The sequence below is a fragment of the Pholcus phalangioides genome, unplaced genomic scaffold (assembly GCF_987345545.1).
Source record: "Pholcus phalangioides strain wild (caught in Gottingen) unplaced genomic scaffold, Ppha-v1.0 ptg000019l_1, whole genome shotgun sequence".
Classification (NCBI taxonomy): domain Eukaryota; kingdom Metazoa; phylum Arthropoda; class Arachnida; order Araneae; family Pholcidae; genus Pholcus; species Pholcus phalangioides.
This window is the reverse complement of record NW_028301612.1, coordinates 10,717,131-11,005,488: the sequence shown is the minus strand read 5'-3', so window position 1 is coordinate 11,005,488 and position 288,358 is coordinate 10,717,131. Positions and strand designations below refer to the sequence as shown.

The 288,358-nt window shown below is 37.4% G+C and overlaps 3 protein-coding genes and 1 long non-coding RNA gene across 6 annotated transcripts; 2 read left to right on the top strand and 2 right to left on the bottom strand.

Annotated features, from left to right (window-relative positions):
• Positions 1-49,712: 49,712 nt before the first annotated feature.
• Positions 49,713-54,704, bottom strand: LOC149071230 (uncharacterized). The gene is made up of 3 exons (XR_016194678.1): positions 54,633-54,704; positions 51,711-51,799; positions 49,713-50,089 (listed from the first exon to the last, which is right to left on the bottom strand). It is a non-coding gene; the product is annotated as an uncharacterized LOC149071230 (long non-coding RNA).
• Positions 54,705-65,833: 11,129 nt separating this feature from the next.
• On the bottom strand, positions 65,834-107,989 carry Gbeta5 (guanine nucleotide-binding protein subunit beta-5). The gene is made up of 10 exons (XM_089248174.1): positions 107,629-107,989; positions 98,488-98,624; positions 94,454-94,495; positions 91,272-91,348; positions 89,167-89,293; positions 88,915-89,058; positions 88,602-88,742; positions 76,849-76,945; positions 68,282-68,448; positions 65,834-66,522 (listed from the first exon to the last, which is right to left on the bottom strand). Exons 1-10 carry the CDS (start codon positions 107,762-107,764, stop codon positions 66,511-66,513), a joined length of 1,080 nt encoding a protein of 359 aa, XP_089104300.1. The 5' UTR covers positions 107,765-107,989; the 3' UTR covers positions 65,834-66,510.
• A 7,054-nt stretch (positions 107,990-115,043) lies between these two features.
• LOC149071228 (basigin-like) lies at positions 115,044-220,164 on the top strand. 2 transcript variants are annotated; one of them, XM_089248130.1, is made up of 12 exons: positions 115,044-115,389; positions 161,120-161,410; positions 163,833-163,935; positions 164,181-164,356; positions 166,416-166,529; positions 180,491-180,676; positions 198,736-198,850; positions 202,616-202,776; positions 206,211-206,327; positions 214,063-214,239; positions 216,016-216,151; positions 219,779-220,164. In XM_089248130.1, exons 1-12 carry the CDS (start codon positions 115,272-115,274, stop codon positions 219,831-219,833), a joined length of 1,749 nt encoding a protein of 582 aa, XP_089104256.1. In that variant the 5' UTR covers positions 115,044-115,271; the 3' UTR covers positions 219,834-220,164. The 2 variants fall into 2 exon arrangements, with proteins under 2 accessions (XP_089104256.1, XP_089104258.1); XM_089248132.1 differs by lacking the exon at positions 115,044-115,389 and adding an exon at positions 144,212-144,889.
• Positions 220,165-253,249: 33,085 nt separating this feature from the next.
• Positions 253,250-286,603, top strand: AsnRS (asparagine--tRNA ligase). 2 transcript variants are annotated; one of them, XM_089248090.1, is made up of 17 exons: positions 253,250-253,368; positions 255,514-255,605; positions 255,941-256,020; positions 259,833-259,898; positions 260,316-260,498; positions 261,614-261,692; positions 265,783-265,853; positions 266,229-266,315; positions 267,885-267,971; positions 269,441-269,497; positions 271,848-272,003; positions 273,734-273,855; positions 275,311-275,446; positions 276,621-276,782; positions 279,014-279,097; positions 280,193-280,324; positions 286,208-286,603. In XM_089248090.1, the coding sequence occupies exons 2-17, from the start codon at positions 255,569-255,571 to the stop codon at positions 286,337-286,339; spliced, it is 1,671 nt and encodes a 556-aa protein (XP_089104216.1). In that variant the 5' UTR covers positions 253,250-253,368; positions 255,514-255,568; the 3' UTR covers positions 286,340-286,603. The 2 variants fall into 2 exon arrangements, with proteins under 2 accessions (XP_089104216.1, XP_089104218.1); XM_089248092.1 differs by lacking the exon at positions 253,250-253,368 and adding an exon at positions 253,687-253,792.
• Positions 286,604-288,358: the final 1,755 nt, after the last annotated feature.

Below are 288,358 nucleotides of genomic sequence, written 5' to 3'. Positions count from 1 at the left end.
AACCTCGTTATAACGGACTAATAGGGGCTAAAAGTCGTTCGCTGTAGTGAAAATCCGGTTCATAAAAAATAATTCTTATACAGGGGGTGTAATGCTACATCATTGAAACTACAGCAGTTAGCTGTAAAAAGGGTTTATTATACAAGGTGTACATAAATGAATATCTCAACTTTTCAGGGCTATTGAAAGAAAACTAAACAAAGTAGAAACTTGTTGTCCATCGGAAATCAAAAATAACAGTTGAAAGTTTAAATTCGACACAGTTATAAGTGCTCAATGTGAGCCCCTTTAGTAACACGAAGGATATCGAGGCAGTACGATAACTCATCCCACACTCTTTTCAGCATTTCTGGTGTGACGGTTTGAAAGGCTGCAGATATGCGTGCCTTGAGTTCGTCAACGTCATTTGGTAGCGGTGGAACCTGATGTTTGATGTAGCCCAGAAAAAAAAAAAAAAATCGCACGGATTGATGTCAGGGCTGCGAGGAGGCCATTCATGAAGAGCAAAGTCCGGGGGGGTGGGGGGTTGTCTACCATTTTGCTGTAGAATGAAATCACCTGATTCTTCTTTTAACTGTGGCGAGAAATGAATCATATACGTTAAACTCGCAGCGTTCAGTCTGACGGCCTCGTTCCGCCATCTATCCCAATCTTCATGAACTTTCAACTGTTATTTGATTTTCGATGAACAACAAGTTTGTACTTTGTTTAGTTTTCTTTCGATAGCCCTCCCTGCAAAGTTGTGATATTCATTTATGTACATCGAATGAAAAACAGCCTTCAACATAAGTTGAATTTAAAAAGATGTGTACGTATGAATCAATGTGTACTGAGAATTAATCTTAATTTTTCTGGCTGGCGATAGCAGTATGAGTCACGCAGCACATACAAGGTTTACTCAAACTAAAGCATCGATCGATTTTTAATCGCTCACTTGGAAATGCCTTTTAAACGAGTTTTAAACTCGTCAGATAAAAATTTTACAATTTTTTACAACTTTTTTAAGCTGTCTGTTATTAGCGAAGTCCGTTACAGTGAGGTTCTACTCAGAAATCCTAATAAACGCTCTCGAAGCAAATGTATGCGAAATTACAATCAAAAGAAGTCGAATGAAAATCTTTGTTGAAGTGAACGATACGAACTATTTCTTAATTGAAGTAAGACAACACCTCTAGTAGCGGGAACATTTTCTGAGAAGCTTTATCAGCTGAAGTATTACTGACCCAAATAATATAAGCTAAACCATTATTGAGGGGAGTCTATTGCTGTTCATTCAAAACAATATTGCTCGGAGCAAAAGATTTCCAACGCTCTTGCGTAACCCCTGATGATTAAAAAGCTGTTCCATGGGACCCTTTATGGTTAAAAGTCTGTCCAACAGAACCAAAACAAGTTATTTTGAATGATTCTCTAATATACGGGACTTCCTCCAACGAAATTTCGACAACAGCATGGGTCATTTGATCATCGATCTTTTTTTTTTCTCACCACGGCCATTTTCTGTACATGATCGGGACCTACAATTTATTGCCGATTCCGAGAGAGAGAGGGGGGGATAGAGAACGGCATATATCGTCCCACATTTTCTTTTTTTAATACTCACCGAGGGGTTGGTGCGCTAACCCCCTCGGTGAGGGACCCCGGGTAAATGATATTTTGAATGATTCTCTGTGTTTCCCCAAAGCCCTTTCGAGATCAGCCTGGGACCCCGGGTAAAAAAAAATGTGTTAATTAAGGGTTCCGTGACGCATCAAACGTCACGGATACCTTAATTAACACATTTAGAATGTTTATGGCATTCCTTTAGCGCTGTAGTATAAAATAAAAAAAATCATTAATTGAAAACTAAAACGACTGTGCTCTTACTTACCCGAACGGGGATCCTTAGACACGACTTGTCAGTCGAACCTCTTCAGCAGGTTCCCGGACCTGCCATTCATCTACCAACTGAAAAAAAAAAAATTAAAATAAATGAATTATTAGGTTTCTCTCTCACACATCATATTTGAAGACAGTGAAATAGTTATATTTGAGAATAAAACAATTAACAATACCTACATTTAGCAGGATTAACTAATCGATGAAACGAAGGAGGTCTTGAGAAATACTCCCTCACTGGACGGACGGCAATCCAAAACTGAAGAAAATTGGCTGTTGCGCTTTCGAACATTTTTTTTACAAGAATGCATTCAGTTTAAACAATCACAGTAACAGTCAAACACAAAATATTGTTTGATATGGACATTTTTTTACTATATCCCTCTCTATCCATAAATCGAATACATTTTACCAAATTAATGAATCTCTTCGGTAATATAAATGTTGTAGCTATATAGCCTAATTAGAGACATACGGGGCATATAACTAAATTTACTAGATCAAAAACCATCAACCTGTTACTTGTGCGTACATAGGTGCTCACTGAAACACCCAAGAGCATCCCATACTTATGTTCGTTTTAGTCATCGCAAAATATTCATGTTTGACAACTTAATTGAGTGAAAAGTGGAAATGTATGGGGATATTCAAGTATTACGTAAGAAGATTTTCAGCCATTTTTGACCCCCCCCCTCCCTTATCAGCAAAACACTCCCCCCCCACCCCGTCAGCCAAATTTCGTTAGCAGCTTAGAATATTTCATATCTTCAAAAAAGGGTGATTGATGACGTAAGAAACCTTCAAACCCCCCTCCCCCCCTTGTCATCAAAAGGTAGCAAATCCGAAACCCCCCCCCCCCCCGATGCTGACGTAACACTTGAATGACCCCTCTGCTTGAGTCTATTTTTACTCAGAATGATACGGACGAAGGACTTCTGTGTGACAAACAGTGAAGAAAGATTGCTGAAGTATGTCCCACACCCCAACATGTAATGCCGTAACTCAATCTAGATTATACTAACGCAAAATAAAGAAGTTTTAAAATAGATTGGGAACATTTATTCCTGATAAAATAAAATTTCCTAATGTTGCGATTTAATATTGTACACTCAAATAATTAATATGTGTTTTCCAGGATAGTTTTGAATCTAAAAAAAATCCCTAAATACTTAAAGGTGTCTACTCTATTTACAACTATGTACATACAATCCGAGATACAACCATCTGTCATACTATATTTCAGAACACCAAAATCATTGAAAGTACCAGAACCAAATAACATATATATATATATATATATATATATATATATATAGTTTTATCTGTATTTATTTTCCAAACACACTATTCTACATTCACAAACACACCACATGGAGGAGAAGAGGCTGGCACTGATGCCCTGATGTCCGATTCATTTATTTCAGTGGGCCTTCAATCTTACACAGAGGGTAAGTTGCATCCATTCTGGTGGGCCTTAAACGTGAAACCAGAGGATATTCCTGCGAACCGTCGAGTCTTCCAAGGGCATTCAGGCATCAGGGACAGCATGTTCTGGTGGATTTCAGCATTGTACAGGAGATGTGTATCAGATATGCTCATTTTCAAAATTTTTTTAATTTCACAAATTTGCACAGTGGAATCATAACGACTTGTATCAAATGATATAAAAAAAACAACAACAACGGTGAAGTTTGCAAATCAATATAAGCAGTAATAACAAGACAGATTACATCAATAGCATGAAATGACAAAATATACTATGTATAAAAGGAAAATAAATTATTAAATGGTTGGACACAGTTCCACAGCAAATAAAAAATAGCAAGTAAGGGGGGGGGGGAAATAACATGATTACAAATGAGTACCAACAGAGACAAGGAAAAAGTGCAGCAATCAGTGATAGCTGAGGAAAGTAGAACACATCAAAGTCTGATATCGAACGATGATAATAATGCCATGGCCGCCAAAGCACGGGACCGAGCTCGCGTTATTGGAGGTGAATACGAGCCGCCAGTGTCTTGATCGGAGACTTCAGTTGAAGAAGGCGGATTAGAAATAAAATTTTCGTGCACAAATCTTGAATTAGTTTCCAGAAAAGAATCTAAGCTAGAGATTTTCTGTAGAGTAGTAGGATTCCGGGCAATCTTGATTTTCCATGGGAATTGTCCAGCGCCCAAGTCATCAAGGAAGAAACAACGGAATGCTTCTGTGAGAAAGCATTCCGACACGTAATGATGTAAGGTTCCTCTTTCACCGCATGCACAAAAATAATTGTTAGAGGCCTTAAACCTTTTTAAGTAGGCCGGAATTTCCCTGGTTATAGATATTTGAGGGGCTAATCGTTGAAGTTGGGTTGAAGATTTAGCCGATTTTTATACCAGCTGCCATCTACGCAGCAGCAGCATCGTGCGGAATTGCCGCTTTGCAATGGAAGCAGGAAGAGTGTCGGGTTCGTTTTCAATGACTGATTGCCACAACTGCACTGCCACTTTTATATATAATACTTGGTTTAATCGTAATTTTTCACAATAAACATTATACTATTAACACGTCCTCCTCGCTTACAGCGAGCCTTTGAAATTACTTCCTGAGTCCACAGAAGCGACTCTCTGAAAAAACTGAAAATAGCTGAGATCATCGACGAAATTAGTGCTTGCGTCAGTGGGATGACTATGGCTTCATCGAGATCAACGGACGTTACTTGTGAGAACAGCAATGAAACTCTGCGTCTTCTTCAGCTAAACATGGACAAGTCCAAACTCTGTACTGACAATCTAGTGAAATATGCAAAAAAGAACAATTTAGACCTAATACAAGAACCATGGGTGGTTCGGGGTGTATTTTATGTATCACGCCTTGGTGGCGCAAGATGCATATATCAGTACGAACATATAGCTAAACCTCCTAGGACACACATACAGCCGGCACCTGCAAATAATGGTGGGGTGAGAATAGTCAGGATGAATGATAACGAACAAATGGACTCATCTAAAATGAATAGGCACCACCAGCGTAATTAGACACGGTATACAGAGAGACAGTCTTCTCAGCCATGGTACAAGACGAACTTAGTACATCTTTAGACCACGGTACGCTCGTCGTATACAAGGAGCAAGAGGGAGGAAACGTGTATTAACGGTGTTTTTCTGAACCTGGATCAAAGAATTCAGCTTAATACGAATCAAAATAAGGCTAGCAAGATGTGTACGAATGCCCTTTTAGTCCACGGTCTAAATCATTTACGACATCAAGAATGAAAGCCGAGGTACCCAGCAGCCGTAGTGATCATAAATCCCTGAGGCTCCTTCAAATAAATATGGACCGATCAAAAGAATGTACCCGGAACTTGGTGGATTTTTCGACGAAGAAAGCAGTGTATATACTACTCATCCAGGAGCCCTGGCTCAACCGCGTTGTCATGCGCGGCTGGCCCCAGGAATGGTCCAGATGGCAATCCCTTGACGGGAAAAGCGCTATTATAGTTCCTTCTATATGAATTCACCCAGCAACCTTCAGACTTGGACGACATCTTGTAGCAGTACAACTGAGCCTGGTGCATAAAAAGCTGGTTCTTGTGAGTGCCTACGTCTCTCCGTATGAGAATATGAAAGATACGCTCAAGGAGATGGTGGAAGTGTTTAATATGTCACCAAGGATAGAGAAAATATTCTGTGCGGATCTGAACTGCCACTCTTTGCTCTGGGGGTATAAAGATACAGATTCCAGAGGAAGATCACTACAGGAATTTTTTTAGGAGGTTGCAACATGTTTTTATTCAACTCCAGTCAAACAGCTCCTGCAATTATGCATCCCCTACAATTACGCAGGAGGTTATCTGGTCAGTGGGGGACGATGGCCCTTTTTCATCTCCCACAAATACATTCACATGGTCTTGAGAGCTGCATTTCGTCACAATAATACTGAAACAAGGTTCAGAACCATGACTAGAAGGCTGTACAAGCTAATGGCAGCAATTAAGCCGATGGTCTCTGAACTTCATGAGCGAATCAGCTACGTCGTAACCGAGGTCGATGTGAATGCTGCGGTAGAAAAATTTATGTCCCAACTTCAGTCATCATGCGTCGACACCTTGGGCTTCACACAGAGGCAAAAGGCCCATATTCTGAGTTGGTGGACGCAAGAACTGGCGTATGAGAGGAGAAAGGTACGAGCTTTGAAACGAAAGTTTTTGAAGGCACGGGAAGATAGCAAAGATGCAGCGAGAACCTCGTACAAAGAAGTACATGTGAAGTATATGTGGCTGGTGAAAAAGACAAGGGATACTTGTTGGGCGAACTTTTGTGCCGAGCAGAATCGCCCCTTTGGATCAGCGTACCGCTCGGTCTTCAAGTGTCACCGAATTTCGCCGGAAATTACCATGCGTCAAAGTGATTCAAACGCTGCAATCTTGGAAGCCGCCGAACTCCAGCTGAACACTATTTTCTCGGACCCCACAGACGATATAATCTTGGTACCTCGATCCAGTAATACTTTGAGTGCCGACCTCCCAATCTCGACGTCTGAAACGCTGCATATCGTGGAGAAATTAAACAACCACAGGGCTCCTGGATTTGACAACATAAGTATCCCTATATTGAAGTCACTCTTCAAGAGATACACGCGCTACAGAGATTACATCTATCTTCAACAAGCTGCTAGAGATGTCGGTCATCATTTCAAAATATGTAAACTGCTTCTGTTCTTGAAAAAAGATAAGGACCCGGATTCTCAAAGGTCGTACCGCCCGATATGCCTGCTGCGTGCTCTAGGGAAGGTTTATGAGAAAGTGCTGGTGCAGAGAATCGTATTTCACTTGGAGAAGGTGAATTGGCCGAGTCCTCTTCAGTTTGGATTCAAAGCTGGTGGATCAGCTGAAAAAGCAATCGCTAAAATCCTTCAAGTTATTCGACTGGAGCATGTCCAGGACCAGTTGACTGCAGTAGTTTCTGTGAATATACGTGGAGTTTTTGACTACTTGCGACACGAATAATCAGCTCCGAAAAATGCTTCTCCCTGAGAACCTGGTGCGTACAACGGAGAGCATGGTACAAGGTAGATATATCACATTTGGGGTTGTGAGGCAGGACAGGGCCGCAACTGGGAGGAAGCAGGCCGGTCTGGGGCCCCGGGCGCTGAACCAGAAGGGGCACGTAATTCACCCTTTAACTGTTTCTTCTACATCAAGAGCGCCAAATGCGGGCTTGCCCCGGATGACAAAGTATCTAATTGCGGCCCTGCGGCAGGATGACTCTCGTGAAGTATCTTGGATGGGAAGGCTTGCTACTGACAGCAGTGTTTTCCAGACTGAGGTATATGTAATTTTGCATGCAGTTCAATGGGCGCAATCCGAACAGCAACCAGTGATCATATTTTCAGACAGTGCATCAAGTCTGTGGGCCATAAAAAATCCACGTTCACCGTATTACAATGTCGTCAAAGAGATTCGCCGCTCCCTCTGTGGAAATCCAAGAATACGGTTGGCCTGGCTGAAGGCGCACTCTGGAGTAGCTTGCAACGAGCAAGCTGACCAACTTGCTAAGGAAGCCACAAATCTTCACACTCCAGGTGATCACCCATGGCCAAGGAGCTTTGGTCAACGCTTTTGCGCGAGGATCTGTTGAAGACGTGGCAATGTAGTTGAAATTCCAATGCGGCTAAAGACGGCAATAAAGTCCAACGACGGGTCCGGTGGCACCATCATGTTTGGCCCAGAGAAAAGATAATAGTGGTAACAGAGCACGGCCCATTCCCGGTCTATTTAGAACGGTTTAACGCTCAACTCACTCTGCTTGTAATTGTGGAGTTTCTGGATCTCTCTGAAACTATGCAACGCAGTGTCCAATGACGGCTCAGTTCCACTTTGGTAAGATGCCAGAGTCTTATACCTTAGCCTGGAAGATAAGGACACTTCGTAGCCCTACGAACTTCCGTCGCCTCATAGGTCTTGTCAGGTTTCTGGTGCAGAACGTCCACCATATGCACGACAAAACCAGAGGAGCGCGTGAACCGAGAGGAGGCACCGACCCGACGTATGTTCCATCAAGGGAGTGCAGCAGTGCAGCAAGGGAGTGAGACAGTACGATTTGCGGCCAAGACTGCGAAGAGTTACTGACGTCACGTACCCGCAGCCAGGCGAAGATATACATCTTGCGGCTTAGACGGCGGTGGACCTACAATTACTGAAGACCGATGCCGATAATCGAACTGATATGTGGAAGCTGGGCAATGAATGACTGTGATTAGCTGATTTACTGCGATTCGAAATTTTATATTCATTATTGACAATCATTATATTTAGACTATTGACAATCATTATATTTAGACTATTGACAATCATTATATTTAGACTATTGACAATCATTATATTTAGACTATTGACAATCATTATATTTAGACTATTGACAATCATTATATTTAGACTATTGACAATCATTATATTTAGACTATTGACAATCATTATATTTAGACTATTGACAATCATTATATTTAGACTATTGACAATCATTATATTTAGACTATTGACAATCATTCGATTGGATCCAAAGTTCCACTGCATAGCAAGCTGATCTCTCCATTAAAAAGTCTCGCCGCAGAGAGCAACAAGCCTACAACGGTAAAATCTTCAAACACTACACTTCACTCATAGTTCGAAATATATGTGGTAGATGGCAGCACTATAACAAGCATTACACAGAAACAAGCTTCACGTTATTATGTTCACAACACGAGCACACACATTCCAACATATACCAATTCGTTAGAAGTTCCGCAGAGGAATATGGACGAGGTACTGAACATGTGTGGTTTAGTAATACATATATATACAGTAGACTCTCGGTAACTCGACACGTGGATAACTCGACTATCCGGATAACTTGACATCTATTATTCCCTTGGTTGGCACAATACTAATTTCAATGTAGGGAAACCTCTCTAACTCGACACATGTTTGGCTTAACTCCGCTTAAGTCGACTCTACGATTTTTTCCCTTCACCACGACTGGTTTTTGCAATTGGCCTTCTGTTACAGTTCTAAGAATTTTTTGACATTGTTCATGGGTACTTTGACAATCCTTTGTTTCTTTGATGGGTCCCCTTTTTTGCATTATGGCGTGTATGTGAAGAATAAATGTTTGAAACCTGTTGGCCGGCTTATCATTTTAGTGGAGTTTCCAAAAAAGGTCTCATTCTTTTCATGGTCAAAAAAAGTGTGGATATTGTCAACATCCAATAGGGATAAAAATCTTATCTATTGTGAGTTTTGATATCATCTGTTGTAAAGAATGTTTTCGGTGGAACTCAGTTTTACGATTTCTTGGAAAAGGAGAAAAAGAAAAAGGGCTAAAGCCTGGTTAGACGCTGAATATGTCATTTGGTTTTCATCTTGAGTATCGACGGCCGTGAATACAATGGCTCCACGCAAACTTCACACTTTAAGTTTAAAATCAAAAGTTGAAATTTTGAAAAAACTAGAATCGGGTAAAACTCAGAGTGAACTCGCCAAAGAATATGGAGTTGCACGGAACACTGTTTCAACATTTGCTAAAAGTAAGGAAAAAATTTTGTCAGCATTTGAATCTTCTTATGAACCAAGCAGAAAACGCATAAGAAAATCAGACTTCATTGACGTAGAAGAAGCAACTCTTTTGTGGTTCAAATCCGCTCGATCTCACTCAATCCCATTATCAGGACCAATAATTCAAGAGAAAGCAAAGGATTTCGCAAAAAGTCTCGATCAAGCTGATTTTACTGCGAGCAGTGGATGGTTGACCCGATTCAAAGAGCACCATGGCATTGTTTTTAGGAAAGTTTGTGGAGAGAGCATATCTGCATCTCAAGAAACTGTTGAAAATTGGAAGAATGATATTCTGAGACCAATGATAGAAGGGTATAAAGATGTAGATGTGTTTAATTGGGATGAGACAGGTTTATTTTTTCGCCTTTTACCTAACCAAACGCTTGCCTTCAAAAGCAAAAAATGTGAAGGAGGTGAAAACCACAAAGATCGTTTGACAGTTCTTTTGGCTGCAAACTCAGACGGTTCTGAAAAATTGAAACCGTTAGTTATCGGAAAATCAAAAAACCCGCAGTGCTTTAAAAAAGTTAAAACTCTTCGATCAAAAGGCTGGTCAGGGGATCTCGCTTTCAATGCTTTCCTTATGGCTATTAGTATGACGATCTACACGCGCTGTCTTATTTTTGATTAGAATGGACAGCACTTGTGCAGCTTTCAGATGTCCTGAACGGTTTAGGAAAGGGGGACCAGTATCCTTTCACAAGGGAATACTTTTTTGCTTATTCCCCTTCTTATAAATTAAAAATTGAAATATTTAATTGACGATTCAATGGATTTCTGACGTAGTCTCAGTTTTTAACGATTCCATTTTGGATTTAATTGAATTAAAGTTCCAAGTTTTGGTAAAATTCAAATGTCATGAGCCATTATTAAATGTTTTAATAGAATTTTTGGCAATAAATGATTGAAGTAATGAGCTTTATTAACTTTTAACTGAAATGTACGTCTCCGCAAGATTTTGCGAGATTTGGCGAGCTAGTGAGTTTATTCGAGTTTCGCTCAACTTGAAGAAACTATGCTTTTCAGAATGAGGAATTTATGGCAAATATTTTATTTAAATAGAATGTAATGAAAACGCACCCTCTAGACAATGGCAGTTTCGCATAAAAATGCATAACTACCTCTAAAAATAGTATTTTTACCTCTCTTCACGCCTGAGATAAAACTATTACAGAAAAGAAATTTTTTTATTGATTAATTTGTGTTTGTTGTATGTGAAATTGCCCTCAAACAACAAAAATCAATTAATTAATTGATTAATTAATTTTCAGTCAATATTTTTATTAGGACCATCTGAGTTAAGATCTGAAGTCACTATATGTACCTCAGATGTTAACTGAATGAAAGAATCATTCTAAAAACTACTTAATGCCTAAAAAAAATGAAGATTCACATATGTATACTTCTGGAGCGAAGAGGTTACACATATGTGACATGTATCATACATTTACGTACTCTAAATTATTACATATATACGCTACACGAAATTTCATTTCTTATAATTTAGAAAAGTACTGACGATGAGGTTTTGCAATTTTCTTGAAAAATTCATTTTATTCCTGAAATATTATGTAAGTGTTTACATTTTTGTGTGATAAGATTATAAAAGGTTTTTCAAGAATGTTGGAAATGAAACTTTTACTTATTATTTAAACATTTCATGACTGAATATGGTACGAGTGTGAATGAGTTACATTACATAACATAATATGATGCATTATAATTATATGCTCAAAATAAATGTATGATTAAAGTAATTTTAATGTTCTTGGAAGATAATTTTTATGTTTTAAAATCCCTAGTTACAATAAATTTTCGAAATTAAAAGTGACAAAGTGAATGAGAAGAGAATATTTAAAAATATAAATGAAATAGGATGTATATATAAGAGATAGATTATATATAATAAGATTTGAAAACTCAAAAGTTATTAGGAATTATCCCTTTTGGAAAATAAAAAAATTTCGTTTTTCAATATTTGTTTATATTATATAGAATTGATTTTTTTTCGAATCCCTCATTCCCTAAATATTTTACAAAAGAATGAATGAAATTCATTGAAGAAATGAAGGAAAGTTTTCATCAATTCGATCGAGTCAAATTTCGTTACAGCAACATCCTTGCGTTAACACGAAATCACTAGGTTCTGCGAAAACGAGCCAAATGTAATAGCGCAGAACCTGTTCTTCCCCCGACAATACCGCTCATCTTTTCTTCACGTTCGACAAGTTTTATGAATAGCGTGCGCGGTCTATTATATCTTTAGTCTATGCTGTGGACTATGATGGCAACAAAAAGGCATGGATGACATCAGATATTTTCAAACAATGGTTGAGGAAGTTAGATAGAAAATTTTCAAGTGAGAAAAGAAAAGTTTTATTTATTTTGGATAATTGCACCGCTCATCCAAAAATAACGGACCTTTCTGCAATAAAATTATGCTTTTTACCACCTAATTCAACAGCAATTTCACAACCACTGGATCAAGGAATTATCCTAAGTATGAGAACTTTTTACAGAAAATTACAGACCAAAAAAATTTTTGAATTTGTGGATGTTGGAATAGACGCAAAAATTTCTGTTTTAGATGCCATTGAAATGATTCATTCTGCGTGGAAGTCAGTCACGAGTGCCACGATTCGGTGCAACATGCGAGTGCTAACATGCTTTCGTCATGTTGGTTTTTGTTCCGAGTCTTTGGAAAACGAAAATTTAACCGAAGATTCCTCTCAAATTACGTGTGGAGAAAGCATGTATAATGCTACGGGTGATTTCATTGAGGATGAATTTGTGAACATTGACTCTGATAAATAGTCTATAAGGTTTTCGCGGCCATCATTTGATAAAAATTGTTTTTTCGGGTTCGAAGACCGTCGTTCGTTTGAGTTTGTTCTCAACGTTTCCCCAACACTAGTGGTTGGCATCATCAGGAGAATTGATAAACTGGATCAAAGTCAAGTTTTCCGGAGTCTCAGGTTGTATTTATGCACATAAGAAAATTGACTCTGATCTTGCAACTTCAGGACTTTTAGAAGACGACAATATTCTAGAATCAATCAATCAAAGAGGAAGTGCTTCATGTTCCGAAGAAATAGAATCAGAAAGTTCAGATGAAGAAGTATCTGTACCATCTCGCCATGATGCATTAAACGCTGTAGATGTGATACGTCGATTCCTACACACTCAAGAAAAAGCCGAACAATCGCGGGATAAACTGAACAGTATAGAAGAATTTTTGTTTTCTCTGCGGAAAGAAAAACAAACAAAAATACTTGATTATTTTTCATGAGGTAAATTTTTTTATGTTTTGATTCTATTATGAAACAACTCCAAATTAAAATTAATGAGAGAATTAGCATTTTATTTAATCGAATTGTTTGAATGTATATAATTAAGTACACAAAAACGATCGGACAAAAATTCAGAGCGAAGCCCCGCTAACTCGACATCCGCTTAAGTCGACGTGTTTGTCGATACTTTCGGGGTGTCGAGTTACCGAGAGTCTACTGTATATATATATATATATATTAGAGCAGTGGTTCTCAACCTTTTTTTGTCCATGGCCCCCTTTCAACCATTTCTTATTCCTATGGCCCCCCTCTTGCGAACATGAATAATTTTCTACCACCCCCCCCCCCCCGTTTTTCCATTAGAAGATAGTTATTCAAAAATTGCCTAAAATATATAAATATGTTTGAATTTAATTTGATTAATTTTTAATTTATGAAAATAACGAAAGAGCAAAATAAACGTAATAGAATACAGTAAAAAAATTAGAATAAATTATTTTCAATCAATGTAAATTCTGCGTTTGAAGACGACACGATGTCATCAAGTTACTGTAAATACAAATACAACGCCACAACAGGCAAAATGCCCAACGAGGTGGCTGAGAAAAAGATGCCCATAAAAATATGGATGTGATATATTTCAAAAAAACGGCAACCCAATTAAAAATGCAATTAACAAAAATTATAAACTATGTATATATGCATGATAGAATACTATACAATGCCCATAAAGAATATTATGGTTGTCTTATCTAAGTATGGATAGAGTTTCTCGATTTACCCCAACATGTTTGTCGTATTTCTTTTTAAACATGTCAATTGTGTTACAATTTACTACCTCCGAGGGTAAGCTATTCCATTTATTAACAACCCTATTAGAGAAAAATTCCCTGCGACACCATAACCTTGCATTGTCCCTCACCAATCGATACTAGTGTCCCCTTGTAAAAACAGTCGATTGGTGGTGTACTAAAAGTTCATGGTCCATCCTATCCCTCCCATTGAAAATTTTGAATACATAGATCATATCTCCTCGACACCTGTGTTCATCCAATGTAAACATATTCAAAAAATGAAGTCTCTCTTCATAACTCAAGCCCCGTGTGCCAATAAGGACACGCGTAGCTCTTCTCTGTACCCCTTCAACCAAGTGTATGTCCCTCTGTAGGTATGGTCCCCAAAACCTTACAGCATACTCCAGTCCATGACGAACTAAGCCTCGAAAAAGCGGAAGAATGACTAGGAGAACGCGAAGAGACCTTTTTGAAAATGAAACCGATCATTCTATTCGATTTTTTCACCACCGCTGAACAATGTTCAGAAAACCTAAGCCGCTCGTCAATGAGACTTCCTTCTGGAAATCAAGGTAAACAACATCTACATTTTTGCTCTTACCCAAAGCCTTAGTCACGTGATCATAGAATCAAAGGAGATTAGTTACACATGACTTCCCCTTCCTGAACCCATGCTGATTATCCAACAATACATTATTCTCGCCTATCCACTTCACAAACTGCCTTTTGATGATAATTTCCAAAATTTTCGAGATGGAGCTCGTCAAACTCACTGGACGATAATTGGACACCGCTTCTCTACTACCCTTCTTAAATATCGGGACAACATTAGCAAGTTTCCAATCCCTTGGAACGATACCCTCAGCAACACTACTCCTATATATCTGTGCGACTGGCCCCAACAATTCGTTAGCACATTCCCTGAGGACCCTGGGATTGATATCATCTGATACTGGTGCTTTTCTTGCACATACATTTCTTAGAAGATTTAGGACCTCCACGTCTTCCACTTGAATATCGTTGAGGGTTTTATTACCCCATGCAACACCCGTATATCGAATATCATTATCTCCATTAAAAACCGACGCGAAACAGTCATTGAAAGCACTACACATGCCTACATTGCTATCTAACCTAGACCCTCCTATCGAGAGGGGGCCCACCGTCCCCTTACATCCATTACTGACGCATCGAAAAAATGATTTTAATTTATACAAAAATTGCCACGTTTTTAAGACAAATAAATTACACTGGTCGAATGGTCGACGCGTTTCGGCTCTTCAATGGAGAGCCGTCATCAGGACCTCGTGGTCAGAACTCACACGAATGAAGAGTGAGTTCTGACCACGAGGTCCTGATGACGGCTCTCCATTGAAGAGCCGAAACGCGTCGACCATTCGACCAGTGTAATTTATTTGTCTTAAAAACGTGGCAATTTTTGTATAAATTAAAACCAGGCAAAGTTACTCATTTTTTTGTGATAAATGATTTTAAGTCAAAGATAATGTTATCTACCAACCTAGATTCAACTTCCTTTTTACTATCCCTTATCACTCTCTTCAACACTCTTCTTTTATCAGTAAACAATGATAGGTCACGTCGTCCACTTTTATACTCTCTGAATGCTCTTTTCTTTTCAAGATAAAGGTTACTATCCGCGAACCTTAGAGGGTGCGATGTACAAATACGCTTTTTTCGAACAAAGGGTATGACGTCGTGCACAACAGAGGACAGCTTCGTACTAAATTCTTCCCATTCACTTACCACCCCTACTGATTCCAACCGGTCTTTGAAAACTTCCGCTAACCTTCCTCTCAAAACATCAAAGTTAGTTCTTCGAAAACAAGGAACCAGTCTTTTGTTATCGACCTTACGAAAAGTTACAGTGAAATCTGACGATACGATGATCACTGGAAGAAAACTCTATCCCTACCGAAACATGTTCAACAAGATCCTCAGAACTAGTAAGAACTAAATCCAAAATAGCAGTACCCCTAGTGGCTTCTGATACATGCTGATACAAAACATTTTCGAACACCAACTTAAGAAAGTCTCTTTCATACTGATCCCTAGATGAAAGGTTCACCTAATCAATACCTGGGTAATTGAAATCCCCTAGTATGAGAACCCTCTTACGCTTACACATGTAGGAAAATTCACCATGGATGAAATTTGTATTATTTCAAATTAGTTTATTTTTGTGTAAATGATTATGGTTTCGTTGAGAAAATGTCAGTTGTAGCTTCCAAAATACGCATTCTTGTAGTGATAAAAATCGCAAAAAGTTGTAGCAAGCAGTTTTATTAATTTTATTCTCTTCATGCGGATAAAAGTAGTTAAGAGTAGCCACACAAATTAATCACAATTGAAAAGTTCAACCTTTCACATGGTTTTCAACAATAATACATGTATCAAGGATGTAGGTTCATGTTGTAGCCCTACTATAAACTTAAAAAAATGAACTAAAATACGTGTGAAAAATATTTAAATATTTGTTTGAAACATTCATTCCAGAGAAATCATGTGCGCAGTCACAGGGCCGGATTAACCATTAAGCAAAATAAGCACGTGCTTAAGGCATCAGTACAAAAGGGGCACCACCAAAAAGATATATGGTGCTTTTTTTAATGCGCGATTTTTTTTTCAACATCGATCATCCGATAGAAGATCCTAAAGCCGGGTTTTCCTAGGGGCAGGTTTCCTGTGCCACGCGCAAGGTGATTCACCCAGCGAGACACGACGTCCACTCACCAGTAAGAAAAGCAGCATGACTGTTTTCCTACAGAGCGCAATACGCCTGCCGACAGCGCTTTACGTCCGGCGTGATTGGCCGACTGCTTCTGGAGGAGTCAAATGCGTCGTGCGCCGCGGTTTTGCCGATGTTCTCTTCACTCTTGTGTGTTTTCTTTTCCTTCCCTTCAATCCGGAGCATGCAGACGACAGAGTAGCTGATGCCAAAGCCATATACTTTATATAGCCGCCCTGATCTGATGCGCCTCGCTAGGGAAACACAAACGCGTGGCGTGATTATGTAACACGTTTCTGTCGGCGCGAAATAGTCTAATTCGGTTCACGCTGCGCAACAAACCTATTCCTAGGAAAACCCGGCTTGAAATTTTAAGAACACTTGATTGTAATAGTTGAAGATCATTATCACAAGGATGGCACAAAAGATGAGAAACTAATAATATTGCAAACTAGACCACATTATTTTGCTGAGTTTTTTTATTAGTTTTTCACAATTTTCATAAAGTACGCCCAGGGCTGTCTCTTAACATTATCACACGCCCACATACAAAGCGATTTTTCTGAGAGAGGAACTACTACCTTGCTAAAAATTCCTACCTACCTATTTGCATATTTACTCTTGAAAATCGGAACCAGATCTAATTGTCACTTGGTTGCCAGAAGCTCCTCAGGTGGGCCCACGCAGTAAACCAAGTTCTACAGAATGAGGATGCGATTTTTGTGGGTCATTAGTGGATCAACTGTGTAGTTTGATCTATAGAAGTAAAAGAAATGCTACCAGAGGTGTGTAAATTACAAACTTGAGAATGTATCTAAAAATAAAAAATACCCAATATGTATAACGGTGAATCGTCAGAAATAATATACCTACTGGCAGGGCCACAACTGGATACTTAGTTAGCCGGGGCAACCACTCATTTAGGCACCCCCCCCCCCGTAATGCTGAAGGATAGGTTAAATGGTTAAATCTGCGCCCCCTTTTTAATGCGCCGGGGGCACCAGATTCGCCTGCTCCCCCCAACTACTTGCGGCCCTGCCTATTGGTAATATTATGGCCATTCTAAGATTCAAAGGTTTCTCCTTGAAGTGTTGTTACAGTCTTTATCTCATCAACCGTTCGTCGTAGTGGTATGGCTCTAATTTTTAAAATTCTAAAAATGTGACCAGAAATTACCCTGTACGAGTTTTGAGGATGAAAATACAGTGTAAGAAAAATAAAAAATGAAATTTTTATACGATCCTACCCCTCCCCCCCGTTCTCTAACTTCCAATTAGACAGTTGTTGCTCTTTCTCTTCTGAGCCCAACAAACAAGTTACATGTTTTTAACTCCATTATTCCCTGAGGTATTCAAATTCAAAAATCGGAGACCAATCCAGGCTTAGGAGAATTTCACGACCCAATGCAAAAAAACAAAAAAAATTGCGGCCCTCTCTAAAAATTTTATGTAGTTGCTCCCCGACTTACAAACTTTCGAGTTACGAACATAAATCTTGAAATTTTGTTTTCATGAAAAGAACGAATTCTATCACACTCATTTTTTTTTTCATTATTTCAGGAACGCGTCGATAGTCTGGATCGTAATCAAACACGATCCATTGAGAGGGAATAATTTTACAAAATTCATAAATTATTAATAATAATTGGCGCGTGGTTCACCTGCTGACACTTCATCGTGGCTCGAATCATATTGAACAGACATAAATTTTTTTCATGCTTTTAAAGCGCTTCATCATCTCTTTATCAAATATACGTTGCAATTCGATAACTTCGATCATTTTTCGAATTTTTTATTGATGTTTTTGTTTAATTAATGTAAATTAATAGAAGTAAAGGAATCAGGTACTAGAATTCCATGACCCCCACAAAAGTGTGGCTGACAGGCAGGATCGTCGTAATAGCATCATAGGCCCCCGTGCCAAAGGATTTTTTGGAGGTCCTACCTGAAAAATTCTCGAAAAATTCGTAAATCGAATCTGGTAACCCTATCTGAAGACCACATAATCCGTGTTTTCACTTATTTGTTCGATCATCCATATTGTCCGAATGTTTTTGTGGAAAGAAATAATTATTTTTTCTACATAAAATCGATTGTTGCAAATGTACAATTTTTGTTACCGAAATTTTCGTCTCATAAAAAAATTTCATGCCAAAAAATGACAAAGAACTCTCTTTCATCATCTCATGAGTTGCCTGAAATTTCGAGATTAAATGGCAGCACCAACAGTATATAAATCAAGCCTTTGGGGAGAGTAGGCGGTCTCCGCCTTGGCAGCGCTGAGAACTGTGTCCCCCAATATCTTCCGTCGGAACATCACGTGACTCGGTGAAAACAAACAAGATCCCCCCCCCCCCCGGTTATTTCCTTATGGTATAAATAGGAGTTTAAAACAATAAATGAAAAAATAATTTCAGCTTGGACGAGATAATTCCAAAATTAATGAAAGTTATAATTTCAGCATTAAAGAAAGATAATTTCAGCATTAATGGAAGAAAATATTCTAGAATTAATGTAAGAGATAATTACAGCATTGATAAAAGTGATAATTCCAAAATTAGTGAAAGAATTAATGAAAGATATAATAATAAAATTAATGGAAGATAATTCCAAAATTAGTGAAAGCATTAATGAAAGAGATAATAATAAAATTAATGAAAGATAATTCCAAAATTAGTGAAAGAATTAATGAAAGAGATAATAATAAAATTAATGAAAGATAATTCCAGAATGAAGGAAAGAGATAATTCCAAAATTAATGAAAAAGAGATAATTCCAAAATTAATGAAAGAAATAATTCCAGAATTAATGAAAGAGATAATTCCAGAATTAATGAAAGAGATAATTCCAGAATTAATGAAAGAGATAATTCCAGAATTAATGAAAGATATAATTCCAGAATTAATGAATTAATGAGATATAATTTCAGAATCAATGACAGAAATAATTCCAGCATTAATGAAAGAAATAATTTCAGCATTAATGAAAGAAACAAATCCAGAATTGATGAAAGCAATTATTTCAGAAGTAATGAAAGAAATAATAATTAATAAAGGAAATGAAATTCAAGATTTAATGAAAGAATATTCAAGAAATAATGAAGGAAAATCCATAATTGATGAAGGAAAATTCAAGAAATGATGAAAGAAATGATTCCGGTATTAAATGTAAATAACTTAATCTTTTTTCACCTTTAGATGAGTTCTTCTCTCTATCCTTTTTTAAATCTTTAAAACCCAATATTAAGAAACCGAACTGTACATTTCTATGGAAAAATTGCCAGGCGGGAATTTTGTTTTTACCGGGTCACGTGATTTCCTTGCATTTGATGTCGCTGCCGTCGCGGTGGCTGGATTCTCCCTCCAGTGATAAGTCCCACCAGTAATGTCGTCTGCTTCTCTCCAGGTTACTTGTTTTGGACTTCTCCTTGTGTCCTTAAAAAATAACCGAACTGGCAGTTCGAACTTCCAGTTCTGTTTGTGGGCTTAACTCGTAGGGAACCGACTTCCTCTCTGTCGTCTGCTCATTAAGAGGCTCTTTGTTTTGGACGTCTCCTTATGCTCAAATAAAATAACCGAACTTATAGTTTAAATTTCCAGTTCAGTTTATGAGCTTTGTTTATAAGGAACTGAGCGGAATAAAGAATATAGTTTTTTTTTTTAATTCGAACTTCATCATCACCACATGAGTCGCTTTTAAATTTGTCATTAGATGGCAGCACATTGCTGTAAGGTGCAGTGTGGAAAAATTCACTTTTTACGATCTCACCTGTCGTCCGAAGTGGAGGACCTTTATTTTGGATGTCTCTTTGGGTCTTGAAGAAATTATTGAACTGGAATTTTGATCTTTCAGGTCAGTTTATAAGCTTTGTTTATAAGGAGCGTAGCTGAATGAAGAATTTAATTTTTTATGCCTGAGCTTCTCGTCATTCCACATATTCACATCGCACTTCTGATTTTGAAAGTAGGTAGCAGCACCAACAATATTTTTAAAAATGAATTTCTTAAAGTATTCTAGAGTATTAAATTAATATTAATTCCCTTTTAAAATTGTTAGTGCCATTGTGAATTCGCGGCAAATGCTGCTACAAGGCAAAAAAAAAAAACTGCTATTAGCGGACGGCGTAACATTTCGAGTCACCCGGTATATACGGATTTTGTCATTGTATACGCAATGACAAAACTGTTCATGTGAACATAATAATGATTGATTATCAGGATTTCAAATCCATCGGAAAATATAAATAAGGGGCCATTCAAGTATTACGTAAGCAGATTTTCAGCCATTTTTGACCCCCTCCCCCCCCCCCGTCAGCAGCTTAGAATATTTCATATCTTCAAAAAGGGGTGGTTGATGACGTAAGCAACATTCAACCCCTCCCCCCTGTCATCAAAAGTCAGCAAATCCGAAACCCCCTCCCTCCCCTCGATGCTGACGTAATACTTGAATGACCGTTAATCAGATTTTCAAATAAGAAAATTATCAATTTGTTGACTTCAATTTCGATGCGGTGAAAATCTTATATTTTGTTGGGTGACAAGTTACCTTCAAGCGGCTTTTTGGTTCGTAATGTGGTCGCTCTCTCGCAGGCGAACGAAGCAACGTGCGAGTTGGCTTAAACACAACACAATATTTCACATAATAGTCTGCACTATATTAAATATACAAGGCGCATAGGTAACGGTGCATATGACATTTTAATGGCGAACCATTGGTCCTAGAGGCATACTTCCAGTTGGAAAAAGTACCCGAATAATGTGTAGTACTCAGATATTTGATTCATGTTGCCAGGGGTTACATAGTTATTAAAATAAAAATGTTAACTTTTTATGTGGACATCCTGTGCCCCAAAACACAATTGGAAAGTTGTTTCCCGGTCTCCAACAAAAACATTAATCGTTTCTAAGTGCAATATTCACTGAGATATTCGAAGAAGGTTGGAAAAAAAAAATCAATAAATGCGAGGAAATCATTTTACCCGCATTTAATGCTGTTTTTCCCAAATTTCCTCAATTTTTCGAATTCGCATATCTCGGTGAATATTGCTCTTAGAAACGTGAAATTATTTTAGTTGCCATCGGAAAAGACAGAGCAACAACTTCTTAATTGGGTTCTTCTTTGGCACAAGGGGATGGTATAAAAAGTTTTTTATTTTTATTTTATACTCTATACAACCCCCTTACAACATGAATGACATATCTGAGTTAGGCACGTGATTTGGATACTTTTTCTATAGTTTGTTTCAGGTTAACTTTGCAGTGAAGAGAAAGGTAGAGAGTGTATTCCTTCGCCGCAAAATATAGTTCCCATACATCGGAGGTTTCTGATGATCATTTATATAGAATATTTCAAATTTTTTTATGATTTCGAAAAAGATACTGAAAAAATACCGTTTTGAACCAATGTATATTAGTTAAAAAATTTTAAATTAGAAAAAATATTGGTTACCATTATCAAAAATCCATGGCGAGCTCAAGAACATTTTGGCGCGATTTCCAAGAAGTTTTCCCCGCCAATATCACTCTCTCTGTCGTGCTCTTTTTTTTGGTTGTATATTATATATATTATATCGTCATTTGGTTGAATTTTCCAATACACTTTTCCATTCAGTTTTGCATGTAGTTATAGGCCTACACACCCAGACGAATATTCAATCAGGTTTTTTTTTCTCCCGAAAATAACCTCCAACGAATTCAGATATTCACTCACAGATTACAGGAAAAGTCCCTCTTTCACGACAGCGCCGATACCGTTGTGAGAGGCTCTCTTTATGGGTGTAGGTTACGGTTCCAGTCGTGTCGCCCCCCCCCCTTTTTTTTTAATTATCTATTTCTTGCCGTGTTCGTGGGATAGGGGTGGTTTCTGAATTCCAATAGCCGATAGCGGAGGGTGTTGACATAAGTAATGTCTCTTTTGCACACACACACAGAGGCTGTCTCTCCAGATAAATATAAATAAGCAAAAGAGAGACCCACAATGGTTTAGGCTTGCAGTGTATTTTTTCCTTCTGTGACAGTTGTATCTTTTCACCAGAGATAGACACGCTAAAACGTTCTCCGCTCTTTTTGGCAATAATGCATGAAGCACGTTATTGAAAAGAAGGGGAATTTTGGATTGCAGATGGGCTGATGGAACACATGTTGGAGCAACAACAATTAATAAGTAATAGAGAATTCGATAGTTCTACAACTTCAAGTGAGGATTCCATAGAATGGGAATCCGTAAAAAATGACTAAAACTGTAGTGATAACAAGTGGCATCGACGTATATGCGTTCGGGTGGGTGAGCGACAGAAATTTCGGCAAGAAACGTGAGTAAAAGAATCCTAAATTTTTCAGTATAATTTTTATTATTATTATTTGGGGCTATTCCCAAATTCAAACGTGAAAACCGGGTTAATAGGAGTTACTAAGATACTTTTCAATAAAAAAAAAAAATTTCTAAAACCGCACTTCAATTTCTGAAAGTATCGACGATGGGTTTTTTTTTTTCATTAGCTAATTGTTACTAACTGACTGCAATTTTTTCTACAAGCATTACATTATACGAAAAAAATATTTTTTTCTGCCAGATTGGCGAGAATCAGCCATACCTTACCGAGGCTGCGCATCGATACATTGGTTAAGAGGCCTTCGTTGTCATAGCAACGAGTGATGCGGTCCCCTCGTAGCTTCCTCTTCACTGCAAAGTTAACCTGAAACGGACTATAGTTGGGTAAGTCTTTAATTCTAACGGCTCGCAAGTAGTGCCATACGCCATGTTACCCATGCAGTCTGCATATACACGTAAAAAAATAGTTTGAGACGAAATACAGTCGACTCTCGTTTTAACGAATACCGTTATAACGGGAAAAAAATGTCGTTTTAACGAAAACTTTTCTAATGCCCCGGATAAGTTTACATAGGAACAATATAAAAATCTGAAATTCTTTTGTAACGAAATTTCTTTATTACTCCGGTCTGTTGGAGTTCATTATAATGGGGTTTGACTATATTCCCACCAAAAAAATTCTGATATTTTTCCACTAAAGTAATTGAACTTTTGCAATTTGATCTGAAAACAGTCCTTTTTATAATGATTATGTCATTTTACTTTTATAAATTTCGGAAGGAAGCAAAAGGAAGAAAGGGTGGGGAGAAAAAAAGAAAAATGGCCAAGAGGGGCTCGGTTGTGCGTAAATGACATGAAATTCCATGCGCAAGGGGATTCGGGCCTCACTCTCAGTTTTATGACAAAATTTCACATTTATGAGACGTTTGACTACGGGCACGATTAATCTCTATATATAGCTTTCAATATTAAAATATTTCATTTATACGAAGCACAATTTCAATTATTTGACATTTTCATTTTGACTCGAACTCCAAATCTTTGGCATTTAGACATCATTTCCAACTATCAAATCCACGAGATTTTCGCAAATTGTGAAAAATGCGTCGCTGAATTGGTTTTGCATGCGTATTATCAACACTAAAAACCATAAATTTTAGGTTGACAGATACAAAGATACGCATTGAGCCGGTCGGTTGTGGACATTTCGAAGTGAAGACTTGCGTGAGAATTTATTACACGTTTCTGAAAAATCAGCAGATGCCCTGACTCTCAAATAAACGGATTTAAATTGCTTTAAATGTGGTCATACGCCATTTTAGAATTTTCTTTTCTAATGTCCACAACATTGTTCTTGCAGTACAGGAAAATTGCATTGACATTATTTGGGATGTTGCAGGCCAGCAGCAGGTTAGTATGTAGCAGGTAGTTATATGTAGGGTAGTTAGTAGGAAGCATTATAGTATAGATTAAAAAAACTTTAAAGATGTGGTGTGAATCTTAGTCCTACTAAGTCCCAATACATTATCTGCTTGGATTGCATATAAACCAATCAGCAAACCAAATGCCGTTAAGATCGTCTTAAATATGTTTAAAATCACGTTTTTCCTGTTAAATTGAAATGAATGGCATATGAACACTCGCGATTTTGAAACAACAGCAAATTTTTGCAATTACAGTTTCTTAAGTTATACAGCAATGCGTAGTTTTAAAAAATTCAATTTCGCGGGTATTTTTCCTCGTGTATGATTTGGTCTCTTGGATGGAGTTCGTTATAACTGAATTCGACTTTATTTCTTTTCAGTGGAGGCAATGGGTTGCCACACCCCTCCCCAAAAATTCATAAAAAATACCCCAGAGCAATCATTCCTTATTCGATTTTTGTAAATATATTCCCCATCAGACCACTCAGGTTTAGAGGCGTCGCGAGTTCGAGACCCGGTTCGTCCTTGTCAGAAAACTTTCCTGACATAGGGGTACAACAAAAAATGACAACTTGAGCGCAGCACAAAATTGCTGAGTCCCCCATCGAGGGGTTAGCGCACCAACCTCTCGATGAGTATAAGAAACAAGCCTGCCGTTCGGAATCGTCAATAAATTGTAGGTCCCGGGGTCTAATTAGCCCTCGTCGTGCGCCAAAAATGATCAATGATCGGACCACACAGTGCCGGTTGAAGATAGCTTTGTGATGAACTAGATGGCTATCCGTCTGTAATTGCATGAAAACGATGGGGGTTTTTTAAAAGCTTTCACTTTTCACCCATCTACTTCTTGGATTGCATTTACTACCAGCACTCAAAAGAATGTCAATGAATGGTCAACAAATCTTTGCCTGCTTTCTTTATGGCAGCCCTCTTTGAATGAAAAGTCTTCAAACACACACAATTTTCTGTCTTTACAGTTACTCCATTTTGCTTTAAACCTCTTCTATAGTTTGTGTCAGGGCCTACTGTCACCCCCAAGCCGTAAACCCACCGAGATTACATGCAACGCTTTTTTTATTTCCTTCCTCATGTTAATGTTATAGCGGAAAAATTCCGAAAAAATATATTCTATGCATTTTTTGTTTGAAATTAAAATTTTTTTAGTCAGAGTGACTAAAAAAATTTAATTCCACAAACTTCTTCGTGGCCCCCCGTATCAGTAGCCGTGGCTCCCCTTTTGCCAGATTTTCATCCGTGGCCCCCCTGGAATGTCCTAGGGCCCCCCTGAGGCCATATGGCCCCCGGTTGAGAACCACTGTATTAGAGGGTTTTCAACCGCAATCCTCTACGCTAGCCAGTGCGGGTTGGAGGAAGCTCATCCGCGTCCGTTCACCACGTGTTAAACATGACTATTTACAGGCTGTGCACACACGAGAAGGTGGTTTGTTCGTGGATTTTCCTATCGGTGAATTCCTGGGGGAGGGAAGTGAATGGCTGTCCGTGAACGTTCTTTTCGTAAAAAATTAGGTGGCGGTGAATTTCCCATAAATATCCGTCCAGTGCTGATACGAACTTGCTTTCGACGCCAGAAGTAAAATGTTATTTTTCGCTCATGAGAAAATAGACAAAAAATGAAATGCCACACACGAATAATGACATATTTTGCAATGTTTTTTAATCATATACCATACGCGACATTTTTTCAATGTGTCTTTTCTTCTAAGTGATCAGAGGATCATTTTCTACACTCACTGATCGCACAAGCACGCATTTGCAGTGCAAATCATCGATCCATTATAACCAACACAATAGTTATGGCAGGCATCACAATCCACTGTCAGCAAAACCTAAACGTGAATTCGAACAAAATTAATTTATAACAGCCGGGATTACACTACAGAAGTTTGATAAAAGTTCTTTTATAAACCTTGAGAAATGTAACCAACAAGCGCATCTGTTACATTCGAATGATCCGTAAATGTGCCATAGGCTGCTTAAGTGCTCTGGAACTGTACCGCGGATCTCTGAAGTGAAAGAAATGTATCACAGACCGCCATTGGCAATTCGCGGATCACTAAAGTGATCTGAAAATGCGCCACAGGCTTTTCACTCATAGTTATAAAAACTGGTCGCAGATGGCAGCGTCACAAATAACAAGCATTACACAGAAACAAACTTCACGTCAGGTTTCACTACACGTACACGCACATTCCCGCATGCACCAATTCGTTACAGGTTCGCAGAGGAATATGGACGAGGTGCATGTGTGGTTTAGTAGTAGTAGAATTGACAAGTCCAGATAATTTGTTGATTTCTCAATGGTACAGCTTTTCTCTATATACCTCTTATGTTGCACGTGTTGGAAATCGGAAGAAAGCCTACTTCATTTGAAAAGATATGACATTTTGAAGAGGTTTTTTTTAAGAGTGCCGCTTGAGAGAGTAGTGTTAATATTCTATACAATCTCTCTTAAATTTTACGAGATTAATTTAAAAACTATGAACTTGTACTGAATATCGTGCTGCGCACTCTAGTGTTCGCTTTCAGTGATTTTTATTCTCATTGGTAAATTATTCAGCTATTAATATATTTTTAATTTTTGAAATTCTCATTTTTTTATTGGTCTTTTTTTCGACGGTTAATCACATTATTGATCGATTGGGATGATGCGTATGGTTTATTCATGTGTTTTGTTCTGCAATTAATACTTATTGATTACAGCATATTTTCATTGCTGTAGACTAGCTCCATCTATTGACTCATTCGATCAAGATTAATCACGGAGTAATTTTTATCAGCGTTCAATCATTGAAATGCATACTCAACAGCTTTCATTGCTGTGCAATCAATCAAAAAAAAATCAAATTTATATAAATAGAATTTCGATTTTAAATTTTATTTCAGAGGTTTTTATTCCAATGTCAAAAATATTTAAAGTAAATTATTATATATAAATATTTTATATATAATATTTTCTTTGAATTTGGTATTCGTCCGAGCCGTATGTGACAATTTGTTGCTTTAATGGTGGTCGGTTAGGCTGCTTAAGTGTTAAATGTCAAGGACATACGACGTATCTGCTATTTTAGTAACAAAATTAGTCCTATTGAATAATTTCAACTTATATGGAACTTCCCATTCAGGTTCTCGTGTAGAAAGAAAAAACTTCTGGGGAAAAGGTTTTTATTTTCTTAGCAGTAAAAAAAGCTGTTCTTCAAATGCTTAAAATTTTTAATAACATTTTCCTACCTACAAACAGTGATGGTAACCTCGTCAAGCAAAATTTCCCTTTTGGCTAAAATTTTCCCACACATTCCGAAATTTGTGCTGTCATCTATCGGTGGAAATATGTAGTCCATTGTGTGTGGGTTTTTTTTAGCATTTATATACTTTTTCCAACAAAAATTCTTTTGTTTGATGACCTCTCAAAATTTCCCACAATCGCCAAGAAATTTCCCACGTGGACCAATTTTTCCCACGAGTTACCATCACTGCCTACAAATGTAAAATGAACAAAAAAAATGCAATAAAAAAATTTCACTTTTTGGATCGAATTCGCGAAAAAAAATGAAACTGTTAGGATGTTAAATGATCTAACTTAGTAGAAATGTGAGAATATCCTACGTGACGGAATCACTGACACCATTACATGCAAGTTGAAAGCAACAAAATGACTCTTGAAATATTCCTTCATATTTTCACCGGTCGAGACTACCCGGGATGGGAGGTGACCCTATGCTGAATTTTATAACAAGATAAACAGTTATATTTAAACAAAACTTCTGTATTTTTATATAGATATTTTTTCTACGGAAATGTTTCTTGATGTGTGCAACCCTAACCCGAAATCCCTCTCGAATGGAATGCGTGTAATATAAATATAGTTCATACACACGGGGGGAGTGTGGGAGTATATGGCAAAACCCAGTAACCCCCCCCCCCCCCCCACCGTCCAAGATATATATAAACGCAGTTATATATATATTTTTCTCTTGGTATGGTAGCAGTATAGTCAGCTCTTAAGGAAATGAAGTTTCTTATAGAACTACGACTCCCTCCAAATAATGGGTATTTACAACGTCAATTTGACTTACTTTAAAGATTATTATTATGCAGTCTCACACACACACACAGGGATCACAGGTAATCAGCTGGTTAACTTAATTCCAGGTAAGCCTCTTTTCTAATTTTGTAGAATGCAAGAAATCAGATTTCTGTCGGCCGTAACGAATACGATTATTTTCAATGTAGGACCCATAATTTTGCTCTATGTTTATCCTTTCTTTGCGGAAATAATAATATTGGGTGTGTGATAATATTATTTACAATTATAATAAAATATCATCTTCATCACTGCTATATATAGCTATATATATATTTTTTTTTTTTTTTTTGCGAGTAGGCCTATGCATACACCACCCATAGAAGCGAACAGTCTGTCGGATCTAAATACGTCGTATCCTCGAGGCATAGCAAGGAATCGGGAAAACTTGGGGACGGCCATGATTCGGAAACGCATACAAGAGAAGGATCACGAGTTTAAAAAAATGAATCTAAAATATACAGTTTATTGCAAAGACTACGGGGATGCAAGAATATTTCGAAAACATCACGTGGTTTTTTTAGATGAATCCGGACGTAATGAAAGAAGAAATTCCATAATTTATGAAAAATCATGATTAATGAAAAAAATAATTTTAGAATTGATAAAAACTCAGATAAAATGAAAGGGATAATTCCATTTATGACAAAAATTAATGACATTATTATTACCTTGATTGATGAAAATTCACAATTAACGGTATAAAAAAACATTCCGGAATTGAAGAAAATTCAGAATTGATGCACACAAGAAATAATTTAATAATTGGTGTGAAACCCTCCAGTACTTTACCGTACGTGCCCGATGCGACGTCACCCGTCACACCCCCCCCCCCCCCAAAGGAGGCTCTGCATCTGTCATCATTTTCGGTGAAAACAGGCGATTTCTCCCGTATCTTTCAAGGAGGAAATATGATCATCTACAGGCCAAACGCCTCTGTTACCGTGTTTTACTGGATATTTTCCCGTAAAATATGGATATGAGCATGGCCCGGTCTGCAGACTAAAAATGTATCGCAACCCTACTTTAGATAAAATCGAAATCAAGCTTAGGGGAGGAAAAAAGCCACCAGAAAAAAAATAAGAAATACAATATATATATTTGAACTATAATTAATTAATAAATGAAGACGAGTATGTATGTATGTCACAATATCACGCACGCTTTATAATCGTCTTTCTGCCTGAGACTACGGTACATGAAACAAGACCTCAGGGAGGTAGAACCTGGTGTTATTTGCTGGTGGTGATGGTAGGGATGACGTGACTGCGTCTGGGTCCAAGATTCTCTGGACTCTGATTCCTCGATCGTTCCGGCGCTCAGAACTGTCTTGAACGAGTACTCCGACGACTGATCCGAGGGTTCCGACGTTCCGCCGCGATTGTAATCGCAGAACTCGTCCAGGATCTCGAACTTGGTGGTGGTGTTGGTGGCAACCGAAGATACCGGTACGAATTCCTTAGATGGGACACAGCGATGGCTGAAGACACCGGAGTGATCCCTGGATCCGAGAGCAGCCGGGACTGATCCGGAGCAAGAACACGGGTGATGGTTGACGGGTGGTCCGGAGGGATGTGGGGGTACTGGCGATAATTTCCCTGGAATGCGTGGCATGTAATCGCAGCGCATGCCGCCAGAGTTTTCTGGTGTCCTGGTGACTGGCCCGTCTACGAGAAATGTGGACCCGACGTTCCTGAACAAGCAGCACCCGTGGTGGTTGGTGGCGACGGTGCGATCGGTCCACACCGGCTCGTGTCCGACGGCGTACGCGTCGCACAGGTTGGACTGGTACTTCGACGGCTGCAACGATAGACAGCAGCCTCCCGTGAGGTGATACTCGTGGGACCGTTGTTCCGATTGCGTGTAAGTTATCCTGGGAACGACCGACGTGTCAGCGTGCCGGAGGAGAGGGTTGCTGACGTCGGCGGGATTCTTCACGACGATCCCGACCGTCGAATCCTTCTTCGACCGTTGGATCGGTGAATACGTTTTCGAAGAGAGTCGGGACTCGTCGTCGGTCGTTCCAGTCGTTTTCCCTCGTGTCGATGATGGCTTCCCACTTCCAATCTGGGCCAATGATGGCGGTAGACCTTCCAGTCGGATCTCCTTGGCGGTCAGCTTGAAATCTTTGGTGTAGAATTCGACATCTTTAGTGAATAACTTGAAGCTGCTGTTATTATCATAACTGGTCGAAGTGGCATCAGGCACGTTACATTCGTCTTTCTGTTCGAGGATGGGACAAGGGCTCGAAGAGAACATCGGAAGGAAAGTCCCGCTTGGTATTCTTGTCCTCGGGCTCACACCAAGGACCTCTTTATCGTCAATCGTTGCTGCTGGTGGGTTGCCTGCCAAATTTCGGAAATGAGATGATGGTGATTTATCCGTTCCGGCGTTTGATTTTGGAAAACCAGTGACGGTACCCGGTACGTTCGAGAAATCCTGATGATTTTGAGACCTAGTCCTTGCGACGTGCTCTGAATCTGGAACATCACGTCCAAGGTCAGTTTTTGAGACATTTTGCAAACCTTCACCTCCGATATCGTGGTTATGATGCCATTGACAGAGTGAGAGGTTTTCGGTGGAATTCCGATTGCACAAGTTCGGAACTTCGATGCTTGCTTTTGTATTGCTGCTCAAGGGTGAGTGGTCCAATTTGTGCAATTCATTTAGAGCCCTAGAATGATCTTCAGGGATGTTACTGTAATCGAGTCTACGTCTTGGACCCCCCGTCATTGTGACTCTCCGTTTGCTCAAGGACGCGGGGTTTTCTCGTGAGCACTTTGCAGTAATAACGTGTGAAAGATACACTTCCTCGTCGTTTACCATGAAATGATGTGAGTCTTGCCCGATGCGTTCTTGGTGCTCCACGTACGACCCGACATCAACATCGCTCTGCTGAGTGCAAGTTCCTCTCAACGTAGACTCTCCAATGTCCCCAGGAACGTGATGCGAGAGGGCCGTCCTCGACGAGCGATCCTTGTCCTCGAGAATACCGGGCGTACAATTCAGATGATACGGTGACTGGCGGTCGTTTTTTATCTCTGCTGTCGCTGTTAAATCGGTCCTTGAGAAATTTTCGACTGAGACTCCGGTTCTCGCAAAGACCGAATGCCCGGACCAATCCGTATATGAACTGAAATCGATTCCGAAAGAAGTACTGTTCGGAGTTTGGCCATCGTCGGGACAAGGACTGCTCCAGTCGCTGCTTGACTCATTGTCGGGAGCCGTCAAAAATTCGGATTCCAACGATGCGACGGGTGTTGTAATTTCTCGTTTTTGCACGGGTCCTGATGACGAAGCTACGGGTCCGACCTCATTGACGCGCTCATCATGAAATTCTTTTGCCGAGAAAATTACGTTCTTCTCGGAGAGTCGCTTTTCGGTCAGGTATGCAGGTCTAAAAGACCTGCTCCCGCCCGATGACGATCCATCCGAGGTCGTTCCGGAATCAGAAGACATCTCGATAGACGGTGGGTCCATTTGTCTATTCATATCATCACCATCGCGTTGCAGCAATCGCTCTCTAATGAGTCCAAGCGCTGTTGCTGTAGTAGTAAGGGAAGTTTGGAGTCTATGACGAGATAGAGACGGATCCGAATTCTCTTTGGCTTCCAACCGACGTCGTTGGGACTTCGGACATTCGTCAAATCTCGCGAGAGCCTTTAGTAAAGCCAATTCCATTTCATCTGAAAATTGGTCCTGTATACCTTTGTTTTCCGGATGATCTTCCATAACCTCCGTGAGAGGAATTGATTCTTTCAGACCACCATTGACCAATGAACATTTGGATTCGCTACCATCATCTGCTTGAGATGGAAATTCTTCGTTTCCGGATGATATTACGACTCTCTTTCTTCTGTGGACCTCGTCACTAGAAGAGTCGTTGAAAGTTACAGCGCTGTCCGTAGACTCGTCGATTTCTTCTGTTTTGGGTGCTGTCGTCGGCATTGTCCCCAACTTCTTGCTCACACAACCGTCTATCTGAAAATTTCTCGTCAAGGTTCGACTGTGGCTGGCGTCGTCAAAAACGCTCGATTGCAAGTCGATCACGAATTCAGTCCTGTCGGACGTCGAAACACTCCCTACATCAACACCACCCATGTCGTACGGTGTATCTCCACTGAATTCTCGACCACCACATATATGCGCGGATGTCCTCCCATCGCCCTTGGCACCTATCTCCGGTGAAGCACGAACCTCTTTCGGAAAGCGTCTGTGACTGATATCGACATCCGCTCTTCCCTCTGTGGGTATTTCGCTCTTCCTATTCGCTCGGACGTACTCGAAACATTCCATGGGATGCGGCAAGTTCGTTCCGTCGTTTTCGCGCGCCCACGGGAAATAGAACTCAGAAGTGTTATTGGAGTCAGTTGCGGCGGTGCTCCCAGCGCGAACACACTCGGTCACGCCACTACTCGTCACCGAACCTGCGGACTCAGTCGCGGTGCTCTCGCAGTTGAAGTCGAATTCTTGCGTTCCTCCTCCCTTGACGCTATCGTTGTTATCCACGCAGTCCTGGAATTCGTCGTCTTCAGTTTCTTGCATGAATTGCGGTATGATGAATTTCAACAGCTCGGCCAAACCTCGTTCTATTTCTCCAGAAGCTCTTTGTCCGTCGATAGCAGCTGCCATATTTTCGTACGAACGACTAGTCCTCCGCCATTCCACGTTTTTGGTCGGAACGCTGCTGGTGGTCTCGAGACTGGTGACGCTACAACCGTCACAGATAACCTCTGACTCACGTCCTAAAACAAAAATGAACAAAACACATTTTGTTTTCATAAAATATCTTTAAAACCACTTGTATGAGTGCTAGAACTCCAACAAATACTGTATAGGATTGAAGTGTATGGAAAGTTCATCGCCAACATTTCACCGACAAGACAATTCACTGCTAGGAAAATTCACCGTCAAGCAATGAGTGAAAGTGAAAAATAGAGTGAGAGTTTATGAGCAGTTGAGTGAGCAAATGTGTGAGTGATTGATCAAGTGAGTTAGGAAGTGAGTAAGCAGGCTAGCAAATGAGTGAGTTGATGAGCAGGTGAACAAATGAGCAAGTGACTGGGTCACTCATAAGGTCATTCGCTTACTCATACTATCACTCAATCAATCGCTTACTCACTCGGTCGCTCATGTGGTTACTCATTCGCTTGCTCTCTTGGTCACTAGTTTAGTCACTAGCTCATTGACCAACTTATCATTCGGCCGCACGCTCGCTCACACATTCATTCTATTGCTCAATCACTCGGCCACTCACTCACTGATATCAAACTGTCAAACTGTGTTGTCGGTGAATTATGCCAGCGGAGATTTTTCCTTCGGTGAATTGTCTGTCAGTGAATGGTCGTCGGTGAATTTTCTGTAAATCGATTGATATTGATATGATTTCCTTTTATATTTGATTTTATAAAACAAATGATTTTATTTGCCGGTGATTTTATTAGCGCGCGGGTACTGTATTTCGGTTCGAAACTCAAAAAAGGCCCGTAAATCGAAAAGTGGTAGTAGAAACTTTACTAGCTTTCTCCCTATTTTGGTTCGATTTTGGTCCTATTTGTAGGTCGATTTGGCCAAAAGTATTGAGAAAAAGCGAATGAAATTCTACAGCCACTCCTCCGAGTTAAAGGAAAATTCGGACTTCGAATCGAAATATTCGGCTCCAGATCGACCTTGGCCAGCATCTTCTATTTAAACATTTTTGTCGCACCCCGGCCATTTTCTGCACACGAGGGCTAATTAGACCGGGACCTACAATTTATTACCGATTCCGAACATCAGGCTTGCTTTATACTCATCGAGGGGTTGATGCGCTAACCCCTCGATGGGGTGACTGCCTGCGGTAGCAATTTTTTCCTGCGGTCAGGAAATTTTTCTGACAAGGACGAACTGAGTATCGAACTCGCGACACCTCTATAAACATCCTTTGGTACTTTAGACGAGCATCTTTTCGACCTGGGCTACCGCGCCCCAACACCTTCTATAGCGGAAGGCCTCTGCGCGAACCATTGACGTCACTGAAGTCGTCCATTTCACCTGTAGCCATTGGTTATAGTTGGCCGACGTATGAGAAATCTTTACCTTTTTTGCAGTATATCCAATGTCTATAGATGATGTTGCCTTGGCGACATTCAGTAAAACACTTTTCCCATGCTCTCCTCCCATCTTTATCACCCGAATCATGCTCTTTCAAGGAATGCATATTGTATAAAATTTACTTATGTACTAGTCAAATTATAGTATACATATGCTCAACTCATAACCTGCGGGCCAAATGTGGCCTTCGGAGTGATCTGATGTTGCGCCCGCTACCTCACACCTGATTTTGTAAAAATTTAACTAAGCGGCACATTTTGATAGATCACATAAGTCATCCGCGGTGACGTTCTATAGGACTCCGCAGAACACCCGGATCGCTCGTGTGACAAGTGTTATATTTACAGACCACTTGAAAGACCCGTGGCATAGTTCCAGAGCACTTTAGTTACCCGTGGTGCAGTTCCGCTTCACTCGAGTAATCCGCGGTGCAGTTCCAGGGCATTTAGGTGACCCGTGGTGCATTTATGAGCACTTAATTGGTCTGCGGCACAGTTACACAGCACTTAAGCCCTAAGCAGTCTGCGGTACATTTTCAGAGCACTTGAATATCGTGCACATTCGCAGATCACTTAAGTGACCCGCGACATATTTTCAAACCAATGAAGTGATCCGCATTCTCCGAAAAGTTGAGCGCCCTCGATGTACATCGAATGGCTCTTACCCTTAAGCGGATAAAGCTTTAATAATTTGAAATAAAATACAGTCGAATCCCGTTTTAACGAATATCATTATAGCGAATTTCTCGTTTCAACGCATACCGTTATAGTGAATTTCTCGTTTTAACGAACACTTTTCTAATCCTCCAAATACGTAAGTTTACATAGGAAAAGTGCAGAGACCTAAAATTCCTTTATAACGAAATTCCATTATGACGAAGTGATTTCTCCGGTCTCTTGGAGCTTGTTATAACGGGATTCGACTGTAGTTGAAAATTACAATTCATATAGGCCTCTATATAAAGGGGTGTCCTGTAAGTGCTAATGCGGCTTAACCATCTGATTAACCATCCGTCGTAGAGGTATGATTCCAATTTAAAAGTTCTCAAAATGTGTTCAAAAATCATCCTGTACCAGTTCTGAGAGTGTGAATACAGTGTGTTATAAATAGAGAAATATTAATTTTTATACGGTCTCCCCGGATTCGAAAATCGGAGAAATATTGGAAAAGGACAGCGTAAATAAGTAGCGTTGTCCGTTAGTTTTTGCTGTTCTTTCCCAACTTTTCTCCGATTTTTGAATTAAAAGATATCAGTGAATATTGCAGTTGCAAAGACGGTTTTCTTGTTTTTTGTTTGGGGGGGCTCTGAAAAAACAGGGCAACAACTTTCTAATTGGAAGATTGAGAACAGAAGACCGTATAAAAATTTAGATTTTTTTTTAAATTTGTGACACAAAACTGATAAAGGTCAGTTTTGAACATATTTTGAGCATTTTTTCGAATTGACCTCTACGACGGACGATTGATGAGATGAAGGCCACATTAGTGCTTACGGGACACCCTGTATATTTCAGAAGGAAAAATCGCCATCTAAAAATTCCCTTATAATCGGAGAATTTACAGAAACTCTGCAAAACACCTAATGTTTAAACGCAAATAAACCCATCAAAAAAGTATGGTGTGTGTACTAACCCAGGGGTGCACAACCCCCTGCTCACGGGTCAAATGAGGCTAATAAAGGGGCCAGTCTGCGAAAGGTTTCCGGTATCAATATAGTAAAATAATGGACACCCATGGGACCAAAAATTTTGATCGCTAACGGGGAGGTACGATCTGTAGTGGAACCTCATTTATACGACATTCGCATTTATGCAACACACAGTGGGGTATTTCAACTGAAAAGCTGGCCAAAAGTCGATTTTTTTCGAAATGGGCCCCCAAGCATGAAAAAAAACAGTCGTGAACTTCTTTGTATAGTTGAATAGATGGTGCATTTTTTGGCAATCTTGGTTTCCTCGCATCCGTCGTTGCTTGGCTACATGGAAGCCTTGTTTGGCTAGCCTGAAATGGGTGATTACAAAATGTGCGCGTCAATTCTTGCAAATACCAACCCTTTTTTCGGAATTTCCATGACAAAGCATCCGGGTTTTCATGGTTGAGTAACCTTGAACACGGATACGTTCGAATACGTCAATGTTCATTATATTAATATAGCATTCTTTTCAATTGACGTACTGAATTTTGAATATGATTGTTGGATTTTCTGAAATTTCGAACATGACTTTTCTTGTTTTAATGCTTCGTGAATTTATCATTCGCATTTTCTAACTATTTTTTATTCAGTTTCTACAGGCTAATCGGAGTTGGAATGTTGATTGGACATCGACTTTATATTACCATTAATCAATATCACTAATATCATAAAGACAAATGTATTGACAATATGGTATATATTTTAGGAAATTTTCCGCTTAAGTTGACCATTTTTCAGAAAACATCTAAGTTTAAATAGTAAATAACATGGAGTAAACTTTAATGCAATAAAAAATAATGCTGATTGAAAGTAGATATAGTGTGTGAAAGTAAGGGTGCTGTAATTTAGAAAAAGTGCAAGAAAATTATATGATTTGGTGACTTTATCCTTAACTGCTTGTAGTAACAGCTGGATTGGGCACCGAGAAAAGTCATTTAATATTTCAAGCAAAAGCGCAAAAAAGATGAAAACGGAGAAGCTCGGGAACCTTACAGAAAATTCAGAAACGATAAAAATAACTTTAGCATCACACGGGAATGACGTCGCGAAAATAAAGATTCAAAGTCTGAAAGATTTAGTTACGGATAAGGTAGAGATAAGCAACAGAACACATCAATGCTCAATAAGGTAGTTTAAAACAAAAAAACATCAGTTGACGCCCATTAGAAGCTTCATCGCAGTTTGTAAAAAGCTGTATTATCTGTGAAAATCATCCAAGAACTACACATAAACAAAATTCATCCCCGTAAACACAATTTTACGAACAGCGAAGAAAGAATGTACTACTTCTCGCGCTAATATCGCGCATTCGCAGAAAAATTTACTTGCAAGATGAAGAAACACACAAACTATTTCGAGAATAATGCTAGATTCAGAAGAAATAATAAAAAATGTAATCGAAAAGAAATGTCCAGTGGACCCCTCCTCTAACAAACACTTTCCTGATACCCGGTTCCGGACAATAAAATCAGGCAAACTCTTAATTTATTAATTTTTGTTCATAAATCGAGAATTTATCGTATTTAACGGTGATAATGTGTAGTTCTCCAAGCTCATATTGGTAAATATGGTAATTTATCAATAATTACATAATTAACTGAACATAACTATGGTCCAGGTCCGGGATAGTGATGCCGAATGGTAATGTTGGCTTTATTTGCGCATGTTGATATGTGTGATAGTGATAGTGATAGGAACCGAGAGACACCCAGGCTCTGTAACACTCAGTGATATAAGCACATTGTCCCTTGGGACTCGGGAGCCTCCGGGGAAACCAAACCATTTATTGATCTTGAGAAAGATATATTACATACATGGGCAGGTGCCATTTCGCACCTTGCCAGTAAACAAGTATAAAATTTGTAATCGAAAAATGGTGATTCATGTAAATAAATCACAATAAGTTGATATGTGTGGGGAAAGCCAACATTATAAGACTGATAATTGTTATAAATTAAAAAAATGGTTGGGCAATGTGAACGAAACATCGAAAGACAAAAAACTGCACATCTCGTCGGCCAAAAAAAACCGAAAACTTTGAATTTTAATTTACATGATGGCCACGGAAGCCGTTTTTGTTTCAATTGTTATGAATGTTTCATCTTCTTCACACTTATTTTCATTCACAATTCATTTCAAAATACACTCATTGCCATAAAAATTTGCGCACCAAGAAATAATTGTGGGATCGAAACGAAAGTTGGCCTGAAGGTACATGTCGGGCAGATATGCAAATTATTAGAAATGCAGCGTGATTGCGCATTGCGTAATGCCACTAGAGGGCGTTGAACTTCGTTCTCCTTGGAGTATAAAACAGGTAAGCAGAGCTTGCTGGAGTGTATTTAATCGTTTGCAAAGGAAATGCTGAGGTAGACATGCCGTTACGCCGCCGTCGAAGACCATATGAGCAGTTTTCAGAGTTCGATAGGGGAAGAATCATCGGGATGATGGAAGCTGGGTGGTCAGCTCGGTGAGTAGCTCGTCAACTAGGCCGTTCTGATTTTACTGTGAGGAGGTGTTGGGACCAGTGGACAGAAGAGACGTCATTTACACGGCGACCAGGTTCAGGACGCCCTCGACAGACCAGTCGTCGAGAAGACCGTCACATCATCCGAAACGCACGCGTAGAGCCAACTGCCTCATTGGCCGCTATCCAGACACAGGCAGCAGCTTCACTAAGGGCCGCTGTGTCTGCCCGAACCGTCGCAAGGCGCCTGGCTGAAGGACATCTGGTATCGCGGCGCCCATTACGTGTGCTGCCAATGACACCCACCCACCAACGCCTCCGTTTGGAGTGGTGTCGAGCACGACGGGATTGGACTGCAACGGAATGGAACCAGGTCGTCTTCAGTGATGAATCGAGATTCAACTTGAGCAGTGATGACAATCGTGTTCGTGTGTGGGGGCCCCGTGGTGAACGCTTCAATCCTGCCTTCGCTTTACAGCGACACACCGCTCCCACAGCTGGTGTCATGGTATGGGGTGCCATTGCTTACAATACACGGTCACCCCTAATATTGATCCATGGCACAATGACAGCCCAGCGGTACGTCCATAACATCCTTCAGCCACATGTGTTGCCACTCATGGCAGGGCTTCCAGGAGCCATTTTTCAACAAGACAATGCTAGGCCACACACAGCAAGGATGTCACAAGACTGCCTCCGCCACATTACCACCCTTCCCTGGCCTGCTCTATCCCCAGATTTGTCACCAATCGAGCATATCTGGGATCATTTGGGACGGCAAGTTGGACACCCTACGAGGTTGGTCGAACTAGAGGCGCATTTACAGCAACTGTGGAACGAGATGTCTCAGGACATCATACGGAACTTGTATGCCTCAATGCCCGCTCGTATCGCATCGGGCATTCGCGCTAGAGGGGGTCCAACAGAGTACTAAAACTTCTGTTCATCTGTACTTTTTTCTGCAATAAATGATCCTTTTTCTTGGATTTTCTAATCACTTACTTATATCAACGTAGTACTTACATGTGTAAAATTTCGTTTCATTTTGACGACTTCTTCTGGGTGCGCAAATTTTTATGGCAATGAGTGTACATGTAGCGCACGTATCATGTACGGGTAAAAATAATTATTTGGTTTACTGAAGAAAAGAAAGATTTAAGATTATAAATTTTTCCATATTCATCATACTTTCCCCTTTATTTGGTAATTATGCATAATCGGTAATTGTGATGAATATAGTTAAAATTCAATCGAACTTTCTTTATTGAGATAATTATGCATAGCCACCGCACTGGTGTTCACTTTTACACAGTAACACAAAGTAACATATTTTAACATTAAAATTTATAAAAAACCGATCGTGATCGAAACCAAATGTCGTATAAATGTGAAAGACGTACAAAAGAGGTTCCACTATACGTCGTACCACCCCATTAGCGAACAAAGGATATTAGGTTCCCCTGGATCGAGAGGTTGTTCTGTATCGACAACTAATCACAACGAATTTTATCAAATTCAAATCAATAAGCTAATGAGCATAAATAACTGATCTCCGCGACGTTCGAGAGTAATAACAATATACGCGAACTTCTCTTACATCAATTGGATTTTTTCTTCTTTATTGAGCAATTTCCCTCATCATTGGGGAAATTCCATAATTTATGTTTGGCTCGCAATTAATTTCTATACATTTTAATGCTAAAATGTATATGTCACTGTATAAAAGTGACGCACCGATGGTTGTGCGTAATCACCAATCGTCTCGATAGAGAAAGTTTGATTAAATTTCATTACATTCATCACTTTTACCGGCGATTATATGCACAATTCCTAGATAAGGTTGGAAACTCTGATATAGTTATATGTAAAAATTTACAACCTTCCTTCTCTTCATTAAACTAATTAATTATTTTCACCCGTACATGGTACGTGCAGACTACACATATTTGGCAATAAAAATTAAATTAAGTGTAAAAAAAGATTAACAAACATTATCCTAGGATGACGTCACTCATATGAAGATTTTTGGCAACTGGCTGACGCGAAGATGAATTTAGGGATGAGAGAAAATTCAACTGCCCTTGCGGGGAATCGAACGCACATGAAAAACATTCATAGCAATATTATCAGTCTTGTAATGTTGGCCACGTTGTCAACCAACAAAACTAGCATTACCATTCCAATCCACCATCCTAGACCATCATTATGTTAGGGGCACGGTAGCCCGGTCGATAAGATGCTCGCCTAAAGTACCAAAGGATGTTCAGAGGTGTCGCGAGTTCGATACCCGGTTCATCCTTGTCAGAAAACTTTTCCATCGAAGGGTTAGAGCACCAACCGCTCGACGAGTATAAAAAAACAAGCCTGCCGTTCGGAATCGGCAATAAATTGTAGGTCTCGGTCTAATGTCTAATTAGCCCTCGTGTGCAGAAAATGATCGTGGTGCGACAAAAATGATCAATGATCAACCATCATTATGTTCAGTTAATCAAGTAATTAATTGACGATTTATCATACTTGTCAACACGAGCTTGTGATCAAACATAATCTTAGTTCAATGTGATAAATTCTCAGTTTACGACAAAAAATTGCTGATAAGGTTGTGTGCACCCTCACACGCATTCACATAATTTTCTGGAAAAAAATAACAATAATAAGCATCCCCACACTCACCGGCGTCTCGTTCTCGTAAATGACGCTCGAAATAATCGGCCGAAAACTCGTAAATATCGTGCGGATTTTCGCGGGCGATGGCCCTCACTAAATCCTTGAAGGTGGCGAAAAAGACTCGCAAGAAATCACGGGAAGAATCCGTTCTGTCCATAATCTGTGAATAATCCTCGCTTAAGATCGCTTCCTTACAGCCAATATCACGAACTGCGAAAGTAAACACACAAATTAATAAATTAGTAACATCTATTTACACATATCTGCAAGGTACATGAAAAGAACCAGTGGCAATTTTGAAAGTTTGAAGCCGGATCCATACCAGCTGCTTCAACCCCTCGTTAAAAACCAGTTTTGAGGTGTAGCTAGCCAGCACATTACAGGCTATTTTAATAGTCGATAATACGTAGCCCTCCCTCCAAAACCGGTTTTGATATGTGGCTACCATACTGCTGACTATTTTAATGATCGATTTTGTGTAGAAAACCAGCCGAAACCGGCCATGTGTAACTGGGTGGTAAAAAGGTTTGGAAACCTCTGATGTAGGACAACGCCCATGAGACCACCTCGGGCCATGAGATAAGATGGTCCGCTTTTGAGCCTGAAAAACCAGACAAACTCCCACGTTACTATTCCTCTGGAACCTCTAACGCAGCGGTTCTCAACCAGTGCTCGGCGGAGCCCTTGGGGCTCCGTGTGAACTTCCCGGGGGAGCTCCGGTTGACTCGAGGAAAATGAAATAAGTCAGTAAATTTCATAGATGATTAAAAAAAGAGGCCTACATAGTTCCGCCATAAAAATTTTACACAAAATGGGACTCCTCGAGTCAAAGAGAGCTCCGCCATAGAAATGATATACTGAAAAGGGCTCCGTGAGTCAAAAAAGGTCGAGAACTACTGCTCTAACGTATAGGGAGTGTATGCGCTTTTGAGCCAAAAAAATACCCTTACAGCGATATCGTTAGTCGCTAGAAGTGGTCAAGAGTGGACAAAAGATGATCCGTCCGAATAAAAGTGTTTTTGGCCGGGTGTCAGAAACAATTTTGCGCTAATTTCTCTTTGGTGGCGAAGGGCCAGACCACAGGGTTCTTCCCGCCTGGTTCCGGTCTCGATTGTCGTGCTAGAAGTGAAAATATTTAATGGTTCGTCTCTCTTATACCCATCGCTATACTGGGATATTCTGGGGGGGGGGGCATTTTGGTGATCATCCCTCCCAAGAGTCGAATTATACGGGAAGAATCCATCTGTGTAAAATACGGGAGAATCCAACGAACCGTGGGAGAGACGATGAATGACCTCTGCCGACACCGAGCCCCCCCCCCCAGGGTCAGGGCCTACCCTGGGTTCGAATTCTGTGAGCTTCCCTCTTGTGGGGGAGCTTCATTTATGGCCCTCTCAACATCATGAGTCCGTGAGCAAAGTGATGTTCTGGAGAACCATACTTAGATGGAAGTAACAGCTATTCTCACATACTTGTACTCAAAAAGCATAGTACCAGACCTTGCCATGTAGGCCCCCTATGATGATGAAGCCCAGACGATGCTCAAATGGCCCATAGATTAAGATGGCTCTGGATAAATATATGCACAGTTCTACTGGATACTAAAAGTAGTCACAAGTAGGACCAGACTATTCTCATGGCATTTTTATATACTATAAACTATCAATATATAGAGCCCGTGAAAAGTCTGGTACGGGGCTCGGCAAAAGATCTCATAAACCCTGCTGCAAGATGTGACGGGGCCATTCGTGGTTGCATTTTCATGGTTCCCCCTAGAATATCCCAGGACCGGAAGAGGGGACACATGACTCCTGTTTGAGAACCACTGCTCTAGGGTACTTCAGTGAGCACCTAGTTGCTCCTGAACAACCATTTTATGGCGAGTACGTACAATATAAATGGAGGCACAAAACAACTACAGAAACATATCATAGAATCAAGAAATATAAGTTGTAATTAGTTCAATGGTCATTTACCTCATTGGGGCTTCAATGCTGATCAATACCTAGTCCATATTCAATGATTCTTTGTGCGATAAATCCGAATTAGTTCATAATCCGAATCATGGCGAACAAGATACCAGTCGGTCGAAATTATTTTTGAATGAAATTTATATTGAACGGAATTGTTTCTAAAGAATAAGGCGATGCCTTTGCAATGGATGTCTCTGAACAAGTCAGGGAAATTCATAATTATGTATCGGTATTAGATTCGCTCAGGGTTCTTCAACCTTCCAGACAATGCGGATTGAATTCAAACTTCTCATGAAGCCCGTTGGCTGCTACATCAAGTCCGTGCCCGGAAAATTCACCGCCAGCAATTCACCGACATCAAGTTCTACATGAGTGAATGAACGAGTGGGTTAGTTAAAGTGTGAGGGAAGTGAATGAAATGAGCGAATTCGGCCTGTCACTAGTGCTGACTCATTCTCGCTCGATCACTCACCGGGTCACTCAGTCAATCACTAGTTAGCTCAATCTAATACCGATTCACTGGGTCACTCCCTCACTAGGTCACTTATTTACTCACCAAGTCAATCACTCACAATGTCGCTCGATTACTCTTTCAGTAGGCCGGTCACTCATTTACTGAGGGCATTCACAATGTCGCTCGATTACTCTCTCAGTAGGCCGGTAACTCATTTGTTCTCTAGGTCACTCATTTACTGAAGGCACCTCTTCTTGTCATTATATATCTCACTTTGGTCACAAAATCTCTCATCAACTCGCTAGATCGCTTAGGGCGGTATTCGCCGACATGGTTTAAACTATAGTCACAATTTTTTGATAACAGATCGACACGGATTGGTAAAATTCAGGTTTTTAACCAATCTATGTTGATCTTTTATCCAAAAATCGGGTGACTACAGTTTAAACTATGTCGGTGAATACGGCCCTTACTCTGTCACTCGCTCACTCATTAGTTTGCTCACTCACCAACAGTAGCCACTCTGTCCCTCACTCAGTACTATATGATTTACTTACCCACTCGGTCTTTTTTTTTCCTCTCTCACTTACTACTTCACCAAACACCACTCTGGTCACATTGCAATTTACTGCTATTAAGGAGATGGGTTGGAAATGAAGGCGCTGTCTATCGGTGGTCGCCTGAAGCTCGTTAGGGAAAATAACATTTTTATATCCTTCCTCGGGTTTGAACCTGACCGAACCTCCACGGTGGTAGACGAGCGTCTTACCACCACGACACTTGGGCGCTCTCGCTCACTTAATGGCTCACCGACTGGAGTCGAACTGTTGACGAAATGCTATTCGGCTGAATTTTCCGCCGATAGAATTATTGGTCGGTGAATTTTTCCAGCCGTGAATTTTCTGTCGATGGGAATTATTGGTCGGTGAATTTTCTGTCGATGGAGTTATTGGTTGGTGAATTTCCTGAAATTAATTTCAAATCAATTAAATAATTCAGTAGTTCTACAATTTTTTTCAGTAGTTCTGTAGCTGTTTTTACATTAATTATGAAATTATTTTTTTAAGTAATTCTAAAATTTCTTTCATTATGGTGTTTTCAGCATTTCTTATGTGTTCCATTTGGATGGCGAGAATTTTGCTTCTCAAAGTATATGAAATAATGAGTATCATGAGTCTCAAAAATTGTCTGAGTAGCTCTGGGACCCGGAATTCGTTACGATAGCCCTTTTAATGTAGTAAATGCACAGTATTGCTATCGAATGTGGAAGGTATCTCACAATTCAAAATGCAGTTTTACAGATTTGAATGTCTAGCGCAATTTAGCGATTTTTTTTTGTTTTGTAATTTCTCGAAATGGTCGGCGGGCCCCAGCTTTAAGCTAGAGCCCTGCTAGGGTAGGGGTAGCTTTTTGCCATGGACCCGGCGACCATTTCGAGAAATTAGGTGTTGAAGACCCCTGCCCTAGACCTACTAGAGCGGTCTTTTTGACTGCTATTGCAAAAATACATGATACAGCAGCAAGTGTGTATTTATTGTGAATTCAATCAAGTGTCATTTTAACCAGGGTTTCCTGTCTTGAGATATTGTGGTATGGGCACACGGAGACCCCTGGTGGCCCAACCCTTTGAAAAACCTTGTTCTTATTTTTCGGAACTATATTGCGTATTATTCATTGATTTCAAAATTTCGGACTGTAACTTGCTCCACGACAACCGAGTGGTACCCCTCCCCTACTCAGGGATTTCGATAAGGGGAAAAGATGAAGAGTTACTGGATAACAGACATCTGGCACATAAGGAATTTTCTACAAGTAAATACTACGAGAAAAAAATATTCTTGTATAAAGCAGTCGGGGACAGGTATGTGCATTGATTTGTATCTACGCCACTGACTCGACAAAGATCGATCTTTGAAATATGTGTGTGTGTGTGTGTGTGTATCCCTGGCGTATTTATTACGTCTGAGATGTGCATATCTTCCACGTTGGAAGTGAAAGCTGTAGATATGCTGAATTATTGTTGTAAATAAGCGAAAATGGAATGAAAAAGTCGGTAATACGAAAAACTATTTCCACCTATCCATCACTACCCCCTGCACACCACTCATCAACGTAAGTAAGGCTCAGAAGGGCTTTAAGTCTGGGACCCGTCAGCGATGTAACTATTTGCTGATATTCTAAATGGAGACCGCGGTCAAAAATTCTGATAAGATAGCCCACAAAAGGGACCCCGACTAAAAATTCTACGATGCCGAAGACCAAATTGTTCCAAACTACTTTCTGACTTCAAAACTTGAAATCAGCTTTCACATACACATAAAGTGTGGTCAAATTTCACTAGGATTAAACCGGGAATTTCAGCCAATTTTCACCGAATATTGTGAGCGTTTGTTTGTTTGTTTGTTTTTTCCACGGCTATATTATATCATATTCAAAATGCGGAAGTGTTCCAGAAAGCCCTTAGCTGGCTTATCCGTCCTCGTTGTGCAAAATGTGATGCCGGTATTATCGCTACAGTTAACAAGGAAAAGATCCTAATGCAAGGCATACATGCCAACTTTTGAACCAAACCTCTCCGTAGTGGTAATGCTCAGCTCCATGGGAGGGAAGTGACCCCAAAAAAAATTGGGGGGGGGAGGGGTCGGAAAAACAAATATTTCCCAATTTTTTTGTTTCGTCGCAAAAAATTTTTTTCAAATATGTCAAATCAATTTTCTTTAATTTTAGAAAAATATTGCGAGAATCTGACGTTCTACACGGAACTATACCTGGCACTGCCCGGGTTTTCTTCATATACTGGGAGCATTAAAAAAGTGACCGTGCTTCAAACTTGTACACAACTTAGTCCATACGGATCAGTCATCGTCATTCTTTGAAATCATTGCCGACAACCGTTACAAATTAAAATTCCAACTGCCAGAGGTAATAATAAATTTTATAGCTTCCGATGTAGAGTTGGAAGAGATTGCCACCAGATCTCGTGTGTTCATCCCCATATCACAAATTTTGTCACTGTCTCAGCGCTTTTCTCTGATTCTCTCATCATTTTTATTTATTTGTTGATCAACTCACACAACAGGCATATGCCCAATTACAGTGGAGTGTGGGGAAGAACATAAACAACACGTTTCAATACAGAAAGACAAATAATGTAAATAATAACTATAATAATAAAATTCCAGTAATAAGTATAATACAAAAAATACGTACATACAATGCTAGGAGCGGGGGGGGGAGGGGGGAGCATGTAAAAAAAAAAACACATAAGAACTTTCCAACACATTAGTTCGGTATGGTGGGGCATAGAACAGATTTCGGTTACGAAGATTGATGTTATTACAATGAAAACTGATTTGCGCTAAAATGTCTGGTACATACAAATCGAAGTGCAGAATTTTTACAGAAATGGTGATCAATGCATTCTGACGGCAGACTGCGAGTGATACACTGTGAAAAGTAGATCTGAGTATGTCCGTAGGAATTCGAATATCAAAAATTTGAAATTTCTGGAAATAAAGAAAGCGCAAAAGCCTATTCTGTGTGCGTTAAATCCTAATGGTATTGAACGAGTGTGTGTAATATGGATTCCTTCCAGAACTGATCTGGCATGAATCAATCGTAAAGAAGCAGAAAGGTTTCTGCATTTTGAAAAAATTTGCTGTTGCGAATTATGAAACCTATATTTCTTGATGCTTTTGAAACAATTTCATTAATATGCTGGTTGAAATTATGTTGCTACGCATTTTAGTTCATCATATCAAAAAATTTCAAATTTTATCGCCACAATAGTTACAGTTATTACGTACAGAGGACGCTGTAAAAAAAGATTTTTTTTTGGTTTTAGCGTTACCTCTCGACAGTAAAGGTAACTATTCTTACAACAAATTTTTGTTGTTTAATAAAATCCTGTCCTTGTGTGCAAACTAAATTATTTATGTTTTTCGAATTAATAAAATATTACTTTTTTTTGTTACTTTTTACCACTTTATTGAAATTTATTTGAAGAAAATTTTTTCAAAAATTTCTCTTTTGAATAAGGTTTTGGACAGGTGTACTTATCGCGCGCTCACGTTTTCGGCGCTGCTCATCGAGCGCCGAAAATATGAACTGAACTTGTCGTTCAATTGAAACTTGCTAAAAGTTCTAAATTATTCTGCAGTGAATGGAAACGACATCCCGCTTCTGAATATGTTTTTTCAATCGAACAGTAATTATACCCACGGAATATATATACATCAGTTTTTAGACATTAAATTAACATTCAGATAACTTAGGGACCATTCAATTATTACGTAAGCAGATTTTCAGCCATTTTACACCCCCTCTCCCCCCCCCCCCTACTTGTCAACAAAATTTCGTCAGCAGCTTAGAATATTTCATATCTTCAAAAAGGGGTGGTTGACGATGTAAGCAGCCTTCAAACCCCTCTCCCCCCCCCCTGTCATCAAAAGTCAGCAAATCCGAATCCCCCCCCCTCGATGCTGACGTAATACTTGAATGACCTCTTAGGACATCAAACTGATGCCTGGAAATTCTATTGGGGAGGGGGGGTGCCTTCATTACGAGCCGTCCGTCCCTGAGATATAAGAACGTGATCGAAGATCTGTTGGGTGATAATGGAAAACGTGCGCATATGTGTTGTGAACCTAACGTGAAGTTTGTTTCTATGCAATGCTTGGTATAGCTCTGACATAAATTTTTCAACCTGTGAGTGAAGTGTAATGACGAGGGCTCGGATTGTTATGACCTAGAAACATATGACCTTATAATTTTCTTCATTATTTCATCGATTCTTTTCAGTTATTGATTCTTATCTTATTAAATTAAAACAGAAAGATAAAGCAATGCACCGATTTATATAATTAAAAATTTTACACGATTAGATAATTTTTAAATGATTTTTAATTTAAGTAATCTCACCAGGCCTGTAGCCAGAAATTTCGTTTGGGGGGGGGGCACCATAGTGATAGAACAATAGATTTGGCCATCTTTTTGCCTTTTTTCGGCCATTTTCTCATATTTCGGGGGGGGGCCCAAACCATAGACTAAAGCTAAATATTATTCTAACTCTGTGGGCCAAACTCCCAAGTCCTCCTCCCTCGCTACGGATTTGAATCTCACCAATATTAAATGAAAATCACGCCTACCCTATATATATGCACACACAGTTACTATTCTTCCAGAACTTTCTATAATTGCAGTCACTGAGTTACGAGATGTTTTTTCCAAATGTTCTAAAAAAGGGGCTGGGGATAATTAATGTTATTTAGTTTATTCTCTCTAAGAAATTACCAAATGGAACAATATCTGAAGAAGCCTTGACATAAAGGAGGCGTTATTGGTTTCGCCGTCTCGCTGATTCTTCCTTCAGCTAAATAGCTATGTTGCTGCATGTTAAGTCATTTTTGTGAGTTACTTCAATATATTTTACGAAATAAAATACTGCCATCGGCAATGAAAATATTCTCACCGAAATCTCGTAACAAATAAAACCTTAACTTCTTGCACATTGAACACACAAATTTAAGTAGGCCCAGGACTATGTGGATTAGAATTTCTCGAGGGCGTCCTCTCTTGAGCGGGTGACAAATTTTAAGACTAAAAAAATGTTCAATGATCGTTACTTCAAACTACAATCGACGCTTGTTACAACGACCGGTAGGATAAGTCCCTAATGTTTCATATAATGACTACCCCATATGGTTTTTCTTTCGACATAGCCATTGCTTGATATACCCGTCGGTTTTCCACGGAACGGTTAGTGTCGTTATAACGAGCGTTTACTGTATAATGCGAAAAGGCTGTGAAAACCCACTGCTTTTGATGAGAAAAATTCATTCTTCCCAACTTCACTCCATGATTTGCAAAAGTATTGAAAGAAACTAGTTTATATGCAATTCTTCCATATATCTCAGGATGAGTATACTCGTCTTTGTGAAGAAAGCAGTGATTTTTCAAAAGTTTAATTGAAACATTGAAATCTAGTCTGTGAAAAGCGTCTAAATTTTCGAAAAGTAAATGCAATTTTGAAAAATATGTATATATAAGAAGAGAAATCCTTCATTTGAATACTTTTATTCGGAAAATAACAATGTATTTCGTGGCATCAATCACAATTAACAATAGAGATTGATCACACAGATGCATCAGAGATGCAACATTGCCATTGAACTTCACATTCTATGTACTTATATCATTCGTGTGAATGAATATGATTGCACGGAAATTAACATTGCATTTTTAAATAGCGAAATTCCGCAAGACAACCTGTGATATTGAAGCATTTCAAAGATGTCCATTTTCGAACATTGGTAAACTTCCTTGCAACAGTCATTGCCCTAATATCCCAGCGCAACATTTCTAAATGGATTTTCTAATACATGATTTCATGATCAGCATCTGTATCTATTATTAAATAACTTGAGTTGCATAAACAGCGTGTTCTGGTTTCTGGGATGGGTATGTTGTCATCATGTTCCAGAAATCATAAACGTAAGCAAGATACAGTGTCACCCTAGCACATGATTTCAATGACGATTATGCACTTGAAATACCGTAGCTGTAAAGATTCTGGCATGGCCACTTGCGATGGAGCGTCAGTCTCTAAAAGTACAGCAACATTTAACAATTAATAAACACCTTGAAATTCTAGCCTGAAATAAGAAGCTTAAAAACGGAATATTGGATTGATTCATATTCTATGAATGAAATGTTTTGTTATTTTCACAGTATATTCAGTTAGCTAGTAATAATGCAGGTCATGAACTAGAATTTAAAGGATTATACCAAATCTGTTGATGCACGTGTGAATTTCTTGAAATTTCATTTAACATATCGTGTATAAAATGCTGTAATTAGACAAATACATTTGATAAACCTTAGATTTCAGTTCATAACCTTAACCCTTTAAGTGGCAATTCGAAATTGCTAAACCCCCATTCAAAATGTCATATCATCTTTAATGAAGTAGGCATTCCTCCCATTTTCAGCAGGAACAAACCAATGGTATATGGGAAAAGTTTTTCATTGAGAAATCAACTTTACTAGGCTCGTCAATGCTGAAATAAGAGGCGAGATATAACGCCATTTGCCGCTTAAAGGGTTAGCAATATATGGCAAAATACCATATCAAAATTTTGTAATGATAAAATCAATAGACTTTCAGAAATCATGTTTGAAACTCAAGTGAATTGTCAAAAATAGCGTTCTTCGTAAAAACGCGTTCAAAGTTTTTATTCAGATTTACTTGCGTGTAAAAACGCAGTACTAAAGTGGATGTAATTTCGGTTCTATATATAAGTATCAATGGTCTATATCAGTGGTTCTTAAACTTTTTGAATCGCGACCTCCCTTTTTGACAAAAAAAATTTTATTGGCGATTCCCCTTTATATGCTGACCATATGTACCGGTTTCTGAGATTTTCTTTCTTCATGAATGTGATTTAATTTCCCTTACCAATAATGAATGAAATCAAATTATTTTTAATATTCAGTTGGCAGAGCAGTTTTATTATGAGATTTCAAACTACCCACTACAAATTTCAGCTTTGAATCCTGCGGAGGCTGTTATCAACAGTCTCGTTAGCAACATGCAAGTTAGGACGAAATGCCTAACTTATGCATCATAAAGATGCAAATGAGCAGCTTCGTAACCACAAACTTAGGGTCACCTTTACCAAAAACGCTGGGCCCAGTACAGAAATACTTTCGAGTTCCTTTTGAAGGAAGAATAATGTTTGTTGATTTGTTATATTATTCTGAATATTCATAGCATTTTCATGGCTGTGGCACAGCCTCGCTTGCTCTATAAAGCAAAATTATTTTGCTACTGCAGAAATATTTCTATCATAGCGAGTTCCCGGTGAATTCCTCACAATATTTCCAATCCCCGGCCCCTTCTTCCAGATATTTTTAAGCCCTTCTAATATTTTTAATGATTTTACTTCTTCATCAAAGAGCTTCATAAACAATACACCAGCGTTTTATTCTAAATAATAATCTGAAATGTAGAAATTCCCTTGATGCATTCACATACTACTTACTCATTTTAGTTTTTAATTTTTAAAAATACATAAATATATTTTAAAATCGCTTGATTCTTTCTGAATCCCACTTTACAAATATTAACTTAATGTCAATTGATTATTTGTACATGTTTAATTTGATAAAATTGCATTATGATACATATGTGGTAAGTAGCTATTCAGCTATTTGCCATACTTACCGGATACACCCATCCTTCGGGACCGCGTCGATATCATTCCGAGATGGGAAGCGGGGTATGTCCAGTCTTCAAAGGTCAAAGCTGTTCGTCTGAGAGAGGGAAAGAGAGAGAAATTTGAGAGGCATTTTTTAGTTTTGGCATATGTTTTCTTACATTGCGAAAAATAAATTTCTGACGCGGACGTTTTCATTTTTGATTAACCTTCCCTAAGTTCATTAACTAACGGGGGTGGGGGATCACGTGATCTAGACTTTGGGAACCACTGGTCTATATTTATTGTAATTATTAATTATCATTTTTTTGAAAATTTCTATTGCCTTCTCGATGACTAAGATCTTGATCTTTTTTCATTGTTTAAAACAATAATGAATAATGTATATTGAAATATTTATTTTTTCTATACTTCAGATTGACCCTATCTTTCATAAAAAGGGAGTGCTTTTAAGAATGGTTTCGATTTTTGCCTTTGAAAAATCTTCAATCTTGGCCAAGAATCGTGTGTAGGACGTAATTCTTTTCTAGAATTTTAATGATAATTTTTTACAATTTATCCTGAACCTATTTCACTGGAAAACAAGAGTTGCAGTTTCGATGCATTCATATGCGCGCACCATAGTTCCGAGTGCAATTTTTTTTCTTGCTGCGAGTAGATTCTGAATACTCTGACTATCGAGACATATGAAAATGAATTTATTCCAGATAAATAACATAATTTTCTCAATTGTATTGTATTAAAGCAATTGCGAAGGTGAGGTTCTTGTATTCCAAAAGTATGGAACATGAGGGGACATTAAGTGTTACAAAAAGTAATTTTCGTATTGATAAAGCATATATGTATATATGGAAGGGTTTCTCTACCTCTAAATCAGGGATTCTCGATATAATTCGCGACTCAAACTAGAGTTAAGTGAATCTTCCGAAAAGGAAAAAAAATCATTTACATTATTTCTATAAAATCACTTATTGCGTTTTTGACTTTACTTATTCCGAAAACAAAACATTTTGTTAATAAGAATAATATCAAATGAAGATTTTTTGAATTCGAAATAGACCCATAGGTAGCTGCTAAAAAAGGTTAAGAACCCCTGATTTAGAGCGAGGGTTCTTAACGTTTTTCAGCCGCGACCCAAAATCACTAACACGATCAGCCTCGCGACCCATGGGACTTTGTTTTCGAAATTAATTGAACCAATGATGACAATAAGTGCATTTATAACAGGCATTTATAAGTGGATTTTTACGACCCATACCAGAAACCCTTGAGAATCAAGTTCGGGTCGTAATCCATAGCAAAAGAGTCCCTGGCTGTTTTACTGATTTGTACGGCAAATCATGGAAGCCCCTGCGAATGAAGTTTTGGTCGTGATCCATAGCTCACAAGATCCCCTCGCTTTTAGGGGATTTTTATGACCTACTAGCTATAATATCCGGCGTTGCCCGGGTTTTCTTCAATGAGGCTTTTTGGATCATGCGATATCTCCCTCTTTCTTTGACGGACATGCAAACCGTGTCAGAGTTAACCAATATGGCGACTTCCAGCGCGACTCATGAAAGAAACAAATTTAGATTTAAAGAAACGTAGTTAATACTACTAGTTCATATTTAATCTCCTGGGCTTCGTATATCTCTAAGCGAACTCAATATTTCAGAAATCGAGAATTCAATACAATTTTTAAAATTATTGATGTGATAGAAACCTCCACTTAATTTCCGCATTTGTACAGTAAAATCGGCAATTTTAACACTGATTTCTATGAGGATTCCTCCTTTTCCCAACCCTCAAAGCGATGCTGATGATGATTATCACGTCTATTCAAAAAGCCTCATCATTGGGAGTATTAAAAATGTGGCAAATCATTATAAAGGCATAAACTATTATACATATACGTACAGCATTGAAGAAATGGCAAACCATTGTAAAGGTATATACACGTCTTAAACGCATTGCTAGGGAACCACGGTAACCAAAGTAAACGTTCGGAAAGTGATTGTTGAGGCCCAAAAACCATTGTTGCCCGACAGTTTTTCGCCCATTTGGGGCATTTTCCCTGCTCTAACGAAGTTTTAAAGTAGCCTATCGTTCAAGTCGGGTCCCATTTGGTATATTTGCAAAATTTGGCGACGATCGGTCTAAAATTGTAGATTTGTATAGAGAACACACACACACACACACACAATCAATTTTATATATATAGATAGATATCGGAAGCCCCCCTGCCAATCAAATCTCGGTCGTGACCCATAGCTCACGATCTGGATGTTAGTGAATTTTTTACGATTCATCTTGGAAGCCCCTGCGAATGAGGGGGTTGGGTCATGATCCCTAGCTCAAGAATCCCTGGCTGTAAGTGGATTCGTACGACCCTTCTCGGAAGCTTCTACGAATTAAACTTGAGTCGGGGCCCATCCCAAAGTGGGCGATAGACTAGTCCAGAGGGGCGGTAGAGGAGCTACGGGTATAACAAGGGATCCTATGAATTGGCTTCAGTTGGGGGGGGGGGGGGCCGATGAGAAAAACTCAATTTCTCTGAAGAGGGGCGCGATGAAACGGAAGGTTTAGAAACTTCTGCTCCCTAGATGGTTAACCTTTTCACTGCTATATCCGAGTATAGACTCGATAGGTATTGATCTTTTTTGGATTGAAGATAAGCTTTCAAAAAATAAGCCGCTATTTTTGTTTCGGTGAATCACACAATTGATAGTTTCTTCTATACGAATAACTTCATTTTAATGCAGGTAAAATGTTGAACATGTTCAAAATGTGAATGGTACATATATTAATATATTATTGAATATTTTTCGTATGTTCACATTGACGAATTTTCTTGAATGACTTGTTACTAATCGAAAAGTTATCTCACAACAAATTGCACACACACACACACAACAAATTATACAACAAATTAAACCAAGAAAACTCACCGACAAGAAGATCGTATGAAGACATCGTGAGCAAATAACTCACCTATCTCCAGCAGAAGATTTCGGAGTCCTTCCAGAAAGTTTGAGATAGAGAATGAAGGGAGCCAAGATGCCATGAGATGGCGGAAAAATGCTAGAAATTATGAACGCCTGATTTATCGCGTCTCTATAAATGGAATCATGCTTCAGTTTACTTTATCTCAGAAAGTGGTGACATTCAATAGTATTCAAATGGAATGGTGAAATAAGAGGAGGAGTTAAGAAATAGTTTTTAAGAGGAGAGATGACCGTAATGAAACATTATATTGATATTATTTAGATGTTCATCAGAAAAATTGTTACATAGAAGTATGTTTTTTAAATTTAAGTCTGGACATGACAAATCCCAACCATTCCGAGTCGACCACGAAGACAATAGCGCCAGCATTGCGTACTATCAGCCCTCTGGTCTTCTCGAAATGGTTGGAATGTTACCAAATCATGAGGTTTCATCTTTATTTAATATTAGAAAACAGTGTATATATAAATACTAATACAAATACAAATACAATCCACAACAGGCAAAATGCCCAACGAGGTGGCTGAAAGAAAGATGCCCATAACAAGTATGGATGCTGTATATTACTGAAATACAGCACCCAATTAAAAATGCGATTACAAAAGTTATAAGCAATATATATATATAATGATGAAATATTATGCAATGCCCATAAAATGTATTTATGGTTGTCTTATAAATATATTATGATTAATAAGAGAATGGAGACGTTGAACCATGTCATAAATATCAATGTTTCTTCCACCATAAGCAGTTCTAATACTGTATGATAGAAGAAAACTCATTTGTATTTATGAAAAAATAAGTTCCAGGGGGCAATAAAGAAAAAATAATGCATTTAAAAAAGAGAAAAATGCTTCAAAAATAGGATTACGGTGCTCGTATAGAAGAGAGGTAAATACGAGAACTCGAAACGAAAAAACCATTCCGAGTCGACCACAAAAACAATAGCGTCAGCATTGCCGATATCAGTTCTCTGGTCTCCTCGAAATGGCTGGGATAGAGTCAAAAATCTGTATTTGAATGATGCATTTTCCATCTTTCGAAGAGGAGAAAATTCGTAGTGTGATTCTAGTTCGAAGTAAGAAAAAAGAAGAGAAGAATAGTGCTCCATTTCGATCATCTTCGGACTTCCTAGAAATACAAATAACAAAAGAAAAGGTCACACTTGTGTTTTTATATTTTATAACAATGGCTAGAGTCTGGCCACGTTACCAATGGCCCAGATTTCGGACATTGGCAGCAATATATAACATTAACACTCATGGATCTTTTGTTTTGTATGTTCACAAATTTTGTTCGTCAAGATTCAATTGAAAATTAATTGGTACTGTAGAACACTCTTTGATATTTTTTTATGCTAAACGAAATGCATTTTTAACAAAATGCATCATTTCTGAAAAAGTACATTAATTAATCATACTAACAGTGGTAATAATACTTTAAATTTGGAATGTCCATTTCTGAGAGTGATCCAAGTTAAGAGCCAAATGCAGTTGAACCCCGATTTAAGGAACAGGAAGAAATCGACAGTTTTATTGATTGAATCGAGGATCATTAAATCCGGGCGGAATTCATCAGGAGCGTAAACACACTCGAAACGGCAAATTTTAAAAGCTTGCTATTGGAACTTATTTCTGACAACAATTGAAAGAAAAAGAACACTTGAGAAACAGAAAAAATTGCTCAATAGAAGTTTGTTTGATACGGCGTCCAACATTTCTATCAAATTGTAGAAGAGACGTCATATCTGATGTGAAAGAACGAAGAAAAATTGGAAAATGATTTCTGTGTGAACTCTAGGACAGGAGCCAAATCTGAGGTAAAACGGCGGAAAAAAAATTTAAATATGTTATGACATAATATCTCGCCATTTCTTTGAAACCAAAAATAGATTCCCTACGGGTAGAGAGTCTTGCTTGCCCGGTTGCACATAGGATACAGTCACCTCACGCAATCTTATCTTTTATTAAGAGAGAGTCAACCATTGTCAAAGTACATTGACCATTGCTCAGGCTTTTACTTGTATCGTCATCTTTTTACGACCGCTTTTGGTCTCATAGTTATCTTTCACTTCACCACATTTTAAATGACCATTGCGATGTATCTCTCATTTTTAAATTTATTAAAGCCATTGGTTTGTATGACAAATTATAGTTTTTACAATCTATGTCATTGTTTTACGTTTCATGAATACTTTTAATTTTTTTGACATGACAAGAACAAGTCTTGTATCAATTTTATATGGACATTTGTTTTGGCGCAGCTTGACCTAGATGGTCCTTGCGCCAAAAAAATCAAATATCCAATCAAATCCTACGGGTAGAGATTTTGTCTTTAGCCGCCCCTGAGTGCAACGCATATGCGTGTGTGGACTGAAATATTCTAACAAACCTCACATACAAAACTGGACGCCTTATCGGAGTTTTATTGACCTACGTTTTAGATACCCAGGCCCAGAATGAAGCAGGTGCGTAAAGTCAAAGCCTCCTACACTACCTAAGAGTCTCATAGTAGTCTCTAGGAGATAGTCTCTATCTAGGAGGCTTTGATGAGGTACGGTCACACACCGGGCGCGTAAAGGAAATCCCTCTTTTTTGTTTCCAGAAAATAACTTATTCGTACCTTTTTTAAAGCCAATTTGGAAGAAAGGGTGAGGCACGCACGGAACCATAGGAGGGCGATGGGGACGACCGCCCCCCTCCAAGAGCCCGATAATATAAGAGAATGAATTTGTCCCGTATTTTACGCTTTCATCAATGCTGAAATTATCTCTTTCATTATTGCTGGAATCTATCTCTTTCATCAATGCATCTCTTTCATTAATTTTGGAATTATCTTTCATTAATTTTGGAATTATCTCTTTCATTAATTCTGTTACTATCTCTTTCATTAATTTTTGAATTACATCGATGCCGAAATTATTTATTTCATTTATTGTTTTAAGCTTCTTTAAAACAGTACACTCTTTCTCTTCGCGCCTCGAAGTTTGGAACCACAGAAAACAAACTTCAGCCGATCACCCCTGTGGAGACGGTGGGGCTCGAACCGTGTTCCCGCGATGCGAGTCCGTCGCTATGACCACTCGACCAGCACAACGCAGGTCTATCGCCATGGGCAATTTACTACCTAATGAGTTGTGCCGGAAGTGTAAGTATCGAACAGTCTGAGTGCGTGGTGTGTCTGATTTTTCGGTGCTACCATCTATATTTCAGAAGTGACGTGCAATGACTGAATATTTGTACCGTTTGTAGGCTTGTTGCTCTCTGTGGCGACACTTTTTTTAAGGAAAGATCGACTTTCATTTGCACCTCGAAGTTGGGAACCACAGAAAAACAACTTCAGCTAACCACAGCTGTGGAGACGGTGGGTTCGAACCCGGGTCGTCGCGTTGCTAGTCTGTCACTATAAATACTCGACCACCGCAGCGGCATTAATTACGATTGCGAAAAACTTGTATGTCTATTAGGGTGGTATTACACTGTAAAAGTTTTGTAAAAGTGCTTTGATAAAACTTGAAAAATACAACCAATAAACTGATCGGTTGGATTGGCTTGAATGTAACCCATCAGCTTATTCGTTGTATTTTTCAAGTTTTATACAAGCAGTTTTATAAAACTTTTATAGTGTAACACCGGCCTTATTCCTGTTTATTTTATTCTTCATAAATACGATCATAATGCAATTTGGTAAATGACTAATTAATTACTCTGTGATACGATGAGACTTCCATGAATATGTTTATGACTTTATATTGATCCGAGATCCAAAATAATTACGCTTCAGTTGCGTAAAGAATCATTTCATTTTGAGAACGGATCATATTTCCCAAAAAGATAAAATTCTTATCAATTATGCTTCAAGAAAAAATTGTCATATTCATCGAAAACATGAATTAAATATCACCTATAAAAATAAATTACTGGCATGAGAAGCACGTATTGCGACACACACAGATGTTGTCAATATAAACACGATACAATCCACATATTTATCAACATTTGAACACTCAAGAGTATAGCGTTTTAAATTATTTATTACAGCAATTAGAAAAACTCTCGCGCTGCTTAAGCCGGGTTTTCCTAGGAAAAAATTTTCTACGGTTTTCTCAGCGTGAAATAGCTGATTGGTTAAAAACCTGAAATTCTGGTTTTTTTCGACCAATCAGCGTTTTCACGCGCTGTAGAAACCTGCTCCTAGGAAAACCCGGCTTTATCTTTTCTTTAAATATTTATCAAAAAGATACCTGGTGATTAATAAGTGATGAAAGATATTTTTACGCATTCGACGCTGAAAATAATTACCTTTTATGTAAATGTATTAAACAAAACCATACCAATTTTTTTATATATAATTAAATTTTTCAGTATTCGTGACTAAAATCCTTTATTGAGACGAATTTATATAAAATGTCTCACATTAACATTACACTCATATATTAATTAATTCATGATACTATTCGAAAAATGAAATTTTTGCTTTGAAACATTTTTCTGTAACAAGAACATTTTTATTAGCATCACAATTAGTTAATGGATGCTTTTAAAAAGAAACGGAATGGTTATAATTAATATTGAATTTATTTTAATCATGACATCTAAATAAATATAATAAAACTTTGCATGAGATTCTATCCACATTCTTCAATATTATATCACATATTTGTTGAAACGAGGCTTTCTTTTCGATATTTTTCAACTCAACGTGAATAAATCTGATCAATTAAAGCAGATATTAATTAAGTAAATGTTAAAGTAATTGATCAGCTAATTGTGACTCACCGGAATGCTTCGTCATCAATTCAAGTTACACTTTCTTGCAGAGAGGAGACAGGAAATTTTTTTTTGCTTTGAAAAAAGGGGAACGAGGTACGTCTATGCTCGAGCAAAGTGAAGAAATGGACGATGATGCACAGAATTGCATCTTTTTATAGGAACACCAGACATCGTGTGATTGGTCGTCAGCAGCAGAAAAAAGAAATGTTCCGAACATTCTGGAACATGGGCATGTACCTGACACGTGATGAGTTCGCGACGTAATCAAACTATAAATTATTTTTCACGCAGCATCTCTTCTATACAGCAGGGAAGCCAAAGTCAATTTTGCCTGCGGCCATTTTCTATAAAATTGCGTTTATATTTCCACAGTGTTTCAATGTATTTAGATTCTCAGTTATAAAAAAACACAGCCACATTCGATCAAAACTGTAGTGAAATGAAGAAAGCTAATGATAACTAATAAGTAAAACTCAGCCAACTAAAAACTTTAACTGTGGTTAAGCAAAAAAATTTAATTGATCAATCTAAAGATCAATTGAATATTTTCTGTAGCTCATCATCATCAACAGCAACCATTTTCAATCCACTGCTGGATGAAGGTCTCCTCTAAATTTTTCCATTCTGCTCTGTCTGGTGCTTTAGCCATCCAGTTGAGTCCTGCCACTTTCCTGATCTCGTCAATCCATCTTGCGTTGGGGACGCCTTCTCGGACGTTTAACACCACGGAGATACCATTCTAGGATACTTGTGGTCCATCTGTTGTCCTGTCTTCTTGCAATAGCCCATTTCCATTTTAGACATTTAATTCTTTCCATGATATCATACACCTTTGGTTCCTTATCCAAGTGATTCGTTTTCTGTCTCTCCTTGTGATGCCTAGCATACATCTTTCCATGATCCGTTGTGTTGTCTGTAGCCTTTGTATCATCTTGCTTTTGAATGTTTCAGCCCCATAAGTCAGTGCTGGTAGCACACACACTGGTTAAAAACTTTAACCTCACACTTTCAGGCATAATGGCACGTGAATCTTCGGAATTACAGTTTTTGCCGAAAGTGCTCCATCCAATCCTTCTGTTTATTTCATTAATGATTCCGTTGTCCATGATAATTTCTTGTCCCAGGTAGAAATTAATAATATTATAACTGTAACTGTATACAAATACAACGCCACAACAGGCAAATTGCCCAACGAGGTGGCTGACTTAAGAACATCATGGATCCCCGAGCCATTTTTTGGAGGCCCTACCTAGTATTGCTACACCGCCCACACAAACCCCCCCCCCCCCCCGCGGAACTCCCAACGAATCGGTACATGCGGGAATGTGCGTGTACGTGTAGTGAAACCTGACGTGAAGTTTTTTGTTCCTCTGTAATGCTTGTTATGTGTAGTGCTACCATCTGCCACCAGTTTTTCTAACTATGAGTGAAGTGTTATGATTGAATGATTTATCGTTGTAGGACTGTTGCTCTCTGTGGCGAGACTTTTTAACGGGGAGATCGGCTCGCATTTGCGCCTTGAAGTTGGGAACCACAGAAAACCAACTTCAGCTGACCACCACTGTGGGGTTCGAACCCGGATCCTCGCATCGCGAGTCCGTCACTATAACCACTCGACCACCACAGCGGTATAATATTAATTGATGCTACAAAATTGTATTTTGTTCATTTCATGCACCTATTTACTAGCTATAAACAAATATAGAAATAGATTAAGACATTAAAGCTACCCGCTTGAAAAAGTTCAATTTGCTGAACATACATTAATCAAACCCTGGAATTTCTTCACTTGGATCTTGTCGGGGTTTTTTTTTTTAAAATAAAATCTGTTAATTTAGGTGTCAATTATTTCGAAACTACTTTCGATCATACTGCTGCTTGTTTTCCTAAAAACTGCTCCCAAATGGTACTTAGGGAAAGAGGAGTTGACGCTTCCCGAATACGAAAACTGCTGTGCACAGTGGAGACAATAAATTTTAATCTTGTCTTCTAAGGCCGAGTCCACACCAGCAGCGCTACGCAACTGCTACCAGCGCAAAAACCGATTTTGAGGTGGATAGTGCAGCCAACACCATCTATAGTAGAAGGCCTCCGCGCGAAGCTCCTGGCGTCACTGAAGGTCATTTCACCTATAGCCATTTGATACACTGCAAAATAGGGTAAAGATAATCCATGCTTCGACCTGCTATATCCAATGGCTATAGGTGAGATGACCTTCTGCAGTAACGTCACGAGCTTCACGCGGAGGCTTTTTGCCACAGATGGTGTTGGCCGTTCACACATCTCCGCATCATCGGCTTAAAGGTCTGAGATTCATAAATGAGGATGCACGTGAACCCTTGACAACGTAATTTAAATGTGTTTGAAAAAAAGTAGATGGCGTTACTCTATATGTATAAAATTGGTTTTCTGTTTGTATGTTCTTTATACAAATCTACAATTTCGAATCGATTTTCGCCAAATTGTGTATATATATACCAAACGGGACCCGCACGGCCCTCATAATGGGTTACTGCGAGGGCGGGGGGGAGGCCGAGATCATTTTCATGTTTTTTTACGCTATAAATTCATCATAAGAGGCCCGTAAAAGATCCCAGCCTAGGGACCCTACTCCAGAATGTGGGGAGCCATGGGGACCCGTCTTGAACGATGGGTTACTTTAAAATTTGGTCGGGCAACAATTGTTCATTGGGGATAAACCAGAATTTTCGGAATGTTTACATTGGTGTCTCTCTGTGGTTCCCGAACAATGTATTTCACATATTTTTACCCCTTAGCAATGGCTTGTAACTTCCAGTATATAGCGTAGAAAACCCGGGCAGCTCCAGGTATTATAGCTATCATATATGGGGGCGGGAACTGTTGTACCTTATGGTCATAGTCAACCTTGAAACAGTTTGTTTCCCCTGTAGTGTAGTGGTATACTGCGCTCATCCGGTAAGTAAGAGTACGTGGGTTCGATTTCCCGCACAAGAGAAGTTAAACATTCATCCTTTCCCGAGTTCTCATCGGCCAGCTACTGAAACATTCGCAGGCACGTTTTAGTGGCATTAGAACGTTTTCCGCAACATTACAAGTTTGGTCAATTATATTTAGTAATTATAATCTACGTACACACACCTGATGTGAACTATACCAAGTACAATGCGAATAAAGTTATCAATATTTTTCACAAACGGACGAACATCGTGTACCCTGGAACTATATAAAACTCTACTCAGTTTACGTTGGAATTCCTAAGTTATACTACTTTTCAATACTTATTCTTTTGTTTTTAAACACAAATTATATTTTAAAAACTTTAGAGAGTGTTGCATACTTCTCTTCTACAAAACTTCAGCTAATATCCGCATTTCTTCTCTTCCATCAACCTTTGGTTATTTCCTGGTCAAATTCGTTGAAAAAAAAATTTACAGCGTGGGATACGTCCAACAAAAACGTTTAGCAATTGCATTTCCTTAGGAGAGGTGAGAAAATATTTTATGCATCAATACCAGTTATAGCCAATGTTGGCATCGCGGATGTTGTATTTCTAATGCAATCAGCTAGCATCAAAGTAACTCACAGACCTAAAGATTTAGAAACGTTTAAATTTTCCTTTCTACAAGTACAATAATTATGCATTTCATATATATATATATATTAATAATCATATCTGTCATCATTTTATTTCGATACACTATTTTTTCAGCAATATTTGTAGCGCCAGATGGCGTGGTGGTAAGATACTCATCTACCCCCGTGAGACTTGCCATCAGGTTCCAGGTTTAAACTGGGGGAAAAGAATATAGTTAAAATGTTTTCGCTAACGTGCTTTCATTTCCAACTCAACTCGTTAACTGTAGTAAACTGCGTATAGCGATATGGCCGCAGTTGGAGTGTGGCAATGTAGTAATATTTGTTGCTTTATATATTTTCTTTTTTTACCGTTTCAAGGTACGACTCCTTGTTGTACCATGGAACGGTTTTTTTCCCCCCTTTTTAAAAATCATAATTATAGTAAGAAAGGAAGGCAATTTTTAAATCCCCCATATGTTTTATACAGTTCAAACCCTAAAATTTAGTGAAATTTTACGGGAAAAATTGACAGTAAAAAGTTTGCAAAATAATGCACCTCATCCACATTCCTCTATGGAATTTCTAATGAATGCGTACATGTTGGAATGTGGTTTGTAGGTGTTGTGAAATTAAGGAAGTTTTTTTTTCTGGGTAATGCTTGTCAGTGCTGCTATCTATTGCTCGAACTATGAGTGAAGTGTAATATTTGTATCGTCGTCGGCCTGTTTGGCGAGACTTTTTTTAACGGAGAGATACACTACCCCCGTATGGCGAATCGCATTTGCCAGACCGGGGAATTTTGTTTCACCTTATCTATATATACACGGTGTCCTGTAAGTGCTAATTCGACCTATATCTCAACCACCCGTTGTAGAGGTACGATTCCAATTTAAAAAATGCTCAAAAACTACCCTATAATTTTCAGAGTGAAAACAGTGTCACAAAATAAAAAAAACCTAAATTTTTATGCGGTCCTGTCGTCTCTCCAACAAAAGCATTCCATGTTTTTAAGCGCAATATTCGCATTCAAAAATCGGAGATAAATTGGTAAAGGACAGCATGCGAGGGAAAGGGCCGTTGTGTCCGTTAGTTTTTGTTCTTTCATAACTTTTCTACGGTTTTTGAATCGGAATATCTCGGCGAATATTGCACTTGGAATTTTTTTTTTACTTTTTGTGACAATGTATTTCCACTCCAAAAACTAGTACTGGGTGAATTTTGAACATCTTTTAAGCATTTTTTAATTGGAATCGTACCTCTACGTCGGATGGTTAATGTGAAAAAGGACACCCTGCATACTTATATATGGCCGATGTCGTTGTAAATTTATCTAGCCAGTTCGTAAAGTGGCCGAAGTCCGAAAAGGCACGATTCGGGGTCATCGCCAAATTAGTGTACTTTTTCGTGCGAATTATGGTTACGTAAGCTATGGCAACCCTAACGGTCAAAGGAATCGGAGAGAGAGAGAGGGCGGATCCATATCTCAATACTACTTCGATTCACTGCTTACGTAATCTTTTCAGCTTTTATATCATTTACTCATAACATCAACCGTCCACTGAAAATTATCACGTTTCAACATTAAATGTTTTGCGTTGTTCTTTTAGGCCGGGGTTACACTAAAAGTTTCATAAAAGTTCATTTATAAAACTCGAAAAATAAAACCAATAAGGTGATCGATTGCATGTTACCAATGCTCTTATTGGTTGCATATTTAAACTTTTATAAAAGAAATTTTATAGTGTACTATCGGACTGCTTGTCATAGGGTGGTTCCCCAAACCATAACCATAAGGAGCGGCCACATCTCTCACTATAATGATTATCTTAAAATTGATTTCCCACAAGAAACAAATATCGCGATGCGGTATTGCAGTAAAAACCTGCCTACAGTCTTTCTCTAGTCACATGAAGCTAATTCAATACAGCTATTATGTATAGCCACGTATCACACGTTGGCGATGAAAAAAAAAAAAATGGTTATGGCACCTATCGGATCTTACACCAGCGCATCGAACTTTGGCCAGGGCTCTCCAGCCACTTCACGAATTGGCCAGCCAAAGCCCAAATCATTTTTGAAAATCGGACTTCGGCCGTAACAGAATGATTCAAAACACCCTAAATTACACCATGATACGTTATATCAATAATTGTAATTATTAGTGATTTAAAACTCAACGTACAAACTTTTAGGAGAGGTAGAAAACAAAACACAATCACATAAGGAATGTATGACTGGAATACCCCCAACTTGATCAGCTGAAGGATAAACGAAGATGTAGAAATGACAAGCCGTGGGTGGAAAAACTCTTTATTTAGGCTCTTCACTTTTGTCTGTTTGGTGTGTAAAGTGGTTCCAACACGATGGGTCTCAGACTCATTTTTTCCGTGTCGTACGTGATTACTTGAACAGTTCGTTTGCCAATGAGATCTAGTGCTATGATTTTGAAAAGCATATAAATTGGTAGGTTGGTATTTTCAGCCAGGTAGATGGTTACTCCCAAATATGACTTCACCTGAGGTGCCCATGATGCTGTTGAGACTGTCCTAGGTAACCCCCCATTTCCCAGCGCTCAGCATCTGTTGCGAAGAAAACAATCATTGTCACAATCAATGTTGCAGTGTTCTTCATACAAGTAAAATGGAGCAGGCGAGACCATAGCTAGAATCCTCTGCTTGGAGACAACTTGGGTTCTCATTTTCTCTAAATTTGGACAATCTATCTTAATAAATCCTATCTTAATAAAATAAAAATGTAGGATATCTGTAAAATGATTGATTCTACCGATTTCTCAAGTTTCTAAGTCAAACTGAACACACAACACACATATATTTTTTATTTCATTAAACGCTTTGACTACATGGCTCTGTACAAGTGAAAATGAGAACAAGCCTTGTGGTCTGTAAACATATAATAAATAAACGATATGTCTATAAAAAGGAAACAAAAACGAGTCAAAACCAACTTTCAAGAGCTTCCGGTTTTTTCTTTAAATACATACTCTAATTCGGTATCCTGAAGATAAAACTTTACAACAACAACATAATCTAAAAACATTTGGAATATATGGCAGCGCATTAAAGTTTATGGTTCTCTTATATGTATAATCATCCAATATTCCCCCGTTTTCTCTTTGGTACTCGAGAGATCTTTCGAAAAAAATAATAAATCACAGCTCTAAATGACTAAAATAAAACGTAATAAAAGTTTTTTATTCCTCGTCTCGGATTCCTGGACTGGGTGCAGATCTCTATTACGATGAAGCAGTTCGTACGTACCTCTATGCAATCCAGATCACAGCACAATAACAGTTTTTTTTTCTACAGAGCAAAACTGTCTTAAGAAGCGGAAGAAACGCAGAAATTATAGTTCGGATAGATGAAGAAAAATAAATTAAAATGGGAGTTTTCCCCCTCTTTCTCTTCTTTTACGCACATTGGGAGTCGTGGCATCAAAACTTGCACGATGATGGAAGGCGTTTCGAAATTCAGGCCCAGACCTTGACGATAGAAACAGATAATTTTCAGATAGAATAAGTACCATGTCAAATACCAATAAAATGTCAAAAGTCTTGAATGATAAATATACAGCAATAGTATAATATTGAAATTAAGTCATAAATATTAAGGTTGAATATTAAGTCATGATGATTATTGTTCTTCTGAAAATGGCAAATCAACAATATTTAAGAAACGTGCAAACAGAAGTAGCATAGTATGAGGACTAGGCACTATTTAAAATGAGGAAAAAGAGTAATGAAAAAAAATGGGTGCTTTGAATTTTCCCTTGTCTTCCTTTGACAGACCGTTTAACGATACTGGGACAACTCTCAACCAATCTTCTGGTCGTGGATAGCCTTTATGCCTTGAAGATATGTATAATAATGTTTCAACTAATTAAAATGAACAGATATCATGACATCATCATATGCAACAACTCTCAACATAACTACGCCACAAGGAATCATAACATACTTATCCCACTCCAAATCAAAACCGAATATATAAGATGCAGTCTAAAATTTGTTGGTCCAGTGATGTGGAACAAACTCCCTAACAGTCTCAGAAATCTTAATAGCCTTTCAATTTTCAGGAAACATTTAAAAACATGGTTACTCAATGGAAACGCTCTCACAAATTAATATAAATATCGCAAAACATGTGTTATTTTGGATCTTCTAATCATTTTTTAAGCTTTTTTCCCCTTGTTTAGAATGAAGTCATGAATAATGCTGGAAACTGAGAAAAAATCTAGCCTCTCTATCTTTTGGCTAAATTTATTTGTAACATTTTAAAACCTCTTAACCTTGGAGTTCATGTTGCCAAACATGGTAGTGGGAACCAGTCAGAACATATAATTGCCTGTTTTTCCCTCTGCCAGCTCAATGATACTTGCATACTAATAAATCATGATCAAGTTTCTTTTCTTTCATTAGCATTGGTTCATGTGAATTGCCCGCTCACCACCATGAATCTGACTTTTTTTGTCTCTTTGCCTAATTAATGTTTTTGTCGATATTGTATGTATAAAATGAATGCTGGGTATTAATCCCTGTTTTTTTTTTCTTTTTTGTATTCATCTGTGTTGTGCAAATAAATCTATCTATTTATATATCTATAAAGTGGTTAATGAGAAATTATTAAACCCTTGAACTGCAATTTATTTTCAGACAGCACTGCTCAGACAGACAATTTAATTTCTTTCATTTCAAGAGGGATTGATATAGAAACTTACGGTTTTCTTGCTAAAATAATTTGTAATATTAGTAAAAACAGTATTTGCTTCATACATTTACATGAATATTTGTTATATATACATAATAGAACATAATTAGTGTCGAAATATTCTTCAATAATGTTTAACGAAAGTGTATTACAGTTCTAGTCTGTAAAAAGCATGTGTTTCAACATAATGCTAATGTATTTGCAACAAATTCGCACAATGTAAATGTATATGTTTATCCTCACCTATATTCTGGTTTATTTTAAAACATTAATAAACTTCAATTGTATGATACTACTCAAACGCTCCAGAAGATGCGGTGCTAGTTGGCATCTTTTATGCAAATTACATTAAAACTGCTACTAGAAGCATGCAAACAAACGTACCAAAGCAATAGACTCGTTATGACTTACATATACTTCTCTCCTAAAAAGTTTCAACAGTTAATAATTCCTGGCGAGCGCAGCTTGCAACGTTTGCTCAAGAAAATTTATGATGAGCTGATCATTTCAGTTCAAGGGGTTAGGCTAACTTACCCTTAACGTGAAATCCCAGCTACCAGTTGATAAAGCAGTGCCATCTGGAGACACTTTGAGGCAGGTGACACGATTCTCGTGTCCATACAATATACTCAACCGCATACACTTCAGACTGTCCCAGACATTCACAGTGTAGTCATTATAACCAGCAAATAGTAAACGACCTGCACATTCAGAAAGAATACGAGTATTGCATTACATTATAAAAGGTACATAGGAAAGTCATTTCAACCGGAAACAGCTTTCAGAGAGAGCGCTTCAGCTATGCAACATGAATCACAGTGCAGTAAAATGACTGCCTGATCAGATGCAACAAACAAGTGCCTAAAATAATAATTAAATAGAAAAATTATTTTTAAAAAAATTTTAAAAATTCATTTCCAATCAAAAAATTGTCAACTAGTAAAATTTGCATCTCTCGCTCTCTCTCTCATTTTACCAGAAGAAATTCAACTTACTAGAATAAAAATTTGTAGAGATATCAATTCAAATCCTTCATTTTTGTCCCTTTTGACAACACAATCTCCCTTCCATAATTCTTTTCAACACTTACTTATTTTAACACTTAAAAAGTGGTAAAAAATAGTAATTTCAATTATCAATATCTTCACGAACTTTTATCTAAATTCTAGTGTAAATTTTTTTCAGTACAACAGAAAAGCCCAAACTTTACTTTTTAACCATTTTTTGTTCACAGCCACTTTATTTTTCAAATACAAACACAAAGGACACAACAAGTAAATTGCCCAGCAGAATGGCTGAAAAAAATGCCCATAAAAATATGGATGCCAAACAAAACCAAAATGAAGCAACTCAATACAAAAGTATATATATCACAAAAAAAAAAAACTAATGATTAATATCATATGATACACTGCCCATAAAAAAGATTGTGGTTGTTTTAAACTATGGGTAACTTCTCCATCTATCCCAAATGTGTTTATCATAGTTCTTAAATGTGTAAACTGTTAGAATTTCCCCCCCCCCCGGAAATAAGCTATTCCTTTTATTCAAAACCCTATTACAGAAAAACTCCCTGCAACACCACAACCTGCAATTGTCCCTTACTAAACTATACTGATGTCCCCTTGTTGAAGCAGTTGATTGATAGTGTATTAATAACTCATGGTCCATCTCGATGGAAATTTTAAACACTTCGATCATATCTCCCCAACACCTGCGTTCTTCCAATGTAAGCATATTCAAAAAAATTGAGTGTCTTCATAACTCAAGCCTTGTGTGCCAACAAGCACACGCCTGGTTCTTCTATGCACCCCTTCAACCACATCTATGTCCTTCTGTAGGTATGGTCTCCAAAACCTTATGCCATACTGCAGTCCATGAAGAACTAAGACTCGGAAAAGCAGTAGAATGACTTTACAAGAATGTGAAAAGACCTGAACAATGAAACTGAGCATTTTATTTACTTTTTTCACCACCGCTGAACAATGTTCAGAAAACCTAAGCCGCTCGTCAATGAGAATTCCCAAATCAGTAACCCTAGTTGCATTCGGGATAATAATACCATTCAACTCGTAAGTGAAACTTGGGTTGTTCGAACCAAAATGAGTCACCTTGCACTTAACACTAAAGGCCATGCTTCATTCATTAGTGTAAATTAAGACCATAGATCTATAAAACATTTTTATCGCAGAAACTCAATATCACTACAAATCAATAACACTCATGACAACGCAGACAAGAGGAATGAATCATAAACAGCACAGATCAGAGTATTACAATGGATGTTCCACACGCTGCCATCTATCTGGCATTATTTACACTAACAATTAGCCTACACAGCAATCATATTCAAGTTCGTCTAGCACATCTCCCTATTGCTTGGATTACCCCCCTTAGCTTCATGTTATCTGTGAATTTGATAACAATTCTCTCAATACCCTGATCGAGTTTATCGATCAAAAGTAAAAAAATATGGGCCCAAGGACACTTCCTTGAATAGGGCATTCACTGTTCACAACTATCCAATCAGAAAATTCAATGTTCACCATAACCCGTGTTGTGACCTATCTTTCAACCACGATTTTATCCAATTCAAAATTAAAAAGGTAATTTCCTGTAAAAAACTTTTGCACTGAATGTATGGCGAGCTATATTTTAAAATGCTGCTATCTTCATTCACAGCTAATCCCAAATTATAATGAAGAGTGAAAAGAATTGGCCAAAGAATAAAAGTCTTTCATTGATGGTGAAAGAGAAGGCTATGAAAAAGATGTTTCTTGTATAACTGGAAAAGTAATGGTCTTTCTGGAAGGACTGGTCCCAGACACAGAGATCTCAGCAGCCGCAACGACTAAAAGGATGTGTAGAGATGACATCCTATTTCGTAAAACCTTCCAGCTGTCCAAGCAAATAGTATCCATGGGAGAGTCAAGAGAGCAGAAAATCTAATCTTTTCGACAGCTTCTACACATTTAAAATGTTAAGCCACGCTGACTCCTGTAATGTTGCAAGGAAGCGGGAAAAAGGCGACGAAAAAAAATATCCAGTCTCTAGAAAATTAGTAGCTCCCGTTTTTTCTCCTGTAGAATTCCCAATGCTGGGGAAAATAGCTTCAAATGATGACGTCACACAGTGGATCCAAGAGAACTCATCTTAGAAGCAGCAGAGGTTGATATCAAAATTAAAATGCAGACTGTGATGAGCTGTGGCCAGAAAGAAGAAAATCTCTCCAATTCACATCTCTAGCAAAGGTAACTGGAGAAAAAGCTCCAAAGAAAGAGATCTGATTTGTTCCTCTGGTTTTCAAGCGAAGACTGTGAAAAAAAAGTAACGGTTTTCCCAGAGAATGTGAATGATCGCCTCATATCTAAATACTGTGAGACAAACAATATTGAATTTCACACGTTCCTCTTAGACTGTCAAAAACTACACTCTTATGTCATCAAGGGACTGGAATTAAACTCCTCCAACGTGGATATTTCTCTTTCTTTACAGGATTTAAATTTTAAGTTCTTAAGGATCCAGCACCTTTGACGGCAAAGAGATGGAAGGAAATTACCTATCTGGCGGGTGGACCTCCCGAAAATCACTGATTCAGCGTGGATCTTGGAGCTGAAGATCATTGATCATCTTAAGGTTAAGAAATTCAGGAAAAAAGCATGCAGAAATTCATCATCATATTTCCACTGCCAACAATGGCGACATCACAGCTCTGGATGTGTTGTGCCTGAAAGATGTGTCAATGCATTCAGCAATATCCATCCAGATTGTGCCCAAACATACGTGGAGTCAACAAACCCTAATGCACGAATTGCTTGCTGCTCCATACACGAAATTATCAGAAATGTTGTTTTTCTCCATACAGTAAGGCATTCAAAAAAAATAGAAAAAGAGGTCAAGTCCTTTCAAGAGCCCTCTAGACCAAAAGAGCATACCCAAAAAAAGACACCCAGAACCCTGACCAAAGTCCAAGCAAGAAGCTCACGAGCCCAAAGCAAATAGATTCTCTGAATTATTCTCTGGACACAAGTGTGGGAAGCAAAGTTGATCCTATTGACAAGCTTACTACAGAAATTCAGCCCTCAATTGTGAAATTTATACAAGGTGCAAAGAGTAAGCTAAGACTAAGTGATTTGGTTCAGTGGCTACAAGCCAGTGTTGTGCAGTCTGCCTCGGTTATCCGGAAGTTGATGCCGGCGATGAGGATGGACTAATTCAACAAAATAAGCTGTTTTTGCGTTATAGCCTTCACAGGCTGGTGTTTTCCCCCTCTTTCTTCACCGGGCGATAAGCAGTTGCTTGTTTAAACACAGGCATAAAATTTTGTATCAAAGAAAAGAAATGTGCTCTCCAGCCAATGGGGAACAACTTGCAGATTTGGACCAATGAGAGAACTTCTGTTCTGACGTTACTGCTCTCTTGAAGTTTTGCAGCTGCATTTATTTCTCTTGACTAAAATTTTGACCATGACTCTATGACTTGACAAAATTTCTTTTTTTTCACACTAGCATGCACACATTTAACTGACAAACCACAAAGCTGAATGTGCCAAAATCTGTGACGTCGCAGAACAATTTGGAAGAATTTTCAGAAAAAGTGCAGAAAAAAAAAACACTGTTACATGTATGGGGATTTTCACATTAGAACATTTCCAGTCAGCTGAGGGCTTGTCGCAGAACAGTGCTAAACACTCTGCTTTGGGGCTGACAAACAGATTTTTTCACTTCTTTCACAGACCCATCTGTATTCCCACAACCAGCCTTTTATGAGCTGAGCGTTGGGGAAAACTTTGATTCTGGTGTGGTTTAATTCAACAAGTTGCTCCCTATCAGAATCTCATGTAAACGCTTCACGAGTTTACCATTTTGGACCTGATTGAATGCCTTATGGGAAATCAAAATAAACTATGTCAAAATTTTTGCTTTTTCCCAAAGCCATGATCATAGAAGCAAAGGAGGTTGTCACATGTCTTCGACTTCCTAAACTCATGCTGGTTTTCTGACAGTATGTTCTCGTCCATCCACTTTGACAATTTCCTTTCAGTATAATAGTTTTTAACATTTTTGAGAGGAAGCTCGTCAAACTCGTTTGATGATAATTCAAGGTTTCTCCACTATACCTTTTTTAAATATCGGAATAACATCAGCAAGTTCCCAATTCTTTGGGACGATATGCTCAGCAACACTATTTTTGTAAATCTGCAACTGACCTGAACAGTTCATTAGCTTATTCCCTAATAACCCTACAATAAATATCATCAGGTCCTGGTACTTTGCTTGAACTCACATTCTTAAGAAGTTTTAGAACTTCCACATCTATCACTTGAATTTCACTTTGAATATCATTGAGAACCATGACACACTCACAGTTTGGATATCACCTCTATTGAAATCACTACACGTCTACATGGTTCTCTGCCCTAGATCCTTCAATGGACAGGAGACCAACTGTCCTCTCACATCCATTATTGACATACTTTAAAAATGATTTTGCGTAAGTGCCAATGTTATCCGCCAACCTTGAGAGAAAGAGAGATATTCAACTTTCTTTTTACTTTCCCTTAATCACCTTTTTCAATGCCTTTCTTTTTTCAGTAAATGATGACAAGTCATATATATATATATATATATGTTCCACTTTTATAATCTCTAAATGCCCTTTTCTTTTCAAGATAAAAATTACTTTCTGTGAACCAGAATTTATATTTACCTGATTTTTAGGGCTCGGATTTTTATGCCCCTAAAGATGAAATGCTGCTGCTGATCGGTAAATTCAGGTTTTCTAGTCTATCAGTCATGACATTTCATCTTTAGGACATAAAAATCCGAGGCCTAATGATTATTATTTCACACACTGCTTTTTTCACACCTCATTAGATATATTAGATATATGTCAATTCAATCAATTCAATAAGCTATTATCTAAATTTCATTGCATAGGTGGTTGTAACAACTAAAAAACAAGTGGCAGCATGTTTAAAAAATGTATTTATTGAAATTTTGGTCCGCGCGAACACCCCTTAATAATTGTAAAGTAAATCTTAGTAAAACTGTAATAAATCAAGTTTGTTTGCACACCTTACAGGGTCTTTTTTTAAGAATGTTAATTCACTATCAACACAAAATAGTTTGTGAACTTCCAATAGGACTGAATCGAGGCATTTCTGAAATTATGAATGCATTCAGTATCCAATTTATTCATAATTTTCAAACAAGTAAACTACTGAAATAGAATCTTTTGCTAACGGACACACATAGGACTAAAAATTTTGTCCGCTAAAAAGGCATGTCAGTTAATGGATAGTAAAATATATTTTAAAAAATGTCTGTTAATGGAAGGTTTCTGCTAACAGGGAGTGTCCACAGTATGAGAGGTTACAGTACATGCACCTTCAACACATTCCTCTGTAAAATTTATCTAACAAATCAGTACATGCTGTAAAGTGTATTCCAAGGGTATGTGTGACCTTCCCCCCCCCCCCCATATTGTGCCGTCAGAGTTCTGCTTGTTTCATGTTCAGTTGGTGCTGCTATCTGACTTTTTGTATTTTGAAGTGAAAATGTTAAATGCCTGAATTTTCAGGTTATGCAAGTATCTTGTTGACATGATAAATTTCATATTAGAGAGGTATTACGACCACCGTATTATATAATTTATTTAACCCTTTGATAGCCACAGCAGAAATCACTAAGCCCCTATTAAGATTGTCATCTTTTTTAATGCCGTAGGCTTTCTTCTGATTTTCAGCAGGTGTTACATAGAAGGGATGAGAAAATTATCTCCATTGAGAAATCAGATTTACAATATGCCTAGGCTTGTCAGTGACAAAATAAAAAGGTTTTTCTTGACCGATTATACATGCCTTGCTTCATCAAAAGATTAATATGTGATTGACTTTCTCCCAATATCTTAAGGAGTGCAGAATAAACTCATATGAACACCAGTATCTTATACAGGAAAATATGACAGACAAGATTTTGCATGTCAAGTAACATTCTGGAACGAATTGATCTTAACCCTTTAAGTGGAAATGATGAGATGTCTCGTCAAACGTGATCCACTTTATTTCAGCAATCCCCAAATATCTCTAGTTGTTAAAATCCTCATTTTGGCAATCCAGAGCAAAGCTACAGCATTGAAGTTGTTTTTGTTGTTTTTACAGTCAAACAATGTTCCCACCCCACTGCCAATCAACTGCCAGTAAGCAGGGTCAGTTTTTATTCGAAGTCTGATAACAGAAGAGAGGATCTAGACATGGCAACCAGCAACAAGAAACGCATATTGAATTCAAACACAAAAATGGAGTTCGTAGAGGTGTAAAAAAAGCAAAATTTTTAAGTGCTACAGATATGTAGAATCTTTCACAAATGTTATTGGCTGAGACTACTATCACAGAAAGAGTATAACTTCATTAAAAAGTTAACATGATGGCATCTTTCTATCTTTTAAACCGAGCACAACTAAGGGCTATCGTCATGGGCAATTCACTACCAAGTGAGTTGTGCCGGATGTGTAAATATATCACAGCTGCCAACTTTTGAAAATAAAAATTAGGGAGATTTTTCGCGCGGAATGGTATTTTATACTAAAACCACTCCCCAATAAATACAAAAGGGATTTTCCACACATAAAAATTAAAGCATAGGGAATAAAACCCCTACTCAAAAATTGAAGTCAAATAAAATAGGGATTTTACACACATGGAAGTAAAACCATTGGGAATAAAATCCCTACGCAAAAACAAGTGAAATTGGAGGCCAAAACTTCAATGGTGATCTAAAAAAAATATTGTGTTCAATTAGAAATGATTGAACAAACATTCTGAGCGAATGACCCCAAAATCATCGGAAGATGAAGGGAAAAAGCGTCAATTTTTAAAAAAAACTGACACTTTTTGTGAGACTGACTTGTTTTTTTTTATTTCACATGGGTGATGTCAGTCTCTCCACCATGACCGATGTTTATGTCCTTAACACAACTTGTACAAAAATAGAAAGTCTGTCTTTTTTGGGAACGTTTGATGAAAGGAAATTCATCGGAATAAGTATCTTTAAAATTAATTAAATATTGTTTTGCTTATCAATATTCATGTTTTGTTATCGCATGTACATAACTTCCACAAAAGAAGAAGTTTTGACACCACATACACGTCACTATAATCTTCAATTATTATCTCCACGACTATTGGCTGTTAAGGGGTCATTCAAGTATTACGTCAGCATCAAGGGGGGGGGGGGTGTTTTCGGATTTGCTGACTTTTGATGACAAGGGGGGAGAGGGGTTTGAAGGCTGCTTACATCATCAACCACCCCTTTTTGAAGATATGAAATATTCTAAGCTGCTGACGAAATTTTGCTGGGGGGGGGGGTCAAAAATGGCTGAAAATCTGCTTACGTAATACTTGAATGGCCCCTAAGACATTTCTCCTTCACAATAACTTTTCTTGTTACCATAAGAGGGTTTGCAAAAGTTTCTTAAAAAAAGGAATTTCCCACTATTCCTCCATTTACTACGTGTGACTCATTTCGAAAAGGAAAAAAGAGCAAAAGACTTTTTGCTCCATAAGAAATTCCTTAGGGATTGTTTTCAGAAGTGGGGACTCTTTAAATGAAGTAGGGAATGTTTAGGGACAATTAGGGATTTTTTGTGATTTTCGTAAAAATTCGGGAGATTTTAAAACTTTTCAGGGGTTAGAGAAATGAGGCTAAAATTCGGGAGCAGATATGATATATGTACCTAACAGTCTGAGTGTGTCTAGTGTTGCGTCTATATTTCAGAAGTGAAGTGTAAAGATTGAATATTTGTACCATTTGTAACTATGAATAAAGTGTAATATTTGTATCATTGTAGGCCTGCTGCTTGCTGTGGGGAGACTTTTAAATGGGGGAGATCGGCTCGCATTGGCACCTCGAATTAGGGAACCACAGAAAACCAACGTCAGCCGACCACCACTGTGGCGCTGGTGTGAGTCTGGCACTATGACCACTCGACCAAAACAACTAACATGATGGCTGACTCTACTAATAATAAATTAACATTATAATAAATTTATAACATTTGCTTCACTTGAAAAAAACAAAAAATATGCAGGTAATACTCACCGCTAACAGAAAAGTCAACAGAATTGACTCCAAATATAATACTTTGTTTCGCATATACAGCAACTTCTCTATCAGCACGCAAATCAAATAACCTGCACTGTTGAACACAAATAAATGTTCGTTAAAATATTTATCAAATAATACAGTTCAATAACAGAATTGCAGTGTTCCAAAACCGAGTCTGAAAAACCAAACACAGAAAAGAAATAAAACATAACAGGCACATCATATTCCTAATCAGTGATTCTCATGCGATTCACTGCCAGCACTTAAGTCCACCATCAATCACATAAAATCTGTGACACGAACAAGTGCAAGTTTCAGAATTTTTCATCGAAATAAACAGGACTTGCAATCGTTACTCGCAGCTTATTCTGTTTTTATTGTTTCAATTATTACAGTATATCACCTGAGACAAAACTGAAAGTTTGAATGTTTTAGTTCATTTTCAATCCCATGAGGCAGTTTGAATGCAAAATGGAGAAGTCATGAATTTCTTGCGGAATATGAAAACCGAAAATCATCAAAGCCAATGTTTGGACTCTTATGCCGCCTGGCAGTCGAGTGGTTAGGGAACTAGCTTCTCACTGTGCATGTCTGGGTTCGAATTCCGGTTCGGGCATGGATGTTTACTAACACTAACAAATTCCCTGGACGGATCATGCTGATCCCTTGGGAATAAGTGAGGATCACATTATTATTATTATCGGGGTAAACACTCCCAAACGAAGCACTCGAACCCCCTATAGCTCGAACCATGTGTGCTTCCTTTGACTGTATGCTCAAGTGCTCCCAGAAATGCTCTGCCCCCAGCCAGCGTCAAGGCGCTACCCCTTGATAAGAGCCCAGACATTAGCTTCAATGATTTTCTGTTTTCATATTTGAAATTTATCTATGTTAATCTGAAGTACTAGTTGTGCCTGATGGTGTTATGATTCATATTATGCCTGACGTAAGGTTAGGGTGATAGGACATTGATCAGGGCTACAGCCAGATGTTTCAATAAAAAATTATATTGATTGTGAAAATTATACACTGCTGAAAGTTAATACAGTTAAACCTCACTACATCACTACAACGATACTTTATACAACAAATAGATACTTTATACAACAAATTTCTCTACAAGGACAATTTTTCAAATCTTGTTTGAATCATCAATGTCTAATGTTAAACTCCTCTCGATACAATGATATCCTTTACTATGTGTGATAAAACCCTCTATACTATGTTTTTTGAGAAGATTTTGAAACTTCTACAACAATATTTTTTAATATTTCACAAGAGATATCGTTCAATATACATGGTGAACATGACCTGTTCTGTCGAAAGGGGGATAGACAAACCCAAGTGGAACATGAAACACCCTACCAATCCTGTCCTATCTCAAACTGTTTGAGTTATGATGGATAACACAGGTCTGCAAAAAAAATTCAGCTGCATGGAATATTTTCTGTGATTTTTTTTTTTTTAGGTTGATGAAACCAAAAAAAACCTTAGTTTTTTCCCCCATCATGTACAGATTTTTGGCAAACTGAGGTCGGCATTTTATTAAAATATACACTGGTAAAGAAAGAAACACAGAGAAAGGATACCTTATTACGATAGGTAATAAAAATATAAAACAGTTTCAACATTTCTATTAGGTTTGCCATGTTGAACAGATAATATGTATTCATTGCTATTGACTGGGGAACTTTCTTTTAATTCTCTTTAATGCTTTTTATATGTTTTCATTGCTTTGTGTCTTCAGTTTCCCGCGTAAGCATCCAACAGCACAGGCCTACCAAAAAAGTAATTTTTGAAAACTTTTTTTTAGTTATCAAAACTGATAACTAAATATGATTTTTTATATTATTTTCAGTACTGATTCAAAAAATGCAATCTATTTTTTTCTATCACATAAGGTTTGTTTCTTGCAAAACAATTTTTATGTTATGGGGAAAATAACTCAAATCCAAATATTTTAAAATTCATTTTTATTTTATATCACCTCATAAATACATACTTCACATGTATGCATATATAGTTGTTTATAGCGCACAGTTTTAATGTGATTGGTATGCTGCTTATGGTATTACTATTGAAATTTAATTTTCACTTTATCTCAAAAACCAGACATGATTTTTAAAATTATTTTTCCAGTAATTAGCATCCTAAAAACTATAAGGCACACTAATTCTTTATTATTTTTATGCAAACATACATGTAAACAAAGAAAACATTTTTAAAAACCAAAAACATCCTATAAAGTGACGTCAATTTCATTGAAATATCTAGATTTAATGGCAAGCTACAAGCGCTGAAAGAATGGCAAAGTTCAAAATCCAATTACTGACAAAAAATTCATAATTGCCGATTTCACGACTACTCTTATAGCTACAATCGCTCAAATTTACTAAAAACTTGTTAATTGCGCCAGCTTTTGAAAGAGCCTACAATAAACTATAACGGTACTCTGCTTCAGGAGAGATTTAGTCTTTTGTTTGCAATACATCACTGAAATCAGCATTTGTATCAGTAGGTATTCAATGAATATTCTGAATTGGCAGATACAGATTTTGGTGGCAATTTGATTTTGCAGGAAAAATCCTATAAGGTGATATTACCTTTCGGAGTCACCACACAGAGCCACAGCTTCTTAATAAACATTTATTACGACGACACAAACATGATAATCTGGGTTAATGAAAAAGACAGGCATAGAAATTTTTGAACCTCACGCTTTCGTGTGCAGTGACTCTCTGCTCTGCTGTTTTCCAGACGGTCGTCTCCAGTACCCGGGATCACGTGACACACTCGAGGTCGTTGACCCGACTCTTGGGGGGTCGTCTGCGTGAGACACCACACACTCCCTCCCCAGTGATCACGAGTAATAAGAGGTGATCGCGTACTATGGAGTAGCATCAGTGATCACGAGCACTGTAGACGATCTGGAAAGTGGACAGTACGTCCAGAACGAGTGGTTCTGACTGGTTTCACAGCAGAATCAGCTGCGAGTCTGTCAGACGTAACTGCAGTTGGTACGTTTGGAGATACAGGTACCGGCTCCACCGTCGGATTCGCGAGAAATGCCGGTTTAAGCCGATCGACTGACACTGACACAGTTTTTCCTCTTATGTCCACGTTGAACACTTCGTCGGTCCGGCTGATCACTCTGTATGGTCCTTCAAATGGCTGTGCCAGAGGACGTTTCACCCTATCAGTTCTCACGAAAACGTGAGAAGTAGTTTTCAAATCATGGTGAACAAATGTAGGATGTCCTCCATGCCGTTTGATTGGTCGTGGCTGGAAAGTTTGGACGTGAGTTCTCAGCATTTGTAGAAACTCGGAAGCGTCAGTTGAGTTGGAATTAGCTCGTGCTTGGAAAAATTCACCAGGTAATCGTAAAGTTTCTCCGTACAGTAGTTCTGCAGGTGTGCACCCCAAATCTTGTTTCAGAGAGCACCGAAGACCGAGTAGAACTGTAGGTAATGCTTCAGTCCATTTATGGGTTTGGTTGCATTTCAACGCGGCTTTGAGAGGGCGATGCCACTCTTCCAACATACCGTTTGCTTGTGGATGGTATCCAGTTGTTCTAACCCGTTTTGCTCCGATGAATTTGGACAGCTCTCGGAATAGCTGCGATTCGAATTGGCGACCTTGATCAGTTGTTACTGTTAAAGGTGTGCCGTATTGAGAAATCCAGGTGGAAAGAAAAGCTGTAGCTACCGTGGTTGCTGTGATGTCGCGGATAGGTACCGCTTCTGGCCATCGTGAAAACCGGTCTATCATTGTTAGGCAATAAGAATATCCATCGGAAATGGGCAGTGGGCCAATGATATCCAAATGAATATGTTGAAATCGTTGGGAAGGTTCCACAAACGATTGTAGTGTGGATCTCGTGTGCTTGTGCACTTTTGATCTTTGGCATGGTATGCACACTTTTGTCCATTTAGCACAGTCTTTAGCTAGACATGGCCAAATGAATCGCTTTCTGACCAAATCAACAGTGCGTCTAATTCCTGGGTGTGAGAGTTTGTGCATATTCCAAAACACATATCGAAATTTTTCTGGAATATAAGGTCGAACAGCACCTGTTGATAAATCGCAGTAGAGCGCTTTAGCTGCGTCTGGAAGAAATACTTTCTTCAGTTGCAAAGCTGATTTGCTCTTTAAGAGTTCCTCTAGTTCTTTATCCCCCTCTTGTTGCTCAGCGATGGCAGTAAAATCAAGAGGTCCAGGAACTGAAATTGCTGTTACGCGTGATAAGATATCAGCGGAAATATTTTGTGATCCAGGAATATGGCAAATGTTCGTTGTGAACTGCGATATATAATCTAAATGCCTTAGCTGTCTAGGTGAGCATTTTTCACTTTTTTGTCGAAACGCATAGCACAGTGGTTTATGGTCACTGAAAAGTATAAACTCACGAGCTTCAAGCATATATCTGAAAAATTTTATGGAAGAATATGCGGCAAGAAGTTCTCGATCGTATGCGCTATATCGTGTTTCGGTGGGTGAAAGTTTACGTGAGAAAAAACCTAGCGGTTGAAGACCATTGTCCGTCACCTGGTGCAGTGCACCGCCTATAGCATAGTCGGAAGCATCTACGTGTAGAGCTAATTGGGCAGACGGGGATGGATGTGCCAACAATGCGGCATTAGCTAGTAGCTTTTTGCAATCTTCAAATGCTTTCAAAGTTGATGTAGACCACACAACTTTTGTTTTGTCTTTTCTTTTTTTCGTAGAACCTTTCAATAGATCATGCAGTGGCACTTGTGTCTCAGCTGCATGCGGTAGGAAACGGCGATAAAAATTTATGAGACCTAAAAATTTACGCAATTGCTCAATGGTTTCCGGTTGCTTGAAATCGAGTACAGCTTGTACTTTGTCTGGACGAGGTGTGATACCCGATGGTTTGATCACATGTCCTAGAAATTCAAGCTCAGAAACACCAAATATGCATTTTGACACATTTAAAACTAAGCCATACTGTTGAAGACGTTGGAATATTTGTTTTAAATGAATTTTGTGTTCTTCGGCATTTTCAGAAAAGCATAGAATGTCATCAAGATATACATAGCAGAATGGTAAACCTCGTAATACTTCATGCATGAACCGCATAAAAGTTTGAGCGGCATTTACGAGACCGAAGCTCAATCTTGTATACTCGAATAAACCCCAAGGGGTTGTGATTGCGGTTTTCGGTATATCTTCTTCGGCAATGCCAATCTGATGGTATGCCTTGAAGATGTCTAGTCTAGAAAAAATAGACTTACCGTGCAATTCTTGAGAAAAGTCTTGAATATGTGGTATCGGGTAAGAATCAAATTCCGTAACACTATTTAGACGACGATAATCACCGACAGGACGTACAGTACCATCTGCCTTGGGCACGATATGTAACGGAGAGCTCCAAGGGCTTTTGGAGGGCCGGATAATCCCTTGTTCCAAAAGGAATTCAAACTCGGTTTTCACCTGTTGTTGAATTTTTGGATTGAGACAGCGAGGTTTCGAAGCCACCGGTGGTCCTCGAGTGATGATATGGTGTCGCGTCACATGTTTCACTGTTTTACCGATCTGTGAAGGGTTGAAGACATCTGGGAATTCTTGAAATATAGCACTGTATTCAGAATCTCCAATGGTAGTGACGGAAGGTTGTGTTGTGGGCTTGATCGATCCGAGTACCCGTAATGATGTTTGTGAATCGATGAGTCGTCGGTTTCGCACATCAACGATTAGGTCGAAGTTGCTGAGAAAATCAGCTCCAAGTATTGGTGAAGTGACGTCAGCTACGAGAAATGTCCAGGAAAAAGGTTTCCGGAGACCTAAATCAAGTTTCTTGACCGTGGAACCATAGGCAAGAATCTTGCTGTTGTTTGCGGCGAACAAATGGAAACTTGGATGTAGTGCTGACGAATTTTTCTTAGGCGGGATAACAGAAACTTCACTGCCAGAGTCAACAAGGAAATGGTCACCCGTAACTCTGTCAATCACGAAGAGCCTGCTGGATTTGTTGCCCGATTCCATCATACCAGCGATGATGGAAGGTCGTCGTTTTTTTTCTGGAATTTACATGGCTGACGGCAGTAGCGGGCTTTCTCACCGAACTTGTTGTGATAGAAGCAGATATCCCGTGCTCGACTTGAACGAGATGTTGAACGCCTAGCTCGTCGCTGTCGGGAGCTATTACGATATCTCCCTCTGGAGAGTCGATTCACCGTAGCCGTTAGCTCTGCCACTTGTTTGGTGAGCGTTTCGATGACTGATGACGAATCGTTTCGATCTTGTGTTGGCTGCATTTGCGATGATGATGATGACGATGATGATGGCTGGATTCGACACACATAATTTTGGGTAGTGACTTCAGCCACTTTGTCGGCTAGGACAGCAAGTTGATCTAATGGCTCACTGGAAACCGATAACACTGCTTGAATATTTTGCGGTAAGCGTTGCATCCACAAGGTGCGCAAGAACTCGTCAGTGACTTTGTTGCCGGAGAGTTCTTTCATCTTTCGCAGCAGTTGACTTAGCTTTTGATCACCCAGCTGTAGCTCGTTCAAAAGTTCCTTGACTTTTTGATGTTCCGTCGCAGCGAACTCCTTTATGAGGCGGTCCGACAAGGCTTGATAGCGGTTGATTGCCGGCGGATTTAATATCAGATCCGAGACGAAAGACAAGCATTCTCCGTCCAAGGAAGAGACCAAGGCTGCATACTTCGTGTCATCGTTAGTGATTCCACTGAGTTGAAAAGCACTGTTGCACTGTTGAATCCATAGTTGGACATTGGATTTCCAAAACGGAGGTAATCGAAGTCCAATCCTCGAAACTTGAGCATTTTCTTCCGCCATCGCTCAGCTCCAACGGGAGAGAGAGAAAAAAAAGAAGAGAAGACGAGAGAGAGGAGGAGGAGGTCACACACCAGAAGAGAAGAAGAGCAGACGATGATGCGTGGGCGAGAGAGGTCTGTTCTTCAGGGGCCTGTTTGAGGGAAGAATCGAGTCGTCGTAACCACAGACATAATGGAGGCTCGGAAAGAAGAAAATTTCCGAAAATGCATGAGATTAAATCTTCAATGAAGATGGACTTTTTTTGATGGTTAATGTTCCTAAACGTCGCTGGTCACCACTGCGGAGTCACCACACAGAGCCACAGCTTCTTAATAAACATTTATTACGACGACACAAACATGATAATCTGGGTTAATGAAAAAGACAGGCATAGAAATTTTTGAACCTCACGCTTTCGTGTGCAGTGACTCTCTGCTCTGCTGTTTTCCAGACGGTCGTCTCCAGTACCCGGGATCACGTGACACACTCGAGGTCGTTGACCCGACTCTTGGGGGGTCGTCTGCGTGAGACACCACAACCTCTATCTACAGGATATCTGTATTCAATGGCAAGCTTGAAGAGCTGAGAGATTGATGAAGTGAAAAATAGAATTGTTGCCAAATCCTGTTAAAATTACTTTGATGAACACAGATGTCAGTGATGTATTGCAAACAAGAGACTAAATTCCTCCTGAACTAGATCACCCATATGGCATATTGTAGGCCCTTTCAAAAGCCGGTGGAATGGACAAGTTTTTGTTAAATTTTACTGATTGTAGCTAGAAAGGTGTTTGCAAAATTGTTGTTGAAAAATTTTGGTGACAATTTGATTTTGAACTTTGCCAATCTTTCAGTGCTTGTAGCTCATCATTAAATCCAAATATTTCAGCGAAATTCATGTCACTTTATAGGATGTTTTCTGTTCTTACAAATATGTGCTTAGATTGTGTGTAGGTCTTTTCAAAACTTTACAAATTTGTGGGGTTTTTTTTAGACTTCACATAGTTTTTTCGCATAATCAATTATTCATCATAACTGAAAAACAAGTTCGAGATAGAACAGAGTTGGTAGGGTGTTTCATGTTCCACTTTTGCATGTCTATCACCTCCTTTCATTTGGCAAAACATGTCATGTTTACCCTTGATACAGTGTGCATAGCTAACAGCTGGCACATAAATTCACTGGCGAATTGTTGATCCTAGAAATATACAACCATTATAAAAAGTATACAAATAAAGTGTGGACCTAAGATTCACATTGCAAGTGGTTGTCTTAATGATGGGCGGTGGAATGATGATTATTCATGTTCAATAAAATATAAAAATATCAAATTTATTTATATGAAACTTATTTACAAAACATGATTAGAAGACAGTTGCGTGTGTTACTAATGTGATGAGAGCGAGTGAAAGTGTGTGTGCGTGTATCAGGAGTTTCTCACCAAGCATTGGTTGCATACACTACAGGGTTATTTTGTTATTAAAATAAAAACACATTTACTTTTTATACAGATACTGTGTGCTCAAAAACTCTAGGAAAGACAGGGCAACAACTTTCTAGAAAGTCAACAAAAAATTATGTTTCTAAATGCAATATACGGCACGATATTTGAATTAAAAAAAGAAAAGAAAAATTGGGGAAAAATGTGCAAACTAACGGAAAATGCTTCCCCCTCCTCATTTATGCTGTTGGTTTTTTGTTTCATTTTTTCTGCATTTTTTGAAATTAAATAAATCAGTAAATATCACGCTTAGAAACTTAGAATTCCTTTTGTTGGCGTCGAGAGAGACAGGGAAATAACTTTCTAAAGGGAAGGGTTTTTGAGTGCAGGATGTGTGAATAAAAAGTTCATTTATTTCATTTTAATAACTATACAATCCCTTGCAATATGAATGATTTATCCAAGATCCACACATTATTTGGATAATTTTTCAAATTGGAAGATGCCTCTAGGATCAACAGTTCACCAGTAATTTGTGGTTCGAGGAGTTAGCTATGTGCCCTGTATTTAAACTTTTTCATACCAATATGTTAAATCTTTACGCTACCAATATTATTAAATGCCCTCCGAAGAACTATCCCAGGATGACTTTGATTGAGTCGACATGCATCTTTGTCACAAAATTTGATGTATGTGTTGACGTTTTATTTTGAAATGCAAAGAGCTACATTAACTTCCATTCAATTTTTCTTTGTTTTATTACTGTTGTAGCTGAATTGGTCCTTCCACAGAAATGAAACATTCAAAGGCATCCTGCTCACCCTAATACAATAAAGGTTTCTATTTGATGTAAGTGCTCATGAACTGAGACAAAATTTATTGTGCACTGGGAGGAAATTCCTCTAGACCACAGTTTCCTACTTTTCATTTCATTGCCCCTTCTTCAAAATTTTTTTCTTCTCATGGCTCTCCCCAACTCAAGTCAACCCTGTACTAAACTCTAAGCTTGCACTGCCCCACATGACTCTTCTACTGCCCCCAAGGGAGCTATATTGCCCACTTTGGAAAATACTGCTCTAGATCAACAATGGTCAATGTGTCAACAGTCCAACATCATTGCTATACCTCAAGATTAAGTAGGAAGCACACAAGATATGTGTGAAATTCAAGAATCATCTCAGAGAACTTTATAAGAGTAAAAATTTTGGAATGCTTGCCTTGATCTAGATCATACGTTAATACTTTTTGCCTCCACCATCCATGTACATTAAATTGGTTTTCTGTCTGCCTGTGTGTTGTGTATTTTTTTTCTTTATTTTCTCTACACAAATCTACAATTTTAGACCGATCGTAGACAAATTTTGAATATACATGAAACTGGGCAAATTGAATGATAGACTACTTTAAAAGTTTGTCAGAGCTGGACAGTGGTATTGCTGTGGGTGCTCGAGCACACACAGAATTTTATAGAATAAGGTTTGTGTGAGTACCGCCAGAAAATCGCAAATGACAATTTCCTGCATAAAGCTCAATCTGAGCACCAGCAAGTCTGAAACACTTTCGACACTTATAGAGCTAGGCAAAGACCCAAAATGGGCAAAATGGTTTGTGGGCATTACCAATGAGGTTTGGAATGTTGAAAAAGATTACTGTGGTTTCCAGACAATGCCTTTCAAACATATTTACACCTTTACAACAGTTTGTCATTTTATCAATGGGGCCGTTCAAGTATTATGTAAGCAAATTTTTAGCTATTTTGACCCCCTTGTCAGCAACATTTCGTCATCAGCTCTGCCCCTCTGAAACCTAATTGCATATTGGTGGGATCAGAGACGTACACGGAGAGGGGGGCATAGGGGGGCTCTCTTGTGCTCCCTTCCTATGATCAAAAATTTATTTTTTTAATGCAAAAAAAATAATTTTTTTTAAATTGAAATTTCGGAAGAAAATTCCTTTATATGTTATTATAATCAATTTCTGTTAATTTCAATGTTATTGGAAGGCTATGAACTCAAAATTTATCTTTAATAAATTCATGACGACCCACCCTCTTAGCCATATAATAAATCACAAAGTTCCTTGGCCCACGGACCAAATATGGCCCTGGGGGTTACTTGATGCGGCCTGCCTTCTTCAAACCTAATTTCGTAAAAATTAACTAAGCAGCACATTTACAGATCGCTTAGGTGTCCCGTGAGACAATTCCAGAACATTTAAGCGGCACGTGGCATATTTTCAGACCACTTAAATGACCTGAGACACAGTTCCAGAACACTCAAGCTATCCGTGGCACATTTGTAGATCCTTTGAGTGACATGTGACATAGTTTTAGAGCGCTTAACTGGCCCCCAGTGCGGTTCTATATCACTCAAATTATCCGTGGCACATTCCTAGATTGTTTAAGTGATGCGTGGCACATTTCCAGAGCACTTAAGCGGCCCGCACACATTTCCAGATCACTAAAGTGGCTCTGTAGGGCACTTATCAATAGGGGGATATTACTTCAATTGCCTATGAACTATTGAAAGGTTTTTCTCGTTTTTGACGCACTGAGTAAGATGCCATTAAAAATATTTCATATTTTCATAAAAGGTGGTTGATGACGTAAGCATTATCCAAACCCACCTCCCCCCCCCTGTCATCAAAAGTCAGCAAATCGGAACCCCACCCCCCATCGATGATGACGTAATACTTGAATGGCCCCAATGCACCCAATATGCGGGGTAATTTCACAATACCCCTTGCTGCATTTTATAGGAAAACTGTTGATTCTACAGGCATGCGTGTGATTAAAAAAGTATCCACATAACGTGTAAAACTCAGATACATCATTCGTATTGCAAGGTATGGTGCAGTTATTGAAATTAAAAAAATAAACTTTTCATATGGGCACCCCCCAACAGAACAGAACTAACCCCCATTAAAAACAGAATTAGAAAGTTGCTGCCGTTTCCTCAGAACACTTTCAACAAAAAAATTCCAAGTTTCCAAGTGCAATTTTTGCTGAGATATTCAAATAAAAAAATTGGAGAAAAGTTGGGAAAGAACAGCATAAACTAACAGACAATAATTCTTTTCCTCATTTATGCTGTTCTTTGCCAACTTTTCTCCGATTTTCAAATTCAAATATCTCAGCAAATATTGCACTTAGAAATGTAGAATCTTTTTGTTGGGCTCAGAACAGACAGGGTAAAAACTTTCTAATTAGGTTTTTAAGCACATGTACACTATGTTCATATAAAACGGTAATTTTTTTAAATAACTATACAATCCCTTGCAATACGAGTGATTTATCTGAGGTCTACATATTATTTGGATACTTTTACTAGCAAAAAAGTATGCCTCTAAGATCAATGGTTCATCAGTAAAATGTTGCAAGGGGAATTTTAGATTCACCCTGTATAGAGAAAACCTGGGCAACATCAGGTACTGAAGCTAGTAGCTTACAAAATGCAACATGCGTAACATTCAATACAGAAAATTTAGGACTGATACACTCACAGTTGCATCATCTGATCCAGTGGCAATGGCATCTCCACTGGGATGGAACTTGACAGAGTTTATATCCGAATCATGACCTTCGAATTGCTGTACACACTGACCAGTACGCATGTCCCATATTAAAGCTTGTCTGTCACAACCCTGTTTAGGAATGGAAAATCAAAGTACATTTTCAGAAATGGATAGATCTACTAAATATTAAGCATTGAATCTGGAAAGCGATACACTAAGTGAGAGTATCAAAAATTGATCTATATCAACAGCTATAACTTATACACAAATGCAATACAATTTCTCAATCGACTCGACTTACCGCAGAAGCAAATATATTTCCAGTTTCTGACGGTGATAAGTCCAGAGCCATGACATCACCAACATGACCATGAAAGCTTTGGATTAGATGAGCACATTCAACATCCCAGAGAGCACATGTACTGTCGCCACTACCAGTCAAAATCTAGAGGATTACCATTTCAAAGAATTAAAACAAGTGGATGAACTTAAAAACATTCGGTAGTCTTCAGTTTTTCTTCCTCCAATTGAAGTAATAAACTAATAAAATTACCTGTTGATCTGAATTAGGAAATAAGCAACACGACATGTAACTGGTATGCGTTCCTACGGCTTTCTTTTTACTCGACACGTCATCTTCGAAACTGAGAGGGTAAACTGTGATTTTGTTATCCAGGCCACTGAAATGCAAATGATACTAATGTGTATAATGAGTACATGCTTGATAAATTTCAAATGTGCAACACTCTCTTGAACAGACGTTTTTGGCAGCATATCAGCCAAGTTTTTCAGGGGTAAAAATAACATGAGCTAATGTACACATAAATGATCTTACCAACTTAAATATTATATTATGATAATTATGATTGCTGTATAGTTGGTTGCTCCTCTGAATTAGTTGGCAAACATCAAGGGAGACCAGCATGCCAGGAAATTTGAATCACAGATTCTGGAAAATTCTTGAATATCTTTATTATAAAAATCCACTGAATTGGCTGAATGCTTACTGATCCCTATAAGAGCGAGGAATTAAACCTCGCTTTTCCCAGCATGCCGGGAATGGACCAGACCCCAACATTAAAAACATTGGTGTCCCTCAAGTTTGGTGGCATGCTGGCTATAATGTCGGGAAATACTATATAGGAATATCTTATATTTGTTGCGTTGAGCGATGTTTTGTTGAATCCATTTTTATGCGCTGTGATTTGCAGTGGTGCGTTTTTTCACATGTGTGTGGGAGAAGGCCATTTCAGCAATAATTGATAACTTTGCTTAGTTTTTGGCATCATTTTCAGAAAGAAATTGACAATTTTGCATATTTAGAATCCCAATTTCCCTATTTTTCTTGAGGGAATATGATCAGCCAATGAGTCAGCCAAAATTACAAGAATTGGGGGATTTTCTTTAGTCATTTCCTTAAGCATATTGAAGATTTTTAGCAATTAAAAAAAAAAATACAAAAAAACAAAAGAAATTTGTTTCCATTCAGGTTTTATTAAGGCTAAAAATATTGTTTTATTTATTTTCCCATTTATTTATTATAAAACAATAATCTATTAAATATCGTATACAAACTAAAAAATTAACAATTTATTTATTTATTAAATATTGTATTATTACTGTGTCAATGCTTTCAGATTCATCTGTAAGCATTGGCACCTTGTATCTGGTATTTATACACATCGGATAGAAGTACCAGAGTTGCACACACACCAGACATGCTCTTTGGTCCTACTTGTTATCTGATCACACTGCACAACACTGATTTTATTCCCTAAGAAATCTCAATGACTGTAGAATGCTGATTCAAAATCTGACATTGGTTTTGTCAGATTGGCTCTAGCTAGCTTTTGAGGGAAAAGTGAAAATTAAATTCCAATAATACATGAGCATCATACAAATCACATTGAAGCTATGCAAAATGTGTAAGTCAATAATAAACTTAAGATCAATACATATAAACCACTGATGTCTAAGTTTTGAAATCAGCAGCCCCAACACACTCTAAAACCAGGGCTGGACAAATAAAAAAAATATATACATAGGCACCAGCCAAATTTCTTAGGAGCCAAGCATGTTTTTCTCCCAAGAGTCCTAAATAATGTTTTTTTGTTTTTTTTTAACTTTTCCAAGACTTCATGAACCCTTCCCATGTTGGAAGACACATTACTACAAAATCAAAAAAATTGCGTAATACTTGCACTTCAGCAGTGGTGTATATATAATTCTAGTCACCAAGGTGGCATGGCACTTGAGATTTGTCCAGCTCTGTCCAAGCAATTAAAACTTCCTTGGCAACTTAAAATTTATTATTTATGTTTGATGCAGTGTAATCATAGAGCCAAATTTTTGCAAACATTCATCATGGGAACAACTTGACATTACCACCTATGGTAAATGTGGTCTAAAGTTATCTGTGGAATTCTATATAAAAATTTTGAACATTCAAAATCTGTGTTGAAATCTCATAATTTGCATTTGGATTCATAGAAAGCAGTTATCAGTGAAGGACATGCTTAAATGTAACAAGTCCATACATTCCAGTGGATATTCACAGGACAGCTTGAAAATAATGAAACATATACTACTTCACAGCACTGTGTATGTCATTCTGGAGTTATTTACGAAGGAAATATCAACATGCACGATTATACTTACCCGCAGGCCACCATATTTCCTGAGGGCGCATATGCACAAGCCATCACCCACGTAGTGGGCATAGTTATAGCATGTTCCTACAATGATAAATAAATATTTTAATCATGTGGGTGCAAAAAAACAAAAACAATTTTCACGCGAATAAACTATATTCCTAAATCAAAGTCACAGTATTGTGAAGTTTTGAAATGTCATTTGTGCACATGATAATGTCATTCGCCTAATGATCACAGCTCATCGGTTATCATAGGACAAAAACCATTATCGTTTCATATCCTCAACAATATTATGCCCTATTATGATATAACTGGGAAATTAGATCTTTTAATGACAGCTCAACAAAGAATCTGGACAGAAGGAGAATTCAAGCATTTAAAGATTTACAAAAATCTCAAATTTTTCCAAAGATTATGCCAGATATACAGTAAAGCCCTTTTTACCAGTCACTCCTGCACAGATGTGGTCACCCTTCTTTTAAAGCCAAATAATAATTTCCCAGGAAAAGTTCTATTTAAATTATGCATTCATGTTTAATGGTCACCATCAGACATGATCACAACACAATAATCATTCATTCCATCGAGCTAGAACCCCCATATGGACACATTAGTCTGAATGTATTCCTCATCCCATGTAATTCCTCATGAATTTCCCATAATAAAAAAAGCCACGATCCACATATCGTAAGTTAATTTTTAGCTCTTGTGGCTCATTTAAACCAGCAGTCTTATTCAAAATTTTTTTTCCTGACTTCCAGGGATTTTGATGAATTTTTTATAAAAATGTTGGATGTTATTATTCCCATTATGGTTAAAAAATGTTTTTGCTCTAGGATAATGTCTAATGTTTATAAGTATTATAAAAACTCAAATAAAACTTGAATGAGTGAAATGTATGAAATTAAGTTTTATTCAGGGTTGGACAAGCACCTTTGTGTAGTACTATATTGCAGGCTGAGAGAAGCATAAAATATTTGGAATTTGCAGTAGTATATCTGCCAACATAAAAGAGGGTCGCTATGCCCTGAAAAAGTCAAAAGAAAAGTATTACTTTGGATTTTCTCTTCAGCAAAAAAATTTTTTGGCGCCTGAAATTTTTTTCTGGCACCTAGATTTTTTTTATGATTTGCCCAATTCTGGTTTTATTTAATTGCTAGTATTTTATCCGACCTTGAATGAAAATACTGTAGCTTATAAAAAGTATCTACATTTCCCAGAAAACAACTTTTTCCTTAAGCCATTTTTCTGAGTACAGCTTATTTACAGGAACCTACGATACATTTTTCTTTCATTTTCCCTTTATAATAAATTGTGCATTTGTACAAAAATATGTACAATAGGCTATAGTTTCAGACATAATCTCTAGCTGAAGCTATCAAACCCAGGTTTATTTCAAATGAACTATTTTAAAGGCTCTGATAGGAACCCTCTTTCTACAGTCACCCTTCTCTTACAGTTGAATTTTTCCACCCCCACCAGTGTCTGAAAAAAAGGTTTTTTTTTTTTTGCTTCTAGCTGTAATAAATTTCAAAAAATTCCCAATTAAGATGCAGCAATTTCATATCTTTCATTAATAAGATGCAATGATGAGTACATCTCTCGTTTCAATCACTAGTGTCTCAGGATATAGAAAACAACATTCAATGTAACCAATCAGAGGAGATGCAAATACTTTAACAGAAGTGTTATGCACACAATAAAAATGCACAATAGAAATAAACTTTTATCTATTTAACAGGAAGCATGAAGGTTGATCTACTCAATACACAGAATACAAGCTGTCCCAAACATTTATAGAATCATGTAAAAGTTATTTTTCAGGCAAATGAAAATAAGTGCATGAGCGCGTAAAAATATTGTATTACATACCAAATACGATTGGCGTTCAACAACTTATTGAATGAAAATTTTAAACAAATTGAAACAAATGAAGGCTGTCCGAAAAACGTTTATAGAACTATCATATACATTATAATTTCTGACAAACACACACACGTTTATTATTAACTGATAATTTTCCATCATTTTGAACGCATCAATCATCTATTGTAGAAGCTGTTGGTCGAAATTATACTATTCAGTTCCTATGGCATGTTTCAAGGTGTCCTAACTTGACAATTTTCATATGAACTATAAAACCAGTTTTCTAAATTTTTCTTAAAGCCATACCTGGCGATGTATTCAAATCAGAGGCCCGAGCAGTTCCACAAACAAACATCACTTGGGTAGACACAATCTTTTTTTTTATCAGTCTATCAAGGTGTGAAGTCGTACATCAAGGTCTTCCCAAATGCAATTTTGGATGGTAAGGTGTCCTACTGGCTAAAACGTGATAACTTATGCTTTTGCCACAATTTAAAGCCTTTGAAAAATATTCAATAGGCTTACCTTGCAACCTTAATTTCATCCAGTCTCTCATAAGTCGCTTTCATCATCTTGCAAACAAAATATTCTCTCCCACCTCATTCTATCTGTTACTGCATTTATAAGTTTCAAGCCTTGAGTCATGATTATCTGTTTCAAATTTGTATATATTCACTGGTTTTCTAAACTTTTGGGACACATAATTTTAACAAATTAATGATTATAAATATAGTTTTTATTATTCTATGGAAAAACTCTACATTATTGAAAAAATGCTTTGTATTTTCTATGAAGAAATTGCATTTCATTACACTACATGCCACAAAAGTCATACAGAAAAACATGAGTATAAACTTTTGGGACATAATGTAGAGAGAGAAGGCTGCTGTTGACGTCAGGTACAGAGAAGGGACAAAAATCCTCAATAGCTGCTGGTATGCTCCCTTGGCACTAATACAATTTCTTAGCAAATGATTTCTGCCATGACAAACCCAGTGTCTTTTTTTTCCATGGGGTTATGTGAAAGATTGTGTCTATCAGATACGTTATACTGATTTGCAGGAATGCAAACAGCAAGCTGCTATTGGTTGCGTCACATTCTTGCCAATACATGGCATGAAATTGAGTATCACTTGGATTTGGATGTATTAAACACAAACAAGGAATATCATATCAAAACTATTTACTTCCCTATTCATACTGTACATCGGTAAAGTCATTTTGTTTCAATCACTAGGTTTTTTTACATAATTTTATGTATCCAAATAATTCTGAAATCATGTATTATACAACAGCATACCAAAACAGATAGATACAAACCTTGTTCGTGGTGAAAGCATCCCATATTATCATTTTTCCATCCTGAAAAAAAAAACGAAATTAAAAAGGGTTATTCTAGAATACTTCTCGAATCAGCAATGAGAGAATATGCATATACTGTAATATTCAGGATTGTTTTAACACACAGGCACCCGGTGAAGTGGAGCTATTCTCATCCCATGATAATTTTGTGTGACAACTTAAATCATGGCAACTAGTCCTGTTTAGTCAATTGATGAGCTACTAAATACCTTGTCCTACTTTTGTTGCCTTCAATGAAGCAGACCATGCGAAAGGTAGTACAGGTTTTCACTGCATCACTATGCAAAGGCTCATTGTGGTACAGTGCATACTGATTAATGTGATCACATTGGTAGTCAAAATTTTTGATACTGATAACTATATCCAAAAAATCTTTGCAGCAAGAATGATGGCCATATGTCTTCCTTGATCAAACAGGACATATGAAAATGGGACAACTCCTTTTTCTTTCCCACATAACTGGTTTCAAAATGCTGAATTATGTTGTTTTTTGGATCATATTGTCCTGAAACAGGATCTCCCCTCGCACTTTGAGTTAAAAAACCATTTTTTTTTATTGTTTATAAATTTTGAGAAGTTAGAACAAACTGAGATGCCACTGGACTCTTAATTTACCTGGGTCCCGGGACCCAGGTTATTTGAAAAATCTGGGTCCTTATGAGTGAAAATGGGTCCCTCTCGAAAAAATTTATCTTGAAAAAAAATTATGCCCCCCCCCCCATAATTCACTGGTATCTCTATGAATTTTCTTCCAGTATGCTTCAGGTCTTCGATCACCTGCTTCTATTTCTTGGTTGAGACTGAGTGGTGGGTCATGTTCTGGGTAAGAGAAGAAGGTATCTGTGAATCAAGTATAATTCATTTCTAAAAACATGTTCTATCCAAAAAGGTTCATTTACTTTCATTGTCTACTAGTAGGAAAAACTTGCAAAGAAGCTCATTAGCACTGACAATTTAACGTATGGAATTCAGCACATGTAATAAATCTAAAACAAATATACAGCTGATCTCGCTTATAACGTTTCTCCCATTTATAACGTTTCTCCCATTTATAACGTTTCTCCCATTTATAACGTTTCTCCCATTTATAATGTTTTCCCACTTAGTACAACTTATTTTCATGGTCCTAACAATAATTCTAATTGCAATTTCCTGTTTAAAGTGTTTTCCTATTTATAACATTTTTTATGATGGTTTTTCAAAAACATTATAAGCAGGATCCACTTTAATTAACAGTTGAAGGCACACATTTATATATTTACTAATAATCAATGTATAAATTCCCTTCCGATTTATTTTACATTTTGTTCAAAATATCTTAGCATTTTCAATATCTTCTGATCAAATTTAAAGCAAATCAGATTCTTTCTCTTCTCTCTCAGACACTTATCTTCTCATTTCCTATTCACACTTTGGATTTCCTGTGGTAAAATGATTTTATTTCTCTTCCCTGATCGTCCACCATTCTGATCTGTCGCCATTTAACTTCCACATATTTTCACACCTGAATATATGGGAGCTACACCTGATTTGTGTTGGAGAAACTTAACAGTGTGCTTATGTGTGTGTGCACACAGCATTTGGCGTGTTTTGTGTTCAGTAGGTGGTGCCATCTATCTAGCACTGCAACTAGATACTTTATCAAACGGGGCAAGTACACATTTTGGCACATCCATGTAATGTAGAAGCAGTTATAAAGGGTGAATTTGGTACCTCCCAGTCCAGAGCCCAGGACACTAGGCCCACCTGTCCCTCCAAGTCGCGGCCTTGCATCTATCCTCCAAACTGGTAATGCATGCAGTTGAAGTTTAATGTATGCATATTTGTGTTCTAGGTCTATGTCATCTCCATGACAACCAGAAGTTTTTTCAAAGGAATAGCCAACTCAAAATTTGAAATCTTTAGAAAATCACATTTTTAGCCAATTACCATTGCGCAATCGCAAGTTCCAAACACAGATTTTCACCAAAAGCAAAATTTGGGGAGAGGTTATAAGGGGCCTCTTCTCCCTCTCCCCCCCCCCCCACGGAGATCAAAAATTGAAAATATTTTTGTAGAGAATTAAAATATCGAAATAAAATAATTTCTTTTATACTATCTGTGAAGAATTAGATCCTTGTGCCCCTCCAAAAGCCAATTCTGCTTACACACCCATGATTTCTGCCATGCGAAATGGTGACTACCGCATAGCAGCTAGATGACAAAACTGGATATTCAAGGTCGAGTTTTTACAGATTTGGTTTTTTCCACAATATTGGGAAAATTTTACAATTTTGAACAGGCGTTCCAATCCTTTAGGATTTTGAAAAAAACATGCATTCTCAATATTGTAGGAACAAGGTGATTTTACGCCGTATAAACGTGGTCTTTGAATGCCGGTCGATAGCCGCAAAAGTACCGTAATTTCCCGTACATAGCCGGAAGGGAGAAAATCTGCAGGGTAGTAAAAATCCGAAATTTGAAACTTCTGTACACGGCCCCTCATTCAGGGAAGCCAACCAAATATCCCTCATCTTATTCTTCAACAACCCGCGTGTATATCAATACAGTAGTGTACAAAGTAGTAAAACCAGTTTCTCAAGGTCGCGCGATCATGATACACGGTAAAAAGTTGGGGAGATTTTTCTCTCAACTTTTTTTCTTAGAACCAGGAAAGGACGTGTGAACAAAATTTTCACGCATCCTTTTTTGAAATTTCGGGTATTTGACGCGCTATAATGCGTCAATGGCATCTCTGTTAATGCATATTATGAATTACGATGTTTTATAATGTACGACACATCCTATAGATTCCTTTGTGAAAGTCTTCTGGACAAGGAACTGTGAATGTGATTAAATAAAAGAAGCTGACAAAGAACTGAAGAAAGGAACTTTTTTTATTTCTTACACGTGATTCACTACAGGAAAGCCATTGCAAAAATAGTGGTACACGTACATGGATCAAAGCACATATTATGACATGATTAAGATATTGTGAGCTGAGTATGCAAACAAAGGAGGGGAAACTCTTTCTGACTCCAAAACAATAGCATGTTGATAACGATAACTAATGGGGGGAATGAGTCTGTTTGTACCTTAGCTTCAAAATATAAAAAAAGGAAAAAATTTGAAGGGGAAAAAATCAATAACATGAACCAAAGTCCTGATAGGGATACACAAATTTTTTCTCGTGTTATGACATTGGTGTCCATTACATACTCAGAGAAACTGATAACAATACCCAAATGCAGGATTGGATAAATTGCAAAAAAAAAATTCCAGGTGCAAAAACATTTTTACCCAAAGAAAAAAGTGCAAAATTATGCTTCTTTTTCAGGGCATAGTGACCCTCTTTCATGTTGGCAGACATGCTGGTATAAATTCCAATTTTTTTGTACCTACTCTCTGCAATTTAGTGACTACACAAATAAAATTTTAGGTGCCAATACAAATTTTTTTAGTTGCTAATGCCCTGTCTGAATAACAACACTATCCATGATTCTAATAAGCAGTGTCAATCGTATTTAGATGTCCTCATCGGGTTTATATAGATTGTAGTAATTTAACTAACTCAGACAAAAAATTTGTAGTCAAAATATGGATAGCTGAATACATGCATTTGACAACATTTGTCATTAGGCAAATTAAATCAAAGGTTTACTTCCTGCCAGTCGTAAATTGCCTCCTGGCAATATGCCAGTTTTCTCATTGGTCACAAAGATTTACTCACAAAATGGCACAATGGCAACCAACAGCATGAACCTAGGTCTAGGTAATACTTTAAATCAAACCAGTATTCAGGGTCATGATCTCCAATGCAGTCAAATATTTTATGCCCTAATGCACAACTCCACCTCAAGGATGATAAATAATAGGCACATTGTCATTCAAATTTTTCCCTGCATATCTGCACATCCACGAATACAGCTCTGCTTGTGCAATATGAACAAATATTTTCTTCATTTTCAAACAACACATTTCAACCGATTTTCAATGAGTGCAATAAGTATTACCTGGGAGGAGCTGACCATATGCCTTTTGTCAAGAGACCAATCAGAACATAGAACTTTTCCTTGATGACCCTTGAGTACTCTTCGTGGTTTGATGTTCAAGCCTTGAATAGGTTCTAACCTTTCTGCAACTTTTGATACTGAAAACAAAACATGGATTGAAAAACACATTAAAATCAAGCACATAGTTCTTAACATAAAGCATTTGCGATTCAAAGAATCACTGAATTTTGTCATTCCATTATCATTTCATGTATGGAGTGTCAGATCTTACTTTCCCAAACTTTATGTGTCTTCTCCATCGCCCCCCCCCCCCAACCAAAGTAATTTTCTCCTCATGCCCCTCCCCTCCTCACACCCAACCAATAGCATCCATACCAAATTCAAACTTTACCGCATCCCTCGGATCTTTCCATTGCCCCCTTAGAGAGTGATTCTCCCCCCCCCCCCCCCGCAAGGGAGTGATATTGACCACTTTAAGAAACACTAGTTTAGATTATCTTTTTGTTGGCCATCTGACAAAGTTAAATATCCTGCACATACAGCCAACAGTTGGCAAGTTTTTTGTTTTGTTTTTTCAATTCCACTAAATCAACTCATCGCCTAAAACTTCTGATTTTAAGGTACATGAGTTTTGGCATGTGCTTCAACATGCTAAAAATAGACAATCCATTTGATAATTTTGTCACACCATGGTCATTTTCTGCACTCACTAATTAGACTGGGGCATGTAATTTATTGCAGATTCCAAATGGCAGCATTCGACATTGTTTTTTTTTAATATCACAGACAAGGTTGGTGCCCTAACTTCTCAGTCCCAAAGCAGAATATGCCAAAATCTGTGATGAACATAGCAGAACAATTAGCGCTACTGTAGAAATATCTGGAAGAACTAAGAAAAAGTACAAAAACCACTATATGGGGATTTTTACAGCAGAACATTTCCAGTCAGATAGGGGAATCATTGCAGAACAATGCAAAAAATTTTGCTTTAATGCTTCTCAGTGTAAGACTCCCTATGGTAGCAATCTTTTTCTGTGGTCATGTTGTTGCCCTTTCTGTTTAGTCTTCTGTGTCAGGAAAATTGTTAATACTATGGTTTAAAACTTTCTAAAATTCTCAAATAAAGGATGGAGATATAAAATATAATATCCTAGACCAGATGCAGGATATAAATATTCTCTAGAATATAAGTATCGGAACACTCTTTTAAATAATATATTGAACATTGAAGGACCGGACTCGCTCCACTTCACATCTCTTGGAGAGATATCAAAGTGTTCCCAAAAAATGGATGCGTCCAGAAATTTTATTAGATGTTTTAATAAAATTTCCAGACACATTAGAGTACCATAGAGCCGCTTCCAACAAAGGTAATAAAAGTAAACTGATTAGAGGCTTTAACAATTATCCATATAACGATATCATAACTTCAAAATATAAATATAGATTTAGGGCCATCTGGCCTAATAACAATGATTAAACTAGAAATCTTGCATACAACTCATTGTCTCTTGGTGCTGGGAGCGTCCTTGAGGCTCAGTGAATATCCTGCATTAATCTGCAACCTAGGATGTTGACATTCCACTTGTGGTTACATAGTTACATGGTTTAAATAATACAATAATCACAGGGCAAAAGCAGTCTCTGGGTTCAGTCAAAAACAATCTCTGGGTTCAATAAAAACATGATTGCTGAAAACTATAACTATGCAAAAGTATAATGAAAATGGAAATATGAATATAAAACCCTAGAGAAAATAAATATTCCAAGAAGAAAAAACTGAATGGCACATTCTACGCAAACAGTATATATGACACAACGTATAAATGAATGAGCAAAAAATAATCTCCAAAATACTGAAAGGATGCTCAATTAATTCTAACAATGCACTCTACAAAAAAGCCTATTATCACTAGTGACCTCTAGGGGTGACTCCACCTTCAGACGTTACCAACAGTAAAAAACAATGACAACCCCTAGAAGCCAAAAATAATACAGAAAAAAAAACACCAGCCGAAGAAAATAGCAACCATTGCCGACCAGGAGGAAAAAGCCCAAACAAGCTAGAAAGAAAATTGCCAAAAAAAAAAGATTGTAGTATAGCTGTTTCCTAGATTCTGGAGCAGCTAATGAGTAACCCCAATCTTCTCAGTTCATGTGATGAGCATGTCTTGCAATTGATTATTGATCATTAGAGCTCAGATTATATACAAATACATACATGCATTTGAATATTTTGATCTTTTTTAGCATTAATACATATAAATGCATAAAATCAAAGAATTTTCCGAATAAATGCATATTTTTAAAAGTTCATTTCTCAATTTTTTTCAATAATTTTCCAAATAAATATCGCTTATAATATTTCCATAACATTGGGGGGTTTTTCCGCTGGTGGGATTTAGTGTGAATTAAGAGATAGATGTTTGGGCTACAAACATCAGCTATTACTGGCGAGGATTGCATTAAAAAAGTTTCGAGAAAGCTATTTGATAAAATTTGAAAAAAAAAAACAATACAACTGATGTAACCGATGTGCTAATTGGTTGAATTTTGAAAGTTTTATATGGCAGAACTTTAATAAAACTTTTATAGTGTGATCCCGGCCTGACTAGAAAAATATGTAGAAACTATTTGCATATGCAGTATGTTTATAAGTGGGAATATTTTTTTTGTAAATAAATGTGCACTAAGAAATAGAAAATGTGCATTTTAAAAACATTTTTTTTTGTTGCATGGTTACTTTTTATGCTTATTTTCACTTTTCGGCACATATTTCGGAATTTTTCAACTTTTCAGGATTTTTAGTGTATATTTTGGGAATTTTCTACATATTTTTAGGTTTTAATACATATTTTGATATTTTTAATGCATATTTTGCTATTTTTAATGCATATTTTGACATTTTTAATGCATATTTTGACATTTTTAATGCATATTTTGACATTTTTAATGCATATTTTGACATTTTTAATGCATATTTTGACATTTTTAATGCATATTTTGACATTTTTAATGCATATTTTGACATTTTTTTAGTGCATATAATACGGGCTCTATTGATCATATACCCTAGCATGCCATACAGGCTACATCAACAGGGAGTTCAAGAGATTAGTCAAGGACTATGCATAGCGAGCCTTCTTCTAGTATATAGTCCTCCAAGTACAAAATGAGGCTCGACTAAATTATGCCAGACAATTACACTTTTTTCTTACAGTTAAAGAAATTGCAAGTAAAGAACTGCTTGTCAGTGATGAAGTTTTTCCAAGCTCCTGTTCTAGAAAATTAGAATCTTCCAAATTGACCTAGTCAAATCTCATCCCATACTACCAGGGGATTGTTTTTCTAGACATCGCTTTTGGGAAGGGTGATAATATGTCCTGCATTTTGTCCTATATTTTCTGGGACAGTCCCCATTTTTTGTTTTTTTATCCATTCTGATTCCTCCCGTTTTTTAGTTGAAGATTTCTTGAATTTTTCATTTAATCAAAAATATTGATATAGGTAATTTTCAACGGATTGATTAAATGCAATATTATCATATAGAGGTTAAACAAATTTCATGAATTATCACATTGGGAGCAATATTACATATTTTGCTTTGGGTGGGTGATCACCTCCCATAAATCCGCGCCTGCATACTACTAAACCACAGATACACCTTATCCACATCCCTCTATGGAATTTCTAACGAATAAGTATATGCTGAATGTGTGTGTATGTTGTGAACTTAACGTGAAGCTTGTTTCTGTGTAATGGCTGTTATAGTGCTGCCATCTATTTTTTGAACTATGAGTGAAATGTAATGATTGAATATTTGTACCATTGTAGACCTGTTGCTCTGTGGCGAGATTTTTTAATAGGGAGATCGGCTAACATTCGTACCTAGAAGTAAAGGCTAGACTTTAAAGCATTACAGCTATGCTAAACCGAGCTTGGGGAAGCACTTGTAGATTTTGAGACTAAGGAAAGCAATGCAACAAAAAGTTCAAAAACATGTGCTCTCAACAATTTATAATGTAAAAAAAACCAATTCATTTTTTACCTCAATCCCTGGACAGGGCCGTCTTAAGGGCATCATGGGCCCCGGGAGGAAGTGATTTTCTGAGGCCCTACCTGGAAAATTCTCAAAAAATTCTATTACTTCTCGTTTTTCTGAGGCCCTCTTCTCATGAGGCTCCCAGGCCATGCCGGGTGGGCCCATTTGTAAAGACGGCACTGTCCCTGGGTCAAGATGTCGGATTCCCCCTTCTTTAAGGAGGGCTAATTAGTCAAAAAAAGTAAGGAGAAGAGCAGATCATAGGTAAGTGTGATTGTTAGACCCAAGAATCCCAACTGTAATTCAATAATAAGTACATCACAAAAGGTTGAATGCCATATATCAGACATTATTGCATTCTGTAGCTGTTGCATCTTGAAGTAAACAAGATGTAATATGTATTCATATACGTTACGACCAAAAACCGAAATCTGTGTTGAATGTCGGAAATCTAATATTTCACTGAGGTTTGGCCAACCAGTTCGTGAAGTGGCTGAAGATCCCTGGCTAAAGAAAGGGTGCGATTCTGGGAGTTGTCTGTTTTGTGTGTGATAATTATGGTTATTTATAATTATGATTAGCTATGGCAACTGTAACGATCATAAGAATCAGGATATCAAGATCGTAGGGGAATTGATACGAGAGTATTATACTTTTTTTTCTTTCTTTCAAACCGTGCATAACTCAAATCTATAGCCATGGGCAATTTAATAAACAGTGAGTTGTGTCGGAAGTGTAAGTGTGCGTACCTGACAGTCTGAGTGTGTATCTAGTGTTGTGTATGATTTTTAAGTTCTGCCACCTATATTTCAGGAGTGAAGTGTAATGACTGAGCATTTTTACTGTTTGTAGGTCTGTAGCTTGCTCTCTGTGGCGAGACTTGAGTATTATACTAATCTTCAGCCAATGTCTGAAATTCTATGGAATTTCGGACATTGGGCAGGTCAACTGGCCAGTTTCTGGCTTTAGCAGCAACAAATACATATACTTACTTATACCCATGTTATGTACATGGTCAAGGATATTAAGTAAAAAACTCTTGCAACTGCTGCGCCACAGTCTTAGGCCATAAGGTTCTGGAGCATGCGTAACATCGGGTTTAAAATTCTGAATTAATTGCACGAGAGATTATTCTACCTTTCGGGCCTAAGGCTGGGATTACACTAAAAAAGTTTTGAGTTCTTTTATGAAACTTGAATAAAATTCTACTAATAAGCATATCAGTTACATTCAAGTAAATATTATCTAATAGACTTATTGGTTGTTTTTTTTTTTTTTCTTCAAGTTTTGTAAAAGATCTTTGATCAAACTTTTTAGTGTAATCCCCACCTAACGAAAGAGTTGTCTCTCATGTAATTTAGAATTAAACCTGATAATTTTACATATCGTGCAAGTCTTTTTAATGTACAAACCAAATACGAGTACCCACAATCTTCCTGTTTGTCTGATGCACGTTGTAAGTCTCATAATAAATTATATCCCAACATCATCCTGCGCATATACATCAACTTCAGCAAATTACTTAAGGATAGCATATCGCACCTAATGTGGATGAGCCTTTGAAGTACTACCATGATAATAAATAGGGCATGAGTAGGTTCCAGGGCTGGACAAATCTCTAAAAATTTACATGCGGAAACAATACTTATGGGAAGAGCTATACTATAATCTTTTTTTTTCCTTTTCAACAATTTTTGTCAGTTTTCTTATTGGTCGTGATGATCGGCTGTTTTCTTCCGTGTGCGTTTTTTGTTTTTTTTTGTCTGCTAATATTTCCTTAGAGTTTCTAAGGCTGCCATTAATTTTTTTACTGGTGGTTATCATCTAAAAAGTGATGTCGTTCCCTAGAGCAGAGTTCTTCAACCTTTTTCTAGTCGCGAGTGCTAGCGATACCTGCATTATTGTAACTAGGCCGTTCACCTGACAGAGTGGCCCAAGAAGGAGCCTAAATGCAAATTCTTGCACAGGACAAACGAATCGTTACTTACGGTCCTGACTGCTGGTATCCATCATCAAAAGAGCATCTTTTTCGGCAAGTTTGACATATGAATGCATGCAGGATGTTTTTCCATCCTAGAACGCAATTCGTACAACATATTTATTTGGAGAGTTAATCGTGAGCACAGAGCACTTTGCATGCTTCAAGAAGCACTGTGGTGCTCATAAGCAATAGGTTGAAGATGCCTGCCCTAGAGGTTACTAGTAATAATAGGATTTAGTATAGCCTACAGCATAGCTTTTGAATTGAGTCAGGAACTAAATTAATTGTTAGGAATTTCAGCTTTTTCTTTTCATTTATGCAGTAAGACCTCCCAACAACGATCACTAATGGGACCATGGAAATGTGGGCGCTATAGGGAAGTGACAGTTATTAGGAATGGCCGTTTTATTTCTGAGAAACAAAACAATTAAAATTCGCAATCTATGTAAGATTTAAAAAATCATAATCTGTTCTAATTCATTATGATAATTATATAATTGATTATATTAGAATGTATGATTATATTGATACTGGAAGATAGCATAATTGATTAATCTACGGGGCTGCAACTAGAGGGGATCAGGTCTGTCTGGTGTCCCGTTCGTTGAATGAGATGGAGAGCAAATTCCACCCCTTTAAACTCTCCTTTAACATTACAAATTGGGAGCGGAAATGTGTGCTTTCCCCAGCTAACCATGCATCTAGTTGTGACCCTGTAAATCAATCTACAGTACTATTTTGGCATCCTGAAGACTTAGTGATGAGATAGAACACAATGGAAAAAACTGGCAAGAAAAACTGACAGGCCAAGACTGTACCAGCAACCTTTAAATAGTTATCTATTCCCAACCACGATCAACCTGACCATACATGGTCAATCCATGACGTATGGGCCAAATGTGACCCTTGGAATCATCCGATGTGGCTTGCAATCTCAAACATAATTTTGTAAGAATGAATTAAGAGACACATTCTCAGATCACATCAGTGATCTGCAGCACATTTACAGGTCACATAAGTGATCTGCAGCACATTTACAGGTCACATAAGTGACCTGGGACACTGTTCCATAACACTCAAGTGATGTGTGGCATACTTATAGTTCACTTAAGTGACGTGCAGTGTTTTTGAAGATCATTTATGTGGCCTGTGGCACCACTATAGATCACTTAAGTGGCCCCTTTTCTCTTCGCTGATTTCAATATACCTCTCTAACATTTGTACCCAGGGGAAGAAAGCATATATAATTTCACCCCCCCCCCCTCCCCATAGAGTTCGGGAGGAAAAACTCCCTTGAAAATAAGCTTGAAAATTATTTTTCTCATAGCGATATGCATTTTTTTTTTTTTTTTGCCAGCTCCAGTCCAAAGTGGCAGTTATTCAGAAATCATTGTTTTGAGGTTTCAAAATTGTAATGTCAAGTCTGTGAAACACATTCGGTTCTAACCAAATGCAACCACTGTTCGGAGGTGGCCCTTAGGAGGTTTTACTGTGTGTACATTATATTGTACATACCACTACTACTTAACCGAACATGCACCTTGCACACATTCCCCTAGAAAATTTCTAACGAATCGGTACATGCCGGAGAATGTGTTCTGAGTATATGCTTGGCTCTAACATATTTATGTTGGAAAGTTACGTTTGTTTCATGTTGATGCTGCATCTGGTATTGTACGTACCATTTTCCCCCAGTACGTTACTTTTTTTTTTTTTGTTGGAATATTTTATTTAGAATTTGTTCTCAGGGATACGTCCTTCTCAGGTTGTAGCCTACATTTCATTCCAATCAATTTTTTATATACCAGCTGTTGTAGTTTTGATCCAGCAATCGTGTTTTTATTGAACTCTGAGACTATTTTTGATTGAACCCAGAGAGTATTTTTTACCCTGAACATTGTATTATTTGAACGAGAGTCCAAATTTTTATTTATATTTCAGAGAATATTTGTTCAAATATCAGGAGGGACTATCTGATCTAAAGATATTTAGTCAAAGAAAGTTTCGTTTGTCATAGCTGATTGTTTTTATCATTATTTCTTCCATTTTAACAGCCACGGAATATCATCCTTTTTCGGCAATGTGCTGGCAATTTTTCTCTTTGGCAAGAAAGACATCTGAAAGCACGACTTTGTTTCACTCTTAATAACTTCTCATCATACTTCGGCATTTTTCTTGCCAAAAAAGGGATTATACTATAGCTGTTTTTTTTTCTTCATACAGTAAAACCACATTTTTATGGACACCACGTAGGACAAAAAAACAATTGCCCATGAAAAAGGAGTAGCCATTAATCAGAGGTTTGAAATGCATTCTTTTATTATACAGGGGAAATTATTTTTTAACCGTAAAAGAGGGATGCCCACATCTGACGGGTTTTACTATAACATGTTTTTAAACCTTTTTGTTGCAGCGGCCTCTCCAGAAGTCTCAAAACATTCACGTACCTACCAGAGCCGGGCATGCCCGTCAACTGAGCATGTTTTGTTTTTTTAACCGCTTGTGTTATGTAAGCATATAAAGCAAAACTATTAAAAATCTTGAGCCGCTTTGATATAAAGGCTCTGGTAAGTGTATGAATATTTTGGGACCTCAGGGAAGGAGGCTGCAACAAAAATTTTAAAAACGTGCTGCAGTAGAAAAAAATTGTGTAAAAAATCCTTAAATAAACCAATAAAAAGAGGATCCCTGAACCCCCCCCCCCCCCAAAACAAGGTAGAGCCCAGGCAGCTTTCTTTTTCCAGGGAGCTAATAGTATAAAAGGGTACAGGCGGATGAGTACATCTCATAGATAAGTGGGGATATAGGTTCAAAGCCCCCCCCCCCCCTCTTAACTATAATTCAATGATCAGTGAATAATAGAAGATTCAGGGCCATCTATTTGTAATTACTGCAGTCAATAGCTGCTGCATCCCCGAAGTAAACAAGATGCAATGTGAGATACATGTACCCCATGTTATATGTACACGGGTCGAGGTTGAGGAGTAAAAAACGCATGCGCGCAGTGGGATTTAATCAGCTGTTTGTATTGTTTCAAAACACCTGCGAATACAAAAACAGTCGGAAAATGTTTTAATATTTAACAAAATAAACCAGGCAAATAAAATAGCGAGCTCACGGGAGACGTCGTTGAGTTTTCGCCTCTCTTCCTCGAGTCGACTCTTGAGGCTCTCGACCTCGCGATTCAGGGACTCGACGGTCGTTTCCCCACCGGGGTGGTTGTGGTCTTTGACGACACCGCCGTCGGACGCCATATTTTCGGATTGACAGCAGGAATATGGAGCCGTTTTTGAAACGTCTGTGCTAATGTACGGGCAAAGAAATAGTAAGATGGATTTCTCGGAGCAATTTGCATCTCACAACATCTCAGTATGAGCCGCTGCTCGGTGTCGAATTGTCGTCTGGATTTTTTTAGTGAGTCTCGCTGAGCCCTCTCGGTCCCCAGTGGCGCAGCTTTTACGGACTTCCCTGCAAAACACAGATTCCGTCGCGATCTGACTGGACTTGACTCTACGAAAATCATGTATTCATTTACAGTGACGTCATTGGTTTCTACTAGATGGAGTTCAATGGATACACTGACCATATTTCTGTCTTTTATTTATTTATTTTTTTTTAGTTTTAATTTTGTACATTTCTGAAATTGAGTATTTCTTACACTTGTGATTCTTATTCAATTTTCAAACCTAATTTTTTTTATAGGAGATGAATAAAAGTATTAGGTGATTGACTCTCCGTAGTAGAGGTGTTCAACATGGATTCCGCGGGCCAGTGCCGTATTAACGCATGGACCCACCCGGGCCCCAAGAGAAGAAGAGGCCTCACAAAAATTATATTTGGTTGAAATTTTCTAGAATTTACCTGGTAGGACCTCAGAAAAACCACTTGTTCCGGGGGCCCATGATGGTCTTAAGACGGTCCTGCCGCGGGCCAAATTTGACCCTCGGAGCTTTTTGTCTTGGCCCGCCGATGATACAGGGTGATTATAATTAAAAGTTCCTTTACCTCTGTGAATAGTTTTTCTGTGAAACTACTCATCCGAAAACAGACAAATTTTCAGGATATCTATATGAGACCATGGAAGAGAGATTTATTCAATAAAAAATTAATTCACTTTTTGATTACCAGGTGCAAAACATAACTGACTCAGACTGTTAGGTGCACACACAGTTACACTTCCGGCACAACTCACTAGGTAGTAAGTCGCCCATAGAGGGTGATACACCTGAGTTGTGCTCGGTTTGAAAGAAAGAAGAAAAGGTGAAAAAGTGGCGCTTATAATATTGCATTTTCCTTTTTTCCATGGTCCATATAACGTATATATCAAGGTATACGTCTTCCAGAACAGGCGCTACATAGGTCTGAGTAGTGTCAGTAGTCTGACACATCTGTTGCACCCGTTCTGATGGCCGTATTTCATTAAAACTAATATGGTATACTGAATACGCTGTATGAACCATGGAAAAAAAGAAAATGCAATAAAAAAAAAAACCTACACTTTTTCACCTGGCGGCAAAAAATTGAACTATTTTTTAATTGCATAAATCTTTCTCCCATGGTTTCATTAAGATAACCTGAAAATTTGTCTGTTTCCGGATGAGTAGGTTTTGAGGAAAATTATTCAGAGTGATTATAATTAAAGTAACTTCAATTATAATCACCCTGTATTCAGAAAAGGGTTGAAAACATTGGAACATAATTAGTATTAGAATTGCTTGAAGAAGTAATTTCGGAATCAATAGATGAAATAATTCTTAATAAATTAATTAAAGAAACATTTCTAGAATAATTGAAAGAAATATTTCCAGAACCATTTGATGAAAATTCAAAATTAATCAAACGAATATTTCCAGAATTGATGAAAAAAAAAAAACTCATACACCAATGAGAGAAACAACTTCGTACTTTCTTGTATAAAAATATTTCACAGTTACTAAAGGAATATTTGCATGATTATTGAAATGAATGATTTCAAGCTATATTGAGCAGGAAAATAATTTCAGAACAACCGAAAAGTAATAATTATATACAGAATCATTTAAAGGGGTTTCTCAGAACAAAATTAATCTCAGAATTAATTAATTTGATCAGTAACTAATGGAAAACTTTTTTCGGAATCAGTGAAAAAAATTATTTCAGAACTAATCAAAACTGATAATTAATAAAAGAAATAATTTCAGGATAAATGAAAACCTTCAATTTATTTTTTGTCACTGTTTAACTCGGGGTCGCATCGGACAGATGTCATTAAATTACATGAGAGTTGAGGGTCCGCGGGCTTGGTGGGAAGTTTCAATTTGACCCTCCGTACCAGAAAGGCTGCCGATCCCTGCTCCAGAGTATTTGTAAAAATGTGAACAGCCAATAAAACATTTCAAAATTTAAATAACTTACTTTTTATAATTCGTGTGTATTTTTTTCTATGCGTGTTTTTCCCTTTGAATTTACAATGATAATTACACAGGGCTTTCGGCTACTATGACCATCCCCCTGAACATCTTTGAATTTAAACACGAATCGCGTTTCCTCATCCAGCAGTAATGTTGAATGATAGATGGCAGCACCTGTCGACTCACAGAGAAATGGGGGCTTTGTATGTCAGTATCAGAACCGAAACTACCCAAGAAGAAGAAGCAAAGGACGCTTGCTCCTCCATTCTGAATATGTAAACATGAGGCCCCCAACTTGGAAGCTTGTCGGTCATCCCCGGCTGCGAGTGCCATGAAAAATTTCATTTGTATTCATTTTACCAACTAATAAAATCGAGGGCCCCGAACCAATTACCCGGGACACCAATTCGCATACTTTTAGTGGATTACTTAGATTGGCTTTATTTCGGGCTACTGATGTTGCAAATTTTACAATGTTAATAAAATAAAAATCAATGAAATACACCCAGGGGCCCCCAAAATGAAACGAGGCCCCTGATTCAGAAGCTTACCGGGCATCCCCCCCCCCAGTGAGTGCCACTGCAAATATTTATTTGTATTCATTTCACCAACGAATAAAATGCAGGCCCCCCTCAATTACCCGTGACCGAATTTGCCAATTTTATGACCCCCCCCCCCCCAGACTGGATATATCTTGGGCTTCCGCTATCGCAAATTTTTCAATGTTAAAGCAGCAAGAAAACATTGAGATCCATCAAGGGCCCCTGGAAATGAAACCTTTTAAATTCCCCACGAAGGTATGCGTGCAATCCTCCCGGGTACCCCGACACTGTGTGTTAGGAGCACTGGTGTTGTATGTATATTATACATCTACATACCTCTCGGCATGATCCCCCCCCCCAAGGGCAGGGCTGAGAGGGTCTGGAACGATTCTTATCACTTTTTGATTTTTCACACTATAAATTAACCACAGAGAGGCCCCCTGAAAAGCTGGTTTGGGGGCTCGCCATCTATTCCAGACTTAGGGCCCTGCTGTAGGATGTGGGAGCCTCTCGGTACATGCACATAACTTGTTCCCGATGGGTCAAATGGGTCCCGATATATGCTAGAGTTAAATGAAAACTTGACCCAAAATCGTAACCGTTTTCCGTAACACAAAAACGTATTAGATTTCCGTCACTCAAAAAACGTCACCGACTTCCGTTACATAAAATCGTCACTAATTTCCATTGTTGCATAGAAACAGGACCTTTTCGAGTTTGTGATTTTATATTATAGAGTAGATAGAGTAGATAAGCACATTACTAATACAAGTCCTTGCAATTTCACGTTGAGAGTGACTCATGATGATAATGAAATAGTTAATACCGCTGGTTGTGATGCATGATGCATCACATGAGAGTGATGAAGAATTTAATGGGTTGTATGAATGGAATAAGAAATTTCTTTTCCCTTTTTTTTTACACAGGGTGTCCTGTAAGTTTCGGCCTTTACCTCATCAACCGTTCATCGTAGAGTTATGGTTGTAATATAAAAAATGCTCAAAATGTGTTCAAGAATCACTCTATACCAGTTTCAAGAGTGAAAATATTTCTCACAAAATAAAAAAAATCTAAATTTTTGTACAGTAGCTCATGTTAGAACGTTGCCCATTAGAGTTTTTATGCTGTTCTTTCCCAACTTTGCTCCGAGTTTCGAATTCAAATATCTCAGCGAATATGGATATTTTTTCCTGTTTTCCTCAGGAGTGACAGGGCAACAACTTTCAAATTGGAAGTAAGTTTGAGGATGGGGAGTGGACCGTGAAAAAATGCTTTTTTATACACGTCGAATTATGATAATCGACTAGAGAGCAGTGGTTCTCAAACTTTTGCCTTCCGTGGCTCCCTTGCTCTAGTAGACATTTATCCGCGGCTCGCCGGATCAGTCTAACAAAGAGCGGTTTCGTGGTGTTGAAGAGGCACACATTTATAAGAACAGCTAATCGCGGCGCTCCTGACAATGATTGGCGGCGTCCTAAGGAGTCGCGGTGCACACTCTGAGAACCACTACTAGTACTTAACCACACATGCACCTCGACACATTCCTCTGCGGTGTTTCTAACAAATCGACACATGCCAGAACAAACTTCACATAAGATTCACAACACCTACACGCACATTCCAACATATACTCATTCGTTAGAAATTCCATAGAGGAATGTGGATGAAGGGAATCTGTGGCTTAGTAATAGTAGTAGTATATCTATTAATCTTGACGACAGAACCGGATTGAACCCAAGACAGTACAAATACAACGCCACAACAGGCAAAATGCCCAACGAGGTGTCTGAGAAAAAGATGCCCATAAAAATATGGAAGTGATACATTTCAAAAATACAGCAACCCAATTAAAAATGCAATTAACAAAAATTGTAAACAATATATACACATGATAAAATATTATACAATGCCCACAAAGAATACTTATGGTTGTCTTATTCTAAGTATGGATAACTTCTCGATTTACCCCAACATGTTTATCGTATTTCTTTTTAAATGTGTCAATTGTATTACAATTTACTACCTACGGGGGTAAGCTATTCCATTTATTAACAACCCCTATTAGAGAAAAATTCCCTGCGACACCATAGCCTTGCATTGTCCCTCACCAATCGATATTGGTGTCCCATTGTAAAAGCAGTCGATTGGCGGTGTACTAAAAGTTCATGGTCCATGCTATCCATCCCATTGAAAATTTTGAACATTTCGATCATATCTCCTCGACACCTGCGTTCATCCAATGTAAACATATTCAAAAAATGAAGTCTCTCTTCATAACTCAAGCCCTGTGTGCCAATAAGGACACGCGTAGCTCTTCTCTGCACCCCTTCAACCAAGTGTATGTCCCTCTGTAGGTATGGTCTCCAAAACCTTACAGCATACTCCAGTCCAGGACGAACTAAGCCTCGAAAAAGCGGAAGAATGACTTTAGGCGAACGCGAAGAGACCTTTTTGCAAATGGCACCAAGCATTCTATTCGATTTTTTGACCACCGCTGAACAATCTTCCGAAAACCTAAGCCGCTCGTCAATGAGAATTCCCAAATCGGTGACCCTAGTTGCATCCGGGATAGTGACACCATTCAACTCGTGAGAGAAACGTGGGTTGTTTGAGCCAAAATGAGTGACCATGTACTTATCAACGCTAAACGTCATGCTCCACTCATTTGCCCATGCTGCAATGTGTTTAAGTTGGTCTGAAGCAACTCCCTATCGCTTTCATTCCCGATTACCCCCATTAGCTTCACATCATCTGCGAATTTGCTAGTAATCCCATCGATACGCTGATCGAGTTTATCGATAAAAAGTGAAAAAAGTATGGGGCCAAGGACACTTCCTTGTGGAACTCCACTTGTGACGCCTGTCCAACCAGAGAATTCCCCGTTCACCATAACTCGTTGCGACCTATCTCTTAACCCCGATTCTATCCAATTCAGCAAGTTGCCCCCAATTCCAATCTCGTATAAACCCTTCAAGAGTTTACCATGTTGGACCCGATCGAATGCCTTCTGGAAATCAAGGTAAACAACATCTACATTTTTGCTCTTACCCAAAGCCTTAGTCACGTGATCATAGAAGCAAAGGAGGTTAGTTACTCATGACTTCCCCTTCCTGAACCCATGCTGATTATCCGACAATACATTATTCTCGTCTATCCACTTCACAAACTGCCTTTTGATGATCATTTCTAAAATTTTCGAGAGGGAGCTCGTCAAACTGACTGGACGATAATTGGACACAGCTTCTCTACTACCCTTCTTAAATAACTGCATTCTCAGTAGCATCCTTTCAATGTTTCGTTCTCCTCAGGCGAAACAGAATGTCTGCCTCTCAAACTTCCTCCACGTACGATGAGTGCTAGAAGAGGGGCATGATGATGATGATGATGTCAGTTTATGTATATCCATATATATTAAATCAATCCGCTCTGCCTTTGATGCTCCTGCCTTTTATAAGGGGGGGGGGAGAGTCCGTATCACCGCTCATGTATAAGTGTACTACGTACTTAGCCCTGACTACGCACACAATATACAAGAAACGAGAGAAAACTACATGTCTAACGTACTTCGGCACTCTATTGGTGCTGTTTTTAATAGGATATACTGTATTTATGACCACTATTACAGTACATTGCTTCCGACTTACATGTGGTCACATTATGACCACTGCATCTGAAAGACTTTCTGTTTTTTTTTTTTTTTTTTTAGCTGAGCAACCAGGACAAATTCAGTGATCAACTCAAATGGGATGGACGGCCACCCAATGAGTTTTCGAAACGCGTTGAGAAAATTCTTTAATTTTTTCTTTATTAATTTCGTTATTTTCTTCTAAGGCGACAAGCATTGGGGGGGACGACTGACAGCGCTATCGCCCTGCTGCCCAAAATGAATTTTACTTTTTTTTACGCTTTGAATTTACTTTAGGGAGAGGACGACCCGTGAAAAATTCTGACCTGGAGACCGCCAATAATCTTAAAGTCTAGGGCAGTGGTTTCTAATTAGGGTTGTCGGAACTCACAGGGGAAACCACGGCCTGTTTACTAGGGGTTCACGACCCAATTGTGTAACGATCGAGCAACTATAAAGTGCGGGGAGGGGACTAAAACCAACTTGACACATGACTAGTCAAACTGAAAGCTAAACATCAAATGTAAATATAAAATCAAGTGTACACATGATTGTTAAAAACAAGATCGAGAAACATCATTCCTCCAAACGGCAGCAGAAACGGAAAAAAAGAGGAGGAATCGTTTCAAAAAATGTCTGATGGTTGGTCTTCGTTCCGCTCTTTTGTACCTTGCATCAAATCAAATGTCAACTGCAGCTTAATTATTCCAGCACCGAAACAGCTGAGGAGTATTTGTTATTTCAACTACACTTACGTAAAGGAGGAAACGTTGCCAGATAGTATATATATACACACACATATAAAGGAGGGGAGAAAATATTAGGCAGATTTACTTCATCTCATCTACTGCACAACCCATGCATTTTTTTTTTTCAGCCAAACCGGGAAAAGAAAGCGTCTATTTTTACCTCATCGCTCCCCATCTTGCCAACTTTTTTGAAGAACCTCACGTAGATCAAGGAGCAGACTTTCACCAACACAAAACACGTAATAGAAGAAAGAGAGAGAATCTTTGAAGAAGGGGCCTTGTGAAGTTCACAAGAAATGACAATACATTCTTTGGAGTATCTTCTCGTTCATAGCAATCATAAGCTACTTTAGTTCTGAGGAGAGAATATAGGACTTTATATGTATCATGTACGCAAGAGCATAATCACGATGGAAAGTTGAACAATAGAAGTGTGAACTAAACTAGAAGGGTGTATGAAAAGAACTCGTTTATCCATCCACGTTTTTGCTGTAGTCGTAACCAATGAGAATATGGCTTTTGGGAAGATGATAAGCGGCATATTTCTTGTCATAACCTTGCTCGAACTGCGAGGTAAGTATGCTTCTTGTTGTAATGCAGTGAAATCCAGTTGTAATGGTTAGAAGCAAGTTTTTTACCTATCGAGCCTGGGGCGACCACCGATGGATGGAGCCATGGTCCCCACATCCTGTAGCGGGGCCCCTAGGCTTTGATCTTTTGCGCGCCCCTCGGTCAGACTTTTAACGGGCCCCTTCTGTAGTTAATTTATAGTGCCGCTGCGGTGGTCGAGTGGTCATAATGACGGACTCGCATCGCGAGGATCCGGGTTCGAACCCCACCGTCGCCATAGTGATGGTCGGCTGAAGTTGGTTTCCTGTGGTTCCCAACTTCGAGGCGCAAATACGAGCTGATCTCCCCATTAAAAAGTCTCGCCACAGAGAGCAACAGTCCTATAAACAGTACAAATATTCAGTCGCTACACATCACTCACTTCACTTCTGAGATATGGATGGCAGCACTGAAAAATCATACACAACACTAGATACGCACTCAGACTGTTAGGTACACACACTTACAATTCCGGCACAACTCACTAGGTAGTAAATTGCCTATGGCGATAGACCTGAGTTGTGCTCGGTTTGAGAAAAAAAAAAGTTAATTTATAGCGTGAAAAAGCAAAAAAAAATGATGATAACCGTCCTGGGCCTCAGGGCTAGAGCTCTGTCAGCCCCCCCCCCCTATGTGGGGGCCATGGATGGAGCCTTCATTTCCCATAAAACTCCTCTGGTTGGAAATTGCCGTATGGTGATATATGACCGGAGTTGGTGTGCGGTAAAGTAGTTGTGACGGTACAGCGAATGCAAAAGCCGATATTCAAATACAGTACTATAGCGTTCGAACGGCAACTGTAGCATGAAAATCACCGGCGGTAGATAAGCTAAAAGTGAGGACAACCAATAAGGACAGAGAAGCAGCGTAAAATAAAGCATTTTATTGTGTTTCACAAATTTTCCACGTGACCTTGTGGAGGACTAATCAGGCTGGGATCTCAGCCGAACAAACGGTGTGACGAATGAAACGAACATTAATGCTCTGGTGCACGGCAAAGTCCTTTTTACTTTTTCCTTACCTAGCTCCGGGCATTTTCGTGCTACAGGTGCCATTCCAACACTATTTAGTGTTTTTCAGTATGGAGATCGCATTCCAATACAAAAAACTTGGTGTTGCCATTTGATATTTTCGAAATTTTCTCACTGTAACCGTAACTGTTAGAGTGACACTGTTGTTTTCCATATCATTCTTGAGCGCATACCTCAAAATACCTTATGCCAAAATTTCATTCAGTTTCTGTGAATGGTATGATAGTTAGGGGCCCATATGTCGGGATAGTTTTTTTATAATCACCCCGTATTTGTTATATATAAAAAATTTCTTATAATATATAATTTTATTACAGAATCTTCTCTCTCTCTGGGTGGGGTAATAAGTTTTAACGCATGGGCCTAGGCGGGCCCAAATTCTCAAGAGCTTATCAAGTGGGGTCCATGATGTTGTTAAGATGACCCTGAGTTGTGATGGGATCTTGTACGTAATAAATGCGGTATCTATAATTTTCAACCGTAAACATCTTGATTGACATTGAAACCCCGAGAGGAATTCTGGGAAGCAAAGGTTGTCGGAACGAGAAATTGTCACCCATTAATGAGAATAAAAAAACGGAAAACTCTGTGCATTCCTTATCTATATACCGGATGCACAGCAAACAGGGGTATGGAATTTTACTGGCGAACCGTTGATCCTGGAGAGGCATACTTTCAATTAGAAAAGTTTTCAAACAACGTGTAGTACTCAGACATATCATTCATGTTTCGAGGGATTGTATAGTTATTGAAATAAAAAAATAACTGTTCATACAGTCCCCGTGTGCTCAAAAATCCAATTTCACTTCTATATAATTGGGCCAGTAGGCTAGGGTTTAGGCTGGGGCAATCGGTGCAGTGCCCCGGTTGTCCTAGTCAACCAAAGTTTTTGCCCTGTCTCTGCATAAGGGGTAGTGCAAGTGGGTATAAAGAGGTGATTTTTTTTATATTTTAATTACTATAGAACCCCTTGAAACATGAATGGCATATCTGAGTACTACACGTTATTTGGATACTTTTTCTAACTGAAAGCATATCTGTAGGATCAACGGGTCACCAGTAAAATACCACATACCCCCTGTTTGTTATGCACCCTGTATATTTAAAAATAGTTAGGTTTTCACGGTAAAATATGGTATATTACGGTATAATATGGTATATACCCGAGAATAACCGCAGAGTATCCTTTTCAACGGTACTCTGCGGACCAAGAAAAATATCGTTGTGGAAAGACTACCGTTTATTGAGTGGTAGCGTCATTATTATCATATGTCCTTAAATTTATGCTGTTGTTGGCATCCCTCCTGATGGTGTGATGGAGATATTGTATACAATAAATTACTATACAACGCCTTGAAACAGGAATGGCATATCTGAGTACTACACGTTATTTTGATACTTTCATTCTAATTGGAAGCGTACGTGTAGGATCAATTGTTCACCGGTAAAATGCCGTATCCGCTGTGGTGGTCGAGTGATCATAGTGACGGACTCGCATTGCGAGGAGCCGGGTTCAAACCCCACAATAGTGGTCGGCTAGAGTTGGTTTTCAGTGGTTCCCAACTTTGAGAGGCGCGAATGCGAGCCGACCTCCCCGTTAAAAAGTCTCGCCACAGAGAGCAACAGGCCTACAACGGTGAATCTTCAATCATGACACTTCACTCATAGTTCGAAAAATAGGTAGCAGATGGCTGCACTATAAAAACCGTTGCACAGAAACAAGCTTCATGTTAGGTTCACAACACGGACACGCACATTCCAACATGTACCAATTCGTTAGAAGTTCCGCAGAGGAATATGGACGAGGTGTATATGTGGTTTAGTAGTAATAGTAAAATGTCATACCCCCTTTTTTGTTTTGCACTCTGTATATTTAAAAGTAGTTAGCTTTTCACGATATAATACTGTATATTACGGTATATCCCGTTACAACGGTACTCTGTGGACCAAGAAAAATAGCGTTGCAGAAGGTCTAACGTTTATTAAGAGGTAGCATCATTATATTATTATCATACGTCCTTAAATTTATGCTGTTGTTGGGATCTCTTCTAAATAGTTATTCTTAGTACTATCAGAAAATGAATTTCAAGTATTTGTGTTCATCGCAAAAGACTAATATTTACAGTAATAAATAAAATTCCGTTACTCCCAATAATAGGTTTATTGCGTTACACTTCTGCATAGTGGGACCACTAATTAGGCTGGGGCAATCGGGGGGACCCCGAGCTGAATGGGGCCCCACAAAAAAGTTTTCACTTATTTTGAATTTTTTCGGGGGCCAAGATAACGTCTACCCCTAAATCCCCGATACGTTACGGCCCAGTACATACTACACAGAAAATAGCAATTAGAGGCAACTTGATACACACTTTCGGTAATTTAGGGGGTGTGATATGCCGATGTTATTGGACGCCCTCAGAAGAACAAGAACTAGCGAGGTGTTCAAAAATATGCGTTGAAGGTAATTATCAGAGCAGATTTTTTTATATACGTTTTGATTTCCCCTCCCCGTCAACAAAACTAAGAAAGCTCTGCCCCCCCCCTTTCCCCCAAGCCGATTTCGGGAAAATTTCATAGCTTCACAACAATACAAGTTTAGTCTTTAGGGCAGTGTTTCTCAAAGTGTGCGTCGCGGCTTCTAGGGGAGTCACCAACCCCTTTGCCAGTGGTGCCACGTCTAGCTGTAGATATTGATGTTTGTGAGTGCTCGTGCTTTGATGTGGTATTTTTGAATGCACAATGTCTATACCAATCTTTCGCTGGAGCCACGAACAAATGATGACTAGTGCATGGGAGCCGCGGATGAGAAAAGTTTAAGAGCCTCTGCTTTGGGGGGGGGATAAATATGGCTTACAATTTAGATTTCAAAATATCTGAGTACACTTTAAAAGCGTCCCAGAATTATTATATTAGTTATTCTGAGAAAAAAATTTAAGCAGCGTCATCTCTTGATATTTAAATATATTACGGAAAACTTCCATCACAAAATATGACGCGAGAGTCTTCGATCAGTATGTATACAAATACTTCATAAAATAAAAAACATTTTCTCTGGCATTTCAAAATTTAAATTATTTTATAGTTAATATTTATGATATAACATTTTCTTATATATTAAATCTATGTGACCCTGCACGCTGTTTCAGCTTACATGTCTGCTAAGAATAAACCGAACCTTTGAAGACCGGTCACACCCCACTTCCCATCTCAGAGAGATATCGAAGCGTTCCCGAAGGATAGGTGTGTCCGGAAAGTTTTTTTAAGAACAACATAACTTAAAATAAACCGAACCACATGAAATTCTTCGACTTTTCCTGAATTAGCATGTTCTTATTGTATGCCAAAGCTTTTTTCGTTATCTTTTTAATAACGAATATACGAGTGGATAAATACCTAGAAAGACGGAAGGAGGTCATTGTGACCCTTCCTTATATCCTATCACATTATGCGGTAGATACTACCGTCATCGTCACAACTGATTTCTAAGTAGGTTATAATCCTTCTGAAAGTCTTTTTTTGCATTTGACTTTCCGTGTAACCTTTTTTTCCCCTCATTCTTATGTTCAAGTGTCCGTCAGCAGGTGTCTAATTTTTGGTTTTTGTCAAGCATTCTTTACATATAATTGTTGATCCGATTAATTGTTTGTCCTGGGACGTAGAAATTTTGAGTGCATGTGATCATTTCAAACAGTTTAGAAATGGCGAGAAAACGTATATTTACTATAGAAGAAATACTCCAGGAGTTGCAAAGATTATATAAGAGAAACTCTGGAAGCAGTGATGATGAAAGTGCAGAAGAGCATGAGATCTACCCTATGCCGAACTGTGGAGAAGCAAGTAGCCGTTCTGATGACGAAGATTTAAATAAATGAAAAAAATCTATTTCTCCAACGGTGCATCAGTTGGTACGGGTACGAAATAGAATGCCATCGAGAAACAAGAAACTTAAAATCGTGAGAAAATATACCTTGCTGAAGCCTTAGAAATGATCTAATAGCCAAATGATTTATATCCTATTGCCCAGTAGTACTCTATCTATCCGATACCTTCTAAAGCAGAAGCTCTAGAAGGTGTTGATCTATCGCTGGTGAAGAACCAAACTAGAAAACTACAGTTCAAAATGCGATAATATGCAAAACACCTATTGTTGGAGACAAAAAAAACGACTGAAATGCTAAGTAAGGCCCCTTTCACACGGAGCGGATGCGGACGCGGGTCCGCATACCCTTTCAAACGAGCACTAGTTCGAAATTCGTGCATAAAAACTGTTTTTTCGCAATTTTTGTAATTATTTTTCTCCTTCACCCCTGATTCAGTGGCCATAGGCAGCCTAGAGGCATTCTTTGGTGGTTTAATCTAGAGCCACATAGAATATGGGAATAAAGATGTCTTAATTCCGATCCTCATAAGTAGTCGATGGGAGAAAATGTATTCAAATATTTTCAAAATATTTTGAAAAAAAAAATCCGTCTTTTCGGAAAAATATGGAAGAAAAATTCTCCAAAAACATCCAATGTTCGAAAAATCAAATCCAAAAACATTCGATGTTCCAAGAAAAAGAAAAAAAAATTCAGGAGATATCAAAGAATTTGCAAGTAGTAAAAAAGGGGAGGGTCGGAGACTTTCAAAATGCCTGTGCTTAGAAATATTCACATCACAATTCTGTCTTAGGCCGGGATTACACTATAAAAGTTCTCTCGAATGTAACAGATGTGTTTATTGGTTACATTTTTCAAGTTTTATAAAATAACTTTCATAAACCTTTTAGAGTGAAATCCCATCCTTAGATTAGTCTCACTTCTGAAATATAAAATTTCATTTTTTTAAGTTTATAGACTGAATATCGAGTAAAATAAACTTGTAGGTATCGGGGGGAACCACCAAAAATATTCAAGTGCTAGGGTCTTCAAACGTCTTAATCCGGCCCTGAGTGAACACCGTACGTGGATAACGTTGTTTAATAAAAGTATTTTTTTTAAAGTTTAAAAAAATTAACAGTTAAAAAATTTAAAAAAATAACAAATATTTAAAATAATATTTCAGATATTTATATTTTTTAAATAATTTTAGAAATTTAAAAAGAAAAAAATTAAAATTTTTAAATTAAATTTAAAAGTTATTAAAGTATGTGGTCAATTAAATATTCGTAATTAACAGAACGGCTTATAATTTTGGTCCCGTCAGTGGCCGTTGTTGACAGGTTTTATTGTATAAAATTGTGAAATATGGACAAAAGGCAGTTAAAGTTGCTATATCTCCATCTCAGAAGGAAACGGAGGGATAGACGTATGTAGGTACATTATATTAATGAGCAGGGACCATCATATGGTGTTTTTAAGGGTATTTATGGCAAATAATTAAAAAAATTCCGTGAAAAATCACCTTCAAAAAGTAGCCAAAGATGCGGACGAATTCGCTCCGCATCGTGTGAATAGCCCTGAATGGCCCAATTGTCAAAACTTCTATGTGCGGATGCGGAGCCCGCACTTGGGTTTTGACACATGCGGACGACGTCCGGACCCGCATGAACATTTCCTAGGTGCGGAGATTTTTCGGTTCGTCTGAAAGGCGCAGTATATTCCAATTGTTAAAACTTCTTCCGGACCCGCATCCGCTCCGTGTGAAAGGCCTCTAAGAAGGAACTGCAAAGTCAATAAAACAGGTCAATCTTGTACGCAATGCAAAAAACCAGTGCACGGAAAATGTGTATCGAGAGAGGTGATTTGTACAAAATGTGCTTTGAGTGCTAGATAAAAACAAAATATATCAACAGGTCAGCGGTTTCACCCTTTTTTGTGTTATAACTAACTCTATGTTTCAAAAATGATATACCATGATTTAAAACATTAAGGTATCTGAAAATTGCAAAAAACTATAGGGGCCATATTGACCCCATCCCGTCTTTCTAGGTATACTCCCGCGATCCGTCTTTCTAGTGTTAACTCATCCAGCTAGGCCAGTGTTTCCTGAAGTGGGCGATGGAAGCTACGGATACAACATAGGATCCTATGGGCACGCTTGAGTTGCAGCTAAGGTTGTGATGGAGATTTTGTATGTATAAAAATATATAGTTAATGCGGTCTCTATGATTTCCAATCCCAAACTAACAATAATCATCTTGATTAGCTATGAAACCCCCGAGAGGAATTCTGGAAAGCAAAAGTTGTCACCCAGTAAATGAGACGAAAAAACGGGAAAGGCCAACTATAGATCCCGTTGTGCATTCGCTATCTATTTACAGGGTGCATAGCAAACAGGGCGTATGACATTTTACTGGTGAACTGTTGATCCTACAGGTGTACTTCCAATTAAAAAAGTAAGGCACGGGAGCAATAGATGAGAAAAGTTGGCAAGCCTCTGCTTTGGGTGGGGGGGATAGAATAAGCACGATTCACAATTAGATTTTAAGATATGTGACTACACTTTAAAAGCGTCCCAGAATTACTATATTACTTACTAGCTGTTACAAATACAACGCCACAACAGGCAAAATGCCCAACGAGGTGGCTGAGAATCAGGCATCATCGCATCGCTCGCTTGGATATGGTAGTCTGAAAATTGCTCGGACATGATTACTTCCAATAACATTTGAAAATCCTTCATGACCCCCGTGGGGGTTACATTTAGAGAATGTCTGTCATGGCGAGCCTCTATATTATAAAATATAATACTGACCGAATTTCATATTTATAGCTTCGGCGATGATTGTCCCATATAATCTTTTAGCACCCTCATGACCACTTTAGGCATCGAATTTTGAAAACCGCTTCTTGGTGAATCTTCACATCGTGAAATAACTGACCAAAATTTAATAAATGTAGCTCCAGTGGTTTCGGCTCTTCATAATTTCTCTGTATAACCTTGGAAACACCTAAGGGGGGGTTGAACTTTGGGAAACCCCTTCTTAGTGAGTCTTTACGTCATGAAATAAAACTACTGACCAAATTTCATAAATCTAGGCTCCAGTGGTTTCGGCTCGGCGATGATGAGTCAGTGAATCAGTTAGGATATGTTATTTTATGGGTATAGATTCAGAGAAAATGATAGAAGCAGCGCTATCTCTTGATGTTTAAGTGTTTCACGAAAACACAAAAAATTTCATCATAAAATACCAAATGAAAGTTTTTAGTCGTTTTTTAATAAAATATTTTGTAAAATTTAAAAAACATATATATTTTCTCTGGAATTTTAAAATTTAAAATATTTTAAAGTTAATATTTTATATAAAAAGTTTTCTATGAAATATACATATGTATAATATTCATTTCTGCTGAATTGATTCAACGCATGGCCGTCGGCGGAGTACTTGCGGCCTGATTTGCAATTGGAGCGAAGGACCAATTCAAGATACAATTAAAAAATATGGATGTATTGAAATATATGAGTGGGAAACGCGACACGTTATCAGTTTGGTCGCTGAGATGATACTGAGCAGCGTGCGCAGCCACCCAAAGTGACGGTTGCTCGCCAACCCCCGAGAGGAATTCTGGGAAAGCAAGGGTTGTCAGTGAATAATCAGAAGAAAAAACGGAAAAGGTCAATTTATATATATATATATACACGATCCCGTTGTTCATAGCAAACATGGGTATGACATTTTACTGGCGAACCGTTGATCCTACAGGGCCGCAACTAGATGTTTGTTCACCCGGGGCAAAGGCGCATTTTGGCACCCCCTTGTAATGTTGAAGGAGAGGTTTGAGAATAAAATTTGTGTCCCCTCTGGTTCAGCGCCCGGGGCACAAGACCCGCCTGCTCCCTCCTAGTTGATGCGGGGCCCTACGAGCACCACAAAATTTTTTTATCAATCGAGTCTACAGAGAAAAATTAGATACGGGGGGGGGGCATCAAAGGTCGAGTCGACTGATCTAATGTATATATTAATTGACATCATCACCGTGCCTCCCCAGCAATAAAGATCAGACTTCCAAGTCTATCTCCGCCTATGATTAGATGCCGTCAGTTCCCTCTCCCCTAAAAAGAAAAACATCTTATTCGGTATTAAAAAATTTATGGGAAAATGTTTATACATGAGTATAAGTAAAAAGCAAAAAAATATATAATTAATTTTTTTCATTTTAAGTAAAATAATTTACTAATTAATTTTTAATTGTTCACTTTTGCTTATTTTCAAATGCGTTTCAACAGAAAACTTCGCATTTTAATTTTTTGAATTGACTCATCTTATGAAAAAATTATTTTTCTTGCTTTCACACCAGCGAAGTTCTTTATTACGTCGTCAACATTTATTTTAATCCACTATGTCTGTTACGACTGATTAGTCGGGGGTCATTCAAGTATTGCGTCAGCATCGATGGGGGGGGGGGGGTTTGGATGATGCTTACGTCATCAACCATCCGTTTTGAAGATATGAAATATTCTCAATGGCATCTTATTCGGTGCGCCAGAAACTGAAAAACCTTTTGATAGCTATTGGGCACCTGAACACTAACATTCTTTCTATTGATAAGTCCCCTACCGAGCCACTTTAGTGATCTCTAAATGTTTCACTGATCCTTCAAGTTTCCGGGCCGTTTAAGTGCTCTGGAACTGCACCACGTATCACTCAATTGATCCGTAATTATGCCACGGATCACTTAAGTATTCTGGGAATGATCTGCGGGTGCCACGGATCGTTTAAGTGTTCTGTAACTGTGTCGCGGGTTACTTAGGTGATCTTTGAATGTGAAAGTGATCTTTGAGGCCTACTTCAGTGATTTGAAAATGCACCACGGGCCACTTAAATGCTCTCGAATTATGCCGCGGGTCATTTAAGAGATCTGTAAATGTGCCGCTTAGTTCATTTTTACAAAATTAGTTTGGGTGGGGGGGGATGGCTGTCTTCATGGGGGGAACGACGCGAGTGATTCGAAACTTGCGAGCACGGGGAGCCACCCCTAAAATATTTGCTAATTTCTCTGACACAACTGTGCCTCTTTTGAGGTAACGGAAGTAAGGTGCTTTCCATCAGTCCGGGGTTGTGAGCGGTTTATATGTGTTTATGTAGGCTTATATACAGGGTGGGCAAAAAGTCTGTAGAAACTTTAAAAATTCATAAAAACCGGAAAAATAACCGTAATAAAAAACGGTTTGGAAGGGTTAGGTATCGCTAGGTCACGGTAATTTTAAGACAGGAATAAAAAATAACTCAAATAACAGCCGATAGGTGGTGCTGAGGTACCCAAATCAAAGAAAAGATACGCAAATATAAGGAACAGAATGTCCCCAAATCGTTTATTACAGCCAGTATGTGCTCCACATGACCACCACCAGAGAGGATAACACATTGCAGGCGAGTCACAAATCCAGCAACGACAGAGTGCAGCAGGTCCGGATGTATACATGACACCTCTCGGCGGATCGTATCTTTCAGTTCCGACAGACTGGATGGACCGGATCGATGCAACCGGGATTTCAAATATCCTCATAACCAGAGGTCTGCCGATGCCAAATCTGGAGACCGAGGAGGACATGGGAACCTGCAACGCGTGCTAATGATTTTGTTTTCCCCGAACGTCAATATCAGGAATGCTTTGACCGGAGTAGCAGTGTGGCTAGTTGCTCCATCTTGCATAAACGTGACGGTAGAAAGCGCAACTCTTTCAAGCAAACATGGCACGACCTTCTCGCTCAGAAGCGTTAAATAACGCTGCGCATTCACCGCAGTCGTTTTCCACCCATTTACTGGGCACTGCGTTCCAAAGAAGAAGGGTCCTATGCTGAACAAACCTGTGAACCCACACCACACTGTCACTTTTGGAAAATGCAATGGTTTCTGCGTGTACTCACGTGGATTAGACGTCGCCCAGATGCGACAGTTATGGGTATTAACGTCGCCATGAAGCGAAAAATGAGCTTCATCTGTCCACAAGATGATAAAGCCGGGTTTTCCTAGGAGTAGAATTTCTGCGCCGTGTGCAGCGTGAAAAACCCTGATTGGTTAAAAACTTGAAATTCTGGTTTTTTTTATCAATCAGCGTTTCCACGCTGCAGGCGCTGAAGAAACCGGCTTCAAGGAAAACCCGGCTTAAAAACCCAGGTGGGATTCTGTTCGATTTTGGAGAAAGCCCACCTCGCAAATGCTTCCCTCTGAACGGTATCCGGGCGCTAGACCCGAGGAGTGCCATTTTCATTCTGAAACCTCTCCTTCAACATCACAGGGGGGGGGGGGGGTGTCAAAATGTGCGCTTGCCCCGGGTGACCAAGCATCTAGTTGCGGCCCTGTGTATATATATTAGAAGAGAACGAAAAAATACACAAACAATAAATCAAAAATACAAAAAACTACATTATATGAACAATGAGGAGGCCATTCTCAAGGGGGAACGCACCCCCCCCCCCTCCCCATTGTCCCAAGAAGCAAAAATGTTTCTGATAGTAAGCCAAAAAAAAGGATAGAATTACCACAAATCAGTTTCCCCGCCATTTTTGCCAAAACAAGCTTTGGAAGTCGGAAGAGGAAATATGAGAAAATACAAAAAAAGCACAATATTAAATGGACACCTCCACAAAAGTTTGTTTAAAAAGTTGTTAATAATAGGAAATTTTAAAGTACTACCGGAAATTCAACTCTTTGGTGGTAATGTCACAAATTGTGAGCCTCATGGCGTCAACTAGCAAGTCGAAAAACGTGGGTGAAATTTGAAACCCATAAAGGAAGGCGGATAATAGTTGCCGCTTACAAGAACATTTTAAAAAGTCGGAAAATGCTTTAAGAAAAATCATTTACATTATTGCATGTTTTTTTAATTCTTGATAATTGTCCAAAAAACATATTTTCAGACTTCTAATACTAATATTAGTGTTACGTAATGATGCTTCTTGGACAGACGGCATAATCATCATCAGCATCCCTCTGAGGGACATACACTAGATCAGTGGTTCTCAACCGGGGGCCATATGACCTCAGGGGGGCCCTAGGATATTGCAGGGGGACCACGGATGAAATTCTGGCGAAAGGGGAGCCACGGCTACTGATATGGGGGCCACGAAGAAGTTTGTGGAATTCACCCTGACTAAAAAAAATTTAATTTCAAACAAAAAATGCCTAGAATATATTTTTCGCAATTTTTCTGCTATTCAAGTAACATTAACATGAGGAAGGAAATAAAAAAAGCGTTGCATGTAATCTCGGTGGGTTTACGTCTTGGGGACGACAGTAGGCCCTGACACAAACTATAGAAGAGGTTTAAGCAAAATGGAGTAACTGTAAAGACAGAAAGTTGTGTGTGTGTTCGAAGACTTTTCATTCAAAGAGGGCTGCCATAAAGAAAGCAGACAAAGATTTGTTGGCCATTCATTGACATTTTTTTGAGTGCTGGTAGTAAATGCAATCCAAGAAGTAGATGGGTGAGAAATGAAAGCTTGTGTGTAAAAAAAAACCCATCGTTTTCATGCAATTACAGACGGATAGCCATCTAGTTTAGCGCAAAGCTATCTTCAACCGGCATTGAGTGGTCTGATCATTGATCATTTTTGTCGCACCACGGTCATTTTCTGTGCACGAGGGCTAATTAGACCGGGACCTACAATTTATTGCCGATTCCGAACGGCAGGCTTGTTTCTTATACTCATCGAGAGGTTGGTGCGCTAACCCCTCGATGGGGGACTCCGTGCGGTAGCAATTTTTTGCTGCGGTCAAGTCGCCGTTTTTTGTTGTACCCCTGTGTCAGGAAAGTTTTCTGACTAGGACGAACCGGGTATCGAACTCGCGACGCCTCTAAACCTGAGTGGTCCGATGGGGGAAATATATTTATAAAAATCGAATAAAGAACGATTGCTCTGGAGTATTTTTTCAATGAATTTTTGGAGAGGGGTGTGCCAACACCCATTGCCTCCACTGAAAAGAAATAAAGTCGAATTCAGTTATAATGAACTGCAAGAGACCAAATCATACATGAGGAAAAATACCCGCGAAATTAAATTTTTTAAAACTACATTGCCGTATAACTTGAGAAACTGTAATTGCATAAATTTGCTGTTGTTTCAAAATCGCGAGTGTTCATATGCCATTCATTTCAATTTAACAGGAAAAACGTGATTTTAAACATATTTAAGACGATCTTAACGTCATTTGGTTTGCTGATTGGTGTCCAAGCAGATAATGTATTGGGACTTGGTAGGACTAAGATTCACACCACATCTTTAAAGTTTTTTTAATATATACTGTAATGCTTCCTATTAACTGCCCTACTACGTAAGCCTGCTGCTGGCCTGCAACATCCCAAATAATTTCAATGCAATTTTCCTATCCTGCAAGAACAATGTTGTGGGCATTAGAAAAAAAAAAATTCTAAAATGGCGTATGACCACATTTAAAGCAATTTAAATCCGTTTATTTGAGACTCACCGCATCTGCTGATTTCTCAGAAAAGTGCAATAAATTCTCACGCAAGTCTTCACTTTGAAATGTCTACAACCGGCTCAATGCGTCTCTTTGTATCTGTCAACCTAAAATTTATGGTTTTTAGTGTTGATAATACGCATGCAAAACCAATTCAGCGACGCATTTTTCACAATCTGCGAAAATCTCGTAGATTTGATAGTTGGAAATGATGTCTAAATGCCAAATAATTGAAATTGTGCTTCGTATAAATGAAATATTTTAATATTGAAAGCTATATATAGACATTAATCGTGACCGTAGTCAAACGTCTCATAAATGTGAAATTTTGTCATAAAACTGAGAGTGAGGCCCGAATCCCCTTGCGCACAAGTGGAATTTCAAGGCATTTACGCACAACCGGGAACCTCTCTTGGCCATTTTTCTTTTTTTCTCCCCACCCTTTCTTTCTTTTGTTTCCTTCTTAAATTTATAAAAGTAAAATGACATAATCATTATAAAAAGGGCTGCTTTCACATCAAAAATTGCAAAAATATCAGATTTTTTGGTGGGAATACAGTCAACCATTACATTGGGAATACATTGCATTATAATGAACTCTAAGAGACCGGAGTAATAAAGAAATTTCGTTAAATTTCAGATTTTTATATTGTTCCTATGTAAACTTATCCAGGGGAATTAGAAAAGTTTTCGTTAAAACGATATTTTTCCCGTTAAAACGGTATTCGTTAAAACGAGAGTCGACTGTATTTCGTCTCAAACTATTTTTTTACGTGTATATGCTGACTGCATGGGTAACCGGGCGTATGGCACTACTTGCGAGCCGTTAGTCTTAAAGCCATACCCAGCTAGAAAAAGTATCCAAATCATATGCCCAACTCAGATATGTCATTCATGTTGTAAGGGGTTGTATAGTTATAAAATAAAAATAAAAAACTTTTTATACCATCCCCTTGTGCCAAAGAAGAACCCAATTAAGAAGTTGTTGCTCTGTCTTTTCCGATGACAACTAAAATAATTTCACGTTTCTAACTGCAATATTCACCGAGATATGCAAATTCGAAAAATTGAGGAAATTTGGGGGGGGGGAAACAGCATTAAATGCGGGTAAAATGGTTTCCTCGCATTTAATGATTTTTTTTTCCAACCTTCTTCGAATATCTCAGTGAATATTGCACTTAGAAACGATGAATTTTTCTGTTGGAGACCGGGAAACAACTTTCCAATTGTGTTTTGGGGCACAGGATGTCCACATAAAAAGTTAACATTTTTATTTTAATAACTATGTAACCCCTGGCAACATGAATCAAATATCTGAGTACTACACATTATTCGGGTACTTTTTCCAACTGGAAGTATGCTTCTAGGACCAATCCTTCGACAGTAAAATGCCATATGCCCCGTTACCTATGCGCCCTGTATATTAAATATAGTACGGACTATTATGTGAAATATTGTGTTGTGTTTAAGCCAACTCGCACGTTGCTTCGTTCGCCTGCGAGAGAGTGGTCACATTATGAACCAAAAAGCCGCTTGAAGGTAACTTGTCACCCAACAAAATATAAGATTTTCACCGTATCGAAATTGAAGTCAACAAATTGATAATTTTCTTATTTGAAAATCTGATTAACGGTCATTCAAGTATTACGTCAGCATCGAGGGGAGGGAGGGGGTTTCGGATTTGCTGACTTTTGATGATGGGGGGGGGGGATGATCAGTGGTTTGCTGACAAGGGGGGGGGGGTCAAAAATGGCTGAAAATCTGCTTATGTAATACTTGAATGGCCCCTTATTTATATTTTCCGACGGGCTTGAAATCCTGATAATGAATCATTACTATGTTCACATGAACAGTTTTGTCACTGCGTTACGCAATGACAAAATCCGTATATACCGGGTGACTCGAAATGTTACGCCGTCCGCCAATAGAAGTTGTTTTTTTTTTTTTTTTTGCCTTGTAGCAGCATTTGCCGCGAATTCACAATGGCACTAACAATTTTAAAAGGGAATTAAAATTAATTTAATACTCTAGAATACTTTAAGAAATTCATTTTTAAAAATATTGTTGGTGCTGCTACCTACTTTCAAAATCAGAAATGCCTTATGTGGTGATGACGAAGCTCAGGCATAAAAAATTTAATTCTTCATTCAGCTACGCTCCTTATAAACAAAGCTTATAAACTGACCTGAAAGATCAAAATTCCAGTTCAATAATTTCTTCAAGACCCAAAGAGACGTCCAAAATAAACGTCATCCACGTCCGACGACAGGTAAGATCCTAAAAAGTGAATATTTCCACACTGCACTTTATAGTAATGTGCTGCCATCTAATGTCAAATTTAAAAGTGACTCATATGGTGATAATGAAGTTCAAAATGAAAAAAACGATATTCCTTATTCCGCTCAGTTCCTTGTAAACAAAACTCGTGAACTGAACTGGGAATTCAAACTGAAAGTTCGGTTATTTTAGTTGAGCATAAGGAGACGTCCGAAACAAAGGGCCTCTTAATGAGCAGACGACAGACGGTTTGTTTGGTTCCCTACAAGCTAAGCTCACAAACAGAACTGGAAGTTCGAACTTCCAGTTCGGTTATTTTTTAAGGACACAAGGAGAAGTCCAAAACAAGTAACCTGGAGAGAAGCAGACGACAGAGATTATATATTACAGGAGGGAACATCCAGCTACCGCGACTGCAGCGACATCAAATGCAAGGAAATCACGTCATTCTGTCAAAACAAAATTCCCGCCTGGCAATTTTTCCATAGAAATGTACAGTTCGGTCTCTAAATATTGGGTTTTAAAGATTTAAAAAAAGGATAGAGAGAAGAACTCATCTAAAGAGAGGTGAAAAATTATTTTCATTTAATACCGAAATCATTTCTTTCATAATTTCTTGAATTTTCCTTCATTAATTATGGGATTTTCCTTCCTTATTTCTTGAATATTCTTTCATTAATTCTGGAATTTTATTTCCTTTATTAATTATTATTTCTTTCATTACTTCTGAAATAATTGCTTTCATCAATTCTGGAATTATTTCTTTCATTGATTCTGAAATTATATCTCATGAATTCTGGAATTGTCTCCTTCATTAATTTTGGAATTATCTCTTTCCTTCATTCTGGAATTATCTTTCATTAATTTTATTATTATCTCTTTCATTAATTTTATTATTATCTCTTTCATTAATTTTATTATTATCTCTTTCATTAATTTTATTATTATCTCTTTCATTAATTTTATTATTATCTCTTTCATTAATTTTATTATTATCTCTTTCATTAATTTTATTATTATCTCTTTCATTAATTCTTTCACTAATTTTATTATTATCTCTTTCATTAATTCTTTCACTAATTTTGGAATTATCACTTTTACCAATGCTGTAATTCTCTCTTACATTAACTCTAGAATATTTTCTTCCATTAATGCTGAAATTATAACTTCCATTAATTTCGGAATTATCTCGTCCATGCTGTGAAATTATTTTTTCATTTATTGTTTTAAACTCTTATTTATGCCATAAGAAAATAACAGGGGGGGGGGGGTCGTGTTTGTTTTCACCGAGTCACGTGATGTTCCGACGGAAGATATTGGGGGACACAGTTCTCAGCACTGCCAAGGCGGAGACCGCCTACTCTCTCCACAGGCTTGATTTATATACTGTTGGTGCTGCCATTTAATCTCGAAATTTCAGGCAACTCATGCGATGATGAAAGAGAGATTCTTCGTCATTTTTTGGCATGAAATTTTTTTATGAGACGAAAATTTCGGTAACAAAATTCGTACATTTGCAACAATCGATTTTATGTTAAAAAAATAATTATTCCTTTCCACAAAAACATTCGGGCAATATGGATGATCGAACAAATAAGTGAAAACACGGATTATGTGCTCTTCAGATAGGGTTACCAGATTCAAAACTGAAAAAGGCGGACGCCTGGTGTGAACCTTAGGCAGTGCCGTCTTAACGCATGCTTCCCCCACCCCGAGCCGTGCCCGAAGAGCCTCAAGAGAAAAGGTGCCTCAGAAAAACGAGACGTAGTTGAATTTTTCGAGAATTTTCCAGGTAGGGCCTCCAAAAAATCCCTTGGCTCGGGGGGGGGGGGGGGGGGGTTTAATGCTATTACGACGATCCTGCCTGTCAGTCCTACTCTTGTGGAAGTCATGGAATTCCAGTAATTGATTCCTTTACTTCTATTAATTTACATTAATTAAACAAAAACAGCAATAAAAAATTCGAAAAATGATCAAAGTTATCGAATTGCAACGTATATTTGATAAAGAGATGATGATGATGAAGCGCTTTAAAAGTATGACAAAATATTATGACTGTTCAATATGATTCGAGCCCCGATGAAGTGTCAGCAGGTGGACCACGCGCTAATTATTATTAATAATTTATGAATTTTGTAAAATTAATTTAAATGTCATTCTCTCTCAATGGGTCGTGTTTGATTACGATCCAGACCAGGAGTTCTCAACCTTTTTTTGTCCATGGGCCCCTTTCAACCATTTCTCATTCCTGTGGCCCCCTTGCGAACATGAATAATTTTCTACACCCCCTTTCTTTCCCCCCCCCCACATTTTCCCATTAGAAGATAGTTTTTCAAAAATTCTCTGAAGTATAAATATTTTTGAATTTAATTTGATTAATTTTTAATTTATGAAAATAACGAAAAAGCAAAATAAACATAATAGAATACATTAAAAATAGGATAAATCCCTTGGGGTCACAAAGTGTCTGTATCATCGTAATGTTACTTTTTGTGAAGTTTATTGTTTGGTGTTTTTCTCAGTTTGATTTGCATGTTTTATGTGTTGTGTCAGTCCAATTTAAAAATATATATATTTTCAATCAATGCGCTGTTTTCAAGCGCAGAGTTTACAATGTCATCAAGTTACTGTACTGGATGAAATTTTTATTATTCCCAAATTAGTTTTTTTTTTTTTTTTTTTTGTAAAAAATTATGGTTTCATGGAGAAATGTCAGTTGTAGCTTCTAAAATACGCATTCTTATAATGATAAAAATCGCAAAAAGTGGTAGCAAGCAGTTTTGTTAATTTTATTCTCTTCATGCGGATAAAAGTAGTAATGAGGGAGTAGCCCCACAAATGAATCACAATTGAAGTTCAACCTTCCACATTGTTTTCGACAATAATACATGTATTAAGGATATAGGTTCATGTTGTAACCCTACGATGAATTTAAAAAAATTAACTAAAATACGTGCGAAAACTTTTTTAATATTTGTTTGAACCATTCATTCCAGAGAAATCATGTACGCAGTGACAAAACTGTTCATGTGAACATAATAATGATTCATTATCAGGATTTCAAGCCCATCGGAAAATATAAATAATCAGATTTTCAAATAAGAAAATTATCAGTTTGTTGACTTCAATTATGATACGGTGAAAATCTGATATTTCGTTGGATGACAAGCTACCTTCAAGTGGCTTTTTGGTTCATAATGTGGCCGCTCCCTCTCAAGCGGACGAAGCAACGTGTGAGTTGGCTTAAACACAGGGCAATATTTCACATAACAGTCCGTACTATATTTAATATACAGGGCGTACTATATTTAATATACAGGGCGCATAGATAACGGGGCATATGACATTTTACTGGCGAACCATTGGTTCTAGAGGCATACTTCCAATTGGAAAAAGTACCCGAATAATGTGTATTACTCAGATATTCGATTCATGTTGCCAGGGGTTACATAGTTATTAAAATAAGAATGTTAACTTTTTATGTGAACACCCTGTGCCCCAAAACCCAATTGGAAAGTTGTTTCCTGGTCTCCGACAAAAAAATTCAACGTGTCTAATTTCAAATTTTCACTGAGATATTCCAAGAAAGTTGGAAAAAAATTGCATTAAATGAGGGGAAACCATTTTACCCGCATCGAATGTTGTTTTTTCCCAAATTTCCTCAATTTTTCGAATTCGCATATCTCGGTGAATATTGCACTCAGAAACGTGAAATTATTTTAGTTGGCATCGGGAAAGACAGAGCAACAACTTCTTAATTGGGTTCTTTGGCACACGGGGACGGTATAAAAGGTTGTATTTTTTTATTTTATAGCTATACAACCCCTTACAACATTAATGACATATCTGAGTTGGACACGTGATTTGGATACTTTTTCTAGTTGGGTATGTCTCTAAGATTAATGGCTCGCAAGTAGTGCCATACGCCCTGTTACCCATGCAGCCTTCAAATACACGTAAAAAAATAGTTTGAGACGAAATACAGTCAACTCTCATTTTAACAAATACCATTATAACAGGAAAAATATCGTTTTAACGAAAATTTTTCTAATCCCTCAGATAGATTTACATAGGAACAATAAAAAAATCTGGAATTCCTTTGTAACGAAATTTCGTTATTACGAAGTGATTTCTCGGGTCTCTTGGAGTTCCGGTCTAATGGGGTTTGACCAAAGCGTATTAATAAAGGGTCTTTAATACGCTTTAGGTTTGACTGTATTTCCCCCCAAAAAAAACTGACATTTTTGCAGTTAAGTAATTGAACTTCGGCAATTTGATCTGAAAATAGTCCGTTTTATAATGATTGTCCTTTTTACTTTTATAAATTTAGGAAGGAAACAAAAGGAAGAAAGGGTGCGGAGAAAAAGAAAAATGGCCAAGGCGGGCTCAGTTGTGCAAAAATGCCCCGAAATTCCACTTGTGCGCAAGAGGATTCGTGCCTCACTCTCAGTTTTATGACAAAATTTCACATTTATGAGACTTTTAACTGCGGGCACAATTAATCTCTATATATATAATTCTGTCAATATTAAAATATTTCATTTATACAAAGCACAATTTCAATTATTTGACGTTTTCATTTTGATTCAAACTCCAAATCTTTGCAATTTAGACATCATTTCCAACTATCAAATCCAAGCAGTTTTAGCAGATTGTGAAAACGCGTCGCTGAATTGGTTTTGCATGCGTATTATCAACACTAAAAACCACAAATTTTAGGTTGACAGATACAAAGATACGCATTGAGCCGGTTGTGGACATTTCAAAGTGAAGACTTGCGTGAGAATTTATTGCACTTTTCTGAGAAATCAGCAGACGCAGTGAGTCTCAAATAAACGGATTTAAATTGCTTTAAATGTGGTCATACGCCATTTTAGAATTTTTTTTTTCTAATGCCCACAACATTGTTCTTGCAGGATAGGAAAATTGCATTGAAATTATAGTCCTCCGACCACGAGATGAATTTTCGCTGCGTCACGTCACGTCACGTCGGATGATTTTATTCAATTTTTTTTTGGTAAAACGATTGCACATCGAGAAAAGTTCATCAGTGACTGTGCTTTCACGATTGGCATGTCCTTCTAGGCTAAAATAGAATCGTTTGACGTGACATGACGTGACATGACGTGCCGTAGCCAAATCTTATCTCGTGGTAGGAGGACTATATTTAGGATGCTGCAGGCCAGTAGTAGGGCAGTTAAAACGAAGCTTTACAGTATCGATTAAAAAAACTTTAAAGATGTGGTGTCAATCTTAGAGGAAGTCCCAATACAGGGGCGGATCGAGCCTGCCGCCCGGGTGCGAAGCATCATGTGCCGCCCCTACTGGCGACCGATAGGGCTTCGGTGAAGAGCACCTGGAGATAAACCTAAAGGTCTGGACACACATATCCGCACCGTGCCCGACACGTGCGTCGGCCGAGTGTAGGTCATCACACGGTCAAAGAATAATTCTTTGCTAAGCAATGCAGCCGTTCACACATATCCGCACCGCGTCCCACAGAGTAATAATACTAATAATATTATATCCTAAAATATTATATATATATATATATATATATATATACACACTTTAAATTATTACATATATACTCTACATGGAATTTTAATTCTTATAATTTAGAGAAATTGATGATGAGATTCTGTAATTTTCTTGAGTGAAATCTATTTTAATCCTGAAATATTATGTAAGTGTTTACAGTTTTGTGTGATGAGGTTATAAAAGGTTTTTCAGGAATGTTAGAAATGAAACTTATTCTTATTGTTTGAATATTATTTCATGACTGAATATGGTATGAGTGTGAATGTGTTACATTACATAACATAATATGATGCATTATAATTAATTATACATTAATTATGAGTATATAGAGTAATTGTAATGTTCTGGAAAGATATATTTTTGTTTTAATAACCCCTCGTATAAATAAATTTCCGAAATTAAAAGCGACAAAGTGAATGAAGAGAATATTTAAAAATATAAATGAATTAGGCTTTACAACATATACGTTGTTCCGTTTTCCAATATTTGTTTATTTTATAGAATTTATTTTTTCAAATCTGATACTCCCTAAATATTTCACATAAAAATGAGTGAAATTCATTTAAAAAATGAAGGAAAGTTTTCATCAACTTGATCGAATTGAGTCAAATTTCGTTACAGCAACATCCTAGCTTCTGCGAAAATGCGCCAAATGTAATAGCGCAGAACCTGTTCTTTCCCCGACAATACTGCTCATCTTTTCTTCACGTTCGACAAGTTTTATGAATAGCGTGCGCGGTCTATTTATATCTTAAGTCTATGCCGCGTCCGCACCGTCAACAACTAGTTTATTTTATATTTTTACGGTGACGGTGCGGTCTCGGGAGAGAGAGAGAGAGCGCAGATTTTTTTTATAAAAGAGGAGAGAGCGCTCATTTATTTTATGTCGCTTCTCAATTTTCATCAATTGCTGAATTATTAATTCCATTTATTTCTTGATTTTAATCAATTTCTGCATTATTACTTTTATTAATTCTGAATTTTCAATAGTTCTGGAATTATTTCTTCCGTTAATTCTAAATTTTAATCTATTCCGAAATTATTTCTTTCATTAATTCTGAATTTTCATTGTTACTGAAATAATTTCTTTCAATTATTTTTAATCCATCGATTCTAAAGTTTTCCTTAAATTTTTGTGTTAATTCACATTTGTGTAGTTATTATTTTTTTTTTGTATGGGGGTATTTCTTAGCGTTCGTGTATATTCAGTATGCCGATTCCCTCTTCCCACAAAATATATGAAATCTTGTTAAAGAGAGGGGGTGTCCTAAACTTTTTTCGTGCCCGAAATTGTTTGGACACACCTGGCCCCGCTTCTATGGTACTAGCGTAATATGTAGAAAACATATGGATAAACATTTTCACAACTTTGATGGGAAAACAAAGTTTAAAATTATGTTTCACATAGCATATAACGAAATTTTGCCGGGGAGATTTTTGTTAAAATAATAATGTAAACTTGGAAAACTAACTGGGTTTAATTTCCGATGCTCTATAAATGAATCATTGTTTTGGTTTTAACATAAATTATATATATAAATAGAAAACGGTTCGAAAATTTTTGGGTTTTTTCTTATGGGAAAATATAGGGGACATTTTAAATTTGGTACTCACATCAGACGCAACATGTTAAGCCATAAATGCTTAACCCATGTCCTGTGCTCCAAATGCGGCCCTCGGAAGCATTTGATGTGGCCCGTGACAACAAAAAACAAAACAAGGCTCTCGAGGGGTCTCAAGCACATTTCAAAATCACTTGAGCGACTAATGGCACACCTCCAGTTCACTTAAGTGGATCGTGATACATTTGCAGATTATCCTATTTGAGTGGTTAGTGGCACATTTCCAGATCTCTCGAGTGGCCCGCGGCACGGTTGCGGATCACTTAAGCGGCACGTGCCACTTCTTTTTAGATAATTTTGGAGGATCGAGACTCATTTCTGGATAACTTAAGAAGCCCGCGAAATATTTCAAAACAATGAAGTGGCCCACACCTTCCAAAAAGTCGAGCACCTTTGTGCTAAATATCTGACAAAGGTGTTTCAGCGACTGGGACTTTGGCAATGAGTGCTTTAAATTACTATCGAATACTGGTGAGGCTTTATCACTGAATCAAGCCCCGGCAAACTAAACACCCCAATTGTTATTGATTTTAATATCCATTTGCCATCTGCAGAGGAGCCAATTTTCAGTTTAGAAGATTCCGCGAACACACACACACACACACAGAGTAAAAGATATGCGCGCTCTTTCGTACAATATGCTCCTACTGAGCTGAGATACACTTCTCGGAAGTGTTATCGGAATTTGACACCACCTGCCCCTACAGATGATTATATTTATGATGGCCGTTGACTCTGAATAAAAACGAGTGTGTAGGTGAGGAAGAGAGAGTAGCGGTCTCCCCCACAGATTGTTTTAATTTCTATATGACTTTTTTTCTCTCTCTCTCCTTTTATCACTCCGTAAATAACCTCCTCTCTCCAAACTATAAACAAGAATGCACACAGTCAAACTCAGCAAATGGCCGTCTTTTTATTTTCAGCTGCATTAAATAGATCCTATCCTTTTTTGCGGGTTTGTCACATACAAAAAATCTATCGGAGATCAATCCAAAATAAAAAATTTATATACATGTATAGATTATTTACAGAAATGTTTAGAACAATTAATTATTGTTAATTTACGCTAGGGTTATTATATCTAAATCACTCTTGTTAATTAATTTACTGAACATTTTGATTACACCGAGCCGGCTGCGTTAAAGACTTGAAGCAATCGAAACAGCTTCGTAGTCAGCGTACGGCAGCGACACGGGCAACACACGGAAAGGTGTGGTCTGAAGAGGAACGAGGCGAGCCACGGCCAACTGACGCCCGAGCTACGGTCCTGATATGTGTGTCCAGACCTTAAGCCGCATATCATTGTTTACCGTGCAAAATCTACGTGACCATACGTCCCGCTTTTGAAGTAGAAAATTTTTTGTCTTTTGTTTCAGAATTATTTTACCATTTTTTTTCAAACCGAGCACAACTCAGGTCTATCGCCGTAGGCAATTTACGACCCAGTGGGTTGTGCCGAAATTGTAAGTGTGTGTACCTAACAGTCTGAGTGCGTATCTAGTGTTGTGTATGATTCTTCAAGGCTGCCATCTATATCTCAGAAGTGAAATGAGTGATGTGTAGTGACTGAATATTTGTACTGTTTGTAGGCCTGCTGCTCTCTGTGGCGAAACTTTTTAACGGGGTTGGGAACCACAGAAAACCAACTTCAGCCGACCACCACTGTGGCGACGGTGGGGCTCGAACCCGGGTCCCCGCTATGCGAGGTCACTCGACCACCACATCGGCTCATTATTATTTTACCATTATTAATAAATGCCAGATAACTTAATCTTTGAAAGAACACTTATTTTTGTGAGCCATCATCACTTATCCTGTAAAGATGATATTTAATAGGGTAATTTTTATGAAGAAAATTTTTTCAAAGGTGTTTCTGGTATTCCAGGGGCCGGACAAGTGAAAAACCAAATTTTTCCTTTGCCTTCATTTGATTATTGTGGATCAAATTCTGAGTGAGGGTATGGGCCCCTAGGCTGGGATCTTTTGTAGGCCTTCTCTCCGTCAGATTTCTCACGGCATTTTCTATAGTTGATGTATAGCCTTAAAAAGCCAAAAAATTATGAGAATTATCCCGGGCTCTTGTAGGGCCATGGGCGAGGGAACCAAAATGCACACATGCCCTTGTAATAGAGTGCAGGGGTGGCGCTTGTCCATGCAACCCATTGCGCCCACACGGGGCACCGCTTAAGAGGATGCTAAATCCGGGGTGAATGGGTAAAAAAAATTCCATTGAAAAAAAAAAACCAAACTGTCGGCTCTGGAGGGGCGCAAAATCCAAAATGAAGGGCCGAAAAAAATGTTTTGTTAGGAATTGTTTGGATAAATTGTGAGGGAGGGGCATGACCTTCTAAGGGTAGGGCTGACAGGGCTCCAGTTGAGGGCCTGGACTAAATCCTTTTAATTTTTCTTTTTTCACTCTATAAATTAATTGTAGAAGGGGCCCCGTGGAAAATCGGGCGTGGGTCCCACGAAAGATTCCCTGACGCAGGAGGTAGGGGCTATGGAGGGAGCAATAGGTAGGAGGCGCAAAAAATAAGTCCCACACGGGTACAGATTTTGTCTCGAGCCGTCCAGATAGCTTACATTCTTGTTTCTGGTATTACGATCAGAGGCCTTGTCTATTTTCTCAACGTTTCCGTAGTCGAGGTATAGTATGACTTGAATGCGTGATGTCGTGAATTTTTACTGTGTTAAATTTTGTTGTCTTAAGTAAAGTCTGCGCTGCCGCCCGGATGCGCCGCACCCCTTGCACCCTCGCTTAAGCCGCCCCTGTCCCAATACATTATCACAGCAATGTAGTTTTAGAAAATTAAATTTCGCGGGTATTTTTCCTCATGTATGATTTTGTCTCTTGGAGTTCGTTATAACTGAATTCAACTTTATTTCTGTTCAGCAGAGGCAATGGATTGGCACCCCCTTTCAAAATTCATAAAAAATACCCCAGAGCAATTCTCTTCTCTTATTCTCTCTTCGATTCTCTATTCGATTTTTATAAATATATTCCCCAACAGACCACTCAGTGCTGGCTGAAGATAGCTTTGTGCTAAACTAAATGGTTATCCGTCTGTAATTGCATAAAAACGATGGGTTTTTTTTTACAAGCTTTCACTTTACACCCATCTACTTCTTGTATTACATTTACTACGACCACTCAAAAGAATGTCAATGAATGGCCAACAAATCTTTGTCTGCTTTCTTTATGGCAGCCCTCTTTGAATGAAAAGTCTTCGAACACACACACAACTTTCTGTCTTTACAGTTACTCCATTTTGCTTAAACCTCTTCTATAGTTTGTGTCAGGGCCTACTGTCGTCCCCAAGACGTAAACCCACCGAGATTACATGCAACGCTTTTTTTATTTCCTTCCTCATGTTAATGTTACTTGAATAGCAGAAAAATTGCGAAAAATATATTCTAGGCATTTTTTGTTTGAAATTAAATTTTTTTTAGTCAGGGTGACTAAAAAAATTTAATTCCACAAACTTCTTCGTGGCCCCCATATCAGTAGCCGTGGCTCCCCTTTCGCCAGATTTTCATCCGTGGCCCCCGTGGAATATCCTAGGGCCCCCCTGAGGCCATATGGCCCCCGGTTGAGAACCACTGATCTAGTGTATGTCCCTCAGAGGGATGCTGATGATGATTATGCCGTCTGTTCAAGAAGCATCATTACGTAACACTAATATTAGTATTAGAAGTCTGAAAATATGTTTTTTGGACAATTATCAAGAATTAAAAACACATGCAATAATGTAAATGATTTTCTTAAAGCATTTTCCGACTTTTTAAAATGTTCTTGTAAGCGGCAACTATTATCCGCCTTCCTTTATGGGTTTCAAATTTCACCCACGTTTTTCGACTTGCTAGTTGACGCCATGAGGCTCACAATTTGTGACATTACCACCAAAGAGTTGAATTTCCGGTAGTATTTTAAAATTTCCTATTATTACCAACTTTTTAAACAAACTTTTGTGGAGGTGTCCATTTAATATTGTGCTTTTTTTGTATTTTCTCATATTTCCTCTTCCGACTTCCAAAGCTTGTTTTGGCAAAAATGGCGGGGAAACTGATTTGTGGTAATTCTATCCTTTTTTTTGGCTTACTATCAGAAACATTTTTGCTTCTTGGGACAATGGGGAGGGGGGGGGGCGTTCCCCCTTGAGAATGGCCTCCTCATTGTTCATATAATGTAGTTTTTTGTATTTTTGATTTATTGTTTGTGTATTTTTTCGTTCTCTTCTAATATATATATACAGGGCCGCAACTAGATGCTTGGTCACCCGGGGCAAGCGCACATTTTGACACCCCCCCCCCCTCCTTGTGATGTTGAAGGAGAGGTTTCAGAATGAAAATGGCACCCCTCGGGTCACCCCGGATACCGTACAGAGGGAAGCATTTGCGAAGTGGGCTTTCTCCAAAATCGAACAGAATCCCACCTGGGTCTTTAAGCCGGGTTTACCTTGAAGCCGGTTTCTTCAGCGCGTGCAGCGTGGAAACGCTGATTGGTCAAAAAAACCTGAATTTCAAGTGTTTCATTACAAGTGTATTTTTCCCCGTGTATGATTTGATCTCTTGGAGTTCGTTATAACTGAATTCGACTTTATTTCTTTTCAGCAGAGGCAATGGATTGGCACCCCCTTTCAAAATTCATAAAAAATACCCCAGAGCAATCATTCTCTATTCGATTTTTATAATTATATTCCCCATTAGACCACTCAGTGCTTGCTGAAGATAGCTTTGTGCTAAACTAGATGCCTATCCGTCTGTAATTGTATGAAAACGATGGGTTTTTTACAAGCTTTCATTTTTCACCCATCTACTTCTTGGTTTACATTTACTACCAGCACTCAAAAGAATGTCAATGAATGTTCAACAAATCTTTGTTTTCTTTATGGCAGCCCTCTTTGAATGAAAGGTCTGAACACACACAATTTTCTGTCTTTACAGGTATTCCATTTTGCTTGAACCTCTTCTATAGTTTGTGTCAGGGCCTGCTATCACCCCCAAGTCGTAAATCCCCGAGATTACATGAACCACTTTTTTTATTTCCTTCTTCCTCATGTTAATGTTACTTGGATGGGGAAAAGTTACGAAAAAGATATCCTATGCATTTTGTTTGAAATTAAATTTTTTTACTCAGAGTAACTAAAAAAAATTTAATTTCACAAATTTCTTCATGGCCCCCGTATCAGTAGCTGTGGCTCCCCTTTTGCAAGATTTTCATCCGTGGCCCCCCTGGAATATCCTAGGGCCCCCGGTTGAGAACCACTGCACTAGATGATCCCCATATATAGAGATCAATGTTAAAATTGCCGATTTTAGCGTAGAAATGAGAAAATTTAGTGGGGTTTTCCACCTCAACAATAATTTTGAAAATTGAATTCAATTTTTGGTTTTCGAAATATTGAGTTCACTTAGAGATACGAAGCCCAGAAAGTTAAATATAAAATAATGAGCCAGAACCACACTTTTGAGTTGGATATTCATGCAATGACATTGATTTAAACTTTTTACATATATCTTTTGAAGCACGAAAATGAAAATTAATGTCTTCGTATTGTCTTATATTATCCAATTGCGTCAATCCATATAGTTTAGGTTGTTTTGAAATTAAATATGGGCTCATATAAATTACATTGAAGAAATTTTGCAGCTTTAATCAACCATTTTTTGAAGGAAAAACAGGCTGATCGATAACTTGAAGTTAAAAAAAGTTTTCGAAACATCTAGCTCCCATTAAAAAGGAAAAAAAAAAAAGATTCATTTCTATGTTTCTTTAATTTAGATTTGTTTCTTTCATGAGTTGCACAGGGGAAGTCGCCATATTGGTTACCTTGTATGTCCCTCAAGAAAAAGGGAAGTATCACGTGATCCAAAAAGCCTCATTTGAAGTAAGTCTATTTCACGTCAAAGCCGTACATATCTCGGAGAGTTTAGAGTTACTCGTATGGCAACGAGACAGTTTTATGATTGATGTTATGGAGAATAAAAAGTAGTATCTCTCTGAAGATGTCTCTCTATGATTATGATTTCGCCTCTACTTGTTTAACAGATGCAAAACAGAACATGGTGGTAGCGGTAAAAGAAAGAAAAAACGTTTGCTGAGGGAGAGAAAAGACGTAACAACTCTTTTACTGAAAGAAGTTTCTCCATAGACAGAGAAAAAAGAAAATCCGATTATCGCCACGACAGGTGAAAGCGTGACTAGTCCTCGCCATAACTGGGATTGGGCTTCCCAGTATGTTGATGTTTGACTCGGAATTAGTTTCTAACTGGAAAAGTTAGAAGATTCGTACAGAAACTGAAGAACTATTCGATTTTGACTAGATTACAGGATCAAAATGATTAATATCAAGTTGCGTTGCTGTTACATACGTTAGGTGATGAAGCTCTCAAACGTTATAATGGTTTTCATTTCGATGCTGATGAGGAGGAAAGAACTGTAGCAGACATCGTAAGTAAGTTTGATGAATACGTCGTCGGTGAGACGAATGAAATATGTGAGAAATACGTATTCAACAAAAAGAAACTGCAATAAGGGTGCTGATAAACACTTGTGGATACTGTGATACTTGCAAGGACTCACTAATTCGTGACAGAATTGTATTAGGCGTGAAAGATATACAGTTGCAAGAGCTGTTACTACGAGAAAGGTAATTGACTTTAGAGAAGTGCATTGACATGTGCCGAGCTTTGGAGTATGTATCTGTTAAAGGTAACGAATTTCATCCAGGTATTATTCATAAAGTGAAAGATGTAGAGGTACACAAAGCTTGTTTTCGCAAAAATGTCGGGGGAACTAATGGTAATTCTATCCTTTTTTTGGCTTACCATCATCAGCAACATTTTTGCTTCTTGGGACAATGGGGGGGGGGGTCCCCTTGAGAACGACCTCCTCATTGTTCCATATATTGTAGTTTTTGTATTTTTCTTTCTACAAGGCCGCAACTAGATGCTTGGTCACCCGGGGCAAGCGCACATTTTGACGCCCCCCTTGTAATGTTGAAGGAGACGTTTCAGAATGAAACTGGCGCCCCCTCGGGTCTAGCGCCCGGGGCACGAGACACGCCTGCCCTCCCCCCCCCCCCCCAGTTGCGGCCCTGTATATATATATATATATATGCGTGTGTAGTATATCTTTAAAGATTGTATATCAGTAGAGGGGGCGTTGGAGTGTTTCCCCTAGAGTAGGTGGAGACAGCCACTGAGACTGACTTGTACGAACATTCTTATTAGTACATGCTGCTTATACAGGGTGGACAAAAAGTCAGTAGAAATTTTAAAAATTCATAAAAACTGGAAAAATAACCGAAATTAAAAACGGTTTACAGGGTTAGCATTGCTAGATCACGGGATTTTTTTTTAAACAGAAAAAACCCTAAAAAAACAGTCGATAGAGGGCGCTGATACGAGGGACTCCGGTGGAAATATGCAAATGAGACTGTTATAAGAATTTCCGTTCCCAATTCACAACCAGTTCACCGTTGTAAACCGTGTATGTGAACAAGGATGCTGAGTGCAAATGATAAAGCTTCGTTGGTGAAGTTGTTTTACGTGAACCACATGGATCAGCGACCATTGCCTTGCGTTAATTCCGAGTTCAGTACGCAAGAATTACAAAAATTCTGGATCTCGATTGTGTAAATTCTGTGGAAAAACACATCCATTCAAGAAAGAACTTTGCCCAGCATGGGGTAAAGTCCGATGTAAGTCTAGAAATCATTTTGGTAAGCAGTGTACGAATACAGGGTGCATGGTCTGGGTGATGATGATGATAATAAAGAAACGAGTGAGCGTTGGGTGAATATTATTAAAGCCAAACAGTCTGGTGATGTTAAATGCCTTATGCTGGTGAATGATAAGGAAGTGGAGTTTCAAATTAATACCGGAGGTTCTGTCAATATTCTTCCTAGAAAATATGCGAGTGGTATAGATACCTCTCATCAGACCTTAAACATGTGGAATGGCGGTTTATTAAAGTCCCTAGGAGTACACAGAGAGCATCTGATAAATCCAAAAAATGGTAAAAAGTTCAATGCTGAATTCGTGATGGTTTAAAACGATTATACGCAGTCATTAATTGGACATTCTACAGCAGTACAAATGAACGTGATTTCGATAGAAGAGTATGAATTTCAACGAGCTCATGAAGTGAAATCCGTACTTGATGGCTTGGAGATGTTGTTTACAATGGTTTAGGCAATTTGCCAGGAACTGTTAATCTCCAAACAGATGATACTATTGTTCCCACTGTTATGACTACTCCAAGAATGCCATTAGCTTCGAGAGAAAAGCTACAACATGAACTTGTGAGGCTAACGAATAGCGGTGTTATAAAGAAAGTGACCGAGCCAACAAAATGGGTAAGCAATATAGTTATGGTCGAGTAATCAAATAGTACTGTGCGACTATATTTGAATCCCATGGAGCTCAATAAAGCTCTGAAAAGACGTATTTTGTAATGCCAAGTTTACAGGAAGTACTTCACTAACTGAGTAATGCAAAATTTTTCAGCAAAATAGATGTGAAAGATGGATACTTTCTATTCTTTCTTTCAAACCGAGCAAAACTCAGGTCTATTACCATCTATGGGCGATTTACTACCTAGTGAGTTGTAACTGTGTGAGTGTACCTAACAGTCTGAGTGCGTATGTAGTGTTGTGTTTGAGTTTTCAGTGCTGATATCTATATTTCAGAAGTGAAGTGAGTGATGCGTTATGACTAAATTATATTTCTATTGTTTGTAGGTCTGTTGCTCTCTGTGGCGAGACTTTTTAAAGGGGAGATCGGCTCACATTCACACCTTGAAGTTGGGAACCACAGTAAGCCAACTTCAGCCGACCACGAAAGATGGATACTGGCACGTACAGTTAGATGAGCCTAGTAGCATGCTAACAACTTTTCAAACTTCCTTTGGACGACGATGAACCAGATTGCCTTTTGGACTGAAAGTATCGTCAGAAGTGTTTCAGATGAAGATGCAAGACGCTTTTGGCAATCTTCCAGATCTCATATACATTGTTGTATATGGGAAAGACGAGCAGGAACATGATGAAAATATGATGAAGTTCATGTATCGATGTAAAGAGTTGGGCGTGAAGCTAAATAGAGACAAATTTGAGAAAAAGTGCAATAAGATCACTTTCATGAGTCACAAGATCTCTGCTAAAGGAATTCGCCCTGATCCTGCAAAAATTAAAGCTGCAGTAGAAGTTAAACAACCATCTAATGTAGATGAATTACGACGATTTCTAGGAATGTGCAACTACAGGATAAAGTTCATACCTACTTATGATGATGTCGTAAAGCCACTGAGAAATCTCTTGAAACAAGATGTTCAATGGAACTGGGGTAAAGCCCAAATTGATGCTGTCAACAAATTGAAGAAGCTGGTGACAGAAACACCTACTTTGCAACTATTTTACTAAAAAAATTGGTACAGACCGAATGTGATGCCATTCAGCATGGTCTAGGTGCTGTACTGATGCAAGAATCTGCGGTCTCGCTTATGCAAGTCGTTCTTTAAGTTCTGTAGAAAAGAACTACGCGCAAATTGAAAAAGAAATGGTAGCTGCGTCATGGAGGCTGGACAAAATCCATCATTATGTATATGGAAGAGAAGTGACTATATTTTCTGATCAAAAATCTCTAGAGGCAATCAAAAAGAAGCCACTCCACAAAGCTCCTAAAAGATTGCAAACTATGTTATTGAAAACTCAGAAATATAACTACAAGCTGATCTGCAAACCTGGAAAGCAAATCCTTATTCCTGATGCATTGTCGAGAGCTCCAATAGAAAGTCTGTCTCAAGAAGATGAAGTTAAAGACATTGTATGTACGATTAAAGTATTACCTATCAAAGGAAGATGTTTAGAAGAGATTAGTCAGCAATCCAAAGAGGATGAAGAAATGATAGTTCTGAAAAATGCTATTTAAAATGGATGGCCATCGCAGAAAGATGACATTGTTCCTATTTTAAGACCATATTATTAATACAAAGATAAACTTGGAATTACTGATGGCGTGGTAGTGCGAGGAGAAAGAATTGTGATACCAAAGGTGTTGAGACAAGACTTGAAAAAGAAAATTCATAAAGGTCATGGTGCTTAAGGAGGTACGTGCTTAAGGAGAGCACGAGAACTAATGTTCTGGCCTGCAATGTCATCGGAACTAAGAGAATATATTGGCAACTGTCCAACATATCTATCGTATAGTGATAAACCCCCTCAAAATCCCATTAAATGGCATGGTGTTCCAGATAGGCCATGGCAAAAGTTGGGAACTGATATCTTTGTGCTGAAAGACAGGCGTTATTTGGTAACTGTTGATTATTTCAGTCAATCCATTGAAATAGATTTCTTAACAAATATCACCTCGTGAACGGTGATAAACAAATTAAAACATAATTTCGCCAGATATAGAATTCCAGAAACACTTATAATTGGTGAAGACACTGAACTTTGCTCGAAGGAATTCGAGAAGTTTTGCAAAGAATGGGACATTCTCCACAAAAAGACAAGTCCATATAACAGCAAATCGAATGGACAAGCTGAATCAGCAGTGAAAAGCATAAAAAGCATCATGAAGAAAGCTCTAGCAGCCAAAGATCCAGAGAGAGATTACCTTATATAGGTCTGCTGAATTACAAAAATACTCATCTGGAGAACATTGGAAAAAGTCCATCACAATTGTTAATGGGGGAAAAGGACAAGGTCCATAGTCCCAACTTCAAGCCGTTTCGATCCAATCATAAGGGATTATAATGAAATCAAAAGAAAAATAGATCAGAGATTTCGAATTTCAGAAAATGAAAAACGTCAAGAACTACAACCTCCAGTGGAAGATGACATAGTGTACACGGGTCCAGCAAAAAAGGGGTTGCCCGTGGAAGAAAGCTACTGCGACTAAATTTTTAACACCAAGAAGGGTAGAGGTAGAAACAGAAGAAAAAAATATGTATATACAAAAGAAATCGAATGTTTCTCCGAAAGCAAAACAGGCCATTTTATAAGAAATTTAAACTGGTGGGGCACTAGAAAAAAAGGCACTCGAAGCGGAGTAAGCTCCAGTGTGTTCCGTACAAATGACATAGCATGCGAAAATTTCAAATTTTAATAAAATTATTAATCAATAAAAATATTAATCAATAAAAATATTAATTAATAAAATTATTAATTAATAAAATTATTAATTAATTATAACCCTCTCTCTCTCTGTGTTAATGCATAACATATGCAAAACAGGGAGGGCGGAGATGTACAAACCTGAAAAAAAACATAGCAAGAAATCTATCAGAAGTTAACAGAGCGAGCTGCAATCAAAAATTATGCACAATGGGGATAATGGCACATTTATGCATGTAAATTATTGCACGTACAAAAGGATGCAAGGCAGCACATGCAGAACAGGAGTGTATAACATTTGCAAAAATAGGTACATGAAGGTACGCAAAAAATGCACTAAATAGGCAAAAACAAGAGTGTGTGGGCATGATCGGAGAGGGTTGCATGGTGCTAGCATTGGTTAAAAACAATATAAAAACATATGCGAGGTAGAAAATTATTGCAAGTACAAAAGGAAGCAAGATGACATTGTATAGCACATACAGAAAAATTATAACGTTTTTCAAAAAAGAGATTCATCTCTTCATCGAAAACAACTAGAAACCGGACTTGAACAACCAGAATTAATTTCAATCATTATTTGGATGACCATACGTCTCATGTTTCTCGGAGCATTCCTGTATTTTCACGTGATTTATAATAATAGACTACTAGTACACAAGAAATTTTTTTGAAAAGGACAAACAACTAGATGGGTATTTTTTCCATCCAAATGGCCAAGAAAAAGGCCTGATCTTGTTGGAAAATAACCAAGTTGTCAACACTGTTTTAGCTTGAGCAGTCACTAGACTAGAGAAACACGTGTAAACACTCAAACTTTAGAATGGAAAATAAAAACAAGAAAAAATTTCTACCTTTTTTCCGATGTTAAAATGTAGATGTTGATTTCTATCTTTTTTTCAGTTATAACAAGAAAACAATCCAAAAAGAACACAACAAGAGATGAAAAACAAATGTTCAATTTAAAAAACATCTGAACAAAAAGTAATTTTACACAAGTCCGCATTTGCGAACAATAAATTCTCAACATTAAATTCCCGGTTATAATCATCTCAAATCTCACATTACGTAACATAGCTCATGCTAAAAAGGCGTTGACATATGATACTCCAGGTCTTGATTGGTATTTTTTATGGTTTGTTATTACTGTATGGCACCGCTTGAGAATGACCATTCGCTAGCTTCATCACAAAGAGATACTATAACCAACACATCTCCCAAAGACAGACGCCATATCAATCTCCCCACCTCTCTAATTTTTACAAACATTTGAGACGCAATAGTAACGGAATCAGTCTTCAAGTATTGTATACTCACATAGTGGGGGTTCAGTATAAACAGAAACACTCATAACACCACAATACTGTGGAACACTCGTTAATACGACTCTCATTTATACGCAAGGGCGTAGCGAGGGGAGAGGACTTGGGGGTCTGCCCCCCCCCCCCGAAATGTGAGAAAATGACCGAAAAATGGGAAAAAGATGGCCAAATCTATTGTTCTATCACTTTGGTCACCCCCCCCCCCGAACGAAATTTCTGGCTACGCCCCTGTTTATACGACTTTTACTCATTCATTATACATGTTTGGCTTCGGTCGCAGTTTATTCCTATACATACTGAATGTTAAAATATTTAATTTATCAGACTCACAACATCGATTACACGGCGTTTTTATTTCAACCTGGAACCCCGAAACTCGGTAAAAATTTCATTTCTGTCAATAGGATCGCAATTTTTTTTTTTTTTGAAGGTAGCAAAAGACGTCACCGGAATGAATATATTTACGAATATTATCGCCAGGAAAGCCATAATTTTTAGTATGATTGTAAACGGATACATAAACATTCAGCAAGCTGATGACCCCTTTAAAGTGGGCTCTAAAATGGTTTGTTTATTGTAAGTTTTTGAGAACTACGGAAACGCGGCGAGCCATAAACAAAATAATTTACATTTGTCGAAAGACAACTATACTAAATATGCAGACCATACGTCTTGTTCGCATACTACATGTTCCCTCCGAGTTTTTTTCCATTGTGTTAGTGCTTCGTTTCCCAGTATTATTCCCTGAAGCATTTGCAACTGGTCTGCTGATGAGAAACAAGTACAATATATGAATTCTTTTTTTGTCATTTGTAAAATAATCTTAAGAATCCTGAAGAGAGAGATTAAAGTAAAGGGGCAAAGTCATCATTGGATTCATTCAATTTATCAAAAAATCGCAATCTCACATAACCTTTCTTTGTTTTCTTCATATTCAGATAACTTTCAAGCATAATCGGAAAGTTGATAATTATGCGAGAATCACGGCTAATAAACGGGATTCTCTCTCTGGAGTGTATTTTTTTTCCTTCATTCGTCTATGGCAGAGCGGTTCTCAACCTTTTCTGACTCACGGAGCCCTTTTCAGTGTATAATTTCTATGGCGGAGCCCTGTTTAACTCGAGGAGCCCTTTTTAGTACATTATTTATATGGCGGTACCCTTTAGGCCTCTTTTTTTGCTTGTTTATCAAATTTATTGATTTTATTTATTATTCTCGAGTGGCCCTGGGAGGTGCACACGGAGCCCCAAGGACTCCGCGGAGCACCGATTAAGAACCGCTGGTCTATGGGAATGAAGGAAAAAAATACACACGCCAGAGAGAATAGTATATATACTATTCTTAATCTGTGTTCATTTTCTCCTCTCTTCGGATCTGGAGACCACCCAATGTCCGAATTTGAATGGTTTTGTGCTACTACACTGATAGAGAGAAACGATGTCACTCTCCGCTGTTCATACGAAGTACGAAAGCCTGGAGAACCAAGCGGAGATCGGGATGTAGGTCGGAAAGAAAATTCACATTCCTCTGTGGGGAATCGAACCACCAATCTCTCACTGTCCGGTCGAGTGTTCTAACCATTGAACTACAGAGGACAGCCATTTTCCTTCCTTAGAGCACATGTATGAATGCTGAATGGGACTGTGCATGGACAGCCTCCTAGCTCAGCTAATAGCTCTTACGACGTTAGCCCCCAGATGGCGACATATAGAGAGAAACGATGTCACTCCGCTGTTCATACGAAGTACGAAAGCCTGGATAACCAGTTTATCCAGGCTTTCGCGTACTTCGTACTACACTGATGTTTATCTATCTATATTGCTCTAAAATAGAATGTTTTAACCCCGGCATCTGATGACAATCCGGTAACTTTAGGTCCTTTCTACTCCCAGGATTATATTACTAAATCGTTTTCACTTTATTTAATGAGCATCAAAAAAAAAATCAATCAGTGGTCATATCCTTCGCCTCGGCCATCCTCCATCTGTTCTCCGTCTGTTTTTATGAGAGCAAAAGACCTATTCCAGAGAAGGTCGGTCCCTGGAAAACTTTTCTTTTTAGTGGAACTTTTTCCTTTTCCTTCTTGGTATAAAAAAGACCAGTCGTAAAAAATCGGCCTCGCAAATAGCGAAATCTTTTGTGTGAGTTTTTTCTTTGACTCCCTTCATATTGGTAAGATTTGAAGTTGAAGCTGCCTCAGGAAAACAAGAAAAGGGCTTTGCCCCACCAGTGGTCATTTTTTTTATCTTCACTGGTGGGGCAAATAGAAAGGCTAGTGGGGACAAATCCCCACCAGTTAACATGTAATAAAAGGCTTGAAGCAATATAATCCAACCAGCAAGGGCGTAGCCGGGGGGGGGGGGACTTTGGGATTTAGTCCCCCCCCGAAATGCGAGAAAATGACCGAAAAAGGGAAAAAGATGGCCAAATCTATTGTTCTATCACTTTGGTCCCCCCCGAACGAAATTTCTGGCTACGCCCCTGTCAACCAGTGCTGAAGAGAGTGGGCAATATCGCACTAGATATGGCAGAGAGATAAAGAAACCGGACAGACTTGAATATAATTAAGGACTGTATCATTTAAGTTGCATAACATCCGCTTTAGTAATAATTGTAGGTTATCATTTTGAAAGGGGGAGATGTTACATAATTTGAAGTAAGTCTATTTGAAGTCAAAGCCGTACATATCTCGGAGAGTTTAGAGTTACTCGTATGGCAACGAGATGGTTTTATGATTGATGTTATGGAGAATAAAAAGTAGTATCTCTCTAAAGATGTCTCTCTACGACCTCGCCTCTACTTGTTTAAAAGATACAAAACAGAACAATTAGAATTGAAATAAGAAAATTAACTTTAAATTTGAGTTCTTTTCTTTTATAAAAAATTACAATGAAAACAATGCCATTAGACAAACAAATGTTAAGATCAAGGAAATCAGCAAAAAAGGCGGTCATGATTGGTTTTCTTGAGTGTCAAGTCCGTAAGGTACATATAACCACTTAATTCCATAAAATTTTCAAAATTTTCTCAAATTAAGTGGTGATATTTACCCTACGGACTTGACACTCAAGAAAACCAGTCATGATCCCCTTTCTGCTGATTTCCTTGATCTTAAAATTTGTTTATCTGTTTTTATTAGAATTAATAGCATTGAAAGCTGCTTTATTGGAAAAATTGCTTTTATTGGAATTTTTGATAAAAGAAAATAATTCAAATTTAAAGTTAATATTCTTACTAATTTCACAATTCTAATAATAATATTAGAATTCTGAAAAATACATTTTTTGGACAACTATCAAGAATTAAAAATTTATGGGTTTCAAACTTCACCCACGTTTTCCGACTTGCTAATTGACGCCATGTAGCTCACAATTTGCGATTGTGAGCATTATCATTAAGGAGTTGAATTTCAGGTAGGATTTTAATTTCCTATTATTACCAACTTTTTAAACACACTTTTGTTGAGGTGTCTAGCTAATATTGTGCTGTTAATGTATTTTTCGTGTCTTTCTAGTTTTTTTTTTTACAATTTTTGTATTTTCTTATATTTCCTTTTCCGACTTCCAAAGCTTGTTTTCGCAAAAATGTCGGGGTAATTCTATGCCTTTTTTTTTTTGGCTTACCATGATCAGAAACATTTTTGCTTCTTGGGAAAATGTGGGGGGGGGGGGGGTTTCCCCCTTCGAGAATGACCTCTTCATTGTTCCATATATTGTATTTTTTGTATTTTTTCATTTATTGTATATATTTTTTCTTTCTCTTCTAATTTTTTTCTAGTTATGTGCTCCCTTGGGGGCTATACTCTGGCTTTTGAAATGTTTTAATTTTGAATTTTTCGACACATTTGGTTTTAAATTCAGTGTTTCTTTTTAAACGTGTATACACTCGTGAGCAAAATTAAGAGAATTTTCAGATTGTGTCTATTTTCACAAAAAGTACTGAACCAAAGGTACTAATAATGCCACCGAAGAAGTATGCAAATATTCAGTGTTGAATATACGTAAGCGTACACATGCGTGTGGGCGGAGCTGTAACCTCGGAGGGGGTGATAAGGGCACGAGGCGTTTTTTTCCACGATTCGTGTGCTCGTACTCCTCGCCGCGAGAGGATTTCTTATCAAAATGGTATATATAAAGAAATTTTATAGCACAAAGTAAGAGTAAGTTTCAAATGATTTTTGAGAAAGCTAAATGTTGTTGAAGTTAAAATTCGAGAAAAATTAACTACCAATTAACCCTTACACAGCGGCAATCGCGAGATATCTCGTCGAACTTGATCTGCTTTATTTCGGTCACCCCAAACTATCTCGAGGTCTTAACACGCTTTTATTTCCAGTGGATCTATTTAATGCGGATCAGGAAAATTTTAAAAAGGATTTTTTTAAAGGATTAAGAGATCTTAAATGCTCTCGTTAAATCATCCAAAAATATCCATAGTATTTGAGAAGAAAAAATTGACTGCCTAATATGAATATAAAATTTTTGGATGTTCCTTAAAGGAAGGAGATTTTCCCCATAGGAAATCATGGGAAGCCAAGATCATGCATCAATGCCCTTAATTAGGGGTTATATTTAAATATAATAATTTTAGAGAGAGACGGAATGTGTGAACGCACTTTAGTTTTGATGATATCCGCTATAATACGGACAACTTACACTTTAAATGCAAGTGCAAAGAATTCGAATTCAATCGTACTTAATATTACCCCTTAAAAATTCTCACAAGGGGTGGTAAGACAAATAGTATTAGGGAACTCTGTGCTGGTTTTTATCTTTTCAACAGTCATTGAAGTGATAAGGCCGATTCAGATGTTGATTTATATTAAAAATATGTGTTTTTATTATGACATATACAGGGTGTCCTGTAAGTGCTAACGCGGCCTTTATCTCATCAACTGTCCGTCGTAGAAATATGATTCTAATTTCAAAAATTCTCAACAGGGGTTCAAAAACCACCCTGTACCAATTTTGCAAGTGAAAATACAGTGTGTAATGAAATAAAAAAATCTAAGTTTTTATACAGTCTCCCATGTTCTAACTTCCAATTAGAAAGTTGTCTCCTTGTCTCTCCTGATGCCAACAAAAGCAAAAATTCCATGATTCTAAGAGCAATATTCACAGAGAAACACATAAGAAATTTGGGAAAGAACAGCGTTAAATGCGGATAAAATTGTTTTTCTGCATTTAACACGTTCACTGCTAATGACGCCATGGTGGTGTCATGTACAAAACTAGTTTTAATCTTAAAAAAAAATGCGCCCCACGGACTCGAAAAGCAATTTAGGCCCAGCAGTGAACGTGTTAACACTGTTCTTTTCCAACTTTCCACCGTTTTTCGAATTCGAATATCTCTGTAAATATTGCACTTAGAAACATGGAATTTTTTTTTTGTTGGCTTCAATCAAGAGAGACAGGGCCATGGCTTTCTAACTGGAAGTTGGAGCACAGGGGAATGGGGGGGGGGGGGTTTGTGGAGAAACTTTTTATTTTATGACACACACTGCACTTTCACTCTCAAAACTGGTACAGGGTGATTTTTAAACGCCTTTTGAGCATTTTTTAAACTGGAACCACACCTCTACGACATGCGGTTGATGTGATAAAAACCTCATTAGCACTTACAGGACACCTTGTATACCAGACCGGTGCACAGTGCAGTCTTAACGCATGGGCCCACCCGGGCACGGCCCGGATGCCTCAAGAGAAAAAGGGCCTCAGAAAAATCACTTGGCACGGGGGGCCCATGATGCTCTTGAGACAGACCTGCTCGTGTATCCTGTACACTTTCATCAACAATTAAAAAGATAAAGCGGATGATAAAACACAGATGCACCTATCATTCATCCGTAATTAGGGTGATCATATGATCCGTATTCACCGGGTCACTACAGCACTTAAAATTTATCAGCCTGCTAAAAAAGAGAGGGAAAAAGTAAATTCAATAAACAATATTAAATTGAAATCAATAATATCAATAGACTATGATATTAAAAAAAGCATAAAAAGATAAGTAGAAAGTACTGTCAAACTCGGTTATACCGACCCCGGTTGTAACGACAATAATTGGTACTCTCGGCTGATTACCATAGAGAACAATGTTAATTAACCTTGCTTATAGCATCGATGAAAACGTAACGAAGCGTTTTTCAACGCTATTGTTCCCGTTTTTGTGGCGTTTTCCCCAAAAATTCCTAGAATTGGGCGAATGGAATGTTCGTCTGTTGTGCTAGTGATATCAAAAGCGATGGAATATATGCTACCTGCTTGGCTATTTCCACTTTAGTAAAGCATTCCAATCCGGGGGAATAAATTTTTTACTTCTATTGTAAATTTGGTGAATGTGGGAAAATGTTCTCTTTTGAAAGTAAGCTCCTCATTTATTACGTGCTTTGCCGCTCTGAAGTGTTCAGTGAAATGACCCGTAAACGGGACTTTCCCGTATTTCTACGTAGCTTTTGCCCTTCCCAACTTGTTTATTAAAGAATTATCCCGTTTTTCCTGTTTCTTCATCGTTTTTATTTTGATTTATAATCTTCACTAAAATCGGGTACAAAGATTATTTGCATAATTTAAAAGTTTTATGGCAATGCATGACCATGTATGGTAATGCAATGACTATGTATGAATATGAATATTCATCGCACATATGTGCCACACGTTCAGCCGTGTTTTTCTTAAATACATTTTAATTCACCACAGATTTGCTGTAGTAGTTTATTTCCCGCCAAGGGCTGTTAATAAGCAACAATTGGCAATTTCGCTAACTTGCTACGTTTTCGATCCCACATTTTCCTCTAGAAAATATGGTCACCCCGAATCGTAATTAAATTTCAGCTTCGTGTACAGTATTTTATTGCATCTGATTATAATTTCACATTCAAAAAGGCTTGAAAACGTCTACCTCGGTTATAACGACAACATTTCACGGAATCTTCGATGTCGTTATAACAGAGTTTGACTGTACTTCTCTTTGAATTAAAAATAATTATATTTGATAATCAACTTTCAGATTTTAAATAAAATTTAATCAATGGGATTAAAAAAAAATACTTTTTGTGGTTTTTTTCCTTCTGAAAATAATTTTTTTTTTTCATTTCGGAACGTTTTTCCTGAACTAATTATACTAATTAACACGCAACGCTATCGTTAATATAATATCGTTCCTGTATATAAGTAGAAAAAACACGGAAATGATTGTCTGTCCTTGAAATGCAATTAAATAGAGTAACATATATTTTTCGCACACGAAGGTCGAATTGAAATGGACGTAAAAGGACGCCCTTCAATGAATCCGCCGGTTGTCCATGAAAGCGTGACAAAAAATCCTTGTTGCGCTTGTTTTCTCTCTTTGATGGCGATCAATGAACCCGAATAAATGCAATTGTACGCCAGAATTTTTTTGTTACAAAACACCTATCGTTTTTTTTTTTGATTGATATACAGGGTGTATATCAGTGGAACCTCCCGATAAAGGACACCCGTGGTCCAGGAAATTCTGGCCTCCCCATTGGCGTAAAGTGGGGAGTGTCCGTTACGGGAGGTTCCGCTATAGTTGCCGTTGCCAGTTGATGCGATCAGGGCCACCCTTACCAGATGCGTCTCAACGATTTCGGGAGAACCGAAAATGTTTAGGACTCCCCCCCCCCCTTTTCCCCGATTATATAAATTTTGTAGGAGAGACGAATCAGCGTCTGTTATTTCGGAACATACAGGGTGTTTCAAGAAGTATCACCCGATTTGGAATGCGTATATTGAGAAAAATATTGAACATAGACACTTAAGATTAATTTTATGCTACATGTCTAATCATAAAGTTTTTTTACAAACCAAATAAAAGGTGCTCAATATGTCTATATGGTAGTCAAATTCGTCCCAAACTTTCGCGAGCATCTTCCACGGCAACTGTTATGAGTATCTTCAGTTCGGCTGATGTAGCTGAAAGAGGAGGCACATAAACGTAGTCTTTTATAAACCCCCCTCCCCCCCACAAGAAGAAATCGCACACTGTAAGGTCCGGTGATCTTGGAGGCCAGTGATGTTTAGCTAAATCGTCAGGTCCCGTGCGGTCGATCCATCGTCTAGGGATGCGATTGCCAAAAATTATCGAACGTCCAAGCTCCAGTGTGGTGGTGCCCCGTCCTGCTGGAAAATGAAGTCATCCGAATCGGTTTCTGTGGGAAAAGCCAATCTTGGCAAACACTGAAGTGGCTTTCGAAGGAATAGCGTTAGCGCTACCTGTCGACAACTGCGCAAAACTCGAGATTTCCCACTTTCAACTTATACATTATTCGATCAAAACGGATTAAGAGCTGAATAGTTATGATTTTTTTAAATCGGATGATTCTTTTTGAAACACCCTGTACAGGATTGCTGGGAAATATCAATACAGAAAAAATTTTAAACACCAAATCAAATGTAACACAAAAATTAATGAAAATTCAGCACTGGGGATAATTTTTAACTGATGAAAAAATTCTCGAAACTGATGGGGAAATTTTATAAGTGATGAATTAGAAATAATTCCAGCACCAATGAAAATTCAGAATTAAGTATAAGAAAAATTCAAGAACTGATGAAAGAAATAATTCCAGAATCGATGAAAACTCAAAATTAATGAAAGAAAAATCTAAAATTGATGGAAATTCAGAATTAATGGAAGAAAAATCCCAGAATCTCTCTCGATGAAAACTCAGAATTAATGAACGAATCGATTGAATCACACGTTAATTTCATTGATTCTGAGCTTTCGTCAATTCCACAATCACTTTTATAGATTCCACAATTAATGAAAATTTCAAAATTAAGGAGAAAATAATTTCAGAATTGATGAAAATTCAGAAGTATAACACAAGTAAATAATATAAGAATCGGTGAAAACCTCTAATATAATTTACCGTGAGTGCGGGGCCCGGTGCGACCGCAACTGTCGCACACCCCTAAGGGCGGCTCTTTACACGATGTACCGAGCTTTTGGTTTCCCTACTTAGGTAGATATTGATTAGTCGATGACGAAACGATTTCTTAACAACCATCGATATTTTTTTTCCCTTCATTTATTGTATAAAATCCTCTTCAGGTTTGAATAAGGTTGAAAATCTGTGACAATTATATTATTAGTGAAAGGTTGTAAAATATAGTCGAATCCCGTTATAACGAACTCCAAGAGACCGGAGAAATCACTTCGTTATAACGAAATTTCGTTATAAAGGAATTCCAAGTTTTTGTATTGTTTCTATGTAAACTTATCTGAGGGATTAGAAAAGTGTTCGTTAAAACGAGATTTTCACTATAACGGTATTCGTTAAAACGGGATTCAACTGTATATGAATTTTCAGAGCATTTACATTATGTTATATGTGTTCCTTTCAATACTTCCCAATAATCAGTTCAGGAAATAAATATATTTACATAAAATATTCTCAATACTACAGAACAATATCACTATAATGTTGGGCTGGTCCGATTAATCGTGTCGGTTAATCGATCATTTCTTAATCGTAGTTAACAATTTCAGTTGAGTTAATTCGATCAAAATTCGATTAAAATTTGTATTAACAGTTTATAATTTTACCTGATTTATTTGACTGAACCGATTAAATGTATTAAATTATGTTCCTTTACATAACATTTCAGATAAGTGACGTTATTGTGTCTAGTGAATCTTGGAGAAATCATGTGCTCATAACATAAAAAAGTATAATCTTAAAATTGGACAAAATTCATTGATATCAACAATCTCTTTTTTTGTCATTTTAAACCTCCTTCACGTAGTATTTGGCAACAAATTTGGATGACCTCTATTAAAAGTATCGGCGATAAATCTGGTAGCCTCTAGCACTCCAAAAAAAAAAAAAAAAAGAAGTAGGAGGAAAGAGAAAGAAATAAAGAAGTAAGAAAGAAAAAATAAAATACGGGGTTGGGGTAGTACGCTTATATATCTAGTACACACTAGATATAAGCGAGTAAGCCTGGAGTAGATTTCTCTTTCACCGTCACCCTCCCCTACGTGTTCTCTTTCTCTCTTACATATACATATAGTAGAAAGATTAGCCCTGGGGAAAATGCATTACATATGGAGGGAAAAAATCACTAAACAGGTGTATAGAAAGTACGGGGAGAGAAAAGAAAACAACTTCAGAGTGCATATGGTTACAATGAAGCTTCGCTGTGATAACAGAAGAAGTATAGAGAAAAAACACAGGTAACTGGAATGAATTTCTGCAATTGCGTTTGGATGAGATATTTCGCCCGTGATCGTAAAGGGGTTGAAATGCATATATTTTTCAATTTCTGCTCGTCTTGAGAAGGGACACGTGCTCCACCTTACGTACGCCATTGATTATACGCTGACTCTGTTTAACTCAGTTCCTCTCAAACACAAAAAAAGAAAAATTCTGTTTCTGTATTAATTATAATAATTTCTCTCTTTCTTTGTTTAGGGTCGCATTCCTTCCCCGATATCGTATATCGGGGTCGTAAGTTCGTTTTCGAAGGCGAGCCGTTCGTCATAACGTGCACAAGAACAGAGTTCGGTCTCCCGAAGTGGATAAAAAATGGTGCGCCGGTGGTTCCCGAACTGGAGAACATGACCACGACTCACGAGAAGCTGGAGACCAACGTCGTGATTATGAAGCTTCAAGCTGAAGCCGCTGCTTTGAGTCATAGGGGACGGTACAAGTGCGATCCGCACAGCCTCAATTCTCATAACTTGGAAGTCATTCCACCACCTGGTGAGTAAATCGTTTTTCTGTATCTATTAGTCATTGTACCAATCGCCATTAATCTTTTGCGGTCCTGTGTCGAGTCCACCTCGACATAAGTCTGCGTCAAGAAACTACTGTGCTTCATTATTACAAAGGCTTCTTACGATCATAGGAATGTCCCTGTGAATTCGGCTTCTTAGCAGAACTCAAGCTATACAAAAAGTGCCAAGGGACAAAGTTCCAGGAGCCTTCCTTATTGTGAGGGAGGTACTATAAAGTGCGAATTGTACCAACGAAATGCCAAAGAAAAAAAAATCACCTCTGGACCGCAAAGAGTTAACAATCGCTTCTGTGAGATTCACGCTTATGATCATGCCTAAGCTCCGAAATGCTGAACTGAATCTCACTCATCTGTTTGGCGATGCAGCAAAAACTCAGAACTCTGTTGGGAGGGGGCGATTTATTGTGTAGGTTCTGAGCTCAGGTCCACAAGGGGGATGAGGGAGGGGGGGGGCGATAGCCTCTCTGATGATTCAAATAATACGGGGAACATTTCAGTTCGGCGAAATACGCGGGACGATTCGATGAACCTTGTGGATCCACAAACAAGAACAATAGTTGCCGCTCCCGACACATCGTTCTGGATCCACGCCTGAATTTTACACGATACTTAATTCGGAGACTGTACTCTATGCTGACGAGTGAGTTAATTAAATAATCTTGAAGAAACATCGAAAAACTAAAATTTGACGAAAATTTATCAAGTTCATACTTGATGAGACATCTGGCACAAACTCAGAGAGAGGGTTCTTGTTGTAAATAAATAAATAAATAATCATATTTTTAATCGATTATTACCTACCATCACAACCCAAGAACGCTAATTAACAATTTTTTTTAGCTTTCATACTTACGTGGGCAAGTACGGAGGGAGACTCGTCTGCACAAACAGGGGGACCCAACCGAAGGGGAGGAAAAACCGGAGGGATGGCGAGGAAAAGTAAACAACCATACTGCGCATGCGCAGACGCGTATATTGCCTATCCAAGTGGAATCATCGTGATTCCTCGTCCGTTTGCTGATGTCACTCGCTCAAGATCGTTTGCAGTGGATGACGTTTTCTTACTTTCGGTGCAATGGCATCAGTCTTGTGTAAGCGGACAACTGCGTAACTGGTTTACCGCTTCAAGTCGCTGCCAGTGGACGACCGGCCTAAAGCGGTTCTCTCCTCTGCAGGGGACCATTTCCCCCTCCAGAGAGCAAAAAATAAATAAAATATTCTCTGTGGGGGCTACTAGATACCCCCTGGTGCCCCGGTTTGCTGCATCTTCCAATCAACCGCTTCTCCACACGCAGACCATATACACGTCACTGCTAACCTCTGGATGCGATCCTAGACCGTGATTCATACTGATACTCGGTCACTCCGGAACAGATTTTCAGTTGCGTCAGCCATGTCCATCACCAATTTTTTGGACACACCAGTGAAAATCTTCTTTCAAACAGTCTATCTCGGTCTCGGTGATTCTTAATCGGGGGTCTATGAGCTCGGATGAGAAAACGATTAGAAGGAACAGAGCTATTGACCAACACTGTTGGAAACTTTCATATAATTTTGATTTGGGAAAACGTCTGTTTTTAAAAAAAACAACACATAATTTCGAACAGAATTTTCTCGAAGGATACTTCATCAGAACTTGCCAGTATTTCCTCGTTAATGATGGAAGGAACACGCCACCTATTTCGTCAGCTTCGGCAGGCTTTATTAACCTCAGTCGAGACAGAATTTTCAACACTGCAACAGATGGTGCCGAAATTCACATCCAAAGACCACTCGGCCTCAGCAAATACAAAGGCGAACTCTCCGGAGGACCAGGCATAAACATCACCCCTCCACGACTCATTTGTGTGAATTCTGATCACGAGGTCCTGATGACGGCTCTCCATTGTAGAGCCGAAACGCGTCGACCAATTAAAATTTTATTTGTCTTAAAAACGTGTCAATTCTCTGTATAAATTAAAACCAGACAAAGTTCTAATTATTGTGATAAGATTAACTCATATTGTTTTATACATATTATTATTTTATTTATTTTACATAAACGTGCTGAACATTGATTAAGGAGCCCGTGGGCTTCACCTCGTTAGTGGGGTCCCTTTTCTTTGTTTTATTGGCAGAAAGGGTCTGTGGAGCACAAAAGGTTAAGAACCCTTAGTCTAATCGTCACAAAGGAAATTCACTTCCATTTTACACCCGAATTAATATAATACCTGACTGAGCGTTTGCGTTACTTTTGCAATTTTCATACGTGTGTGTTCATGTGCTGCCATCTATCTCCTAAAGACGAAACTGGAAATGAATGAATATTTTAATGAGTGAAATTTATTTTTTGAGGTCAGTTACTCTCTGTGGTGAGAGCTAATATTGAATTAAACTCTCTCATTCCAGATGAAGACGAATTTCCGGACAGACCGAAAGTCCTTCTGGAGCCGGACAGGCCCCTCAAACTTCACTGCGAGAGCAAGTTGAACAAAGCTTTCATGATCAACTGGTGAGCGTCACTTTCCCAGACTTTGATTAATGTCGGAGCCGGTGTTGCAGTGGTTTCTCGAGGACCCAAAATATTTTGTAGCACGGTCCCGAGCAACCCCTAGAACTAATTCAGAACTAAAAATTTCCTACATGAAGCTCAAGACGAGCACCCACAGGTCCAAAGCACTTCCGGCGTCGCTGCCGTCCTGGGTTTCAGGGTGGTTCTGATTATTAAAAGAAATGTTTTTTCCCCAACTCTTGCAGGTACAAAGATGGAAGCCGGCTAACAAACGACGATGAACGCATCATAATGTCGGGCAAAACGCTGACGATTGCTGAACCGAATGAATACGACGCTGGGGAGTATCTTTGCATGGTGGAGTCGTCGGGACTGTCCTATCCAGCAGCTGACCACCAGGGATACGCCATTCAGGTCACATGTGAGCGCTTGGCCAGTTCTTTTACCTTGATGGCCATTAGATTTCTGAATTCTAATTGTATCGCATAATTTTTGAAGTTCTACCTAAGGCTCTTTGACACCTCGGCTGACTCGTTCGCCATCTTTGAGCGGAGTGTGACGTCAGTATTATCGCTATATAACCAATCGCTATTCCCTACCCTTCATTTCTAACGATCACACGTCACTTGGAGCGGTGAACCAGGCGAAGATGGGCAATGAGGCGATTTTTCATGCGCCTCGACTGTACCTAGTTAATGCATAACTGCCTTCTTAACCCCTTAACGATCACGGACGAGATATCTCGCGTTCATCTCGAGATATCACGTGACGAGATATCTCCTCAAACGCGAGTGCAAGAAATTCATTTCAGCTCTTCCAGTTTTTTACCCCTCCTTTTAATCATCGCGAAGCTTTATTGCAACTACATGATCCTGGAATTATTTTGCCCCCTCTCCCTCTTGTTTAGTAATCCCCCTCCTTCCCTACTATAATGTGTATCTTTCTACTATATGTACATAAAGTATATGTAAAAGAGAGAGATACATGGGGGGAGGGTGAGAAAGAGACGGGTGGGGCGAAAGTGCTGTCTTATCTACACTATACTGTTTTTTCTCCCTACTATTTCTTTCTTTTTTCTATATTCTATATATATTGCTTTCTTTCCCCCCCCCCTTCTTTTTTCTAATATGTGTGAATAAGGAAACCTTTTTTTTACAGAATTATCACCGATACTGCAAATATATATCATCCTGATTTGTTGCCAAAAGTCTGTTCGTGAAGGGGTTTGGCGCATTAAGCCTACGTGACTGTAAATATAATATTCATCTCTCACGTTTGTCATGTTCTCCCCCCCCCCACGTCCCAGTGAAACACATCACTGCAGATTTTCTGCGCTCCTTTATTTCCTGCCGTTGGGAATTAAGGAATTTTTACACCAACTGTGTGACATTTACGTTCACCTTTGGCGACAAATGGGGATTTCCCGCACTTGGGATGCAATTATTTCCGCATGTTTCTCCGAGAAATATGGTCAGCCGAATGATAATGGAATCTGGTGCTATAATTTTATTAGTGTACATTGTATGCACAGTTATTTTTCCAGCCAAGTATGGATCGCTCGATGATCATCAGTATGATGAAACGGCTCTGACCTTGGGTGACCATATGACCAGTGTTTTGAGGAACATTCCAGTATTTTCCGGTAATTTTGTGTGTGTGTATGTATGTGTGGGGGGCGGGCGACTTTCGTTTTTTTCTATAACAATGTCATGTTTTACAACGAAGCTCACTTGAATTCGTGGTTTTCTACAGAAGTGGTGTTGTTGAAAATAATTATAATATACAGTAGAAAATAATTATTACAAATTCTATTATGGTAATTATGACAAATATAATATACATAAATTAGATATTTAAATACTCAGAACAATATTTATCATGTTCAAAGTTATTTTCCACGAAATACGTTTTAATTCACTGCAGATATTTCACTCCGAACCCTTTATTTTCTGTCAAGAGTGATTTCAATTTAGGCAATATTTGGCACTTGCACCAACGATTGACAACATTTGTGACGCCAATTGGGGATGTCCCGTATTTTTATGATCCTAATTTTAGGTCCCCATAATGATCTTTTTTTGGGATCATAATTTTCTCGAAGAAATATGGTCACGTTTTGCGCTTTTCACAATGTCTCTTTTTTTCATGAAATGTATTCTAATTGATTGCTATTTGCATCATCCTTCATTCCAGCGAAATTGACAATTTTTTTACAGATTTCCGTAATAAATCGCAATTTTACGTCAAAAGGCAAGTTTTTTGCAACATCCCGTATTTAAATAGTCGCTCTACACATAATAAATTCACTAAAAAATTCTCCAATGTCACCTTTAAAGTTGTAATCAACAATTATAATTATTATTAATGGCTTTTAAAAAGAATTTGAAGGTCAGCTGAATGGAAAATATTTCATAATCTATTATTATTATTATTGTAAAACGGAGTCATAACTCGATTTTTTTTTTATTCTGATATTCCAGACGCTGCCAGAGTGGACGAGTTTCCGACGCAAATACGTCCTATCTTAGGACGCAATCTGACGCTCGAGTGCAAAGTGCACGGCTACCCTACTCCAAGAATCACGTGGTTTGTAGGTCAGTATACATGCTATTGGTGTTAAGAGAGTGTGAGAGATCTCGTAATCGGATTCCCTTGTTTTCGTTCGGTCAAATAAAGTGGCACGAATACGATAAAATAACGTGGAAAAAGAAAATAAATTGCGCCATCTATACGGAAGTTCCCAGAAAAATTATTCGACACATTGATTAGTTGATCGGATAAAATAATAACAACCTCGCACGTAATAAATGTGTTGCGGAGAGAGATCTATTGATATAGTGTTGATTTATTGGGAACGAGTACACAATCTGTGTGGGATGTAAAAGCTATTGAATATCAGTGTCTTTTTATTTTTGTAGGAATTGATTATTATAATAAAGATCTTATACAGGGTTTGCAGAAAAAAGTCACAACCACCAAGAAATACGTTGCACGATGTAAATATAAGATGATCATTATTGAAGGTTGAATGTCTGATAAATTCTTCATTCGTGCTCTATTATAAAAAGTTTTTTTGGGCATGAATGCTTGATGACGTAACATGAACCGCAACAAACACAGTTAACGTCATTTTCAATAAAGGCTATATTAAAGTTGCCTATATTATCTCTAGTATTTATTAGGTATCTACGTCAACGTCGCCTATCGGCAGTTTTTGCTATAATTTTTTTTTCTGCCACCAAAAGGGGGGAAAAGTTGTTCTGCGCGCTGACGATACAACACTGACACCCACAACTCGGTATGATTTTTTCATTTTTAATATATTTTTAAGGTTTTTACGGATTCTCTGACTGCAAAAAAATCTGCATTCATATCCCGAGCAACAAAAACCTTCACTAGCGTTGCCTGAGCACTAAAAATCTTCACTCAACTTTCCTGATCATGAAAAAACTTCACTACCTTTTCTTGATTACTTGATCAACAAAAATCTTCACTGACATTCAATGAGAAAAAAAATCTTCACTAGTGTTCCTCTAGCAACAAAAATTTTCACTTGTCTTCAACGAGTAACAAAAACTTCGCTATCCTTTCTTAAGGAATGAAAATCTTCACTTTATTTTCCGCAGAACAAACATCTTCACACGTCCTTCCTTAGCTTCCAAAATCTTCACTGACGTTCCATGTTATTTAAAAAAATTTTATTAACGTTCCCCAGAGATCCAAAAATCTTCACTAACGTTCCCTGAGATCAAAATATCTTCACTCACCGCCCCGAGAAATAAAAATTCTCACTCGCCTTCCCTGAGTATTAATGGCGTCAGAGCCAGGGTGCTGTGGTTGCACGGCACCCACGGTAGTTTCTAGCACTGGTTTCAGGACCCCTAAAATTGATACAGCAATCGAAATTTGATACATAAAGCTCAAGATGAGCAACCACAAGTTCGAAACAATTACGACGCTCCGGCTGAGGAACAAAATCTTCGCTAGACTTTCTTGAGCAACCAAATTTCCATTAGCCTTTTCTTGAGCAATCAAATTTCCATTAGCCTTTTCTTGAGCAGCCAAATTTCCATTAGCCTTTTCTTGAGCAGCCAAATTTCCATTAACCTTTTCTTGAGCAGCCAAATTTCCATTAGCCTTTTCTTGAGCAGCCAAATTTCCATTAGCCTTCAATGAACAACTAAATTTCCACTAGCTTCTCCTGCGCTCCAGAAAAACTTCACTCACCACCCTGTGTAAAAAAAATCTTTACTGTCCTTTCTTGAGCAACAAAAATCTTTGTTAGCTTTCCCTGAGCAACAAAAATCTTCACCCACTTTCTCTGAGCAACAAAAATCTTTGTTAGCTCTCCCTGAGCAACAAAATTCTTCACCCACTTTCTCTGAGCAACAAAAATCTTCACTCAACATCACGATTAACAAGAATTTTCACGCTGCTTACCCCGAATAACAAAAATCTTCCACCGAATGTATGTCGAGCAGCTTTCGAAATGCACTTTGTTTCACCAAAAACGCTCATGAAACACTATTACCAACGGCTTTTAATGTAAATTTTGTAAAAGATCACCAGTCCCCAACGTGTAACCCGCGTATCAAAAACCGCACAGTGGGATAAAAATGTATCCTAAAGTTATCGGACTAAAATCCAAAGACAGTTTGTAAGCCTGAGATTTATAATCACGATTATTATTATTTTGGAAAGAAAATCTCTTCTGGTGGTAAAAACGGTTTTATATACAGCTCTGCTTACATCAGACTTCAAAGACATTTCAAGGTTGAAAGTTCTTTAGATCCCTTTATTTATTATGGACATACGCAGAAGAGAGAAAAGAAGCTTCTGTCATCACATGATACGCTGCTGCTGTTTATCGTTGTTGGATGTGCAACACCGCCTGTGGCCATTTCAAGGACAAGTTGCATTGGGCATATATACACGTCGTTCTCCTTTTTCTAAACTCGATTTACTTATTTATTTACCTTGCATCCGATAAAGCAGCCGCGTATCCGTCGTTAAGGCCGGACGAGAAATTATTTCTCAATTTCATATTCAGACTGTAACCGCAACACGGAACAAGAACTTACAGATGATTTCCATGAAAATCACTTATTTTTGTTTGCTTCGTCGCAAAATTTTGATGAACATAAGGTTCTACAGAATAGATGTCGGATAATATATTTCTCGCGAATCTCGCTTCTCTGAAATATTTTCAGGGTGGTGGAACGCCGCTAGAGAACTGCTTGCTGTAGAAATGATCTTTTGCTGATCTTTGATTAGAGGATTCAATATAGTTTTTCGAATCCCGTACTTTTTGGCAATTTCTGTCTTTGTAATGGGTGTGCGTTAGCTCATTAATTTCTTTCAAAATAATTCTTTTAACATCCACCCTAGAAACTAGACGAACAGCATTTGGCTGAAATGTGGTCATAGTGACGAGACTCGCATCGCGAGGGTCCGGGTTCGAACCCCACCGTCGCCACAATGGTGGTCGGCTGAAGTTGGTTTCTTGTGGTTCCCAACTTCGAGACGCGAATGCGAGAGACGATCTGCCCTTAAAAAAGTCTCGCCAAAGCAACTGGCCTACAACGGTACGATAATTCAATTATTTCACTTCACTCATAGTTAGAAAAACTGATTTCAGTTGGCAGAACTACACATAACGACCATTGCACAGTAACAAACTTCACGTTAGGCTAACAACACGTACACGCACATTTCACCATGTACCAATTCCTTAGAAATTCGTTGAGAGGGTGAAAAACGCATGCGCAGGCTCTAAGTCCAGAGGAGACGAAAGGTGGATGTCAGTTGATCGCTGGATGCGTTCGTGGGTTCGCTCACCATATCTGACGTAAGCAGTGTCGCGAAACGCATGCGCTGGGGTAGGACCACGCGCTGCAGACGACGTAAATTAGCGCTATTGCGGTAGTAAGCACGTGTAGCAGTTAGTTGTCTGTTTCTCAATGAGTTTCCTCCACATTTCGCCGGATCTCAATCCGTGTGACTTTTTCCTATGGGGTCATCTTAAATCACTCGTTTATGCGACGCCTGTCGACACACCGGAGGATCTCATAGCGCGGATCGTCGTCGCTGCAGCAGACATCAAAAGCATACCTAGTATCTTCGGTAATCGTTGTTACGTCGTTGCAGATTGTGCAATGAAGTCAGCGGCCGCCACTTCCAACAACTCTTGTTATAATTAATCAAATAAATCTTTTTGTAGTTATTATTGTACTTTTTGTCGTTCCAGCGTGACGTCGAAACCTGCATGCGTTTTTCGCGATTTTCACCCTCTCAACGTGATTTTGCGACAGCATGTTCCTCTGCAATTTTTGTTCCTCTTGAGGTCTATTAACAACCCTCTGAGTTTGCCGGTCCATTAACAGAACACCCTGTTTATATAACCTAATGTTTCATACCATTTCCTGAAACCAGCAGGGTTTCTTCATATAATTTTTTTCCAAAAAAATAATTTTATGTAATAAATCACTCTTTTCCCGGATACACTTTCTCCTGGGGAAAGCATTTAAAAAAAACCCCTGAAAGTTCAACTTTAAGTGCTGATCTCTGATGAAAGTTCCCAAAGTTCATTTTCACCATATTTCTTACCCAAAACTTACACAATCCTTTAGGTCAGGGCTTAACTCCCTTAGGTTAAAAAAAAGAAAATTCCTACAGTGGTAAAAAGCAACCCGCACAATTGTGCATGCAGGGTGTGAAAGGGATGTGTGGCTTGTGGTACATTTACAGATAACTTAATTGACCACCCCGGCACATTTACAGACCACTTAAGGGAAACGCGGCAGAACCGCCCTCAGTGTTGTGCGACGGATGCGGTCGCACCGGTACCAGTTTTGGGGAAAGGCGCATTTACGGTAAAGATAATTTCTTTCATAAATTGTGGAATAGTTCTGGAATTCTCCAGTTTTATCTGGAAAGAAATAGAAAAAAAAAGCAATTCTAATATATTGCGGAAATTCGGAATTTGTGGAAGAAATAATTCCAGAATTATTTCCTTCACAAATTCCGAATTTCCGCCATATATTAGAATTGTTTTTTTAATAAATATTCCATCAATTCTGGGAATTTGAATTTTCCACTAATTCTGCGATTTCTATTTTCCATCAATTCTGAATTTTCATCAAATGTGAAGCTATTTCTTTCATTTATTCCAAATTTTCATCAATTCTGGAATTCGGAATTTTCGCCAATTTTGAAATTATTTCTCGTATTTATTAAAAATTTTTATGATTATTTTTTGAATATTCTCGATTCTCCCCCCTCCCCCCAGAATAAAAAAAATCAGAGGCTAAGGGGAGACACTGCTATTATTTTCACACCGTTCCCCGCGCATTTCAAGGGTGGCCCTTAAACTCGGTGTAGTTTCCCATCTTTCAACATGGTGAAACCATGGATTTATTTCAAAAAAATTTTTACACATATTTTTTATTGCATATGCTATCTTGTCAGTCATATAGTTTTACGTATCTCTAATACTTAATTTTTTACAAATTTTCAAAATAATGCATTAAAAACTGCTTACACGCATGATAAAATAGCATGGCTGGAAATCGATTAAAATGTTTAACTTTTTAATCAAAAAAGTTTAATCGATTAATCGACTGATTAACCTAATTTTAATCGAATATTTTTGTGGCCAAATACTACAGGGTGGGCGTCCGTAGAAAATTTAAAACTAAATAAAAAACCGGAAAAATAGCCGAAATAACAAACTGTGCATCGCTAGGTCACGGGAATTTTTTTAAGACAGGAAAAGAAATAACTCAAAAAACAGCCGATAGGTGGCAATAGTACGAAAGACTTCGGTGGAAATATGCAAATGAGAATGGACGGTTATAAGAACTTGCGCGCTCCTAATTCACAACCAGTTCACCGTTGTAAACCGTGTACGTGGACCTGCTGCCAGGGCCAGATTAAGCACGTGTGCTTAGGACATCGCGAAAAGTAAATCAAATTATACTCTTTTTTTATCAACGTACATTTTTTTTTTTCTCACATTATCAACCATTAGGTAGAAAATCCTCAAAGATCATATTGTAAATGAAAGCATCTTCAAATTTCTCTTTGACGCAAGATGAGACGCACATATATCTTACTTCCACAGCAACAATATTGAAATCTCAAATCTAGAGAAATTAATATTGCAAATTTTCAAGTTAATGCTGAGTTTTTGGAAAGAGATGTCACAAAATTTCCATAAAGTAAAACCAGAGCTTTCTTAACAGTAATCATAGGTTCGAGGCTTTCGCCAGTAGGGGCCCTGTAGCCTGCACATGATGATGAAAAAATTAAAAATATTTTGTTGCCAAAAATCAATATGTGTTAATTTACAATAGTTTTTTGAAAATTAAGTACTACCTCAAAATTTCTCTAGAAAGGTTCCTTGTGCCCCTCGAAAGGTCTCAATCCTGTGTATGCTTTTGATGCCCTCCACCTCTAGATAAAAATACCTCCCTTCCAATTCGCATATACTTACTCTCTAAAACTATAACTAGATGTAATTGTTAGGGTCCTCTCTCAGCACTTCCCCGAGGCATGGCCGGGTAGTCCCAGGTATCGAGTAGGCCAAAGTTATGCAGAATAAGGACATGAACTTAAACCGTGCAACAGATCTGATCTGCGGGTATACCGATCTAGATTTTTTTTAAACTTTTTTATAAATCAATATTTCACAGAGCATGGATCTATAGGACACTATCAAGGGTGGAAGCACGGCAGAGACAGCTCATGTGTATTTTGTTACACACCAGACGTTAAAAGGGAACACTATATCTATGAGTGCCCATTTTGGAAAGAAAGAAGAGATCAGACTATCCCCGTATTAGATCGACAACTTCCTTTTTTAACACTGATAAAGAAAAAAAAGGTGCGAGAACTCTACATCGAGATATTACAAGAAGCTACAAAAATCTATCTGGAATTTTGGCCATGAAAGACACAAATCCGTTGTTCCAAAAAGGAAAGGAAGAAAAGAGTGGGGTAGCTGCCCCTAAGAGGAAAAGCTGATAACTATATCGTTGGCGAATTTGTTGCCTTAGTTTAACAAATCGATATGAATTATTGTTGCAAACCGTTTTGCTTTATTTACTGGGAACAGATTGTCCCAGAACTGCTTATTTTGTTTCCTTTTTGTCTATTTTCTTTTTCTTTTGAGAAACAGCTCTCAAGTGAAGGGCTGAAAGAACTGTATGGGTTTGCGATCTTTTCCTTGATCTTAGCGGCCTTGATTGGTAATGCTGTGTTTTATTTTATTTTTTGGCTAGGCAGTCTTGTATAGGTTATCTTAGTTGATGGGAGCGGATAGTTCCCTCAAGCAATTTAATTTTTTTTCTCTTGTATTGACTTATTTTACTTAATTTACTTATATTTGCTTGCCCTAGTATGTATATGAATGTTTATGGGAGAAGCGTAATGACGACCGCACAGATATTAGCATAATAATTGTAACAGTATAATTTGAATGGACAGTTTTGATCGAATGAAAGAAACGTGCTCAGTAAAGGTCTCTTAGTGCGAACTTCGACCATCAGACTAAGCGCATGGCTTTAGGGCCGGGTCGCAATCAAATATGGCATACCGATCTAGATTGCAAACAAACTCAGAAAATATATCAGAAAGAAAAGATACCCGATGATGGTGATTAACCAAAAATAAAGTAAAGCACTTGTGGATAATATTTTGGCCATGCTGGAGTTGAGTGATTCCTCCTCAAGCCGGTTCAGGAAATTATAAAAAGCGGTCAATAGGAGAAAATATCTTCAAATGTTTTTAAAAGACTAGAAAAAAAGATGTTAAAAAAATCAAACGTGTGTCTATTTGGAAAATATGAAAGGAAAAATTCCAAAACGTACATTTTGGCAAATTCAAAAATAGTGATAATAACCCTAATTTTGCGTTTCAATGGTGTTTTTGGCTTGCTCAATTCTAACAGATGGATGCGTAAAATTTAGTAGAATTCTTAATTAAGAAAAAAATATTGAATCAAGCAAAATTTTAATGAGAAAAGTTATAAAAATGTAACTTTGTTATTTTGAATCCAGAATTACGCCAATCATTAAAAATAAATAAATATAGCTGCAGTACAATAGAGAGGTTTGATGCTTCATCTCTACTAAAAGTAGAAGCAGATTTGTTGCATAGTATAAATTCTAAAGATGTCGTCAAAGACTGCAAAACTGGAAAAATTGGAAGGAGGGGAGAGAAAATTTAAAAAAATGAAATGTGTGCTTAGAAAAATATTCACATCATATTATGCCTACTTCTGAAGTATAAAATTTAATTTAACGTTTCTTATGCTTTTATTTGTCTATTCATTGAATCTTCCAAACGATAGATTCAATGAATAGACAGATGGGAAATATGGCACATATGGTCACCCTGGAGAGAATTGGGAATATACGATATTGTCATAGCGACACCTGCACTCCTATCAAACTCAATTTGAAAGTGAAATCATCAGTTTTCATTGAATTTAATTTGATCAAAATATTGATTCGAATATTTTTAAATATGATCACTTGTACAAAATGTTCTGTATAATCTATGACGGTTTTTTTCAAAAAAATCAAGTTACTTCACAAACTTTTAATGAAAATTTTAATCGAATTGATTGAGCCGATTAACTCAACTAAAATTTTAATTACGATTAACACAATTGATCGATTAACCTACACGATTAATCGATTAATCGGGGGGACCAGCCCTAATATAAAGGAAACTTCAGTTCATGAAATGAAGCAAGAGATTGAGTTCTTGACTCAATCTTATTTAAAATTAAATTTTAAATTTTGAAATTAAAAAATTTAAATTTATAATTTAATTTTAAATGAGATTGAGTCAATTAAATTTCAATTTTGAATTACATTGATGTCATGCTATTTTATTATGCACCCAAGCTGTTTTTAATGGGGTTTTTTTGAAAATTTAAAAAAATTAAGTATTTTAGAGATATATAAAACTTTATATTGACATAAGTAAAAACCCCTCTTTTTGCGAACACCGGTGGGACAAAAAAAATTCGTCCGTAAAAGAGGGGTGACCGTTAATACGAAGTTTGAAATGCATACTTTTATTATGCAAGAATATAAGGAAATTATTATCTGGCCGTAAAAGAGGAGGTGACCGCATCTGAGAGGTGTCCATTAAGAGGGCTTTTACTGTATATTGTATATATAATCGAAAATGTGAAATAAATTAATGGTTAAGTAGTATTTTTCATTATATATCTACCGGAGAACATAGTTTTTCACTATGTTAAAAGGTATGAGACCACCCTTAAGTGGCTTACTTATTATCCCTAGAGTCCGGATTATATTCAAATGCATATGTGCATGGGTACATATTCATTTGCATATTTCAGCTTTTTTTTCAGCATTAATGCATAAAATCAAAGAATTTTCAGAATAAATGCATATTTTCGAAGGTTTCTTTAAGCTCAATCACTTTGTTTCTTTTTTAATTTTTGAAATAAATATTGCTCATAATATTTTCTCAGTTTTTTCTCGAGTTTTTTCTGCACGTGGGATTCAGTGAATTAATAGACATGTTTGTAATTCTGTATTTTCCTAATATCAACCGTTTTTATTGTAAGGCTATTCTTAGAGATATACCAAAAATGTACAATTATTTTAGAAATAGTGTCGACACTCTTTTGTTACTGATGTTTCGTTACCGAGCATAGCTACAACAAACCAGAAATTAAAAATGTCTCAATAAAAAATACGTAGAAATTATATTTGCATAAGCAGTATTATACACAAATGTGGGGATACTTTTTTGTAAATGAAATATGCACTAAGAAATATGAGATATGAAGTTTAAAAACATATCTACTTTTTTTTTTTTGCATGGTGATTTTTAATGCATATTTTCTGATATTTGGTGTATGTTTTGGAATTTTGAACTTTTCAGAACTTTTTAGTGCATATTTGTTGTTTTTATACACGTTTTGGGGTTTTTAAATGCTTTTTTGGTGTTTAGGCATATTTTAGTTTTTTAATGCTTTTTTTTGTTTTTTTTAATGCTTTTTTTTTGTTTTTTTAATGCTTTTTTTGTTTTTTTAATGCTTTTTTTGTTTTTTTAATGCTTTTTTTAAGCATATTTTAGTTTTTTAATGAATATTTTGGGTTATTTTAATGCATATTTTCGGGTTTCTAATGCATATTTTGGCATTTTTAAGTGTATATTTACATACTTTGGCATTTTTAAGTGCATATATACATATTTCGGCATTTTAAGTGTATATTTACATATTTGTAGAGCATATTTTGGCATTTTAAGTGTATATTTACATATTTGTAGAGCATATTTTGGCATTTTAAGTGTATATTTACATATTTGTAGAGCATATTTTGGCATTTTAAGTGTATATTTACATATTTGTAGAGCATATTTTGGCATTTTAAGTGTATATTTACATATTTGTAGAGCATATTTTGGCATTTTAAGTGTATATTTACATATTTGTGGAGCATATCTGCCACTGTTTCAGTGCATATAATTCGGGCTCCACTTTTCACTCAAGTGACCCGCGACATGTTTAGTAATCAATAAAGTGACCCGCACTCTCCAAGGGTTGCACTCCCTTGATCCTTGATCTTAGAGGCTTCGGCCACAGGCCCCACATGCGTTGAGAGGCTCTGTGTCGAGGCATTTCTGATTCAGTGACGGAAATCGGCGGAGAGCTTTTTGTTTCCAAGCTCTCAATATTTGCGCAATAACGGTACGTGTATGATATTGCTATTGCATTCTCAAACCAGAAAAAATAATGTTGTTGATTTTTCTCTCTCTCTCTCTCTCTCTCTTCGCACCAGTGATGTTTTTCGAATGTGGCTGTGACTCGTACGTGTACGTACGAGAAATATATACGTATAAATAAAGCGTTACCGTAAATTTTTATTTTTCCACAGATAACGTCACAAAATACCTCACCTTTATCCTCTCTTCGCACATGATATATTGCCGCAGTTTTGAAATGGGAAATTCTAGTGAAAAATAATGCTTTTTATTGCGTTTATTCCAGAGGATTTTTCCCTTTTTTATCGTAGTTTGAATTGATTATTTATGTTCCATAAATTTTTAAAGAAGTTTTTCTTTTTTACGAAAACACATGTTAGAGAAATCTCATTTTCTTACCTCATATGGATATATTTTTCAATGAGTAGAATGAATGTCTGCCATGTTTTATCATAATATACGCACGTTTTCTTGATCCGAAAGATAAGTTGCTTACATATTGTGGTGAAAATGAAAAATATTAAATTAAAGGGAAAATATTTGTTTCAGGAAATTCATTAATAACTCGAATAATTTATTAATGGTCTTCATATTGATCTCGAGTGAAGTTAGAATTGACTTAACGACATTCGAATTGAAGAAGTATTTGAAAAAATATATGTTATGGAATTCGGAGATCAAGTGATTTTTTTTTTTTTCTGAAGTGATTATAAACATTTCAGAATTTATTGAAGTGGGTTTTAGAAATAAATTCGAAGAATTCGGAAATAAATTTTGAAGTGGTTTTTGAGTTTTTTCTGGAGGGATTTTCAAAAGCAAGAGGTTTAAAAAAAGATTTTTTTTGAAAATTAACTCTGAAGGGTTTTTGAGGAATTTCTAAAATTGGAAATAAATTCTAACGAGTACTTTAAAGTATTAGGGGGTGAATTCTAATTTTCGAGCAATTCGAAGAATTCGAGGAGGAATTCAGTCCACAAAAAATCTCAAAGTTTTATTTAAAATAATTTTTTGAGTGATTCAAAAAAAAAAGAAGCCTCATTTGTGAAGCTGAATTTAATCAGAGTTTCGAAAAATTCAATTATATCAATTTCAAGAAATTGAAGTCATTTGATGCTGAATTAAAGAAAAGTTTTGAGAAATTTGAAACATTTATGGTTGAAATTAATCAAAGTTTTTGAGAAATTCAAATCATTCGATGCTGGATTCTATCAGTTTCGATAAATTCAAATAACTCAAGCTTAATTCAAGATACGTTTCGAGAAATTCAAACATTTAAATCTGGATTCGATCAGTTTCGGGAAATGCAAGTCATCTGAAGATGAATACAATCTAAGTTTCAAGAAATTCTGATTACTTGAAGCTGAATTCAATTAGTTTCGGGAAATTAAAATCACTCGATGCTGAATGCAATCAGACTTTAGAAAAATTTAATCACATGATTAATTTAAACTGAATTCGATTAGTTTCGGGAAATCCAGATCATTTGAAGTTGAATTCAAAAAAAAAATTTTAGAAATTCTGAAGGGTCCAAGGAAAAAACGACTTTACAGCAATTTTTTCGAAAATGAGATAGCAGCGCCTTTTTGTAGCTTCCAAGAAATACTATACCCACGTTCATTCATTTTTGGGGTAGAACAACTTGGAAGCCGTAAAAAATAGCGATAAAGTTTCGGTTTAATGGGGAAAACTGTTATAATCCAAGCTTTCAAACTCGTTTTTCTCAAAATCTAATATGTGTTGTAAAGTCGTTTTTCCCCTCTCTCTCGACCCTTCTTAGAATTCAATTATAGTTCGGATAAATTCAAATTATTTCAAGATGAATTCAATCTCTAAGGAACTCAAAACATCGGACACGAACTGAAGAGGAGTTTCATGAAGTTCTATGAAAAAAACATGTACCAGAAATAAATTTGAAGTCTCGGAGAATATTGAGGCTTGAGAGAGAATTTTAATTTAAATCAAAAAGACAGTCCTATTTTTTATTTATTTATTTATTTCATTTCATTTTTTTCATTCCAAAAAAAACTCGATTCAAGTACAAGAGGTTTTTGAGATATTGACAGAATTGTGAGAATGAGTTTTTTTGGTAAATAAGTTATAGAGTATTCCAAAATCATAAATATGAAAAGAATTTTCAAGACAATCAGAGTATTCATTAAGAAATTAAAAGCGATGTTGACAAAATATACTCTACACAGTGTAACTTGTTTAATTCGAATTTTTGATAATTCGAACTTTCCATCAGTTTTCTATCCAATTTAATGTTAAAATTTCTTGCTTAATTTGAAAACTTTTTCGAATTTTTCGGACAATTCAAAGTTGGAAGGGGAAAAATCGTGATTTTTTTTGTACGAGCAAATTTAGTTTGGGAAAATTCTACAAGAAATCTTTTCTTCTTGATCAAGTTGTCAAACAACAAATTTCTAAAGACTAATGAAAGGTTGAAAATTGTTTTCCTCTATTTTATATACATATATGTATGTATGTTTGTTAGTTTAATGCCTATTCTGCCTATTCATTGTTCAGCTGGAGTGCATCCAGACTGTGTACCGATTATGTTTTTCAACCTATAGATCAAGGTGGAACATTGAGAATCTGCTGAAACGTTTTTTCGTCATTAGAAGTATCGGAAAGTACAAAAATTGTATAATACTTCAATGAAAGTATATTTCCGTGGTGGAATAAGAACGATATAAGCAAAATTTCGAGAACAGTTTCATAACGGAAGCATCAGGCTTCATAGATCAGGCTTTAAACATGGTCAAGAAATTCTGTATCGATGCTGGTTCTAGAACAGTGGAATAGTGTAGCAACTAAGTCGATTAGTATAATTATAAAATTATTAAAATTTAGGAAACAATTTCGTAACTGAGGATGAAATTTTGATAATTGATAGTTATTATCCTATGTGAATGCTGATGATTAATTTGCAATTTGTATTCATTTAACAGATTCAGGATAGATAAATTGGATAATTCGAATTTCTTTCCGGTGACTCTGGACTTCGAATTAATCAAGTTCGACTGTATATGCACGTGTTCAACGAATTTATAAATGTCGCATTTTTCTCTTAGTTATTATAGTCACTGTTTGATTTTTTCATATCTTCCTATAGTTTGAATCTAAATAATGAATTAGATTTTCTCTCGATTTTTCTCTCTTCGATGGTTCAAAGACATTCAGTTGAACTCGATCATTCATTGAATGAGTTAAATATATAGTATTCATTTCATAGAATCAAATTCAAAATTTTAGATTAGGCCGGGATTACACTATAAAAGATTGATAAAAAATCTTTTACGAAACTTTAAAAAAAACAATAATCCTATTGGTTACATTCGCTCGAATGCAACAGATGTGCTTATTGGTTGCATTTCTCCAAGTTTTATAAAATAACTTTTTCATAGTGTAATTCCGGCCTTAGAAAACTTCCGCTGATTCAAATCAGAAATGTTCAGATGTGGTAATCAATAAATCTCTATTTCATAAAATTTTGAATTCAGTATAGCGCCGTTTGAATAAGAAATTTAATTTTGGGGATAAAACTCGAGAAAAATTATCTCATTTTTGATATTAATAGCTTCGAAATACTATGATAATAAATATTTGGTGCTAGAAGTATCTCTCTTCAATCAGGGGCTTGACGATGTCCCGGGTGGCTGAATATATCCTTTAACCACCTTCAACGTAATGACTGGGGTACCAGAATGCAGGGTTAGTTAACAAGTACTAGTTACGGTCTTGTTGATGGCCATATTGGAATTACATAATAGTTATTTCATTTTTTTTCCCCATTAAACAGATGACATGCCTAGAGAATTCTTCGAATACAACAACAGCAGGATCTCAGTTCTCGATAATGAAGACGGACTCCCGGATTCAGTCTTGTTCATCGAAAACGTCATTTCCGATGATAATTACGTCATAGGCTGCCTCGCTAACAACAAGGACGGTTACATGCAGACTTTTGTTTCTTTAGCTGTCAGACGTAAGTAAAACAAAAAGTTACACTCCTTACAACACATGAATGAATCCTTATATTTTCATTTTAGATAAGTGTTTTCTTTATTAGCAACTAATGCAGAACCCCTTAGTAGAATAAAAACGAAAAATAGCTTAATAATATTATTTTAATAATAGTTTATCCCGCGAGCACATGCAAGGAGTGTTTCGTACCCCACGCGAATATAGATTACGAAATTTCCAACTTTGCTATTTTTTAAATGGGTATAACCCGGTGTAGCTGCTTCTAAGGTCATCTTTTAGTAGGTGAACGATGATGTAGAAATGCTTACGAAAGTTTTTAAAGATGTTTCTACGGATGAAAAATCAATAAATGAGTCAGATTGGTATGTGTCGTGAGAGTTATATTCACGAATGAAGAGCTTTTATATAACCATCGTCAGAGCTATCGTGCAAGAACTCTGTGAGATGTGCTTTAAATAATCAAAAAAATGAAAATGCTTGAATTAATCATGAAGCTAATCATTGAATTATAGGGCATGACCCCCACATCCTGAAGCAGGGCCCCTAGGCTGGGATCTTTTACGGGACCCCGACCAGACTTTCACGGGGTCTCCTTTATGATGAATTCATAGAATTGAAAAACAAAACAAAATTAAAATCCTCCCGGGCCCCAGGGCTGGAGCCTTGTCAGCCCACCCCTTGTGGGGGCCATGTTATAGGGTGTTTATCTGAGTTGGCGGCTTTTGTTTTACACTATAAACTCAATATTCAGAAGGTTCCACTAAAGATCTCAGTCTTGGGGGCGCACGAGCACCGCCGACTAGACATTCAATTGTTTAGTGGGCTATGGCACGAGATGCTCGCCGAAAAAGGAAAATTTCTATTCCTACATGAAATGTGCCCTTTAACTTTGTTTCCTTCCAGATGGGGGCATAATGTATTTTATTTTTCCTGCATTGACCTGTTTCCGCTGGCATAGAATCTCAAAATAACGTACTGCCTTATTCAATACAGGGAAATTTCTTTCTGCGCAGCAAAAAATCTCTACGTACATACACGGGAACAGTCATTCCCGGATTCTAAGCGTGCATATTTTATAAACTTATTAACTATGAAAAACTGATGCCATTCTCTTAGTTACTTTTGTTCACAACACAAACGGGTAAAACTAAAATTCTATCAGCGACAAAATATGCCTTTCAGAAAACAACTGCACACAGTACAGTACAGTATGTATTATATTGAGAAACATCATTAAACTGAAACCCCTTCTGCCACACACCTATCAAGTAAAAAACACAACTGTTATATGATTCGAACTGGTGACCGGTTTTCAATTAATGTACCGCGTGAAAAAAATCAATATATTATGATATTAATAAATATTTTGTAAGCAATAATATTGATTATATATATATATAAATTTTGTTTGCACCAAAACTTCAACAGTTGATGTTTGTGAATAGTAAAATAATATTTGTAATTCCTGAAAAATGTAATTGCAAAAGATTAAAATAAATAAAACTGTTTTTCGGTCATAATCGCACTTTGCGATTGTTGAAATTTTTCTCTATTACTGATTAAAAGATATTTATATATAAATATCATAATGTATTGTTTCTCATGTGCACATCAATTTTTATCAATTCCATTTTGAAGGATCATTAACAGTTGCTTTTTTTATTTGATAGATGGCAGAAGGAGCTCTAGTTATATGTAAAGGATGTTTCTGAATATAATACATAATGTATACAGTCGAATACCGTTATTATAGCGAAAATCTCGTTTCAACGAACACTTTTCTAATCCCCCTAATAAGTTTACACAAAAACAATGCTAGGTAACCTGGAATTCCTTTATAACGAAATTTCGTTTTAACGAAGTGATTCCTCCGGTCTCTTGGAGTTCGTTATAACGGGATTCGACTGTAGTTATTTTCTAAAAGGGATATTTCGGCTGATAAAATTCTATTGTTGCTCGTTTGTTGGTTAGGGACAAAAGTAACTAAGAAAGACATCATTTTTTCATGATTAATAAGTTTACAAAATTTGGAAATTTAGCGTCTGAGAATGAGAGTACATTCGTGTACACAGTTCCTGCTAAGCAGGGAAAAAAAGCCCTATATTGTATGATGTTTTTCATTCCGCACAGATATCGAAATTCTGTGTGCAGGGAAACAACAGATCTGAAATGCAGGTGAAATTAAAGAGAACGTGTCCATTATCTGGAAAATAAAAAGGATCCTTGGTACCACCGAAATAAGAATTTTTATTCAGCTTATCAGCATTTTTTTCCTCATTTCATCTTCATTTTTTCACGAAATTCACAATTAACAATGGCCACATAATTTTAGGCCCTCCGGTGAGGGCTTCGCGCCACCTCCCCGGATGCGGATTTATCGTTTTGTGGCCTTTGGTCAATACAAATTATTTTGCCGCCCCGTTATTCATTTTAGTCGTTTATCCATTCTAGTCTTGTTTTCCTTCCCATGAATTATCCGTCCCGAACTATATCCCGCTTACCCCCCCCCCCCACCGTAAATATGTCTATGTGTCATTATCTTTCGATAGTTCACATGCTTTCAACACCCTCACAGTTTTCGTCCCTCGCTCATGAGGTCATTCTTTAAGTCATTCACATGCTTCAACATTCTCTAGGTTACCATGCTTGCACACTGTTTTGGTCACCCACATGTTACCAAAAATCATCCAAGGGATCTGGACTTTTCTTTAAACACACTATCTCGTTAAAATTCAAAACAAAGATCTTTGCGGAGAAAAGCTTTGTGAATATTAGCAACAAGAAAGTTTTCTTCTTTGAAAGTTCTTCGGGATCCGGGATTTGTAAGGGTTCTGTGGCGTTTGATCATGTGGAACCCCTAAAAAAGCTGTCACGGAACACCAGTTGGAGACCCGTGACTTAGAGATACAGGCGTAGTAAGAAGTAGGCGAATTCGTGGAATGAGTAGTCAAGAAAATCAGACTGGAATGAGAGAGAGGCGGTAAAAAATTCGTGTAACCCAAACCGTAAATGCGCCACTGATTAATAGTTCAATCTTAAAGCTACTTTAAGAGCTGTATTAAGAGTAACATTTAAGCAGCTTTGAAGGTGATTCTGTTTTAATTCCTCCCGCCAAAATTATTCAGGGTGAAATATGACCAGCAAGCTGAAAAATTTGTGCATTTCTGCTCTAATCCAGAGGTCTTCAACGTCTGGCTCTCCGAGCTCTTCGATAACATATGTTTAATAAAGCACAGTGGCTATCGAGCTTCATTAAAATTTCAAATGTGGCCCGCTTTGTGTCTAAGGATGAAAGCGCCTGCCGTAGGCTATGCCATAGCCACTCGCTCTATTCTCACTCGAATTCGTACTTCCCTCTAGAACACATCCCGCAAAGCTCGTAATTCATCCAACTAGGGCCGCAACTCAGCTGGGGTAAGCCGGCATTTTATAATGTTGAAGGTGGTGTTAAAGGGTGAAATTGGTGCCCCCACTGGTACAGTACCCGGGGCACCAGACCTGCCCGCTTTCCCCCACCCCCTAGTTGCGGCCCTTTCGTCCAACAAGAACTAAACTGTTTACCCCGAACTCGATTGATGAAAATCTGTTTCAAACACAATAATCTGTTTTCTATTACTGCTACTGGAACTTAACGAAGCGTAATCGCGGTGGAGGAAAAAAATTCGATACACACACACACTTGTAATGGGATAACGTTAATCAATGTATTTATCCATGTCAGGGGCAAACGGATTTTATTCTTATTTTTAATGCTATATCTTTCCTTATACTGTTGTAGATATCAGCCAATGTTATCGGAGATCCGATCCGCACAACACATATACACCACTCGCGCGCGCGCTCTATTCTCACTCGAATTCATACTTCGCTCTAGAACACATCCCGCAAAGCTCGCAATTCATCCAACTAGGGCCGCAATTAGCAGCATACGCCCGTCAATCGGGGAATAAGAGCAGCTCGTTTGACTTCTATCTCCTCAACCCAATCATTGGCACAGCAATTAGAAACTAACCCCACAGCAATAGAAAAACTTAGCATATTTATATATATTATCATCATCATATCTTTACTTCGATCTATAATTGGACCAAAAGAGCGGTTATTATCATCAACGAATCACTTAAAGTAGTTTGAATCTCTCTTGAATATAGCCCAGATATAGCGTGATATTCGAGAGGTCAAGTAATGTTGGATATGATACGCTCTACAAGTACAGTATCGCGGCAGTGGCGGGCTGTACGATGGGTGGCTTTGCGCGTGGGCGAGTTTAGGCAGAGATTGCAGCACTTTGGTACCTGATGCCCCCTTCCCCCTATAATACCTTTTCCAAGAATTTTCATCGATTAAAGACTTGATCGTTCCCACGGACGCAGGAATCGGTACTGATACAATGAAAATAAGTGGTACCAAGCGGGATCGTACGCCCTTTACTCCTACTATAGACTTGGAAGTGTGGGGGGAGGGGGCACGGCCATTATTGCTGAGGGGCACGATGATGATGATGCCAATTTATATATATATTAGATCAGTCGACTCCACCTTTGACGCTGGGTGCCCCACGCTCTCCCCCCCCCCCTTCCGTATATCCACCAATGATTCTAACACATTCCTTTTCTGAATTTCTGTTTTGCCCTTCTGCTGAACCTCTGCCTTCCTTTGACCTTTCTTATATACACACATACACATTTATGCTCTTCTCCTTGCTTTTCTCCTTGGATTTCTGCCCTTCTTCTCTTTGCTTTTTTTCTGAATTTCAACCTTCTTCCCCCTTTGGGATTTATCTGAATTTCTGCCTTCCCTTGCTCTTTTTTTGAGTTTCTTTTGAAGTTGTAAAGTCCTTTTTGGCATTTCCAGAATTTTGCCTCCTCCCCTTTTTTGGGCTTCCCTGTGTTTTTGGACGGCACTTCAGAAATCCCCGATGCTGCCGAGGTGGCACTCGTTGATAACTATGACATGTCGCGGGTTCGAATGAAAGTGACATTCAGAAATCTTGAGCTTCTTTTAGAAATAGGGTAGGAGGCCCAAATATTTGCCACTTGAGCCATTATTTTAATCAGAGGACTAATCCATGCACAATTTGTCTAAAAATAGAGTTCTAATCTTTTATCTAGACCAGGGGTTCTTGAAATTTTTTCACCCATGGCGCTCCTTATCCTAATTAACGCTTATCCGCGGCTCCCCAGAGCAATTTATCAAAGAATTTCTTCGAAAAACCTTTGTTGGGCCACCGCTGAGAACCCTGATCTAAACTTTGTTATCCAAAAATATACTGAATTATACATAATTTCAATACATAATTTCAACACACCCAAGAAAATTTTCTTCGACCACGGTATTTTTCCTGTTAAAAAAAGACCTAATTCCTAATATCGCCTACGTCTAAAATGGGTTGAAATAAAATTTAATTTACGATCAAAACTTTCTTTATTAAACGTGAAAATTAAGACACAGCAAAATTGAAAGTAATAAAAGGCAGTTTTTTCTATTTTTTTAAACATAGTGAGACATACCCCCTTTCTAATATTTTTCCTAAATACACCATCAAAATAAAAAAAAGTACTTAGAAGCATTCTTACACAAGCGTAGCTTTTTGTTTTCAATAGCTTCCTCTTATCTCATTTTTCGTGAAACCATTTGTTACATATCACAGATTTTAACCATGTTTCTCCATGACAAAGTTTGTGTAAAGTCCATCGCAAATTGAATATTGGACATCATCATCTTCTTCGTCACAACTGCTGTCGTTGTCGTCAGTTGACACCTATATATTCTAGAAACCTTGAGTTGACACATATAGAGGTTCTTCATCATCTTCTGAAAAGGAAGAAACTTCTTTCCGATTTACGTTTTTTTCTGGAGCTAGTTCCTTTACAGCTTTGCCTGATGTTTTTCCAGAAGTTGACGGACTTTCAAGTGCTTTTTCCGTTTTTTTTCTTTTCGAGAGACAAGGCAGGGTTTCTCTTGAAAAAAAAAGAGTGAGCCATTTCCTACTAAACGGGGGGGGGGGGGGGGTTTCAGAAAATGGGTAGCGTAAATTATTTCTAATAGCAAGTTAAAAATGTCATCCTTTTTTACATCCTTAGTCGTAAGTCCATAATAAGTTTTATCCATTCGTAAATAATATTCAACAAATTGATCTTCTACACCAGGAGACAAAACAGGTCTTCGTCCTAGCGGCACATCAAGTAATTTTTGAAGTTCATCTTCAGATTTCTTTACTATAGATCCAAGTACATGAAAAGCTTCTGACGCTTTCAATAGCCCATCTCTTTATTTTTTCCGCTATTACTACCTCTTTCATTTTAATCTTTTCCCGCGTCTTTCTACGTGACATCTGGAAAAAAAAAGCCCTACTTCGAAAATGTTCGTAATATTGCCTGGGGCGATAATGGCAATACTCAAGTGGGCGACATTGGAAATAACCCAACTCTCCATGGAGACCTCCACCTTCGGAACAGAATCGGAAACCAAGAAACAAACTACACCACCAAAATGTAGCCTATTACAGTCGCTATCACTGCCTCAAATGATACAACATTATCACTTGAATCTTATTGATTATACTAAAAATAATGAAACGTGTTTATTAATTCATCGTACACGAAAATAAGAAAAAATCCTCACAGAAAAGAAAACACAACACATAGGTACGTCTAGCTTCTACAAACAGTTACTGAAAGGGAAAGCTTCGTAGTTTCGGTAGTGGCCACCAGCTACCAGCATTAACCGGGAAGAAACCGTTGTACGCGGTATTTCAACGCCCCCTCCTACCCTACGCACAAAAATTTTAGAAAGCTGAGCTATATACAGGGTGTTCTGTAAATCCTAATCCATCCTTTATCTCATCAACAGTTCATTGTAGAGGTATGGTCCCGATTTAAAAAATGCATTCATTAATCACCCTGTTCCAGTTTTGGGATTGAAAATACAGTGTGTCACGAAATAAAAAAAATCTTAACTTTTATAGTCCGCCTGTCCTCTTTTTTCCAATTAGAAAGTTATTGTCCTGTCTCTCCTGAGGTCAACAACAAAATTCAACATTTCTAAGTACAATATTAGCTGAGGTATTTGAATTAAAAAATCGGAGAAAGGTTGAAAAATAACATCCCATACTAACGGTATAAAGGAACAGCATTACTAAGGCTTCTTTTCCTCATTTATGCCGTTCTTGCCGAACTTTTCTCCAGTTTTTGAATTCAAATATTTCAGCGGCCATTGCACTTGGAAAAGTGGATTTTTTTTTTTTGTGGGGTTCAGGAGAGACGGGGCAACTACATTCTAAGTGGAAGTTAGAGGACCGTATAAAAATTCAGATTTCTTTTTTTTCACACACACACACACACACACACACACTGTATTTTCAGTTTCGAAACTGGTACAGAGTGATTCCTAAACACGTTATGGACATTTTTGTAACTGGAACCATACCTTTACAACGAACGGTTGGTGAGATAATGGTAGCGTTAGGGCTTACAGAACAGCCTGCATATTTTCCCAAACATTATCATCAACCTTATATGATCACTTATTGAACTGTTCTCCTCGCCTATTATGCAACCTTTTAATTTCCTTACTTACACCACTGATGATTATATGTTGTCAGTGTCTCTCTCTGAGATATGCTCTGATCCGCGCTTCCTGTGTAATAAGCGTTACTTCAAGGGTATTTCCTATTATTCGTGTCTGCTTGTGTGTGTATTATGACACAATTTGCCTTTTTTTCATCGGATAATCAATCAATCTCGCTTAAAACGGTAGTGGCACCAAACTTTTCAAATAATTCTCTCATCTGTGGAGGAAAGTTGTAGCTTCTAATGATTGAAGCAGCTGATCAATATCTGAGTCGCCGATGCACATAAAAACAAACTTTAAACATCATTCAGGCGTGGATCCACGGGGGACGAGACGATGGCCCCTCTATAGGTCTAAAGAGTCGAAATTTGTCGACGGGATGATCCAATGCACCTACACTACAAAATCGCTTCTCCTACACATCGTCCTGGGTTCGCCTGCCTCGGCTTCATTCGAAGCTGAAGATGTCTGCCTACGCTCCACCTGAAGCTAAAGGTGTCTGCCTCAGCATTGTTTGCAGTCGAGATGCCTGCCTCAGCATTGTTTGCAGTCGAGATGCCTGCCTCAGCATTGTTTGCAGTCGAGATGCCTGCCTCCACTCCATTCGCAACAGAAGATGTCTGCCTTCGCTTCATCTGAAACTAAAGATGTCTACCTCAGCATCATTTGCAGTCGAGATGCCTGTCTCTACTCCATTCGCAGCTGAAGATGTCTGCCTTTGCTCCATCTGAGGCTAAAAATGGCTGCCTCTACTTCATTCTTATCTGAAGATATCTGCCTCCGCTTCATTCGCAGCTGAACATTTCTACCTTTGCTCAGGTGTGGATCCAGTGAGGTGGGGGAGGGGGGGGGAAAGGGGATGATAGGTACGATTGTTCTTCCCAAAAGCCGAATAATATGGGGGAATTTGTTGAGTCGTAAAATACGGGATGATTCAAAGAACTTGCACAATTCGCCTCTCTCGACAAATCGCCCTGGATCCGTACCTTTGTGGGTTGTGTTTGTCTCCAAGAATTCGCAAATTCAGGTGAGGGCAAATCGGTCCCTCCAAGAGTCTGGAAGCAAAGAACATTATAGGAGAATAATGGCTCTGTCCCTTAAAATACGGGCTGGACGATCCTTTCACGACCTTTCGCTGCCCCCCTTCTGACACACCGCCTTTGATCCGCTTCAGGCCCGTGTGCAGGTTAAAACTCGAGGCCTCGAGTGTCAATTTGTCTACCTCCAATCGGGTTACTTTTTGGGATGGGGGAGGGGGGCTTACACAGGGGCCTTTTTGGGATCAACCTTTGGGAGGGTGCACAAAAATTTTCTTCACGAGAAATTTTGAGTTACCACCTTTAAAAAGCATTTAAATTAGCAGAAACTGGTTAAAGTAGCATATAAAAGGTATTTTCTTTTAATATATTAATTTCTTTAGCGAAATACTGTGTGAAATGTTTTTATAATTTTTGGTCGTCTTAAGGGGAGTCACGGGCCCCCTCTTCGCGTACACCTACAGGCTTACACGCACAGATTTGGTCATTGTACCGGCTGCCCACCGTGGTTTCGTCATTATACTACGGAAACGAAAGACATGATAGTGATTTCATTACTTTTAATAATTTTCCAGATATGTACATTCTTTTTTTTTCCTGCACGTTGCTTACCAATGGAGCTGCCTTTACTGGATTTAAGACCCTGTACTAAATTGCGGATGAACCACAACGGGATACTTCGTCATACTGGGACAGACATGCATTTTGCATCCCCAGTATAATATGTCAAATTAATAGGTGGGTGGGGGGTGAATTCAGTTCCCATTCTAGTTTAATTTTCTTGACCACTCAATCCTCGAATTTGCTGCCTCTCGCTATATAAACCTCTCCCCCCCCCCCACTTATGTAAATACACCAATATATCTGAGCCCTCTTTTGATCACTCACATACTCATACATTGCTTTGGTCACTGACATGCTTGCACACTGTTTTTGTCACTCGCATATTCACACACTCTCTCGGTCACTGCTTGGGAAACGATGCTATTCTATAGTGTGTTGTGCCCAGAAGGTCGTGGCCAAAATTGTAATATGGGCGGCTAGTGATTGCTAGCCTGTGAGCATGGAAGGTTATAGGTCTCCCCCCCCCCTCGATGGCGTACACACTTTGGTTACTCTTTTGGCCTCACATGTTTTCACACTGTTTTGGTCACTAACATGCCTGCACACCATTTTGGTCACACATGCTTCCACACACTCGAGATCATTCTTTAGGTGCTCACCGACCTGATTTCTTGCTCTCTAGGATACTCCTTTGATCATTAATTGCATGCTTGCACACGCTTCATGTCAGTCATTTGGTCATTCACATGCTTACACACACTCTTCAAATCCTCTTTTGTTCAGGCATGATCACACACTCCCATGTTCACAACATATAAGCTCTTATTCCTCTTTATGGTTGCTCACTGACGTGGTCCCTCGCTTTCTAGTTGACTGTTTTGATAATTTACATATTTGCAAACGTTCTAGTTCACTCTTTTGGTTATTCACATGTTTGCACGCATGCTGGGTCACTCTTTTGGTTATTCACATGCTTGCAAAGGTCTCTCTAGGTCACTCGTTTGGTCACTTACTGACCTAGTCTCCCACTCTATGGGCAGACGTGGATGTACGGTGGGCTACACAAATTTTGTCACCTTTCTAATAATTTTCTAATGATTCTAATAATTTTCTAGGCCACTTATTCCTCAAATTTGCCGGCCTTCTAAACTTACTGTCCTGGACTTCGTTTTTAGTAATCTAGAAATGTGCCGCGGATTCCTTAAATGACCTGTAATACCGCTGATCGAGTTCATTTTTACACAATCAGGTATGAAGTCACGGGCCACATTTGGTCTGCGGATCATGGATTGAGCATGCATATTATACGGCCACGTTGGCATACATATGCCCAAAATCTGCATAATCGTCATTCTTGAGTTTAACTGAAGCGTTAATCGAATTTTAGCATGAAATTCGGACGCGAGCGTTCAAGCACTCTTGGTGCTTCAGGAAGCAACATGGGGCTCGCGAGTAATAGGTTCTAATTTGGCTGCTGTCTTGACGAACGCCCGGGGCACCAGACCACTACCTCCTATATACCTCCTGTATATAGGAGGTAGCGACCAGACCCACTTGCCCCCATCCCCAGTTGCGGCCCTGGTTAAGACCTTGCCCGTGCCACAAAGTTAAAGTGGATTATACACCACTGCATCAATTCATTTTCAAAGTAGAGCAGCTTTCATCCAATATTGCAATCTTCTAGAAGAAAACAAATGGGGAAATAAAACTATTTCCTATTCGAGCTTGAGAAGAAAAAAAAAGAAACATCTCTTTCCGTCAAAGACAAAAAAAATAAAAAGAGTATTATAATCTTGAAATATTACAGAGCTTATTGTGTGATTTAGTCTCGTTTATATAAATTTATTTATTCAAGCCTTTCTAGAATCTGCGGGATTATTACGATCCAAAGGTCACGCGTCACAGCGTCAGCCAATGATATGCGAGCTCTTATTCCTGGTAATCAGAACTCGTAGAAAAAAAGTATGATTCGATTCGTTTAATTGCTATGACGTCAATGTGATGGGGGAACAACACAGTAGGGGACGTGGGACAGGTGGCGCTCGTGGAGCGGCCGCGCGTTTGAGTGAGTGTGCGCGTGTACGGTATTCCTCGTACGAATGAAAAACGGATCGGCAGCTGACCCTTTCGGACGGGGCCTCTGCTCTCTCTTCGAAATCGCGCTTTTTACTTTTCTTTTTTGATTTTTCCGCTGTATGTGCGTGTGTCGTCTGTCTGTGTGTGTGTGTGTGTATAGTATACACGATTTCTTTTTCACTTCCCCCCTCACAATCTGCCCTACTTTAATAATAAGAGGATTATTATAATATATTCACGTATAAAAACGAAATTTCTTTTCCACAATCGGATGCGAAATAGCTGTGATTTCAACTTGAACCCGAACTATTATCAAGTGCATTATTATTATTACTATCATCATCTTATACATGTAAATACGCCATGGCATCGACTCAAATGAAATCCGTGGTAGCGGCAGTGGTGTATTCAGTTTTTGTGATTTTCTTCATGTTTTCTTCGACGTTTAGTTTAGCCGTCGGTGAGTTTTATGTCGATATTATTTTTTTGAATAGAAATTATTATATAACCTTTCGGTAGATTATTTTTATTTAAGCCTCGAATCTCTGTGAATGGGATTTACATGTACTCCTTTTTTTTACGTGTGTGAGGCTAGAGTTATTTCTCGTGGAAATGACTCATAGTTGCTTCATTGGTCTTGTTTTTATTTCCGAAAACACAAAATAAAATCGATAATCCTCGAGATTGAGACAATGGCGTAAATGTGTAATCCTGTGCAGTGGCGTAGATGTGATTGAGTATAAGAATGTTGCATTGGGTGTGGGTTGTTGAAATTTACATTCTCACGCACATTGGTAAAGATTTCTCAAATTAGAAACTTGCAATGATTGGTTTGCAAAATTAATTCCATTATAAATTTATTTAATCAGCTATAATTAAAGCATTTATTTGGTTATTTAGGCAGAATTTTTAATTAACTTTTCTCTTGGTTGCTTTTTAAGAGCTATAAAATAATCTAGAAAAATTGGTGCTGTGCTTTACTTGCATTCTATCATTTTTTTTCTTCACAATATTGGCACCTTATTACTCTGTGGTGATCACAGTCTATAATAGAGTACTTTGTGCACCCCTAGGGTGATCACCTGGTAGGTCATGAGCTGTTCAGGGGGGTTACATACTAAAAGAAGCAATGACGGGGATAATGAAGGATAGAGAAAGTGTGAAATATTTTAGTGGTGGGTGTGACTCCTTATTGAAAGAACAAACTTGAAGGATTAACAACTTTATAAGAAATTAACAATTGAACAGTATTTGAATCTATTAATAAAATACATAAAATCAAGACTTGAGATCGGCATGATCAGCAGGATGTGGTAGCTAGAGGAAGAGTAAGGTAGAGAGCAGCGGTCGTTCCAGGTTTATTTCTGTGTATTTTCTGGTGGATTGCAGCTCCACATGTGCTCGTCACAACGCTGTAATTTGTATATATATTACAACATTGCTAACTTGTCCCAGAACTTTGGATAGCAAGTCCAGACGAGCTAAGGGCATTACAAAGTTAATTTAGACTACTATTCATCATAATTATTTGTTGATTTATATGCCTGTAAGCAGGCTTCTTGTTACTGTTATACAATTTTATATAGGCCTACATACTTAATGAAATTCCGGATGCAGACCCATCTTTTAAGGACTCTTCAATATCTCCTGAGATGGAAAGCGGTTGTCTGGTCCTTCAGTGTTTAATGTCACAGTACATAAGTTTTGTATGCATTTATAGAGATACACCTCCTACACATTCAGAAAACACCCTATGTGTATCCGGGAGGTGAGTCCCCCTACCCCCAAAGCAGAATATGCGTGAAATCTGCTATGTACGTCACAGAACAATCTGGAAGAATTTTAAGTAAAATCTATAAAACACTATTATGGGAACTGTAGAACATTTCCAGTCGGTCAATGTCTTGTTGCAGAACAATGCAAAACATTCTGCTTCGGGGTCCTCCTACATGCATTTAAATGGGTACAAATGCCTTCAGTACATTACATAATACTATTTTCCACTGGATTCTTTTCCCAATTTTTTCCATTTCATTTTTTATTCATGGGATACACACGACACCTATTCATATCTAGAGATATGCAACCCCTTTTAACCACTTTACGATCAAGGGCGTAAGATTGCAAGATTGTGATCAAACGCCAGAGGGATAAATTCAAAAAGTCTATCGGTTTATTTTCCTCTCTCTTCTCATCACCACAACTGGCTTTTTTCTTTCTCTCTCTCATCTCCGTGATGAGGGGGAAAAAACTTCTAATGTGAAATAGGTTATACTATATGCACATACATAAAAGGGGAAATAAAACAGGTAGGGGTGAGGGTGAAAGAGAAATATACTTCATACCTACTATCTTATCTGTAAGTATTATAGATAAGAGAGAGGGTATAGCAGTGCTGTCTTAACTTATGGCCTGGGGCCTCATAAAAATGAGATCCAGTTAAAATTTCCTAGAATTTACCATGTAGGGCCTTAGAAAAACCACTTAGCCCGGGGGCCTATGATGCTCTTAAGACCAGGGTTGACAAACACCTACGAAAACCCACCTGGTTTTTGCTGAAATCATTTGCTAGCATACAATATCCCATTAACATTTATCATTAGCAAAACAAATTTAACCGTTAATTTTAAGCCTTAGTTATTTTTTTAATAGAAATTAATGTTGTATAGCTGAATGTGTGATTTATTTGCATGAACGTATATACAATGTACAGGCCTACCTATAGAAACCCACTGGGTATTTGCTAAGAATTATTTATCAGTCCACAAATTTCACTTACATAGTCTTTTAGTCTTTAGCAAATCAATTTACCTATCTTTCTATAGCCTTAGGGTTTTTATTTATTATTATTTTTTCAAATAGAAATATTATATACCAGCTGAATGCAATTTCTTTGCACAGAAGAATAGAATGTTATCCTAATGTGCAGGAAGTATAGGCCCACCTACAAAAACCCAGTGGATTTTTTTGCTACTAAACCACACATGCACCTCGATCATATTCCTCTGCGGAACCTCTAACGAATTGGTAACTGGGTTTTTGCTAGAAAATGATCTTTGCTGAAAATCATATATTAGCCCACAAATCTCACTTATTTAACAGCATTTAGCAAAATGACAAAACCTTTTAGCCTTCGTTTTTTTTATAACCTATATAGAAATTAATATAGTAAAAATACTATATGAGCCTATTCACATAATCAGCATCCCTTTGAAGGATAAGCACAGGATGATTGCCTCAGAAATCAATGTTAAAAGTGTATATTTCATTGCGGAAATATATAAATTTGGAGTTTTTAGCCACATCAGTAATTCTAAAAACTGAATTCTTTGTTTTCAAATTCCTGAATTTACCTGGAGATAAGAAGCTGAGACACAATTATTTATAAAATTATATACTGGACCTACTTATGAGTTAGATAGCCATGCAATAACATTGATCTCAACTTTTTCTTTATCTTTTACCAAGTATGAAAATAAAAAAAAGTTGTGTTTTTATTATTTTTTCATATTTAACTATCAATTCATGTAGTTTAAGATTTAAAAAAAAAAAAAATAACTAGCCCATAGACTACATTGAAGAAATTTTGTATCATTAATTGAAGTATTTTTTGACTCAAAAACAGAGATGGGTAGGAGATAGAGATCTATCCTTCCCTTGAATTTGAAAAAGTTTTCGCAGTATCCATTGTGAAGAAAAGAAATCTTCAATTCTACATTTCATACATCTGATTCTCCCCCCCCCCCCCAAATTAATGAAATGAGCGTCTGAGGAAGTTGCCATGTCTGTTACCTTTGATACCCTCAAGTCTTTACTTAGGAAGGAACATATCACCTATACAACAATATTGCTCTTTGTTTCTGGCGCACTTTCCATAGTGTTAATGTATTCCGTCCGTAATTGTAAGTTTCACTGATCCCTTTACTATCATTATACAGGAGTTTCACTGCATTTTATACTACTTGAATACACTTAATCACTTATTTTCATGGTCCCATGACTTGCATTCGTGTCAACATTTCGTTTATATTTTCTTGCTTGCAACGTTTTTTTCACAGTGATTTGAAAAACGTTACAAGTGGTATTCATTGTTTAAAGTACAGGCCCACCTACAAAAACCCACTATATTTTTTTGCTAAAAATCATTTCCTAGCCTGCACCCTACCCTCCATATAGTCTTTAGCAAAACAATTTTTTGTAAGAAATTAGTAAATAAATTACTGGTCGAATACGAGGATTTTTTTTGCATGGGAGAAGAGAATGTTATAATGTATGCAAAGTATAGGAAAGCTCAAAAACATTTTAAAGAAATTGAGATTTAACATTTTAAAAATAGCTAACTCTCACTAATACTAATTTGATACTAAAATTTGATTAACATGATATTAGAGTATTAATTACTAATTATATACATCTAATTAGATGTATACAAACTATTTTTATATTTATTACTTAATATGTACATTGATATTTAACATTGCAAACAGCATATTCACAAATACTCAGAAAAACCTGCTAAAACCCATAAAAACCTGGGAGGGTTGGGATTTTGGGTCCCCGCAATCCAAATTTGTCACTATGACCACCACCACAGCGGGTATCAGTACTATTGCAGGACAATCTGGAAGAATTTTAAGAAAAGTATGGTAATTTTTAATGCCGAGCAATTCCAATCGGCCGAGGATTGGTTGCAAAACATTCTGCTTTGTGGCAGGGTAGGATTTTTGACATGACAAGCGTCAAAAACTCATTTAAACTGCCAAAAACCTAAATTAATGCTTTTGGATAATATTTTGAACACAATTAGTATATAACATGGGAAACGTTTTTGTAAAATAGTTTATTTTTAAACATTAATTTATTACACTAATTGAAACATATTTATTACAATTTACTATTTTAAATGCTTTGACATACAGTGTTCGGATAATATATAATTTTATGGTCCATTTTATTTTAATTACTGTGATTACCTGCTTTCAATTTGCTAAGCGAAATAGAGATGTTTATTCTAAATTGAATTAAATATGTGCGATGGAGCATCAGGATTAAGTTTTTGATCTCCGCTGCTAAAACCCATAAAAACCTGGGCGGGTTGGGTTTTTGGGTCCCCGCAATCCAAATTTGTCACTATGACCACTCCACCACCACAGCGGGTATCAGTACTATTGCAGGTTCGATAGTATCAAGTTATCAAACCCATTTGCTCACCAATAAGGTGTTAAGCGAGATGACTCGCTCCGATGGATATATATATATATATTATTTCACAATAAGATTCTTATTTCTCTTTCTTTTTGTATCCTGTGTATATAATATGGCAAGTGTAAGATAGCAGATGAGATGGGGGGGGGGGGCTCAATTGCTTTTAAAACATACCTCCATCCTAATATGTGTACATTCATCTTAACTAAACCCCAAAACTTCTCCAACTCCTAATCCCATCTCGTCTGTAATCACCACAAAATTTGTTAATCGCGACAGTACCCAATTGTCCGGGGAAAATATGTTGTAAAAAAGTTTTTTTTTTTTTTGACACGAAATAAAGTGTTCCAGACTCTGCCACGAAGCTGGGCTGGAAGAGATCTCGGCAACGGGACAAGTCCAGTGGCAAAGTTCTGGCATTCATTCATTCATGATCGATCTCAGAAATTAATTATCTTGGTATTAAAACAGTCAAAAACGTATTGTCAATGTATTCATACGGTATTTTTTTAACCCGATGGATATGTGTAATAAACAGAACACTTACTTTATGTAGGCTAACGTGTTTTTATATTTTGAATTGTAACTGCTGAGAAGAATTACCTGTTTTGATATTTTAAATTTTCTGATCTGTCCAAAATTTCATTAGAAATAATTTTTTTTTTTTTTCACAGCATCTGTTAATACACAAAACTTATTTATTCTCACCTAAAAATTTCATGGCATAGTCTGTATAAATCCAGATTTTTAAAGAGTATTTCCAATCAAAGCAGAGATGGCGAAGCATTTTCTTGTACGTTTGGATACAGCTTCAACTAAAAAACATTGCATTATGAATGCTAATAAATATACCGTACTATATCATAGTCAAACTTAGCCATTCTTACTTATGCACTAAAAATATCTTATAGGAGTTTGTAAGCATCGCATGCAAGATAGCACTGCTAAATTAAAGGACATTTTAGTCCTACGATTTAATGTTTTGATTTCTAGATATATTCTAATGTTATACACAATATGGGTATTGTTTTAAATATCAGTGATTATCTAGATAATTTAATAACAGAGCATTAATTTAATACAATGAGCATTGCATATATGTATGCTGCAAAAGATATTTTTAAACACGTATCTGTTATAAAAAGTGTACAGCAGATGTTTATGTCTATACTCATATATAAGCAGTTAAAGGAATTTTAGAAGGTCAAGAACATCTTGAATTGGAGAATATCAAATCATTCCATAGTTTTTCCTTCAGCTTTTATGCTATGCTTTATTCAAAGAAAATTATTTTACGATCATATTAAGCATTTATTCTTTGTATAACAGTGCCACTTTAAACATTAAATGCAGTTAATGTGTGTATTTCCAATGTGAATTTTTACATGGAAAATTATATTTTAGGTTTTTGACGTGACAGTTTAGACCATCAAAAACTGCTGTGTCAAAACCTGCCAGCCCTGCTTTGAGGGCTATGGCGACCTGTGTTAAATGAATGAGTTATTTCTGAAAATAACAGTTTTGTTTCTGATACATTCTTCAAATTTTACCTCCAGTTTATGATTGAAGTTGTTCTAATGTGTGTTTTTTCTTTCTCTCCTTTCAGCTAGTATGATATTTACTAATGAAGAAATTCCAGGAAAGGGAATAGTTCTCAATCCGGGATCAGAGTTAGTGCTTCAGTGCAACACAACAGATGACCCCTCACTAAATGTTGTCTGGTAAGTGCATCAAACTGTAACTACACAAACTGTGATTTGCCGTCCTGCTCAACAAGTAGTTCATTTTTTCATCATAAACATTATGGGCAGAAATATATGTACTACTCTGAAAATCCTATATAACAATACACTTAAGGAATCAGAAATACGGTCGGCCCTGCTAAATTGGATATGAATGGTTCCAGCACACAATATCTGATTAGGCAGGGTATCCAGTTATGCAGGGAAACAATTCAATTGCAGTATTAGTAGTTAATTTTGCAATATTAGTATAGTTTGTGTATGCCGCTTAATGTGTTCACATCTGGACTCAGTGTTTCTGATAACAATAACCGAATGATAACTATATCTGAAAAAGTCTCATTTGTAACTACAGGTACCATACATGCCATTTGGTCAAATGAGACATGTGGTAAATGGATATTGGTGAAATGTGTGACAACTTTGTTTTTGTTTCCCACATAATTTGTTACAAATAGTTCAACCATTCTGTTTTTCAATTCTAAATCAGGGCTTTTTTTTCGCAGCTAAAATGCTGCATGTATTTTTATTCAGACATTATGAGGTAATAAAATGAAACTGCCTAATGTATATCATGAATTATATTTTTTAATGTACAATACGTTTCATGGATTTCTTGGACATTTCTAAAAAAAAAAAAATTGAATCTGGTCAACTGAAACAAACTGATCAAGAACTGAAGGAAAGGTATTTTTTCTCTCTCATACATTTGGCTCTACTATAGGAACGGCATTGCAAAAGCAGATGGATCATAACAAATACTGTGGACTGATTACATTAAATACGGAAATGTTTGTCAACAAGGGGAGAGTGAAAGACACTTTCTAGCCACGTTTGGTTACACCTTGGTTTCGGAATGCCCAAAAAAATTAACATTATCGGAAGTCTCAATAACTATAAACAAATTATTTCCCGTGTGATGGTATTGGTCCGTTCTGTTCTTTGCGAAAGTTATAACAATGCTCAAATGATAACGTTATTTGTGATTCTAACAAATTGCACTGACAAGCTGTTTCCTATGGGTAAAACTACAGAGATTTTCACTGTATATAGGTTTTATTTAGGTTTGTATTATTAAGTTGTAACCTGGTATTCTGAAATTTTTTTAAGAACATTTTAATATCATAAATTTCTTTAGAATGGTATTCCAGGGCTCAATGAATCCCAGGTTGTCTACATTGGCACCTAATTTTTTTATGTGGGATAACTGAATGGAAGTTTGAGGACAGCACAAAATTATCAAATTATGTCAGTGTCTGCTAGCATTGAAAGGGGTCCCTAAGTCTCGGGAAAGTAATTAGTACACAATTTTTTTAGACTGATTTCGTTGAGGGGGTTTTGTACGCATGATGTTCTGCTGGCACCTAAATATTTTTCTAATTTGTCAAGCTCTGTAGTATTCCTTAAATATTGGGAAGATTTATAGTTTCAGCTATTCTACAGCAATGATAATATATGTACTGGCTGATTATGTTTTCATGGCTGACATTTAGTAAAATAAAAGACTACGTCAGGGACTTGGATAGCATCAATTGAACATCAAGTTTGCTCTGGGAATTTAAGAACATCACTGACTACTGTTTCTTGTTAGCCATCAAGAATAAAAACTGTCCCACACTATTTACTGCAAGTCAAGTTTTTATCTATGTGTTTGATTGGAGTCCGTGACAGGGTTTAAGCTAAATAAAAAATTCCCTTTGCAAAAAAGCGAAAATGGGAGGAAGAGCTTTAGCAAAATGCTATAATACTGATGATTGGATGTCTACTCATTTCCTACCTCGTGTACGCATTTTTGCAAAAGTGGCTACCACTTTTTTCACATTCTAAGATTGTGAAAAATGCGACCATAGCTTAAACCCTGGTCTGTGAGTGAGTGTGTATATATTTTGTGTATGAGAAAGAAAATTTTGATTAAATCAGAATTTTTTTTTTTTTTTTTGTCATTATTCAGATATTTTTCTGAAAAATGCTACCTCATAAGTTAAACCATCATCCTGCTATAAAAAAGAAAAATAATAAAGATGTCAGAGTGTAAAAAGCAAGAAAAGAGAACCTGTGAGGGAGGAAATGTTGATGTCCTGAGAAGGACACCCGATAATTCCCAATGGAAATTAGAAAAGCTCTACATCACATAAAAGAATGAAGAGTTGCGAAGCAGAAAATTTTTCCTTCCATTTATTGCCTGAATTATTGACAGAATCTTGAAACTCAATTCAGGCATTTTTATAGAATATGTGTTGCTCATAAAATGATAATCACTCATATAACGATATTACTCTCTTGTCCTGATGCACTCTTCATAATGTTAATATATTCCATCTATAACGATAAATCCTTTATAACAATATGTTCCATTGGTCCCTTGAGTATTGTTATATAGTGGTACCTAACGAAGATAAGTTTTAAAAAGAACACTATAAAAGCACTAAAAAAATACAAATAACGACAAAAGACAGATGAACAACTTCACAATTGGATGAAAGAGAATTTAAAAAAAGATGAGGTACTGAAGACCTTTTTATTTTGACTCTATGTACATATGATATGCAGTCAAGCTAGTGATCCATCGTGAAAAAAAAAAAAGAAGCTAAGTCTAGTCTTTTTATTATTCCAAAATTACAAGGGGGGTGGGGGCAAAATGTACAGTAGCTTTAGACAAGGACCAATTTCTGCTGCTATGTGTGATGGGTAGCTCATTTCTCTTTCACACACTTGCAGATGAAGATGATCAGTTCCTAGCATATCCAGACTTTTGGTATTCAGAGTCTGTCTGTATGCATTGAAACCCTTGAAGTCTAAGGCTTTTTTTCAATGAATTTTTCTCTTAGCTTAATCATTCATTTTATACATGAAATAGCTCATCTTTCTGAAAAATAGATGTATCTGGAAAGCAGTTCTCTGTAGTGCATATGAATTAATCTTTCTCAAGTGAAAGATATTCATTTGATTTATTTTGATTGACACAAACTCATGACACAGCTGTATTATGTGAGCATGTACATCCATATCAACTAAAATGTTCATTAGTCTAATGCAGTGTTTCCCAGCCTATGGTCCACTGTAAGGGGTCCCCAGGATCATTTCCATTGCATAAATGACATGCCATTTTGTGCAGTGAAATTGTCATTTTTCAATTTTTTATGATATGCGAAATAGTGAAAAAAAAACCATTTTAGATCTTATGGTGAGGTTTTCAAAATTGACTTTTGGATGCTGCTGGAGTCCTTGGTGCATTGACCTTCATTACAAGGGGGGGGGGGGTCCACAATATTGAGAATGGTTGGGAAACACTGGTCTAATCTGTTCTCATTAGCCAATGCAGACAAACAAAAAATCTTCATCACCCAAAAAAATTTGAAAGCAGAGCCATTCGTTAGCCAAGGTACCACTTATTCTCAAATCTGAGTTCTGCTGCATTTTGAAGGATGCCAAAATTTTGCTGAAGATGATTCGCTATATATGCAGTTGCTGAACTAGTTCTTCAAACTGCCTTCCCTATTTAAAAAATTTGAATTGTCGGATGTGAAGCAGCAGATCCAAGTTTATTCTTGTCTTTGGATGAATACAGTTTGACCCGTTAGTTTTTTTAATTAAATACTTGATCATTTTTGTGATATATGAAGTCCTTGGTGCTTACAATAATTCTAAATTGAAAAATATACTGATTTTCTATGCATGTCCTTTGTTTACCATGGATTTAAATCTTATATTAATTGGTTGTTTTTTCCCCTTTCATTTCCACAGGTACAAAAACAATTTGCCTCTAAACATGAGTGATAGGATAACAGTTGAAAATACTAATAATTCTTTAATCATTGTTCGTACAACTGAAAGTGATACTGGTCACTATATGTGTGTTGCTCGCAAGAACGATCAGATGTACAATGCTACCATTCCTGTTAGAAGTAAGTTATCCATTTTTGTTCCTCTTCACATTTTGTTTGAGCATACAAGACTAAGGTGATATTTTTAAAATACAGTAAACTTTGTTTAAAATGGAATGGTTAGTGACCATGTAAAGCTTCCATACTGGCTAAATTTTTTGTAAGTATTTTTCTATTTAGTGAATATATACAATAAATCCCATGTGATACATCATCAACTGGACCAAACAATATGCTCATGTATAAGCCAAGTTTTTTTCTTTTTTGTTGAAAAGTTTGTTCTTTAATTTAAGGGATTTTACACACAGGCCAGTTTTTTTTTTTTTTTTTTTTTGTTTGCAAGGAAATATCGATCACTCCCCTCCTTTGCCAAATCATGCAGCTACATAACATCTGCACGGCTAGCTTGAAGATCTGCATTGTCGTTGGACTACTTTAGATGGCATTACTAATTTACTGATTAGTAGAGTGAGTTTTGTAGCTTTGTTCGAACTCACAGAACCGATGTTCAAAGCAAAAAAAACAATCAAAAACTTTGTTGGCTTTGATACCCAGTAGACTTGCGTCAGTTTTAGTCTTTAGATGTGAGCATCAACAAGCCTTTTAAAGATTATTTAAGGAATTTATGGACGGAGTGCGTGAGCTCTGAAGATGAAGAAACAGCAAAAAGTTGTGCCTTAAGAAAACTCGACATTAGCCTAGTCTGAGTGTACCCAGTGGGTTCACGAGACATGGAACTCTGTTTCTACAAAAAATCATCAAATTCTTTAAATAGTGTTGTATTAGTAATTCAGTGGATGAAACTGGAGACAGACATTAAATCAATTTTAATCGACAGTGGGAACCATTCTTTTGATCACCTTTATTCTAAAGAAGATACAGAACTGTCATTTTCTTCAATAAACTCAATGAACATGCACTCATTTTTATCTGCAAGTTGTTCGATTCAGCCATTTTGGTTTCATTTTCATGCTTTAAAAGTTTAATATTATGGGCTGCAAACTTTAATTTTTACCTTCTTTTTTTAGACAGTTCCTATCTGCTGCATGCACTCATTAGGTTCTCAAAGCTCTTGAAGCAATTTTAGAATGCAATTTCACTTCTTTCAAACTCATTACAATGCACGTTCCTTTCCACTACATAACAGCACCAATGTTTTCTGCAAAGTTCCTATAACATATGTCTTTCCAGAAAGCTTTATTTCTCTGGGTATTGTGGTAGTTCTAAAAGAATTCCTTCTAATGCAGTGGTTATCAAACTTTTGTCACCTGCGGCTCTCTTGCTCAATTCATGGTTCATCTGTAGCTCCCTAGAATAGTTCGGCAAATATTTTCCTATATAAAAGAACCACTTCAAAGCATAACTGGTCACACAAATCAATATCTCCAGTTCTATGCATCATACACTGAGAAATGCTGCTTTAATGACATACCTTCTGCAGTTGCCAAATGGTGAATAAATTCTGATCCATGCTCATCTTTGCTTAACTTTAAATACTGATAGTACTTTGAGGTACTTTCTTTTCTTTCAAACCAAGCACAACTCAATTCTATATCTATAGGCAATTTACTACCTAGTGAGTTGTGCCGGAAATGTAACTGTGTGTGTACCTAATAGTCTGGGTGCGTTTCTGGTAACGAGTCATATTCGACTCTTTTGTCTGCAACAGCGAATAACTCCCACTATAAGGAGTTTTTCCGATATTTTTCTTTTTTCTTTGTTTCTGGTACTGATGAAGGAACTTCATATAGTTCCGAAACACGTATAGGCGTGGTTCTTTTGCAATTTTGGGTTCAACTACGTCAGTTGTTCAATTGTATTATCTGGTATTATGTCTGACTTTTTCAGTGCTGTCATCTATAGTTCAGAAGTGAAGTGTAATGATTGAATTACATTTGTACTGTTTGTAGGTCTTTTGCTCTCTGTGGCAAGACTTTTTTTTTAAAGGGGGAGGTCGGCTCGCATTCACTCCTCAAAGTCAGGAACCACCGAAAACTAACTTCAGCCGACCACTGCTGTGGCAACATGGTATTCAAATCCGGGACCTTGTGATGCGAGTCAATCACTATGACCACTCAAACACCACAGTGGCTACTTTGAGGTACTGGGTTACCTCATTTGTTATATATACAAACATGCCAGGAATTTGACATTTTTCTTATCAATCGTCTCTATAGTTGCTTTTTCTTTACTCTATTAACTTTCACGCTATCATGAAAAATTAGTCTGAATACCCATTTCAAATAGTTCTGTATGCTCTGAAAAAGTGGGATATTTTTTATATAGATAATATTATTTGCAAGAAAATAATGAAGTACAACTTCTCCCCTTTCACAAATGTAAGTATGATCATGAAGCAATGATAGAGACAATCATGTAGCAATTCATAAACATGTAGCACATTATAAGTGCAATAAAAATGTAATTTTGGAGACATAATATAGACAAAAATAAAGTGAAGTTATTCATTGTAACTTCGAGAGTATTCTTGAGAATGGTCCAAAAAATTACCACAGAGAATTTACATCAAAATAAATAACTGGAGCGTATTCTCATGGAGAATAATAAAAATTTATGTTCTCAAGTTATTTTAAATAAATAGGTGTCCTTCCAGAGAATATTCTCAAGTTGTGGAGAATATATGTTATATATTATTATAAATATTCTTGAGAAGGACTACTATTATGCATAACTGGAGAATATTCTCAAGTTGTTTATAATAGTAGTCCTCATGAAAATAACTGGAGAAAGATTAACTCCTAAAAATTATTCTCAAGAACTTTAGATCTCTGTAAATCATCATTTAGGTTCAGCAGTTGCCAACGACAATGGATTTTGCAAATTGTGAAAATTCATACTTTTTTTAGTATTGGATTATAAATTAAAAGGTGTATTATATTCTAATGATAAATTATAAATGTACATTATTTTTTATATTCAAATATATTCTAATTTAAAAGATACAAAAGATTTAAAATATAGATGGCAGCATCAGCGTCCAGGGCACAGTTTTCAGCACAGCCGAAACAAATATAACATGTGCTGACCATCCCCTTTGTCCCTCCTCTCGTGCTTGTATAACTACAAGGGTATCTCATATCACGAGAGGAAAGAAAAATGCATAGCTCTCCGTGGAAAACACTGTCGGACCTTGACCATATGGCCGTTGTTTTATGGGTCACTTTTTTTTTAATCAGGGCTTCGGAAAATATTCTTTTCTAATTTTTCATTTGAGAGAGAGAAAAAATTGGATGCAAGTTGGTATCAAATCCATTTAAAGAATTAAATTAATGACCTAAAATTTCAAAGGGGTGTGTTGTAAAGTCACCAAGTTTTTTGTTATTTGTAAATAGTTATTTTTAAAAAAATGGCTAAGAATGCTTTATTTTATTGTCATGCTTCATTAAACTTTATAAAAAGAAAAATACATTATATATTTTTTTCTCTTATTATAGCAAAGATAAGGCTTCACATGTTTGACACCTCGAAGAACATCGTGCAAGGGCAGAACATAAACCTTTATTGCAATGTCTCTCAAGGCACAGCACCTATAAACTTGATGTGGTTCAAAGGTAGTTGCAAACTTCATACTCTGTTATGGTTGTAAATGTAGTTGTAATCTTTCAGCATTATATTTAAAACATTAACTTTTTTTTAAAGTAAGAAATGCCAGCTTTGTACTTCAAGTTTGAACTTATATTCACACACTGTAATGATCTGTCTTGCATTTTTACTGAAGGGGTATTGGTACTTTGGTATGTACGCAGGATAAGAAGACATAAAAAATTTGATCGTTATGAAAGGATGATGTCACTCTCTGCTATCCATATGAAGATTTTTAACAACTGGCTGTTGTGAAGATGAATTTCTGGAGAGAGAAAATTCAACTGCCTTTGCGGGGAATGGAACCCACGTCTTTTCACTTTCTGAGTGAACGCCCTAGACTAGGGGTCTTCAACGTTTTACACTTGAGGGCCACATAAAGTATTTGTTGCGATCCGCGGGCCACTCATTAACGGCGTAGGGGAGTGTACCCCCCCCCCCCCACTCCTCTGATACGGTGATCAAAGACGATCACAAACTAAATATATTTCAAAATATTTTAAAAAATTGTAACATTCAATTCAATTAATTTTGAATGATTTAAAAAAACATTTCAAATTATAGTGTCAAAAAATGTCTTTTTTGCTATATTAATACATTTGTGTTACTTAAAAATGCTTTTGGTAGTTGGTAAATTTAAATTTTTCTAAGATTTCTTGTGCCTCCAATCAATCTCAGTGTATCCCACCCCCTTCCAAAGGTTGATCCTACTTACGCTGAGATACGACAAATTAAAATGTGACGCGTACTACGTATTTTATGATTCCATTGTGTAGCGTTTTTGTTTTAAAAAATTAAATTGAATTTGGGTAAGACCAATTATTTTTAGGTATTTTTATATTTTATGAAACACAATGAAAATAGATTATTTTTGTTTATACGTATATATGTTGAATTAATTACGTACCAAATAAAAAAAAGAGTTTTTGGTTACTTACATTACGAATACGAGTGGATGTAATTCCTAAATTAATGCAAAACTTGACATTGTTTTTGCTTGCCTAAAGCTTGATTGTTACGTAGAATTTGTGTTGTTGCTATTTGTAAAGTATCCTCCAAATGCTGTTCACAGTGAGACATGTTCTAGTTTTTGATTTTGTATTCTTCATTCGACTAAACAACTGTTCTCATATGTAAGTGCTGCCAAATATAGAAGACATAAACAATGCATGTTTGTGTATTCCTGGATACTTTTCTTCGGACACGTACTGAGAATAAAAATCAATTAATGAAGGAATTTCAAAAAACTTGCATTTAACTGCAGAGTCACATTATTGCAAATCTGCAAATTCTAATTGTAGCTCTGGTGGAACTCGATATCGACCGAGAATGGTGAGGAAAACATTTTCATAAAAATTTCGTTCTCGCAGAAGTCGGAAAATCTGCTTCTGAATTCCATTCTCAGATTTGAAATGCACTGTACATAATCGTCCGGTTTCCAACAATTTAGGAAAATGTATGCTGTTTTTGTTTTGCAATTGACGTTCCCAAAGGACTAATTTAGTTTCGAACGCTTTCACATTGTCATAAAGATTATGGACAAATAGATCTTTTCCCAATAAGCGGTAGTTTAGATCATTCAGATGGCCAGTGATATCTACAAGAAATGTGAAATCTCTCACCCACTTTTTATCTTGAAACTCCCCAATAGTTTTCCTTTGGATTTCATGAATTCATCAACTTCCTCCTTCAAGGAAAACAGGCGCTGAGGCATCTTTCCCCGGCTCAATCAGCGTACTTCTGTATAATAAATAACGTCGCCATGCTCAGCTTCCAAATCCACTAAGAATTTTTAAAACTGTCTATGGTTAAGTCCTTTGGATCGAATGAAGTTAACCGCTTTCACTATAACAGACATTACATGCTCAAAGTTGGAGAAAAACTTTTTGCACAAGTTTTCCTGGTGTATGATGTACTGGAAAGCCATCATCTTCCTATTCCCACATTTTTCGGCATCTGATTTTACCAATGTGATTACCCCTGTCTTCTGACCGGTCATAGAGGGAGCACCATCTGTAATTATGGCAGATATGTTGCCTAAGTCTAACTCACATTTGGCCAATGTTTCTGCCAAACTTGAATATAAGTCAAAACTTCGTGTGGTATCCTTAAGTACAACGATACTGGCTAACTTCTCAACAATTTTGAAGTTTTTGTCAATACCACGAATGAAAATGGCTGCTTGTGCAGTATCTGTTGCATCCGTCGATTCATCCATAGCTACTGAGTAAGTAGCGACTTGACTTTGACTTGTTTTACGTCCTTTTGCACCAACCTATGGTTTTAAGACGGGTAGAAAAAAGAAATATACAAGGTTAATGTGTTAGTTTGTTAGTTTTTTAGGGTAGAAAAAAAAAATTTTGATACATCAACATATATGGAAAATACCATACATTTAGAAAATTATAAAATAACTAAAACATATATATAACTATACACATTCATTTTGTATGTACCACATATATAAAACCCATACAGGTGCACAGCCTTATCACAAATTGTACAAATAAGTAGCTACTAGTACTAATGTTCGAAACAGCTTGAGCCTGTGATGGGCAAAGCACATCAACTGCAGACTGAAGATTCTTTAACGAATTCTCCATCAACAAAGGGCTTCCCACGTTTCACAATTTTTTCTGATATTATATAACTAACATGAACACAATTTTCAGACTGTTCATTTCTTCCAAAGAATAATGATTGCTGACAGTTCAGCTTCGATTTCAGTTCATTGACTTAATTCGAAAATGTCCCTCCAATCCAGAATACTTCGCATTATGCTTGGTATCTTAATGTCTCTTAATATTATATTCTTTCATCGCGGCTACGCTCTCATTGCAAATTAGACAAACTGCTTTAGCCTTGTGTTCAACGAAAAAATAAAGGGATGGCCACTTTTCTTGAAAAAAAACTCTCTTTCTCTTTAACTTTCCTTTTTTTTGCTGTCACGGTTCGCGATCATGCACTCATTTAAAGACTAAAAGGCTTCAAAGACCAAAAACAGAAGTAAACTAACTGTACCAATATTGTACAAATCCCCTTCTTCCAACCAATCAAGATGCATACATCCATCTGCTCCTTTCGCAACCATGCACCCGAGAAATACGATACCATGGAAATTCCGTTCATTTCTGCTTTCTCCCACTCAAGGAGGATGAGATGTAATCAAAGTTATTTATGGTGAAAAGTGTACGGCAGCCTTAGCACCGTACACTTTTACTACTTCACTACTTTTACACTTAAGAAGCTAAATACTGTATACTGATCAGCTTGTCCTTGTTATAAGTCTATATGAAGCTGGGTGACTTTTTTTTGTCTAAATCTTTGTTTTACCCTATTTTTGAATGATATTTCGTCAATCGATCGAAATGTTTAGGCGGGCCACGGATTGAAGACCCCTACTCTAGACCACTAGACTACAAAGGCAATAAATCAATCTTTCCTTGAAGCTCGTGTATACTGAAAGGGACCTTACATGGATGGCCGGACCTGACTTGGGCTAAGCTCACAACTGTTGACGCTTCCACCAGATGGCGGCTTAAGAAAGGATGACGTCACTCTCTGCTATCACAGGTTTTTAACAACAGGCTGTTAAAAACTTTTGTATATGATCGTTAGCCTAATATAAGGGTTGCATAAGTTTTCTCTGCTACAGTTTTCCACAATGAAACTTTATTTATGCATAACATTCATTTTCTCAAGAGTACAAAGAAATTATTACAAATAAAAAATTGCCGGAGAAGGTGGCTGGAAAAAAAGTAAAAACAGAATTAAAAATATATGAATATAACTGTTAAAATATAAGTTATGTTTAAAAAAATGCAGTAATGACAATCCACGTTCTTCGGCTTTTATTGTTTTGATTTATTTTTCCCCATTAATTTAAATTCCCTTTCAGAAAAATCTTGTTTTACTAAATTTCACACCATCATGTTTAACACGGCAAACCGTAAAATTAAGTTTTTAAAAAGAGAGAGAGAGAGAACACTGCAGTTTTTGTTGAGAAAAAATACATTGAAACGTCCCGTACTGGCTACCTCAGAACAGTTGCCACATGTTTGTGGAGCGGAATGCATCCAGTAAGATTAAAGGTGAGCTGTTAAGATCAGAACAATAATCACTTTTAGACATGGAACTAGTGAAAAGAATGCATATCATAAGAAAAATAGGCCTCGAGTTTTGATCTCAACAAATTCTTTTTAGAAATACTCAGTGAAAGTTGCTTTATATATTTCACACACACACACATTTTCCTAAAATTTGTATTATTTTTATTCATTTATTTTTACTTATGCTAGTAGGTATAGATTGTTTAGCCCTCATTCATACAGAACTCTTTGTTTACTCACATTGGTTTCCTCTGTGATAAGAAAATCATTGCTTAATTCTAATATTCTCCTGTCAATGCGAATTAAAGTAAGGGACTCCATGGGTACAAATAAGCAGTAGCTATGTTTCTGAGTACAGCCTGCACTCTGTATTCACTGATTGCATATTCTCCTTCTCTTTCCCAGTTTTCTGGGAAAACATATAGAATTTCACAATTTTCAGAACAAATTAGATTGGTTCAAATACTGTTTTTTTCTGAAAGCCAGAAGGTTCCTTGACATGATGCTAATAGTCAAGAGTGAATTTCTCACTGATGCCATCAGTATCATTGCTATAGCTGTGGAAGCTATATAGATGAGAGCAGTCATCTCGTATTGAAAGAACTTTTGATGACAATGTGTGCCAAAAGACATCCATTTCTACGGGGTCAGACGTAAATGTTATAGAAGACTTTGTCATATTAGCAAAACAGATGGATGGGAAGGGTTCAATTATGTGAACTAAAAGAAATTGTAAAATTAATCAGGGTATGCTGATTTAAATTAACTTGATTTAAATCACTTGATTTAAAAAAAAATCATTGAATTAAATTACAAAATTTAAATCTTGTTTTTCCTTTACATAACTTCAATGATTTTGAAGTAAAAGTAACCTGTTATGGTATGCATGTTGTTGGTATGCGGTAAAGTTCGTAATTAAAAGAAGTATAGTAACCATATTTGGTTTAGTAATTAAATTTAATGATAAAACTTAATCCCTAGATACAATGCAGAAAGAAAGCTGCTCTACTTCTAGATTTTGCGCATGGAAAAATTGCAGAAAAATATAGGGAGTTGAACTTAGCACTTAGCTTAACTGTACTAAATATTTTCAGTGCATTACAATGTGGCACTAGGGTTCCCCTGATTAACAAACAGAGGAATAATTTTTTGTATAAAGCCATGAATTGTATGCCGGAATTGCTGATTCAAAATAATGCATGTTGTACCAACATAAATATCATTTGGCTTATGGCTTTTCATGTTAAAGTTTTTAGTTTGCTTGTTTTTTGCCAAAGCTCATTAAATCTGTGAAAGAATAAAAGTGGATAAACGATTAAACAACATCATGCAAGTCGGAAACACATCCCCCCCCCCCCCAGTTGTGCAAGAAACAATCTTCTCATTAGAATTTGTTTTCTTTAGTTGATGCGGAATGACCCTTTGGTTGTACATAGAGGGAATTGAGATACCTGCATCATTGTGATACTGAGTTGCCACCACTGATTCACTTTAATGGGGGAGGGACTCATGAATAAAAACACTTTTCTCTACAAGAAAAATGTTAATCCATGAAGTTTATTTGAGCTCATTGAACTTTCATAATGTATAAACACAGATTTTTAGTGTTTATATTTTTTTTGCTTGTAGTTTATTCATTAATGCTGAATTAAATTTGAGTGATTAGGAGAAAAATGCAGTTAGGTGATATGAAAATATATATATTCTTAATGATTAACAAGATTTGTTTTAATTAATAAGCAATCAGTTAATTTTAATCCAAAAAAATCATGATTTTTCATACCCTGAAATTAATTAACAGTGATTCATGAATCAACGGGGGGATTAATCGAACTGACTGTTCCTGAGGCCAAAGCGATATTCCATCAAGATGATCAAAATTAAGAAATGGAAGACAATTTCATTATAAGCAACAAAGGCTTCATATGTCTAAATCAGCAATAGATTGTTTCCATGACATAGAGCCATCTATGGGGACGTTTTTAACTGTCTCAATTTCCATTGAAAATATATTTGAAGTTTTGATGATTCAGTGTGACATTTAGATTTATTTACAACCTCTGACAATAAAGTTCGGTGAATAATCCTGTAACATTAACGTAGATGAAATGTTAACGAAAAGTACCTTACTGTCCTTCGAAATAGTCACCTCCCATTACTATGCACCGCTGAAATCTCCTATACATGTCCTGGAAACTTTGCAAGAAGTCTTCTTTTGGGATGGAGTTCAAAAGCCTTGTCACGTTTCGTTGGATGTCAAGAATATCATCAAATCTCTTTCCTTTCAAAGCGAGTTTGAGTCGTGGGAATAGGAAGAAGTCTGGAGGATTAAGATCTGGTGAGTATGGTGGGTGTTTAATTTACACCACCCCCTTTTTTGCCAGGAACTGTTTGGCAATATTGGCTGCGTGAGGGCGAGCATTGTCGTGAACAAGAAACCATGAACCTTGTTGTGCGTACTGAGGTCGTACCCTGCGTAGACGTTTCATGAAACGGGTCAAAATTTCAATGTACCTTGCAGCATTCATCGTCGTTCCCTCAGGTAGAAATTCCTTGTGGATTTCCCTGTTCTCAGTTAAGAACCAACTCACTAAACAAGCACTTTGTAAAACAAGTCTTTCACGGAACACAAATGACGCTCAACTGAACAACGGTGGCGGCAGATGGTCAACACCTGCCGCTACGCATGTGTAGCGTTTTGCTCTGCCAGTGTTGCCAGATCAGCCATTCTGACTTCATTTACCGAACTTTATTGTCAGAGGTTGTATATTCAGTTATTTAGAAATTTCTATTATATGACTAAGGTCTGTCTCAATGTTGAATAGTTGATGTGTTTTACTGTATTATATATAATTAATAGTCAAGCACAGTCATAGCATACTTCAGGGGACTGAAAATATGGCTGGAGGGTGAACTTTTTTAAGAGCGAGTCAATGTTATTTATTATAAAACATTTCTGTACTATTATTTTTAAATCTGCTGTGGGTTGTAGTTTGTCCATCACTGTATTAGAGCATGCTTTGGATAAGGACCAAACCAAGTTTTTTATTAACTAGATTTGGTATAGACCTTAGCGAAGTTTGACTGTATTTTATTCATAGTATTTATACTTATTTTTATACGCATTTATATACTTATAAGTTGATTGATGTTGGTGTAAAAATGGCACTGGTAGCGTATGTCCTCTTGGTACCTTTTACATACCTCTGATTCTATGAGTGTCAAATAATAGACTGTCTGCTGCATGTGTAAACTATAGAGCATAGTTTCCCAAACTTTTTATTCCATCACCCTCATCTTCAGAAATTTTTTTTCTCGTGGGGGAAGGGGGGTGATATTGCTCATTTTGGGAAATTCTGCTATAGAGCATTGACAATTGAAAGAATATTTTTCTAATTTCATTTCTAGATCTAATTTGTTATATTTTTCTGTGCAAATATTGAGGCCCAAATAACTGTTCTTGTATGTTAGTTTTTCAGGGCTTTACCTATCATTTTGTATTCAGCTCACTTCATATTGGTTTTCATTTTATTTTGAATCGGGAACATGACAACTAAAATCATGTTTACTTAAAACTCTTTTGTTTCAACTGTAGATGACATACCTATGAATTTATCAGACCCCAGAATCAGTGTACAAGATGATGAACGTGGCTTCACTGATGCAAAATTGACCATCAGCGGTGCTGAATTCAACGACCGTGCTGCATACTTGTGTATTGGTTCGAATGAAATTTCATCAGCAAACACAACTATATTGATCAGAGTAAAAGGTAACATTCATTTTATTCAGCTGAAATTATATATGAGCAATGTTCTGAAAGTAATTTTGTCTTCATAAGTTTTTTATGGAAGCTTTATTCAGAAGAAGCATGAACAGACACACAATTTCAGAAGACAATGCAGTGTTGTGTCTTTTGTCAAACAAACTTGAAGCATTTGTTGAATCGTGCAAGGTAGAAGCTTTTCTTTGCCAAATTCTAGGCTCTGAGATTTGACATTCTTTATAACTTATTAGGCATTCATGTTGATTCTTCTGTTGAGCATTACACACCTGTTCCCAAACCATTAGCAGGACATGTCACTGTAGATGCTCTTTAAACAGCTATGAATATTTGTCACATAAATCATTCTTTGATCGTTTTTGCAGCACATATCCTGCTGTGATGCTTCCAACTCAACTGTATATGGGCATATATACCTGTCCACTGCCTATCTCTCTTCCCCCAACACTCTGTGCATGTGTACTTCAACCTATATTTTTAGTTCTCTTGAGTCATTCATTCAGAACCAGCTAAAGCTATATATTTGTCGTTTTTGGCCCTTTATGATAATTCCCTTTACCATTATGTGTGAAACTTTCTTTCAGAACTGTTTCTCTTCCTTCCCCCCCCCCCTCCCATTTATAAGGGCTCTAGAGCAAAATTTGATGTAGCAGTGTATAACTTCTATAAAATGATACCATCTTTAACAAAAAGTTCTGTTACTCGAGAAAATTTAGTTTGGAATTGTGTTGCTTTTTTGAAATCAGATGCTTTTTCAAAATCAAAATTATGCAAAATCTCGGGCAATGTTAGGTAATAGCTGAACTATTACTTTGTCTTTTTTCAACATGCTTGTGGTGTTCAGTAACTGGGGCATTTAGATTTCTCCTAGTTTGGCCAATATCTCTTTTCGCAATTCTTGCATGAGATGAAGTAGATACCAGATGCTTTGGAGGGTGGGATCTTTGATCTGAGAGAAGGTGAGCTTATTTGCTGGATAAAAAATTCACTTGTCTTAAAAACGTGTTACAACTTTTCTGTAGATGTGACATTGATTCCGCATATTTCTCTTAGCAGTAATGTATGTTAAATTAGATTCCACCTATAACAATCAATCCCATATAATGATAAGTCAGTGCTCCTTTTTTAGAATTCAAATTGAGAATTTAATAGTTACTTTGTAATTAAGGGAGATATTAAAAAATTACATTGTGTTCAGGATCAGATCTAGTTCATAAAAATGTGTCATTTGTTCATAAAAATGTGTTGGAAGTTTGAAAAATCAAGATGTGTGTGTACTTGTATAATGATATGCTTGCTACCATAGATAGTGGAACTTTTTCTCAGCTTCTTTTTCTTTTTCCCAAGTAAATGCTGCTCCACATAAAATATTTTGATTATTAGTAAAGCATGTTTGATATAAGGCTCATTCACTCACCCATTGTGTACAATGGTGTGCATCAACTGTATCTGCCTCTAGAGACTCCCCCCCCCCCTTCCTCCTGCTGCTCACATGTAGAGCAAAATTTATTGATACTTTACAGTACAAAAAGTAATTTCGTCATTTTTGGTTTATTCCCTTTTTAAAACTGATGGTTCAATTCATGTCCCCCGCCACTCTCTAGGCATCACTGATGCAAATCTACATTCTATAGTTATATCGCAGAGATTAGCTGTGAGACAAATATTGTCTCCTCCTTCCCTTCCCCCCCCCCCCCCATTTGGTATCTTACATGTTTCATTGCAAATGCTTCATTAATTTATTTTGTTTAACTTCAAATGTAGATAAATATGCCGCTTTGTGGCCTTTCTTGGGAATTTGTGCTGAAGTAGCCATACTATGTACCATCATCTTTGTATATGAAAAACGAAGGCAGAAACCTGATTTTGATGAATCTGAAGCAGATAATAACACCGAAAAGTAAGTTGTTTTTTTTTTCACTTTATTTTCCAAAAATGTTTAAGATTATGTTGTTTGTAATATTATGTATTTTTTTGCAAAATTTAATCAAAGCATATGACATGTAGAAAGAAGGTGACACTTTTAACAAATTTAAATATACGGGGTGATTCAAAACTCAACGTATGAACTTTTAGGAGAGGTCGAAAGCATGAAAACAAAACAGAATCACAAAGGAATGTATGACTGGAAATCCTAAGCTGATCAACTGGAGGATAAGCAAAGATGCAGAAATAAGCAGACAATAATGGGTAAAAAAACTATTCATTTAGAGATATTTTACACAAGGACAGTACATGTACAAGTTAAGTTTCAATAGACACAGCAAAGTGCTCAAAGTTCTTATCATCCACAGTAGTGCTTGCTTCATAATGGTGATGCATTGATTGTCGAACCCTTTCAAAAATACCCAGCATTTCGCAGGACGTTTGCTGAGATTCTTGTGAGGAGGTCTTTATCACAGTAAATCAGAGTATTAGAGGTCTTAACATTTATTATGTTATTTTTATGTTATAATATTTTATGTTGCAATGTCCTGTGAAATGCTGGGTATTTTTGAAAGGGTTCGGCAGTCACATCACCATTGTGACACCAGGATTCACATCAATATTGTGAAGCAAGCACAACTGTGGATGGTAAGAACTTTGAGCACTTGCTGTGTCTGTTGAAACTTAACCTGTACATGTACTGTCTTTGAGTAAAGTATCGCTAAATAAAGAGTTTTTATACCCATTATTAGCTTGTAATTTCTGCATCTTCGTTTATCCTCCAGCTGATCAAGTTGGGGTTGCCGGTCATGCATTCATATGTCATTCTGTTTTGTTTTCCAACTCTCCTAAAAGTTTGTGCGCTGAATTTTGAATCACCCTGTATGTTTAGTCAGTTTTTTTTTATTTTTACCAAATAATATAACTGGTCTGTCATTTTTTGTAAGTTTAGAGAGAATTTATTCATTCAAGTATGGTTTGTTATCATTTTACCAAAAGTTCAATTCCATGTTTGTGCTACTCAACCGGTTTGGATGCGAAGATTTCCATCCATTCCTAACATCATTTACATTATTGAACCATTGCCCAGGCAGAAAGTGAACCATTTTCCCAAAAAGACAGTAGTCGAATTGTGCCAGGTCTAGACCATATTTTTCCAAAAATTTTATGTTTTATCGCCCTTCTTTCTTCAAAAAAAATTTTCACATCGATTCTTTCTCCCCCTCCCCAACTCAAGCCAACCCATAGGATCCTAGATTAAACCCTTAACTTCTACTGCCTACCCCCCACTCCACAGACCATGCTTCCAATATCATTCCATGATATTTCCCACTTTGGGAAATGCTGGTCTAAACCAAGGCTTGACAAATGTGAAGGCCCATGGAAAAAAAAACAAATATTGGTGCTAAAAACTTTCAATATTAAATTTGTTTGATGAAAAAACATTTTTTGGAATTTATCAGCTTGTGTACTGACTTTGAATTAAGATTTGGGGAAAGGAGTCAATAAGTAATGGAAAAACTGAAAAAAAAATGCATTATCTGAAGATGTCACTCTTCCGCTGTTACTACGAAGGTTTCTACGGCTGGTTGATGAAAAGATAAATCCAGGGAAGAAAATTCAACTGGCCTTTTGAGGAATTGAACCCACTGGGAGCAATCAGGATTTATGAAAGCTCATATTTAAATAAGAAATGATTTCTTAGTATTATGGAATAATTCTTACTTGATGAATAATTTAAAAATTAATAATTTTTTCATTAAATATGAATTTTTATCTCTGAGCCCTTGGGTACACGTGTTACGAGGCTAATGTGTGAATAGAGATCTCACAGTATGCCTTATTGGCCATTTGGGCTTTATGGTAATTTTTGTGGCCCGTTTTGAGAAACCCCCTTTCTGTAGACCAGGTTCGCTTCCTCCACACGGGTAGGATATTCCTTTTCAAATACAAAAACTACTGTAAAATGTCCCTCTGCAAACACCCCCTTTAGCAGTCACCTCCGATAACAGACACTTTTTAAATTATGCAACGACCAATCACAACTCTGTACTGAAGTTAGACATCTCTGGAAGAGAAGTGTGAGCAAGCAATGGTTTGTATGTGTATGCTGTCTTTATTGATGCTGAGATGACATCAGTGCATGGGTAACTTCTTGACAGTTCCTGTTCACAAGCCTAAGTTGGTGAAGGTGTTGATTTATGGTGCTTTGGGAAAGGCCAAGCTCTACCAATAATGTGTGGGTAATGGATTTTGTCTGTTCTTCAACAGCTTCAAACAAGACTTTATATTCGCAACAGCTTGATACCCAATTCTTTTTTGTCGGGATCTTCCCTGATACAGAGGTAGAACATAAATGGTGACCATATAACTGCAGAAAAAATTGCTACCAAAGAAATTCCACCTTACCACACATGGATTGGTCACGTGGCTTGATTGTTAGAGTAGAGCTCTGCTAATCGAGATTCTGCTGTACATATTTGAAGTAATACTGTACTTTTTGCACACATTGCTGCTCATCTTCTGGATTTGTTATTATAATTAAAGTTTTAAGGACAAAGGACTTCTCAAATTCTTCCATTCTTACAGAAACATTTTAACATCTTATAAAAGATGTGAACTGGGCTGTATCTGGCGATAAATTTTGATGTCATGTACATACATTCATTGCCATAAAAATTTGCACACCGAGAAGTAATTGTAGGATCGTAACAAAACTTGGCATGAAGATATCTGTCTGGCAGATATGCAAATAATTAGATGCACAGTGTGATTGCACAATCTGTAATGCCACCAGAGGGTGTTGAACTTATTTTTCGTTGGCGTATGAAAAAGGTACGCAGAGGAATTTTGCCTGTACTTAATCTGTTGCAGAGGGATGCTGTTACACCATCATCAAGCACAATATGATGAACTGTCACAGAGTTTGAGAGGGGGAAGAATCATCGGGATGATGGAAGCCAGGTGGTCATCTCAACGAGTAACCTGCCACTTAGGCCGATCTGACTTTACTGTGAAGAGGTGTTGGGACCAGTGGATGAGAGAGACCGCATGCATGGCGGCCAAGCTCAGGACGCCCTCAGCAAAAGTTTTTGAATAGGACAATGCTCGACAACCACACACAGCAAGGGTGTCACAGGAATGCTTCCCACATTAACACACTTCCTTGGTCTTCCCAATCCTCAGATTTATCACTAATTGGGTACATCAGGGATCACTTGGGATGACAAGTTGGGCAGCCTAGGAATTTTATTGAACTAGAGGCACTCTTATAGCAACTGGGGAATGAGATGACGCAGGACACCATACAGGACCTGTATGTCTCAATGCCCACCCATATCGCGTCGTGTATTCAAGCTAGAGGCGGCCCAACAGGGTACTAGAAACTCCATTTCTCGTTTTTTCCGGTAACAAATGATTCTTTTGCTTTAATTATATAATTGCTTACTTATATCAACATTGTACTCACATATATAAAATTTTGTTCCATTTGGACAACTCTTTCTTGGTGCGGAAATTTTTAAGGCAATGAGTGTATGTCATCTTGATTTACATCGTATCCTTTTCAATGTATTATGTTTATTCTTTGTTTATATTACAGCAAAACGCTGCCTGATCAAGAAGAAAAAAGTGGCGATATCCGACAACGTAAATGAAGCATTTCTTGAACTAAAAAAAATAAAGAAAAGAAAGAAAACCAACAACAAACCACGAAAAAAAGACTATGCTACCAAAATTTAGACTCTGAACATGTTTCTCAAGACATTATCAAGTTTTGATAGTGAGCGGGTTTACCTAGGAATTTACATATTTCTTTATAAATACAAAATAATAAAAAAAAAGTTTAGCATATTCTCACTTCAAATATAGGTGGAAAGAGAAAGAAAAAAACTTTTACGACTATATATATATATTATATAGCACCAAAAATGTATGTAGTTTTGTTACTAGGCTGTGAGGAAATAAATTTTGGTGGGACGAGAACTTCAGAGCGTGTAAAACTTTTGATTAATAGAATGAATGGTTTCTTTAGTTTTTTGTTCAAACCGCATATGCTGTAATGAGTTTCATAGTTTTTATTTCCTATTGCTTCTTGTTTTTGATATAAGTCTCTGCATTGTACATAGTGTGACTACATTTCTCTTCGTACAAATCGTACTAATATTCAAGGTAAAGAAGAAATAAACTTATCGATTACTATATATCAGAAAAATATATTTTTTCTTTTGCTTTGTGCTCGTCTTTCTTTCCCATTTCTGATACAGTGTAAATACAATTGATCTGAACAATTTCGATTGGTCGTATTCGCTTTGCGAATGTTTTCGCAGAAACTACGTTCTGAGAGAAATTTCTTGTCCCATATTTTCAAATTGTTTTTTATGTGTGAACAAAAAAAAAATTACACGAGGAAAAATATTTGTTCACTCAATAAAAAAAACTTGATGGCCTTAATGCTTTACGAGATTTGATGTATTCAATACTATATAAATGAAAATCTTTTATCATCTTTTTAGCATTCCAGGTATGTGTGTTTACTGTCTTAATTTTTGATCCTCTTCGGGGTTATTTGATTTGCTTGGGTCGATTCTAGTCTTTTGGAAAGATATATATATCCATGAAATTTTTCAATATCGTTTATAACTTGCTTCGAATGATTCACTCACATGTTTTTTGTGTGTGTGTATACATATTGCTAGACTATTCATGAAATCAGTGCCCTCTGTTTCCTTATTTGTTTAGTTTTTTTTTTTTTTTAGATTTTAATTTTAGGTTGTGTTTGGTTCGAATTTTTTGAAATACTTCCAGTTAAAAATGTGTGTATTCATTGAGTGATAAATGGAAAAATGTTTTGTATCAGGATAAGAGTACTGCTCACAAAAAGTCAAGTTTTTGTCCTTGGACCTTATATTAAATAACTAGAATTAATCTCGGCTCCTTCCAGTTTAACTGAACCTATTTCTAAAACTACTTTTTCCCTGATCTGTTATTTGATTATATCAGCCATTTCATTATTTGAATTGGCGTGTTATATGCAAAAACTATTGGTAAAAATATGAAGCACAAGGACACACAAAAACTATCACTTTTTAAAGCAAAAAAAAAGGAATTTTTTTTTTAATTTATTGAGAGACATGGCTATAACCAACTTTTCTGCCATCTGTTAGTCATTCCTGAATATGCATGTTAAGGCATTGTGTGCAGTATATTGTGAAACGAATCTATCCTCAGTTCTCGTATATTTCCAGTATGCAGTAGGACCTTGATGTGTCGTGGATGAAATGCATCCTCTCCCCTGTTATTTTATTGTGTTGAAGAAAGGAAAATGCATATTTATGCATTGTGGCATATTTTGGTTAGGTCATAATGCAGGTTAAAGATTTTCCCTATTGTGTTTAATGTCTTCTTTGCTTGAAAAATGTATTTCCGGTTGACGATATGTTGATTAGATGGAGTTTATTTCAACTTTTGTAATTATCATCCATATTCTACAAACTAATGTTATACTTTTGGGGACTATATACAAATGAATTAGGCTGGTTTCGAAATAGAAACATGTACGAGGATCTGAAATTTTTTGTTTTAAGCATAGAAATCTCATTTGGCAAGAATCTCTGAGTAAAATAACGCTTTCACTTTAAGTACATACAAGCATTTTATTATACAATATGCTTGTTGATGATGACAAAATATAATTATCAAAGAGGAAATCAACTTAAGAAAAGCATGCTTTTTTTAAATTTATTGAGAATCAAGATACTAAGAACTATAAAGCTCCTTTGCGATGTTTATGAATGAACTTGCCATTAGTTGAAAATGAAATCTCATCATTCCTGGATGTTTAATTTTTTTCTGATGGTTGACAGTGTTGAGATCAGTGAATATTGTTCCAACTATCATGCTTATAGAATGGAATTGTAGTAGAACCTCCGTTTTTTTTTTTTTACAGAATAAAAAAAAGAGGTTGAACGGATTTCGAAAATATATCTGTAAAGCTGTAAAACAAGGGACTTTACAGCTATATAATAAAGGACAAAACATTTTTATTTATGCACTTTGACGTAAATCTAACAGAATTAGCACTCACTATTTACATTGTGTTTGGTTACTGACCTCATGTACACCATCTCAGCCTGCATATGTCATTGGATATTTACATGTGAATAATCACTTTGGTTGTTGATACGGAAGGTCATACTGCAATTACAATTTTTTTTTGACAATGCTTCGTACTATGAATTGTCAATGATACTCTCCAATTTCATTCTATATGTAATTTCTAATAAAATCAAAACTTCCTGTATACTTGCTTTAGTTGTTAATCAAAATATATTTTGAACCATGGGTGCGCAAACTCCAGCCTGCAGGCCGAATTGGCAGATTCTAGCATTTCATACAGCCTGCAGATCATTTTGAAAAGAAAAATTTATTGAAATACATAAGAGAAAATGAATTTGGTGAACTGCTAATATCAATTAACACTCATAAAGACATGTATATACCTATCAAAATAACCCTGTGTCCAACCCATAATAGTTTTTCTGGACAAAAAAATTGGTCTGAAGAGGTTTGTTCACCCATGTTTTAAATGTCTGTTTTGAAAATTCTGAAAAACTAATAGTTATATATACTTCTCTTCATAGTTTTTGAATATTTAATTTAAAAAATGCATTTAATGCTGGATTGCGGTGCTCTTGATAGTAGAGGGGTGCCCCAAAATATTTGTAGTGTTTGCATGTCATCTCTGTACAGAAGTCATTAGATGTACTAATTATCAAAGAAGTGATTAGATAACGGTATTCTTATAGGCGACGAGAGAAGAGAAAAAATTGTATTTAACTAATAAAAAAATCCTTTTTCATTGTTTGGTAAAAAAAGACTTGTTGCGGATTGAAAACAATCATTTTTTAAAAAATAAAGGTTATTATTGCTGTGCTGGTATTTTTCAAAGATCTCAACCCCCTTGTTAACATTATTGTGTTTTAGATTGAAATTGTCACTTTTCCTTCCTGGGTTTTGTAGTTAATCTATGATTTTGGTTCCTGAATATATTGTCAGGAAATAGAATTACATCCTCTGTTGTGTGCATGTATTCCGCAGGTATTATCATGTATATTAAAAAAGTGATGATATATTAAATCAAATTATTATCCAAAAAGTAGTATGTAGTTCCGAATGGGAAAAAAATTATCTATGCAAAAAAAAATATCTGTTGCTGCATCTATTATTATTTGAATTCAGGGTCGTCTTAATGGATGGGCATATTCGGTTTACACATTGATATATCAATTATAATCTCGTATCGGCTTTTTAATATTGATTTCAGCATTTTGTCACCTTCGTCAGAGCTGAGATCATCTCCCTTCTATGATTTGAGAAAGTTCTGGGGTTTTACTCTTCCTTCGAGAATGCTCCGATATCTGTCTCTCAGGTGTGAAACAGTGTCCAGTTCTTCTATAGTAATTACGGCAGGCCAAGATGGCCCTGAAGAAATTCTAGTTCTGATTATTGAATTATACTGGGATAAACTGATGCCCATAATGTTACGCCCACCATCTAACCGAAAAGACTGGTATGCAGCAACAGTAAATTATATATATTTATGTGTGTATTTTCTAGCATTGGTTATTTCAACCGACTTGTGTATTTTGAGTGTTATTGTATCTGAATGGATTTTTAATTGATCTCGAATGGTCATTAATCGACCGAATGTAATACAGTGATGGTCTTGCATGAAAAAAAATTCTTTTGTTGAATGATAATCGCCCTTGCCAAGAGGAAAATGAGAAAAAATATTAATACTAATGCACATCTTTTTGAATGAATGATTATATTTAGCTTTCCCCCCCCCCCTTTTTTTTTTCATTGTATCTGCTTAGAAATTAATAGTGTTGCAATGATGTTAAAAGCTTTAGTTTTTTCATTATTAAAATTTATTCTTTGAAATCGAGAGATGCAGAAAATTCTAAACCTATATGCCAGGGATTTTTAAACTTTACGCTGTGGCAACTTTCCCTTACATTTTCGAAATTTGCACACTCCTTACAGTGGGTTTTTTTATGCAAGTAAAGTCCTTGAAAGAAAGCATTTAGAGTAGCTTCATCAATTTAGAAGATCCTGCTCCTTCCTCAGAAAATTTTAGCTTCCTAGGGCAGAGTGCGCCTTGAGGTTTGGAAACCTCTTTCCTTGGCGATGCACTACTCATCTTTCACTTCAACACTCAAATATTTCTTCTCAAAGTGAACTTGCTCAAGTTTTGACTACTTTCTCCTCATCCTGCAGTACAACTTGGACCTTGCTTTCCAGTTCCTTCCTCTGACGAGAGCGTTCATCATCTTCCATGGCATTCAAAAAAGCCTTCAAAACATACCTACACTCTTCATCTGGGCCGTCTTTGGGTGTCAAAAACCTAATTAGGCTCTGGGGTTATCATTACAAGATCTAATTTTAATTTCGGTTTAAGAATTGCTGCTATGTTATGACTATTTACTTAAGCTATCCTCTGGTGTCATCTGTGTTTTCCAACAAACCTGTGGGCTGCGACGAGAAGCTGGTTCCTTAGTAGTGTAATCAAATGAAAGTATTTGCGACAAACATTAATAATTCTCTAAGGTTCCAAAGAAAGATTTCGCCTGCTTGCCAATCATTTATTTATCAATTTCTGAGAAAATGCACGAGATAAACAATGCTGTTGATAAAACCATACCACTATTATAAATTAGTGGTCAAATCGTTTCTGAAATTTTCTGGACCTTGGATCAAGAAACACTTGTATAATTGAAATAAATTTGTATTTAAAATCCCTCTTCCTCGTAGAAGCTCTTTTTGATTGATCATCCAATTCATAGACTTTCCCCATTTTGTCGCCCAGAAATAATATCCAGTAATATTGTTATGTGTGTGTGTTTGTATTGATCGCAATGATCTCGTCGAATATAAAACTATAATCACTTGTCTCTTTTGTTAAATACATTCTGTTGAGACAGGGCCGGAACTAGTGGGGGGGGGGAATAACTGCCCGGGTGGTTAAATTTAAGGGGGATGGCAGTTTTAGGTGGGAACAAAGAACAGGTTATAAAATTATCAAATTTTAAAGTGTGGGGAGGCACAGTAGTTTTTGCCCTGTGCAAATATTATTAGATGACAAAAATCCTAGTTACGGCCCTATGTTCAGATCATGCCGACAGGTGTGAAGTGATCCGAAAACCACACAATACTGATTCAGGTTTAAAAAAAGAAGTATGATAGAGAACATTCGCGTGTGTGAAAAAAGGTCTCTAGAAAAAAAAGATCTTGTATATTTGCTTACCTCTCAAAGTGCCATTTTCTTCCTAAATACATATTCTGTGCAACGCAATAAAACCGTTATCCTCTTTCCCCTGAACGTTATAAGTGTTTTGTATGTATATATACGTATATGTCTGTGTGCGTTCGTGCTTTATAAAGATTTCCTTTTTTTAATGTAAAAAATAATTTCGAAAAAAAAATGATTTAAATATCACTATTTTCTGATTTTCCTGAGAATGTATCGAGTATTATTCCAATAAATTATTATGGTTATCAAAAAATTTAACTTTTCGCATGTTTGGCTGTACGACTAAAATTCAGTTATCCTCCACGTTGAAACGAGCAATAGACCTAATTATGACTTCATAAGCAGTCGTTGAAAAAGTTCTCATGGCATGTTCCTCGTTAAGTGCTCATTTGTGTCTGTTGTACATGTCGAGCACATTTAATCAGATGTGCCTAAAAGTGTATATCCATTTATGTTTCCTTTCCGGTCATTTCCACTCGTATTCTAATTGTTCATGTGTGATGTCGATATGCATGAAAAAAATGAACTGTCAAAATATATTGTGGTTAATGTATATTTTCTACAATGTTAATTCCTCAATATATATATTTCCCTTCTCCGATTTGGATTTTTTAACGCTGTAACGAGTATCTGCATGCATTTCCATTACAAAATTAATTGATGGTATTTTATTCTTTATTGCATATTTTACGAGAAATATGTGGTGCATGTTGCGAAGTCTTTAGGGAAAAAACATACATGAGGTGCAGACGGCGATTAATTCCATAAAGTGTTTTCCACACTGATGTTACAACGAATTTAAAATTTCTTTTTGTTTCAAAGCAACTCATCTTTGTTTATTTTGTGATGATTGTGTGCATTTTTAGGTACCAGCACAGATTAACAGTATTTTCGACGTGTCAAAATGTCCGCCTCCAGTAAAGTTTTTTCCCCGTTCTTAGCTCTTCATGGTTGCCCAATTACATGGATCCTTGTTGAAATGATACATTTATATATATATACTATATACATATTTGGATATATGTGTGTATATATACATGAATCTTTGTGTATCGTATGGAAAAAAAGAATATATGACGCTATATTATAAGGCAAAATAGTGCAAAAGAAAAATCTAGGATGTCATGTATTATATTATACATTGCATTTGTTGATTTGGTTAAAAATAAATTAGACAAGATTGTTTTTTTTTTCCTTTTTATTGTCTTTAATTTCGTGATTTTTTTTTTATGTCGACTCTAGTGATATACAGATTATAATAGAACTCAAATGTAAAATGCAAGGTTCTCAACCTCGAAAGTCTAGGAAAATGTAAAGCATGTATGTTCAACCCAATGCTCTCAGAGTAATCTGGTGTGGGCAATAAGATACTCGCCTAAAGTACCAAAGGATGTTAAGAGGTGTCGCGAGTTCGATACTCGGTTCGTCCTTGTCAGAAAACTTTCCTGACACAGGGGTACAGCAAAAACGACGACTTGACCGCAGCAAAATATTTCTACCGCAGGGAGTTCCCCATCGAGCGGTTAGCGCATCAACCTCTCGATGAATATAAAAAACAAGCCTGCCGTTCGGAATCGCCAATAAATTGTAGGTCCCGGTCTAATTAGCCCTCGTGTGCAGAAAATGACCGTGGTGCGACATTAATGATTAAATAATCTGGTGTGGCCAGTGACCTCAAACCTAATTTTGTAAAAATGAACTTGGTGGCACATTTTTTTTCGAGATTGCTAAGTGGCACACAGTGGAATTCTCAGATCACTTGGAATTATGGGGTCACTCAAGTCCCCTAAGAGGTCTCTTACCTTTTTAACATGACGAACTACGGTCTAATAGAAAAACCATTAAAAATACTCTTGATCCATTGGTTTATTTCACAATTTTTGCACGTCCTTGATTGCACTACTTTATGCCAGTATAAAGTTTCACGTGTCTCTGATACTTGGTGTTTTTTGTTTTTTTTTGTAAATTTTCAAAGAAAAGCATGACAAAGCTTGCACTTACGAAAAAATACCGTGACATAAATGTAGTTGGATAAAAATTGACTCAAAATAAAGGAAATTGTTCAGTTCAAGAAATAAAGCAAAAAGGTTGAGATTCCATTATAATGAATAATTAAACTTAAATTTTAAATATTTCAACCTTTTACTTCATTTCATGAACTGAAGTGTTTCCCCTTTACATTTTGAATCAATTTTTATTCAACTAACGTTACGTTGAGGTCGGTATTTTGTCATGCGTGCAAGCTGTTTGTAATGCTTTTTTTATTATTACAAATAGAATGCCACAAAAACAGTATCAGAGATATGTGAAACTTTATACTGGCGTATGATAACACATACAATCAAGAACATGTAAAAAATTTGAAATAAATCAATGATTAAATGTTAATGGTAATTCTCTTGGAGCATAGTTTTTCACCATGCTTTTAAGCATGGTGAAAAAAAGCATGGTGGTGGTGTATGAAACTTCACGGTACGGTTCCAGATGGCTTAAGTAGCGCATGAAATGATGTGGAATCGGGGGATGGAATATTCTCAGATCACTTGAGTGGCCCGCCGCATATTTACTGATCACTTAGAATGGCGCATTAACAACATATAAGCGGCTCGCGACACATTTTCAGATCACAAGTGACCCTTTCTTTCGAACCGAGCACAAATCCGATCTATCGCCATGGGCATTTTCCTTCCGAGTGAGTATATAGTGTTTTGTCTGATTTTTCAGTGCTGCCACCTATATTTCAGAAGTGTAATGATTGAATATTTGTACTATTGTAGGCCTGTTGCTGCTCTCTGCAGCGAGTCTTTTGAAAAGGGGGGTCGGTTCGAAGTTGGGAACCGCAGAAAACTATTTCAGCTGACCACCACTGAGGTGACAGTGGGGTTCGAACCCGGGTCCTCGCTAGTCAAGTCCGCTATGACCACCACAGCGGATAGGGGCCGTTCCAGTATTACGTCATCATCGATGAGGGGGGGGGTTCCGATTTGATGACAAGGGGGTTTGGATAATGCTTACGTCATCAACTATCCTTTATTAAAATATGAGTTAGGATTCAGAGGGGCAGAGCTGATGACGAAATTTTGATGACAAGGGGGGGAGGAGAGGATCAGCGTTTTGCTGAGAGGGGGGGGGGAGTCAAAAATGGCAAAAAATTTGCTTACGTAATACTTGAACGGCCCCATAGCAAGTGACCAGCGGCCAAAGCCGCTTGCAAGGAACTGAATGCAGCTTTGCCCCCAGCTCATTTACTGATCGCTCAAGTGTCCGACGGCACAGTTCCTGAGCAATTAAACGGGCCCACGGCGAAAGCAGCAAAATCCTTTTCAAATCAATGAAGTGGCTTGCACTCTCTTGAAGGTTGAACAAGCTTGATGTAAAATATTTGGCATAAGTCAAGGAAATATGCAGGTCTTTGATGGAAGTCGGGGGGAAAATCTAGGAAGCGAAAAACTATAAACATTTGAGAGGTTAAAATTTCAAATTATATCTCTAACAGTTTTGGTCAGAGAAACTAATCCATCAAATTTAGCTGGGAATCCCCCCGAAATGATAGTAATGATGTTTCCCTCCAAACGCGAGATGAGACTGCGCTACGTCACGTCGGATGATTCTTTCCAGGTGGAGCTCCTCGACAACCCCAGGCTGACTCATTCGCCGTGTTTGAGCGAAGTGCGACGTCAGTGTTATCGCATAGCCAATTACTGTTCCCATATCCTGCTTTTTTTGACAATAAGTCGTCACTTGGAGCTGCAAAACTAGTTTTTTGTTCAAATATGGAGGACGATGAGTCCACTCCCCCTTTCTAGATGCCTTGTACTTTTGTGTAAAGCGATTGTGCACCGAGAATAGCACGTCAGAGGCCGAGTTTTCACGTTTGGTTTTTCACTTCATGAAAAGTAAGGCGCTTAGAAAGAAGAGTGGACTCATTGTTGCCAATCTTCAAAAAAAAAACTGGTTTTGCCGCTCCAAGTGACGTCTAATCCTTTAAAAGAAAGCTGATTTAAGGAACAGCGATTGGCTGTAGCGGTAATATTGTCGTCGTACCCTTCGCTAAGAGGTGGAGGAAGAGTCATCCTGGGGTTTCAAGGAGCCTTAACCAACCGTTATTCCCTATGCCTGATTTTTGTTTTAATGCAACCAGTTTTCTATTTAAATATGGAGGACGATGAGGCCTCCTAGTTTTGTACGTTACGATCAGCAAAGACACCTGGGTAGGCATAGGTGCAAATGCTTCCGATTTACTCGGAAACCTTCCGATTTTTTAGCCTTATAAAAATCTTTCGGTCGGAAATCAGATTCTTCCGATTTTTCTTCTATCTTCATAGAAAGATCCCTCAAGTCCTCAAATTGTGCTTCGTTTGAATGGGAAAATCCCTAAAGAAAATACTTTGAGTGTAATTCTAGGCTGACCATGTTTTCTCAGGAAAAATATGGGAAATCAGGATTGCTTGTCACCAAATATAATGCCAAAACAACGCTAAGTTGCCAATTATTTCTAAAAAATCGGGATGATGAATAATGCGTGCCGGGGAAAACGGGATTTATATATGGTCACCCGACGTAGTCCCAAGCAAAACACGTGGGGTTTTCCCTTTTATTTGTGTTTATCTATGTTTTCTTCGATGCGAAACATGCCATCACGTGATAAATTACAGATTTTTCAAGTTTGGGAATTGACACTTATGTTAAGGGGTTCTACGGTCGTCTCTACAGCGTACATACCCTTTCACCCACACACCAAGTCTGGCCATCTTATCTGTACTGCCGCTAAGGAGTTACAAGGCCGTAACAGGGAGGGGGGACTTGGGGTCCTCGTCCCCCCCTGAAATGTGAGAAAATGACCGAAAACAAGGAAAAAGATGGCCAAATCTATTGTTCTATCACTAAATTCCCCCCCCCCATTAACGAAATTTCTGGCTACGGGCCTGACGAGTTGGGCTGGAAATGAAGGCGCTGTCTATCGGTGGTCACCTCAAGCTCGATAGGGGAAAAAAATCTTGTTATCTCTATCCTTCCTCCGGTTCGAACCTGGAACTTGACGACAAAATTCAAGGTGGTAGACGACCACTCGGCCACAACGATAATATTGACGCTCACACTTGCACTCGAAGATCAAGGCTGATTCATCCATCTTAAGGGTCAGCCTTATTAAAATCTCCTTTTCTAAAAAAAACTTCCGTAACCCAAGGGATTGTAACGTTTTCTACAGGGCTCCTCGAAATCCTAGGCTGACTCATCCGATTTCAAGGAGCCCTGTAGAAAACGTTAGAATCCCCTGGGTTACGGAAGTGTTTCGAACTTGTGGATGCTTGCTTTGAGCTTCGTGTTGTAGGCTCCGAAGCAGGCCATCATATAAGATGGGCATGGTTCTATGGATGGATTTTAGAAGTTTAGTTTCACTTGTTTTTTCACGATATTCCCCTCAAAAGAGCTTTATTTGTTCACATCCAAATTTTTACTCCCAGAATTCAGAATATCCTCGGACTGCAAGGGGTGGGGCCCTCCATGGTCAAAGCAAGAATTAAAGATCCCTGCAACTAGGGTGCAAAACTCAGGTCCTGTCCTGGAATATCACATTTCGGGGGGGGGGGGGGACAAAATGCGTGCTCACGCTCATCTCATTTTTATTTTATGAGCAACCCCCCCCCTCCCTTCCTTCTCTCTCAGTGCCGTCTTAAGGCATGGGCTCACCCGGGCACGGACCGGGAGCCTTAAGAGAATAGGGGGCCTCACAAAAATGATAACTGTTTAAAATTTTCGAGAAATTTCTAGGTAGAGCTTTAGAAAAATAAGTTGGCCCGGGGGCCCATGATGCTCTTAAGACGGCCATGCTTTCTCTCAGCTCTTGAGGTTCCCGTACCGTGTCCGGGTTGGCCCATGGGTTAAGACATCACTGGTGTTGGTAGAGATCACTGTCCTGGTCTCGTTCTCCAGGTCTCGGTCGTTTTGTTCACTCTCACGCTTTCGTTCACTCAAACTCTCTAGGTCACTCACTATTACCACATACGTAGGCCATAAAAATTTTTCCGTCCTTCTCTCATTTTACACTCATGTCCATAAATTAAGGATAATGCCAGCTCCGGCAAATAAAGGTTCAGAAACGAAACAAACGTTACTTATTCATAAAGCCCATTTATTAAACAAAAGATAAAGAACAAAAACGATGGTGTATGTATGACACCATTCATAAAAACTACGATTTTTGCTCCCTGGAGCAATTGTAAAAAATATCTCCTTTATAAAAACTTTCTATTACATGGTTGGTATGATGGTTAATACATTGTATGTCTCGCATGCGATGAAATACAGTCCTTACAACGCCTAGGCATGCTGAGTATCAAATTATCGGTCTGATCTTGAGGAAGACCACTCCACTCAGCAAGCAATGCTCTCCGAAGTTCCGGTACACATGTAGGAGGGGGTTGACGGGCTGCAACTCGTCGGCCAAGCATGTCCAACACATGCTCTATCGGATTCAAGTCAGGTGAGAATGCTGACCATTCCATACGGGTTATATCCTCAGATTCAAGGCATTCGTTTACGATGTTTGCTCGGTGAGAACGAGCGTTGTCATCCATAAACACAAATTCTGCGCCCATGGCACCCCTAAACAAACGTACATGTTGTTCCAGAATGATGTCCCGATAAATTTGGGCTTTCATGGTTCCGGTTTGAACATGCAGATCTGTTCTGGAACCCAGTATAATTCCACCCCAAACGAGCAATGCTGCACCACCGTAACGGTGTCGTTCAATGATGTCTTGGTGGTAACGGGTACCTGGCGTTCTCCATATGAAAGTCCGACGTGAATTAGGCTGCAAGCTAAACCTGGACTCGTCGGAAAACATCACACAAGCCCACTGTGACGATGTCCACATTGCATGTTCTCTACTCCAGGCTAATCGCTGCCGACAGTGAGTTGCCGTGAGCGGAACACATCTGACAGGCCTGCGAGCATATAGACCAATATCTCCCAAACGACTGTACACGGTTTGCCTTGAAACTGTGGTACCCGTGGCTGCAGATAGCTGACGAGACAGGTCGGATGCTGTGCTCCGTCTGCTTCTTTTGGCAGTTACTGCCAAATACCGGTCTTCATTCGGCGTTGTAACTCGGGGGCGACCTGTACTGCAACGTCTACTGACATTTCCTTTATCTTGGAATCGTTGCCGAAGCCTAGAGATGACACTTTGGGCAATTCCAAGTTCCTCGGATACTTCCATCTGAGTGCGCCCACATTCCAGGCGGCCGATAATTCTACATCGTAAAAAAATCATCCACATGCGTCCTCCGTGTCATAACTATTCGCTTATGGCACTGAGCGCCTTATAGAACTCTTGTGAACAATTTTACTTATTTGCCACCATTCCTTATATAACCCCCCTCTTACACTCTCGTCATTATGACGTACTATCGGCATCATCTGGTGGCTTCCTGAAATTTGCATATCATTCTTACAGATGTGTGTGATAATTCTACAGGTGAAATTTTTACTTTAGATTTCGATTTCCGTGTGATTCTGAATTATCTTTAATTTATGGACATGAGTATACTATGCGAATATGCTTCTTCTTCCCGTATCCGCTCGTGCCCAAGATGGATGACTTACTGCATGCCATATTGGTCGCGGCGTCCCATATTGTGCGGAACGGTCCCTATTTTTCCCATATTATTCTGACTTGCTCTCGTGAGGGGGAGAGAAGTTATCCCCCCCCCTCTGGATCCTGTGATCTGAAAACAAGGAAAGATCTGAATAAATCGAGGAAAAGGAAAAATGTCTTGAAACTTCAATATAGTGAAGAAACTGATTCAAATTTGATCTATGGATATTAGTCATGAGGTTATATTCATCATAAGGATTGGCGAGTGTATGCATGACACTGAGCCAAAACGATGATGTCCTTACTACTTTCGTAGTGATAGATATTGTCTTTTTCTCGTCGATTGGATTTAATTCAAGCTGCCATAATTGCATCTCTAAGCGGACTCCCGCAAGGCGCTCCGCTTCCGGGTCTCATATGTAATGAAGTAGGTCGCGCCTCCTCTTGGCCGGATTATCTTCAATGAAACCGTAGCCGCTGCTGCTGTCGCTGTCATCGCTATGGACGGACTCGCTGTCATCTTGGTTAACTTGCACTGATGATGAGGACGATGACGACCGGGTCCTCTTCCTGGCCCTGTTGCGGGCCTTCATCTGCCTTTCGATACAGTCGCTCAGTTCGGCGATCACCGTCTTGTACACCTCGATCACGGATTTCGGATCTTCGATGTCGCCCCCGTAAGTTGCGACGACGGACTTGACGTTGTAGTTGATCCTGTCGTCGTTCCCGTTGAGACGGCGGACCAGTCGCTTTATGTTCTTCAGACAAATCTTGGCTTTCAGACAGATCTTGGCTTTCTCTCTGTCCAACGTTTCGACAACTTTCCCAGGCTGCAAAGTTAAACGAAGATAACATTTAAAAACATAAACATTCAAATGGGACTCAGGCAACAGCTTTTCAATTCCAATTAACAGTCAGGGCCATTGAGCAACGGTACCGTAGCCAAACTTGATTTACAGGGGCTTCCAAGAAAGGTCGACGGAAGGACGTTACAGTCAAGAGTTTTTGAGCTATGGGTCACGACCCAAATTGATTCGCAATCTTCCGAGTACGAATGGCATTAATCCGAATCCGCATGGGATCGTACGAATCTAAGCCAAGGGTTTTTGAACTATGGGTCACGGCCAGAACTTGATTCGCAGGACCTTCCGAGATTCTTACATAATTCATTTACAGTGCTGTTATGAATTATTAAGTCACTGGTTTCGTTAATTTTGAAGAACAAACAGTACCATGGGTCGTAAAGCTGATCTTGTTGTAGATTTTGGGTCACGGCTCAAAAAGGTTAAGAACCCTTGCTTTGACCGAAGGGAATTTCTGGTCATAACCGCCGCCCCCTTCCCGTTGCAGGAGAGCCCCGACAGACCAGTCACGACCCAGGCTCTGTCCCTCCCGGGATATAAGCTTTTACCCTTGCGGTTTGGGTCGCGCTGGGGATGCAGGAGAGCCCTAGCATAAGATCTTCGTTAAGACCTTAGTCAGACTTTTTTACAGGATTCTACACATTGAATTTACTGCGTGAAAAATCAAAAAATGACGAGAATATTCTCGAATCCCCGGGCTGTCAGCCCCACCCTTGTGGGGATCAAATCTCTATTGTTCGTGAATAGAAACCTCTAGAGAGGAAGTGATGTAATTGAACTTACTACGAGTCTCGGCATGACAAATGGGAGGGTGGCTGGAAAGATGACTGGATTCAAAGTGCTCTCAACTTCCCCACGGATTGAACATTGAAATGTAAATTGTAACGGAGTTTCACATTCAACGTGACACCAGAACTCATTGAAAATGTGCCGAGTATAAACACATGGAATGTGCGAATGATTCTTCGGGAAAATGATATCCCATGGCTATATATCGGCCTACGCGTCTCTCAATTTATAAACATATTACGTGATTTTGTCGTTGTTTCTTTCATTATCAAGTTCTGATCTTTGTGACCATAAGCTGATACAGGAATCGTAGAGACAAATTGGAGGCGGGGGGAACACGCAGTGGCAGAGCCGCAACTTGGGGGTCTAGAACCCCGGGCACCGGACCAGAAAGGGAGGGATTTCCGCCGCCCTGTGCAATAACTCGCTTTGTCACCGCCCCATATAAATCCCGTATTTCCAACGCGCTTTTAATCATTCACATGCTTGCACACGCTCAAGATCACTCTTTTGGCCAGTCCCACGCTCACACACTCTTTAGGTCACTCTTTTTGTGGCTCACTGACCTGTTTCCATGCATTCTAGGTCATCTTTCGGTCAATCACATGCTTGCAAAATCTCGATAAGAGAGCAGGGCTGGCTGGCAACTGAGGAGGTGGGGAGGAAGGCTGCGGGTCTGTTGCCCCGACCAGTGGGCCAGAATAATCGCCGAATTCACTCTTTAACTGATTTTTTTTACATTGCATGGGTGTACATCCAAATGCGTACCTGGCTAAGCATTTACAGTGGAACTTCAGTTAACGAGCTTATTTCGTTCCGCGAACGTGCTCGTTATTCGAATCAAACCCCCCCCCCCCCCCATAGGAAATAATGGATAATTCGTTCCACAATTATTCATTGACATAAAAATAACTAAAAGAACGGCATTTATTCAATAATACAATGCAATAATAATAATAATAAATATATATATATATACAGGGTGATCAGCGAATAAGCCCTTATTTCAAAATTAAATATCTCTACAACAAAGATCAATAGAATTATGCGGTGAACGGTACGTTTATTAGCAAAACTGTAAGAATGTTGTACAGAAATTTCGAAAATTTAGTTACAAAAACTGTTAACAGATGGCGCTGTAATCGGAATGATACCTATAATATATTAGGAAATTATATTAGAAAATTTTAAAAACTCAAATAAAAAATCAAAAAAAAAAAAAAAAACACCCAGACTTACTTTGATAACGTATATACTCGCATTTAATCAGAAATCTTTTGTAAGAAACTTTTTATTTACTCGCATTTATTCTGAACGCAACTTGTAAAAGATGATAGATGATGCAAGCTATTAAGGACTACTGTCCCCCAATGAATTGAATTTATATTTATCATATTTACTCACCATATTTAATCAAGATTATCCCCTTCACTTTTCCCCTAATTCTTGTCCTTCCCCCTGTTTTTTTTGTCTATGCCCATTTAATAACTCATCAATGGGTATACAGCCATGTCGATTGCCTTAAAACTCAAACGAGTCCCATGATGGAGAAGATGCGGCGAAAGCCGGTGCTTCGTATCACTGTCCACGGTAACGGTAAAGCGATCAGTACGACTGTTGGATGGTGTGAAGAGGCTAGCGTGTAGAAATTGAAATAATGTATTCCATTGAACAACGTGTTTTTTTGGTACTGGAATATCACAGATTAGAACACAGTCCTACGGCAACAAGGCGCAGTTTTCAAAACCGATTCAATGTTCCAGTTGGACCCGATGCGAAAACCATTCGCATGCTCTTCGCCAAATTCGAACGGACTGGCAGAGTGGATGATTTAAAATTGTAACGTAACGTTCAGTAGTAACGTTTCTCGCACGAAGGGGTCAATAATGCCTCTGGCGCATACCGCAGCCCATGCAGTAACTTTAGGCGAATGCAGTGGTTTCTCTTCACACAAATGAGGATTTTCGGAACCCCAAAATCTCCAGTTTTGTTTTTGTTTTTTTTTAATTTTTTAAAAAATTAAAAAAAAACTAAATTTTCGAAATTTCTGTACAACATTCTTACAGTTTTGCTAATAAACGTACCGTTTACCGCATAATTCTATTGATCTTTGTTGTAGAGATATTTAATTTTGAAATAAGGGCTTATTCGCTGATGACCCTGTATATAATACAATAAAATACATACTGTATATTGGACGAGCCAATTAATTTTCAGAGATATTGACCTTGGCCCGCGCCTATCCTGGGCTAGAAATCAGTGAACTTCCCCCTTGCGGGGAGGGCGTCTCAACATCATGGGTCCCCAGGAAAAGTGCAGGGTCGTCTTAAGAGCGCCATCGGCTTCCCTCCCCCCCCCCTCCCCTTGAATACAGTAATTTTTCTAAGGCCCCGTACTTGGATAGAAATGCCTGTCCAGTAGGCTATTCACATATTGAAGCTCTCGAAAATTTTGACCAAATGTCACACCTAATGAGCACCCCTTTCAAACTTGAGACCCCTGGGCCGTTCCAGGGTGGGCTCACGTATTAAGACGGCACTGACAAAGTGTTCTGGGGTCACCCGTACTTGGCTGGAGAGAAGTAATAGCTTACATATTAATTACATCCAGAAATTGTAATACCAGATCTCATCATATGCCCCCCCCCCTAAGGATATGTGGGCCCGCGGATTCAGATGGTCCTGGTTCCATGCTGTGCGGGATTCAGAAAGTATTAACATTTTCTCCCACTATAATTCACTTGAAATCTATCACCTCTCTCTCTCTGAGGGCCCCTGTTCAGCACTCTCTCTCTCTCTCTCTCTCTCTTGCCGTGGTTCCCCTTCATCTGATTTTCACCTTCCCCAGAATATCCGAGATACGCTAGGGGACCATATGGCACCATGTTAAGAACCACTGCAATCTAACATATTAATAACAAATCATTTTGATCTGAAATACTTACTGTCACCTACCGAATAAAACTAATATAATTTTTCAATTGACATTGGTAAAAGGTTTCTCATTAGTGAATTGTATTGAAAAAATAATATAATATGGTGTAATAAAGTATTTTTATAAATAATAATATTTATTAAATATTCAAATTTGTTTCTAAATTTTAACGCTTGATTTTTTAATAAAGCAAAATATTTCAGTAAGCTTGCCAAGTAGGTCGTCTTGGTTAATACATACACTACACATTCATGCAAACACATATCTATCTACAAACATTGTACACATTTTCTTCTTCACAGGCCTTCTTGGCCAGTTTTTATGCCGGCAGTTGGCCCTCGCGGGCTGGGAATCGGCTTAAGGTTCAATTCTGGTCTGGTCTGGTCGTCTTGGTTAATAATAATATTCTATGTGATCTCACTCTTTAAAGTGAAGGACGACCGAAAACCGTGATTGGTGAAACGGGGTTCCAATAGATAGTTATAATCCATCAAACCCCCTACATCATGACTCTGCCAATTCCTGTGCAGTAGTGCGCTTTGCAATGATACTTAGATTCTAATAAGGTGGGTGAAGACGTAGGTTCACCTGAGACCCAAGGGATTTTTTTTTTCTTTCAAAAGTTTTCAAATGTTCATAGACCTGGCAACACAGGTCGAGGCATGTGTAGAAAATTTTTTGGTCTTTTTAATCGTGCTTTGTGTCTACTGTCGTATGATGAAATCTCCGCAAGGTGTGGAAATTCAGAATCGTTCAATTTATCAAATAAGTTTTTTTGCCAGTTTCTTTGCATATGACGTTACATCAGCCACTCCGGAATCACGTCTGATATTAACGTTTCTAACGTACCAAGGTAGTCCGGTGTATCTCCTCAGAGTCTTGTTCTGAAATCTCTCCAGAGCGATGATATTCATTTTCTTCGAGAACAACCAGACAGGCGCAGCATACAGAAGAATCGGTCTAATTGCCATCTTATACAGAATAATTTTATTTCGAATTGAAAGACTTGAGTGCCTGTGGCTTAGTCTGTTGAGCATGACCGAGGCCACGGTCGCCCTACGGATGGCATCAACACACTGCCGGGTGAAGGACGACCAAAGCCATAATTTGTCAGACGTGGTGCCTCGGTGCCATTATGGCACAATATAACCACTTCATCATTGTTCTGCCAATTGTAGTCACAGATGTGCAAATTTTGCCATAGTTGGTGTAAGGGGCGTTAGATTTATGCAGCTCTTAGACTACTGGGCGCCACCTGGTGGCGGTACAGAGGGTAGAAGAAGGGGGAAAAGAGAGAGCCAATTTTCCTAGGCTGTATCCTAAACGGATAAGGGTTGTTTGTGTATGACGTAAGAACGTTCTCTTATATGTATTATTCTCTTGAGGGGAGGATGAGACATGGGTCCGTTATCGAAAATGATGAATGTTTTCCACAACCAAGGATGATGTTAAATGAGATGATTAAGTGATGGTATAAGGTGAAAAAGATATGATCTACGAAAAAAAAGTGTATTTACAATCCCTGTATAAGGGGGTCTAATCATCAAGAGAACGTTCTTAGGTCTAGGCAGTGCTCTAAATTCGGTGGCACTGTACGATGAAATCGCTCTGAGGTGGTCGAAGTCCGAGCTCTCTAACCTTTCAAAAAAGCGCTTTGCGAGACTCTTGACGTATTCGCAGATCGTGAGGACTTTGATGTCAGATCGAATGTTATGGTTTCGTACGAACCAAGGGGCCTTCGTGACCTTCCTGAGGTATTTGTTTTGTTGTCGCTCGATCTTTATGAGGTTGGATCTCTTACGGTACATCCAGACAGGTGATGCATACAGAAGTGATGGACGGATTATCATTTTGTATAAAATTAGTTTATTCTCCATGTAAAGAGCAGACCTCGTGTTGAAGAGGCGTCTAATTAGAGCTTCTGATTTCTTAGCTCTATTTATGACGTCTTTGCAGTGTGTAGCGAAGGACAATTTTTTATCCAAAATCATTCCGAGGTATTTAGTAGAGTTAGATGGAGGTATGTCTATGTTGTTAATTGTTACGTGAGCGGGCGTGGGAAGGATGTTCCGACGAGAGACCCACATGAAAATTGATTTATTAGGATTCAGAACAACGCGGCTTCTTTGGCACCACGATTCAACCTCAGATATAGTGCGCTGAAGATTATCAAGCGCTCGTTGGGGATCTTTTTCAACTTGGATAATACAAGAATCGTCGGCAAATAGTGTGGTCATTCCCCTTTGGGCTCTGGGGAAGTCGTTCATATGAAAGTTATGCAATTGCGGCCCAAGAACGCTTCCTTGAGCTATAGAAGCTCGTATTTGCCTAATTTCGGATTGTGAATCGTTGATCTGGACTCGAAAAGTTCGACCTCCAGATAACTTTTCACGAATTTAATTATGCTGTACGGCATATCCATACAAATCAGCTTATGCAAAAGTCCATGATGCCAAATTTTGTCGAAACTTTTTTGGATGTCAAGAAAGGCTATTAGAAGAAGGACGACCTGACTGACTGAGGTAGATACATTTTCTCAGGGCGTACCGAGTCTTTAAGACTCCCATAAGCTTCCCTGTTTGATGCTGCTCCGTACGAGCTGGATGGAGAAGTTAAAAAGCTGTTTGTATGTGATAGTTGAGTGTGTGAGTGTAAGTGTATAAGAGGCGTGTCAATAAAAGATAATAAAATTTACAGCCCATGCTGTACTCAGAGAGTCAGTATACGTCAAATTAATTCAGATCATATTAGAAAAAATGAATTCGGTAAGTTGTGGCTTACTTATCACAGAAATTTGAAATTTGTAGAGCTATGTCCGGAGGAAGTATCAAAATTCAAGAACGCATTTTATACACAATTATGAAATCAGATCTCAGCAAATAATTGACAAAAAACTTTTAAAATATTTTCAACTGATAAAAGTTTTTTTTAGTAAATTTAATAATTTTGTGTGTATTATTGTTTTTTAAAACATTTTCAATATTATAGTTTTTTTCATTACTTTATTACGCTATTCAAAAGCCAGTCAGCAACTTCAATCGGCAAATTATAACAATTTTATTCGATAGGTGGCAGCAAAAGTTCCAGTGAAATGATTTTTCTTTGTATGTTGTATAATACTGCTGTAGTTCGCAGCCTGATGCCTTGTGGCCCTGGGACACTCTAAAATTGGAGCCACGACAAGTGCTGAAGGGGGCCACACAGAGAGAGGTGAAACATTAGATCTTTCAAGTGAAATATGTACGGTATATATAACGTAATAACGCCATAAACAAACATGCGATACGATATAATGTATACAAATTAACTTACTCTAAACAACGAGAGAGAAGAGGTCTGTCTCGTGTTGGACGATTTACGCACTCACTGTTGTTTGCATTTTTATTATTTTTTTGTGATTTTAAAAAAAACGTATCCTATGACACTTGCTTTTTGCCTCCTTTTTAGGATTTCTCGGAGATGGGAAATTGTATTGTCGTTGGACAGATCTATTGCTTGCTTTACTGTGCTTCTATTTCATTGGTACTTTTCTACAGAATTTTGCACGAATTCCCACATTTTAAACATCTCTCTAATCATATTTGAAAAGTGAGAAGTCCCTCACTTTTTAAATGTGAAATTTCGTCTCTCTCTTCCTCAGAAAAAGATACCTTTAATATAAGCTCTTGCTGTTGCATGCAATGGAGGTCCATCAGTACGTCTATGGTCAACTTCTGGCCAAGCAGAATTTATATAAAGAACAAGCGCACATACGTGCGATTACAATGCGACATCTAGTTTCGTATAATAGGCACACTCAATTTTTCTAGTGAGGCACGCTGACCGGACACTGTAGGGGAGAATATTACCTACAATTCCACAGTGCGATTATGCACGAAAACAAAAAATCGTCAGCTTAGTTGTAAAAACGTAACAATAAATAAACAAAGCGCAAAATTTTTGCTCTTAGTGCGAATCATCGTTCGTTAATCGAATCAATTTTTTTTCCAAAATCTTTGCTCGTTATGCGAATAGCTCACTAACCGAACCGCTCGTTAACATATAGCTTAACCTATAGCTGGTGTTGGCAAAGTGAATATGTAGTTGCTGCCCTATTTGTAGGTCACTGATTCGGGCACATACCCACAACCTAATCTCTTACTATGAGGTGGATATTTGACGGACTAGATCAATTTTTCCACCCTTCTCCCATTCTACTAATTTTCTTCGCCAATAATTCCTTCAATTTTTCCGCCTCTCTGAACTTGCCAACCTGAGCCATAGCTCACTAACCCCACTCCCCCACAAATACGCCACTGCTGGCGCTCAGAGGCGTAGATGTGTTGATCTTTTTGCATCTGGTTAGCTCACTTTGGGATACCCCTGCGTAGTTTTCCTGCAACATAAAATGATCTCATATACATGTACTATCAGAGCCGTATTTATATTGGGGGGGGGGGGTGGATTAGCGGGCTACAATACAGGGCAACAAGTTCGGAGGGGTGGAAAATTTCAGGAATAAGTAGCAAAGAGGAGTTATTAGAATTAAGGGAACGACGGCTAAGTTTGTACAGCCCATAGGTGCATAATTATACCATAAATCCACCTCTGCCTAAAGAGTGGGTGACTATATATAGGTCATCGAGCAATGTATAGATAGTTAAATATATATAGATCAAGCATGTGACTGAACAAAAGAGTGACCTAGAAAGCAAGAGAACAGGTCAGTGCGCAAACAAAAGAGTGACCTAAGGAGTTTGCAAGTATGTGAATGACTAACACGGTGTACAAACATGTGAGTGACCTAAAGAAATAGGAGATCACGTCGGTTAGTGACCAAAAGAGTGACCTATAGCGTGTGCAAGAATATGGATGACCAGAAGAGTGACATGCAACGTGTGCAATAATGTGAATGACCAAAAGAATGACCTACAGCGTGTGCACTAATGTGAATGACAAAAAGAGTGATTTAGAGACGTCAGGGAGCAAAAAGAGTTACCTAAAAAGCAAGAGACCAGGTCAGTGTGCGACCAAAATAGTGGCCTAAGGATTTTGCAAGTATGTGAATGATCACCTGTGTACAAGTGACCTAGAGAAAGAGGAGATCAGGTCGGTGAGTGACCAAAAGAGTGACCTATGACCTATAGCGTGTGCAAGATTATGAATGACCAGAAGAGTGACATGCAGCCTGTGCAATAATGTGAATGACCAAAAGAGTGTCCTATAGCGTGTGCAAGAATATGAATGACCAGAAGAGTGACATGCAGCCTGTGCAATAATGTGAATGACCAAAAAAGGGATTTAAAGAGCGTGTGACCAGGTCAGTGAGCAATCTAAAAGGAGTGACCTAGGAAGTGTGCAAGATTGTGAATGACCAAAAGAGTGATTTAGAGACCAGGGGACCACGTCAGGGAGCAAACAAAAGAGTGATTTAGAGAGCAAGGTTAAGGAGCAACCAAAATAACGACCTAGATAATGTTATGAGCATAAGAGTGACCAAAAGAGTGTAAGAGCATGTGAGTGACCTAAAGAGTGTAAGAGCATGTGAGTGACCAAAACTGTGGGCAAGCATGTGAATGACCAATAAAGTGACCTATAGAGTGAGAATCATGTCTGAGAGTGGCCTAAAGCAGAAAGCAGATGCAGGAATCCTCGAACGGGAGAGGACAAATCACTGTGTCTGAGTGTACAGTGAACTGTCCTATGTTATATATATAATATATATATATATATAAATATAAATAGCTATAATACAGCCCTATGCCAATAATTAAATTGTTTTACGGAACGGAAAAAAGTGGTGTCGTTACCTTTTCTACAGAGGTGACTTGGAGGCAGAAGCATATTTACAGTGACAGATGCTAATCGGGCCATAGAACCCAGGACGACAAATTCGAGGAATGAATGGTCAAGAAAATTTACAGTGGAATGGAGGAATAGTGGCAAAATTTGTGTAACCCTCGTTCCTGCCTGCGGACTAGACTTCGTGGGCCCCCGGGCCAATCGATTTTTTTTGAGGCCCTACCTGGCAAATTTTCGAATACTTCAAGCAATTTTAAAGATCTCATTTTTGTGAGGCCCCTTCTTGTCCTCTTGAGGCTTCCCAAGCTGTTCCGGGGTGAGCCCATGCGTTAGGATGGCACTACCCACAGGCGGCGAAACTATGGATCCTCATATGAGATATTATAGGGATCAGGCCCACAGAGATTAATTCACTTTTACTCTAGACATTCACAAAAAATATATTTATGGGACCCTCTAAAGTCTCGGAATTCGGATCCATCGAAGAACCTTTCCGAGGAGGCTCCAGAGGGCAGGACCGTCTTAGCGCATCGTCAGAGGCCCACTCGTAGATCATGTGGCTAGGGAACCTCATGTTACCGAGACACATGCAAAACAAAATAATGTCTAGTACATAACATGAAAAAATATTTTCGATTGGGGTGGCTGTCAGACAAGACAAGCTTTTACCCGGTAAGTTTTTACAACCTTTACCCGGTAATACACCGGGTAAGGGACGGTATACACCGGCCCTTATCCCTGCCCGGTATACACCGGCATGGATTCACCATCATATGCCTATTCATGTATGTTAATAAATCGACATATTTTTCATCAATAGGACTTCAAATTCTAGCAATTTAAAGCAGTTATGATTGCAATGCCTGTCCTATAGTAATTCCCCTCCTTTTTTAAGATACGCATATCTGAAAAGAGTTTTCTTTCTTCACCTTTATTACCTTCATACAGTGGTTCCTAAAGTGTTGGTCACAGCCCCCTTTGGGGGGGGGGGGTAACGTTGATGATTTAAAATGTCGCTAGAGAATTTCCTAATTAAAAACGTCCTGATGGGTGTAAATATATCAAGTCAATGCAGTAACTCTTCTTTGAAGAGGGGATGGTGGTAATCCCATAGTGGGCGCATGTATTTACATTTTTTCCTATCGATTTTGGGAAAAATCTGTTTTATAAAATTTCATCAGCAAAAATATGCCTTCTGTAAAATATTGAAAACTACAGTATTATATTACATATGAGAAAGACATCTATGAAGTAGAACTTCTCTTGCCATCTATCAAATGAAACTGTTACAATTCTTCGATTGTAATCAGCAACCAGATTTCAATGTAATATATGAAGAAAAAATACGATGTAATATTAGTTAATATTTTATAAGAGCAATAATATTATTTGAATAAACGAGTGTCTCGAATTTTTAACAGTTGTTTGTATATGATAAGACAACGTTAGTATAAGCTTTCATATTAATTTTACTACAATTACCGGAAGCTAAGCATATAATGGCTACACTTTGCGTGTTATACTAACATTACTTTACCAAACACAAATAACAACTGTTAAAAATTCAAGGCGAATTCGATAATTTAAATAATATTATTGTTTATTAAAATATTAACTAATATTATGTGGTATTTTTTTATAAGGTACATCAATCAAAAATCTGGTTGTTGATTTCAATTGAATTGTAACAATTTCATTTGATAGGTGGCGGAAGGGGTTCTACTTCATCGATGTCTTTCTCATAAGTAATACAATACTGTACTGTATAATTGTTTTCAATATTTCCCAGAAGTCATATTTTTGCTGAAATTTCATTTTTATCCGTTTATTGGTTGTGGACAAAAGTAATTAAGAACGGCACCATTTTTTCGTGGTGAAAAAGATTGTAAAATATGGACGTTTAGAGTCTGAGAATGACTGGGAATGCTTCCGTGTACACTGCGCAGAAAAAAATCCCTATATTATATAAGGCAGCATATTATTTTGTCATTCTGCAGGGAGGGGGGAGGGGAGGGGAAGGGAGAAGGGTACATTTCATGTAAGAATAAAACTTTTCCTTTTTACCGCGAGCATCTCGGTGCTCATCATGCCCCTTCCCATCCTGGAGCTACCCTGCCCCCCCAAGTCTGATATTTTTAGCGGGGCCTCCTCTATTGAATTTTGTAAAAAAGAGGTTTGTCCCGGGCCCCCCAAGCTAGGTCCTACCCTTGTAGGGGTCGTAGTTCTCACTTAAACCATTGAGGATAGACGCTTGATTTCGTACTCAGGAGATATTCACTGACAACTCAAATGAACGCCCTTTGATTCAATGATTAGCATCATTATTATTTCATTTAAAAGCCATGCCAGAGTTCTTGTGCGGGTGCATTTCACCTGGTGATGGTTATACTCAAAGCTTTTGATTCCCGTGAATATGCCTCCCAATAGGCTTACAGGGCTCCAACCTAGCGAGTCTTAACCATGACGAAGGTTTTAACTGGCTGTTGCGAAGATATATTTTGGAAAGAGAGAAAATTCAACTGCCTCTGCGGGGAATCGAACCCACGTCCTTTCACTTTCCGGGTGAAAGGCCCTAGATCACTAGACTACAGAGGCACAAAATCTCTCAATCTTTCCTTGGAGCTCGTGTACACTGAAAGGAACCGTACATGGACGCAGTGGCGTCGGAGCCGGGGGTGCTGTGGGTGCTCGAGCACCCACGGTAATTTGTGGCACGGGTCTGAGCACCCCCAGAATTGATTGAGAAATCGTAATTTCCAATATAACGCTCAAGACGAGCACCCACAGGTTCGAAACATTTCCGACGCCCGTGCATGGACGGCCAGACCAGACTCAGGCCAAGCTCACAACTGCTGACGCTGCCACCAGATGGCGACTTACACAAGGATGACGTCACTCTCCGCTACCATAAGAAGGTTTTAACAACTGGCTGTTGCGAAGATATATTTTGGAAAGAGAGAAAATTCAACCGTTCCTTTCACCCGGAAAGTGAAAGGACGTGGGTTCGATTCCCCGCAGGGACAGTTGAATTTTCTCTCTTTCCAAAATATATCTTCGCAACAGCCAGTTGTTAAAACCTTCGTATGGTAGCGGAGAGTGACGTCATCCTTGTCTTAACCATGAGTTCAACCGCTCATGGTGCGGAGACCTATCTCCCCCCCCCCCTAAATTCTACAGTAGGGCCTCTAGCCGCTGTGGTGGTCGAGTGATCATGGTGATGGATTCGCACCACGAGGACCGGTTCAAACCCCACCGTTGCCACAGTGGTGGTCGGCTGAAGATGGTTTTCTGTAGATCCCAAATTTGAGACCAATTTTTATGACCAACAGTGTATTTCCAACTTTTAGAATTGTACAGTAATCCAAGAAGAATATGTTACCCTCCGCTATTCATAGGAAGTTGCAACGGCTGACTGATGCGAACATGAATTTTACTTCCAGCTGTCGAAAATTTCCAGCTGTGGAGGAATCGAATCCAAGCTACATCAAGCCACCTTTTGCCAGTTACACAAAAGAATTTCATTACCGAACCCTATCAGAAGATCTAGAGAAGAAATGGATGCTAAACATCCTAAAGCGACCGGACTCCATCAAGAAGACTGGTGAAATTTCTTGAAAATAACCCGGAGAAAGCAAAGATGATCGGATCGGATCTAAATGAGGAGGGGCCCAGCAACATTCGAGTAGATCATTTGATTATTTTTGTCGCACCACGGTCATTTTCTGCACACGAGGGCTAATTAGACCGGCACGTACAATTTATTACCGATTCCGAACGGCAGGCTTGTTTTTATACTCATCGAGAGAACCATTCCAGTAGAGCATAGTTTCCCAACCTTTTTTGTCCTATCACCTTCTTCTTCAGAATTTTTTTTCTTCCACCGCAATCCAACCCATAGGATCATATGTTATACACGTAGCTTCTACCCCCCCCCCCCCAGAACATTCCAACGCCCCCAGGAGGCGTTAATTAATGCCCACGTTGGGAATCACTGCAGTAGAGCCTAGACTATCGGACGATTGGCCAGATTGAGGGGAAAACGACAGCTTCTTCTTACTGAGGACTCCGATTCTGACTAGCACAAGTTCAGCGGATCACGCATTCATTACTTTACTGTCAAAAGGTTCCTTAATGGTGTGTCCCCCCCTCCATCCCCCAAATAATTTTGCACATCACCTTAATGTTTTTATTAGTCGATTCGTCTGCACATGTCACGATGATTCGTATAATTTTACAAAGGTTCTTGATTTTATACATCTTATCTTATCTGTTTATATTTATGCTATTTGTGTAAATTGAGAGAATCAATAAAATTTTTCCGACACGGGCCACGCCCTCCAGGGCAATATGTTTGAATTACTCGAGTGACAGAGCCTGGCCATGTTCGGTAAGTAAGTAAGCTGTCGAAAATCTTCCTATGAATAGCCGAGTGTGACGTCGCATCTTCGGATAAGTCGCCATCCTGGTGGCAGTGTCAACAATTAGCCGCTGTGATGGGAAAGTGGTCATAGCGACGGACTCGTGTCGCGAGGTCTCGTGTTCGAATCCCACCGTCGCCACAGTGGTAGTCGGCTGAAAGTTGGTTTTCTGGGGTTCCCAACTTCAAGGCGTGAATGCGAGCCGATCTCCCCTTTACAAAGTCTCGTCACAGAGAGCAACAGACCTACAAACGGTACAAATGTAGTTCAATCACAACACATCACTCACTTCACTTCTGAAATATAGATGGCAGCACTGAAAAATCAAACACAACACTGCATACGCACTCAGAATGTTAGGTACACACACAGTTACAATTCCGGCACACAGTGACCACTTCTCAATCCTTCGGGAAGTGATGCATCGCCGCTGGCAGGAGCACTGGAATAATCAAGTTAATAATAAACTTCATGCCATCAAGCCCACACTTGGCCATTGGCGTTCGAGCTGCAGAACTAACCGAAAGGAGGAAGTTCTGCTTGCCCGGTTGCGCATAGGACACAGTCGTATCACACAATCATATCTTTTATTACGAGAGAGTCAGCCACAGTGCCCACATTGCAAAGTCCATTGACCATTGCTCATGCTTTTACTTGTTCATATCATCGTCATCATTTTACGACCGCTTTTGGTCATAGTCATCTTTCACTTCATGACATTTTAAATGACCATAGCGATGCATCTCGCATTTTTAAATTCATCAAGGCCATTGGTTTTTATAACAAATTATAGATTTTTACAATTCATTTCATTGCTTTTTATCATGCATAGTTTTAGTATTTCGACATGACAAAAGGATGATTTTTATGTAATCATTTGTTTTGGCGCAGTTTGACCATATTGGTCCTTGCGCCAATAATTCCAAAATCCAAATCCACTTCCGGCACAACTCACTAGGTAGTAAGTCGCCCATAGATGGTGATAGACCTGAGTTGTGCTCGGTTTGAAAGAAAGAAAGAAAGTGTCAACAATTGTGATTTTTGGCCTGAGTTATGTTTGACTGGCCATGTACGGTCCTGCTCCCGTTCAGCGCACACAAGCTCTAAAAAAACAGGTTGTTGCCTTTGCAGCGTAGTGATCTAGCGCGCTCTCCCAGCAAGTGAGACACTTTTTACAAAAGAGATTTTCAAACTAATCAATGATAGTGTTTCGGAGTCGTCAAAACGAAAGAGAGCAACAAGCACAGGTTACGCTTCAAACAGAAAAAAGCAATCTATAAATCCGAAAGCTGGAAAGATGCAGTTCAAATTTAAGAAGATCACGCTTCAAACAGAAGTGGATGACAGTGGTTCCAGCTCTGTGTCAACGTTGCATGTGTGTGTGAACTTAATTTTCACCTTCAAAAACTGCTCACAGGCTTAGGTGTGAAGGTAAGATTGGCAAGACGAAAGAGAGTAGAGTAGCACAAACGTAGACTAGTAAAGTAATCCGGAGACACTCTCCGTTATCCATAGGAAGGTTTCAACAGCTGACTGATGCAAAAATAAATTTCCTTCCCAGCTGTTGAAATCTTCCCGTGAATAGTGTGACATCACATCTTCGGATAAGTCGTTATCTAGTGGGTCTAAGTTAGGCCTGGCTGTTGTAGCTGGGAAATCTCCTTTCATTTTATAACTGAACTTGAAGAGTTTGTGCAATGATTGAGAGCATCAAAAAAAAGAAAAAAATTACAAATGAATAGTTTTAGTGATAATTTAATTACGTTTTATACAGGCGTTAAATTCACTTTTATAATTACAGTAGAACCTCTCGATAACGGGCACCCATGAGACCAAAACTTTTGTCCGTTAAGGGGGAGTGTTAGCTATTGGGAAGGTACGATATACAGTGGAGCCTCGTTTATACGACTTTCACATTAATACGATATTTGGCTTCGGTAACAATTGGTTCTTATATGTTAATGTGTGTAAAAGTGATATGCCGGGGGTTATGCGTAATCATCAATCGTCTCCATATAAACAAAGTTTCATTAAATTATCTTTAATATCTATTCTATCTTAATATCCATATACTATCTTAATATCCATATACTATCTTAATATTATCTTTAATATCTATTCTATCTTAATATCTATATACTATCTTAATATTATCTTTAATATCTATCTATTCTACAATTATCACTTTTATCGGCGATTATGCATAATTCCCAAATAAAATCTGATAAATGTGTAAAAATGGAACTTTTGTAATAAAAATTAAATTAAAATAAGTGTGTAGAAGAACTAAACGTTCATAACAACATTATCAGTCATGTTGGTTTTGTTACGAACTATCGACGATAGATGGCGCGATTCGTTCGATGGCTCTCAGAAATGTCGAAATCAGTTGATACCGGTTTCGGTCTAGCGCATAAACATGCGATTAGCGGAGAATTGGCGGGAACATTCTAAAAAGTCCCGCCCCTCCAGACAGTGGTCCGTCCAACCCCTCCGTACAGTGGCGCCACCGACTAGGTAACTGTAAAATAGAATTTTGTGGAATGTTCTATTTCTCGAAGTTTCTGTCGGGGTTATAAATAGTGCGGCGCTCACGAGATGGCAGGCTAGACAGGCTCAGAGAGGCTGGTTGTTAGCTCTCTGATTAGGCTGTAAATACGTGTAAACTGCTGTTCTGTAAATAAATCTGTGTTTGTCCGTTGAACCACTTCTTGTTTTGTGAAAAATTATTCGGAACAGCTTCAACACAGGCAAACAAAATGGACATTACCATTCGGAATCAACATCCTGGACCATAGTTATGTTCAGTTAATCAAGTAATTATTTGACGGAATATCATATTCACCAATACGAGCGTGAGATTATACATAATCACCAATGAATATGACAAATTCTCAATTTATGAACAAAAATGAAAAAATTAGAGTTTTGAAAAAAATTATAGTTTGCTTGATTTTACTGTCCGCAAACGGAGAGTGAAGTACATTAAAGACCTATTCCACGGGACCGGGGATCAGAAAAGTGTCCGTTAATGGGAAGTTCCACTGTATTGAGAGTCGTTGATTTTTTGTGACAGTAAAGTTATCCTGTATATTAATGAATTGGCCAATTCGAATTTTGGATAATTCGAACTTTTTTGCTGATGAGATTCCTTTTGAGATTCAAATAACTGACCATACATCCCGTATTTCCCGGGACAGTTCTGGTTTTTTTGGCTGTTTTCCAACTTTTTTGAAAAAAAATGTCCCGATTTTTCACGTATTTTCAACGAAGCCCACTTAGTTTTAATTATTGGTTTGAAAAAAAAAAAGTTATCTTCCCAACTCAGAACTAACATTACGATAATTATTACTGTTTCTTTCAAACCGAGCACAACTCAGGTCTATCACCATTTATGGGCGATTTACTACATAGTAAGTTGTGCCGGAGGTGTAACTGTGTGTGTATAACAGTCTGAGTGCATATGTAGTGTTGTGCTTGATTTTTCAGTGCTGCCATCTATATTTCAGAAGTGAAGTGAGTGATGCGTTATGATTAAATTTGTGCTGTTTATAGGTCTGTTGCTCTCTGTGACGAGACTTCTTAACAGGGAGATCGGTTCGCATTCGCGCCTTGAAGTTGGGAACCACAGAAAACCTAAATCCTACTTCAGCCGACCACCACTATAGCCGGGTTTTCCTAGGAATAGGTTTTTTGCGCCGCGTGAACCGAATTAGACCGGCAGAAACGTGTTAGGTAATTACGCTACGCGTTTGTGTTTTCCTAGGGTGGCGCATCTGATCAGGACGGCTACATTATATTATATGGCCTTGGCACAGTTACTCTGTCGTCTGCATGCTCCGGTTTGAAGAGAAGGGAAAGAAAACAACAAAAATGAAGGGAAGATCGGTGAAACGCGCGGCGCACGACGCATTTGACTCCTCCAGAAACAGCAGCCAATGACGCCCGACGTAAAGCGCTGTCGTGAGCCGTATTGCGCTCTGTAGGAAAACAGCCATACTGCTTTACATAGTGGTGAGTGGATGGCGTGTCACGATGGGGGATTCACGTCGCGCGTAGCACAGAAAACCTGCGCCTAGGAAAACCCGGCTTTCGGTGAAGTTCGAACCCTTGTCCTCACAATGCGAGTCCGTCACTATGACCACTCGACCACCATAGCGGCCAATAACTGTGACTACAAATGAGAATATTCATCTCCCATTCTTTTTTTTTTTTGGAAAGTTCATTTTCTCGTTGGGGGTTCCGCGGGGGGAGGGGGGTGTGGGCGGGGTGCATGTGTGGTGTAGCAGTAGTAGGTAGGGCCTCCAAAAAATGGCTCGGGGATCCATGATGTTCTTAAGTCAGCCACCTCGTTGGGCAATTTGCCTGTTGTGGCGTTGTATTTGTATAATGAACTATTTTTTTTAATTCATTAAAATTTGCAACAGCGCTTCATTTTCCAAGATTGACGTCTTTTTTTGTGACTTTAGTATGAGTTGGCAACTTTGCTTACTTTTGGCATCATTTTTTGGTGATAATTGGCAATTTCCGTATTTTCCCCGAGAAAATATGGTCAGATAAAAAATAACCACCATATTCGACTGTAAGACCTTTACTGCCATCTAGCTATGACTTACTGAACTTGCAAACGGGAATACTCAGCATAAAAAAGAAGGACACTGCACATTCTAGTTGTAGGCAAAGCGCTTGCCTCTTCAAGCGCTTTGGTTGTGGGAAATTCTCATTTTTCTCTCACGTGGTCGTCTGCTTCATTCTAGATCATTGTTTTTGACGTCTCCTTATTTTCTAAAGAAAGAACTGAACTAACTATTCAGTTCAGTTTGTGGGCTTTGCTCGTAGAGAACTGTACCGAGAGAAAGAATAATTAACTGTATTTGCTGTCGTCTGCTTATTTTAGGTTCTTTGTTTTTGACATCTCTTTATGTCTCTCAAAAAATAACTGAACTTTGCTATTCAGTTCAATTTGTGAGCTTCGCTCGTGAGGAACTGTACCGCATAAAAATTTCTCTGCTTAAGAACTTTATCATCCATACCTGAGTCATCTTTATTTTTGAGAGTAGATGACAGCACAAGCAATATGAATCAAACAGTTGAAATTCATATATCACCTGTCCTCTGCTTCTAGGTTAATACTACTAGGTTAATAATACTAATATTAATACTAGGTTAAAACTTATAGCTCAGTGGTTACTACAAGCTGGATGCTCGTTCTTATGCTTCAGAGAAAGAGCTGTGCTCACTATTCAGCTCATTTCTAGGCGTTGCTCAATGAGCTGTACTAAATACGTGACTATAAAAATAATAAAAATTTCTGTTTGATCTCGTCAGTTATGGAAACACTACACTATGATCTGCGACATGTTTTCCTTGTCGGAAGTTTGCATACTCCTCTAGGTCCGTATCAACGTGTTTACATTGAAATTTTCGATATTTCATCAGATATTTGTGTTTGCCAGTCGTGATTGTAAAACCCGAAGTTGCTGATCATACTTGTGAGTTAATTTTAATCATCAAATAATTATTCTTATGGAATTTTCTTCCATAATAATAATTATAATCACTGATTCTCCGTTAACTGTTTTTTTTTCCCAATATGAATCGCAATAGTAGTTTATCTGTCACTTTAAATAAGAGTAGAAATGAAGCAAGAATTTTTCGGGAATAAATGAAATTTAGTTGGAGTTTATAGTTTAATTGCAAGTAAAATATCTAGGCTGATCACTGGGTTGAATTTTCAATTATTGTTTCACAATTATCTTTTTAATTACGAATTTTTTCATGATTTATCATTTGTTACTCACCTGAGGCAGGTATGTCCCTCGAGGCTGTTGTGGTTGAGTGGCGGACGCGAGGTTCGAACTCCACCGGCGCTACAGTGGTGGAAAGAAGAATATGAATGACCAAGAGCACTCTATGGTGTGTGCATTAATGTGAATAACTAAAAGAGTGATCTATAGCATGTGTAAGAAAGTGAATTACCAAAAGAGTGACCCTACAGCATGTGCAAGAGCCACTGTGGTGGTCAAGGGGTGATAGTGTCGGTTTTGCATCAAAGACCCGGGTTGAAACTCAACCGGCACTACAGTGGTGGTCGGCTGAAGTTGGTTTTCTGTGGTTCCCAACTTTGAACCGATCCCCTCCTTTTTAAAAGTCTCACTGCAGAAAGCAACAAGCCTACAACACTATAAATATTCGAGCATTGCACTCCACTTATAATTTGAAATATAGGTTGGAGTGCTAAAAATTCACACACAACACTATATACAGACTCAGATTCTTAGGTGTATATATGCTCACATACTCCTGGAACCACTCAGTGCGGAACAGCTGCTGTATGGTCCGCCACTTGGTGACTTTTGTTTTCGGCAGCAGAAATGTCTGATGCCCCTATTAAAAGTCGCCAAGGCCGTCAGACACTGTGGATGCCGAAAATAAAATCATCAGCGTGTGAAACATAATAATAGAAACCACCAAGCATAATATCAAAAATATCAGTATAAAAAAAATAAAACCTGTACCCTTTTTTTAATCATAAACGGATCAGGGCATAAGGAATTCCGGGCATGAAAGTTTCTCTGGGTTGTGTCAATAAAAACAGTCGTTGAATAAATAAATGTTCTATGTATTAAAAAATAAAGCCCAGACCCTTTTTAACGGACCCTTAATAATAAACGGATCGGGATATAAGGAATTCTGGGCATAAATTCTCTGGGTTCAGAATTATGAACCGATAAGACAGAAGGCATGACAATGGATGAATATGTAATAAATATAACGAATTAATAAAACAGTATGATACAACCTGACCACAGTAGAAAAAAAACAATATCTAAACAACTTGAGCTACATGACAAGGAAGGAATAATATTCCAAGAGACGTGCTGGAAATGGAACAACGACTGTTTTACATTTTTTTTTAAATGCAGTGAACAAAAGAAAAATTCAGTTCGACAAAGCTATCGCTACCTGGTATCACCCGGCAAAAACTGGAAAGGTGGTGAAAAATACGGCAACCAAGATTTCCATTATGATGGTTTTTGCGACTTATCGCCAGAAAAAAGTCGCCAAAGTCATGTCGGACCATACTGTATCTGTTCCGAAACAGTCATACTTTCAGGCTTTTTTTTTTTTTTTTTTTTGCAAAAAAAATAAACACATTAGCACTATGCTAACACACACATTTAGCACACATTAGTTAAAAAGGATCGAAAACAAACAATTCTTAGACTAAGTAAGGGATTGAGATTAGAAATATAATATCCTACATCAAGTACGAAATCAAAAATAATAAATGCCTGGACTCTCTTTTAAATAATACAATGGTCAGGGCAAAAAAACTCTAGATTCAATAAAAATGGCTATTGTACATTAATTAAAATAGAAGTGTGTACAACTTGAAAGAATCCATGTGTGATCCAAAGAACAAATTTCAAATGACAAATTAAAAAACCGTATGTACAATACAGCATATAACGAGCAAAAACTTAAGCTCCAAAAATGTGAATGCGTGACTTGGTAAATTTAAATGCTGCGTCCAACTTATTAACACATTAATTGATTGTTTTTCTATTTATATAACTTAACAGTATGTTGAGATAGTTCTTGGATTATGTAACTGGTGTATTTGGTAATTACAGAAACTTGCGCTGTTTTCGTGGGATTCCCTCATAATTGATGATACAGCCTTGAGACATGGAAATTGAAAAAGATATGAACTCAATAAAAATAAGTGAGTTTTTAATAGTATTGTTTTGTTTTCAGTTTTGAAGTGTAGACCAATGAGGTCTTCAAATGATTTTGAAACACCTAAATAGTTACTGCTAAATAGTTACACTCAAATAACTACAATTTCACATGAAAGAAAACACAGTAGCCTATAGCCTATTCCATGAAAAGAAACCGTAGTGTATCTTTTAGTGTCAAAAATGTTTTTAAATTTCCTTTCTTGTTTTGGGAACATTATTTAGTATAAGCAGTATCTGCAAATTTAATTTAATTAACTGATTTCACTAACAAATGAATACGTGAATCAGAGCTTATTATGCTTTTTTCCCCCCCCAAAAGGTGAGCTGTACTTATCTGATAATGGCTGTGACGAGAAAGGAGATGGAACAGAAAACAACCCTTTCAAAACCCTTTTACAGGTAATGAAATCTTTGTGTTATATGTTTTCGTATGCAAAATGAAAATATTTCTTCCCTTCCTTCTTGAACTAGAATCAGCATTATATGTATTAAATTTAGTTGATAAAATCACCCAAAATTTATATAGGTGGCTTGAATAGACAGGTTTCTCGAATAACTTACATACTCGTATATGTCACCAAAGTTAAATTGTTGTGTAACTATCTCATAACTGCCAAGTCTCCTAGATTTTTACTCTATTTCTTGTGTTCCAGAAAAATTCTTGTTTATCCCAAACTTTTATTGCAATTATAAAAAGTCCCTATTTCTGGAAAATAATTCTCAATAAATTTACCAAGAAAATGTTTGTTGCCTTTATTCCCCCACCCCCCAAATGATGTTACATGCATAACATAAAAGAAATATAAGAAATCTTAGAAAAATTATTACATTACCATTTTGAATGAAGGAATAAACAGGATGAAACAACAATGTAAATACAGTCGAATCCCGTTATAACGAACTCTAAGAGACTGGGAAAATCACTTTGTTATAATGAAATTTCATTATAAAGGAATTTCGGGTCTCTGCCTATGTAAACTTATCTGGAGTGTTCATTAAAATGAGATATTCACTATAATGGTATTCGTTAAAACGGGATTCGACTGTATACCTAAAATGTTCAAAAGATCACACTGTCTCATTTTTTTTATAGGTTTGTCACATTTTCTGTTCTAATTGAGATTTTTTTGGATACATCTACAATATTTTTTTCCGTTTATTGTTTTATTCACATGCATAATATAAATTTTTGCAATTGAGACAAATCATGATAAAATGTTATATTTTGGGGAGTGAAAAGATAAAATATACCAAAACTTTGATTCAATCTCTCAACCATCTAATCGACGGGGTAACTCATATATTAGATGGAGGGTTGGGGTTTTGGAGCCAATCCTGATTAGATGACCGCATGTCCCGTTTTTAATAGGCCTTTTCCATTTTTTTTTGTACTGGTGGCAATTTTTTTATTGGTGAGATTTTTTATTTCGGCATAGTAATGACATAATTTTTAACCTGATGTTCAGCAATAATTACTGACTAATCTGTGTGGGCTATTTGGTCAGGGATAGCTCAACGTTTTATTTTTTTTATGAACACAAGCAGCAGAGTTTAAGCTAAATAAAAAATTCCTTTCGCAAAAAAGCAAAAATGGGGAGAAAAGCTTTAACAAAATGCTATAATGCTAATGTATTAATTGATGGTTGGATGTCTACTCGTTCCATACCTCCTGTACGCATTTTTGCGAAAGTGGCTACCACTTTTGCATTTTGCGAGAAATGCAACCGTAGCTTGAACCCTGATGAGCAGCCAATACATATGAGTTGTAATCTAATTTTTTTTCCAAGTATGTTTGGTCAATTTGGTTAATCTTTTTCCACGGTTGGACAACAATTATTTTGCATTCGATTTTTCAGTATTTTAATACTGTTTTAGATCTCATAATTCTTGTATTATAACTTCACTTGATGGTGCAAGGAAAGTCTGTATGATTTTACTTTCATTATAGTAAATCCCTATTTTTGTTTATGAAATTCTCTTTTATATTTGTCTGGGTAAAGATTTTGCATGGAATTTGTATGTACACAAAAAATATCCCCAAATATCATTCCCCAAGGTTGGCAACTATGCCACCACCTGGGGGGTTTTGAGCTTTGGGGATCTTGAAAGAATAACTGAATCCTGCAGTTACTATAAATTGAATTCTCAAATTATGGTTATTCTATTTTGATGCTAAAAAGACAGATGGAGTCTGTGTGACCCCCATGTTCTTTTATTCTCCCATATCACAAGTAAGAATGAACCAAAAATGTTTAAATTTCTTGACTTTTCCTGAATTATCAATGTTGTTATTATGCACTGAAGCTTTTTTCATTATCTTTCTTAGCAACAGAGATATGAACAAATATACAGTCAAACCGCGTTAATGAGTCACTCTTGGGAGAGCAAAAATATGACTTAGTAAGCGGAGTGACTCATTAAACGGAGTAAGTCATAGCTGTGTCAGTTCCTGCCTGAGGACAATTGGGACTTCCAAAAAGTGACCCTGTAAGCGCAGTGACGTGTTAACCGGGTGAGGCACTAACGAGGTTTGACTGTACTTAGAAAAACGGGAGGGAGGTGGTTACACTCGCCCTCAATATATTTTCAAAAAAAGATGAGAAAAAAGTCGCCACTGCAAGAGAGCAGCAGAAATTACTATGGTCGATCGTCATTGCGTCAAATCCCGATGTTTCATGGGAAAAAAAATTCATTTCATGAATAGAAGAGCTATATATAGTCCACCAAATTAAGAGTTAATTTGTAAATTTTGCCAAATAACGAGTGCTAAATCGCCAAACATCGTGTGGAATGTCCTGAAATTTGCTCCCATTTGGCAAAAATTTCTTTCTGAGTATAACTGAAAAACAAGAAGGAAAATTGAAAAACTTAATTTTAAAGAATTTATGTATGTGTTGGTCCACTTTGAGCGGTGAATAAAGAGTTGCTGCAAATATAAATAATTTTGTAAGAAAAATCTGTAGGTAATGAATGGCACGAAGGAGTGACGACATCTTTTTATAAAAAATATATTTTATTTAAAATGTATATGGCAAAGTAAATTGATGTAAAAACTTTCTTCCCTCGACAACAAGCGCGGCCATTCATCAGCGCGTTTGAAAACCAACTAACTGTGCCTCCTTGACGACCTTCATCCTGTGGTCAGCTTTGACCGATTCCCCACAAATCTGTCAGCCGTGGTTTTTTATTTTGAATGATTGGGGAGGGGGAATGAATATCACTTAGAATTTTTATAATTTATGTGATGCTGTTACGAGTTATATTTTTGACAGAAACTTGAAGGTTTTAGAACACTGGTGACAACAGAAAAGTATGTAGGTGGATTGATTATTTTATGAATTCTTATGATGCTGGGTAACAAATGAAAAGTTGTAATTTCTGAACCACTTCTACGTCTATATTTTTGAAAAGAGGGAAAATTCGTTTGGCAAATTAAAAATAAATTTGCATATGTGCCCCACTTTTTTTTGCTGTAAAACTTGTAAGTTATGAAGTTTGCCATGACTCCTTAAAAACTGCTTGAAACTCCTTAAAAACTCCTTAATTTTTATTTAGGAAATTTTGTATGAACCCTGAATAATATCCCATCTATCGATTGCAAATGAAAGTGTATGAAATATTGTGAGACCTTCCTCATGAATAGGACATCAAGGATTTCTAAATATTTTAAGATAAACTCATCGCCTACAGATACTGATCTCTCATCACTGGAATCATGAATTTTTTCAAATCGAAATCGACAAACTTGGTTCTAAACCTTTGGAAAGAACATTTTCAGGTGCTTCCAGCTGTGAAAAAAAATAAAGCAAGTTCACACTCATTGATCCTATTCAAAACCTAGAGGCGATGTAACACTGAAATCCTATCAGAAATATAGAAAATACAAATCTCCTTGTCTCAAGTTTCCTCTACATCAAGAGAAATTGTTTGCACAGAATGTTTCAAAAACTAAGTAGCGATAAAATATATTAGTAGATCAATGGTTTCACCCTTTTAATTCCTTCTATTATAACTCTATTCTATCATAAAATATATACCAAGTTTTAAAACCTATCCATTATATTTATGCCATTTTTGAAGAACTTCAATTATATTAGAATGATAAATCTTTAATTTATACAATGCAGTGATTGAATTGTCAATCACTGTATGAATATTACAAACTTTATTAGTAAAAATAATTTCATGAGTTTTTATTTTTATTCAATCAGGCCATGAGACATGCTGGCAGTGAACCTTTCCCACCAATTTATGTTGAATCAAAGAAGGAAGGAGAGGTAAGAATCGTCTTTGTTGTTCTTTTGTTTCGGCGAATATATTCTATAAGATTGAAATATAATGTTACCTCTACTTTCAAAATGATACTTTTAGTCACTGACACATTCAACCATCAGCAGCATTTTATAGCTATGGCTTTTTTTTACAATGTACCATGTTTGTCAAAGCATATGGCACACTTATTCTTTTTTTATGGTGCAGCATCTTTCCACGGCGCCACTCGGGCACATAAAGTCATTTTTCATTTTATATTTTGCTCTGATAGGCTCATTTGACTCATATTAAAAGAATGTTTTGTTGAACTTCCTTAACTTGAAGTTTAATTCTGTTTCTACATAGAAATGCAAAAAAAAAACAAAAAAAAACCATACTATGCACATATTGCATTTTTAAGTGTTGTTCCTTGTGTTATTTAGCAGTGGGTATTGGTGTCCCAAGCTCAGATCAAGAAGAACAAAAAAATCTGGGTTCGGGAGCAACACAAGAATGCAGAGAAAGCGGCCAAAGAAACAGAGGATGCACAGAGAAGGGAAAAAAATTTGGAAGAAGCCAAGAAAATTATGATCACTCAAGACGGAAGTTTAGCAAAACCTTTCCAGGTATCTTAGATTTTGTTATAATCTTGATGAAATAAATAAATTACAAATCTGAATAAAAGCAACGGGACTTTTTTTAATACAGAGTGGGCAGAAATTTGGTAAAAACTTTGAAAATTCTTTAAAAAACAGAAATCCTTGTATTGGTATGTAGTTGGCAGAGTTGGTGTTGTCAGTCAGGGCTGGGAGTGGGATGGCAAAGGCCCTGACGGAAAGACAAATTTTAAAATAAATAAAAAAGTGCTGTTATATAATCATAGACTTTGCAGTGGACCTTCCCATCAGAAGAAATGCTCCTGACTTCTAGTTACGGCTCTATTGTCAGCTTGGGAAGGGGTGGCCTGTTGTCACGGGGTAGAAAAATTATGAAAAATCTCAAAAATACATTGTGTGATGCAAATAAAAGTTAGTTGCCAAAGATCGAATACCCGTTAAATTATTCTTTTGTGCAAGGTGTGCATATCATTGCATTTTCTGTATGGTAGAATTTTGTTTTGTCACTTCACACAAAGGCCAAAATTCTGTGCACAGAGTAGTAACAGATTTGTGTAGATGCAAAAAAAAAAGTTGCTGGAGAGTAATATCATTATATGAATAATTATCATCATAGAAGGGTATTGTTATATAGGACTTTCACTCTACATAAATATTTGCTAGGGCATGAGCGGAGATAGACGTGAATGCTGGGAAGGGGGAACACGATATCAATTCATATAGGGCTACATTAGATCAATTTCCTCTGGTATTAATGCTGATGGGGGGGGGGGGGGGAACATAAATAATGTACTTTATGTGTGTCTCACAATTTAACTAAAATCTCACAAGAGCTGGTTGATGCAAGATTTTGGAGTTCAGATGTGGCAGCTGAGCAATTAGAAAGTGATATAAACAAACACATTGAAAAGTCAGTACTCAGTGATTTGACTGAATAAGGTAATGTGTAGAGGTTTATGGAGAGTGTTTTGAAAAATCTGAATCATGAATCTTTGTGTTGCTGATAATGAAACTTTTATACCTAAAAACATTTTGAATGCCCCTCATATTTAGTAGCAAAACTTATACATAAAAAATTATTTAAATCAATTATTATATTGAAATTTTTTCCTTTCGATTCTTAGATAAAAATTGATCAGGCAGTCGAATACAGAACCAAAAGAGTGAAAATTTACGGATGGGTACACCGTTTGCGCAGACAAGGTAAGTTAATTTATACCCGTTTTCTTTTATATATGTTGATACAGTGATGCCTTACTATTTGTCAGTAATCTGCTGCCAAATTGTCAAATTGCATGACAATATTTTTCACATGAGTCTGTGTGAAATAAACTATTTTGTTTGCCTTAGAAAAATATACCATAATGCAGTACACTTCCAATTAGCTTCATGTTTCACTTCACACAAACTTTTTTTTTTTTCAATTTTAAGAACCTTAATATTGGTAGCCACAACTTTGAACACTTGTAACCTTTGTACATTTTGCATATGTACCTGTCATACGAAGTAAATAAAAGAGATGTATTTTTCTGGCTGGCCCACTCAAAGATACTTTCATGAATATTAGCGCCGAAATGAGTTTTGGAATTTGTCTACATCAATTTGAATCAAACACAGGCCCTCGTGTAGTTTGGGCACACACACTATCCAATGCAACAAAGAGATACGCATAGTGAGCTTACCCAGACTGCAATAAGACTGCGGTTTGGTCCCTGGTAAAGAGAAAAAACGTATCTTTCCAAAGCTCATCTGGAAGCTCATATTCAGAAAAGTATCTTTCGTTGATTAAAACTTTTTTTCACTTATGTGCTGTGCTGCTTTTTCATTTCTCGTGTTCTCTTCACACTGGTACATGACTGGTGTTTTCGACCCTGCATTGCTATAAGAATCCACCAATTCTTCTTTGAGCAACATTTTCCTTCCAGAATTTTGTACAGTCTTTACTGGAAAACCCTATATCTAACACTTTTCTATGAATTTATGAATCCTATTATCTTGTATTAATCAAACTTTGATGAAATGAGATTTTTTCATAATTCTATGTCTGTGTTATTGTAAAACCAAACTGCATTAATAAATGATTACAAATTTATATTAGTTCTCGCAATTAAACATTTTATTTCTGGAAAAAAATATAAACATACCTAATACAGTGCATGGTAACAATAACAATTATATCAGAAAGAAACTCAAATGTGAATATAATTATATGACCATATCTCCCTTTTTTTCGAACAAAATGTGTAGAAACTGGAACACTCCGATTTTTCTTTTCCACATAACTGGTTGCAAAATGTTCAATTATGCCTTTTTTTTCATATTGTTCTAAAACAGTATTTTTGTTTTAACCCTTTCGGACCCAAGCATTTATTTTTTTCGGAATTTTCAAAATGTTTTTACATTTTTGATATTCAAAAAATGCATTAAAAACATAAATGTCAGCAAATCTTTATTTTTTAAAGTTTTTTTTTCTTCAAATTTTCACTTTTTTTTTTTGTGATGAAATAATTCATTTCATTCAATTTTTTTTTCTGGCAGCAGGGGGCATTCATTCATTTTCACACATTTAGAATTTTATTGCTAAATTTTATGTAATAAATCACACTTTTCAGGAGGCACTTTCTTCTTGAAGCCATCTTAAAAACCCCTAAAAGTTCAACTTCAGGTGCTGCACTCTGACGAAATCTCCCAAAAATCGTATTTATCATATTTTTAACTCAAAACTTACAAAATCTTCCAAGTCTGGGCTTAAATCTCGGAGGTCAAAAGAAATATTGACAAAAATATGATTTTGGGTGGGGGGGGGGGGGGTATGCACTGTGCATCTTATTTCAGTTTGCACCTCGCTACCACATATCAAGGTTCAAGGTTACAAGAATAAATTTTACAGTAAGAAAAAGCAACCCACACATTTGTGGCACCAGGTCTGAAAGGGTTAAGCGGTGGCACAGCAGAAGTCACTAAACACCCTTCAAAATGCCATGTCTTTTTTGAATGAAGTAGGTTTCTTATTTTCAGCAAGTGCTAGTAAATATACCATATCATAGTCACACTAAGTCATTCTTACTTTTACAATAACAATAAGTTATAGGAGTTTCTTACACATCGTATACAAGTCGGCGCTGTCAAATTGAAGGACATTTTAGTCCAACTACAATTCTGTGTTTTGATTGCTAGATATATTCTAATGTTATGCACTATAAGTGTATTGTTTAAAGTATCTGATTATCTAAACAATTTAATAACAAATCAACATCATACATATATGGCATAAAAAAACTTTTTAAACACCCATCTGTTATAATAAGAATATAGCAGATGTTTATATCTATACGCACATATATAAAGTCAAACAGCTTGAATTTAAGAATATCAAATCATTCCATAGTTTTTCCTTCAGCATTTATGCTATGCTCTAAATTGTATATTTTACTAAAAAAAGAAACATATATTTTCAAAATAATTCTGTACAGAATAGAAAAAATTATTTAATAATCATGTTACGTATTTATTCTTTGTAGAGCATAGTCATTTTTTGAACATTACATGCAATTGACATGCATGCCCATTTCCAATGGGAATTTTAAAAATTGAAAAGCAATATTTGAGGTTTTCGACAGTTTTTTTTTTTTTTTGACAGGTTTTTGACATGACAGTTTAAACCATACAAAAACTGTCATTCATCAAAAACCTGCGAACCCTGGCTATTGCAAAAGCAGCACTTCATGTGTACATGGATTATAGCAACTACTACAGCCCAAATAAAGCATTGTAAATCAAGTATGGAAATGTTTGTAAACAAGGAAGGAGGTATGCCATCTGAGTCCTCCTACATAGTCTTGCAGGTTGATAATGATAACCAACGCCTGGATATTATCCATATAAAAAATCCTAAAAAATAGCCTAAGAACTCAAAAAATGCCTTAAAAACTAAAAAAATAAATGCTATTAGGGGAAAAAAAACAAATTTCTTCAAAAACCAATTGTGTTCCAAAGTGAAAAAAAAAAAAGTTTTTTAATACAACAATAGTATTGAAAATCACATGTAAATTTATTCTCAACATTATATTTCATCTAAAACTGGCAGTGGAATTTTTCAAATAAACAATTTCTAATTTATGAATTCATTGAGGAATTCATATTCATTCATTCAATCTAAAAGACAAAATATAAAAATTTTTGTAAGTAAAGTTTACACTAAGATAAATTTCTCTCAATATCAAGAAATGCTATTGGGGGGGGGGGAAGGGGGATCTGGTCTAAAGTTATAATTCCTCTTTGATTTCAAATTTCAGACATATAGACATTCCAGTCAAAACATCCAGAATTTTTCCTAAATTCACTGTCGTTTTTTCATTATTTTTTTTTAATTTCATAGCAGCAAATTGGCCTACCACACATTTAGCATGCCCTGAAGACTGACTTTATCAATAACATTAATTTGCCAAATACATGCATACCTTCTTTCTGTAATGCCTGAATGGTAGATACCAAAATGCTGCACAGCATCTGTCCTTTAGTATTCCCTTGTCCAAACACAGCTTGTGAAATCTTAATGCACAGCATCATATGGATCAAAATCACATTTAACATGAATTTGAAAATTTTCCCTCTAGTTAAAGTATTTTTCATGTTCCCAATCAACCTTTTTGAATAATGAAAGAAGATATTCTCACTCAATAGGACCAGAATTCCTTGAATTCATTTAATGTTTCGTGAAGTGGACAACTCTTGGAATTTTTAATAAATTAGCTTTGAATTACTAAACTTTGCCTGTTATCTATAAAGAAAGATACAAATGAAATGATAAAGGAAATGCATGTTTTTAATTAAGTTAGAAAAAATAATAATAATTTGCCTAGTTTTTCTTAATTATCAAATGCTTAATATTTATAATTTTTTAACTTTTTTTATTCTGAAAAAATTTTTTTAAAGTAAAAGCATATTCTTACAATGCCAAAAAGTGCTCTAAACTTATAAAAATGCCTTTATAGTGAAAATGTGTGGAAAAATGAAAAATTTATGAAAATACAAATGCCATCAACATCCGTGCCCTGATGATAACTTATTGGGTAATGCCTGGTTCCACCCTAGCTTTAAAATGTACAAAAAACTTGTGAAATTGATAACGATACAGGAATGATAACATTATCTGTGATTCTCATAAGCTGTACTTGTGCTGTATCCACTTGGTATCCATATAAAAGTTGTATGTATTCAAACAGTATGTTAACATAACTGTGTATAATTTGTGGGTAGAAATCAATCAATATATATATATGATTTTTCTTAGGTAAAGCATTGATGTTTATTACTCTTAGAGATGGAACTGGTTACCTTCAATGTGTTCTCAATGACCTACTCGTGAGTTTGAAATCTACTTGATGTGATATTTTTGTGATTTGATTACATGTCTTTGTAGTGTATCCTAACTACTGAATTATCATAAAATAATATGAGGTGTTCAGGGTCCTCCTGGGAATATAACATATAGTTATATGTTGGACAAAACAATTAAAAGTTTGATAATTTTGAAAAACAAAAAAAAATTTTATGGATGTATGCAGCAGTACATGGTTTCAATTTCCATGGAAAAAAAGAATTAGTACTAAAAGTTGTCCACAAAGAAACTCACAGAATGCTACTATGATGTTTGTTGTTAATTACAAATGATGATTCAATTTGAGCATTATTCTGGTATTCCAAATGTATATCATTATTTTTATTTCTTTGGTCTAGTGTCAAACTTACGAAGCTTTGGTTCTTTCAACTGAGTCAACAATTTGTATTTATGGGCTGATTTGTGAAGTCCCAGATGGCAAAAATGTAAGTTAGTTTTTTTTTTGTTTTGAAAGTGCTGAAATTTACTGTAATTATTATTCATTTTTATGATGATTAATTTTTAAATGTCCCATCGTCAGAGGGACATTTAAACACACATTGAAGAGCCAAAAAAACTGGTACACCTACCTGATATCGTGTAGGACCCCTGCGAGCACGCAGAAGTGCCGCAACACGACATGTCATGGACTCGACTAATGTCTGAAGTAATGGTTGAGGTAATTGACACCATGAATCCTGCAGGGCTGTCCATAAATCCGTAGGAGTAAGAGGGGGTGGAGATCTCTTTTGAACAGCATGTTGCAAGGCATCCCAGATATGTTCAATAATGTTCATGTCTGGGGATTTTGGTGGCCTACGGAAGTGTCTAAAGTCAGAAGAGTGTTCCTGGAGCCACTTTGTAGCAATTCTGGACGTGTCGCATTGTCCTGCTGAAATTGTCCAAGTCCTTCGGAATGGACATGAATGGGTGCAGGTGATCAGATAGGATGCTTACGTACCTGTCACCTGTCAGAGTCATATCTAGATGTATCAGGGGTCCCATATGCACACGCCCCATACCATCACAGAGCCTCCACCAGCTTGAACAGTCCCCTGTTGACATGTAGGGTCCATGGATTCATGAGGTTGTCTCCATACCCGTACACGTCCATCAGCTCGAAGCAATTGGAACCGAGACTCGTCATACCAGGCAACGTGTTTCCAGTCCTCAACAGTCCAATGTCGGTGTTGTCGGGCCCAGGCGAGGCGTAAAGCTTTGTGTCGTGCAGTCATCAAGGGTACACGAGTGGGCCTTCGGCTCCGGAAGCCCATATCGATGATGTTTCGTTGAATGGTTTGCACTCTGATACTTGTTGATGGCCCAGCATTGAAATCTGTAGCACTTTGCGGAAGGGTTACACGTCTGTCACGTTTAATGATTCTCGTCAGTCGACGTTGGTCCCGTTCTTGCATGATCTTTTTCTGGCCGCAGCGATGTCGTAGATTTAATTTTTTACCGGATTCCCGATATTCACGGTACACTTGTGAAATAGTCGTACGTGAAAATCCAAATTTCATCGCTACCTCGGAGATGCTATGTCCCATCTCTCGTGTGCCGACTATAACACCACTTTCAAACTCACTTAAATCTCGATAACCTGCCATTGTAGCAGCAGTAACCGATCTAACAACTATGCCAGACACTTGTTGTGTTATATAGGCGGTGCCGACTGCAGCGCCGTACTCTGATTGGTTCCATATCTCTTTATTTGCATACGCATGCCTGTACCAGTTTTTTTGGCTCTTCAGTTTATATACTTCCTGCCCAGACTGGATAACTAGTTTGAGAATGAAATTATGATTTTTTTGCATGTCATCCTGAATTTGTAATAACATTTTAAAAAATGTATATATACTTGAAATTGTATACTTGAAGTATGCCAGTTTGTTTGAATACATTATTAGGGATGCTAAAAAATTTTAAACATTTTTCTTCCTGAGTTTTACTCATACTCATTATTTATATTAAAATGTTTTTATGTAAATAATTTTTTTTTTTTTTTTACTTCAAAGGCTCCAGGTGGACATGAGCTGCAGTGCGATTTTTGGGAACTAGTTTCTGAAGCTCCAGCTGGTGGTATCGATAATGTTCTAAACGAGGTGAGAAATCATTTTAACAAATAAAAGAAATATGTAATGTGAAGATAAATAATTTCTAAAGCAGTTTAAATGTTGAAAGAACTGTTTGATTACAATTTTTTTAAAAATGGTCCAGCTTCGGCTCAATTATGACCACAGTTTTCTCTCTGAATTGAAATTTTTCCATATTTGACAGTCTCGGTATGCGCATGCTACTGTATTACATGGAAAATCCAATGGCCTTTCTCGCACCCATATAATTTGCACACTCTTATGGAACTTGTGAAAATTACTGCACATCTTTGTACCAGTGTCTGCAGAGAAATGGGTATTTACCATACCTACAGAGGGACGTAGACTTGGTTGAAGGGGTGCGGTGCAGAGAAGAGCTACGCGTGTCCTGATTGGCACACAGGGCTTGAGTTATGAAGAGAGACTTCATTTTTTGAATATGTTTACATTGGATGAACGCAGGTGTCGAGGAGATATGATCGAAGTGTTCAAAATTTTCAATGGGATGGATAGGATGGACCATGAACTTTTAGTACACCGCCAATCGACTGCTTTTACAAGGGGACACCAGTATCGATTGGTGAGGGACAATGCAAGGTTATGGTGTCGCAGGGAATTTTTCTCGAATAGGGTTGTTAATAAATGGAATAGCTTACCCCCGAAGGTAGTAAATTGTAACACAATTGACACGTTCAAAAAGAAATATGTTAAACGTGTTGGGGTAAATCGAGAAGCTATCCATACTTAGCATAAGACAACCATAAGTATTCTTTATGGGCATTGTATAATATTTTATCATGTGTATATATTGTTTATAATTTTTGGTAATTGCATTTTCAATTGGGTTGCTGTATTTTTGAAATATATGACATATATATCTTTTTCCCAGCCTCCTCTTTGGGCATTTTGCCTGTTGTGGCATTGTATTTGTATTTCATTTTTGGGTATATTCTGAGATTCTTCTGTATCTCATCGTATATCCTATCTGTGGAGTAATGGGTCTCAATATTCATATTTGGACCAGGGCCAGAACTGGAGAAAGGACAACTGCCTCAGGCAGCAAATTCTAGTGGGCGACAAATTATAAGGGAATAATAAATATGAAAACACTGTTATCAAATTATCAAATTTTAGAGTGGAGGGAGTGGAAAAATCATGTATATCCCCTGCCCCCACTGCAAAAATCCTAGTTAAATCTGATAAGTCTGAACCATTTTAATTTTAAATTGTGCATCTTGTTCCCTAATTATATATATCTCCTCTTATATATAAGGATACAGAGGTCTTCTGCAAAGTATTTGTTTCATCCCTTCTTCAAACTGTTCACCAGGAAGTATACTAGAAAATCTTGCTTCTCTTTAGCAATCCCCAAGTAGTGTACATCATCTGACATCTAGAAGTTAAGTAAAAGGTGTCATGTGTTTCAAGGGGTAGGAACTTTTTGTTTGCATCATAAATTTACTGCTTATATCTTTTAGGAATCACATGTTGACGTTCAACTTGACAACCGCCATTTGATGCTAAGAGGAGAAACTGTAAGTTTTTTGTTTTCTTTATAGTCATCTTGCATTAATGCAACATCATATGATGATATGTTGTCTTATTCTAGTGTTATTACATACATCACTGTTAGAAGTTGCTTTTTTATGAACAAAAAATAGTAATAGCAACAGGCATGTGATGTATATGGAATGTACAGTCGGACCTGCTCTTATAATGAACCACCTTTTAGCTAGAATCTGAATTCAACATGCAAGTTAATGCATTTGGTTTGGAATAGTGCTAATTGTATGACAATTCTGTCACTTATAGCAAGCAGATTTTCTTTGTAGCTTGGATTTAACAAATGATTTGAGAAGGAAACTTAAAGAAATATATACAAGAAAAAGAGGGAGAATTAGAAGTAAATGCAAGAAAAATCACAAAATTGTGAGTTTTTCTGCCTCTCATAATATGGAAATAATACCACTGACAAGGAATAAATGTCAGTCAAATAATTTGACAAAAGGTTTATCACTCAGTGTTTGCCAATTCACTTATAATCTTTGATCATTCTAACTTGATTCCTGATGTAAACAAAATCATGTGTGCAACACTCAAAGGGATTGCATAAAGAGCATTTCATCTCTCCTGCAATACAAAACCACCACAAATGTAATCCTTTGATTGTTTTCACCTCATATCATAAAATACCTTTTCATTTTTATTTATTTATTTATTTATTCAGTGTTATTTCCAAGTTATCTGGAGGATGAAAACAAAAACATTTGTCAGAAGTTGGGTCAAAGCATTTTTTGCTGCTATGTCTTCTGAGAGGGTGTTGATAGGTCATTCTCACTCAAACCTAACCATCTTTCTTTTAACCAAAGTATTTTTTTTTATTGCTGGTCGCAAACAAATTCAATATACACTTGTATAAGCTTTTTCAAGAGTTCTCTCAAAAATAGTTTTATTATTTATGATTTGATAGCATATAAATGAACTGTGTGTGTTGTTTGACAGGGCCAAAAAATCATTGATTTGTAGCTGCTCCAAGACTCCTATGAGCAACAGGGATTTGTTGCTGTAATCAAGATTTTTTCTCATCATAGTGCTTCCACATGCATTGGACATAGGGGGACTCCCTTATATGCTGGTGGATATACTCATTTCCAAAACATTGCAGTTCTGTCTTATCAGCTTGTTGGGAAGGATAGGCAGTGTCGTCTTAATGTATGGTCTCACCCAGGCACGGCACAGGGGCCTCACATAATGAGATCTGGTTGAAAGTTTTGAGAATTTAATAGGTAGGGCTTTGCAAAAATCACTTGGCCCGGGGTCCCATGATGGTCTTGAGACAGCCTTGAGGGTAGGAAGCACAGATATTGATTTTGTCAAAGGTGACCTATTCTTATTTTAGTCGGAAAAGTCAGGATTATCACTATAACATGAATGGTAAGTTTTCGAAACCTGGTTCCAAACCACACTACTCACTTTTGATTCAGTTATCATCATTATGACAGTCATTAAAAATGTACTATGGAATGCTCTATGAGAAAGTCTGGCCTGAGGGGCCACCAGAGATCACAGCTTAGGGGCTCCCTGCTGCTTCATGGGGGGATGCGCATGGGTCCATACCACAACTTCCACGTGAATAAAAAACCTGAAATTGTCTCAAAGAAGAAACAGGAACAATGTTAAAGTAAAGAAACAAAGTACAGGATAACTCCCTCATCCAATTGGAACTGTTACAGCCCATGCAAAATTACAAAATAATTAAATATACATGCCCTTAAGTGATAAATAAAAACTTCAACGTGGGGGTAAGTTATTTACTTACATTTATTTATGTCATATTTGGTAGTATACTTATTTTATGTCATGTTTGGTAGCATACTTATTTTATGTCATATTTGGTAGCATACTTATTTTATGCCATATTTGGTAGCATATTGAGCCCAGTAAAATCATATGGCATAAATAATGTCAGAAATGAAATTGCACAATTTTGAAGAAAAAGTAATTAGAAGATGTGATGTGAATAGATTTCTTTGTATCTGCTCTAAAATATGGTTTCAACTATCTAAACTTCACAAACTTTTATAACGACCATGGTCTATTACATCCTGCAGCAAATCTTCTAAGCTGGATTTTTTATGTGCTCACAGCGAAGGCGTGACTTTTCGAAACAAATTGGGAAAGGAATCTTTTTGTAACAAACTTTTGGAAAAGAATGTACTTATTACTTTTTGTAAATGAAAGATGGTAATTGGTGATAACGAGAGAGAGATGTGATGTATTCGAAATATATCTAGTATATTTTTCTAAGAAACATAATTTTCAAATGGATATCACCTGGGGATTTAAGATTATGGAATTTCACTCAACGTTTCTGTTTTTTCCCAGCTTTCAAAAATTATGACAATGCGCTCGAGAGTGGTGCACGCATTCCGTGAGTATTTCTTCAGCAGGAAGTATGTCGAAGTAACACCACCAACGATGGTTCAGGCTCAAGTAGAAGGCGGCTCCACATTATTCAAATTAGACTACTTTGGAGAGGAGGTAAATTATTTGATAAAATTTTGTTTTTTCCCCTGAAAAGTTTTCTTGCATCATATTTTCAATGCTAATCAAAACATTATTTACAAGTGATTAAAAGCAAATGTGTGATAGCAAGTGAGTTGAGAACAGAAAAACAAAACTGAATTCATGATGTTCAGCCTTAAAATATCCAGACCAGATTTTTTAAGCAAAATCAAAATTTGTGCATTAGATGATTAATAATAATAAACATTTGTATATAAACAAAAATTGGATGTTTTTATTTTAAAAACATAAGTGTCAAAAATGAAACCACAGTTAAACTTTGTTGCAACAATACTCAGTATAATGGTAAATTTCCCCACAAAGATATTTTTCCAAATCTTATTTGGAATTGCTTGTAATCTTATCTCAAACTCTTTTCGATACAACAATATGCAGTTGTATAAAGTTACACGAAATGCTGTTAATGCTGCTACACATGTTTAGGTATGACTGAGAGGTATGCCTGTATAGACATACTTGTCAGGCATATTAGTAGCAGTCACGATCACAATGTATTTATAGTTTTGAATATTCGGTGGCTGAATATCAATTTTTTTTTTAATTCCCTTAAGAAGAATAGTTAGTTAACTAGCTTAATTCATGCTCACGTTCACAAAATTTTAGTAGGATTCTATTTTAAGATTCATGTTATATATATACACTTATCCTAGAAATTCACTCTGACAAACTGTTTCACAGAAAATGATATACACCACATGGTAAAATATAATCGGTAAATTTTTAATTTATGCAAAAATTTTAATTCATATATATTTTTTTAATTAGTTCGTTGGGCTTAGATTTATACAGATATTTGGTCAAGTACCTAAGCATTATTCAGTTGAACCAAATATTCGGCAGAAGGGCTGAATACCAAATAGCAGCCAAATATTCGTCCCACCTCTACAAGTTACTTATATTGTTTTGAAAAATAGCCTTTCAATGTCTTTTGTTATTGAGTTTTTTTAAATGCTTCAGGGGAGCACCATGGTGCTCGTGAGTATAAACAGTTTTAAGATGTTTGTCTGGTGGCGCTTGACTAAGCCATCCCATAACCATAAGATTCTTTGTCATATCTGTAGCTGGTATCCGCCATCTAGTTCGTTCCATCACTGCTGCCCCCCAATTGCAACATTGCCCATTTTGGGAGATATTAGTCTGAAAGGTCTTGTTACATGATGCAGCATTCTGTGAACAAGTTTGTCATGATGTGCAGGGAATTTTTTCACCTAATTTTCTAAATAAATTTCTGCAAAGTACCTAGAGAAAACTCGGTTAATCAAGGTTCAGATAATTAAGCCTTACTCACAGGGCCAGTTTCTCATAAGCTTTAGCTCTGTGCAAATATAACTTTTTTTTGGGGGGGAGGGGATTATATGTAGTCTTCTTTGAAACAAAGGTATATGTCTCATTGAGAAGAGAGTATGTCTAAAAATCATGTGTATCATGTACGGAGCCATAACTAGGATTTTTGCCGCCTGGGCAAATATGATTTTGGGGCCCCCACAACTTTAAAATTTGACAATTTTATGATGGTTTTCATTGTATTTCCACCTGAAATTGCCCCCCCCCCTAAATTTATTTGTCTGGGGCAGTTGTCCTCTCCCCGCCCCCTCTAGTTCCGGCCCTGTCATAAATATGTGTATAATCATTGTGCATATATCAAAGTATTTCTGTATAAAATTTGTTTTCTTATTTTTCCACAGGCTTATTTAACCCAGTCATCTCAGTTATATCTTGAGACTGTGATACCTTCATTAGGAGATGTTTTCTGCATTGCACAATCTTATAGAGCTGAAGTTTCTAGGACACGACGGCATGTTGCAGAGTAAATACTTTTCCATACATGCAATAGATAGTTATACTAACAACATTTTGTTCAATCGGTGATCATTTCCTGCTTATAGATTGAAGCAGCATACAAACATATACTAATTCTGTGCTCAGGTGGCAAAATGTTATGTCACTTTTCCAAAATTTCCTGGCATGAAACCTGAATAGGATTTTCATCTAAAAACAAACATTGACATAAAAATATTAAATGTTGCATGCTTGACTTACTGTTACTTAATATGTGCGCATAAACTATTATCAGGTTTCGTTACCTCATATTTTTCAAGGAAAAACACTGCAACAATTATTTATGGATTCATAAAATGCTACTCATAATAATTATATAAAGTTAAATAGCTATCATATAACTGCCTTTTGTGGACATTGCATAACACATCGGAAGGAAAATCCCATTTCCCCCCCAATTCTTTTCATCATTTATGGTGCAACAGTTTGAATCTGCATTTCATTTCATCAAGTGAGCACAATCAATAGTAGACAACAGGGTCTTGTAGACAATGTCCTTGACATACTCCCGCAAAAAAAAAAAATCAAGCAATGTGATATTCTGTGATCTTGGAAGGCCATGAAGTCAATCCACCTCACATAACTTCCATATTCTCTTAAGCAATCACTATTTTTTACTCTGAGCCTATGATTTCCCATGATGCAATGCTGCTACAACAGCGTTGATGAAAGATTGCAATGCTTTTAGCTCAAAAATTATGAATTGATGAAACCAAGACCATGGGTATTCAAATCTGGTTAACTTGCTGCCCTTTTTTATGGGAAATAATGGTGAATAAAAAGCCGCTGTGTGTGATGGTCAAGTAGTCATAGTGACAGACTCACGTTGCAAAGACAAGGGTTCGAATCCTACCATTGCCACAGTGATGGTCTGTGAATTTTATTTTCTGTGGTTCCCAATTCTAAGGCGCAAATGCGAGCCAATCTCCCAGTTGAAAAGTCACACCACAGAAAGCATTAGTCCTTCAATGATACAATTATTCAATCATTACATTTCACTCATAGTTAGAAAAATAGACGGCAGATGGCAGCCATAGGTGGAGATAGACTTGGAAGTCTTTGGGGAACGTTCATTATTGCTGGGGGGGGGCACAATGATGATGTCAATTCATCTATACATATATGCATTAGATCAGTCGACTTCACCTTTGATACTGGGGACACTGCCCCCACCCCGTATCTCCGCCCATAATAGCAGTGCTGTACATAACACACATTACTCAGAAGCAGACTTCACATTAGGTTCACAACACATGCATGCACAGCTCACAGCATGACCCAAGTCTTCTAGTATTACCTGCTAAAATCTCTTCATTGAGACAGCAACAGGCCATGATCTGGTTAGGAGGGAGTAAATCTAAAGAATATATTCTTGTATATTTTTATATTAATCTCACAAAATTTTACTGCAATCTATCTGTAGATTTACTCACATAGAAGCAGAACGCCCCTTCATAACTTTTGATGACCTTCTGGATAGCCTCGAAGATCTTATATGTGATGTCGTCGATAGGATTTTTAAGTCTGAAGTTGGACCACTTGTCAGGCAATTTAACCCAGTATGTATTTACGATTATCTTCTGTTTTGTGGGAGTGTGCTTACATACAAATTCTGTGATTCGTAATTTCAACTCATGCTTTTTGTATGTCTCATAAAAAAGCTCCATGATCTGGATTTCACATGAATCCCACTCATGAGGATGTTCCTATCATACTGCACATCCTGGCCTATCTGCCATGCTGCTTATGTTTTTATAAAAATATGTATAGACTGGTGTGTGGCTTTGGTTTTTGCTTTTGAAAAAAAACTACTTTAAAAAAATTGGACTGAAAATTAAAATATATATAAGCCATTCAAATATCAACTAAAAAGATACCTACAGTACGCCACAAAAGTTTAGGCACAACTCTAATTTTGAGTTTTATGTTATCTAATGTAAATTGTGAGACTTTACACATTTTGTGTTGTCTAAGTCTAATGAATATTGTCTAACAAATATATATAGTGTTCATAAAACACGAGAAATCAGTGATGACGTGAAAATTAAATTTCATCATATAAAAAGCCTGGATACGCAGGTGCAGCTCTTTCAGTCACAAAAATTTAAATCCAATGTTATTTTTTGTCTGTGCAGATAGGTCAAGAAATACGGTACAGTTAAGTCCACATCATTAGAAACACTTCTGACATTTCCTTATGGCTAATGAAGTAGGGAGTGTGTCAAAGTCAAACTCTTTGTATATTGTTTATTTACTAAACATATCAACTGCAGTTGCGATGAGAGAGGGATATGATTTATCAGACTTAGGAAAGTGTATGGTTATAGGGTAGTAAACTGAAAATTTTGTAAAATTCTCTGTTACATCTGTAGTGGGAGTGTATCATAAATGAACAAATGGACCAATTTCAATGTACAGCTCCACAAGCCACTGATGAAAGAGATGACCAGCACCCCTTTGAATATTGGTGGAAAGCAATTGCTACATAACTGTAGATCCACTCTCACTTTTGAAATGAATCAGAGGGGATACAAGCTGCCAAAAGTGTTTATTGCATTTTCTTACTGCTATTTGTGCCACAAAATATTATTCTGGTTATTAGTTTAGTTGCTCCAATCACGTGATTCAATTGTACGTAGGTCTATATATCAACTGTATGAGTGTGTGTGTCCCCTATTCACTGTATTTATGTGAATCCGTTGATGTTTAATATGAAGAAAATTTTCTCCATAGAACTTCCAAGTTCCTAAGAGACCTTTCCGAAGGATGAACTATGCAGAAGCTATAGTATATCTGAAAGAAAATGACATAAGAAAAGAAGATGGCTCCTTTTATGAATTTGGAGAAGATATACCAGAGATGCCCGAACGCAAGATGACCGATAAGATAAATGAAGTCTGTTTTCTTTTCTTGTTTATTTTTGTCTATGTCAGTGTATCTTAATAACATCTTTTTTGCCTATAGTTTCCTTCAGACCATATTTTCTTCTCTTCCCCCCCCCCCCCCCCATTCAGGAGCGAGACCCTTTTTAGTTTTATAAATTTTCAGCATAAGAAAATGTTATTAGCCTACAAGCACTCATGCTAACCTGATGAACTGGCCTCTAAGCCCTGGCACAAATTCTCATTGGTTAATAAGGTAACTCATATTGGTTGATAATGTCTGTTGTTATGGAGAATGGGAAAAATGGAAGGTGTAATGGTATTATTTTTTGTGAATATTATTCTTCATACACACACACACACGTAAATACTCCCTGTTCATATGTGGCCCACACGTAAAAACAAACACTACACAGTCACTAATTTTACTCTTATTAATTATTATGTGTTTCAGTGAGGCTGAAAATTGTATTATCTTTTATATATTTTAAAATTGTTAAATCCCTCTTTTGTCAAACTTAACCCTGTTCGTCGACGCAGCGATTGGTCTCGTTCGACGGGGAATAAAATCAAGAAATCGAATTCAAGATCTCAGAACTCTCAACTCATAATTTCAGCAGAGATTCAATTTTCATCAAATTCCAGATATTTATCATGATCGTGTTTCGACATGAAACTTTGCTTGCTCTCCCTTCCCTAGTCCCTCCTCCTCTTCTTCCCCCCCGGGGTGAGTCACCATTTTCGCGGGTTTTCATCGAGAGGAGCATGACGTGGTCATCCCGTGACCCCTCCGCGTCCAATCGGAAGGCAGACAAAGTTCAAGATCTGGAGAAAAGTGGAGAAAAACGCGGCTTTTTGTCGATGAAATGATGCTGTTCGGACACACTCTTCTCTGTCTCCGTGGGTCTCTCGCCCCGACTCTCCCCCCCCCCCCTTGAACTCTCGTTGTCTATCAAGGCAAGGGGATTCCACTTCCTGAGCTTGCCTAAATAAAAGACCCTCAGGACTTTCCATGGTGTGCTACGACTTCTTCGTATGACGCTGGTCAATGTCAGCCGCCTACAGAATGCTACTTCTCTGATATCAAAAACACCACGCTGATCCGCTTTCATAATGAATACCTCACTGTCTTCCTCGGTTACGCAGCTTCCACCTCATCGCGACTAGAGCTGTCTTCCTCCGATAGGCCGCATCCATGATGATGAACCCCGATGAATTCTGACGGTCAACTAGATCTTCCGTCGTCGATCATGCTCTTAACCTGGACCGTAAGTAAATGAACTCTAATCCTCTGACAAAGCATATGTTTCGCCCAAGTAATGTCATTACCCTCCCCCATCTTGACAGCTACTCCGTCATGCGAGTTGTAGAGAAACGGTAAAATGTGTTAAATTTTTTGTCTGTATAATTCCATAGGGGGCCCCTAAGTTCATACCAAGTGTTATTGTTCTGCTCATTGTACATTAAAATTTTCATTATTTAAATCTCTCATTACTTGGACTCCTGGTGTCAATGGTTAGTCGAGATTGTGTTATTTTTTGTTGTGGTAAGTTTTGCAGCTATAACGAGCCTGGGTGTATGGAATAATACCCCTCCCCTCTCTTCACGGCCAACCCTAGTTAAATTTCTAAATAAGTTATAGTAAACGTTAACAACTAATCTAAAGAAGCTGCATAACACTGTGCACCCTAAGCTAGGGGTCTGGCAAAACAAAACTTTCATGACAGTTTTCTGTATAGTTCTACTGTATTCTAGCAAAGGTCTCACTTTTTCTCAGTATATTTCGCTTAAATCAGGGTGTTCTTAACCTTTTATGTTCCACTGACCCCATCCCTGTGCTTATAAAATGAAAGACACAGACCTCTCCCCCTTACAAAATGATATTCATTATATATCTATGTAATAACAATGAGTTAATTGTTTTTACCATCTAATCTCACATGAACCTCTCTAAACCCCTCCATAGACACCAAAAGAGTCTGCGGACCTCTGATTAGGAATGACACTTAAATACTTCATTTTTATGCATCTACTTTTTTCAGAACTTTCTGATAACCCCCCACCCCCCCTTTTTTTAACCACCTGCTGTCATTCTTATTTCACTTGATTATCTAACATGGCCTCTTTAGAAAATTCTAGGGTCACAAGAAGGCCATATGGCCCTTTGTTAAAAGCATTGGTATCAGCAATTAGAATATATAAATATAATATATTTCTTTATTTGGTTTTTTTTTTTCTTTTTAGCCAATCATGTTGTGCAGATTTCCTGCTGGAATAAAATCATTTTATATGAGTAAATGTCCAGAAGACCAAAATCTCACCGAATCAGTATGTACATTGTTTCTCTATCAATGTTCATATTATACATATCAATTATATATATTTCAGCAAATGTGATAAATCAGTTATGCATAATCACCAATTGTATTAGTAAGTTTGCATAATCACCAGTACAAATGATAAAATTTAAGGAAATTTATCAAACTTACCAAAATGGCCAGCAACTACGCATTATAACTGGATTTATCACATGTAGAGTAGCATATCATATATAGTCATCTCGCAATTCTACGATTTAGTCCTCCAGTCTCAAACAACATGCAAACTTTTGATTTTACAAACAAATTATTCAAGTCTGTTCGAGTTCGTAAGAGTGAGTGTTGGCTGTATATATGTTACTGCCAAAGCCTGAAATCAGTCACTTCTCAAATTGGCCCATTTCATTGTAAATAACCCAGCCAATGTCTGAATTCGGGCTTTGACCAGCCATTTCGAAAAGTGGCCGTTGATTCCTCACCAAAGTAAAAAAATAAAAGGCGTAATTTGGGGTTATTGCCACTTGGTTTATTTTTCCATGATAATTATGTCTTAAGCTTATGACAACCCATAATATCTCAGTCACGATTCGGTAATCTTTTTTTTTTTTTTTTTTTTTTTTTGAAATTTGTAGAAAAAACTATGTCTATATTATTTAAGAAAACATTTTTTCTCTCTCGAGTTTCTCTTTTTTTTCTCTCTCTTCACATTAAACCAATCCAATATAGCTACTATACATCCATCAGCGATTATAAAATAAATTTGGAGTCTATCGGATCATTTTACATCAGCACATTGAACTTTGACCGGGGATCTCCAGCCACTTTACAAATTGGCTGAGAGCCCAAATTATTTTTGCAAATCAGACTTTAACCAAAACTCTTAGCCAATTCACAAAGTTCTCACCCATTTCACAGATTGGCTGCACCTCATGCTTTGGCAATGGCATATACAAATTTATAAAATGTTTTTGTATTGCATGGTTCTATTTCATATCTTACCTTTCTTTTCTTATTTTTATCGCAATGTTAAATTCATTTCTGTCTCACAGCATCGATTCACATAAAATTTCTTTATACATAGCTTTTGAAATCTGATACTTTACAGGTTGACGTTCTGATGCCCGGTGTTGGTGAAATAATTGGAGGTTCCATGAGGATATGGAAATATGATGAGTTGATGGAGGGGTATAAACGAGCGGGTATAGATCCCAAGAACTATTTCTGGTACACCGACCAGGTAAGTGACTGGTGAAGGGAAAAAAATGTGTCAGTGTATTTGAATTTTGTTTAAAATAACTAAGGTAATACAGTTGAACCTTGTTAGCTTTTGATCACCCGTTTAATGTGTCACTCTGCTTATTTAACTACTTCTTGGATACTCTAATTTCTCTATGCTGTGCTAATGTAAATATCCTGTTAATGGCACTCACTCAGCTTAAGGGGTCATTTTTTAAAAAGCACGCTTTTTTAAAAAAAAATTCCCTTGAAATTGGAAATTACCCATATGAGATATACACAATCAGGTCAACTTCGTGATCAGTCACTTCTTGGTAATTGTCCCATCCTTTGAGAGATTATAGCTTTCTCATGTTGTTGGTGGGTCTTTTTTTGCATTGATTATGTAAGATTTTGTGGTGGGGTCATGAAAACAAACGTTTTGTAGAACTGGACTTCTTCATTCTTTTACAGAATCCTCCTCCTCATTCTCAGAGGTGAAATCCCGTGTCAATGTGTTGAAACGGCAGTCCCTTATATGGATCAGACATTGCCCTGGGACAGTCTGAATTTGAAAATTTACGACTAATTACAGGTGATGCCGGGAAAAAGCTTCTCATGCATAGAGGGTGTTAGTCAAAATGTGCTTCTTTTTTTAGGTGGTGGTGGCCTTTACTGCTGATGAGTCATGCGGGCACGTGACCACATGACTCATCAGCTGGACCAGTGCTATTTCTTATTTGTCATTCTCATTGTACATTTTGAACTGTGCTGAATGGCTGACAGGAAAAGTTTGGGTCATGACGCATAGCTCAAAAATCCTTTGCTATAAGTGAATTCATACAACCCATCTCAGAAGCCGCTGTGAATCAAGTTTGAGTCGTGACCCGAGAATCCTTGGCTGAAAGAAGATTTGTATGACCTTTCTTGGAAGCTCCTGTGCAACCAATCCCTGACCTGCCGCCAGAGATTCTAGAGTCACAGGTCATAACTGAAACTTAATTTGAAGAGCTTCCTAGATGATTCATATGGGTCCACTTATACAATCCTGTTATGCCCTTATTGCATCACTGATATCACTAATTTCAAAAAGCATAGTCCCATGGGTTGGGAAGCTGACTTTTTTTGTAGATTTGGGGTCATGGTTGAAAAAGGTTAAGAACCCCTGCTTTACCATTTAGAAAAATGAACAGAAAAAAGTGTATCAATTCAAACTTTCAGTGAACATAATTAGTTTTAGTTAATTGAATAAGTTCTATAATGGTTCAAACCATTGCTTAATAATTTAAAACATAATTTTTTTTAAATAAATGCTGGTGGCCTTGAAGTAATATTTTGTTTTATTGATTGTATTTTTTAGCCAAAAAACTACATATTTCTCAGACTTAGTCTTGGTCCTGTATGAAATTTCACGATTAAGAATCACAGTATAAATTCAGACAGTCTATAAAAATTTAAATTCATCAATTTTTATGACTGAACTAGTAGGATCACAAAAAAAAGTTTTTCTGTGCACTGATATATGGATGGGGTAGAGAGAAATGTCAAGCAAGAGAGGTCATGACTTAGAGCAGGGTTGGCCAACAAAATTGTCAGCTGCAGTGTCACGGCCCACACCAGGGACAATATTCTGCTGTATAAGCCGCACCAGTATGACCCAAAAAACTCAATTTCTGTCTGCCATTAGTAACGTGGTGAAAACCGGACAATTTAGTCATCAAAATTTTACCCTGGGCTCCACTTCTTCGTAAACTGATACAATCCATTGTTTATTTGGTTCCCAGCTGGTAGATGCAATGCAGGGCTGGTCTTAGACCTAATGGCGCCCTGTGCAAAAACAGTAGTCAGTGAACCCCCCCCCCCCCCCAAGGCGGGAATCCAGAGTGATGTGTTAGAGGAGGCGATTTCTGCTAGTCATATAGTCTTCTGTCATTCATTCTCCCATATTATCAAGCTCTTGTTCCCCCCTCCTGGTTGGATATAAAAGAACGGAGAAGTCTGAAAGCTTTCTTTCTAGAATGGGATTACTGTTATTACTGTTATTTAACTTGTAAACAAGCATAAAAATAAACTTGGTTGATTTAATAAGATATTTTATTTAAAAAGTTAAAAAAAAACATCCCACATTTATGCAGAATACTCACTACAAAGGATCTATCTTCTTCACACTTATTTTAATTGAATTTTTATGGTAAAATACATGTAATGTATGCATAAACAGACTAAACTGATAATAAAAGTGGTTAAATTAAAGTGATATTTCAGTACAAGTTCTTTCATATTTACAAAACTTATGAACTTTATTTGAAATTATGCCTTTCAGCCCCAGTACTAAGAAACAGAAGGGGCAGGCCCATAACTAGGCTGAGAGAACTTGGGCGGGGGGCCCTAGATTGGGATCTTTGGTGGGCCCGCAAGCCAGACTTTGCGGGGCCCTTCTATAGTAATTTATATCTTGAAAAAACAAAAAATAATGGTATTTGTCTCAAGCCCCTGAACTGAAAGGGAGCTCTTATAACTTTTCATTTTTTTGAGCATAACCATTTCAAGGAGACTCCAAGAAAAGTCTGCCCCGAGAAAGCACGCTACAGCCTTGGGGAGGGGTTGTTTATCTCTCTGTAGATTATTTTTTTAACCTCTGACTTTTCGGTTTTAATTTCAACAATAACTCACAATTCTTGAAGTTTGGGCTGAATACCCCTGTGGTTAAAAAAATAATATTGAAAGCAAAAACAAACAACCCTAATGTTTGTGCATACAGGGTCTAAAAGGATTATACATAATCACCGGTAAAAGTGATAAATTTTGCAAAATTTATCAAACTTACTGGGTGCCATCAATTGGTGCCTTACTAATATGCTTTACAGATTCAACACATTTACTGTAACATGCATTTAATTATATATTTCATCAGCTTCAAAAACCTGATTTTAAATATATGAAGATACATATCTGAAATTTCTCTTATTTGAAATGGATTTGCCAACGCCTTTGTTTTGGATATGTTAGGTACTACTTTATTTACATGGAAATCCCAATTAACTTACACTATTCTGCTGCGTGTAATCGTCAAATTATACGTTTAAAAAATTAGTTTTAAATGAGAACAAAACGTCGGAAATGAGTCTTTTAGTGTAGACCAAACCTGCATGAAGAGTTTTAACTTTCAAGCAGCTTCAGTGTGGATACCACCGCGTCTTATTGACAGCTTTTTTTTTTTTCTGAGAGTGGTTTGATTAGTTATAATTACATTAAAAATTTATTTACAGAAACATATTTTTCAAATATTTATAGATGGGATAGATGCAGTACAAAAATTGACATTTTCTTCATGAAACCATGTTAAAAAACACCCCCCCCCCCCCCAGAGAGATTTTATGTTGATAAATGAAATTGTCTCATGCGGGTTATATACTGCTGTGGAATATATGATGCCTTTTTTTTTCTCAAACTGGTGAAGTTCGCACCTGTGGATTGTAAGCAGGAAAATTTGATAGGTTTTGTTTCACTCTTATTCAAGATTTACAGAAAGGAATGACATACCTGTAAAATGACTTTCTTTAAGATGATCAAATTTCTTACAACTTACAGAAAACTAATACAACAAAAATTAAAATCAAAAATTTCACTGGGATCACCAGATTTTTATTTCGATTGAATTTATATTGAGGTTTTTGGCCCATCTTGAAAGTTGGTTGGCATATCTTGTCAAGCAATCTTGACGTTGATTTGTGATTACGACCTTCCTGCATCTGTCTTTGGCTGACCGACCACCCAAAAGCAGGGCTCTCATCAAAATATCCCCTTGAAAGTACTATCACCTCCCCCATTCTCCCATTCACGAATTTGAAGTGTCAACATTCTCTCTGACTCAGCAGACATAGCTGTCTCCAGCTTCCTATAGTATTGGTTCTAAATCGATGATTATCAACCTCCTCTACTTTTGAGGGAGAAAAACTTTTTGTGTCAACTTCTCCAATTGTACAGAGCGAACTGTTCTGAAAAGGGAGTTCGTCTATGGTCATGCAAAGCTCAGCTAATCGTAACTTCCAACTGTTCTACATCTCCTTTTATTGGCAACAAAAGACCACTCAATCTTCTCTTGGAAAATCTCACATTTCTCTCTTTCAGATGTTATCTTTCCATTTTCTAAAACATGGTCATAAAAATCACTCTAGTTCTCAAACTTTTTTTTTGAATTGCAGTGTTTTTTGTTTATTCAAATGTTTTCCACTGTGCTTCAAATCATATTGCATAAGCCTACCTTCCAGTTGCAGGCAGCTAGATTGATTAAGTTCACACAATGATTTGTATTCCCAAAAAATTATAATGTAGTGGAAAAATTGCATGTGTTAATAAATTGGCACATTATTCAATTAATAGATCTATTTGGTGTGACGTATTATCACTCTTCCACCTAGTGTCTTACCAAGGTGCAAAACAATACTGTGAAGCATATTTAGGAACAATGACCCTAATGGAATAAAGTAATATATATTTTGCGCCTGGGGGTTCATGATTGTGGAATCTGGTTTATAAAGCTGTTTAAAAAAATCAAATTGAATTTTCAACATAAGTTCATTAGTTTCCTGAAAGGGAAAAGATGCCTTCTTAGAGTCCTGTTGTGGCCACACCTTACCAAGACCTCTTAGATAGAACTGTCTAAGATACTTCTAGTGCCCAGCCCAGAGAACAATGTTTTGTATTGCTCTGCAGCGGATCTTTAACTGACTGGAAATGTTCTCTGTAAAAAATCCATAATAGTGTTTTCTACACTTTTTTTAAATTATTGATATTGTTTTGGGACGTATAATAGTTATTACCTTTATCACCAGTAATGAAATCTTAAAAGATGTAAGAGGTTGTTGGTTGGTCAGGTTTTTTTTTTTGCAAAAAAAGCAGTTTTTTTCCCATTTGCCATCTGTTGTCAATGAAAAAATTTTTGTGAATTATTTCACAACATTTAGTTTTATTCCAATTTCTCATGAGTAAAACAAACTACAGACAGTATGCAGTAGTCTTTGATATAGCTAGTATATAGCTGTACCCAGCTTCCCAATTTTTTTTTATCCCTCTTTTTCAGAAATTTTTTTTCCTTTTTCGCCCTCAACTCAAGCCAACCCATAGTATCCTATGTTATTTCCGTAGCTTCTACTGGCCCCCTGGACCATCCCTCCTTTTCTTTCTCCCCCAGTAGATGATATGTTCACTTTGGGAAGCACTGATGTATACAAAGAAATTGAAAGGTTTTGACATGCAGTTCACAAATTATATGCATTAAATTATGGTAGTTGGGTTTTGAGAAAATCTGAATGCCACTTTAAATATTTATTATTTTGAGAAACATATCTTCAGAAATCAGAAGGCTGTTTTTTTTTGTATTATTTAATATAATTAAACTTGTTTTAATTGATTAGTAACATAGTGATCCTAGAAGCAATCAAATCACAATCTGTTAATAGTCTATTATATTCATGAGAGTAAAAAGATTGCTCTGGAAAGATTAAAATCAGAGTTTATTTGCAATATTTTGAATACTAGAAATACCACCAACATTCTGCTCTGTTTCTATAAATAGTCTGAAAAACCCAGAAGCAATTCCTTGATGAGTGAATAATAATATTTCTAGATCAGCCTATTTAATTAAATAACATGATCTGTCCAGGGAATTTGTTATAGTTAGTAGACATCCATGCCCGAACTAGGATTCAAACCCAGATCTGCATAGTCAGAGGCTAGCTTACTAACGCACTCAACTGCCAGGCAGCAGCCAAGAAAAGATCTTGTGATCTTTTCTAAAGATAGATGATTTGAAACATTAAACTTAGTTATATTTTAAATGTTTTTCAATGAAATTTTTTTTTTATTAGTTTTTGCTAGATGGTTTTCCTTTTTTTGATTTCAGAGAAAGTATGGTAGCTGTCCTCATGGTGGTTATGGCCTTGGTTTAGAGCGTTTCATCACATGGTTACTCAACAGATATCATATCCGAGATGCCTGTTTATATCCAAGATTTGTTGATCGGTGCACACCATAGAAAGCTGCTGCTCTTCGGTCCATTCCATTAATTTATGAATTTGTCTTTGTTTTCCTTTCTGAACATTTGTTTTCTATCTTTTACTTGTAGAGAGAATTTACTGCTCTCATTCGGAGTAGGCTGAGCTCACCTGAAGAGTCATTGAGTATGTGCTATTTATAATTATGTGTTCCTGGGTTTTTTAAATCTCTAAAATGTGTTATGTATGTTTTTCTTTTCAAATAGCAATATTATAAACAATAAAATATATCCTTGGCACCAACATTCTAAGAGTTAGGACGTTTTGTTTTAGCCCTGCAGTCATTTTTAAGGTATTTTTTGTTTTCATTCACTTTATACTTGAAAACAGTAAACTTTACATACAGTAAAAGTCTGATATACAAGGTTTGTTCAAAAGTATCCAACCATAGTTTTTCATCTGTAAACCAATGAAAATAGGGAGGCATAGTTTGGTGCATGTGTGCAGGTGATCCTAGTGCACATTCTTAAATTTTTTTTCTTGCGTGCAGAAGCTGCAATTCTCTGGTAGACCGCCAATGAGTGAGTGTAAGTGTAAGTGTAAAAAGCAGCATTGCATTTTCAGTTTTTGACAAAATCGCAGGAAAAAACTTGAACAACACTACTGCATTAAATTTTGTGTGAAGCTTGGCGATTAATGAGTGGAAACAATCTGCAAGATTCAACAGACTTCCGGAGATAAAACAATGGGTACCATGCAAATAAAGGAGAGTACCGCTTCAAAGATGACAGCACATTGATGGAGAATGCAGTCAACATCCATAAATGAGATTGTCATTGACCAAGTGAGGACTCTGGTGATGCAAGGTCTTCAAATCATGATCAGAGAACTTGAAAATGAGGTGAGCATCAACATTGGATCCATTAATTCTATTTTTACTGACAATTTGGGCTTCAGGGGAATCTTAGCAAAGTTTGTGTCACCGATCGAGTAGAACGAACTCTATTTAAACTTCGCACAGGACTAAAGTGTGCACCACACAGCACAAACAGTACCAAGAGGTTCTGCATTGCGATTGGCAGTTCCATCACAATTAATGCAGTAGAATTGTTCTTGTTTTTCTGCCATTTTGTCAAAAACCCAAAATGCTACACAGCGCTGACTTACACTTTTCAACTCATCGACGGTCTGCCAGCAAGAAAAAATTCTAGCGTGCTCACTATAATTGCCTACATACATGCACCAAACCACCCCTCCCTAGCTTCATTGTTTTAGGCACAAAAAATTATTGTCAGATACTTTTCAACAAACCTCATAATGAGAGCTTATAGTTTCAGGAAAAATTATGTTTATAGTGGTTTTCTTGTTATGAACAAATTTTCAGTTCTATCAGGCCATAAATTGTAGGACATTCTAGCATTTGCTTTATGAAAGTATTTTTCTCTCTAATGCAGTGGTACTTGATTTGCAAGCATAATTCACTCCATAAATGTGTTCGTCCTTCAAGACACTTGTATATAAAAGCAAAATTCTCCATAAGAGTAACACATACTTAAATGATTCATTCCGTAACTGCCAGCCAGTGATTCTTTCCAAAGTTAAAGTGCAAGTTATTTTGTTTAATTGATGTAAAGTCAATGGAGCAAGGGCTTTACTTTGAAATCCCTGCTTGCGTAAGAAGCCTTCCTGCATTAGCAATGGATCATATTATCGTTTCTCACACGGCAAGAGGATGATACAGTTACTGGCTTCTGCTGTGCGCACTAGGGGGGGGGGGGTCCTGAGTGAAAAGGGCTCCCTAAATTATTAAATTTTTTCAATATTATGACTATTGTATGCACAAAATATGTATTTTCAATTTGGCTTTTCATTGAAGTATGAAAAGATGCCCAACAGAAGATCGGGCCTCCATAACCCTTTTCAGACCCTTTTACGCACAAACGGGGTGGGGGGGGGGGTCGATTTTTCTCGCTGTAGAATTTTTTAACATTGGGGAGTTCAGCCCTGATTTCAAGAATTGTTGGTGTTTTATCATCAAAGTCAGGGCTGTACTCCCTGAC

Bases quoted from the DNA above. Each gene is read 5' to 3' on its own strand.
- Gbeta5 (XM_089248174.1), bottom strand. From the start codon at position 107,764: ATGGCGTCCGACGGCGGTGTCGTCAAAGACCACAACCACCCCGGTGGG. The intron at 98,625-107,628 runs GTGAGCTCGCTA...TTTTGTTTTCAG, and splicing joins AAAACTCAACGACGTCTCCC to TATCAAAAGTTGCAGAAAGG. The intron at 68,449-76,848 runs GTGAGTATTACC...CTGAATGTGCAG, and splicing joins TGTTGACTTTTCTGTTAGCG to GTCGTTTACTATTTGCTGGT.
- LOC149071228 (XM_089248130.1), top strand. From the start codon at position 115,272: ATGAAAAGAACTCGTTTATCCATCCACGTTTTTGCTGTAGTCGTAACC. The intron at 198,851-202,615 runs GTAAGTGCATCA...TCATTTCCACAG, and splicing joins CCCTCACTAAATGTTGTCTG to GTACAAAAACAATTTGCCTC. The intron at 216,152-219,778 runs GTAAGTTGTTTT...TTTATATTACAG, and splicing joins GCAGATAATAACACCGAAAA to CAAAACGCTGCCTGATCAAG.
- AsnRS (XM_089248090.1), top strand. From the start codon at position 255,569: ATGGAAATTGAAAAAGATATGAACTCAATAAAAATAA. The intron at 256,021-259,832 runs GTAATGAAATCT...TTATTCAATCAG, and splicing joins CTTTCAAAACCCTTTTACAG to GCCATGAGACATGCTGGCAG. The intron at 273,856-275,310 runs GTAAATACTTTT...ATCTATCTGTAG, and splicing joins ACACGACGGCATGTTGCAGA to ATTTACTCACATAGAAGCAG.